A 288,358-nucleotide genomic window follows, 5' to 3' on the forward strand; every position below is an offset into this window, starting at 1 on the left:
TTGGATTTAGATTTCCAAATTCATCTATCAATATAGGAGAAAACAGAGTGAAACCTAAAAATTCAAACTGTTACTGGAAACGAATGCTTCAACATAGAAGAACGAAATTTGGGGAACCAAGTCGCCTTAGTGTACTGATCATTACCTGAAAGTATCATCCAGTTTGGGTGAAAAAGTATCTGCTGAGATTTCTGGAGATTCGTAATTTTTGGAAGCTTGGCAACCCTTTCCATGAAAGTGTTTCTCGCCAGTCACTGCTTAGGGCTACATCAACAGGAAACAAAACATAGAGATAGAACGTGAAACTAATTTATTGTGTCAAGTTTCAAGAAGCTATCACAGACCGTGTTGGATTTAGAGTTCCAAATACATCTATCAATATAGGAGTAAACAGAGTGAAACCTAAAAATTCAAACTGTTACTGGAAACGAATGCTTAAACATAGAAGAACAAAATTTGGGGAACCAAGTTGCCTTAGTGTACTGATCATTACCTGAAAGTATCATCCAGTTTGGGTGAAAAAATATTTGCTGAGATTTCTGGAGATTCGTAATTTTTGGAAGCTTGGCAACCCCTTTCCATGAAACTGTTTCTCGCCAGTCACTGCTTAGGGCTACATCAAGAGGAAACAAAACATAGAGATAGAACGTGAAACTACTTTATTGTGTCAAGTTTCAAGAAGCTAGCACAAACGGTGTTGGATTTAGAGTTCCAAATACATCTATCAATATAGGAATAAACAGAGTGAAACCTAAAAATTCAAACTGTTACTGGAAACGAACGCTTCAACATAGAAGAACGAAATTTGGGGAACCAAGTTGCCCTAGTGTACTGATCATTACCTGAAAGTATCATCCAGTTTGGGTGAAAAAATATTTGCTGAGATTTCTGGAGATTCGTAATTTTTGGAAGCTTGGCAACCCCTTTCCATGAAAATTTTTCTCGCCAGTCACTGCTTAGGGCTACATCAAGAGGAAACAAAACATAGAGATAGAACATGAAACTAATTTATTGTGTGAAGTTTCAAGAAGCTAGCACAAACCGTGTTGGATTTAGAGTTCCAAATACATCTATCAATATAGGAGTAAACAGAGTGAAACCTAAAAATTCAAACTGTTACTGGAAACGAACGCTTCAACGTAGAAGAACGAAATTTGGTGAAGCAAGTGGCCTTAGTGTACTGATCATTACCTGAAAATATCATCCAGTTTGGGTGAAAAAGTATTTGCTGAGATTTCTGGAGATTCGTAATTTTTGGAAGCTTGGCAACCCCTTTCCATGAAAGTGTTTCTCGCCAGTCACTGCTTAGGGCTACATCAAGGGGAAACAAAACATAGAGACAGAACGTGAAACTACTTTATTGTGTCAAGTTTCAAGAAGCTAGCAAAAAACTGGTTGGATTTAGAGTTCCAAATACATCTATCAGTGTAGGAGAAATCAGAGTGAAACCTAAAAATTGAAACTGTTACTGGAAACGAACGCTTCAACGTAGAAGAACGAAATTTGGGGAACCAAGTCGCCTTAGTGTACTGATCATTACCTGAAAGTATCATCCAGTTTGGGTGAAAAAATATTTGTTGAGATTTCTGGAGATTCGTAATTTTTGGAAGCTTGGCAACCCCTTTCCATGAAAATTTTTCTCGCCAGTCACTGCTTAGGGCTACATCAAGAGGAAACAAAACATAGAGATAGAACATGAAACTAATTTATTGTGTGAAGTTTCAAGAAGCTAGCACAAACCGTGTTGGATTTAGAGTTCCAAATACATCTATCAATATAGGAGTAAACAGAGTGAAACCTAAAAATTCAAACTGTTACTGGAAACGAACGCTTCAACGTAGAAGAACGAAATTTGGTGAAGCAAGTGGCCTTTGTGTACTGATCATTACCTGAAAATATCATCCAGTTTGGGTGAAAAAGTATTTGCTGAGATTTCTGGAGATTCGTAATTTTTGGAAGCTTGGCAACCCCTTTCCATGAAAGTGTTTCTCGCCAGTCACTGCTTAGGGCTACATCAAGGGGAAACAAAACATAGAGATAGAACGTGAAACTACTTTATTGTGTCAAGTTTCAAGAAGCTTGCACAAACCGTGTTGGATTTAGAGTTCCAAATACATCTATCAATATAGGAGAAAACAGAGTGAAACCTAAAAATTCAAACTGTTACTGGAAACGAACGCTTCAACATAAGAGAACGAAATTTGGGGAACCAAGTCGCCTTAGTGTACTGATCATTACCTGAAAGTATCATCCAGTTTGGGTGAAAAAATATTTGCTGAGATTTCTGGAGATTCGTAATTTTTGGAAGCTTGGCAACCCCTTTCCATGAAAGTGTTTCTCGCCAGTCACTGCTTAGGGCTACATCAAGAGGAAACAAAACATAGAGATAGAACGTGAAACTAATTTATTGTGTCAAGTTTCAAGAAGCTAGCACAAACCGTGTTGGATTTAGAGTTCCAAATACATCTATCAATATAGGGGTAAACAGAGTGAAACCTAAAAATTCAAACTGTTACTGGAAACGAACGCTTCAACATAGAAGAACGAAATTTGGGGAATCAAGTTGCCTTAGTGTACTGATCATTACCTGAAAGTATCATCCAGTTTGGGTGAAAAAGTATTTGCTGAGATTTCTAGAGATTCGTAATTTTTGGAAGCTTGGCAACCCCTTTCCATGAAAGTGTTTCTCGCCAGTCACTGCTTAGGGCTACAGCAAGAGGAAACAAAACATAGTGATAGAACGTGAAACTACTTTATTGTGTCAAGTTTCAAGAAGCTAGCACAAACCGTATTGGATTTAGAGTTCCAAATACATCTATCAATATAGGAGAAAACAGAGTGAAACCTAAAAATTCAAACTGTTACTGGAAACGAATGCTTCAACATAGAAGAACGAAATTTGGGGAACCAAGTCGCCTTAGTACTGATCATTACCTGAAAGTATCATCCAGTTTGGGTGAAAAAATATTTGCTGAGATTTCTGGAGATTTGTAATTTTTGGAAGCTTGGCAACCCCTTTCCATGAAAGTGTTTCTCGCCAGTCACTGCTTAGGGCTACATCAAGAGGAAACAAAACATAGAGATAGAACGTGAAACTACTTTATGGTGTCAAGTTTCAAGAAGCTAGCACAAACCCTGTTGGATTTAGAGTTCCAAATACATCTATCAATATAGGAGTAAACAGAGTGAAACCTAAAAATTCAAACTGTTACTGGAAACGAACGCTTCAACATAGAAGAACGAAATTTCCGAAACCAAGTCGCCTTAGTGTACTGATCATTACCTGAAAGTATCATCCAGTTTGGGTGAAAAAGTATTTGCTGAGATTTCTGGAGATTCGTCATTTTTGGAAGCTTGGCAACCCCTTTCCATGAAAGTGTTTCTCGCCAGTCACTGCTTAGGGCTACATCAAGAGGAAACAAAACATAGAGATAGAACGTGAAACTACTTTATTGTGTCAAGTTTCAAGAAGCTAGCACAAACCGTATTGGATTTAGATTTCCAAATACATCTATCAATATAGGAGAAAACAGAGTGAAACCTAAAAATTCAAACTGTTACTGGAAACGAATGCTTCAACATAGAAGAACGAAATTTGGGGAACCAAGTCGCCTTAGTGTACTGATCATTACCTGAAAGTATCATCCAGTTTGGGTGAAAAAGTATTTGCTGAGATTTCTGGAGATTTGTAATTTTCGGAAGCTTGGCAACCCTTTCCATGAAAGTGTTTCTCGCCAGTCACTGCTTAGGGCTACATCAAGAGGAAACAAAACATAGAGATAGAACGTGAAACTAATTTATTGTGTCAAGTTTCAAGAAGCTATCACAAACCGTGTTGGATTTAGAGTTCCAAATACATCTATCAATATAGGAGTAAACAGAGTGAAACCTAAAAATGCAAACTGTTACTGGAAACGAATGCTTCAACATAGAAGAACGAAATTTGGGAAACCAAGTCGCCTTAGTGTACTGATCATTACCTGAAAGTATCATCCAGTTTGGGTGAAAAAATATTTGATGAGATTTCTGGAGATTCGTAATTTTTGGAAGCTTGGCAACCCCTTTCCATGAAAGTGTTTCTCGCCAGTCACTGCTTAGGGCTACATCAAGAGGAAACAAAACATAGAGATAGAACGTGAAACTACTTTATTGTGTCAAGTTTCAAGAAGCTAGCACAAACCGTGTTGGATTTAGAGTTCCAAATACATCTATCAATATAGGAGTAAACAGAGTGATACCTAAAAAATCAAACTCTTACTGGAAACAAACGCTTCAACATAGAAGAACGAAATTTGGGGAACCAAGTTGCGTTAGTGTACTGATCATTACCTGAAAGTATCATCCAGTTTGGGTGAAAAAGTATTTGCTGAGATTTCTGGAGATTCGTAATTTTTGGAAGCTTGGCAACCCCTTTCCATGAAAGAGTTTCTCGACAGTCACTGCTTAGGGCTACATCAAGAGGAAACAAAACATAGAGATAGAACGTGAAACTACTTTATTGTGTCAAGTTTCAAGAAGCTAGCACAAACCGTATTGGATTTAGAGTTCCAAATACATCTATCAATATAGGAGAAAACAGAGTGAAACCTAAAAATTCAAACTGTTACTGGAAACGAATGCTTCAACATAGAAGAACGAAATTTGGGGAACCAAGTCGCCTTAGTGTACTGATCATTACCTGAAAGTATCATCCAGTTTGGGTGAAAAAATATTTGCTGAGATTTCTGGAGATTTGTAATTTTTGGAAGCTTGGCAACCCCTTTCCATGAAACTGTTTCTCGCCAGTCACTGCTTAGGGCTACATCAAGAGGAAACAAAACATGGAGATAGAACGTGAAACTAATTTATTGTGTCAAGTTTCAAGAAGCTAGCACAAACCGTGTTGGATTTAGAGTTCCAAATAAATCTATCAATATAGGAGTAAACAGAGTGAAACCTAAAAATTCAAACTGTTACTGGAAACGAACGCTTCAACATAGAAGAACGAAATTTCGGAAACCAAGTCGCCTTAGTGTACTGATCATTACCTGAAAGTATCATCTAGTTTGGGTTAAAAAGTATCTGCTGAGATTTCTGGAGATTCGTAATTTTTGGAAGCTTGGCAACCCCTTTCCATGAAAGTGTTTCTCGCCAGTCACTGCTTAGGGCTACAGCAAGAGGAAACAAAACATAGAGATAGAACGTGAAACTACTTTATTGTGTCAAGTTTCAAGAAGCTAGCACAAACCGTATTGGATTTAGATTTCCAAATTCATCTATCAATATAGGAGAAAACAGAGTGAAACCTAAAAATTCAAACTGTTACTGGAAACGAATGCTTCAACATAGAAGAACGAAATTTGGGGAACCAAGTCGCCTTAGTGTACTGATCATTACCTGAAAGTATCATCCAGTTTGGGTGAAAAAGTATCTGCTGAGATTTCTGGAGATTCGTAATTTTTGGAAGCTTGGCAACCCTTTCCATGAAAGTGTTTCTCGCCAGTCACTGCTTAGGGCTACATCAACAGGAAACAAAACATAGAGATAGAACGTGAAACTAATTTATTGTGTCAAGTTTCAAGAAGCTATCACAGACAGTGTTGGATTTAGAGTTCCAAATACATCTATCAATATAGGAGTAAACAGAGTGAAACCTAAAAATTCAAACTGTTACTGGAAACGAATGCTTAAACATAGAAGAACAAAATTTGGGGAACCAAGTTGCCTTAGTGTACTGATCATTACCTGAAAGTATCATCCAGTTTGGGTGAAAAAATATTTGCTGAGATTTCTGGAGATTCGTAATTTTTGGAAGCTTGGCAACCCCTTTCCATGAAACTGTTTCTCGCCAGTCACTGCTTAGGGCTACATCAAGAGGAAACAAAACATAGAGATAGAACGTGAAACTACTTTATTGTGTCAAGTTTCAAGAAGCTAGCACAAACGGTGTTGGATTTAGAGTTCCAAATACATCTATCAATATAGGAATAAACAGAGTGAAACCTAAAAATTCAAACTGTTACTGGAAACGAACGCTTCAACATAGAAGAACGAAATTTGGGGAACCAAGTTGCCCTAGTGTACTGATCATTACCTGAAAGTATCATCCAGTTTGGGTGAAAAAATATTTGCTGAGATTTCTGGAGATTCGTAATTTTTGGAAGCTTGGCAACCCCTTTCCATGAAAGTGTTTCTCGCCAGTCACTGCTTAGGGCTACATCAAGAGGAAACAAAACATAGAGATAGAACGTGAAACTAATTTATTGTGTCAAGTTTCAAGAAGCTAGCACAAACCGTGTTGGATTTAGAGTTCCAAATACATCTATCAATATTGGAGAAAACAGAGTGAAACCTAAAAATTCAAACTGTTACTGGAAACGAACGCTTCAACATAGAAGAACGAAATTTGGGGAACCAAGTCGCCTTAGTGTACTGATCATTACCAGAAAGTATCATCCAGTTTGGGTGAAAAAATATTTGCTGAGATTTCTGGAGATTTGTAATTTTTGGAAGCTTGGCAACCCCTTTCCATGAAAGTGTTTCTCACCAGTCACTGCTTAGGGCTACATCAAGAGGAAACAAAACATAGAGATAGAACGTGAAACTACTTTATTGTGTCAAGTTTCAAGAAGCTACCACAAACCGTGTTGGATTTAGAGTTCCAAATACATCTATGAATATATGAGTAAACAGAGTGAACCTAAAAATTCAAACTGTTACTGGAAACGAACGCTTCAACGTAGAAGAACGAAATTTGGGAAACCAAGTCGCCTTAGTGTACTGATCATTACCTGAAAGTATCATACAGTTTGGGTGAAAAAATATTTGCTGAGATTTCTGGAGATTCGTAATTTTTGGAAGCTTGGCAACCCCTTTCCATGAAAGTGTTTCTCGCCAGTCACTGCTTAGGGCTACATCAAGAGGAAACAAAACATAGAGATAGAACGTGAAACTACTTTATTGTGTCAAGTTTCAAGAAGCTAGCACAAACCGTGTTGGATTTAGAGTTCCAAATACATCTATCAATATAGGAGTAAACAGAGTGAAACCTAAAAAATCAAACTCTTACTGGAAACAAACGCTTCAACATAGAAGAACGAAATTTGGGGAACCAAGTTGCGTTAGTGTACTGATCATTACCTGAAAGTATCATCCACTTTGGGTGAAAAAGTATTTGCTGAGATTTCTGGAGATTCGTAATTTTTGGAAGCTTGGCAACCCCTTTCCATGAAAGAGTTTCTCGACAGTCACTGCTTAGGGCTACATCAAGAGGAAACAAAACATAGAGATAGAACTTGAAACTAATTTATTGTGTCAAGTTTCAAGAAGCCAGCACAAACCGTATTGGATTTAGAGTTCCAAATACATCTATCATTATAGGAGAAAACAGAGTGAAACCTAAAAATTCAAACTGTTACTGGAAACGAATGCTTCAACATAGAAAACGAAATTTGGGGAACCAAGTCGCCTTAGTGTACTGATCATTACCTGAAAGTATCATCCAGTTTGGGTGAAAAAATATTTGCTGAGATTTCTGGATATTTGTAATTTTTGGAAGCTTGGCAACCCCTTTCCATGAAAGTGTTTCTCGCCAGTCACTGCTTAGGGCTACATCAAGAGGAAACAAAACATAGAGATAGAACGTGAAACTAATTTATTGTGTCAAGTTTCAAGAAGCTAGCACAAACCGTGTTGGATTTAGAGTTCCAAATACATCTATCAATATAGGAGTAAACAGAGTGAAACCTAAAAATTCAAACTGTTACTGGAAACGAACGCTTCAACATAGAAGAACGAAATTTCGGAAACCAAGTCGCCTTAGTGTACTGATCATTACCTGAAAGTATCATCCAGTTTGGGTGAAAAAGTATTTGCTGAGATTTCTAGAGATTCGTAATTTTTGGAAGCTTGGCAACCCCTTTCCATGAAAGTGTTTCTCGCCAGTCACTGCTTAGGGCTTCAGCAAGAGGAAACAAAACATAGAGAGAGAACGTGAAACTACTTTATTGTGTCAAGTTTCAAGAAGCTAGCACAAACCGTGTTGGATTTAGAGTTCCAAATACATCTATCAATATAGGAGTAAACAGAGTAAACTAAAAATTCAAACTGTTACTGGAAACGAACGCTTCAACATAGAAGAACGAAATTTGGGGAACCAAGTTGCCTTAGTGTACTGATCATTACCTGAAAGTATCATCCAGTTTGGGTGAAAAAAATATTTGCTGAGATTTCTGGAGATTCGTAATTTCTGGAAGATTGGCAACCCCTTTCCATGAAACTGTTTCTCGCCAGTCACTGCTTAGGGCTACAGCAAGAGGAAACAAAACATAGAGAGAGTACGTGAAACTACTTTATTGTGTCAAGTTTCAAGAAGCTAGCACAAACCGTATTGGATTTAGAGTTCCAAATACATCTATCAATATAGGAGAAAACAGAGTGAAACCTAAAAATTTAAACTGTTACTGGAAACGAATGCTTCAACATAGAAGAACGAAATTTGGGGAACCAAGTCGCCTTAGTGTACTGATCATTACCTGAAAGTATCATCCAGTTTGGGTGAAAAAATATTTGCTGAGATTTCTGGGGATTTGTAATTTTTGGAAGCTTGGCAACCCGTTTCCATGAAAGTGTTTCTCGCCAGTCACTGCTTAGGGCTACATGAAGAGGAAACAAAACATAGAGATAGAACGTGAAACTAATTTATTGTGTCAAGTTTCAAGAAGCTAGCACAAACCGTGTTGGATTTAGAGTTCCAAATACATCTATCAATATAGGAGTAAACAGAGTGAAACCTAAAAATTCAAACTGTTACTGGAAACGAATGCTTCAACATAGAAGAACGAAATTTTGGGAACCAAGTCGCCTTAGTGTACTGATCATTACCTGAAAGTATCATCCAGTTTGGGTGAAAAAGTATTTGCTGAGATTTCTGGAGATTCGTAATTTTTGGAATCTTGGCAACCCCTTTCCATGAAAGAGTTTCTCGACAGTCACTGCTTAGGGCTACATCAAGAGGAAACAAAGCATAGAGAGAGAACGTGAAACTACTTTATTGTGTCAAGTTTCAAGAAGCTAGCACAAACCGTATTGGATTTAGAGTTCCAAATACATCTATCAATATAGGAGAAAACAGAGTGAAACCTAAAAATTGAAACTGTTACTGGAAATGAATGCTTCAACATAGAATAACGAAATTTGGGGAACCAAGTTGCCTTAGTGTACTTATCATTACCTGAAAGTATCATCCAGTTTGGGTGAAAAAATATTTGCTGAGATTTCTGGAGATTTGTAATTTTTGGAAGCTTGGCAACCCGTTTCCATGAAAGTGTTTCTCGCCAGTCACTGATTAGGGCTACATGAAGAGGAAACAAAACATAGAGATAGAACGTGAAACTAATTTATTGTGTCAAGTTTCAAGAAGCTAGCACAAACCGTGTTGGATTTAGAGTTCCAAATACATCTATCAATATAGGAGTAAACAGAGTGAAACCTAAAAATTCAAACTGTTACTGGAAACGAATGCTTCAACATAGAAGAACGAAATTTCGGAAACCAAGTCGCCTTAGTGTACTGATCATTACTGAAAGTATCATCCAGTTTGGGTGAAAAAGTATTTGCTTAGATTTCTGGAGATTTGTAATTTTTGGAAGCTTGGCAACCCCTTTCCATGAAAGTGTTTCTCGCCAGTCACTGCTTAGGGCTACAGCAAGAGGAAACAAAACATAGAGATAGAACGTGAAACTACTTTATTGTGTCAAGTTTCAAGAAGCTAGCACAAACCGTATTGGATTTAGAGTTCCAAATACATCTATCAATATAGGAGAAAACAGAGTGAAACCTAAAAATTCAAACTGTTACTGGAAACGAATGCTTCAACATAGAAGAACGAAATTTGGGGAACCAAGTCGCCTTAGTGTACTGATCATTACCTGAAAGTATCATCCAGTTTGGGTGAAAAAGTATTTGCTGAGATTTCTGGAGATTTGTAATTTTTGGAAGCTTGGCAACCCTTTCCATGAAAGTGTTTCTCGCCAGTCACTGCTTAGGGCTACATCAACAGGAAACAAAACATAGAGATAGAACGTGAAACTAATTTATTGTGTCAAGTTTCAAGAAGCTAGCACAAACCGTGTTGGATTTAGAGTTCCAAATACATCTATCAATATAGGAGTAAACAGAGTGAAACCTAAAAATTCAAACTGTTACTGGAAACGAATGCTTAAACATAGAAGAACAAAATTTGGGGAACCAAGTTGCCTTAGTGTACTGATCATTACCTGAAAGTATCATCCAGTTTGGGTGAAAAAGTATTTGCTGAGATTTCTGGAGATTCGTAATTTTTGGAAGCTTGGCAACCCCTTTCCATGAAAGTGTTTCTCGCCAGTCACTGCTTAGGGCTACATCAAGAGGAAACAAAACATAGAGATAGAACGTGAAACTACTTTATTGTGTCAAGTTTCAAGAAGCTTGTACAAACCGTTTTGTATTTAGAATTCCAAATACATCTATCAATATAGGAGAACACAGAGTGAAACCTAAAAATTCAAACTGTTACTGGAAACGAACGCTTCAACATATAAGAACGAAATTTGGAGAAGCAAGTGGGCTTAGTGTACTGATCATTACCTGAAAGTATCATCCAGTTTGGGTGAAAAAATATTTGCTGAGATTTCTGGAGATTCGTAATTTTTGGAAGCTTGGCAACCCCTTTCCATGAAAGTGTTTCTCGCCAGTCACTGCTTAGGGCTACATCAATAGGAATCAAAACATAGAGATAGAACGTGAACCTACTTTATTGAGCCAAGTTTCAAGAAGCTAGCACAAACCGTGTTGGATTTAGAGTTCCAAATACATCTATCAATATAGGAGAAAACAGAGTGAAACCTAAAAATTCAAACTGTTACTGGAAACGAAGGCTTCAACATAGAAGAACGAAATTTGGGGAACCAAGTCGCCTTAGTGTACTGATCATTACCTGAAAGTATCATCCAGTTTGGGTGGAAAAATATTTGCTGAGATTTCTGGAGATTCGTAATTTTGGAAGCTTGGCAACCCCTTTCCATGAAAGTGTTTCTGCCAGTCACTGCTTAGGGCTACATCAAGAGGAAACAAAACATAGAGATAGAACGTGAAACTAATTTATTGTGTCAAGATTCAAGAAGCTAGCACAAACCGTGTTGGATTTAGAGTTCCAAATACATCTATCAATATAGGAGTAAACAGAGTGAAACCTAAAAATTCAAACTGTTACTGGAAACGAATGCTTCAACATAGAAGAACGAAATTTGGGGAACCAAGTCGCCTTAGTGTACTGATCATTACCTGAAAGTATCATCCAGTTTGGGTGAAAAACTATTTGCTGAGATTTCTGGAGATTTGTAATTTTTGGAAGCTTGGCAACCCCTTTCCATGAAAGTGTTTCTCGCCAGTCACTGCTTAGGGCTACATCAAGAGGAAACAAAACATAGAGATAGAACGTGAAACTACTTTATTGTGTCAATTTTCAAGAAGCTAGCAAAAAACTGGTTGGATTTAGAGTTCCAAATACATCTATCAATATAGGAGAAAACAGAGTGAAACCTAAAAATTCAAACTGTTACTGGAAACGAACGCTTCAACGTAGAAGAACGAAATTTGGGGAACCAAGTCGCCTTAGTGTACTGATCATTACCTGAAAGTATCATCCAGTTTGGGTGAAAAAATATTTGTTGAGATTTCTGGAGATTCATAATTTTTGGAAGCTTGGCAACCCCTTTCCATGAAAATTTTTCTCGCCAGTCACTGCTTAGGGCTACATCAAGAGGAAACAAAACATAGAGATAGAACATGAAACTAATTTATTGTGTGAAGTTTCAAGAAGCTAGCACAAACCGTGTTGGATTTAGAGTTCCAAATACATCTATCAATATAGGAGTAAACAGAGTGAAACCTAAAAATTCAAACTGTTACTGGAAACGAACGCTTCTACATAGAAGAACGAAATTTGGGGAATCAAGTTGCCTTAGTGTACTGATCATTACCTGAAAGTATCATCCAGTTTGGGTGAAAAAGTATTTGCTGAGATTTCTGGAGATTCGTAATTTTTGGAAGCTTGGCAACCCCTTTCCATGAAAGTGTTTCTCGCCAGTCACTGCTTAGGGCTACAGCAAGAGGAAACAAAACATAGTGATAGAACGTGAAACTACTTTATTGTGTCAAGTTTCAAGAAGCTAGCACAAACCGTATTGGATTTAGAGTTCCAAATACATCTATCAATATAGGAGAAAACAGAGTGAAACCTAAAAATTCAAACTGTTACTGGAAACGAATGCTTCAACATAGAAGAACGAAATTTGGGGAACCAAGTCGCCTTAGTACTGATCATTACCTGAAAGTATCATCCAGTTTGGGTGAAAAAATATTTGCTGAGATTTCTGGAGATTTGTAATTTTTGGAAGCTTGGCAACCCCTTTCCATGAAAGTGTTTCTCGCCAGTCACTGCTTAGGGCTACATCAAGAGGAAACAAAACATAGAGATAGAACGTGAAACTACTTTATTGTGTCAAGTTTCAAGAAGCTAGCACAAACCGTGTTGGATTTAGAGTTCCAAATACATCTCTCAATATAGGAGTAAACAGAGTGAAACCTAAAAATTCAAACTGTTACTGGAAACGAATGCTTCAACATAGAAGAACGAAATTTTGGGAACCAAGTCGCCTTAGTGTACTGATCATTACCTGAAAGTATCATCCAGTTTGGGTGAAAAACTATTTGCTGAGATTTCTGGAGATTTGTAATTTTTGGAAGCTTGGCAACCCCTTTCCATGAAAGTGTTTCTCGCCAGTCACTGCTTAGGGCTACATCAAGAGGAAACAAAACATAGAGATAGAATGTGAAACTACTTTATTGTGTCAATTTTCAAGAAGCTAGCAAAAAACTGGTTGGATTTAGAGTTCCAAATACATCTATCAATATAGGAGAAAACAGAGTGAAACCTAAAAATTCAAACTGTTACTGGAAACGAACGCTTCAACGTAGAAGAACGAAATTTGGGGAACCAAGTCGCCTTAGTGTACTGATCATTACCTGAAAGTATCATCCAGTTTGGGTGAAAAAATATTTGTTGAGATTTCTGGAGATTCATAATTTTTGGAAGCTTGGCAACCCCTTTCCATGAAAATTTTTCTCGCCAGTCACTGCTTAGGGCTACATCAAGAGGAAACAAAACATAGAGATAGAACATGAAACTAATTTATTGTGTGAAGTTTCAAGAAGCTAGCACAAACCGTGTTGGATTTAGAGTTCCAAATACATCTATCAATATAGGAGTAAACAGAGTGAAACCTAAAAATTCAAACTGTTACTGGAAACGAACGCTTCAACGTAGAAGAACGAAATTTGGTGAAGCAAGTGGCCTTAGTGTACTGATCATTACCTGAAAATATCATCCAGTTTGGGTGAAAAAGTATTTGCTGAGATTTCTGGAGATTCGTAATTTTTGGAAGCTTGGCAACCCCTTTCCATGAAAGTGTTTCTCGCCAGTCACTGCTTAGGGCTACATCAAGGGGAAACAAAACATAGAGACAGAACGTGAAACTACTTTATTGTGTCAAGTTTCAAGAAGCTAGCAAAAAACTGGTTGGATTTAGAGTTCCAAATACATCTATCAGTATAGGAGAAATCAGAGTGAAACCTAAAAATTGAAACTGTTACTGGAAACGAACGCTTCAACGTAGAAGAACGAAATTTGGGGAACCAAGTCGCCTTAGTGTACTGATCATTACCTGAAAGTATCATCCAGTTTGGGTGAAAAAATATTTGTTGAGATTTCTGGAGATTCTTAATTTTTGGAAGCTTGGCAACCCCTTTCCATGAAAATTTTTCTCGCCAGTCACTGCTTAGGGCTACATCAAGAGGAAACAAAACATAGAGATAGAACATGAAACTAATTTATTGTGTGAAGTTTCAAGAAGCTAGCACAAACCGTGTTGGATTTAGAGTTCCAAATACATCTATCAATATAGGAGTAAACAGAGTGAAACCTAAAAATTCAAACTGTTACTGGAAAAGAACGCTTCAACGTAGAAGAACGAAATTTGGTGAAGCAAGTGGCCTTAGTGTACTGATCATTACCTGAAAATATCATCCAGTTTGGGTGAAAAAGTATTTGCTGAGATTTCTGGAGATTCGTAATTTTTGGAAGCTTGGCAACCCCTTTCCATGAAAGTGTTTCTCGCCAGTCACTGCTTAGGGCTACATCAAGGGGAAACAAAACATAGAGATAGAACGTGAAACTACTTTATTGTGTCAAGTTTCAAGAAGCTTGCACAAACCGTGTTGGATTTAGAGTTCCAAATACATCTATCAATATAGGAGAAAACAGAGTGAAACCTAAAAATTCAAACTGTTACTGGAAACGAACGCTTCAACATAAGAGAACGAAATTTGGGGAACCAAGTCGCCTTAGTGTACTGATCATTACCTGAAAGTATCATCCAGTTTGGGTGAAAAAATATTTGCTGAGATTTCTGGAGATTCGTAATTTTTGGAAGCTTGGCAACCCCTTTCCATGAAAGTGTTTCTCGCCAGTCACTGCTTAGGGCTACATCAAGAGGAAACAAAACATAGAGATAGAACGTGAAACTAATTTATTGTGTCAAGTTTCAAGAAGCTAGCACAAACCGTGTTGGATTTAGAGTTCCAAATACATCTATCAATATAGGAGTAAACAGAGTGAAACCTAAAAATTCAAACTGTTACTGGAAACGAACGCTTCAACATAGAAGAACGAAATTTGGGGAATCAAGTTGCCTTAGTGTACTGATCATTACCTGAAAGTATCATCCAGTTTGGGTGAAAAAGTATTTGCTGAGATTTCTAGAGATTCGTAATTTTTGGAAGCTTGGCAACCCCTTTCCATGAAAGTGTTTCTCGCCAGTCACTGCTTAGGGCTACAGCAAGAGGAAACAAAACATAGTGATAGAACGTGAAACTACTTTATTGTGTAAAGTTTCAAGAAGCTAGCACAAACCGTATTGGATTTAGAGTTCCAAATACATCTATCAATATAGGAGAAAACAGAGTGAAACCTAAAAATTCAAACTGTTACTGGAAACGAATGCTTCAACATAGAAGAACGAAATTTGGGGAACCAAGTCGCCTTAGTACTGATCATTACCTGAAAGTATCATCCAGTTTGGGTGAAAAAATATTTGCTGAGATTTCTGGAGATTTGTAATTTTTGGAAGCTTGGCAACCCCTTTCCATGAAAGTGTTTCTCGCCAGTCACTGCTTAGGGCTACATCAAGAGGAAACAAAACATAGAGATAGAACGTGAAACTACTTTATGGTGTCAAGTTTCAAGAAGCTAGCACAAACCGTGTTGGATTTAGAGTTCCAAATACATCTATCAATATAGGAGTAAACAGAGTGAAACCTAAAAATTCAAACTGTTACTGGAAACGAATGCTTCAACATAGAAGAACGAAATTTTGGGATCCAAGTCGCCTTAGTGTACTGATTATTACCTGAAAGTATCATCCAGTTTGGGTGAAAAAGTATTTGCTGAGATTTCTGGAGATTTGTAATTTTTGGAAGCTTGGCAACCCCTTTCCATGAAAGTGTTTCTCGCCAGTCACTGCTTAGGGCTACATCAAGAGGAAACAAAACATAGAGATAGAACATGAAACTAATTTATTGTGTGAAGTTTCAAGAAGCTAGCACAAACCGTGTTGGATTTAGAGTTCCAAATACATCTATCAATATAGGAGTAAACAGAGTGAAACCTAAAAATTCAAACTGTTACTGGAAACGAACGCTTCAACGTAGAAGAACGAAATTTGGTGAAGCAAGTGGCCTTAGTGTACTGATCATTACCTGAAAATATCATCCAGTTTGGGTGAAAAAGTATTTGCTGAGATTTCTGGAGATTCGTAATTTTTGGAAGCTTGGCAACCCCTTTCCATGAAAGTATTTCTCGCCAGTCACTGCTTAGGACTACATCAAGGGGAAACAAAACATAGAGATAGAACGTGAAACTACTTTATTGTGTCAAGTTTCAAGAAGCTTGCACAAACCGTGTTGGATTTAGAGTTCCAAATACATCTATCAATATAGGAGAAAACAGAGTGAAACCTAAAAATTCAAACTGTTACTGGAAACGAACGCTTCAACATAAGAGAACGAAATTTGGGGAACCAAGTCGCCTTAGTGTACTGATCATTACCTGAAAGTATCATCCAGTTTGGGTGAAAAAATATTTGCTGAGATTTCTGGAGATTCGTAATTTTTGGAGGCTTGGCAACCCCTTTCCTTGAAAGTGTTTCTCGCCAGTCACTGCTTAGGGCTACATCAAGAGGAAACAAAACATAGAGATAGAACGTGAAACTATTGTGTCAAGTTTCAAGAAGCTAGCAAAAACCGTGTTGGATTTAGAGTTCCAAATACATCTATCAATATAGGAGAAAACAGAGTGAAACCTAAAAATTCAAACTGTTACTGGAAACAAACACTTCAACATAAGAGAACGAAATTTGGGGAACCAAGTCACCTTAGTGTACTGATCATTACCTGAAAGTATCATCCAGTTTGGGTGAAAAAATATTTGCTGAGATTTCTGGAGATTCGTAATTTTTGGAAGCTTGGCAACCCCTTTCCATGAAAGTGTTTCTCGCCAGTCACTGCTTAGGGCTACATCAAGAGGAAACAAAACATAGAGATAGAACGTGAAACTATTGTGTCAAGTTTCAAGAAGCTAGCAAAAACCGTGTTGGATTTAGAGTTCCAAATACATCTATCAATATAGGAGAAAACAGAGTGAAACCTAAAAATTCAAACTGTTACTGGAAACGAATGCTTCAACATAGAAGAATGAAATTTGGGGAACCAAGTCGCCTTAGTGTACTGATCTTACCTGAAAGTATCATCCAGTTTGGGTGAAAAAATATTTGCCTAGATTTCTGGAGATTTGTAATTTTTGGAAGCTTAGCAACCCCTTTCCATGAAAGTGTATCTCGCCAGTCACTGCTTAGGGCTACATCAAGAGGAAACAAAACATAGAGATAGAACGTGAAACTACTTTATTGTGTCAAGTTTCAAGAAGCTAGCACAAACCGTGTTGGATAGAGTTCCAAATACATCTATCAATATAGGAGTAAACAGAGTGAAACCTAAAAATTCAAACTGTTACTGGAAACCAACGCTTCAACGTAGAAGAACGAAATTTGGTGAAGCAAGTGGGCTTAGTGTACTGATCATTACCTGAAAGTATCATCCAGTTTGGGTGAAAAAGTATTTGCTGAGATTTCTGGAGATTCGTAATTTTTGGAAGCTTGGCAACCCATTTCCATGAAAGTGTTTCTCGCCAGTCACTGCTTAGGGCTACATCAAGAGGAAACAAAACATAGAGATAGAACGTGAAACTACTTTATTGTGTCAAGTTTCAAGAAGCTTGCACAAACCGTGTTGTATTTAGAATTCCAAATACATCTATCAATATAGGAGAAAACAGAGTGAAACCTAAAAATTCAAACTGTTACTGGAAACGAACGCTTCAACATACAAGAACGAAATTTGGAGAAGCAAGTGGGCTTATTGTACTGATCATTACCTGAAAGTATCATCCAGTTTGGGTGAAAAAATATTTGCTGAGATTTCTGGAGATTCGTAATTTTTGGAAGCTTGGCAACCCCTTTCCATGAAAGTGTTTCTCGTCAGTCACTGCTTAGGGCTACATCAAGAGGAAACAAAACATAGAGATAGAACGTGAAACTACTTTATTGCGTCAAGTTTCAAGAAGCTAGCACAAACCGTGTTGGATTTAGAGTTCCAAATACATCTATCAATATAGGAGAAAACAGAGTGAAACCTAAAAATTCAAACTGTTACTGGAAACGTACGCTTCAACATAGAAGAACGAAATTTGGGGAACCAAGTCACCTTAGTGTACTGATCATTACCTGAAAGTATCATCCAGTTTGGCTGGAAAAATATTTGCTGAGATTTCTGGAGATTCGTAATTTTGGAAGCTTGGCAACCCCTTTCCATGAAAGTGTTTCTGCCAGTCACTGCTTAGGGCTACATCAAGAGGAAACAAAACATAGAGATAGAACGTGAAACTAATTTATTGTGTCAAGATTCAAGAAGCTAGCACAAACCGTGTTGGATTTAGAGTTCCAAATACATCTATCAATATAGGAGTAAACAGAGTGAAACCTAAAAATTCAAACTGTTACTGGAAACGAATGCTTCAACATAGAAGAACGAAATTTTGGGAACCAAGTCACCTTAGTGTACTGATCATTACCTGAAAGTATCATCCAGTTTGGGTGAAAAAATATTTGCTGAGATTTCTGGAGATTCGTAATTTTTGGAAGCTTGGCAACCCCTTTCCATGAAAATTTTTCTCGCCAGTCACTGCTTAGGGCTACATCAAGAGGAAACAAAACATAGAGATAGAACGTGAAACTACTTTATTGTGTAAAGTTTTAAGAAGCTAGCACAAACCATGTTGGATAGAGTTCCAAATACATCTATCAATATAGGAGTAAACAGAGTGAAAACTAAAAATTCAAACTGTTACTGGAAACGAACGCTTCAACATAGAAGAACGAAATTTGGGAAACCTAGTCACCTTAGTGTAGTGATCATTACCTGAAAGTATCATCCAGTTTGGGTGAAAAAGTATTTGCTGAGATTTCTGGAGATTTGTAATTTTTGGAAGCTTGGCAACCCCTTTCCATGAAAGTGTTTCTCGCCAGTCACTGCTTAGGGCTACATCAAGAGGAAACAAAACATAGAGATAGAACGTGAACCTACTTTATTGTGTCAAGTTTCAAGAAGCTAGCACAAACCGTGTTGGATTTAGAGTTCCAAATACATCTATCATTATAGGAGAAAACAGAGTGAAACCTAAAAATTCAAACTGTTACTGGAAACGAACGCTTCAACGTAGAAGAACGAAATGTGGGGAACCAAGTCGCCTTAGTGTACTGATCATTACCTGAAAGTATCATCCAGTTTGGGTGAAAAAATATTTGCTGAGATTTCTGGAGATTTGTAATTTTTGGAAGCTTGGCAACCCCTTTCCATGAAAGTGTTTCTCGCCAGTCACTGCTTAGGGCTACATCCAGAGGAAACAAAACATAGCGATAGAACGTGAAACTAATTTATTGTGTCAAGTTTCAAGAAGCTAGCACAAACCGTGTTGGATTTAGAGTTCCAAATACATCTATCAATATAGGAGTAAACAGAGTGAAACCTAAAAATTCAAACTGTTACTGGAAACGAACGCTTCAACGTAGAAGAACGAAATCTGGTGAAGCAAGTGGCCTTAGTGTACTGATCATTACCTGAAAATATCATCCAGTTTGGGTGAAAAAGTATTTGCTGAGATTTCTGGAGATTCGTAATTTTTGGAAGCTTGGCAACCCCTTTCCATGAAAGTGTTTCTCGCCAGTCACTGCTTAGGGGTACATCAAGAGGAAACAAAACATAGAGATAGAACGTGAAACTACTTTATTGTGTCAAGTTTCAAGAAGCTTGCACAAACCGTGTTGTATTTAGAGTTCCAAATACATCTATCAATATAGGAGAAAACAGAGTGAAACCTAAAAATTCAAACTGTTACTGGAAACGAACGCTTCAACATAAGAGAACGAAATTTGGGGAACCAAGTCGCCTTAGTGTACTGATCATTACCTGAAAGTATCATCCAGTTTGGGTGAAAAAATATTTGCTGAGATTTCTGGAGATTCATAATATTTGGAAGCTTGGCAACCCCTTTCCATGAAAGTGTTTCTCGCCAGTCACTGCTTAGGGCTACATCAAGAGGAAACAAAACATAGAGATAGAACGTGAAACTATTGTGTCAAGTTTCAAGAAGCTAGCAAAAACCGTGTTGGATTTAGAGTTCCAAATACATCTATCAATATAGGAGAAAACAGAGTGAAACCTAAAAATTCAAACTGTTACTGGAAACGAACGCTTCAACGTAGAAGAACGAAATTTGGGGAACCAAGTCGCCTTAGTGTACTGATCATTACCTGAAAGTATCATCCAGTTTGGGTGAAAAAATATTTGCTGAGATTTCTGGAGATTTGTAATTTTTGGAAGCTTGGCAACCCCTTTCCATGAAAATTTTTCTCGCCAGTCTCTGCTTAGGGCTACATCAAGAGGAAACAAAACATAGAGATAGAACGGAAACTACTTTATTGTGTCAAGTTTCAAGAAGCTAGCACAAACCGTGTTGGATTTAGAGTTCCAAATACATCTATCAATATAGGAGAAAACAGAGTGAAACCTAAAAATTCAAACTGTTACAGGAAACGAACGCTTCAACGTAGAAGAACGAAATTTGGGGAACCAAGTCGCCTTAGTGTACTGATCATTACCTGAAAGTATCATCCAGTTTGGGTGAAAAAATATTTGCTGAGATTTCTGGAGATTCATAATATTTGGAAGCTTGGCAACCCCTTTCCATGAAAGTGTTTCTCGCCAGTCACTGCTTAGGGCTACAGCAAGAGGAAACAAAACATAGAGATAGAACGTGAAACTATTGTGTCAAGTTTCAAGAAGCTAGCAAAAACCGTGTTGGATTTAGAGTTCCAAATACATCTATCAATATAGGAGAAAACAGAGTGAAACCTAAAAATTCAAACTGTTACTGGAAACGAACGCTTCAACATAAGAGAGCGAAATTTGGGGAACCAAGTCGCCTTAGTGTACTGATCATTACCTGAAAGTATCATCCAGTTTGGGTGAAAAAATATTTGCTGAGATTTCTGGAGATTCGTAATTTTTGGAAGCTTGGCAACCCCTTTCCATGAAAGTGTTTCTCGCCAGTCACTGCTTAGGGCTACATCAAGAGGAAACAAAACATAGAGATAGAACGTGAAACTACTTTATTGTGTCAAGTTTCAAGAAGCTAGCACAAACCGTGTTGGATTTAGAGTTCCAAATACATCTATCAATATAGGAGAAAACAGAGTGAAACCTAAAAATTCAAACTGTTACTGGAAACGAATGCTTCAACATAGAAGAACGAAATTTTGGGAACCAAGTCGCCTTAGTGTACTGATCATTACCTGAAAGTATCAACCAGTTTGGGAGAAAAACTATTTGCTGAGATTTCTGGAGATTTGTAATTTTTGGAAGCTTGGCAACCCCTTTCCATGAAAGTGTTTCTCGCCAGTCACTGCTTAGGGCTACATCCAGAGGAAACAAAACATAGCGATAGAACGTGAAACTAATTTATTGTGTCAAGTTTCAAGAAGCTAGCACAAACCGTGTTGGATTTAGAGTTCCAAATACATCTATCAATATAGGAGTAAACAGAGTGAAACCTAAAAATTCAAACTGTTACTGGAAACGAACGCTTCAACGTAGAAGAACGAAATCTGGTGAAGCAAGTGGCCTTAGTGTACTGATCATTACCTGAAAATATCATCCAGTTTGGGTGAAAAAGTATTTGCTGAGATTTCTGGAGATTCGTAATTTTTGGAAGCTTGGCAACCCCTTTCCATGAAAGTGTTTCTCGCCAGTCACTGCTTAGGGGTACATCAAGAGGAAACAAAACATAGAGATAGAACGTGAAACTACTTTATTGTGTCAAGTTTCAAGAAGCTAGCACAAACCGTGTTGGATTTAGAGTTCCAAATACATCTATCAATATAGGAGAAAACAGAGTGAAACCTAAAAATTCAAACTGTTACTGGAAACGAACGCTTCAACATAAGAGAGCGAAATTTGGGGAACCAAGTCGCCTTAGTGTACTGATCATTACCTGAAAGTATCATCCAGTTTGGGTGAAAAAATATTTGCTGAGATTTCTGGAGATTCATAATTTTTGGAAGCTTGGCAACCCCTTTCCATGAAAGTGTTTCTCGCCAGTCACTGCTTAGGGCTACATCAAGAGGAAACAAAACATAGAGATAGAACGTGAAACTATTGTGTCAAGTTTCAAGAAGCTAGCAAAAACCGTGTTGGATTTAGAGTTCCAAATACATCTATCAATATAGGAGAAAACAGAGTGAAACCTAAAAATTCAAACTGTTACTGGAAACGAACGCTTCAACGTAGAAGAACGAAATTTGGGGAACCAAGTCGCCTTAGTGTACTGATCATTACCTGAAAGTATCATCCAGTTTGGGTGAAAAAATATTTGCTGAGATTTCTGGAGATTTGTAATTTTTGGAAGCTTGGCAACCCCTTTCCATGAAAATTTTTCTCGCCAGTCACTGCTTAGGGCTACATCAAGAGGAAACAAAACATAGAGATAGAACGGAAACTACTTTATTGTGTCAAGTTTCAAGAAGCTAGCACAAACCGTGTTGGATTTAGAGTTCCAAATACATCTATCAATATAGGAGAAAACAGAGTGAAACCTAAAAATTCAAACTGTTACAGGAAACGAACGCTTCAACGTAGAAGAACGAAATTTGGGGAACCAAGTCGCCTTAGTGTACTGATCATTACCTGAAAGTATCATCCAGTGTGGGTGAAAAAATATTTGCTGAGATTTCTGGAGATTCATAATATTTGGAAGCTTGGCAACCCCTTTCCATGAAAGTGTTTCTCGCCAGTCACTGCTTAGGGCTACATCAAGAGGAAACAAAACATAGAGATAGAACGTGGAACTATTGTGTCAAGTTTCAAGAAGCTAGCAAAAACCGTGTTGGATTTAGAGTTCCAAATACATCTATCAATATAGGAGAAAACAGAGTGAAACCTAAAAATTCAAACTGTTACTGGAAACGAACGCTTCAACATAAGAGAGCGAAATTTGGGGAACCAAGTCGCCTTAGTGTACTGATCATTACCTGAAAGTATCATCCAGTTTGGGTGAAAAAATATTTGCTGAGATTTCTGGAGATTCGTAATTTTTGGAAGCTTGGCAACCCCTTTCCATGAAAGTGTTTCTCGCCAGTCACTGCTTAGGGCTACATCAAGAGGAAACAAAACATAGAGATAGAACGTGAAACTATTGTGTCAAGTTTCAAGAAGCTAGCAAAAACCGTGTTGGATTTAGAGTTCCAAATACATCTATCAATATAGGAGAAAACAGAGTGAAACCTAAAAATTCAAACTGTTACTGGAAACGAACGCTTCAACGTAGAAGAACGAAATTTGGGGAACCAAGTCGCCTTAGTGTACTGATCATTACCTGAAAGTATCATCCAGTTTGGGTGAAAAAATATTTGCTGAGATTTCTGGAGATTTGTAATTTTTGGAAGCTTGGCAACCCCTTTCCATGAAAATTTTTCTCGCCAGTCACTGCTTAGGGCTACATCAAGAGGAAACAAAACATAGAGATAGAACGTGAAACTATTGTGTCAAGTTTCAAGAAGCTAGCACAAACCGTGTTGGATTTAGAGTTCCAAATACATCTATCAATATAGGAGAAAACAGAGTGAAACCTAAAAATTCAAACTGTTACAGGAAACGAACGCTTCAACGTAGAAGAACGAAATTTGGGGAACCAAGTCGCCTTAGTGTACTGATCATTACCTGAAAGTATCATCCAGTTTGGGTGAAAAAATATTTGCTGCGATTTCTGGAGATTCGTAATTTTTGGAAGCTTGGCAACCCCTTTCCATGAAAATTTTTCTCGCCAGTCACTGCTTAGGGCTACATCAAGAGGAAACAAAACATAGAGATAGAACGTGAAACTAATTTATTGTGTCAAGTTTCAAGAAGCTAGCACAAACCGTGTTGGATTTAGAGTTCCAAATACATCTATCAATATAGGATAAACAGAGTGAAACCTAAAAATTCAAACTGTTACTGGAAACGAACGCTTCAACGTAGAAGAACGAAATTTCGTGAAGCAAGTGGCCTTAGTGTACTGATCATTACCTGAAAATATCATCCAGTTTGGGTGAAAAAGTATTTGCTGAGATTTCTGGAGATTCGTAATTTTTGGAAGCTTGGCAACCCCTTTCAATGAAAGTGTTTCTCGCCAGTCACTGCTTAGGGCTACAGCAAGAGGAAACAAAACATAGAGATAGAACGTGAACCTACTTTATTGTGTCAAGTTTCAAGAAGCTAGCACAAACCGTATTGGATTTAGAGTTCCAAATACATCTATCAATATAGGAGAAAACAGAGTGAAACCTAAAAATTCAAACTGTTACTGGAAACGAATGCTTCAACATAGAAGAACGAAATTTGGGGAACCAAGTCGCCTTAGTGTACTGATCATTACCTGAAAGTATCATCCAGTTTGGGTGAAAAAATATTTGCTGAGATTTCTGGAGATTCGTAATTTTTGGAAGCTTGGCAACCCCTTTCCATGAAAATTTTTCTCGCCAGTCACTGCTTAGGGCTACATCAAGAGGAAACAAAACATAGAGATAGAACGTGAAACTACTTTATTGTGTCAAGTTTTAAGAAGCTAGCACAAACCGTGTTGGATAGAGTTCCAAATACATCTATCAATATAGGAGTAAACAGAGTGAAACCTAAAAATTCAAACTGTTAGTGGAAACGAACGCTTCAACGTAGAAGAACGAAATTTGGTGAAGCAAGTGGGCTTAGTGTACTGATCATTACCTGAAAGTATCATCCAGTTTGGGTGAAAAAATATTTGCTGAGATTTCTGGAGATTTGTAATTTTTGGAAGCTTGGCAACCCCTTTCCATGAAAGTGTTTCTCGCCAGTCACTGCTTAGGGCTACATCAAGAGGAAACAAAACATAGAGATAGAACGTGAAACTTCTTTATTGTGTCAAGTTTCAAGAAGCTAGCACAAACCGTGTTGGATTTAGAGTTCCAAATACATCTATCAATATAGGAGAAAACAGAGTGAAACCTAAAAATTCAAACTGTTACTGGAAACGAACGCTTCAACGTAGAAGAACGAAATTTGGGGAACCAAGTCGCCTTAATGTACTGATCATTACCTGAAAGTATCATCCAGTTTGGGTGAAAAAATATTTGCTGAGATTTCTGGAGATTCGTAATTTTTGGAAGCTTGGCAACCCCTTTCCATGAAAATTTTTCTCGCCAGTCACTGCTTAGGGCTACATCAAGAGGAAACAAAACATAGAGATAGAACGTGAAACTACTTTATTGTGTCAAGTTTTAAGAAGCTAGCACAAACCGTGTTGGATAGAGTTCCAAATACATCTATCAATATAGGAGTAAACAGAGTGAAACCTAAAAATTCAAACTGTTAGTGGAAACGAACGCTTCAACGTAGAAGAACGAAATTTGGTGAAGGAAGTGGGCTTAGTGTACTGATCATTACCTGAAAGAATCATCCAGTTTGGGTGAAAAAATATTTGCTGAGATTTCTGGAGATTTGTAATTTTTGGAAGCTTGGCAACGCCTTTCCATGAAAGTGTTTCTCGCCAGTCACGGCTTAGGGCTACATCAAGAGGAAACAAAACACAGAGACAGAACGTGAAACTATTGTGTCAAGTTTCAAGAAGCTAGAAAAACCGTGTTGGATTTAGAGTTCCAAATACATCTATCAATATAGGAGAAAACAGAGTGAAACCTAAAAATTCAAACTGTTACTGGAAACGAACGCTTCAACGTAGAAGAACGAAATTTGGGGAACCAAGTCTCCTTAATGTACTGATCATTACCTAAAAGTATCATCCAGTTTGGGTGAAAAAATATTTGCTGAGATTTCTGGAGATTCGTAATTTTTGGAAGCTTGGCAACCCCTTTCCATGAAAATTTTTCTCGCCAGTCACTGCTTAGGGCTACATCAAGAGGAAACAAAACATAGAGATAGAACGTGAAACTACTTTATTGTGTCAAGTTTCAAGAAGCTAGCACAAACCGTGTTGGATAGAGTTCCAAATACATCTATCGATATAGGAGTAAACAGAGTGAAACCTAAAAATTCAAACTGTTACTGGAAACGAATGCTTCAACATAGAAGAACGAAATTTGGGGAACCAAGTCGCCTTAGTGTACTGATCATTACCTGAAAGTATCATCCAGTTTGGGTGAAAAAATATTTGCTGAGATTTCTGGAGATTCGTAATTTTTGGAAGCTTGGCAACACCTTTCCATGAAAGTGTTTCTCGCCAGTCACTGCTTAGGGCTACATCAAGAGGAAACAAAACATAGAGATAGAACGTGAAACTATTGTGTCAAGTTTCAAGAAGCTAGCAAAAACCGTGTTGGATTTAGAGTTCCAAATACATCTATCAATATAGGAGAAAACAGAGTGAAACCTAAAAATTCAAACTGTTACTGGAAACGAACGCTTCAACGTAGAAGAACGAAATTTGGGGAACCAAGTCGCCTTAGTGTACTGATCATTACCTGAAAGTATCATGCAGTTTGGGTGAAAAAATATTTGCTGAGATTTCTGGAGATTCGTAATTTTTGGAAGCTTGGCAACCCCTTTCCATGAAAGTGTTTCTCGCCAGTCACTGCTTAGGGCTACATCAAGAGGAAACAAAACACAGAGACAGAACGTGAAACTATTGTGTCAAGTTTCAAGAAGCTAGAAAAACCGTGTTGGATTTAGAGTTCCAAATACATCTATCAATATAGGAGAAAACAGAGTGAAACCTAAAAATTCAAACTGTTACTGGAAACGAACGCTTCAACGTAGAAGAACGAAATTTGGGGAACCAAGTCGCCTTAATGTACTGATCATTACCTGAAAGTATCATCCAGTTTGGGTGAAAAAATATTTGCTGAGATTTCTGGAGATTCGTAATTTTTGGAAGCTTGGCAACCACTTTCCATGAAAATTTTTCTCGCCAGTCACTGCTTAGGGCTACATCAAGAGGAAACAAAACATAGAGATAGAACGTGAAACTACTTTATTGTGTAAAGTTTTAAGAAGCTAGCACAAACCGTGTTGGATAGAGTTCCAAATACATCTATCAATATAGGAGTAAACAGAGTGAAACCTAAAAATTCAAACTGTTAGTGGAAACGAACGCTTCAACGTAGAAGAACGAAATTTGGTGAAGCAAGTGGGCTTAGTGTACTGATCATTACCTGAAAGTATCATCCAGTTTGGGTGAAAAAATATTTGCTGAGATTTCTGGAGATTTGTAATTTTTGGAAGCTTGGCAACCCCTTTCCATGAAAGTGTTTCTCGCCAGTCACTGCTTAGGGCTACATCAAGAGGAAACAAAACATAGAGATAGAACGTGAAACTTCTTTATTGTGTCAAGTTTCAAGAAGCTAGCACAAACCGTGTTGGATTTAGAGTTCCAAATACATCTATCAATACAGGAGAAAACAGAGTGAAACCTAAAAATTCAAACTGTTACTGGAAACGAACGCTTCAACGTAGAAGAACGAAATGTGGGGAACCAAGTCGCCTTAGTGTACTGATCATTACCTGAAAGTATCATCCAGTTTGGGTGAAAAAATATTTGCTGAGATTTCTGGAGATTCGTAATTTTTGCAAGCTTGGCAACCCCTTTCCATGAAAGTGTTTCTCGCCAGTCACTGCTTAGGGCTACAGCAAGAGGAAACAAAACATAGAGATAGAACTTGAAACTACTTTATTGTGTCAAGTTTCAAGAAGCTAGCACAAACCGTGTTGGATTTAGAGTTCCAAATATATCTATCAATATAGGAGAAAACAGAGTGAAACCTAAAAATTCAAACTGTTACTGGAAACGAATGCTTCAACATAGAACAACGAAATTTTGGGAACCAAGTCGCCTTAGTGTACTGATCATTACCTGAAAGTATCATCCAGTTTGGGTGAAAAACTATTTGCTGAGATTTCTTGAGATTTGTAATTTTTGGAAGCTTGGCAACCCCTTTCCATGAAAGTGTTTCTCGCCAGTCACTGCTTAGGGCTACATCAAGAGGAAACAAAACATTGAGATAGAACGTGAAACTTCTTTATTGTGTCAAGTTTCAAGAAGCTAGCACAAACCGTGTTGGATTTAGAGTTCCAAATACATCTATCAATATAGGAGTAAACAGAGTGAAACCTAAAAATTCAAACTGGTACTGGAAACGAACGCTTCAACGTAGAAGAACGAAATTTGGTGAAGCAAGTGGCCTTAGTGTACTGATCATTACCTGAAAATATCATCCAGTTTGGGTGAAAAAGTATTTGCTGTGATTTCTGGAGATTTGTAATTTTTGGAAGCTTGGCAACCCCTTTCCATGAAAGTGTTTCTTGCCAGTCACTGCTTAGGGCTACATCAAGAGGAAACAAAACATAGAGATAGAACGTGAAACTACTTTATTGTGTCAAGTTTCAAGAAGCTAGCAAAAAACTGGTTGGATTTAGAGTTCCAAATACATCTATCAATATAGGAGAAAACAGAGTGAAACCTAAAAATTCAAACTGTTACTGGAAACGAACGCTTCAACGTAGAAGAACGAAATTTGGGGAACCAAGTCGCCTTAGTGTACTGATCATTACCTGAAAGTATCATCCAGTTTGGGTGAAAAAATATTTGCTGAGATTTCTGGAGATTTGTAATTTTTGGAAGCTTGGCAACCCCTTTCCATGAAAATTTTTCTCGCCAGTCACTGCTTAGGGCTACATCAAGAGGAAACAAAACATAGAGATAGAACGTGAAACTATTGTGTCAAGTTTCAAGAAGCTAGCACAAACCGTGTTGGATTTAGAGTTCCAAATACATCTATCAATATAGGAGAAAACAGAGTGAAACCTAAAAATTCAAACTGTTACTGGAAACGAACGCTTCAACGTAGAAGAACGAAATTTGGGGAACCAAGTCACCTTAATGTACTGATCATTACCTGAAAGTATCATCCAGTTTGGGTGAAAAAATATTTGCTGAGATTTCTGGAGATTCGTAATTTTTGGAAGCTTGGCAACCCCTTTCCATGAAAATTTTTCTCGCCAGTCACTGCTTAGGGCTACATCAAGAGGAAACAAAACATAGAGATAGAACGTGAAACTACTTTATTGTGTCAAGTTTTAAGAAGCTAGCACAAACCGTGTTGGATAGAATTTCAAATACATCTATCAATATAGGAGTAAACAGAGTGAAACCTAAAAATTCAAACTGTTAGTGGAAACGAACGCTTCAACGTAGAGGAACGAAATTTGGTGAAGCAAGTGGGCTTAGTGTACTGATCATTACCTGAAAGTATCATCCAGTTTGGGTGAAAAAATATTTGCTGAGATTTCTGGAGATTTGTAATTTTTGGAAGCTTGGCAACCCCTTTCCTTGAAAGTGTTTCTCGCCAGTCACTGCTTAGGGCTACAGCAAGAGGAAACAAAACATAGAGATAGAACGTGAAACTACTTTATTGTGTCAAGTTTCAAGAAGCTAGCACAAACCGTGTTGGATTTAGAGTTCCAAATACATCTATCAATATAGGAGAAAACAGAGTGAAACCTAAAAATGCAAACTGTTACTGGAAACGAACGCTTCAACATAGAAGAACGAAATTTGGGGAACCAAGTCGCCTTAGTGTACTGATCATTACCTGAAAGTATCATCCAGTTTGGGTGAAAAAATATTTGCTGAGATTTCTGGAGATTCGTAATTTTTGGAAGCTTGGCAACCCCTTTCCATGAAAGTGTTTCTCGCCAGTCACTGCTTAGGGCTACATCAAGAGGAAACAAAACATAGAGATAGAACGTGAAACTACTGTACAGTGTCAAGTTTCAAGAAGCTAGCATAAACCGTGTTGGATTTAGCGTTCCAAATACATCTATCAATATAGGAGAAAACAGAGTGAAACCTAAAAATTCAAACTGTTACTGGAAACGAACGCTTCAACATAAGAGAACGAAATTTGGGGAACCAAGTCGCCTTTGTGTACTGATCATTATCTGAAAGTATCATCCAGTTTGGGTGAAAAAATATTTGCTGAGATTTCTGGAGATTCTTAATTTTTGGAAGCTTGGCAACCCCTTTCCATGAAAGTGTTTCTCGCCAGTCACTGCTTAGGGCTACATCAAGAAGAAACAAAACATAGAGATAGAACGTGAAACTATTGTGTCAAGTTTCAAGAAGCTAGCAAAAACCGTGTTGGATTTAGAGTTCCAAATACATCTATCAATATAGGAGAAAACAGAGTGAAACCTAAAAATTCAAACTGTTACTGGAAACGAACGCTTCAACATAAGAGAACGAAATTTGGGGAACCAAGTCGCCTTAGTGTACTGATCATTACCTGAAAGTATCATCCAGTTTGGGTGAAAAAGTATTTGCTGAGATTTCTGGAGATTTGTAATTTTTGGAAGCTTGGCAACCCCTTTCCATGAAAGGGTTTCTCGCCAGTCACTGCTTAGGGCTACATCAAGAGGAAACAAAACATAGAGATAGAACGTGAAACTTCTTTATTGTGTCAAGTTTCAAGAAGCTAGCACAAACCGTGTTGGATTTAGAGTTCCAAATACATCTATCAATATAGGAGAAAACAGAGTGAAACCTAAAAATTCAAACTGTTACTGGAAACGAACGCTTCAACGTAGAAGAACGAAATGTGGGGAACCAAGTCTCCTTAGTGTACTGATCATTACCTGAAAGTATCATGCAGTTTGGGTGAAAAAATATTTGCTGAGATTTCTGGAGATTCGTAATTTTTGCAAGCTTGGCAACCCCTTTCCATGAAAGTGTTTCTCGCCAGTCACTGCTTAGGGCTACAGCAAGAGGAAACAAAACATAGAGATAGAACGTGAAACTACTTTATTGTGTCAAGTTTCAAGAAGCTAGCACAAACCGTGTTGGATTTAGAGTTCCAAATATATCTATCAATATAGGAGAAAACAGAGTGAAACCTAAAAATTCAAACTGTTACTGGAAACGAATGCTTCAACATAGAAGAACGAAATTTTGGGAACCAAGTCGCCTTAGTGTACTGATCATTACCTGAAAGTATCATCCAGTTTGGGTGAAAAAATATTTGCTGAGATTTCTGGAGATTCGTAATTTTTGCAAGCTTGGCAACCCCTTTCCCTGAAAGTGTTTCTCGCCAGTCACTGCTTAGGGCTTCATCAAGAGGAAACAAAACACAGAGACAGAACGTGAAACTATTGTGTCAAGTTTCAAGAAGCTAGAAAAACCGTGTTGGATTTAGAGTTCCAAATACATCTATCAATATAGGAGAAAACAGAGTGAAACCTAAAAATTCAAACTGTTACTGGAAACGAACGCTTCAATGTAGAAGAACGAAATTTGGGGAACCAAGTCGCCTTAATGTACTGATCATTACCTGAAAGTATCATCCAGTTTGGGTGAAAAAATATTTGCTGAGATTTCTGGAGATTCGTAATTTTTGGAAGCTTGGCAACCCCTTTCCATGAAAATTTTTCTCGCCAGTCACTGCTTAGGGCTACATCAAGAGGAAACAAAACATAGAGATAGAACGTGAAACTACTTTATTGTGTCAAGTTTTAAGAAGCTAGCACAAACCGTGTTGGATAGAGTTCCAAATACATCTATCAATATAGGAGTAAACAGAGTGAAACCTAAAAATTCAAACTGTTAGTGGAAACGAACGCTTCAACGTAGAAGAACGAAATTTGGTGAAGCAAGTGGGCTTAGTGTACTGATCATTACCTGAAAGTATCATCCAGTTTGGGTGAAAAAATATTTGCTGAGATTTCTGGAGATTTGTAATTTTTGGAAGCTTGGCAACCCCTTTCCATGAAAGTGTTTCTCGCCAGTCACTGCTTAGGGCTACATCAAGAGGAAACAAAACATAGAGATAGAACGTGAAACTTCTTTATTGTGTCAAGTTTCAAGAAGCTAGCACAAACCGTGTTGGATTTAGAGTTCCAAATACATCTATCAATATAGGAGAAAACAGAGTGAAACCTAAAAATTCAAACTGTTACTGGAAACGAACGCTTCAACGTAGAAGAACGAAATGTGGGGAACCAAGTCTCCTTAGTGTACTGATCATTACCTGAAAGTATCATGCAGTTTGGGTGAAAAAATATTTGCTGAGATTTCTGGAGATTCGTAATTTTTGCAAGCTTGGCAACCCCTTTCCATGAAAGTGTTTCTCGCCAGTCACTGCTTAGGGCTACAGCAAGAGGAAACAAAACATAGAGATAGAACGTGAAACTACTTTATTGTGTCAAGTTTCAAGAAGCTAGCACAAACCGTGTTGGATTTAGAGTTCCAAATATATCTATCAATATAGGAGAAAACAGAGTGAAACCTAAAAATTCAAACTGTTACTGGAAACGAATGCTTCAACATAGAAGAACGAAATTTTGGGAACCAAGTCGCCTTAGTGTACTGATCATTACCTGAAAGTATCATCCAGTTTGGGTGAAAAAATATTTGCTGAGATTTCTGGAGATTCGTAATTTTTGCAAGCTTGGCAACCCCTTTCCCTGAAAGTGTTTCTCGCCAGTCACTGCTTAGGGCTTCATCAAGAGGAAACAAAACACAGAGACAGAACGTGAAACTATTGTGTCAAGTTTCAAGAAGCTAGAAAAACCGTGTTGGATTTAGAGTTCCAAATACATCTATCAATATAGGAGAAAACAGAGTGAAACCTAAAAATTCAAACTGTTACTGGAAACGAACGCTTCAATGTAGAAGAACGAAATTTGGGGAACCAAGTCGCCTTAATGTACTGATCATTACCTGAAAGTATCATCCAGTTTGGGTGAAAAAATATTTGCTGAGATTTCTGGAGATTCGTAATTTTTGGAAGCTTGGCAACCCCTTTCCATGAAAATTTTTCTCGCCAGTCACTGCTTAGGGCTACATCAAGAGGAAACAAAACATAGAGATAGAACGTGAAACTACTTTATTGTGTCAAGTTTTAAGAAGCTAGCACAAACCGTGTTGGATAGAGTTCCAAATACATCTATCAATATAGGAGTAAACAGAGTGAAACCTAAAAATTCAAACTGTTAGTGGAAACGAACGCTTCAACGTAGAAGAACGAAATTTGGTGAAGCAAGTGGGCTTAGTGTACTGATCATTACCTGAAAGTATCATCCAGTTTGGGTGAAAAAATATTTGCTGAGATTTCTGGAGATTTGTAATTTTTGGAAGCTTGGCAACCCCTTTCCATGAAAGTGTTTCTCGCCAGTCACTGCTTAGGGCTACATCAAGAGGAAACAAAACATAGAGATAGAACGTGAAACTTCTTTATTGTGTCAAGTTTCAAGAAGCTAGCACAAACCGTGTTGGATTTAGAGTTCCAAATACATCTATCAATATAGGAGAAAACAGAGTGAAACCTAAAAATTCAAACTGTTACTGGAAACGAACGCTTCAACGTAGAAGAACGAAATTTGGGGAACCAAGTCGCCTTAATGTACTGATCATTACCTGAAAGTATCATCCAGTTTGGGTGAAAAAATATTTGCTGAGATTTCTGGAGATTCGTAATTTTTGGAAGCTTGGCAACCCCTTTCCATGAAAATTTTTCTCGCCAGTCACTGCTTAGGGCTACATCAAGAGGAAACAAAACATAGAGATAGAACGTGAAACTACTTTATTGTGTCAAGTTTTAAGAAGCTAGCACAAACCGTGTTGGATAGAGTTCCAAATACATCTATCAATATAGGAGTAAACAGAGTGAAACCTAAAAATTCAAACTGTTAGTGGAAACGAACGCTTCAACGTAGAAGAACGAAATTTGGTGAAGCAAGTGGGCTTAGTGTACTGATCATTACCTGAAAGAATCATCCAGTTTGGGTGAAAAAATATTTGCTGAGATTTCTGGAGATTTGTAATTTTTGGAAGCTTGGCAACGCCTTTCCATGAAAGTGTTTCTCGCCAGTCACGGCTTAGGGCTACATCAAGAGGAAACAAAACACAGAGACAGAACGTGAAACTATTGTGTCAAGTTTCAAGAAGCTAGAAAAACCGTGTTGGATTTAGAGTTCCAAATACATCTATCAATATAGGAGAAAACAGAGTGAAACCTAAAAATTCAAACTGTTACTGGAAACGAACGCTTCAACGTAGAAGAACGAAATTTGGGGAACCAAGTCGCCTTAATGTACTGATCATTACCTAAAAGTATCATCCAGTTTGGGTGAAAAAATATTTGCTGAGATTTCTGGAGATTCGTAATTTTTGCAAGCTTGGCAACCCCTTTCCATGAAAATTTTTCTCGCCAGTCACTGCTTAGGGCTACATCAAGAGGAAACAAAACATAGAGATAGAACTTGAAACTACTTTATTGTGTCAAGTTTTAAGAAGCTAGCACAAACCGTGTTGGATAGAGTTCCAAATACATCTATCGATATAGGAGTAAACAGAGTGAAACCTAAAAATTCAAACTGTTACTGGAAACGAATGCTTCAACATAGAAGAACGAAATTTGGGGAACCAAGTCGCCTTAGTGTACTGATCATTACCTGAAAGTATCATCCAGTTTGGGTGAAAAAAATATTTGCTGAGATTTCTGGAGATTCGTAATTTTTGGAAGCTTGGCAACCCCTTTCCATGAAAGTGTTTCTCGCCAGTCACTGCTTAGGGCTACATCAAGAGGAAACAAAACATAGAGATAGAACGTGAAACTATTGTGTCAAGTTTCAAGAAGCTAGCAAAAACCGTGTTGGATTTAGAGTTCCAAATACATCTATCAATATAGGAGAAAACAGAGTGAAACCTAAAAATTCAAACTGTTACTGGAAACGAACGCTTCAACGTAGAAGAACGAAATTTGGGGAACCAAGTCGCCTTAGTGTACTGATCATTACCTGAAAGTATCATCCAGTTTGGGTGAAAAAGTATTTGCTGAGATTTCTGGAGATTTGTAATTTTTGGAAGCTTGGCAACCCCTTTCCATGAAAGTGTTTCTCGCCAGTCACTGCTTAGGGCTACATCAAGAGGAAACAAAACATAGAGATAGAACGTGAAACTTCTTTATTGTGTCAAGTTTCAAGAAGCTAGCACAAACTGTGTTGGATTTAGAGTTCCAAATACATCTATCAATATAGGAGAAAACAGAGTGAAACCTAAAAATTCAAACTGTTACTGGAAACGAACGCTTCAACGTAGAAGAACGAAATGTGGGGAACCAAGTCGCCTTAGTGTACTGATCATTACCTGAAAGTATCATGCAGTTTGGGTGAAAAAATATTTGCTGAGATTTCTGGAGATTCGTAATTTTAGCAAGCTTGGCAACCCCTTTCCATGAAAGTGTTTCTCGCCAGTCACTGCTTAGGGCTACAGCAAGAGGAAACAAAACATAGAGATAGAACGTGAAACTACTTTATTGTGTCATGTTTCAAGAAGCTAGCACAAACCGTTGTGGATTTAGAGTTCCAAATATATCTATCAATATAGGAGAAAACAGAGTGAAACCTAAAAATTCAAACTGTTACTGGAAACGAATGCTTCAACATAGAAGAACGAAATTTTGGGAACCAAGTCGCCTTAGTGTACTGATCATTACCTGAAAGTATCATCCAGTTTGGGTGAAAAACTATTTGCTGAGATTTCTTGAGATTTGTAATTTTTGGAAGCTTGGCAACCCCTTTCCATGAAAGTGTTTCTCGCCAGTCACTGCTTAGGGCTACATCAAGAGGAAACAAAACATTGAGATAGAACGTGAAACTAATTTATTGTGTCAAGTTTCAAGAAGCTAGCACAAACCGTGTTGGATTTAGAGTTCCAAATACATCTATCAATATAGGAGTAAACAGAGTGAAACCTAAAAATTCAAACTGGTACTGGAAACGAACGCTTCAACGTAGAAGAACGAAATTTGGGGAACCAAGTCGCCTTAGTGTACTGATCATTACCTGAAAGTATCATCCAGTTTGGGTGAAAAAATATTTGCTGAGATTTCTGGAGATTCGTAATTTTTGCAAGCTTGGCAACCCCTTTCCATGAAAGTGTTTCTCGCCAGTCACTGCTTAGGGCTACATCAAGAGGAAACAAAACACAGAGACAGAACGTGAAACTATTGTGTCAAGTTTCAAGAAGCTAGAAAAACCGTGTTGGATTTAGAGTTCCAAATACATCTATCAATATAGGAGAAAACAGAGTGAAACCTAAAAATTCAAACTGTTACTGGAAACGAACGCTTCAACGTAGAAGAACGAAATTTGGGGAACCAAGTCGCCTTAATGTACTGATCATTACCTGAAAGTATCATCCAGTTTGGGTGAAAAAATATTTGCTGAGATTTCTGGAGATTTGTAATTTTTGGAAGCTTGGCAACCCCTTTCCATGAAAATTTTTCTCGCCAGTCACTGCTTAGGGCTACATCAAGAGGAAACAAAACATAGAGATAGAACGTGAAACTACTTTATTGTGTCAAGTTTTAAGAAGCTAGCACAAACCGTGTTGGATAGAGTTCCAAATACATCTATCAATATAGGAGAAAACAGAGTGAAACCTAAAAATTCAAACTGTTACTGGAAACGAACGCTTCAACGTAGAAGAACGAAATGTGGGGAACCAAGTCGCCTTAGTGTACTGATCATTACCTGAAAGTATCATGCAGTTTGGGTGAAAAAATATTTGCTGAGATTTCTGGAGATTCGTAATTTTTGCAAGCTTGGCAACCCCTTTCCCTGAAAGTGTTTCTCGCCAGTCACTGCTTAGGGCTTCATCAAGAGGAAACAAAACACAGAGACAGAACGTGAAACTATTGTGTCAAGTTTCAAGAAGCTAGAAAAACCGTGTTGGATTTAGAGTTCCAAATACATCTATCAATATAGGAGAAAACAGAGTGAAACCTAAAAATTCAAACTGTTACTGGAAACGAACGCTTCAATGTAGAAGAACGAAATTTGGGGAACCAAGTCGCCTTAATGTACTGATCATTACCTGAAAGTATCATCCAGTTTGGGTGAAAAAATATTTGCTGAGATTTCTGGAGATTCGTAATTTTTGGAAGCTTGGCAACCCCTTTCCATGAAAATTTTTCTCGCCAGTCACTGCTTAGGGCTACATCAAGAGGAAACAAAACATAGAGATAGAACGTGAAACTACTTTATTGTGTCAAGTTTTAAGAAGCTAGCACAAACCGTGTTGGATAGAGTTCCAAATACATCTATCAATATAGGAGTAAACAGAGTGAAACCTAAAAATTCAAACTGGTACTGGAAACGAACGCTTCAACGTAGAAGAACGAAATTTGGTGAAGCAAGTGGCCTTAGTGTACTGATCATTACCTGAAAGTATCATCCAGTTTGGGTGAAAAAATATTTGCTGAGATTTCTGGAGATTCGTAATTTTTGCAAGCTTGGCAACCCCTTTCCATGAAAGTGTTTCTCGCCAGTCACTGCTTAGGGCTACATCAAGAGGAAACAAAACACAGAGACAGAACGTGAAACTATTGTGTCAAGTTTCAAGAAGCTAGAAAAACCGTGTTGGATTTAGAGTTCCAAATACATCTATCAATATAGGAGAAAACAGAGTGAAACCTAAAAATTCAAACTGTTACTGGAAACGAACGCTTCAACGTAGAAGAACGAAATTTGGGGAACCAAGTCGCCTTAATGTACTGATCATTACCTGAAAGTATCATCCAGTTTGGGTGAAAAAATATTTGCTGAGATTTCTGGAGATTTGTAATTTTTGGAAGCTTGGCAACCCCTTTCCATGAAAATTTTTCTCGCCAGTCACTGCTTAGGGCTACATCAAGAGGAAACAAAACATAGAGATAGAACGTGAAACTACTTTATTGTGTCAAGTTTTAAGAAGCTAGCACAAACCGTGTTGGATAGAGTTCCAAATACATCTATCAATATAGGAGAAAACAGAGTGAAACCTAAAAATTCAAACTGTTACTGGAAACGAATGCTTCAACGTAGAAGAACGAAATGTGGGGAACCAAGTCGCCTTAGTGTACTGATCATTACCTGAAAGTATCATGCAGTTTGGGTGAAAAAATATTTGCTGAGATTTCTGGAGATTCGTAATTTTTGCAAGCTTGGCAACCCCTTTCCCTGAAAGTGTTTCTCGCCAGTCACTGCTTAGGGCTTCATCAAGAGGAAACAAAACACAGAGACAGAACGTGAAACTATTGTGTCAAGTTTCAAGAAGCTAGAAAAACCGTGTTGGATTTAGAGTTCCAAATACATCTATCAATATAGGAGAAAACAGAGTGAAACCTAAAAATTCAAACTGTTACTGGAAACGAACGCTTCAATGTAGAAGAACGAAATTTGGGGAACCAAGTCGCCTTAATGTACTGATCATTACCTGAAAGTATCATCCAGTTTGGGTGAAAAAATATTTGCTGAGATTTCTGGAGATTCGTAATTTTTGGAAGCTTGGCAACCCCTTTCCATGAAAATTTTTCTCGCCAGTCACTGCTTAGGGCTACATCAAGAGGAAACAAAACATAGAGATAGAACGTGAAACTACTTTATTGTGTCAAGTTTTAAGAAGCTAGCACAAACCGTGTTGGATAGAGTTCCAAATACATCTATCAATATAGGAGTAAACAGAGTGAAACCTAAAAATTCAAACTGTTAGTGGAAACGAACGCTTCAACGTAGAAGAACGAAATTTGGTGAAGCAAGTGGGCTTAGTGTACTGATCATTACCTGAAAGTATCATCCAGTTTGGGTGAAAAAATATTTGCTGAGATTTCTGGAGATTTGTAATTTTTGGAAGCTTGGCAACCCCTTTCCATGAAAGTGTTTCTCGCCAGTCACTGCTTAGGGCTACATCAAGAGGAAACAAAACATAGAGATAGAACGTGAAACTTCTTTATTGTGTCAAGTTTCAAGAAGCTAGCACAAACCGTGTTGGATTTAGAGTTCCAAATACATCTATCAATATAGGAGAAAACAGAGTGAAACCTAAAAATTCAAACTGTTACTGGAAACGAACGCTTCAACGTAGAAGAACGAAATTTGGGGAACCAAGTCGCCTTAGTGTACTGATCATTACCTGAAAGTATCATCCAGTTTGGGTGAAAAAGTATTTGCTGAGATTTCTGGAGATTTGTAATTTTTGGAAGCTTGGCAACCTCTTTCCATGAAAGTGTTTCTCGCCAGTCACTGCTTAGGGCTACATCAAGAGGAAACAAAACATAGAGATAGAACGTGAAACTTCTTTATTGTGTCAAGTTTCAAGAAGCTAGCACAAACTGTGTTGGATTTAGAGTTCCAAATACATCTATCAATATAGGAGAAAACAGAGTGAAACCTAAAAATTCAAACTGTTACTGGAAACGAATGCTTCAACGTAGAAGAACGAAATGTGGGGAACCAAGTCGCCTTAGTGTACTGATCATTACCTGAAAGTATCATGCAGTTTGGGTGAAAAAATATTTGCTGAGATTTCTGGAGATTCGTAATTTTAGCAAGCTTGGCAACCCCTTTCCATGAAAGTGTTTCTCGCCAGTCACTGCTTAGGGCTACAGCAAGAGGAAACAAAACATAGAGATAGAACGTGAAACTACTTTATTGTGTCAAGTTTCAAGAAGCTAGCACAAACCGTTGTGGATTTAGAGTTCCAAATATATCTATCAATATAGGAGAAAACAGAGTGAAACCTAAAAATTCAAACTGTTACTGGAAACGAATGCTTCAACATAGAAGAACGAAATTTTGGGAACCAAGTCGCCTTAGTGTACTGATCATTACCTGAAAGTATCATCCAGTTTGGGTGAAAAACTATTTGCTGAGATTTCTTGAGATTTGTAATTTTTGGAAGCTTGGCAACCCCTTTCCATGAAAGTGTTTCTCGCCAGTCACTGCTTAGGGCTACATCAAGAGGAAACAAAACATTGAGATAGAACGTGAAACTAATTTATTGTGTCAAGTTTCAAGAAGCTAGCACAAACCGTGTTGGATTTAGAGTTCCAAATACATCTATCAATATAGGAGTAAACAGAGTGAAACCTAAAAATTCAAACTGGTACTGGAAACGAACGCTTCAACGTAGAAGAACGAAATTTGGTGAAGCAAGTGGCCTTAGTGTACTGATCATTACCTGAAAGTATCATCCAGTTTGGGTGAAAAAATATTTGCTGAGATTTCTGGAGATTCGTAATTTTTGCAAGCTTGGCAACCCCTTTCCATGAAAGTGTTTCTCGCCAGTCACTGCTTAGGGCTACATCAAGAGGAAACAAAACACAGAGACAGAACGTGAAACTATTGTGTCAAGTTTCAAGAAGCTAGAAAAACCGTGTTGGATTTAGAGTTCCAAATACATCTATCAATATAGGAGAAAACAGTGAAACCTAAAAATTCAAACTGTTACTGGAAACGAACGCTTCAACGTAGAAGAACGAAATTTGGGGAACCAAGTCGCCTTAATGTACTGATCATTACCTGAAAGTATCATCCAGTTTGGGTGAAAAAATATTTGCTGAGATTTCTGGAGATTTGTAATTTTTGGAAGCTTGGCAACCCCTTTCCATGAAAATTTTTCTCGCCAGTCACTGCTTAGGGCTACATCAAGAGGAAACAAAACATAGAGATAGAACGTGAAACTACTTTATTGTGTCAAGTTTTAAGAAGCTAGCACAAACCGTGTTGGATAGAGTTCCAAATACATCTATCAATATAGGAGAAAACAGAGTGAAACCTAAAAATTCAAACTGTTACTGGAAACGAACGCTTCAACGTAGAAGAACGAAATGTGGGGAACCAAGTCGCCTTAGTGTACTGATCATTACCTGAAAGTATCATGCAGTTTGGGTGAAAAAATATTTGCTGAGATTTCTGGAGATTCGTAATTTTTGCAAGCTTGGCAACCCCTTTCCATGAAAGTGTTTCTCGCCAGTCACTGCTTAGGGCTACAGCAAGAGGAAACAAAACATAGAGATAGAACTTGAAACTACTTTATTGTGTCAAGTTTCAAGAAGCTAGCACAAACCGTGTTGGATTTAGAGTTCCAAATATATCTATCAATATAGGAGAAAACAGAGTGAAACCTAAAAATTCAAACTGTTACTGGAAACGAATGCTTCAACATAGAAGAACGAAATTTTGGGAACCAAGTCGCCTTAGTGTACTGATCATTACCTGAAAGTATCATCCAGTTTGGGTGAAAAACTATTTGCTGAGATTTCTTGAGATTTGTAATTTTTGGAAGCTTGGCAACCCCTTTCCATGAAAGTGTTTCTCGCCAGTCACTGCTTAGGGCTACATCAAGAGGAAACAAAACATTGAGATAGAACGTGAAACTTCTTTATTGTGTCAAGTTTCAAGAAGCTAGCACAAACCGTGTTGGATTTAGAGTTCCAAATACATCTATCAATAAAGGAGTAAACAGAGTGAAACCTAAAAATTCAAACTGGTACTGGAAACGAACGCTTCAACGTAGAAGAACGAAATTTGGTGAAGCAAGTGGCCTTAGTGTACTGATCATTACCTGAAAATATCATCCAGTTTGGGTGAAAAAGTATTTGCTGTGATTTCTGGAGATTCGTAATTTTTGGAAGCTTGGCAACCCCTTTCCATGAAAGTGTTTCTTGCCAGTCACTGCTTAGGGCTACATCAAGAGGAAACAAAACATAGAGATAGAACGTGAAACTACTTTATTGTGTCAAGTTTCAAGAAGCTAGCAAAAAACTGGTTGGATTTAGAGTTCCAAATACATCTATCAATATAGGAGAAAACAGAGTGAAACCTAAAAATTCAAACTGTTACTGGAAACGAACGCTTCAACGTAGAAGAACAAAATTTGGGGAACCAAGTCGCCTTAGTGTACTGATCATTACCTGAAAGTATCATCCAGTTTGGGTGAAAAAATATTTGATGAGATTTCTGGAGATTCGTAATTTTTGGAAGCTTGGCAACCCCTTTCCATGAAAGTGTTTCTCGCCAGTCACTGCTTAGGGCTACATCAAGAGGAAACAAAAAACAGAGACAGAACGTGAAACTATTGTGTCAAGTTTCAAGAAGCTAGAAAAACCGTGTTGGATTTAGAGTTCCAAATACATCTATCAATATAGGAGAAAACAGAGTGAAACCTAAAAATTCAAACTGTTACTGGAAACGAACGCTTCAACGTAGAAGAACGAAATTTGGGGAACCAAGTCACCTTAATGTACTGATCATTACCTGAAAGTATCATCCAGTTTGGGTGAAAAAATATTTGCTGAGATTTCTGGAGATTCGTAATTTTTGGAAGCTTGGCAACCCCTTTCCATGAAAATTTTTCTCGCCAGTCACTGCTTAGGGCTACATCAAGAGGAAACAAAACATAGAGATAGAACGTGAAACTACTTTATTGTGTCAAGTTTTAAGAAGCTAGCACAAACCGTGTTGGATAGAGTTCCAAATACATCTATCAATATAGGAGTAAACAGAGTGAAACCTAAAAATTCAAACTGTTAGTGGAAACGAACGCTTCAACGTAGAAGAACGAAATTTGGTGAAGCAAGTGGGCTTAGTGTACTGATCATTACCTGAAAGTATCATCCAGTTTGGGTGAAAAAATATTTGCTGAGATTTCTGCAGATTTGTAATTTTTGGAAGCTTGGCAACCCCTTTCCATGAAAGTGTTTCTCGCCAGTCACTGCTTAGGGCTACAGCAAGAGGAAACAAAACATAGAGATAGAACGTGAAACTACTTTATTGTGTCAAGTTTCAAGAAGCTAGCACAAACCGTGTTGGATTTAGAGTTCCAAATACATCTATCAATATAGGAGAAAACAGAGTGAAACCTAAAAATGCAAACTGTTACTGGAAACGAACGCTTCAACATAGAAGAACGAAATTTGGGGAACCAAGTCGCCTTAGTGTACTGATCATTACCTGAAAGTATCATCCAGTTTGGGTGAAAAAATATTTGCTGAGATTTCTGGAGATTCGTAATTTTTGGAAGCTTGGCAACCCCTTTCCATGAAAGTGTTTCTCGCCAGTCACTGCTTAGGGCTACATCAAGAGGAAACAAAACATAGAGATAGAACGTGAAACTACTGTACAGTGTCAAGTTTCAAGAAGCTAGCATAAACCGTGTTGGATTTAGCGTTCCAAATACATCTATCAATATAGGAGAAAACAGAGTGAAACCTAAAAATTCAAACTGTTACTGGAAACGAACGCTTCAACATAAGAGAACGAAATTTGGGGAACCAAGTCGCCTTAGTGTACTGATCATTATCTGAAAGTATCATCCAGTTTGGGTGAAAAAATATTTGCTGAGATTTCTGGAGATTCGTAATTTTTGGAAGCTTGGCAACCCCTTTCCATGAAAGTGTTTCTCGCCAGTCACTGCTTAGGGCTACATCAAGAAGAAACAAAACATAGAGATAGAACGTGAAACTATTGTGTCAAGTTTCAAGAAGCTAGCAAAAACCGTGTTGGATTTAGATTTCCAAATACATCTATCAATATAGGAGAAAACAGAGTGAAACCTAAAAATTCAAACTGTTACTGGAAACGAACGCTTCAACATAAGAGAACGAAATTTGGGGAACCAAGTCGCCTTAGTGTACTGATCATTACCTGAAAGTATCATCCAGTTTGGGTGAAAAAGTATTTGCTGAGATTTCTGGAGATATGTAATTTTTGGAAGCTTGGCAACCCCTTTCCATGAAAGTGTTTCTTGCCAGTCACTGCTTAGGGCTACAGCAAGAGGAAACAAAACATAGAGATATAACGTGAAACTTCTTTATTGTGTCAAGTTTCAAGAAGCTAGCACAAACCGTGTTGGATTTAGAGTTCCAAATACATCTATCAATATAGGAGAAAACAGAGTGAAACCTAAAAATTCAAACTGTTACTTGAAACGAACGCTTCAACGTAGAAGAACGAAATGTGGGGAACCAAGTCTCCTTAGTGTACTGATCATTACCTGAAAGTATCATGCAGTTTGGGTGAAAAAATATTTGCTGAGATTTCTGGAGATTCGTAATTTTTGCAAGCTTGGCAACCCCTTTCCATGAAAGTGTTTCTCGCCAGTCACTGCTTAGGGCTACAGCAAGAGGAAACAAAACATAGAGATAGAACGTGAAACTACTTTATTGTGTCAAGTTTCAAGAAGCTAGCACAAACCGTGTTGGATTTAGAGTTCCAAATACATCTATCAATATAGGAGAAAACAGAGTGAAACCTAAAAATTCAAACTGTTACTGGAAACGAATGCTTCAACATAGAAGAACGAAATTTTGGGAACCAAGTCGCCTTAGTGTACTGATCATTACCTGAAAGTATCATCCAGTTTGGGTGAAAAAATATTTGCTGAGATTTCTGGAGATTCGTAATTTTTGCAAGCTTGGCAACCCCTTTCCATGAAAGTGTTTCTCGCCAGTCACTGCTTAGGGCTTCATCAAGAGGAAACAAAACACAGAGACAGAACGTGAAACTATTGTGTCAAGTTTCAAGAAGCTAGAAAAACCGTGTTGGATTTAGAGTTCCAAATACATCTATCAATATAGGAGAAAACAGAGTGAAACCTAAAAATTCAAACTGTTACTGGAAACGAACGCTTCAACGTAGAAGAACGAAATTTGGGGAACCAAGTCGCCTTAATGTACTGATCATTACCTGAAAGTATCATCCAGTTTGGGTGAAAAAATATTTGCTGAGATTTCTGGAGATTCGTAATTTTTGGAAGCTTGGCAACCCCTTTCCATGAAAATTTTTCTCGCCGTCACTGCTTAGGGCTACATCAAGAGGAAACAAAACATAGAGATAGAACGTGAAACTACTTTATTGTGTCAAGTTTTAAGAAGCTAGCACAAACCGTGTTGGATAGAGTTCCAAATACATCTATCAATATAGGAGTAAACAGAGTGAAACCTAAAAATTCAAACTGTTAGTGGAAACGAACGCTTCAACGTAGAAGAACGAAATTTGGTGAAGCAAGTGGGCTTAGTGTACTGATCATTACCTGAAAGTATCATCCAGTTTGGGTGAAAAAATATTTGCTGAGATTTCTGGAGATTTGTAATTTTTGGAAGCTTGGCAACCCCTTTCCATGAAAGTGTTTCTCGCCAGTCACTGCTTAGGGCTACATCAAGAGGAAACAAAACATAGAGATAGAACGTGAAACTTCTTTATTGTGTCAAGTTTCAAGAAGCTAGCACAAACCGTGTTGGATTTAGAGTTCCAAATACATCTATCAATATAGGAGAAAACAGAGTGAAACCTAAAAATTCAAACTGTTACTGGAAACGAACGCTTCAACGTAGAAGAACGAAATTTGGGGAACCAAGTCGCCTTAATGTACTGATCATTACCTGAAAGTATCATCCAGTTTGGGTGAAAAAATATTTGCTGAGATTTCTGGAGATTCGTAATTTTTGGAAGCTTGGCAACCCCTTTCCATGAAAATTTTTCTCGCCAGTCACTGCTTAGGGCTACATCAAGAGGAAACAAAACATAGAGATAGAACGTGAAACTACTTTATTGTGTCAAGTTTTAAGAAGCTAGCACAAACCGTGTTGGATAGAGTTCCAAATACATCTATCAATATAGGAGTAAACAGAGTGAAACCTAAAAATTCAAACTGTTAGTGGAAACGAACGCTTCAACGTAGAAGAACGAAATTTGGTGAAGCAAGTGGGCTTAGTGTACTGATCATTACCTGAAAGTATCATCCAGTTTGGGTGAAAAAATATTTGCTGAGATTTCTGGAGATTTGTAATTTTTGGAAGCTTGGCAACGCCTTTCCATGAAAGTGTTTCTCGCCAGTCACGGCTTAGGGCTACATCAAGAGGAAACAAAACACAGAGACAGAACGTGAAACTATTGTGTCAAGTTTCAAGAAGCTAGAAAAACCGTGTTGGATTTAGAGTTCCAAATACATCTATCAATATAGGAGAAAACAGAGTGAAACCTAAAAATTCAAACTGTTACTGGAAACGAACGCTTCAACGTAGAAGAACGAAGTTTGGGGAACCAAGTCGCCTTAATGTACTGATCATTACCTGAAAGTATCATCCAGTTTGGGTGAAAAAATATTTGCTGAGATTTCTGGAGATTCGTAATTTTTGGAAGCTTGGCAACCCCTTTCCATGAAAATTTTTCTCGCCAGTCACTGCTTAGGGCTACATCAAGAGGAAACAAAACATAGAGATAGAACGTGAAACTACTTTATTGTGTCAAGTTTTAAGAAGCTAGCACAAACCGTGTTGGATAGAGTTCCAAATACATCTATCAATATAGGAGTAAACAGAGTGAAACCTAAAAATTCAAACTGTTAGTGGAAACGAACGCTTCAAAGTAGAAGAACGAAATTTGGTGAAGCAAGTGATCTTAGTGTACTGATCATTACCTGAAAGTATCATCCAGTTTGGGTGAAAAAATATTTGCTGAGATTTCTGGAGATTTGTAATTTTTGGAAGCTTGGCAACCCCTTTCCATGAAAGTGTTTCTCGCCAGTCACGGCTTAGGGCTACATCAAGAGGAAACAAAACATAGAGATAGAACGTGAAACTACTTTATTGTGTCAAGTTTCAAGAAGCTAGCACAAACCGTGTTGGATTTAGAGTTCCAAATACATCTATCGATATAGGAGTAAACAGAGTGAAACCTAAAAATTCAAACTGTTACTGGAAACGAATGCTTCAACATAGAAGAACGAAATTTGGGGAACCAAGTCGCCTTAGTGTACTGATCATTACCTGAAAGTATCATCCAGTTTGGGTGAAAAAATATTTGCTGAGATTTCTGGAGATTCGTAATTTTTGGAAGCTTGGCAACCCCTTTCCATGAAAGTGTTTCTCGCCAGTCACTGCTTAGGGCTACATCAAGAGGAAACAAAACATAGAGATAGAACGTGAAACTATTGTGTCAAGTTTCAAGAAGCTAGCAAAAACCGTGTTGGATTTAGAGTTCCAAATACATCTATCAATATAGGAGAAAACAGAGTGAAACCTAAAAATTCAAACTGTTACTGGAAACGAACGCTTCAACGTAGAAGAACGAAATTTGGGGAACCAAGTCGCCTTAGTGTACTGATCATTACCTGAAAGTATCATCCAGTTTGGGTGAAAAAGTATTTGCTGAGATTTCTGGAGATTTGTAATTTTTGGAAGCTTGGCAACCCCTTTCCATGAAAGTGTTTCTCGCCAGTCACTGCTTAGGGCTACATCAAGAGGAAACAAAACATAGAGATAGAATGTGAAACTTCTTTATTGTGTCAAGTTTCAAGAAGCTAGCACAAACTGTGTTGGATTTAGAGTTCCAAATATATCTATCAATATAGGAGAAAACAGAGTGAAACCTAAAAATTCAAACTGTTACTGGAAACGAATGCTTCAACGTAGAAGAACGAAATGTGGGGAACCAAGTCGCCTTAGTGTACTGATCATTACCTGAAAGTATCATGCAGTTTGGGTGAAAAAATATTTGCTGAGATTTCTGGAGATTCGTAATTTTTGCAAGCTTGGCAACCCCTTTCCATGAAAGTGTTTCTCGCCAGTCACTGCTTAGGGCTACAGCAAGAGGAAACAAAACATAGAGATAGAACGTGAAACTACTTTATTGTGTCAAGTTTCAAGAAGCTAGCACAAACCGTTGTGGATTTAGAGTTCCAAATATATCTATCAATATAGGAGAAAACAGAGTGAAACCTAAAAATTCAAACTGTCACTGGAAACGAATGCTTCAACATAGAAGAACGAAATTTTGGGAACCAAGTCGCCTTAGTGTACTGATCATTACCTGAAAGTATCATCCAGTTTGGGTGAAAAACTATTTGCTGAGATTTCTTGAGATTTGTAATTTTTGGAAGCTTGGCAACCCCTTTCCATGAAAGTGTTTCTCGCCAGTCACTGCTTAGGGCTACATCAAGAGGAAACAAAACTTTGAGATAGAACGTGAAACTAATTTATTGTGTCAAGTTTCAAGAAGCTAGCACAAACCGTGTTGGATTTAGAGTTCCAAATACATCTATCAATATAGGAGTAAACAGAGTGAAACCTAAAAATTCAAACTGGTACTGGAAACGAACGCTTCAACGTAGAAGAACGAAATTTGGTGAAGCAAGTGGCCTTAGTGTACTGATCATTACCTGAAAGTATCATCCAGTTTGGGTGAAAAAATATTTGCTGAGATTTCTGGAGATTCGTAATTTTTGCAAGCTTGGCAACCCCTTTCCATGAAAGTGTTTCTCGCCAGTCACTGCTTAGGGCTACATCAAGAGGAAACAAAACACAGAGACAGAACGTGAAACTATTGTGTCAAGTTTCAAGAAGCTAGAAAAACCGTGTTGGATTTAGAGTTCCAAATACATCTATCAATATAGGAGAAAACAGAGTGAAACCTAAAAATTCAAACTGTTACTGGAAACGAACGCTTCAACGTAGAAGAACGAAATTTGGGGAACCAAGTCGCCTTAATGTACTGATCATTACCTGAAAGTATCATCCAGTTTGGGTGAAAAAATATTTGCTGAGATTTCTGGAGATTTGTAATTTTGGGAAGCTTGGCAACCCCTTTCCATGAAAATTTTTCTCGCCAGTCACTGCTTAGGGCTACATCAAGAGGAAACAAAACATAGAGATAGAACGTGAAACTACTTTATTGTGTCAAGTTTTAAGAAGCTAGCACAAACCGTGTTGGATAGAGTTCCAAATACATCTATCAATATAGGAGTAAACAGAGTGAAACCTAAAAATTCAAACTGTTAGTGGAAACGAACGCTTCAAAGTAGAAGAACGAAATTTGGTGAAGCAAGTGGGCTTAGTGTACTGATCATTACCTGAAAGTATCATCCAGTTTGGGTGAAAAAATATTTGCTGAGATTTCTTGAGATTTGTAATTTTTGGAAGCTTGGCAACCCCTTTCCATGAAAGTGTTTCTCGCCAGTCACGGCTTAGGGCTACATCAAGAGGAAACAAAACATAGAGATAGAACGTAAAACTACTTTATTGTGTCAAGTTTCAAGAAGCTAGCACAAACCGTGTTGGATTTAGAGTTCCAAATACATCTATCAATATAGGAGTAAACAGAGTGAAACCTAAAAATTCAAACTGTTACTGGAAACGAACGCTTCAACATAGAAGAACGAAATTTGGGGAACCAAGTCGCCTTAGTGTACTGATCATTACCTGAAAGTATAATCCAGTTTGGGTGAAAAAGTATTTGCTGAGATTTCTGGAGATTCGTAATTTTTGGAAGCTTGGCAACCCCTTTCCATGAAAGTGTTTCTCGCCAGTCACTGCTTAGGGCTACAGCAAGAGGAAACAAAACATAGAGATAGAACGTGAAACTACTTTATTGTGTCAAGTTTCAAGAAGCTAGCACAAACCGTGTTGGATTTAGAGTTCCAAATACATCTATCAATATAGGAGAAAACAGAGTGAAACCTAAAAATTCAAACTGTTACTGGAAACGAATGCTTCAACATAGAAGAACGAAATTTGGGGAACCAAGTCGCCTTAGTGTACTGATCATTACCTGAATGTATCATCCAGTTTGGGTGAAAAAATATTTGCTGAGATTTCTGGAGATTTGTAATTTTTGGAAGCTTGGCAACCCCTTTCCTTGAAAGTGTTTCTCGTAAGTCACTGCTTAGGGCTACATCAAGAGGAAACAAAACATAGAGATAGAACGTGAAACTTCTTTATTGTGTCAAGTTTCAAGAAGCTAGCACAAACCGTGTTGGATTTAGAGTTCCAAATACATCTATCAATATAGGAGAAAACAGAGTGAAACCTAAAAATTCAAACTGTTACTGGAAACGAATGCTTCAACGTAGAAGAACAAAATGTGGGGAACCAAGTCGCCTTAGTGTACTGATCATTACCTGAAAGTATCATGCAGTTTGGGTGAAAAAATATTTGCTGAGATTTCTGGAGATTCGTAATTTTTGGAAGCTTGGCAACCCCTTTCCATGAAAGTGTTTCTCGCCAGTCACTGCTTAGGGCTACAGCAAGAGGAAACAAAACATAGAGATAGAAAGTGAAACTACTTTATTGTGTCAAGTTTCAAGAAGCTAGCACAAACCGTTGTGGATTTAGAGTTCCAAATATATCTATCAATATAGGAGAAAACAGAGTGAAACCTAAAAATTCAAACTGTTACTGGAAACGAATGCTTCAACATAGAAGAACGAAATTTTGGGAACCAAGTCGCCTTAGTGTACTGATCATTACCTAAAAGTATCATCCAGTTTGGGTGAAAAACTATTTGCTGAGATTTCTTGAGATTTGTAATTTTTGGAAGCTTGGCAACCCCTTTCCATGAAAGTGTTTCTCGCCAGTCACTGCTTAGGGCTACATCAAGAGGAAACAAAACATTGAGATAGAACGTGAAACTAATTTATTGTGTCAAGTTTCAAGAAGCTAGCACAAACCGTGTTGGATTTAGAGTTCCAAATACATCTATCAATATAGGAGTAAACAGAGTGAAACCTAAAAATTCAAACTGGTACTGGAAACGAACGCTTCAACGTAGAAGAACGAAATTTGGTGAAGCAAGTGGCATTAGTGTACTGATAATTACCTGAAAGTATCATCCAGTTTGGGTGAAAAAATATTTGCTGAGATTTCTGGAGATTCGTAATTTTTGCAAGCTTGGCAACCCCTTTCCATGAAAGTGTTTCTCGCCAGTCACTGCTTAGGGCTACATCAAGAGGAAACAAAACATAGAGACAGAACGTGAAACTATTGTGTCAAGTTTCAAGAAGCTAGAAAAACCGTGTTGGATTTAGAGTTCCAAATATATCTATCAATATAGGAGAAAACAGAGTGAAACCTAAAAATTCAAACTGTTACTGGAAACGAACGCTTCAACGTAGAAGAACGAAATTTGGGGAACCAAGTCGCCTTAATGTACTGATCATTACCTGAAAGTATCATCCAGTTTGGGTGAAAAAATATTTGCTGAGATTTCTGGAGATTTGTAATTTTGGGAAGCTTGGCAACCCCTTTCCATGAAAATTTTTCTCGCCAGTCACTGCTTAGGGCTACATCAAGAGGAAACAAAACATAGAGATAGAACGTGAAACTACTTTATTGTGTCAAGTTTTAAGAAGCTAGCACAAACCGTGTTGGATAGAGTTCCAAATACATCTATCAATATAGGAGTAAACAGAGTGAAACCTAAAAATTCAAACTGTTAGTGGAAACGAACGCTTCAAAGTAGAAGAACGAAATTTGGTGAAGCAAGTGGGCTTAGTGTACTGATCATTACCTGAAAGTATCATCCAGTTTGGGTGAAAAAATATTTGCTGAGATTTCTTGAGATTTGTAATTTTTGGAAGCTTGGCAACCCCTTTCCATGAAAGTGTTTCTCGCCAGTCACGGCTTAGGGCTACATCAAGAGGAAACAAAACATAGAGATAGAACGTAAAACTACTTTATTGTGTCAAGTTTCAAGAAGCTAGCACAAACCGTGTTGGATTTAGAGTTCCAAATACATCTATCAATATAGGAGTAAACAGAGTGAAACCTAAAAATTCAAACTGTTACTGGAAACGAACGCTTCAACATAGAAGAACGAAATTTGGGGAACCAAGTCGCCTTAGTGTACTGATCATTACCTGAAAGTATAATCCAGTTTGGGTGAAAAAGTATTTGCTGAGATTTCTGGAGATTCGTAATTTTTGGAAGCTTGGCAACCCCTTTCCATGAAAGTGTTTCTCGCCAGTCACTGCTTAGGGCTACAGCAAGAGGAAACAAAACATAGAGATAGAACGTGAAACTACTTTATTGTGTCAAGTTTCAAGAAGCTAGCACAAACCGTGTTGGATTTAGAGTTCCAAATACATCTATCAATATAGGAGAAAACAGAGTGAAACCTAAAAATTCAAACTGTTACTGGAAACGAATGCTTCAACATAGAAGAACGAAATTTGGGGAACCAAGTCGCCTTAGTGTACTGATCATTACCTGAATGTATCATCCAGTTTGGGTGAAAAAATATTTGCTGAGATTTCTGGAGATTTGTAATTTTTGGAAGCTTGGCAACCCCTTTCCTTGAAAGTGTTTCTCGCAAGTCACTGCTTAGGGCTACATCAAGAGGAAACAAAACATAGAGATAGAACGTGAAACTTCTTTATTGTGTCAAGTTTCAAGAAGCTAGCACAAACCGTGTTGGATTTAGAGTTCCAAATACATCTATCAATATAGGAGAAAACAGAGTGAAACCTAAAAATTCAAACTGTTACTGGAAACGAATGCTTCAACGTAGAAGAACGAAATGTGGGGAACCAAGTCGCCTTAGTGTACTGATCATTACCTGAAAGTATCATGCAGTTTGGGTGAAAAAATATTTGCTGAGATTTCTGGAGATTCGTAATTTTTGCAAGCTTGGCAACCCCTTTCCATGAAAGTGTTTCTCGCCAGTCACTGCTTAGGGCTACAGCAAGAGGAAACAAAACATAGAGATAGAACGTGAAACTACTTTATTGTGTCAAGTTTCAAGAAGCTAGCACAAACCGTTGTGGATTTAGAGTTCCAAATATATCTATCAATATAGGAGAAAACAGAGTGAAACCTAAAAATTCAAACTGTTACTGGAAACGAATGCTTCAACATAGAAGAACGAAATTTTGGGAACCAAGTCGCCTTAGTGTACTGATCATTACCTGAAAGTATCATCCAGTTGGGGTGAAAAACTATTTGCTGAGATTTCTTGAGATTTGTAATTTTTGGAAGCTTGGCAACCCCTTTCCATGAAAGTGTTTCTCGCCAGTCACTGCTTAGGGCTACATCAAGAGGAAACAAAACATTGAGATAGAACGTGAAACTGATTTATTGTGTCAAGTTTCAAGAAGCTAGCACAAACCGTGTTGGATTTAGAGTTCCAAATACATCTATCAATATAGGAGTAAACAGAGTGAAACCTAAAAATTCAAACTGGTACTGGAAACGAACGCTTCAACGTAGAAGAACGAAATTTGGTGAAGCAAGTGGCCTTAGTGTACTGATCATTACCTGAAAGTATCATCCAGTTTGGGTGAAAAAATATTTGCTGAGATTTCTGGAGATTCGTAATTTTTGCAAGCTTGGCAACCCCTTTCCATGAAAGTGTTTCTCGCCAGTCACTGCTTAGGGCTACATCAAGAGGAAACAAAACATAGAGACAGAACGTGAAACTATTGTGTCAAGTTTCAAGAAGCTAGAAAAACCGTGTTGGATTTAGAGTTCCAAATATATCTATCAATATAGGAGAAAACAGAGTGAAACCTAAAAATTCAAACTGTTACTGGAAACGAACGCTTCAACATAGAAGAACGAAATTTGGGGAACCAAGTCGCCTTAATGTACTGATCATTACCTGAAAGTATCATCCAATTTGGGTGACAAAATATTTGCTGAGATTTCTGGAGATTTGTAATTTTTGGAAGCTTGGCAACCCGTTTCCATGAAAATTTTTCTCGCCAGTCACTGCTTAGGGCTACATCAAGAGGAAACAAAACATAGAGATAGAACGTGAAACTACTTTATTGTGTCAAGTTTTAAGAAGCTAGCACAAACCGTGTTGGATAGAGTTCCAAATACATCTATCAATATAGGAGTAAACAGAGTGAAACCTAAAAATTCAAACTGTTAGTGGAAACGAACGCTTCAACGTAGAAGAACGAAATTTGGTGAAGCAAGTGGGCTTAGTGTACTGATCATTACCTGAAAGTATCATCCAGTTTGGGTGAAAAAATATTTGCTGAGATTTCTGGAGATTTGTAATTTTTGGAAGCTTGGCAACCCCTTTCCATGAAAGTGTTTCTCGCCAGTCACGGCTTAGGGCTACATCAAGAGGAAACAAAACATAGAGATAGAACGTAAAACTACTTTATTGTGTCAAGTTTCAAGAAGCTAGCACAAACCGTGTTGGATTTAGAGTTCCAAATACATCTATCAATATAGGGGTAAACAGAGTGAAACCTAAAAATTCAAACTGTTACTGGAAACGAACGCTTCAACATAGAAGAACGAAATTTGGGGAACCAAGTCGCCTTAGTGTACTGATCATTACCTGAAAGTATAATCCAGTTTGGGTGAAAAAGTATTTGCTGAGATTTCTGGAGATTCGTAATTTTTGGAAGCTTGGCAACCCCTTTCCATGAAAGTGTTTCTCGCCAGTCACTGCTTAGGGCTACAGCAAGAGGAAACAAAACATAGAGATAGAACGTGAAACTACTTTATTGTGTCAAGTTTCAAGAAGCTAGCACAAACCGTGTTGGATTTAGAGTTCCAAATACATCTATCAATATAGGAGAAAACAGAGTGAAACCTAAAAATTCAAACTGTTACTGGAAACAAATGCTTCAACATAGAAGAACGAAATTTGGGGAACCAAGTCGCCTTAGTGTACTGATCATTACCTGAATGTATCATCCAGTTTGGGTGAAAAAATATTTGCTGAGATTTCTGGAGATTTGTAATTTTTGGAAGCTTGGCAACCCCTTTCCATGAAAGTGTTTCTCGCAAGTCACTGCTTAGGGCTACATCAAGAGGAAACAAAACATAGAGATAGAACGTGAAACTACTTTATTGTGTCAAGTTTCAAGAAGCTAGCACAAACCGTGTTGGATTTAGAGTTCCAAATACATCTATCAATATAGGAGAAAACAGAGTGAAACCTAAAAATGCAAACTGTTACTGGAAACGAACGCTTCAACATAGAAGAACTAAATTTGGGAAACCTAGTCGCCTTAGTGTACTGATCATTACCTGAAAGTATCATCCAGTTTGGTTGAAAAAGTATTTGCTGTGATTTCTGGAGATTCGTAATTTTTGGAAGCTTGGCAACCCCTTTCCATGAAAGTGTTTCTAGACAGTCACTGCTTAGGGCTACATCAAGAGGAAACAAAACATAGAGAGAGAACGTGAAACTACTTTATTGTGTAAGTTTCAAGAAGCTAGCACAAACCGTGTTGGATTCACAGTTCCAAATACATCTATCAATATAGGAGTAAACAGAGTGAAACCTAAAAATTCAAATTGTTACTGGAAACGAACGCTTCAACATAGAAGAACGAAATTTGGGGAACCAAGTTTCTTTAGTGTACTGATCGTTACCTGAAAGTATCATCCAGTTTGGGTGAAAAAATATTTGCTGAGATTTCTGGAGATTCGTAATTTTTGCAAGCTTGGCAACCCCTTTCCATGAAAGTGTTTCTCGCCAGTCACTGCTTAGGGCTACATCAAGAGGAAACAAAACACAGAGACAGAACGTGAAACTATTGTGTCAAGTTTCAAGAAGCTAGAAAAACCGTGTTGGATTTAGAGTTCCAAATGCATCTATCAATATAGGAGAAAACAGAGTGAAACCTAAAAATTCAAACTGTTACTGGAAACGAACGCTTCAACGTAGAAGAACAAAATTTGGTGAAGCAAGTGGGCTTAGTGTACTGATCATTACCTGAAAGTATCATCCAGTTTGGGTGAAAAAGTATTTGCTGAGATTTCTGGAGATTCGTAATTTTTGGAAGCTTGGCAACCCCTTTCCATGAAAGTGTTTCTCGCCAGTCACTGCTTAGGGCTACATCAAGAGGAAACAAAACATAGAGATAGAACGTGAAACTAATTCATTGTGTCAAGTTTCAAGAAGCTAGCACAAACCGTGTTGGATTTAGAGTTCCAAATACATCTATCAATATAGGAGAAAACAGAGTGAAACCTAAAAATTCAAACTGTTACTGGAAACGAATGCTTCAACATAGAAGAACGAAATTTGGGGAACCAAGTCGCCTTAGTGTACTGATCATTACCTGAAAGTATCATCCAGTTTGGGTGAAAAACTATTTGCTGAGATTTCTGGAGATTTGTAATTTTTGGAAGCTTGGCAACCCCTTTCCATGAAAGTGTTTCTCGCCAGTCACTGCTTAGGGCTACATCAAGAGGAAACAAAACATAGAGACAGAACGTGAAACTACTTTATTGTGTCAAGTTTCAAGAAGCTAGCACAAACCGTGTTGGATTTAGAGTTCCAAATACATCTATCAATATAGGAGAAAACAGAGTGAAACCTAAAAATTCAAACTGTTACTGGAAACGAATGCTTCAACATAGAAGAACGAAATTTGGGGAACCAAGTCGCCTTAGTGTACTGATCATTACCTGAAAGTATCATCCAGTTTGGGTGAAAAACTATTTGCTGAGATTTCTGGAGATTTGTAATTTTTGCAAGCTTGGCAACCCCTTTCCATGAAAATTTTTCTCGCCAGTCACTGCTTAGGGCTACATCAAGAGGAAACAAAACATAGAGATAGAACGTGAAACTACTTTATTGTGTCAAGTTTTAAGAAGCTAGCACAAACCGTGTTGGATAGAGTTCCAAATACATCTATCAATATAGGAGTAAACAGAGTGAAACCTAAAAATTCAAACTGTTAGTGGAAACGAACGCTTCAACATAGAAGAACGAAATTTGGTGAAGCAAGTGGGCTTAGTGTACTGATCATTACCTGAAAGTATCATCCAGTTTGGGTGAAAAAGTATTTGCTGAGATTTCTGGAGATTTGTAATTTTTGGAAGCTTGGCAACCCCTTTCCATGAAAGTGTTTCTCGCCAGTCACGGCTTAGGGCTACAGCAAAAGGAAACAAAACATAGAGATAGAACGTGAAACTTCTTTATTGTGTCAAGTTTCAAGAAGCTAGCACAAACCATGTTGGATTTAGAGTTCCAAATACATCTATCAATATAGGAGTAAACAGAGTGAAACCTAAAAATTCAAACTGTTACTGGAAACGAACGCTTCAACATAGAAGAACGAAATTTTGGGAACCAAGTTGCCTTAGTGTACTGATCATTACCTGAAAGTATAATCCAGTTTGGGTGAAAAAGTATTTGCTGAGATTACTGGAGATTCGTAATTTTTGGAAGCTTGGCAACCCTTTTCCATGAAAGTGTTTCTCGCCAGTCACTGCTTAGGGCTACAGCAAGAGGAAACAAAACATAGAGATAGAACGTGAAACTACTTTATTGTGTCAAGTTTCAAGAAGCTAGCACAAACCGTGTTGGATTTAGAGTTCCAAATACATCTATCAATATAGGAGAAAACAGAGTGAAACCTAAAAATGCAAACTGTTACTGGAAACGAACGCTTCAACATAGAAGAACGAAATTTGGGGAACCAAGTCGCCTTAGTGTACTGATCATTACCTGAATGTATCATCCAGTTTGGGTGAAAAAATATTTGCTGAGATTTCTGGAGATTTGTAATTTTTGGAAGCTTGGCAACCCCTTTCCATGAAAGTGTTTCTCGCCAGTCACTGCTTAGGGCTACATCAAGAGGAAACAAAACATAGAGACAGAACGTGAAACTACTTTATTGTGTCAAGTTTCAAGAAGCTAGCACATACCGTGTTGGATTTAGAGTTCCAAATACATCTATCAATATAGGAGAAAACAGAGTGAAACCTAAAAATGCAAACTGTTACTGGAAACGAACGCTTCAACATAGAAGAACTAAATTTGGGAAACCTAGTCGCCTTAGTGTACTGATCATTACCTGAAAGTATCATCCAGTTTGGTTGAAAAAGTATTTGCTGTGATTTCTGGAGATTCGTAATTTTTGGAAGCTTGGCAACCCCTTTCCATGAAAGTGTTTCTCGACAGTCACTGCTTAGGGCTACATCAAGAGGAAACAAAACATAGAGAGAGAACGTGAAACTACTTTATTGTGTAAGTTTCAAGAAGCTAGCACAAACCGTGTTGGATTCACAGTTCCAAATACATCTATCAATATAGGAGTAAACAGAGTGAAACCTAAAAATTCAAATTGTTACTGGAAACGAACGCTTCAACATAGAAGAACGAAATTTGGGGAACCAAGTTTCTTTAGTGTACTGATCGTTACCTGAAAGTATCATCCAGTTTGGGTGAAAAAATATTTGCTGAGATTTCTGGAGATTCGTAATTTTTGCAAGCTTGGCAACCCCTTTCCATGAAAGTGTATCTCGCCAGTCACTGCTTAGGGCTACATCAAGAGGAAACAAAACACAGAGACAGAACGTGAAACTATTGTGTCAAGTTTCAAGAAGCTAGAAAAACCGTGTTGGATTTAGAGTTCCAAATACATCTATCAATATAGGAGAAAACAGAGTGAAACCTAAAAATTCAAACTGTTACTGGAAACGAACGCTTCAACGTAGAAGAACAAAATTTGGTGAAGCAAGTGGGCTTAGTGTACTGATCATTACCTGAAAGTATCATCCAGTTTGGGTGAAAAAGTATTTGCTGAGATTTCTGGAGATTCGTAATTTTTGGAAGCTTGGCAACCCCTTTCCATGAAAGTGTTTCTCGCCAGTCACTGCTTAGGGCTACATCAAGAGGAAACAAAACATAGAGATAGAACGTGAAACTAATTCATTGTGTCAAGTTTCAAGAAGCTAGCACAAACCGTGTTGGATTTAGAGTTCCAAATACATCTATCAATATAGGAGAAAACAGAGTGAAACCTAAAAATTCAAACTGTTACTGGAAACGAATGCTTCAACATAGAAGAACGAAATTTGGGGAACCAAGTCGCCTTAGTGTACTGATCATTACCTGAAAGTATCATCCAGTTTGGGTGAAAAACTATTTGCTAAGATTTCTGGAGATTTGTAATTTTTGGAAGCTTGGCAACCCCTTTCCATGAAAGTGTTTCTCGCCAGTCACTGCTTAGGGCTACATCAAGAGGAAACAAAACATAGAGACAGAACGTGAAACTACTTTATTGTGTCAAGTTTCAAGAAGCTAGCACAAACCGTGTTGGATTTAGAGTTCCAAATACATCTATCAATATAGGAGAAAACAGAGTGAAACCTAAAAATTCAAACTGTTACTGGAAACGAATGATTCAACATAGAAGAACGAAATTTGGGGAACCAAGTCGCCTTAGTGTACTGATCATTACCTGAAAGTATCATCCAGTTTGGGTGAAAAACTATTTGCTGAGATTTCTGGAGATTTGTAATTTTTGCAAGCTTGGCAACCCCTTTCCATGAAAATTTTTCTCGCCAGTCACTGCTTAGGGCTACATCAAGAGGAAACAAAACATCGAGATAGAACGTGAAACTACTTTATTGTGTCAAGTTTTAAGAAGCTAGCACAAACCGTGTTGGATAGAGTTCCAAATACATCTATCAATATAGGAGTAAACAGAGTGAAACCTAAAAATTCAAACTGTTAGTGGAAACGAACGCTTCAACATAGAAGAACGAAATTTGGTGAAGCAAGTGGGCTTAGTGTACTGATCATTACCTGAAAGTATCATCCAGTTTGGGTGAAAAAGTATTTGCTGAGATTTCTGGAGATTTGTAATTTTTGGAAGCTTGGCAACCCCTTTCCATGAAAGTGTTTCTCGCCAGTCACGGCTTAGGGCTACAGCAAAAGGAAACAAAACATAGAGATAGAACGTGAAACTACTTTATTGTGTCAAGTTTCAAGAAGCTAGCACAAACCGTGTTGGATTTAGAGTTCCAAATACATCTATCAATATAGGAGTAAACAGAGTGAAACCTAAAAATTCAAACTGTTACTGGAAACGAACGCTTCAACATAGAAGAACGAAATTTTGGGAACCAAGTTGCCTTAGTGTACTGATCATTACCTGAAAGTATAATCCAGTTTGGGTGAAAAAGTATTTGCTGAGATTACTGGAGATTCGTAATTTTTGGAAGCTTGGCAACCCTTTTCCATGAAAGTGTTTCTCGCCAGTCACTGCTTAGGGCTACAGCAAGAGGAAACAAAACATAGAGATAGAACGTGAAACTACTTTATTGTGTCAAGTTTCAAGAAGCTAGCACAAACCGTGTTGGATTTAGAGTTCCAAATACATCTATCAATATAGGAGAAAACAGAGTGAAACCTAAAAATGCAAACTGTTACTGGAAACGAACGCTTCAACATAGAAGAACGAAATTTGGGGAACCAAGTCGCCTTAGTGTACTGATCATTACCTGAAAGTATCATCCAGTTTGGGTGAAAAAGTATTTGCTGAGATTTCTGGAGATTTGTAATTTTTGGAAGCTTGGCAACCCCTTTCCATGAAAGTGTTTCTCGCCAGTCACGGCTTAGGGCTACAGCAAAAGGAAACAAAACATAGAGATAGAACGTGAAACTTCTTTATTGTGTCAAGTTTCAAGAAGCTAGCACAAACCATGTTGGATTTAGAGTTCCAAATACATCTATCAATATAGGAGTAAACAGAGTGAAACCTAAAAATTCAAACTGTTACTGGAAACGAACGCTTCAACATAGAAGAACGAAATTTTGGGAACCAAGTCGCCTTAGTGTACTGATCATTACCTGAAAGTATCATCCAGTTTGGGTGAAAAAGTATTTGCTGAGATTACTGGAGATTCGTAATTTTTGGAAGCTTGGCAACCCTTTTCCATGAAAGTGTTTCTCGCCAGTCACTGCTTAGGGCTACAGCAAGAGGAAACAAAACATAGAGATAGAACGTGAAACTTCTTTATTGTGTCAAGTTTCAAGAAGCTAGCACAAACCGTGTTGGATTTAGAGTTCCAAATACATCTATCAATATAGGAGAAAACAGAGTGAAACCTAAAAATGCAAACTGTTACTGGAAACGAACGCTTCAACATAGAAGAACGAAATTTGGGGAACCAAGTCGCCTTAGTGTACTGATCATTACCTGAATGTATCATCCAGTTTGGGTGAAAAAATATTTGCTGAGATTTCTGGAGATTTGTAATTTTTGGAAGCTTGGCAACCCCTTTCCATGAAAGTGTTTCTCGCCAGTCACTGCTTAGGGCTACATCAAGAGGAAACAAAACATAGAGACAGAACGTGAAACTACTTTATTGTGTCAAGTTTCAAGAAGCTAGCACATACCGTGTTGGATTTAGAGTTCCAAATACATCTATCAATATAGGAGAAAACAGAGTGAAACCTAAAAATGCAAACTGTTACTGGAAACGAACGCTTCAACATAGAAGAACTAAATTTGGGAAACCTAGTCGCCTTAGTGTACTGATCATTACCTGAAAGTATCATCCAGTTTGGTTGAAAAAGTATTTGCTGTGATTTCTGGAGATTCGTAATTTTTGGAAGCTTGGCAACCCCTTTCCATGAAAGTGTTTCTCGACAGTCACTGCTTAGGGCTACATCAAGAGGAAACAAAACATAGAGAGAGAACGTGAAACTACTTTATTGTGTAAGTTTCAAGAAGCTAGCACAAACCGTGTTGGATTCACAGTTCCAAATACATCTATCAATATAGGAGTAAACAGAGTGAAACCTAAAAATTCAAATTGTTACTGGAAACGAACGCTTCAACATAGAAGAACGAAATTTGGGGAACCAAGTTTCTTTAGTGTACTGATCGTTACCTGAAAGTATCATCCAGTTTGGGTGAAAAAATATTTGCTGAGATTTCTGGAGATTCGTAATTTTTGCAAGCTTGGCAACCCCTTTCCATGAAAGTGTATCTCGCCAGTCACTGCTTAGGGCTACATCAAGAGGAAACAAAACACAGAGACAGAACGTGAAACTATTGTGTCAAGTTTCAAGAAGCTAGAAAAACCGTGTTGGATTTAGAGTTCCAAATACATCTATCAATATAGGAGAAAACAGAGTGAAACCTAAAAATTCAAACTGTTACTGGAAACGAACGCTTCAACGTAGAAGAACAAAATTTGGTGAAGCAAGTGGGCTTAGTGTACTGATCATTACCTGAAAGTATCATCCAGTTTGGGTGAAAAAGTATTTGCTGAGATTTCTGGAGATTCGTAATTTTTGGAAGCTTGGCAACCCCTTTCCATGAAAGTGTTTCTCGCCAGTCACTGCTTAGGGCTACATCAAGAGGAAACAAAACATAGAGATAGAACGTGAAACTAATTCATTGTGTCAAGTTTCAAGAAGCTAGCACAAACCGTGTTGGATTTAGAGTTCCAAATACATCTATCAATATAGGAGAAAACAGAGTGAAACCTAAAAATTCAAACTGTTACTGGAAACGAATGCTTCAACATAGAAGAACGAAATTTGGGGAACCAAGTCGCCTTAGTGTACTGATCATTACCTGAAAGTATCATCCAGTTTGGGTGAAAAACTATTTGCTAAGATTTCTGGAGATTTGTAATTTTTGGAAGCTTGGCAACCCCTTTCCATGAAAGTGTTTCTCGCCAGTCACTGCTTAGGGCTACATCAAGAGGAAACAAAACATAGAGACAGAACGTGAAACTACTTTATTGTGTCAAGTTTCAAGAAGCTAGCACAAACCGTGTTGGATTTAGAGTTCCAAATACATCTATCAATATAGGAGAAAACAGAGTGAAACCTAAAAATTCAAACTGTTACTGGAAACGAATGATTCAACATAGAAGAACGAAATTTGGGGAACCAAGTCGCCTTAGTGTACTGATCATTACCTGAAAGTATCATCCAGTTTGGGTGAAAAACTATTTGCTGAGATTTCTGGAGATTTGTAATTTTTGCAAGCTTGGCAACCCCTTTCCATGAAAATTTTTCTCGCCAGTCACTGCTTAGGGCTACATCAAGAGGAAACAAAACATCGAGATAGAACGTGAAACTACTTTATTGTGTCAAGTTTTAAGAAGCTAGCACAAACCGTGTTGGATAGAGTTCCAAATACATCTATCAATATAGGAGTAAACAGAGTGAAACCTAAAAATTCAAACTGTTAGTGGAAACGAACGCTTCAACATAGAAGAACGAAATTTGGTGAAGCAAGTGGGCTTAGTGTACTGATCATTACCTGAAAGTATCATCCAGTTTGGGTGAAAAAGTATTTGCTGAGATTTCTGGAGATTTGTAATTTTTGGAAGCTTGGCAACCCCTTTCCATGAAAGTGTTTCTCGCCAGTCACGGCTTAGGGCTACAGCAAAAGGAAACAAAACATAGAGATAGAACGTGAAACTACTTTATTGTGTCAAGTTTCAAGAAGCTAGCACAAACCGTGTTGGATTTAGAGTTCCAAATACATCTATCAATATAGGAGTAAACAGAGTGAAACCTAAAAATTCAAACTGTTACTGGAAACGAACGCTTCAACATAGAAGAACGAAATTTTGGGAACCAAGTTGCCTTAGTGTACTGATCATTACCTGAAAGTATAATCCAGTTTGGGTGAAAAAGTATTTGCTGAGATTACTGGAGATTCGTAATTTTTGGAAGCTTGGCAACCCTTTTCCATGAAAGTGTTTCTCGCCAGTCACTGCTTAGGGCTACAGCAAGAGGAAACAAAACATAGAGATAGAACGTGAAACTACTTTATTGTGTCAAGTTTCAAGAAGCTAGCACAAACCGTGTTGGATTTAGAGTTCCAAATACATCTATCAATATAGGAGAAAACAGAGTGAAACCTAAAAATGCAAACTGTTACTGGAAACGAACGCTTCAACATAGAAGAACGAAATTTGGGGAACCAAGTCGCCTTAGTGTACTGATCATTACCTGAAAGTATCATCCAGTTTGGGTGAAAAAATATTTGCTGAGATTTCTGGAGATTCGTAATTTTTGGAAGCTTGGCAACCCCTTTCCATGAAAGTGTTTCTCGCCAGTCACTGCTTAGGGCTACATCAAGAGGAAACAAAACATAGAGATAGAACGTGAAACTACTGTACAGTGTCAAGTTTCAAGAAGCTAGCATAAACCGTGTTGGATTTAGCGTTCCAAATACATCTATCAATATAGGAGTAAACAGAGTGAAACCTAAAAATTCAAACTGTTACTGGAAACGAACGCTTCAACATAGAAGAACTAAATTTGGGAAACCTAGTCGCCTTAGTGTACTGATCATTACCTGAAAGTATCATCCAGTTTGGGTGAAAAAGTATTTGCTGTGATTTCTGGAGATTCGTAATTTTTGGAAGCTTGGCAACCCCTTTCCATGAAAGTGTTTCTCGACAGTCACTGCTTAGGGCTACATCAAGAGGAAACAAAACATAGAGAGAGAACGTGAAACTACTTTATTGTGTAAGTTCCAAGAAGCTAGCACAAACCTTGTTGGATTTAGAGTTCCAAATACATCTATCAATATAGGAGTAAACAGAGTGAAACCTAAAAATTCAAACTGTTACTGGAAACGAACGCTTCAACATAGAAGAACGAAATTTGGGGAACCAAGTTTCTTTAGTGTACTGATCGTTACCTGAAAGTATCATCCAGTTTGGGTGAAAAAATATTTGCTGAGATTTCTGGAGATTTGTAATTTTTGGAAGCTTGGCAACCCCTTTCCATGAAAGTGTTTCTCGCCAGTCACTGCTTAGGGCTACATCAAGAGGAAACAAAACATAGAGATAGAACGTGAAACTACTTTATTGTGTCAAGTTTCAAGAAGCTAGCACAAACCGTGTTGGATTTAGAGTTCCAAATACATCTATCAATATAGGAGAAAACAGAGTGAAACCTAAAAATTCAAACTGTTACTGGAAACGAACGCTTCAACGTAGAATAACAAAATTTGGGGAACCAAGTTGCCTTAGTGTACTGATCATTACCTGAAAGTATAATCCAGTGTGGGTGAAAAAGTATTTGCTGAGATTTCTGGAGATTCGTAATTTTTGGAAGCTTGGCAACCCCTTTCCATGAAAGTGTTTCTCGCCAGTCACTGCTTAGGGCTACAGCAAGAGGAAACAAAACATAGAGATAGAACGTGAAACTACTTTATTGTGTCAAGTTTCAAGAAGCTAGCACAAACCGTGTTGGATTTAGAGTTCCAAATACATCTATCAATATAGGAGTAAACAGAGTGAAACCTAAAAATTCAAACTGTTAGTGGAAACGAACGCTTCAACATAGAAGAACGAAATTTGGTGAAGCAAGTGGGCTTAGTGTACTGATCATTACCTGAAAGTATCATCCAGTTTGGGTGAAAAAGTATTTGCTGAGATTTCTGGAGATTTGTAATTTTTGGAAGCTTGGCAACCCCTTTCCATGAAAGTGTTTCTCGCCAGTCACGGCTTAGGGCTACAGCAAAAGGAAACAAAACATAGAGATAGAACGTGAAACTACTTTATTGTGTCAAGTTTCAAGAAGCTAGCACAAACCGTGTTGGATTTAGAGTTCCAAATACATCTATCAATATAGGAGTAAACAGAGTGAAACCTAAAAATTCAAACTGTTACTGGAAACGAACGCTTCAACATAGAAGAACGAAATTTGGGGAACCAAGTTGCCTTAGTGTACTGATCATTACCTGAAAGTATAATCCAGTTTGGGTGAAAAAGTATTTGCTGAGATTACTGGAGATTCGTAATTTTTGGAAGCTTGGCAACCCTTTTCCATGAAAGTGTTTCTCGCCAGTCACTGCTTAGGGCTACAGCAAGAGGAAACAAAACATAGAGATAGAACGTGAAACTACTTTATTGTGTCAAGTTTCAAGAAGCTAGCACAAACCGTGTTGGATTTAGAGTTCCAAATACATCTATCAATATAGGAGAAAACAGAGTGAAACCTAAAAATGCAAACTGTTACTGGAAACGAACGCTTCAACATAGAAGAACGAAATTTGGGGAACCAAGTCGCCTTAGTGTACTGATCATTACCTGAAAGTATCATCCAGTTTGGGTGAAAAAATATTTGCTGAGATTTCTGGAGATTCGTAATTTTTGGAAGCTTGGCAACCCCTTTCCATGAAAGTGTTTCTCGCCAGTCACTGCTTAGGGCTACATCAAGAGGAAACAAAACATAGAGATAGAACGTGAAACTACTGTACAGTGTCAAGTTTCAAGAAGCTAGCATAAACCGTGTTGGATTTAGCGTTCCAAATACATCTATCAATATAGGAGTAAACAGAGTGAAACCTAAAAATTCAAACTGTTACTGGAAACGAACGCTTCAACGTAGAAGAACTAAATTTGGGAAACCTAGTCGCCTTAGTGTACTGATCATTACCTGAAAGTATCATCCAGTTTGGGTGAAAAAGTATTTGCTGTGATTTCTGGAGATTCGTAATTTTTGGAAGCTTGGCAACCCCTTTCCATGAAAGTGTTTCTCGACAGTCACTGCTTAGGGCTACATCAAGAGGAAACAAAACATAGAGAGAGAACGTGAAACTACTTTATTGTGTAAGTTTCAAGAAGCTAGCACAAACCTTGTTGGATTTAGAGTTCCAAATACATCTATCAATATAGGAGTAAACAGAGTGAAACCTAAAAATTCAAACTGTTACTGGAAACGAACGCTTCAACATAGAAGAACGAAATTTGGGGAACCAAGTTTCTTTAGTGTACTGATCGTTACCTGAAAGTATCATCCAGTTTGGGTGAAAAAATATTTGCTGAGATTTCTGGAGATTTGTAATTTTTGGAAGCTTGGCAACCCCTTTCCATGAAAGTGTTTCTCGCCAGTCACTGCTTAGGGCTACATCAAGAGGAAACAAAACATAGAGATAGAACGTGAAACTACTTTATTGTGTCAAGTTTCAAGAAGCTAGCACAAACCGTGTTGGATTTAGAGTTCCAAATACATCTATCAATATAGGAGAAAACAGAGTGAAACCTAAAAATTCAAACTGTTACTGGAAACGAACGCTTCAACGTAGAATAACAAAATTTGGGGAACCAAGTTGCCTTAGTGTACTGATCATTACCTGAAAGTATAATCCAGTGTGGGTGAAAAAGTATTTGCTGAGATTTCTGGAGATTCGTAATTTTTGGAAGCTTGGCAACCCCTTTCCATGAAAGTGTTTCTCGCCAGTCACTGCTTAGGGCTACAGCAAGAGGAAACAAAACATAGAGATAGAACGTGAAACTACTTTATTGTGTCAAGTTTCAAGAAGCTAGCACAAACCGTGTTGGATTTAGAGTTCCAAATACATCTATCAATATAGGAGAAAACAGAGTGAAACCTAAAAATTCAAACTGTTACTGGAAACGAATGCTTCAACATAGAAGAACGAAATTTGGGGAACCAAGTCGCCTTAGTGTACTGATCATTACCTGAAAGTATCATCCAGTTTGGGTGAAAAACAATTTGCTGAGATTTCTGGAGATTTGTAATTTTTGCAAGCTTGGCAACCCCTTTCCATGAAAGTGTTTCTCGCCAGTCACTGCTTAGGGCTACATCAAGAGGAAACAAAACATAGAGATAGAACGTGAAACAACTTTATTGTGTCAAGTTTCAAGAAGCTAGCACAAACCGTGTTGGATTTAGAGTTCCAAATATATCTATCAATATAGGAGAAAACAGAGTGAAACCTAAAAATTCAAACTGTTACTGGAAACGAATGCTTCAACATAGAAGAACGAAATTTGGGGAACCAAGTCGCCTTAGTGTACTGATCATTACCTGAAAGTATCATCCAGTTTGGGTGAAAAACTATTTGCTGAGATTTCTGGAGATTTGTAATTTTTGGAAGCTTGGCAACCCCTTTCCATGAAAGTGTTTCTCGCCAGTCACTGCTTAGGGCTACATCAAGAGGAAAGAAAACATAGAGACAGAACGTGAAACTACTTTATTGTGTCAAGTTTCAAGAAGCTAGCACAAACCGTGTTGGATTTAGATTTCCAAATACATCTATCAATATAGGAGAAAACAGAGTGAAACCTAAAAATTCAAACTGTTACTGGAAACGAATGCTTCAACATAGAAGAACAAAATTTGGGGAACCAAGTCGCCTTAGTGTACTGATCATTACGTAAAAGTATCATCCAGTTTGGGTGAAAAACTATTTGCTGAGATTTCTGGAGATTTGTAATTTTTGGAATCTTGGCAACCCCTTTCCATGAAAATTTTTCTCGCCAGTCACTGCTTAGGGCTACATCAAGAGGAAACAAAACATAGAGATAGAACGTGAAACTACTTTATTGTGTCAAGTTTTAAGAAGCTAGCACAAACCGTGTTGGATAGAGTTCCAAATACATCTATCAATATAGGAGTAAACAGAGTGAAACCTAAAAATTCAAACTGTTAGTGGAAACGAACGCTTCAACATAGAAGAACGAAATTTGGTGAAGCAAGTGGGCTTAGTGTACTGATCATTACCTGAAAGTATCATCCAGTTTGGGTGAAAAAGTATTTGCTGAGATTTCTGGAGATTTGTAATTTTTGGAAGCTTGGCAACCCCTTTCCATGAAAGTGTTTCTCGCCAGTCACGGCTTAGGGCTACAGCAAAAGGAAACAAAACATAGAGATAGAACGTGAAACTACTTTATTGTGTCAAGTTTCAAGAAGCTAGCACAAACCGTGTTGGATTTAGAGTTCCAAATACATCTATCAATATAGGAGTAAACAGAGTGAAACCTAAAAATTCAAACTGTTACTGGAAACGAACGCTTCAACATAGAAGAACGAAATTTGGGGAACCAAGTTGCCTTAGTGTACTGATCATTACCTGAAAGTATAATCCAGTTTGGGTGAAAAAGTATTTGCTGAGATTACTGGAGATTCGTAATTTTTGGAAGCTTGGCAACCCCTTTCCATGAAAGTGTTTCTCGCCAGTCACTGCTTAGGGCTACAGCAAGAGGAAACAAAACATAGAGATAGAACGTGAAACTACTTTATTGTGTCAAGTTTCAAGAAGCTAGCACAAACCGTGTTGGATTTAGAGTTCCAAATACATCTATCAATATAGGAGAAAACAGAGTGAAACCTAAAAATTCAAACTGTTACTGGAAACGAACGCTTCAACATAGAAGAACGAAATTTGGGGAACCAAGTCGCCTTAGTGTACTGATCATTACCTGAAAGTATCATCCAGTTTGGGTGAAAAAATATTTGCTGAGATTTCTGGAGATTCGTAATTTTTGGAAGCTTGGCAACCCCTTTCCATGAAAGTGTTTCTCGCCAGTCACTGCTTAGGGCTACATCAAGAGGAAACAAAACATAGAGATAGAACGTGAAACTACTGTACAGTGTCAAGTTTCAAGAAGCTAGCATAAACCGTGTTGGATTTAGCGTTCCAAATACATCTATCAATATAGGAGTAAACAGAGTGAAACCTAAAAATTCAAACTGTTACTGAAAACGAACGCTTCAACGTAGAAGAACTAAATTTGGGAAACCTAGTCGCCTTAGTGTACTGATCATTACCTGAAAGTATCATCCAGTTTGGGTGAAAAAGTATTTGCTGTGATTTCTGGAGATTCGTAATTTTTGGAAGCTTGGCAACCCCTTTCCATGAAAGTGTTTCTCGACAGTCACTGCTTAGGGCTACATCAAGAGGAAACAAAACATAGAGAGAGAATGTGAAACTACTTTATTGTGTAAGTTTCAAGAAGCTAGCACAAACCTTGTTGGATTTAGAGTTCCAAATACATCTATCAATATAGGAGTAAACAGAGTGAAACCTAAAAATTCAAACTGTTACTGGAAACGAACGCTTCAACGTAGAATAACAAAATTTGGGGAACCAAGTTGCCTTAGTGTACTGATCATTACCTGAAAGTATAATCCAGTTTGGGTGAAAAAGTATTTGCTGAGATTTCTGGAGATTCGTAATTTTTGGAAGCTTGGCAACCCCTTTCCATGAAAGTGTTTCTCGCCAGTCACTGCTTAGGGCTACAGCAAGAGGAAACAAAACATAGAGATAGAACGTGAAACTACTTTATTGTGTCAAGTTTCAAGAAGCTAGCACAAACCGTGTTGGATTTAGAGTTCCAAATACATCTATCAATATAGGAGAAAACAGAGTGAAACTTAAAAATTCAAACTGTTACTGGAAACGAATGCTTCAACATAGAAGAACGAAATTTGGGGAACCAAGTCGCCTTAGTGTACTGATCATTACCTGAAAGTATCATCCAGTTTGGGTGAAAAAGTATTTGCTGTGATTTCTGGAGATTCGTAATTTTTGGAAGCTTGGCAACCCCTTTCCATGAAAGTGTTTCTCGACAGTCACTGCTTAGGGCTACATCAAGAGGAAACAAAACATAGAGAGAGAACGTGAAACTACTTTATTGTGTAAGTTTCAAGAAGCTAGCACAAACCTTGTTGGATTTAGAGTTCCAAATACATCTATCAATATAGGAGTAAACAGAGTGAAACCTAAAAATTCAAACTGTTACTGGAAACGAACGCTTCAACATAGAAGAACGAAATTTGGGGAACCAAGTTTCTTTAGTGTACTGATCGTTACCTGAAAGTATCATCCAGTTTGGGTGAAAAAATATTTGCTGAGATTTCTGGAGATTTGTAATTTTTGGAAGCTTGGCAACCCCTTTCCATGAAAGTGTTTCTCGCCAGTCACTGCTTAGGGCTACATCAAGAGGAAACAAAACATAGAGATAGAACGTGAAACTACTTTATTGTGTCAAGTTTCAAGAAGCTAGCACAAACCGTGTTGGATTTAGAGTTCCAAATACATCTATCAATATAGGAGAAAACAGAGTGAAACCTAAAAATTCAAACTGTTACTGGAAACGAACGCTTCAACGTAGAATAACAAAATTTGGGGAACCAAGTTGCCTTAGTGTACTGATCATTACCTGAAAGTATAATCCAGTGTGGGTGAAAAAGTATTTGCTGAGATTTCTGGAGATTCGTAATTTTTGGAAGCTTGGCAACCCCTTTCCATGAAAGTGTTTCTCGCCAGTCACTGCTTAGGGCTACAGCAAGAGGAAACAAAACATAGAGATAGAACGTGAAACTACTTTATTGTGTCAAGTTTCAAGAAGCTAGCACAAACCGTGTTGGATTTAGAGTTCCAAATACATCTATCAATATAGGAGAAAACAGAGTGAAACCTAAAAATTCAAACTGTTACTGGAAACGAATGCTTCAACATAGAAGAACGAAATTTGGGGAACCAAGTCGCCTTAGTGTACTGATCATTACCTGAAAGTATCATCCAGTTTGGGTGAAAAACTATTTGCTGAGATTTCTGGAGATTTGTAATTTTTGCAAGCTTGGCAACCCCTTTCCATGAAAGTGTTTCTCGCCAGTCACTGCTTAGGGCTACATCAAGAGGAAACAAAACATAGAGATAGAACGTGAAACAACTTTATTGTGTCAAGTTTCAAGAAGCTAGCACAAACCGTGTTGGATTTAGAGTTCCAAATATATCTATCAATATAGGAGAAAACAGAGTGAAACCTAAAAATTCAAACTGTTACTGGAAACGAATGCTTCAACATAGAAGAACGAAATTTGGGGAACCAAGTCGCCTTAGTGTACTGATCATTACCTGAAAGTATCATCCAGTTTGGGTGAAAAAATTTTGCTGAGATTTCTGGAGATTTGTAATTTTTGGAAGCTTGGCAACCCCTTTCCATGAAAGTGTTTCTCGCCAGTCACTGCTTAGGGCTACATCAAGAGGAAACAAAACATAGAGACAGAACGAGAAACTACTTTATTGTGTCAAGTTTCAAGAAGCTAGCACAAACCGTGTTGCATTTAGATTTCCAAATACATCTATCAATATAGGAGAAAACAGAGTGAAACCTAAAAATTCAAACTGTTACTGGAAACGAATGCTTCAACATAGAAGAACAAAATTTGGGGAACCAAGTCGCCTTAGTGTACTGATCATTACGTAAAAGTATCATCCAGTTTGGGTGAAAAACTATTTGCTGAGATTTCTGGAGATTTGTAATTTTTGGAATCTTGGCAACCCCTTTCCATGAAAATTTTTCTCGCCAGTCACTGCTTAGGGCTACATCAAGAGGAAACAAAACATAGAGATAGAACGTGAAACTACTTTATTGTGTCAAGTTTTAAGAAGCTAGCACAAACCGTGTTGGATAGAGTTCCAAATACATCTATCAATATAGGAGTAAACAGAGTGAAACCTAAAAATTCAAACTGTTAGTGGAAACGAACGCTTCAACATAGAAGAACGAAATTTGGTGAAGCAAGTGGGCTTAGTGTACTGATCATTACCTGAAAGTATCATCCAGTTTGGGTGAAAAAGTATTTGCTGAGATTTCTGGAGATTTGTAATTTTTGGAAGCTTGGCAACCCCTTTCCATGAAAGTGTTTCTCGCCAGTCACGGCTTAGGGCTACAGCAAAAGGAAACAAAACATAGAGATAGAACGTGAAACTACTTTATTGTGTCAAGTTTCAAGAAGCTAGCACAAACCGTGTTGGATTTAGAGTTCCAAATACATCTATCCATATAGGAGTAAACAGAGTGAAACCTAAAAATTCAAACTGTTACTGGAAACGAACGCTTCAACATAGAAGAACGAAATTTGGGGAACCAAGTTGCCTTAGTGTACTGATCATTACCTGAAAGTATAATCCAGTTTGGGTGAAAAAGTATTTGCTGAGATTACTGGAGATTCGTAATTTTTGGAAGCTTGGCAACCCCTTTCCATGAAAGTGTTTCTCGCCAGTCACTGCTTAGGGCTACAGCAAGAGGAAACAAAACATAGAGATAGAACGTGAAACTACTTTATTGTGTCAAGTTTCAAGAAGCTAGCACAAACCGTGTTGGATTTAGAGTTCCAAATACATCTATCAATATAGGAGAAAACAGAGTGAAACCTAAAAATTCAAACTGTTACTGGAAACGAACGCTTCAACATAGAAGAACGAAATTTGGGGAACCAAGTCGCCTTAGTGTACTGATCATTACCTGAAAGTATCATCCAGTTTGGGTGAAAAAATATTTGCTGAGATTTCTGGAGATTCGTAATTTTTGGAAGCTTGGCAACCCCTTTCCATGAAAGTGTTTCTCGCCAGTCACTGCTTAGGGCTACATCAAGAGGAAACAAAACATAGAGATAGAACGTGAAACTACTGTACAGTGTCAAGTTTCAAGAAGCTAGCATAAACCGTGTTGGATTTAGCGTTCCAAATACATCTATCAATATAGGAGTAAACAGAGTGAAACCTAAAAATTCAAACTGTTACTGAAAACGAACGCTTCAACGTAGAAGAACTAAATTTGGGAAACCTAGTCGCCTTAGTGTACTGATCATTACCTGAAAGTATCATCCAGTTTGGGTGAAAAAGTATTTGCTGTGATTTCTGGAGATTCGTAATTTTTGGAAGCTTGGCAACCCCTTTCCATGAAAGTGTTTCTCGACAGTCACTGCTTAGGGCTACATCAAGAGGAAACAAAACATAGAGAGAGAACGTGAAACTACTTTATTGTGTAAGTTTCAAGAAGCTAGCACAAACCTTGTTGGATTTAGAGTTCCAAATACATCTATCAATATAGGAGTAAACAGAGTGAAACCTAAAAATTCAAACTGTTACTGGAAACGAACGCTTCAACGTAGAATAACAAAATTTGGGGAACCAAGTTGCCTTAGTGTACTGATCATTACCTGAAAGTATAATCCAGTTTGGGTGAAAAAGTATTTGCTGAGATTTCTGGAGATTCGTAATATTTGGAAGCTTGGCAACCCCTTTCCATGAAAGTGTTTCTCGCCAGTCACTGCTTAGGGCTACAGCAAGAGGAAACAAAACATAGAGATAGAACGTGAAACTACTTTATTGTGTCAAGTTTCAAGAAGCTAGCACAAACCGTGTTGGATTTAGAGTTCCAAATACATCTATCAATATAGGAGAAAACAGAGTGAAACTTAAAAATTCAAACTGTTACTGGAAACGAATGCTTCAACATAGAAGAACGAAATTTGGGGAACCAAGTCGCCTTAGTGTACTGATCATTACCTGAACGTATCATCCAGTTTGGGTGAAAAACTATTTGCTGAGATTTCTGGAGATTTGTAATTTTTGGAAGCTTGGCAACCCCTTTCCATGAAAGTGTTTCTCGCCAGTCACTGCTTAGGGCTACATCAAGAGGAAACAAAACATAGAGATAGAACGTGAAACTATTGTGTCAAGTTTCAAGAAGCTAGCACAAACCGTGTTGGATTTAGAGTTCCAAATACATCTATCAATATAGGAGTAAACAGAGTGAAACCTAAAAATTCAAACTGTTACTGGAAACGAACGCTTCAACATAGAAGAACGAAATTTGGGGAACCAAGTTGCCTTAGTGTACTGATCATTACCTGAAAGTATAATCCAGTTTGGGTGAAAAAGTATTTGCTGAGATTACTGGAGATTCGTAATTTTTGGAAGCTTGGCAACCCCTTTCCATGAAAGTGTTTCTCGCCAGTCACTGCTTAGGGCTACAGCAAGAGGAAACAAAACATAGAGATAGAACGTGAAACTACTTTATTGTGTCAAGTTTCAAGAAGATAGCACAAACCGTGTTGGATTTAGAGTTCCAAATACATCTATCAATATAGGAGAAAACAGAGTGAAACCTAAAAATTCAAACTGTTACTGGAAACGAACGCTTCAACATAGAAGAACGAAATTTGGGGAACCAAGTCGCCTTAGTGTACTGATCATTACCTGAAAGTATCATCCAGTTTGGGTGAAAAAATATTTGCTGAGATTTCTGGAGATTCGTAATTTTTGGAAGCTTGGCAACCCCTTTCCATGAAAGTGTTTCTCGCCAGTCACTGCTTAGGGCTACATCAAGAGGAAACAAAACATAGAGATAGAACGTGAAACTACTGTACAGTGTCAAGTTTCAAGAAGCTAGCATAAACCGTGTTGGATTTAGCGTTCCAAATACATCTATCAATATAGGAGTAAACAGAGTGAAACCTAAAAATTCAAACTGTTACTGAAAACGAACGCTTCAACGTAGAAGAACTAAATTTGGGAAACCTAGTCGCCTTAGTGTACTGATCATTACCTGAAAGTATCATCCAGTTTGGGTGAAAAAGTATTTGCTGTGATTTCTGGAGATTCGTAATTTTTGGAAGCTTGGCAACCCCTTTCCATGAAAGTGTTTCTCGATAGTCACTGCTTAGGGCTACATCAAGAGGAAACAAAACATAGAGAGAGAACGTGAAACTACTTTATTGTGTAAGTTTCAAGAAGCTAGCACAAACCTTGTTGGATTTAGAGTTCCAAATACATCTATCAATATAGGAGTAAACAGAGTGAAACTTAAAAATTCAAACTGTTACTGGAAACGAACGCTTCAACGTAGAATAACAAAATTTGGGGAACCAAGTTGCCTTAGTGTACTGATCATTACCTGAAAGTATAATCCAGTTTGGGTGAAAAAGTATTTGCTGAGATTTCTGGAGATTCGTAATTTTTGGAAGCTTGGCAACCCCTTTCCATGAAAGTGTTTCTCGCCAGTCACTGCTTAGGGCTACAGCAAGAGGAAACAAAACATAGAGATAGAACGTGAAACTACTTTATTGTGTCAAGTTTCAAGAAGCTAGCACAAACCGTGTTGGATTTAGAGTTCCAAATACATCTATCAATATAGGAGAAAACAGAGTGAAACCTAAAAATTCAAACTGTTACTGGAAACGAACGCTTCAACGTAGAAGAACGAAATGTGGGGAACCAAGTCGCCTTAGTGCACTGATCATTACCTGAAAGTATCATGCAGTTTGGGTGAAAAAATATTTGCTGAGATTTCTGGAGATTCGTAATTTTTGCAAGCTTGGCAACCCCTTTCCATGAAAGTGTTTCTCGCCAGTCACTGCTTAGGGCTACATCAAGAGGAAACAAAACATAGAGATAGAACGTGAAACTACTTTTTTGTGTCAAGTTTCAAGAAGCTAGCACAAACCGTGTTGGATTTAGAGTTCCAAATACATCTATCAATATAGGAGAAAACAGAGTGAAACCTAAAAATTCAAACTGTTACTGGAAACGAATGCTTCAACATAGAAGAACGAAATTTTGGGAACCAAGTCGCCTTAGTGTACTGATCATTACCTGAAAGTATCATCCAGTTTGGGTGAAAAACTATTTGCTGAGATTTCTTGAGATTTGTAATTTTTGGAAGCTTGGCAACCCCTTTCCATGAAAGTGTTTCTCGCCAGTCACTGCTTAGGGCTACATCAAGAGGAAACAAAACATTGAGATAGAACGTGAAACTAATTTATTGTGTCAAGTTTCAAGAAGCTAGCACAAACCGTGTTGGATTTAGAGTTCCAAATACATCTATCAATATAGGAGTAAACAGAGTGAAACCTAAAAATTCAAACTGGTACTGGAAACGAACGCTTCAACGTAGAAGAACGAAATTTGGTGAAGCAAGTGGCCTTAGTGTACTGATCATTACCTGAAAATATCATCCAGTTTGGGTGAAAAAGTATTTGCTGTGATTTCTGGAGATTCGTAATTTTTGGAAGCTTGGCAACCCCTTTCCATGAAAGTGTTTCTTGCCAGTCACTGCTTAGGGCTACATCAAGAGGAAACAAAACATAGAGATAGAACGTGAAACTACTTTATTGTGTCAAGTTTCAAGAAGCTAGCAAAAAACTGGTTGGATTTAGAGTTCCAAATACATCTATCAATATAGGAGAAAACAGAGTGAAACCTAAAAATTCAAACTGTTACTGGAAACGAACGCTTCAACGTAGAAGAACGAAATTTGGGGAACCAAGTCGCCTTACTGTACTGATCATTACCTGAAAGTATCATCCAGTTTGGGTGAAAAAATATTTGCTGAGATTTCTGGAGATTCGTAATTTTTGGAAGCTTGGCAACCCGTTTCCATGAAAATTTTTCTCGCCAGTCACTGCTTAGGGCTACATCAAGAGGAAACAAAACATAGAGATAGAACGTGAAACTACTTTATTGTGTCAAGTTTTAAGAAGCTAGCACAAACCGTGTTGGATAGAGTTCCAAATACATCTATCAATATAGGAGTAAACAGAGTGAAACCTAAAAATTCAAACTGTTACTGGAAACGAACGCTTCAACATAGAAGAACGAAATTTGGGGAACCAAGTTGCCTTAGTGTACTGATCATTACCTGAAAGTATAATCCAGTTTGGGTGAAAAAGTATTTGCTGAGATTTCTGGAGATTCGTAATTTTTGGAAGCTTGGCAACCCCTTTCCATGAAAGTGTTTCTCGCCAGTCACTGCTTAGGGCTACAGCAAGAGGAAACAAAACATAGAGATAGAACGTGAAACAACTTTATTGTGTCAAGTTTCAAGAAGCTAGCACAAACCGTGTTGGATTTAGAGTTCCAAATACATCTATCAATATAGGAGAAAACAGAGTGAAACCTAAAAATTCAAACTGTTACTGGAAACGAATGCTTCAACATAGAAGAACGAAATTTGGGGAACCAAGTCGCCTTAGTGTACTGATCATTACCTGAATGTATCATCCAGTTTGGGTGAAAAAATATTTGCTGAGATTTCTGGAGATTTGTAATTTTTGGAAGCTTGGCAACCCCTTTCCATGAAAGTGTTTCTCGCCAGTCACTGCTTAGGGCTACATCAAGAGGAAACAAAACATAGAGATAGAACGTGAAACTACTTTATTGTGTCAAGTTTCAAGAAGCTAGCACAAACCGTGTTGGATTTAGAGTTCCAAATACATCTATCAATATTGGAGAAAACAGAGTGAAACCTAAAAATGCAAACTGTTACTGGAAACGAACGCTTCAACATAGAAGAACGAAATTTGGGGAACCAAGTCGCCTTAGTGTACTGATCATTACCTGAAAGTATCATCCAGTTTGGGTGAAAATATTTGCTGAGATTTCTGGAGATTCGTAATTTTTGGAAGCTTGGCAACCCCTTTCCATGAAAGTGTTTCTCGCCAGTCACTGCTTAGGGCTACATCAAGAGGAAACAAAACATAGAGATAGAACGTGAAACTATTGTGTCAAGTTTCAAGAAGCTAGAAAAACCGTGTTGGATTTAGAGTTCCAAATATATCTATCAATATAGGAGAAAACAGAGTGAAACCTAAAAATTCAAACTGTTACTGGAAACGAACGCTTCAACATAGAAGAACGAAATTTGGGGAACCAAGTCGCCTTAATGTACTGATCATTACCTGAAAGTATCATCCAATTTGGGTGACAAAATATTTGCTGAGATTTCTGGAGATTTGTAATTTTTGGAAGCTTGGCAACCCGTTTCCATGAAAATTTTTCTCGCCAGTCACTGCTTAGGGCTACATCAAGAGGAAACAAAACATAGAGATAGAACGTGAAACTACTTTATTGTGTCAAGTTTTAAGAAGCTAGCACAAACCGTGTTGGATAGAGTTCCAAATACATCTATCAATATAGGAGTAAACAGAGTGAAACCTAAAAATTCAAACTGTTAGTGGAAACGAACGCTTCAACGTAGAAGAACGAAATTTGGTGAAGCAAGTGGGCTTAGTGTACTGATCATTACCTGAAAGTATCATCCAGTTTGGGTGAAAAAATATTTGCTGAGATTTCTGGAGATTTGTAATTTTTGGAAGCTTGGCAACCCCTTTCCATGAAAGTGTTTCTCGCCAGTCACGGCTTAGGGCTACATCAAGAGGAAACAAAACATAGAGATAGAACGTAAAACTACTTTATTGTGTCAAGTTTCAAGAAGCTAGCACAAACCGTGTTGGATTTAGAGTTCCAAATACATCTATCAATATAGGGGTAAACAGAGTGAAACCTAAAAATTCAAACTGTTACTGGAAACGAACGCTTCAACATAGAAGAACGAAATTTGGGGAACCAAGTCGCCTTAGTGTACTGATCATTACCTGAAAGTATAATCCAGTTTGGGTGAAAAAGTATTTGCTGAGATTTCTGGAGATTCGTAATTTTTGGAAGCTTGGCAACCCCTTTCCATGAAAGTGTTTCTCGCCAGTCACTGCTTAGGGCTACAGCAAGAGGAAACAAAACATAGAGATAGAACGTGAAACTACTTTATTGTGTCAAGTTTCAAGAAGCTAGCACAAACCGTGTTGGATTTAGAGTTCCAAATACATCTATCAATATAGGAGAAAACAGAGTGAAACCTAAAAATTCAAACTGTTACTGGAAACAAATGCTTCAACATAGAAGAACGAAATTTGGGGAACCAAGTCGCCTTAGTGTACTGATCATTACCTGAATGTATCATCCAGTTTGGGTGAAAAAATATTTGCTGAGATTTCTGGAGATTTGTAATTTTTGGAAGCTTGGCAACCCCTTTCCATGAAAGTGTTTCTCGCAAGTCACTGCTTAGGGCTACATCAAGAGGAAACAAAACATAGAGATAGAACGTGAAACTACATTATTGTGTCAAGTTTCAAGAAGCTAGCACAAACCGTGTTGGATTTAGAGTTCCAAATACATCTATCAATATAGGAGAAAACAGAGTGAAACCTAAAAATGCAAACTGTTACTGGAAACGAACGCTTCAACATAGAAGAACTAAATTTGGGAAACCTAGTCGCCTTAGTGTACTGATCATTACCTGAAAGTATCATCCAGTTTGGTTGAAAAAGTATTTGCTGTGATTTCTGGAGATTCGTAATTTTTGGAAGCTTGGCAACCCCTTTCCATGAAAGTGTTTCTAGACAGTCACTGCTTAGGGCTACATCAAGAGGAAACAAAACATAGAGAGAGAACGTGAAACTACTTTATTGTGTAAGTTTCAAGAAGCTAGCACAAACCGTGTTGGATTCACAGTTCCAAATACATCTATCAATATAGGAGTAAACAGAGTGAAACCTAAAAATTCAAATTGTTACTGGAAACGAACGCTTCAACATAGAAGAACGAAATTTGGGGAACCAAGTTTCTTTAGTGTACTGATCGTTACCTGAAAGTATCATCCAGTTTGGGTGAAAAAATATTTGCTGAGATTTCTGGAGATTCGTAATTTTTGCAAGCTTGGCAACCCCTTTCCATGAAAGTGTTTCTCGCCAGTCACTGCTTAGGGCTACATCAAGAGGAAACAAAACACAGAGACAGAACGTGAAACTATTGTGTCAAGTTTCAAGAAGCTAGAAAAACCGTGTTGGATTTAGAGTTCCAAATGCATCTATCAATATAGGAGAAAACAGAGTGAAACCTAAAAATTCAAACTGTTACTGGAAACGAACGCTTCAACGTAGAAGAACAAAATTTGGTGAAGCAAGTGGGCTTAGTGTACTGATCATTACCTGAAAGTATCATCCAGTTTGGGTGAAAAAGTATTTGCTGAGATTTCTGGAGATTCGTAATTTTTGGAAGCTTGGCAACCCCTTTCCATGAAAGTGTTTCTCGCCAGTCACTGCTTAGGGCTACATCAAGAGGAAACAAAACATAGAGATAGAACGTGAAACTAATTCATTGTGTCAAGTTTCAAGAAGCTAGCACAAACCGTGTTGGATTTAGAGTTCCAAATACATCTATCAATATAGGAGAAAACAGAGTGAAACCTAAAAATTCAAACTGTTACTGGAAACGAATGCTTCAACATAGAAGAACGAAATTTGGGGAACCAAGTCGCCTTAGTGTACTGATCATTACCTGAAAGTATCATCCAGTTTGGGTGAAAAACTATTTGCTGAGATTTCTGGAGATTTGTAATTTTTGGAAGCTTGGCAACCCCTTTCCATGAAAGTGTTTCTCGCCAGTCACTGCTTAGGGCTACATCAAGAGGAAACAAAACATAGAGACAGAACGTGAAACTACTTTATTGTGTCAAGTTTCAAGAAGCTAGCACAAACCGTGTTGGATTTAGAGTTCCAAATACATCTATCAATATAGGAGAAAACAGAGTGAAACCTAAAAATTCAAACTGTTACTGGAAACGAATGCTTCAACATAGAAGAACGAAATTTGGGGAACCAAGTCGCCTTAGTGTACTGATCATTACCTGAAAGTATCATCCAGTTTGGGTGAAAAACTATTTGCTGAGATTTCTGGAGATTTGTAATTTTTGCAAGCTTGGCAACCCCTTTCCATGAAAATTTTTCTCGCCAGTCACTGCTTAGGGCTACATCAAGAGGAAACAAAACATAGAGATAGAACGTGAAACTACTTTATTGTGTCAAGTTTTAAGAAGCTAGCACAAACCGTGTTGGATAGAGTTCCAAATACATCTATCAATATAGGAGTAAACAGAGTGAAACCTAAAAATTCAAACTGTTAGTGGAAACGAACGCTTCAACATAGAAGAACGAAATTTGGTGAAGCAAGTGGGCTTAGTGTACTGATCATTACCTGAAAGTATCATCCAGTTTGGGTGAAAAAGTATTTGCTGAGATTTCTGGAGATTTGTAATTTTTGGAAGCTTGGCAACCCCTTTCCATGAAAGTGTTTCTCGCCAGTCACGGCTTAGGGCTACAGCAAAAGGAAACAAAACATAGAGATAGAACGTGAAACTTCTTTATTGTGTCAAGTTTCAAGAAGCTAGCACAAACCATGTTGGATTTAGAGTTCCAAATACATCTATCAATATAGGAGTAAACAGAGTGAAACCTAAAAATTCAAACTGTTACTGGAAACGAACGCTTCAACATAGAAGAACGAAATTTTGGGAACCAAGTTGCCTTAGTGTACTGATCATTACCTGAAAGTATAATCCAGTTTGGGTGAAAAAGTATTTGCTGAGATTACTGGAGATTCGTAATTTTTGGAAGCTTGGCAACCCTTTTCCATGAAAGTGTTTCTCGCCAGTCACTGCTTAGGGCTACAGCAAGAGGAAACAAAACATAGAGATAGAACGTGAAACTACTTTATTGTGTCAAGTTTCAAGAAGCTAGCACAAACCGTGTTGGATTTAGAGTTCCAAATACATCTATCAATATAGGAGAAAACAGAGTGAAACCTAAAAATGCAAACTGTTACTGGAAACGAACGCTTCAACATAGAAGAACGAAATTTGGGGAACCAAGTCGCCTTAGTGTACTGATCATTACCTGAATGTATCATCCAGTTTGGGTGAAAAAATATTTGCTGAGATTTCTGGAGATTTGTAATTTTTGGAAGCTTGGCAACCCCTTTCCATGAAAGTGTTTCTCGCCAGTCACTGCTTAGGGCTACATCAAGAGGAAACAAAACATAGAGACAGAACGTGAAACTACTTTATTGTGTCAAGTTTCAAGAAGCTAGCACATACCGTGTTGGATTTAGAGTTCCAAATACATCTATCAATATAGGAGAAAACAGAGTGAAACCTAAAAATGCAAACTGTTACTGGAAACGAACGCTTCAACATAGAAGAACTAAATTTGGGAAACCTAGTCGCCTTAGTGTACTGATCATTACCTGAAAGTATCATCCAGTTTGGTTGAAAAAGTATTTGCTGTGATTTCTGGAGATTCGTAATTTTTGGAAGCTTGGCAACCCCTTTCCATGAAAGTGTTTCTCGACAGTCACTGCTTAGGGCTACATCAAGAGGAAACAAAACATAGAGAGAGAACGTGAAACTACTTTATTGTGTAAGTTTCAAGAAGCTAGCACAAACCGTGTTGGATTCACAGTTCCAAATACATCTATCAATATAGGAGTAAACAGAGTGAAACCTAAAAATTCAAATTGTTACTGGAAACGAACGCTTCAACATAGAAGAACGAAATTTGGGGAACCAAGTTTCTTTAGTGTACTGATCGTTACCTGAAAGTATCATCCAGTTTGGGTGAAAAAATATTTGCTGAGATTTCTGGAGATTCGTAATTTTTGCAAGCTTGGCAACCCCTTTCCATGAAAGTGTATCTCGCCAGTCACTGCTTAGGGCTACATCAAGAGGAAACAAAACACAGAGACAGAACGTGAAACTATTGTGTCAAGTTTCAAGAAGCTAGAAAAACCGTGTTGGATTTAGAGTTCCAAATACATCTATCAATATAGGAGAAAACAGAGTGAAACCTAAAAATTCAAACTGTTACTGGAAACGAACGCTTCAACGTAGAAGAACAAAATTTGGTGAAGCAAGTGGGCTTAGTGTACTGATCATTACCTGAAAGTATCATCCAGTTTGGGTGAAAAAGTATTTGCTGAGATTTCTGGAGATTCGTAATTTTTGGAAGCTTGGCAACCCCTTTCCATGAAAGTGTTTCTCGCCAGTCACTGCTTAGGGCTACATCAAGAGGAAACAAAACATAGAGATAGAACGTGAAACTAATTCATTGTGTCAAGTTTCAAGAAGCTAGCACAAACCGTGTTGGATTTAGAGTTCCAAATACATCTATCAATTTAGGAGAAAACAGAGTGAAACCTAAAAATTCAAACTGTTACTGGAAACGAATGCTTCAACATAGAAGAACGAAATTTGGGGAACCAAGTCGCCTTAGTGTACTGATCATTACCTGAAAGTATCATCCAGTTTGGGTGAAAAACTATTTGCTAAGATTTCTGGAGATTTGTAATTTTTGGAAGCTTGGCAACCCCTTTCCATGAAAGTGTTTCTCGCCAGTCACTGCTTAGGGCTACATCAAGAGGAAACAAAACATAGAGACAGAACGTGAAACTACTTTATTGTGTCAAGTTTCAAGAAGCTAGCACAAACCGTGTTGGATTTAGAGTTCCAAATACATCTATCAATATAGGAGAAAACAGAGTGAAATCTAAAAATTCAAACTGTTACTGGAAACGAATGATTCAACATAGAAGAACGAAATTTGGGGAACCAAGTCGCCTTAGTGTACTGATCATTACCTGAAAGTATCATCCAGTTTGGGTGAAAAACTATTTGCTGAGATTTCTGGAGATTTGTAATTTTTGCAAGCTTGGCAACCCCTTTCCATGAAAATTTTTCTCGCCAGTCACTGCTTAGGGCTACATCAAGAGGAAACAAAACATCGAGATAGAACGTGAAACTACTTTATTGTGTCAAGTTTTAAGAAGCTAGCACAAACCGTGTTGGATAGAGTTCCAAATACATCTATCAATATAGGAGTAAACAGAGTGAAACCTAAAAATTCAAACTGTTAGTGGAAACGAACGCTTCAACATAGAAGAACGAAATTTGGTGAAGCAAGTGGGCTTAGTGTACTGATCATTACCTGAAAGTATCATCCAGTTTGGGTGAAAAAGTATTTGCTGAGATTTCTGGAGATTTGTAATTTTTGGAAGCTTGGCAACCCCTTTCCATGAAAGTGTTTCTCGCCAGTCACGGCTTAGGGCTACAGCAAAAGGAAACAAAACATAGAGATAGAACGTGAAACTACTTTATTGTGTCAAGTTTCAAGAAGCTAGCACAAACCGTGTTGGATTTAGAGTTCCAAATACATCTATCAATATAGGAGTAAACAGAGTGAAACCTAAAAATTCAAACTGTTACTGGAAACGAACGCTTCAACATAGAAGAACGAAATTTTGGGAACCAAGTTGCCTTAGTGTACTGATCATTACCTGAAAGTATAATCCAGTTTGGGTGAAAAAGTATTTGCTGAGATTACTGGAGATTCGTAATTTTTGGAAGCTTGGCAACCCTTTTCCATGAAAGTGTTTCTCGCCAGTCACTGCTTAGGGCTACAGCAAGAGGAAACAAAACATAGAGATAGAACGTGAAACTACTTTATTGTGTCAAGTTTCAAGAAGCTAGCACAAACCGTGTTGGATTTAGAGTTCCAAATACATCTATCAATATAGGAGAAAACAGAGTGAAACCTAAAAATGCAAACTGTTACTGGAAACGAACGCTTCAACATAGAAGAACGAAATTTGGGGAACCAAGTCGCCTTAGTGTACTGATCATTACCTGAAAGTATCATCCAGTTTGGGTGAAAAAATATTTGCTGAGATTTCTGGAGATTCGTAATTTTTGGAAGCTTGGCAACCCCTTTCCATGAAAGTGTTTCTCGCCAGTCACTGCTTAGGGCTACATCAAGAGGAAACAAAACATAGAGATAGAACGTGAAACTACTGTACAGTGTCAAGTTTCAAGAAGCTAGCATAAACCGTGTTGGATTTAGCGTTCCAAATACATCTATCAATATAGGAGTAAACAGAGTGAAACCTAAAAATTCAAACTGTTACTGGAAACGAACGCTTCAACGTAGAAGAACTAAATTTGGGAAACCTAGTCGCCTTAGTGTACTGATCATTACCTGAAAGTATCATCCAGTTTGGGTGAAAAAGTATTTGCTGTGATTTCTGGAGATTCGTAATTTTTGGAAGCTTGGCAACCCCTTTCCATGAAAGTGTTTCTCGACAGTCACTGCTTAGGGCTACATCAAGAGGAAACAAAACATAGAGAGAGAACGTGAAACTACTTTATTGTGTAAGTTTCAAGAAGCTAGCACAAACCTTGTTGGATTTAGAGTTCCAAATACATCTATCAATATAGGAGTAAACAGAGTGAAACCTAAAAATTCAAACTGTTACTGGAAACGAACGCTTCAACATAGAAGAACGAAATTTGGGGAACCAAGTTTCTTTAGTGTACTGATCGTTACCTGAAAGTATCATCCAGTTTGGGTGAAAAAATATTTGCTGAGATTTCTGGAGATTTGTAATTTTTGGAAGCTTGGCAACCCCTTTCCATGAAAGTGTTTCTCGCCAGTCACTGCTTAGGGCTACATCAAGAGGAAACAAAACATAGAGATAGAACGTGAAACTACTTTATTGTGTCAAGTTTCAAGAAGCTAGCACAAACCGTGTTGGATTTAGAGTTCCAAATACATCTATCAATATAGGAGAAAACAGAGTGAAACCTAAAAATTCAAACTGTTACTGGAAACGAACGCTTCAACGTAGAATAACAAAATTTGGGGAACCAAGTTGCCTTAGTGTACTGATCATTACCTGAAAGTATAATCCAGTGTGGGTGAAAAAGTATTTGCTGAGATTTCTGGAGATTCGTAATTTTTGGAAGCTTGGCAACCCCTTTCCATGAAAGTGTTTCTCGCCAGTCACTGCTTAGGGCTACAGCAAGAGGAAACAAAACATAGAGATAGAACGTGAAACTACTTTATTGTGTCAAGTTTCAAGAAGCTAGCACAAACCGTGTTGGATTTAGAGTTCCAAATACATCTATCAATATAGGAGAAAACAGAGTGAAACCTAAAAATTCAAACTGTTACTGGAAACGAATGCTTCAACATAGAAGAACGAAATTTGGGGAACCAAGTCGCCTTAGTGTACTGATCATTACCTGAAAGTATCATCCAGTTTGGGTGAAAAACAATTTGCTGAGATTTCTGGAGATTTGTAATTTTTGCAAGCTTGGCAACCCCTTTCCATGAAAGTGTTTCTCGCCAGTCACTGCTTAGGGCTACATCAAGAGGAAACAAAACATAGAGATAGAACGTGAAACAACTTTATTGTGTCAAGTTTCAAGAAGCTAGCACAAACCGTGTTGGATTTAGAGTTCCAAATATATCTATCAATATAGGAGAAAACAGAGTGAAACCTAAAAATTCAAACTGTTACTGGAAACGAATGCTTCAACATAGAAGAACGAAATTTGGGGAACCAAGTCGCCTTAGTGTACTGATCATTACCTGAAAGTATCATCCAGTTTGGGTGAAAAACTATTTGCTGAGATTTCTGGAGATTTGTAATTTTTGGAAGCTTGGCAACCCCTTTCCATGAAAGTGTTTCTCGCCAGTCACTGCTTAGGGCTACATCAAGAGGAAAGAAAACATAGAGACAGAACGTGAAACTACTTTATTGTGTCAAGTTTCAAGAAGCTAGCACAAACCGTGTTGGATTTAGATTTCCAAATACATCTATCAATATAGGAGAAAACAGAGTGAAACCTAAAAATTCAAACTGTTACTGGAAACGAATGCTTCAACATAGAAGAACAAAATTTGGGGAACCAAGTCGCCTTAGTGTACTGATCATTACGTAAAAGTATCATCCAGTTTGGGTGAAAAACTATTTGCTGAGATTTCTGGAGATTTGTAATTTTTGGAATCTTGGCAACCCCTTTCCATGAAAATTTTTCTCGCCAGTCACTGCTTAGGGCTACATCAAGAGGAAACAAAACATAGAGATAGAACGTGAAACTACTTTATTGTGTCAAGTTTTAAGAAGCTAGCACAAACCGTGTTGGATAGAGTTCCAAATACATCTATCAATATAGGAGTAAACAGAGTGAAACCTAAAAATTCAAACTGTTAGTGGAAACGAACGCTTCAACATAGAAGAACGAAATTTGGTGAAGCAAGTGGGCTTAGTGTACTGATCATTACCTGAAAGTATCATCCAGTTTGGGTGAAAAAGTATTTGCTGAGATTTCTGGAGATTTGTAATTTTTGGAAGCTTGGCAACCCCTTTCCATGAAAGTGTTTCTCGCCAGTCACGGCTTAGGGCTACAGCAAAAGGAAACAAAACATAGAGATAGAACGTGAAACTACTTTATTGTGTCAAGTTTCAAGAAGCTAGCACAAACCGTGTTGGATTTAGAGTTCCAAATACATCTATCAATATAGGAGTAAACAGAGTGAAACCTAAAAATTCAAACTGTTACTGGAAACGAACGCTTCAACATAGAAGAACGAAATTTGGGGAACCAAGTTGCCTTAGTGTACTGATCATTACCTGAAAGTATAATCCAGTTTGGGTGAAAAAGTATTTGCTGAGATTACTGGAGATTCGTAATTTTTGGAAGCTTGGCAACCCCTTTCCATGAAAGTGTTTCTCGCCAGTCACTGCTTAGGGCTACAGCAAGAGGAAACAAAACATAGAGATAGAACGTGAAACTACTTTATTGTGTCAAGTTTCAAGAAGCTAGCACAAACCGTGTTGGATTTAGAGTTCCAAATACATCTATCAATATAGGAGAAAACAGAGTGAAACCTAAAAATTCAAACTGTTACTGGAAACGAACGCTTCAACATAGAAGAACGAAATTTGGGGAACCAAGTCGCCTTAGTGTACTGATCATTACCTGAAAGTATCATCCAGTTTGGGTGAAAAAATATTTGCTGAGATTTCTGGAGATTCGTAATTTTTGGAAGCTTGGCAACCCCTTTCCATGAAAGTGTTTCTCGCCAGTCACTGCTTAGGGCTACATCAAGAGGAAACAAAACATAGAGATAGAACGTGAAACTACTGTACAGTGTCAAGTTTCAAGAAGCTAGCATAAACCGTGTTGGATTTAGCGTTCCAAATACATCTATCAATATAGGAGTAAACAGAGTGAAACCTAAAAATTCAAACTGTTACTGAAAACGAACGCTTCAACGTAGAAGAACTAAATTTGGGAAACCTAGTCGCCTTAGTGTACTGATCATTACCTGAAAGTATCATCCAGTTTGGGTGAAAAAGTATTTGCTGTGATTTCTGGAGATTCGTAATTTTTGGAAGCTTGGCAACCCCTTTCCATGAAAGTGTTTCTCGACAGTCACTGCTTAGGGCTACATCAAGAGGAAACAAAACATAGAGAGAGAATGTGAAACTACTTTATTGTGTAAGTTTCAAGAAGCTAGCACAAACCTTGTTGGATTTAGAGTTCCAAATACATCTATCAATATAGGAGTAAACAGAGTGAAACCTAAAAATTCAAACTGTTACTGGAAACGAACGCTTCAACGTAGAATAACAAAATTTGGGGAACCAAGTTGCCTTAGTGTACTGATCATTACCTGAAAGTATAATCCAGTTTGGGTGAAAAAGTATTTGCTGAGATTTCTGGAGATTCGTAATTTTTGGAAGCTTGGCAACCCCTTTCCATGAAAGTGTTTCTCGCCAGTCACTGCTTAGGGCTACAGCAAGAGGAAACAAAACATAGAGATAGAACGTGAAACTACTTTATTGTGTCAAGTTTCAAGAAGCTAGCACAAACCGTGTTGGATTTAGAGTTCCAAATACATCTATCAATATAGGAGAAAACAGAGTGAAACTTAAAAATTCAAACTGTTACTGGAAACGAATGCTTCAACATAGAAGAACGAAATTTGGGGAACCAAGTCGCCTTAGTGTACTGATCATTACCTGAAAGTATCATCCAGTTTGGGTGAAAAAGTATTTGCTGTGATTTCTGGAGATTCGTAATTTTTGGAAGCTTGGCAACCCCTTTCCATGAAAGTGTTTCTCGACAGTCACTGCTTAGGGCTACATCAAGAGGAAACAAAACATAGAGAGAGAACGTGAAACTACTTTATTGTGTAAGTTTCAAGAAGCTAGCACAAACCTTGTTGGATTTAGAGTTCCAAATACATCTATCAATATAGGAGTAAACAGAGTGAAACCTAAAAATTCAAACTGTTACTGGAAACGAACGCTTCAACATAGAAGAACGAAATTTGGGGAACCAAGTTTCTTTAGTGTACTGATCGTTACCTGAAAGTATCATCCAGTTTGGGTGAAAAAATATTTGCTGAGATTTCTGGAGATTTGTAATTTTTGGAAGCTTGGCAACCCCTTTCCATGAAAGTGTTTCTCGCCAGTCACTGCTTAGGGCTACATCAAGAGGAAACAAAACATAGAGATAGAACGTGAAACTACTTTATTGTGTCAAGTTTCAAGAAGCTAGCACAAACCGTGTTGGATTTAGAGTTCCAAATACATCTATCAATATAGGAGAAAACAGAGTGAAACCTAAAAATTCAAACTGTTACTGGAAACGAACGCTTCAACGTAGAATAACAAAATTTGGGGAACCAAGTTGCCTTAGTGTACTGATCATTACCTGAAAGTATAATCCAGTGTGGGTGAAAAAGTATTTGCTGAGATTTCTGGAGATTCGTAATTTTTGGAAGCTTGGCAACCCCTTTCCATGAAAGTGTTTCTCGCCAGTCACTGCTTAGGGCTACAGCAAGAGGAAACAAAACATAGAGATAGAACGTGAAACTACTTTATTGTGTCAAGTTTCAAGAAGCTAGCACAAACCGTGTTGGATTTAGAGTTCCAAATACATCTATCAATATAGGAGAAAACAGAGTGAAACCTAAAAATTCAAACTGTTACTGGAAACGAATGCTTCAACATAGAAGAACGAAATTTGGGGAACCAAGTCGCCTTAGTGTACTGATCATTACCTGAAAGTATCATCCAGTTTGGGTGAAAAACTATTTGCTGAGATTTCTGGAGATTTGTAATTTTTGCAAGCTTGGCAACCCCTTTCCATGAAAGTGTTTCTCGCCAGTCACTGCTTAGGGCTACATCAAGAGGAAACAAAACATAGAGATAGAACGTGAAACAACTTTATTGTGTCAAGTTTCAAGAAGCTAGCACAAACCGTGTTGGATTTAGAGTTCCAAATATATCTATCAATATAGGAGAAAACAGAGTGAAACCTAAAAATTCAAACTGTTACTGGAAACGAATGCTTCAACATAGAAGAACGAAATTTGGGGAACCAAGTCGCCTTAGTGTACTGATCATTACCTGAAAGTATCATCCAGTTTGGGTGAAAAAATTTTGCTGAGATTTCTGGAGATTTGTAATTTTTGGAAGCTTGGCAACCCCTTTCCATGAAAGTGTTTCTCGCCAGTCACTGCTTAGGGCTACATCAAGAGGAAACAAAACATAGAGACAGAACGAGAAACTACTTTATTGTGTCAAGTTTCAAGAAGCTAGCACAAACCGTGTTGGATTTAGATTTCCAAATACATCTATCAATATAGGAGAAAACAGAGTGAAACCTAAAAATTCAAACTGTTACTGGAAACGAATGCTTCAACATAGAAGAACAAAATTTGGGGAACCAAGTCGCCTTAGTGTACTGATCATTACGTAAAAGTATCATCCAGTTTGGGTGAAAAACTATTTGCTGAGATTTCTGGAGATTTGTAATTTTTGGAATCTTGGCAACCCCTTTCCATGAAAATTTTTCTCGCCAGTCACTGCTTAGGGCTACATCAAGAGGAAACAAAACATAGAGATAGAACGTGAAACTACTTTATTGTGTCAAGTTTTAAGAAGCTAGCACAAACCGTGTTGGATAGAGTTCCAAATACATCTATCAATATAGGAGTAAACAGAGTGAAACCTAAAAATTCAAACTGTTAGTGGAAACGAACGCTTCAACATAGAAGAACGAAATTTGGTGAAGCAAGTGGGCTTAGTGTACTGATCATTACCTGAAAGTATCATCCAGTTTGGGTGAAAAAGTATTTGCTGAGATTTCTGGAGATTTGTAATTTTTGGAAGCTTGGCAACCCCTTTCCATGAAAGTGTTTCTCGCCAGTCACGGCTTAGGGCTACAGCAAAAGGAAACAAAACATAGAGATAGAACGTGAAACTACTTTATTGTGTCAAGTTTCAAGAAGCTAGCACAAACCGTGTTGGATTTAGAGTTCCAAATACATCTATCCATATAGGAGTAAACAGAGTGAAACCTAAAAATTCAAACTGTTACTGGAAACGAACGCTTCAACATAGAAGAACGAAATTTGGGGAACCAAGTTGCCTTAGTGTACTGATCATTACCTGAAAGTATAATCCAGTTTGGGTGAAAAAGTATTTGCTGAGATTACTGGAGATTCGTAATTTTTGGAAGCTTGGCAACCCCTTTCCATGAAAGTGTTTCTCGCCAGTCACTGCTTAGGGCTACAGCAAGAGGAAACAAAACATAGAGATAGAACGTGAAACTACTTTATTGTGTCAAGTTTCAAGAAGCTAGCACAAACCGTGTTGGATTTAGAGTTCCAAATACATCTATCAATATAGGAGAAAACAGAGTGAAACCTAAAAATTCAAACTGTTACTGGAAACGAACGCTTCAACATAGAAGAACGAAATTTGGGGAACCAAGTCGCCTTAGTGTACTGATCATTACCTGAAAGTATCATCCAGTTTGGGTGAAAAAATATTTGCTGAGATTTCTGGAGATTCGTAATTTTTGGAAGCTTGGCAACCCCTTTCCATGAAAGTGTTTCTCGCCAGTCACTGCTTAGGGCTACATCAAGAGGAAACAAAACATAGAGATAGAACGTGAAACTACTGTACAGTGTCAAGTTTCAAGAAGCTAGCATAAACCGTGTTGGATTTAGCGTTCCAAATACATCTATCAATATAGGAGTAAACAGAGTGAAACCTAAAAATTCAAACTGTTACTGGAAACGAACGCTTCAACATAGAAGAACTAAATTTGGGAAACCTAGTCGCCTTAGTGTACTGATCATTACCTGAAAGTATCATCCAGTTTGGGTGAAAAAGTATTTGCTGTGATTTCTGGAGATTCGTAATTTTTGGAAGCTTGGCAACCCCTTTCCATGAAAGTGTTTCTCGACAGTCACTGCTTAGGGCTACATCAAGAGGAAACAAAACATAGAGAGAGAATGTGAAACTACTTTATTGTGTAAGTTTCAAGAAGCTAGCACAAACCTTGTTGGATTTAGAGTTCCAAATACATCTATCAATATAGGAGTAAACAGAGTGAAACCTAAAAATTCAAACTGTTACTGGAAACGAACGCTTCAACGTAGAATAACAAAATTTGGGGAACCAAGTTGCCTTAGTGTACTGATCATTACCTGAAAGTATAATCCAGTTTGGGTGAAAAAGTATTTGCTGAGATTTCTGGAGATTTGTAATTTTTGGAAGCTTGGCAACCCCTTTCCATGAAAGTGTTTCTCGCCAGTCACTGCTTAGGGCTACATCAAGAGGAAACAAAACATAGAGATAGAACGTGAAACTACTTTATTGTGTCAAGTTTCAAGAAGCTAGCACAAACCGTGTTGGATTTAGAGTTCCAAATACATCTATCAATATAGGAGAAAACAGAGTGAAACTTAAAAATTCAAACTGTTACTGGAAACGAATGCTTCAACATAGAAGAACGAAATTTGGGGAACCAAGTCGCCTTAGTGTACTGATCATTACCTGAAAGTATCATCCAGTTTGGGTGAAAAACTATTTGCTGAGATTTCTGGAGATTTGTAATTTTTGGAAGCTTGGCAACCCCTTTCCATGAAAGTGTTTCTCGCCAGTCACTGCTTAGGGCTACATCAAGAGGAAACAAAACATAGAGATAGAACGTGAAACTATTGTGTCAAGTTTCAAGAAGCTAGCAAAAACCGTGTTGGATTTAGAGTTCCAAATACATCTATCAATATAGGAGAAAACAGAGTGAAACCTAAATATGCAAACTGTTACTGGAAACGAACGCTTCAACATAGAAGAACGAAATTTGGGGAACCAAGTCGCCTTAGTGTACTGATCATTACCTGAAAGTATCATCCAGTTTGGGTGAAAAAATATTTGCTGAGATTTCTGGAGATTCGTAATTTTTGGAAGCTTGGCAACCCCTTTCCATGAAAGTGTTTCTCGCCAGTCACTGCTTAGGGCTACATCAAGAGGAAACAAAACATAGAGATAGAACGTGAAACTACTGTACAGTGTCAAGTTTCAAGAAGCTAGCATAAACCGTGTTGGATTTAGCGTTCCAAATACATCTATCAATATAGGAGTAAACAGAGTGAAACCTAAAAATTCAAACTGTTACTGGAAACGAACGCTTCAACGTAGAAGAACTAAATTTGGGAAACCTAGTCGCCTTAGTGTACTGATCATTACCTGAAAGTATCATCCAGTTTGGGTGAAAAAGTATTTGCTGTGATTTCTGGAGATTCGTAATTTTTGGAAACTTGGCAACCCCTTTCCATGAAAGTGTTTCTCGACAGTCACTGCTTAGGGCTACATCAAGAGGAAACAAAACATAGAGAGAGAACGTGAAACTACTTTATTGTGTAAGTTTCAAGAAGCTAGCACAAACCTTGTTGGATTTAGAGTTCCAAATACATCTATCAATATAGGAGTAAACAGAGTGAAACCTAAAAATTCAAACTGTTACTGGAAACGAACGCTTCAACATAGAAGAACGAAATTTGGGGAACCAAGTTTCTTTAGTGTACTGATCGTTACCTGAAAGTATCATCCAGTTTGGGTGAAAAAATATTTGCTGAGATTTCTGGAGATTTGTAATTTTTGGAAGCTTGGCAACCCCTTTCCATGAAAGTGTTTCTCGCCAGTCACTGCTTAGGGCTACATCAAGAGGAAACAAAACATAGAGATAGAACGTGAAACTATTGTGTCAAGTTTCAAGAAGCTAGCAAAAACCGTGTTGGATTTAGAGTTCCAAATACATCTATCAATATAGGAGAAAACAGAGTGAAACCTAAAAATGCAAACTGTTACTGGAAACGAACGCTTCAACATAGAAGAACGAAATTTGGGGAACCAAGTCGCCTTAGTGTACTGATCATTACCTGAAAGTATCATCCAGTTTGGGTGAAAAAATATTTGCTGAGATTTCTGGAGATTCGTAATTTTTGGAAGCTTGGCAACCCCTTTCCATGAAAGTGTTTCTCGCCAGTCACTGCTTAGGGCTACATCAGAGGAAACAAAACATAGAGATAGAACGTGAAACTACTGTACAGTGTCAAGTTTCAAGAAGCTAGCATAAACCGTGTTGGATTTAGCGTTCCAAATACATCTATCAATATAGGAGTAAACAGAGTGAAACCTAAAAATTCAAACTGTTACTGGAAACGAACGCTTCAACGTAGAAGAACTAAATTTGGGAAACCTAGTCGCCTTAGTGTACTGATCATTACCTGAAAGTATCATCCAGTTTGGGTGAAAAAGTATTTGCTGTGATTTCTGGAGATTCGTAATTTTTGGAAGCTTGGCAACCCCTTTCCATGAAAGTGTTTCTCGACAGTCACTGCTTAGGGCTACATCAAGAGGAAACAAAACATAGAGAGAGAACGTGAAACTACTTTATTGTGTAAGTTTCAAGAAGCTAGCACAAACCTTGTTGGATTTAGAGTTCCAAATACATCTATCAATATAGGAGTAAACAGAGTGAAACCTAAAAATTCAAACTGTTACTGGAAACGAACGCTTCAACATAGAAGAACGAAATTTGGGGAACCAAGTTTCTTTAGTGTACTGATCGTTACCTGAAAGTATCATCCAGTTTGGGTGAAAAAATATTTGCTGAGATTTCTGGAGATTTGTAATTTTTGGAAGCTTGGCAACCCCTTTCCATGAAAGTGTTTCTCGCCAGTCACTGCTTAGGGCTACATCAAGAGGAAACAAAACATAGAGATAGAACGTGAAACTACTTTATTGTGTCAAGTTTCAAGAAGCTAGCACAAACCGTGTTGGATTTAGAGTTCCAAATACATCTATCAATATAGGAGAAAACAGAGTGAAACCTAAAAATTCAAACTGTTACTGGAAACGAACGCTTCAACGTAGAATAACAAAATTTGGGGAACCAAGTTGCCTTAGTGTACTGATCATTACCTGAAAGTATAATCCAGTTTGGGTGAAAAAGTATTTGCTGAGATTTCTGGAGATTCGTAATTTTTGGAAGCTTGGCAACCCCTTTCCATGAAAGTGTTTCTCGCCAGTCACTGCTTAGGGCTACAGCAAGAGGAAACAAAACATAGAGATAGAACGTGAAACTACTTTATTGTGTCAAGTTTCAAGAAGCTAGCACAAACCGTGTTGGATTTAGAGTTCCAAATACATCTATCAATATAGGAGAAAACAGAGTGAAACCTAAAAATTCAAACTGTTACTGGAAACGAATGCTTCAACATAGAAGAACGAAATTTGGGGAACCAAGTCGTCTTAGTGTACTGATCATTACCTGAAAGTATCATCCAGTTTGGGTGAAAAACTATTTGCTGAGATTTCTGGAGATTTGTAATTTTTGCAAGCTTGGCAACCCCTTTCCATGAAAGTGTTTCTCGCCAGTCACTGCTTAGGGCTACATCAAGAGGAAACAAAACATAGAGATAGAACGTGAAACAACTTTATTGTGTCAAGTTTCAAGAAGCTAGCACAAACCGTGTTGGATTTAGAGTTCCAAATATATCTATCAATATAGGAGAAAACAGAGTGAAACCTAAAAATTCAAACTGTTACTGGAAACGAATGCTTCAACATAGAAGAACAAAATTTGGGGAACCAAGTCGCCTTAGTGTACTGATCATTACCTGAAAGTATCATCCAGTTTGGGTGAAAAACTATTTGCTGAGATTTCTGGAGATTTGTAATTTTTGGAAGCTTGGCAACCCCTTTCCTTGAAAGTGTTTCTCGCCAGTCACTGCTTAGGGCTACATCAAGAGGAAACAAAACATAGAGACAGAACGTGAAACTACTTTATTGTGTCAAGTTTCAAGAAGCTAGCACAAACCGTGTTGGATTTAGATTTCCAAATACATCTATCAATATAGGAGAAAACAGAGTGAAACCTAAAAATTCAAACTGTTACTGGAAACGAATGCTTCAACATAGAAGAACGAAATTTGGGGAACCAAGTCGCCTTAGTGTACTGATCATTACGTGAAAGTATCATCCAGTTTGGGTGAAAAAATATTTGCTGAGATTTCTGGAGATTTGTAATTTTTGGAATCTTGGCAACCCCTTTCCATGAAAATTTTTCTCGCCAGTCACTGCTTAGGGCTACAACAAGAGGAAACAAAACATAGATATAGAACGTGAAACTACTTTATTGTGTCAAGTTTTAAGAAGCTAGCACAAACCGTGTTGGATAGAGTTCCAAATACATCTATCAATATAGGAGTAAACAGAGTGAAACCTAAAAATTCAAACTGTTAGTGGAAACGAACGCTTCAACATAGAAGAACGAAATTTGGTGAAGCAAGTGGGCTTAGTGTACTGATCATTACCTGAAAGTATCATCCAGTTTGGGTGAAAAAGTATTTGCTGAGATTTCTGGAGATTTGTAATTTTTGGAAGCTTGGCAACCCCTTTCCATGAAAGTGTTTCTCGCCAGTCACGGCTTAGGGCTACAGCAAAAGGAAACAAAACATAGAGATAGAACGTGAAACTACTTTATTGTGTCAAGTTTCAAGAAGCTAGCACAAACCGTGTTGGATTTAGAGTTCCAAATATATCTATCAATATAGGAGTAAACAGAGTGAAACCTAAAAATTCAAACTGTTACTGGAAACGAACGCTTCAACATAGAAGAACGAAATTTGGGGAACCAAGTTGCCTTAGTGTACTGATCATTACCTGAAAGTATAATCCAGTTTGGGTGAAAAAGTATTTGCTGAGATTACTGGAGATTCGTAATTTTTGGAAGCTTGGCAACCCCTTTCCATGAAAGTGTTTCTCGCCAGTCACTGCTTAGGGCTACAGCAAGAGGAAACAAAACATAGAGATAGAACGTGAAACTACTTTATTGTGTCAAGTTTCAAGAAGATAGCACAAACCGTGTTGGATTTAGAGTTCCAAATACATCTATCAATATAGGAGAAAACAGAGTGAAACCTAAAAATTCAAACTGTTACTGGAAACGAACGCTTCAACATAGAAGAACGAAATTTGGGGAACCAAGTCGCCTTAGTGTACTGATCATTACCTGAAAGTATCATCCAGTTTGGGTGAAAAAATATTTGCTGAGATTTCTGGAGATTCGTAATTTTTGGAAGCTTGGCAACCCCTTTCCATGAAAGTGTTTCTCGCCAGTCACTGCTTAGGGCTACATCAAGAGGAAACAAAACATAGAGATAGAACGTGAAACTACTGTACAGTGTCAAGTTTCAAGAAGCTAGCATAAACCGTGTTGGATTTAGCGTTCCAAATACATCTATCAATATAGGAGTAAACAGAGTGAAACCTAAAAATTCAAACTGTTACTGAAAATGAACGCTTCAACGTAGAAGAACTAAATTTGGGAAACCTAGTCGCCTTAGTGTACTGATCATTACCTGAAAGTATCATCCAGTTTGGGTGAAAAAGTATTTGCTGTGATTTCTGGAGATTCGTAATTTTTGGAAGCTTGGCAACCCCTTTCCATGAAAGTGTTTCTCGATAGTCACTGCTTAGGGCTACATCAAGAGGAAACAAAACATAGAGAGAGAACGTGAAACTACTTTATTGTGTAAGTTTCAAGAAGCTAGCACAAACCTTGTTGGATTTAGAGTTCCAAATACATCTATCAATATAGGAGTAAACAGAGTGAAACTTAAAAATTCAAACTGTTACTGGAAACGAACGCTTCAACGTAGAATAACAAAATTTGGGGAACCAAGTTGCCTTAGTGTACTGATCATTACCTGAAAGTATAATCCAGTTTGGGTGAAAAAGTATTTGCTGAGATTTCTGGAGATTCGTAATTTTTGGAAGCTTGGCAACCCCTTTCCATGAAAGTGTTTCTCGCCAGTCACTGCTTAGGGCTACAGCAAGAGGAAACAAAACATAGAGATAGAACGTGAAACTACTTTATTGTGTCAAGTTTCAAGAAGCTAGCACAAACCGTGTTGGATTTAGAGTTCCAAATACATCTATCAATATAGGAGAAAACAGAGTGAAACCTAAAAATTCAAACTGTTACTGGAAACGAACGCTTCAACGTAGAAGAACGAAATGTGGGGAACCAAGTCGCCTTAGTGCACTGATCATTACCTGAAAGTATCATGCAGTTTGGGTGAAAAAATATTTGCTGAGATTTCTGGAGATTCGTAATTTTTGCAAGCTTGGCAACCCCTTTCCATGAAAGTGTTTCTCGCCAGTCACTGCTTAGGGCTACATCAAGAGGAAACAAAACATAGAGATAGAACGTGAAACTACTTTTTTGTGTCAAGTTTCAAGAAGCTAGCACAAACCGTGTTGGATTTAGAGTTCCAAATACATCTATCAATATAGGAGAAAACAGAGTGAAACCTAAAAATTCAAACTGTTACTGGAAACGAATGCTTCAACATAGAAGAACGAAATTTTGGGAACCAAGTCGCCTTAGTGTACTGATCATTACCTGAAAGTATCATCCAGTTTGGGTGAAAAACTATTTGCTGAGATTTCTTGAGATTTGTAATTTTTGGAAGCTTGGCAACCCCTTTCCATGAAAGTGTTTCTCGCCAGTCACTGCTTAGGGCTACATCAAGAGGAAACAAAACATTGAGATAGAACGTGAAACTAATTTATTGTGTCAAGTTTCAAGAAGCTAGCACAAACCGTGTTGGATTTAGAGTTCCAAATACATCTATCAATATAGGAGTAAACAGAGTGAAACCTAAAAATTCAAACTGGTACTGGAAACGAACGCTTCAACGTAGAAGAACGAAATTTGGTGAAGCAAGTGGCCTTAGTGTACTGATCATTACCTGAAAATATCATCCAGTTTGGGTGAAAAAGTATTTGCTGTGATTTCTGGAGATTCGTAATTTTTGGAAGCTTGGCAACCCCTTTCCATGAAAGTGTTTCTTGCCAGTCACTGCTTAGGGCTACATCAAGAGGAAACAAAACATAGAGATAGAACGTGAAACTACTTTATTGTGTCAAGTTTCAAGAAGCTAGCAAAAAACTGGTTGGATTTAGAGTTCCAAATACATCTATCAATATAGGAGAAAACAGAGTGAAACCTAAAAATTCAAACTGTTACTGGAAACGAACGCTTCAACGTAGAAGAACGAAATTTGGGGAACCAAGTCGCCTTAATGTACTGATCATTACCTGAAAGTATCATCCAGTTTGGGTGAAAAAATATTTGCTGAGATTTCTGGAGATTCGTAATTTTTGGAAGCTTGGCAACCCGTTTCCATGAAAATTTTTCTCGCCAGTCACTGCTTAGGGCTACATCAAGAGGAAACAAAACATAGAGATAGAACGTGAAACTACTTTATTGTGTCAAGTTTTAAGAAGCTAGCACAAACCGTGTTGGATAGAGTTCCAAATACATCTATCAATATAGGAGTAAACAGAGTGAAACCTAAAAATTCAAACTGTTAGTGGAAACGAACGCTTCAACGTAGAAGAACGAAATTTGGTGAAGCAAGTGGGCTTAGTGTACTGATCATTACCTGAAAGTATCATCCAGTTTTGGTGAAAAAATATTTGCTGAGATTTCTGGAGATTTGTAATTTTTGGAAGCTTGGCAACCCCTTTCCATGAAAGTGTTTCTCGCCAGTCACGGCTTAGGGCTACATCAAGAGGAAACAAAACATAGAGATAGAACGTGAAACTACTTTATTGTGTCAAGTTTCAAGAAGCTAGCACAAACCGTGTTGGATTTAGAGTTCCAAATACATCTATCAATATAGGAGTAAACAGAGTGAAACCTAAAAATTCAAACTGTTACTGGAAACGAATGCTTCAACATAGAAGAACGAAATTTGGGGAACCAAGTTGCCTTAGTGTACTGATCATTACCTGAAAGTATAATCCAGTTTGGGTGAAAAAGTATTTGCTGAGATTTCTGGAGATTCGTAATTTTTGGAAGCTTGGCAACCCCTTTCCATGAAAGTGTTTCTCGCCAGTCACTGCTTAGGGCTACAGCAAGAGGAAACAAAACATAGAGATAGAACGTGAAACAACTTTATTGTGTCAAGTTTCAAGAAGCTAGCACAAACCGTGTTGGATTTAGAGTTCCAAATACATCTATCAATATAGGAGAAAACAGAGTGAAACCTAAAAATTCAAACTGTTACTGGAAACGAATGCTTCAACATAGAAGAACGAAATTTGGGGAACCAAGTCGCCTTAGTGTACTGATCATTACCTGAATGTATCATCCAGTTTGGGTGAAAAAATATTTGCTGAGATTTCTGGAGATTTGTAATTTTTGGAAGCTTGGCAACCCCTTTCCATGAAAGTGTTTCTCGCAAGTCACTGCTTAGGGCTACATCAAGAGGAAACAAAACATAGAGATAGAACGTGAAACTACTTTATTGTGTCAAGTTTCAAGAAGCTAGCACAAACCGTGTTGGATTTAGAGTTCCAAATACATCTATCAATATAGGAGAAAACAGAGTGAAACCTAAAAATGCAAACTGTTACTGGAAACGAACGCTTCAACATAGAAGAACGAAATTTGGGGAACCAAGTCGCCTTAGTGTACTGATCATTACCTGAAAGTATCATCCAGTTTGGGTGAAAAAATATTTGCTGAGATTTCTGGAGATTCGTAATTTTTGGAAGCTTGGCAACCCCTTTCCATGAAAGTGTTTCTCGCCAGTCACTGCTTAGGGCTACATCAAGAGGAAACAAAACATAGAGATAGAACGTGAAACTAATTTATTGTGTCAAGTTTAAAGAAGCTAGCACAAACCGTGTTGGATTTAGAGTTCCAAATATATCTATCAATATAGGAGAAAACAGAGTGAAACCTAAAAATTCAAACTGTTACTGGAAACGAACGCTTCAACATAGAAGATCGAAATTTTGGGAACCAAGTCGCCTTAGTGTACTGATCATTACCTGAAAGTATCATCCAGTTTGGGTGAAAAAATATTTGCTGAGATTTCTGGAGATTTGTAATTTTTGGAAGCTTGGCAACCCCTTTCCATGAAAGTGTTTCTCGCAAGTCACTGCTTAGGGGTACCTCAAGAGGAAACAAAACATAGAGATAGAACGTGAAACTACTTTATTGTGTCAAGTTTGAAGAAGCTTGCAGAAACCGTGTTGGATTTAGAGTTCCAAATACATCTATCAATATAGGAGTAAACAGAGTGAAACCTAAAAATTCAAACTGTTACTGGAAACGAACGCTTCAACGGAGAAGAACGAAATTTGGTGAAGCAAGTGGGCTTAGTGTACTGATCATTACCTGAAAGTGTCATCCAGTTTGGGTGAAAAAGTATTTGCTGAGATTTCTGGAGATTCGTAATTTTTGGAAGCTTGGCAACCCCATTACATGAAAGTGTTTCTCGCCAGTCACTGCTTAGGGCTACATCAAGAGGAAACAAAACATAGAGATAGAACGTGAAACTACTTTATTGTGTCATGTTTCAAGAAGCTAGCACAAACCGTGTTGGATAGAGTTCCAAATACATCTACCAATATAGGAGAAAACAGAGTGAAACCTAAAAATTCAAACTGTTACTGGAAACGAACGCTTCAACGTAGAAGAACGAAATTTGGGGAACCAAGTCGCCTTAGTATACTGATCATTACCTGAAAGTATCATCCAGTTTGGGTGAAAAAGTATTTGCTGAGATTTCTGGAGATTCGTAATTTTTGGAAGCTTGGCAACCCCTTTCCATGAAAGTGTTTCTCGCCAGTCACTGCTTAGGGCTACATCAAGAGGAAACAAAACATAGAGTTAGAACGTGAAACTACTTTATTGTTTCAAGTTTCAAGAAGCTAGCACAAACCGTGTTGGATTTAGAGTTCCAAATACATCTATCAATATAGGAGTAAATACAGTGAAACCTAAAAATTCAAACTGTTACTGGAAACGAATGCTTCAACATAGAAGAACGAAATTTGGGGAACCAAGTTGCCTTAGTGTACTGATCATTACCTGAAAGTATCATCCAGTTTGGGTGAAAAAATATTTGCTGAGATTTCTGGAGATTCGTAATTTTTGGAAGCTTGGCAACCCCTTTCCATGAAAGTTTTTCTCGCCAGTCACTGCTTTGGGCTACATCAAGAGGAAACAAAACATAGAGATAGAACCTGAAACTACTGTACTGTGTCAAGTTTCAAGAAGCTAGCATATACGGTGTTGGATTTAGAGTTCCAAATACATCTATCAATATAGGAGTAAACAGAGTGAAACCTAAAAATTCAAACTGTTACTGGAAACGAACGCTTCAACATAGAAGAACGAAATTTGGGGAACTAAGTTGCATTAGTGTACTGATCGTTACCTGAAAGTATCATCCAGTTTGGGTGAAAAAGTATTTGCTGAGATTTCTGGAGATTCGTAATTTTTGGAAGCTTGGCAACCCCTTTCCATGAAAATGTTTCTCGCCAGTCACTGCTTAGGGCTACATCAAGAGGAAACAAAACATAGAGATAGAACGTGAAACTACTTTATTGTGTCAAGTTTCAAGAAGCTAGCACAAACCGTGTTGGATTTAGAGTTCCAAATACATCTATCAATATAGGAGAAAACAGAGTGAAACCTAAAAATTCAAACTGTTACTGGAAACGAACGCTTCAACATAGAAGAATGAAATTTGGGGAACCAAGTCGCCTTAGTGTACTGATCATTACCTGAAAGTATCATCCAGTTTGGGTGAAAAAATATTTGCTGAGATTTCTGGAGATTCGTAATTTTTGGAAGCTTGGCAACCCCTTTCCATGAAAGTGTTTCTCGCCAGTCACTGCTTAGGGCTACATCAAGAGGAAACAAAACATAGAGATAGAACGTGAAACTACTTTATTGTGTCAAGTTTCAAGAAGCTAGCACAAACCGTGTTGGATTTAGAGTTCCAAATACATCTATCAATATAGGAGAAAACAGAGTGAAACCTAAAAATTCAAACTGTTACTGGAAACGAACGCTTCAACATAGAAGAACGAAATTTGGGGAACCAAGTCGCCTTAGTGTACTGATCATTACCTGAAAGTATCATCTGGTTTGGGTGAAAAAATATTTGCTGATATTTCTGGAGATTTGTAATTTTTGGAAGCTTGGCAACCCCTTTCCATGAAAGTGTTTCTCGCCAGTCACTGCTTAGGGCTACATCAAGAGGAAACAAAACATAGAGACAGAACGTGAAACTACTTTATTGTGTCAAGTTTCATGAAGCTAGCACAAACCGTGTTGGATTTAGAGTTCCAAATACATCTATCAATATAGGAGAAAACAGAGTGAAACCTAAAAATTCAAACTGTTACTGGAAACGAACGCTTCAACATAGAAGAACGAAATTTGGGGAACCAAGTAGCCTTAGTGTACTGATCATTACCTGAAAGTATCATCCAGTTTGGGTGAAAAAATATTTGCTGAGATTTCTGGAGATTCGTAATTTTTGGAAGCTTGGCAACCCCTTTCCATGAATGTGTTTCTCGCCAGTCACTGCTTAGGGCTACATCAAGAGGAAACAAAACATAGAGATAGAACGTGAAACTTCTTTATTGTGTCAAGTTTCAAGAAGCTAGCACAAACCGTGTTGGATTTAGAGTTCCAAATACATCTATCAATATAGGAGAAAACAGAGTGAAACCTAAAAATTCAAACTGTTACTGGAAACGAACGCTTCAACGTAGAAGAACGAAATTTGGGGAACCAAGTCGCCTTAATGTACTGATCATTACCTGAAAGTATCATCCAGTTTGGGTGAAAAAATATTTGCTGAGATTTCTGGAGATTCGTAATTTTTGGAAGCTTGGCAACCCCTTTCCATGAAAATTTTTCTCGCCAGTCACTGCTTAGGGCTACATCAAGAGGAAACAAAACATAGAGATAGAACGTGAAACTACTTTATTGTGTCAAGTTTTAAGAAGCTAGCACAAACCGTGTTGGATAGAGTTCCAAATACATCTATCAATATAGGAGTAAACAGAGTGAAACCTAAAAATTCAAACTGTTAGTGGAAACGAACGCTTCAACGTAGAAGAACGAAATTTGGTGAAGCAAGTGGGCTTAGTGTACTGATCATTACCTGAAAGTATCATCCAGTTTTGGTGAAAAAATATTTGCTGAGATTTCTGGAGATTTGTAATTTTTGCAAGCTTGGCAACGCCTTTCCATGAAAGTGTTTCTCGCCAGTCACGGCTTAGGGCTACATCAAGAGGAAACAAAACACAGAGACAGAACGTGAAACTATTGTGTCAAGTTTCAAGAAGCTAGAAAAACCGTGTTGGATTTAGAGTTCCAAATACATCTATCAATATAGGAGAAAACAGAGTGAAACCTAAAAATTCAAACTGTTACTGGAAACGAACGCTTCAACGTAGAAGAACGAAATTTGGGGAACCAAGTCGCCTTAATGTACTGATCATTACCTGAAAGTATCATCCAGTTTGGGTGAAAAAATATTTGCTGAGATTTCTGGAGATTCGTAATTTTTGGAAGCTTGGCAACCCCTTTCCATGAAAATTTTTCTCGCCAGTCACTGCTTAGGGCTACATCAAGAGGAAACAAAACATAGAGATAGAACGTGAAACTACTTTATTGTGTCAAGTTTTAAGAAGCTAGCACAAACCGTGTTGGATAGAGTTCCAAATACATCTATCAATATAGGAGTAAACAGAGTGAAACCTAAAAATTCAAACTGTTAGTGGAAACGAACGCTTCAAAGTAGAAGAACGAAATTTGGTGAAGCAAGTGGGCTTAGTGTACTGATCATTACCTGAAAGTATCATCCAGTTTGGGTGAAAAAATATTTGCTGAGATTTCTGGAGATTTGTAATTTTTGGAAGCTTGGCAACCCCTTTCCATGAAAGTGTTTCTCGCCAGTCACGGCTTAGGGCTACATCAAGAGGAAACAAAACATAGAGATAGAACGTGAAACTACTTTATTGTGTCAAGTTTCAAGAAGCTAGCACAAACCGTGTTGGATTTAGAGTTCCAAATACATCTATCGATATAGGAGTAAACAGAGTGAAACCTAAAAATTCAAACTGTTACTGGAAACGAATGCTTCAACATAGAAGAACGAAATTTGGGGAACCAAGTCGCCTTAGTGTACTGATCATTACCTGAAAGTATCATCCAGTTTGGGTGAAAAAATATTTGCTGAGATTTCTGGAGATTCGTAATTTTTGGAAGCTTGGCAACCCCTTTCCATGAAAGTGTTTCTCGCCAGTCACTGCTTAGGGCTACATCAAGAGGAAACAAAACATAGAGATAGAACGTGAAACTATTGTGTCAAGTTTCAAGAAGCTAGCAAAAACCGTGTTGGATTTAGAGTTCCAAATACATCTATCAATATAGGAGAAAACAGAGTGAAACCTAAAAATTCAAACTGTTACTGGAAACGAACGCTTCAACGTAGAAGAACGAAATTTGGGGAACCAAGTCGCCTTAGTGTACTGATCATTACCTGAAAGTATCATCCAGTTTGGGTGAAAAAGTATTTGCTGAGATTTCTGGAGATTTGTAATTTTTGGAAGCTTGGCAACCCCTTTCCATGAAAGTGTTTCTCGCCAGTCACTGCTTAGGGCTACATCAAGAGGAAACAAAACATAGAGATAGAATGTGAAACTTCTTTATTGTGTCAAGTTTCAAGAAGCTAGCACAAACTGTGTTGGATTTAGAGTTCCAAATACATCTATCAATATAGGAGAAAACAGAGTGAAACCTAAAAATTCAAACTGTTACTGGAAACGAATGCTTCAACGTAGAAGAACGAAATGTGGGGAACCAAGTCGCCTTAGTGTACTGATCATTACCTGAAAGTATCATGCAGTTTGGGTGAAAAAATATTTGCTGAGATTTCTGGAGATTCGTAATTTTTGCAAGCTTGGCAACCCCTTTCCATGAAAGTGTTTCTCGCCAGTCACTGCTTAGGGCTACAGCAAGAGGAAACAAAACATAGAGATAGAACGTGAAACTACTTTATTGTGTCAAGTTTCAAGAAGCTAGCACAAACCGTTGTGGATTTAGAGTTCCAAATATATCTATCAATATAGGAGAAAACAGAGTGAAACCTAAAAATTCAAACTGTTACTGGAAACGAATGCTTCAACATAGAAGAACGAAATTTTGGGAACCAAGTCGCCTTAGTGTACTGATCATTACCTGAAAGTATCATCCAGTTTGGGTGAAAAACTATTTGCTGAGATTTCTTGAGATTTGTAATTTTTGGAAGCTTGGCAACCCCTTTCCATGAAAGTGTTTCTCGCCAGTCACTGCTTAGGGCTACATCAAGAGGAAACAAAACTTTGAGATAGAACGTGAATCTAATTTATTGTGTCAAGTTTCAAGAAGCTAGCACAAACCGTGTTGGATTTAGAGTTCCAAATACATCTATCAATATAGGAGTAAACAGAGTGAAACCTAAAAATTCAAACTGGTACTGGAAACGAACGAACGCTTCAACGTAGAAGAACGAAATTTGGTGAAGCAAGTGGCCTTAGTGTACTGATCATTACCTGAAAGTATCATCCAGTTTGGGTGAAAAAATATTTGCTGAGATTTCTGGAGATTCGTAATTTTTGCAAGCTTGGCAACCCCTTTCCATGAAAGTGTTTCTCGCCAGTCACTGCTTAGGGCTACATCAAGAGGAAACAAAACACAGAGACAGAACGTGAAACTATTGTGTCAAGTTTCAAGAAGCTAGAAAAACCGTGTTGGATTTAGAGTTCCAAATACATCTATCAATATAGGAGAAAACAGAGTGAAACCTAAAAATTCAAACTGTTACTGGAAACGAACGCTTCAACGTAGAAGAACGAAATTTGGGGAACCAAGTCGCCTTAATGTACTGATCATTACCTGAAAGTATCATCCAGTTTGGGTGAAAAAATATTTGCTGAGATTTCTGGAGATTTGTAATTTTTGGAAGCTTGGCAACCCCTTTCCATGAAAGTGTTTCTCGCCAGTCACGGCTTAGGGCTACATCAAGAGGAAACAAAACATAGAGATAGAACGTAAAACTACTTTATTGTGTCAAGTTCCAAGAAGCTAGCACAAACCGTGTTGGATTTAGAGTTCCAAATACATCTATCAATATAGGAGTAAACAGAGTGAAACCTAAAAATTCAAACTGTTACTGGAAACGAACGCTTCAACATAGAAGAACGAAATTTGGGGAACCAAGTCGCCTTAGTGTACTGATCATTACCTGAAAGTATAATCCAGTTTGGGTGAAAAAGTATTTGCTGAGATTTCTGGAGATTCGTAATTTCTGGAAGCTTGGCAACCCCTTTCCATGAAAGTGTTTCTCGCCAGTCACTGCTTAGGGCTACAGCAAGAGGAAACAAAACATAGAGATAGAACGTGAAACTACTTTATTGTGTCAAGTTTCAAGAAGCTAGCACAAACCGTGTTGGATTTAGAGTTCCAAATACATCTATCAATATAGGAGAAAACAGAGTGAAACCTAAAAATTCAAACTGTTACTGGAAACGAATGCTTCAACATAGAAGAACGAAATTTGGGGAACCAAGTCGCCTTAGTGTACTGATCATTACCTGAATGTATCATCCAGTTTGGGTGAAAAAATATTTGCTGAGATTTCTGGAGATTTGTAATTTTTGGAAGCTTGGCAACCCCTTTCCTTGAAAGTGTTTCTCGCAAGTCACTGCTTAGGGCTACATCAAGAGGAAACAAAACATAGAGATAGAACGTGAAACTTCTTTATTGTGTCAAGTTTCAAGAAGCTAGCACAAACCGTGTTGGATTTAGAGTTCCAAATACATCTATCAATATAGGAGAAAACAGAGTGAAACCTAAAAATTCAAACTGTTACTGGAAACGAATGCTTCAACGTAGAAGAACGAAATGTGGGGAACCAAGTCGCCTTAGTGTACTGATCATTACCTGAAAGTATCATGCAGTTTGGGTGAAAAAATATTTGCTGAGATTTCTGGAGATTCGTAATTTTTGCAAGCTTGGCAACCACTTTCCATGAAAGTGTTTCTCGCCAGTCACTGCTTAGGGCTACAGCAAGAGGAAACAAAACATAGAGATAGAACGTGAAACTACTTTATTGTGTCAAGTTTCAAGAAGCTAGCACAAACCGTGTTGGATTTAGAGTTCCAAATACATCTATCAATATAGGAGAAAACAGAGTGAAACCTAAAAATGCAAACTGTTACTGGAAACGAACGCTTCAACATAGAAGAACGAAATTTGGGGAACCAAGTCGCCTTAGTGTACTGATCATTACCTGAATGTATCATCCAGTTTGGGTGAAAAAATATTTGCTGAGATTTCTGGAGATTTGTAATTTTTGGAAGCTTGGCAACCCCTTTCCATGAAAGTGTTTCTCGCAAGTCACTGCTTAGGGCTACATCAAGAGGAAACAAAACATAGAGATAGAACGTGAAACTACTTTATTGTGTCAAGTTTCAAGAAGCTAGCACAAACCGTGTTGGATTTAGAGTTCCAAATACATCTATCAATATAGGAGAAAACAGAGTGAAACCTAAAAATGCAAACTGTTACTGGAAACGAACGCTTCAACATAGAAGAACTAAATTTGGGAAACCTAGTCGCCTTAGTGTACTGATCATTACCTGAAAGTATCATCCAGTTTGGTTGAAAAAGTATTTGCTGTGATTTCTGGAGATTCGTAATTTTTGGAAGCTTGGCAACCCCTTTCCATGAAAGTGTTTCTCGACAGTCACTGCTTAGGGCTACAGCAAGAGGAAACAAAACATAGAGAGAGAACGTGAAACTACTTTATTGTGTAAGTTTCAAGAAGCTAGAAAAACCGTGTTGGATTTAGAGTTCCAAATACATCTATCAATATAGGAGAAAACAGAGTGAAACCTAAAAATTCAAATTGTTACTGGAAACGAACGCTTCAACGTAGAAGAACAAAATTTGGTGAAGCAAGTTTCTTTAGTGTACTGATCGTTACCTGAAAGTATCATCCAGTTTGGGTGAAAAAATATTTGCTGAGATTTCTGGAGATTCGTAATTTTTGGAAGCTTGGCAACCCCTTTCCATGAAAGTGTTTCTCGCCAGTCACTGCTTAGGGCTACATCAAGAGGAAACAAAACATAGAGATAGAACGTGAAACTAATTCATTGTGTCAAGTTTCAAGAAGCTAGAAAAACCGTGTTGGATTTAGAGTTCCAAATACATCTATCAATATAGGAGAAAACAGAGTGAAACCTAAAAATTCAAACTGTTACTGGAAACGAATGCTTCAACATAGAAGAACAAAATTTGGTGAAGCAAGTCGCCTTAGTGTACTGATCATTACCTGAAAGTATCATCCAGTTTGGGTGAAAAACTATTTGCTGAGATTTCTGGAGATTTGTAATTTTTGGAAGCTTGGCAACCCCTTTCCATGAAAGTGTTTCTCGCCAGTCACTGCTTAGGGCTACATCAAGAGGAAACAAAACATAGAGACAGAACGTGAAACTACTTTATTGTGTCAAGTTTCAAGAAGCTAGCACAAACCGTGTTGGATTTAGAGTTCCAAATACATCTATCAATATAGGAGAATACAGAGTGAAACCTAAAAATTCAAACTGTTACTGGAAACGAATGCTTCAACATAGAAGAACGAAATTTGGGGAACCAAGTCGCCTTAGTGTACTGATCATTACCTGAAAGTATCATCCAGTTTGGGTGAAAAACTATTTGCTGAGATTTCTGGAGATTTGTAATTTTTGCAAGCTTGGCAACCCCTTTCCATGAAAATTTTTCTCGCCAGTCACTGCTTAGGGCTACATCAAGAGGAAACAAAACATAGAGATAGAACGTGAAACTACTTTATTGTGTCAAGTTTTAAGAAGCTAGCACAAACCGTGTTGGATAGAGTTCCAAATACATCTATCAATATAGGAGTAAACAGAGTGAAACCTAAAAATTCAAACTGTTAGTGGAAACGAACGCTTCAACATAGAAGAACGAAATTTGGTGAAGCAAGTGGGCTTAGTGTACTGATCATTACCTGAAAGTATCATCCAGTTTGGGTGAAAAAGTATTTGCTGAGATTTCTGGAGATTTGTAATTTTTGGAAGCTTGGCAACCCCTTTCCATGAAAGTGTTTCTCGCCAGTCACGGCTTAGGGCTACAGCAAAAGGAAACAAAACATAGAGATAGAACGTGAAACTACTTTATTGTGTCAAGTTTCAAGAAGCTAGCACAAACCATGTTGGATTTAGAGTTCCAAATACATCTATCAATATAGGAGTAAACAGAGTGAAACCTAAAAATTCAAACTGTTACTGGAAACGAACGCTTCAACATAGAAGAACGAAATTTGGGGAACCAAGTCGCCTTAGTGTACTGATCATTACCTGAAAGTATCATCCAGTTTGGGTGAAAAAATATTTGCTGAGATTTCTGGAGATTCGTAATTTTTGGAAGCTTGGCAACCCCTTTCCATGAAAGTGTTTCTCGCCAGTCACTGCTTAGGGCTACATCAAGAGGAAACAAAACATAGAGATAGAACGTGAAACTACTGTACAGTGTCAAGTTTCAAGAAGCTAGCATAAACCGTGTTGGATTTAGCGTTCCAAATACATCTATCAATATAGGAGTAAACAGAGTGAAACCTAAAAATTCAAACTGTTACTGGAAACGAACGCTTCAACGTAGAAGAACTAAATTTGGGAAACCTAGTCGCCTTAGTGTACTGATCATTACCTGAAAGTATCATCCAGTTTGGGTGAAAAAGTATTTGCTGTGATTTCTGGAGATTCGTAATTTTTGGAAGCTTGGCAACCCCTTTCCATGAAAGTGTTTCTCGACAGTCACTGCTTAGGGCTACATCAAGAGGAAACAAAACATAGAGAGAGAACGTGAAACTACTTTATTGTGTAAGTTTCAAGAAGCTAGCACAAACCTTGTTGGATTTAGAGTTCCAAATACATCTATCAATATAGGAGTAAACAGAGTGAAACCTAAAAATTCAAACTGTTACTGGAAACGAACGCTTCAACATAGAAGAACGAAATTTGGGGAACCAAGTTTCTTTAGTGTACTGATCGTTACCTGAAAGTATCATCCAGTTTGGGTGAAAAAATATTTGCTGAGATTTCTGGAGATTTGTAATTTTTGGAAGCTTGGCAACCCCTTTCCATGAAAGTGTTTCTCGCCAGTCACTGCTTAGGGCTACATCAAGAGGAAACAAAACATAGAGATAGAACGTGAAACTACTTTATTGTGTCAAGTTTCAAGAAGCTAGCACAAACCGTGTTGGATTTAGAGTTCCAAATATATCTATCAATATAGGAGAAAACAGAGTGAAACCTAAAAATTCAAACTGTTACTGGAAACGAATGCTTCAACATAGAAGAACGAAATTTGGGGAACCAAGTCGCCTTAGTGTACTGATCATTACCTGAAAGTATCATCCAGTTTGGGTGAAAAACTATTTGCTGAGATTTCTGGAGATTTGTAATTTTTGGAAGCTTGGCAACCCCTTTCCATGAAAGTGTTTCTCGCCAGTCACTGCTTAGGGCTACATCAAGAGGAAACAAAACATAGAGACAGAACGTGAAACTACTTTATTGTGTCAAGTTTCAAGAAGCTAGAAAAACCGTGTTGGATTTAGAGTTCCAAATACATCTATCAATATAGGAGAAAACAGAGTGAAACCTAAAAATTCAAACTGTTACTGGAAACGAACGCTTCAACATAGAAGAACTAAATTTGGGAAACCTAGTCGCCTTAGTGTACTGATCATTACCTGAAAGTATCATCCAGTTTGGTTGAAAAAGTATTTGCTGTGATTTCTGGAGATTCGTAATTTTTGGAAGCTTGGCAACCCCTTTCCATGAAAGTGTTTCTCGACAGTCACTGCTTAGGGCTACATCAAGAGGAAACAAAACATAGAGAGAGAACGTGAAACTACTTTATTGTGTAAGTTTCAAGAAGCTAGCACAAACCGTGTTGGATTCACAGTTCCAAATACATCTATCAATATAGGAGTAAACAGAGTGAAACCTAAAAATTCAAATTGTTACTGGAAACGAACGCTTCAACATAGAAGAACGAAATTTGGGGAACCAAGTTTCTTTAGTGTACTGATCGTTACCTGAAAGTATCATCCAGTTTGGGTGAAAAACTATTTGCTGAGATTTCTGGAGATTTGTAATTTTTGCAAGCTTGGCAACCCCTTTCCATGAAAATTTTTCTCGCCAGTCACTGCTTAGGGCTACATCAAGAGGAAACAAAACATAGAGATAGAACGTGAAACTACTTTATTGTGTCAAGTTTTAAGAAGCTAGCACAAACCGTGTTGGATAGAGTTCCAAATACATCTATCAATATAGGAGTAAACAGAGTGAAACCTAAAAATTCAAACTGTTAGTGGAAACGAACGCTTCAACATAGAAGAACGAAATTTGGTGAAGCAAGTGGGCTTAGTGTACTGATCATTACCTGAAAGTATCATCCAGTTTGGGTGAAAAAGTATTTGCTGAGATTTCTGGAGATTTGTAATTTTTGGAAGCTTGGCAACCCCTTTCCATGAAAGTGTTTCTCGCCAGTCACGGCTTAGGGCTACAGCAAAAGGAAACAAAACATAGAGATAGAACGTGAAACTACTTTATTGTGTCAAGTTTCAAGAAGCTAGCACAAACCATGTTGGATTTAGAGTTCCAAATACATCTATCAATATAGGAGTAAACAGAGTGAAACCTAAAAATTCAAACTGTTACTGGAAACGAACGCTTCAACATAGAAGAACGAAATTTGGGGAACCAAGTCGCCTTAGTGTACTGATCATTACCTGAAAGTATCATCCAGTTTGGGTGAAAAAATATTTGCTGAGATTTCTGGAGATTCGTAATTTTTGGAAGCTTGGCAACCCCTTTCCATGAAAGTGTTTCTCGCCAGTCACTGCTTAGGGCTACATCAAGAGGAAACAAAACATAGAGATAGAACGTGAAACTACTGTACAGTGTCAAGTTTCAAGAAGCTAGCATAAACCGTGTTGGATTTAGCGTTCCAAATACATCTATCAATATAGGAGTAAACAGAGTGAAACCTAAAAATTCAAACTGTTACTGGAAACGAACGCTTCAACGTAGAAGAACTAAATTTGGGAAACCTAGTCGCCTTAGTGTACTGATCATTACCTGAAAGTATCATCCAGTTTGGGTGAAAAAGTATTTGCTGTGATTTCTGGAGATTCGTAATTTTTGGAAGCTTGGCAACCCCTTTCCATGAAAGTGTTTCTCGACAGTCACTGCTTAGGGCTACATCAAGAGGAAACAAAACATAGAGAGAGAACGTGAAACTACTTTATTGTGTAAGTTTCAAGAAGCTAGCACAAACCTTGTTGGATTTAGAGTTCCAAATACATCTATCAATATAGGAGTAAACAGAGTGAAACCTAAAAATTCAAACTGTTACTGGAAACGAACGCTTCAACATAGAAGAACGAAATTTGGGGAACCAAGTTTCTTTAGTGTACTGATCGTTACCTGAAAGTATCATCCAGTTTGGGTGAAAAAATATTTGCTGAGATTTCTGGAGATTTGTAATTTTTGGAAGCTTGGCAACCCCTTTCCATGAAAGTGTTTCTCGCCAGTCACTGCTTAGGGCTACATCAAGAGGAAACAAAACATAGAGATAGAACGTGAAACTACTTTATTGTGTCAAGTTTCAAGAAGCTAGCACAAACCGTGTTGGATTTAGAGTTCCAAATATATCTATCAATATAGGAGAAAACAGAGTGAAACCTAAAAATTCAAACTGTTACTGGAAACGAATGCTTCAACATAGAAGAACGAAATTTGGGGAACCAAGTCGCCTTAGTGTACTGATCATTACCTGAAAGTATCATCCAGTTTGGGTGAAAAACTATTTGCTGAGATTTCTGGAGATTTGTAATTTTTGGAAGCTTGGCAACCCCTTTCCATGAAAGTGTTTCTCGCCAGTCACTGCTTAGGGCTACATCAAGAGGAAACAAAACATAGAGACAGAACGTGAAACTACTTTATTGTGTCAAGTTTCAAGAAGCTAGAAAAACCGTGTTGGATTTAGAGTTCCAAATACATCTATCAATATAGGAGAAAACAGAGTGAAACCTAAAAATTCAAACTGTTACTGGAAACGAACGCTTCAACATAGAAGAACTAAATTTGGGAAACCTAGTCGCCTTAGTGTACTGATCATTACCTGAAAGTATCATCCAGTTTGGTTGAAAAAGTATTTGCTGTGATTTCTGGAGATTCGTAATTTTTGGAAGCTTGGCAACCCCTTTCCATGAAAGTGTTTCTCGACAGTCACTGCTTAGGGCTACATCAAGAGGAAACAAAACATAGAGAGAGAACGTGAAACTACTTTATTGTGTAAGTTTCAAGAAGCTAGCACAAACCGTGTTGGATTCACAGTTCCAAATACATCTATCAATATAGGAGTAAACAGAGTGAAACCTAAAAATTCAAATTGTTACTGGAAACGAACGCTTCAACATAGAAGAACGAAATTTGGGGAACCAAGTTTCTTTAGTGTACTGATCGTTACCTGAAAGTATCATCCAGTTTGGGTGAAAAAATATTTGCTGAGATTTCTGGAGATTCGTAATTTTTGCAAGCTTGGCAACCCCTTTCCATGAAAGTGTTTCTCGCCAGTCACTGCTTAGGGCTACATCAAGAGGAAACAAAACACAGAGACAGAACGTGAAACTATTGTGTCAAGTTTCAAGAAGCTAGAAAAACCGTGTTGGATTTAGAGTTCCAAATACATCTATCAATATAGGAGAAAACAGAGTGAAACCTAAAAATTCAAACTGTTACTGGAAACGAACGCTTCAACGTAGAAGAACAAAATTTGGTGAAGCAAGTGGGCTTAGTGTACTGATCATTACCTGAAAGTATCATCCAGTTTGGGTGAAAAAGTATTTGCTGAGATTTCTGGAGATTCGTAATTTTTGGAAGCTTGGCAACCCCTTTCCATGAAAGTGTTTCTCGCCAGTCACTGCTTAGGGCTACATCAAGAGGAAACAAAACATAGAGATAGAACGTGAAACTAATTCATTGTGTCAAGTTTCAAGAAGCTAGCACAAACCGTGTTGGATTTAGAGTTCCAAATACATCTATCAATATAGGAGAAAACAGAGTGAAACCTAAAAATTCAAACTGTTACTGGAAACGAATGCTTCAACATAGAAGAACGAAATTTGGGGAACCAAGTCGCCTTAGTGTACTGATCATTACCTGAAAGTATCATCCAGTTTGGGTGAAAAACTATTTGCTGAGATTTCTGGAGATTTGTAATTTTTGGAAGCTTGGCAACCCCTTTCCATGAAAGTGTTTCTCGCCAGTCACTGCTTAGGGCTACATCAAGAGGAAACAAAACATAGAGACAGAACGTGAAACTACTTTATTGTGTCAAGTTTCAAGAAGCTAGCACAAACCGTGTTGGATTTAGAGTTCCAAATACATCTATCAATATAGGAGAAAACAGAGTGAAACCTAAAAATTCAAACTGTTACTGGAAACGAATGCTTCAACATAGAAGAACGAAATTTGGGGAACCAAGTCGCCTTAGTGTACTGATCATTACCTGAAAGTATCATCCAGTTTGGGTGAAAAACTATTTGCTGAGATTTCTGGAGATTTGTAATTTTTGCAAGCTTGGCAACCCCTTTCCATGAAAATTTTTCTCGCCAGTCACTGCTTAGGGCTACATCAAGAGGAAACAAAACATAGAGATAGAACGTGAAACTACTTTATTGTGTCAAGTTTTAAGAAGCTAGCACAAACCGTGTTGGATAGAGTTCCAAATACATCTATCAATATAGGAGTAAACAGAGTGAAACCTAAAAATTCAAACTGTTAGTGGAAACGAACGCTTCAACATAGAAGAACGAAATTTGGTGAAGCAAGTGGGCTTAGTGTACTGATCATTACCTGAAAGTATCATCCAGTTTGGGTGAAAAAGTATTTGCTGAGATTTCTGGAGATTTGTAATTTTTGGAAGCTTGGCAACCCCTTTCCATGAAAGTGTTTCTCGCCAGTCACGGCTTAGGGCTACAGCAAAAGGAAACAAAACATAGAGATAGAACGTGAAACTACTTTATTGTGTCAAGTTTCAAGAAGCTAGCACAAACCATGTTGGATTTAGAGTTCCAAATACATCTATCAATATAGGAGTAAACAGAGTGAAACCTAAAAATTCAAACTGTTACTGGAAACGAACGCTTCAACATAGAAGAACGAAATTTTGGGAACCAAGTTGCCTTAGTGTACTGATCATTACCTGAAAGTATAATGCAGTTTGGGTGAAAAAGTATTTGCTGAGATTACTGGAGATTCGTAATTTTTGGAAGCTTGGCAACCCTTTTCGATGAAAGTGTTTCTCGCCAGTCACTGCTTAGGGCTACAGCAAGAGGAAACAAAACATAGAGATAGAACGTGAAACTACTTTATTGTGTCAAGTTTCAAGAAGCTAGCACAAACCGTGTTGGATTTAGAGTTCCAAATACATCTATCAATATAGGAGAAAACAGAGTGAAACCTAAAAATGAAAACTGTTACTGGAAACGAACGCTTCAACATAGAAGAACGAAATTTGGGGAACCAAGTCGCCTTAGTGTACTGATCATTACCTGAAAGTATCATCCAGTTTGGGTGAAAAAATATTTGCTGAGATTTCTGGAGATTCGTAATTTTTGGAAGCTTGGCAACCCCTTTCCATGAAAGTGTTTCTCGCCAGTCACTGCTTAGGGCTACATCAAGAGGAAACAAAACATAGAGATAGAACGTGAAACTACTGTACAGTGTCAAGTTTCAAGAAGCTAGCATAAACCGTGTTGGATTTAGCGTTCCAAATACATCTATCAATATAGGAGTAAACAGAGTGAAACCTAAAAATTCAAACTGTTACTGGAAACGAACGCTTCAACGTAGAAGAACTAAATTTGGGAAACCTAGTCGCCTTAGTGTACTGATCATTACCTGAAAGTATCATCCAGTTTGGGTGAAAAAGTATTTGCTGAGATTTCTGGAGATTCGTAATTTTTGGAAGCTTGGCAACCCCTTTCCATGAAAGTGTTTCTCGACAGTCACTGCTTAGGGCTACATCAAGAGGAAACAAAACATAGAGAGAGAACGTGAAACTACTTTATTGTGTAAGTTTCAAGAAGCTAGCACAAACCTTGTTGGATTTAGAGTTCCAAATACATCTATCAATATAGGAGTAAACAGAGTGAAACCTAAAAATTCAAACTGTTACTGGAAACGAACGCTTCAACATAGAAGAACGAAATTTGGGGAACCAAGTTTCTTTAGTGTACTGATCGTTACCTGAAAGTATCATCCAGTTTGGGTGAAAAAATATTTGCTGAGATTTCTGGAGATTTGTAATTTTTGGAAGCTTGGCAACCCCTTTCCATGAAAGTGTTTCTCGCCAGTCACTGCTTAGGGCTACATCAAGAGGAAACAAAACATAGAGATAGAACGTGAAACTACTTTATTGTGTCAAGTTTCAAGAAGCTAGCACAAACCGTGTTGGATTTAGAGTTCCAAATACATCTATCAATATAGGAGAAAACAGAGTGAAACCTAAAAATTCAAACTGTTACTGGAAACGAACGCTTCAACGTAGAATAACAAAATTTGGGGAACCAAGTTGCCTTAGTGTACTGATCATTACCTGAAAGTATAATCCAGTGTGGGTGAAAAAGTATTTGCTGAGATTTCTGGAGATTCGTAATTTTTGGAAGCTTGGCAACCCCTTTCCATGAAAGTGTTTCTCGCCAGTCACTGCTTAGGGCTACAGCAAGAGGAAACAAAACATAGAGATAGAACGTGAAACTACTTTATTGTGTCAAGTTTCAAGAAGCTAGCACAAACCGTGTTGGATTTAGAGTTCCAAATACATCTATCAATATAGGAGAAAACAGAGTGAAACCTAAAAATTCAAACTGTTACTGGAAACGAATGCTTCAACATAGAAGAACGAAATTTGGGGAACCAAGTCGCCTTAGTGTACTGATCATTACCTGAAAGTATCATCCAGTTTGGGTGAAAAACTATTTGATGAGATTTCTGGAGATTTGTAATTTTTGCAAGCTTGGCAACCCCTTTCCATGAAAGTGTTTCTCGCCAGTCACTGCTTAGGGCTACATCAAGAGGAAACAAAACATAGAGATAGAACGTGAAACAACTTTATTGTGTCAAGTTTCAAGAAGCTAGCACAAACCGTGTTGGATTTAGAGTTCCAAATATATCTATCAATATAGGAGAAAACAGAGTGAAACCTAAAAATTCAAACTGTTACTGGAAACGAATGCTTCAACATAGAAGAACGAAATTTGGGGAACCAAGTCGCCTTAGTGTACTGATCATTACCTGAAAGTATCATCCAGTTTGGGTGAAAAACTATTTGCTGAGATTTCTGGAGATTTGTAATTTTTGGAAGCTTGGCAACCCCTTACCATGAAAGTGTTTCTCGCCAGTCACTGCTTAGGGCTACATCAAGAGGAAACAAAACATAGAGACAGAACGTGAAACTACTTTATTGTGTCAAGTTTCAAGAAGCTAGCACAAACCGTGTTGGATTTAGATTTCCAAATACATCTATCAATATAGGAGAAAACAGAGTGAAACCTAAAAATTCAAACTGTTACTGGAAACGAATGCTTCAACATAGAAGAACAAAATTTGGGGAACCAAGTCGCCTTAGTGTACTGATCATTACGTAAAAGTATCATCCAGTTTGGGTGAAAAACTATTTGTTGAGATTTCTGGAGATTTGTAATTTTTGGAATCTTGGCAACCCCTTTCCATGAAAATTTTTCTCGCCAGTCACTGCTTAGGGCTACATCAAGAGGAAACAAAACATAGAGATAGAACGTGAAACTACTTTATTGTGTCAAGTTTTAAGAAGCTAGCACAAACCGTGTTGGATAGAGTTCCAAATACATCGATCAATATAGGAGTAAACAGAGTGAAACCTAAAAATTCAAACTGTTAGTGGAAACGAACGCTTCAACATAGAAGAACGAAATTTGGTGAAGCAAGTGGGCTTAGTGTACTGATCATTACCTGAAAGTATCATCCAGTTTGGGTGAAAAAGTATTTGCTGAGATTTCTGGAGATTTGTAATTTTTGGAAGCTTGGCAACCCCTTTCCATGAAAGTGTTTCTCGCCAGTCACGGCTTAGGGCTACAGCAAAAGGAAACAAAACATAGAGATAGAACGTGAAACTACTTTATTGTGTCAAGTTTCAAGAAGCTAGCACAAACCGTGTTGGATTTAGAGTTCCAAATACATCTATCAATATAGGAGTAAACAGAGTGAAACCTAAAAATTCAAACTGTTACTGGAAACGAACGCTTCAACATAGAAGAACGAAATTTGGGGAACCAAGTTGCCTTAGTGTACTGATCATTACCTGAAAGTATAATCCAGTTTGGGTGAAAAAGTATTTGCTGAGATTACTGGAGATTCGTAATTTTTGGAAGCTTGGCAACCCCTTTCCATGAAAGTGTTTCTCGCCAGTCACTGCTTAGGGCTACAGCAAGAGGAAACAAAACATAGAGATAGAACGTGAAACTACTTTATTGTGTCAAGTTTCAAGAAGCTAGCACAAACCGTGTTGGATTTAGAGTTCCAAATACATCTATCAATATAGGAGAAAACAGAGTGAAACCTAAAAATTCAAACTGTTACTGGAAACGAACGCTTCAACATAGAAGAACGAAATTTGGGGAACCAAGTCGCCTTAGTGTACTGATCATTACCTGAAAGTATCATCCAGTTTGGGTGAAAAAATATTTGCTGAGATTTCTGGAGATTCGTAATTTTTGGAAGCTTGGCAACCCCTTTCCATGAAAGTGTTTCTCGCCAGTCACTGCTTAGGGCTACATCAAGAGGAAACAAAACATAGAGATAGAACGTGAAACTACTGTACAGTGTCAAGTTTCAAGAAGCTAGCATAAACCGTGTTGGATTTAGCGTTCCAAATACATCTATCAATATAGGAGTAAACAGAGTGAAACCTAAAAATTCAAACTGTTACTGGAAACGAATGCTTCAACATAGAAGAACGAAATTTGGGGAACCAAGTCGCCTTAGTGTACTGATCATTACCTGAAAGTATCATCCAGTTTGGGTGAAAAACTATTTGATGAGATTTCTGGAGATTTGTAATTTTTGCAAGCTTGGCAACCCCTTTCCATGAAAGTGTTTCTCGCCAGTCACTGCTTAGGGCTACATCAAGAGGAAACAAAACATAGAGATAGAACGTGAAACAACTTTATTGTGTCAAGTTTCAAGAAGCTAGCACAAACCGTGTTGGATTTAGAGTTCCAAATATATCTATCAATATAGGAGAAAACAGAGTGAAACCTAAAAATTCAAACTGTTACTGGAAACGAATGCTTCAACATAGAAGAACGAAATTTGGGGAACCAAGTCGCCTTAGTGTACTGATCATTACCTGAAAGTATCATCCAGTTTGGGTGAAAAACTATTTGCTGAGATTTCTGGAGATTTGTAATTTTTGGAAGCTTGGCAACCCCTTTCCATGAAAGTGTTTCTCGCCAGTCACTGCTTAGGGCTACATCAAGAGGAAACAAAACATAGAGACAGAACGTGAAACTACTTTATTGTGTCAAGTTTCAAGAAGCTAGCACAAACCGTGTTGGATTTAGATTTCCAAATACATCTATCAATATAGGAGAAAACAGAGTGAAACCTAAAAATTCAAACTGTTACTGGAAACGAATGCTTCAACATAGAAGAACAAAATTTGGGGAACCAAGTCGCCTTAGTGTACTGATCATTACGTAAAAGTATCATCCAGTTTGGGTGAAAAACTATTTGTTGAGATTTCTGGAGATTTGTAATTTTTGGAATCTTGGCAACCCCTTTCCATGAAAATTTTTCTCGCCAGTCACTGCTTAGGGCTACATCAAGAGGAAACAAAACATAGAGATAGAACGTGAAACTACTTTATTGTGTCAAGTTTTAAGAAGCTAGCACAAACCGTGTTGGATAGAGTTCCAAATACATCTATCAATATAGGAGAAAACAGAGTGAAACCTAAAAATGCAAACTGTTACTGGAAACGAACGCTTCAACATAGAAGAACTAAATTTGGGAAACCTAGTCGCCTTAGTGTACTGATCATTACCTGAAAGTATCATCCAGTTTGGGTGAAAAAGTATTTGCTGTGATTTCTGGAGATTCGTAATTTTTGGAAGCTTGGCAACCCCTTTCCATGAAAGTGTTTCTCGACAGTCACTGCTTAGGGCTACATCAAGAGGAAACAAAACATAGAGAGAGAATGTGAAACTACTTTATTGTGTAAGTTTCAAGAAGCTAGCACAAACCTTGTTGGATTTAGAGTTCCAAATACATCTATCAATATAGGAGTAAACAGAGTGAAACCTAAAAATTCAAACTGTTACTGGAAACGAACGCTTCAACGTAGAATAACAAAATTTGGGGAACCAAGTTGCCTTAGTGTACTGATCATTACCTGAAAGTATAATCCAGTTTGGGTGAAAAAGTATTTGCTGAGATTTCTGGAGATTCGTATTTTTTGGAAGCTTGGCAACCCCTTTCCATGAAAGTGTTTCTCGCCAGTCACTGCTTAGGGCTACAGCAAGAGGAAACAAAACATAGAGATAGAACGTGAAACTACTTTATTGTGTCAAGTTTCAAGAAGCTAGCACAAACCGTGTTGGATTTAGAGTTCCAAATACATCTATCAATATAGGAGAAAACAGAGTGAAACTTAAAAATTCAAACTGTTACTGGAAACGAATGCTTCAACATAGAAGAACGAAATTTGGGGAACCAAGTCGCCTTAGTGTACTGATCATTACCTGAAAGTATCATCCAGTTTGGGTGAAAAAGTATTTGCTGTGATTTCTGGAGATTCGTAATTTTTGGAAGCTTGGCAACCCCTTTCCATGAAAGTGTTTCTCGACAGTCACTGCTTAGGGCTACATCAAGAGGAAACAAAACATAGAGAGAGAACGTGAAACTACTTTATTGTGTAAGTTTCAAGAAGCTAGCACAAACCTTGTTGGATTTAGAGTTCCAAATACATCTATCAATATAGGAGTAAACAGAGTGAAACCTAAAAATTCAAACTGTTACTGGAAACGAACGCTTCAACATAGAAGAACGAAATTTGGGGAACCAAGTTTCTTTAGTGTACTGATCGTTACCTGAAAGTATCATCCAGTTTGGGTGAAAAAATATTTGCTGAGATTTCTGGAGATTTGTAATTTTTGGAAGCTTGGCAACCCCTTTCCATGAAAGTGTTTCTCGCCAGTCACTGCTTAGGGCTACATCAAGAGGAAACAAAACATAGAGATAGAACGTGAAACTACTTTATTGTGTCAAGTTTCAAGAAGCTAGCACAAACCGTGTTGGATTTAGAGTTCCAAATACATCTATCAATATAGGAGAAAACAGAGTGAAACCTAAAAATTCAAACTGTTACTGGAAACGAACGCTTCAACGTAGAATAACAAATTTGGGGAACCAAGTCGCCTTAGTGTACTGATCATTACCTGAAAGTATCATCCAGTTTGGGTGAAAAAATATTTGCTGAGATTTCTGGAGATTCGTAATTTTTGGAAGCTTGGCAACCCCTTTCCATGAAAGTGTTTCTCGCCAGTCACTGCTTAGGGCTACATCAAGAGGAAACAAAACATAGAGATAGAACGTGAAACTACTGTACAGTGTCAAGTTTCATAAACCGTGTTGGATTTAGCGTTCCAAATACATCTATCAATATAGGAGTAAACAGAGTGAAACCTAAAAATTCAAACTGTTACTGAAAACGAACGCTTCAACGTAGAAGAACTAAATTTGGGAAACCTAGTCGCCTTAGTGTACTGATCATTACCTGAAAGTATCATCCAGTTTGGGTGAAAAAGTATTTGCTGTGATTTCTGGAGATTCGTAATTTTTGGAAGCTTGGCAACCCCTTTCCATGAAAGTGTTTCTCGACAGTCACTGCTTAGGGCTACATCAAGAGGAAACAAAACATAGAGAGAGAATGTGAATCTACTTTATTGTGTAAGTTTCAAGAAGCTAGCACAAACCTTGTTGGATTTAGAGTTCCAAATACATCTATCAATATAGGAGTAAACAGAGTGAAACCTAAAAATTCAAACTGTTACTGGAAACGAACGCTTCAACGTAGAATAACAAAATTTGGGGAACCAAGTTGCCTTAGTGTACTGATCATTACCTGAAAGTATAATCCAGTTTGGGTGAAAAAGTATTTGCTGAGATTTCTGGAGATTCCTAATTTTTGGAAGCTTGGCAACCCCTTTCCATGAAAGTGTTTCTCGCCAGTCACTGCTTAGGGCTACAGCAAGAGGAAACAAAACATAGAGATAGAACGTGAAACTACTTTATTGTGTCAAGTTTCAAGAAGCTAGCACAAACCGTGTTGGATTTAGAGTTCCAAATACATCTATCAATATAGGAGAAAACAGAGTGAAACTTAAAAATTCAAACTGTTACTGGGAACGAATGCTTCAACATAGAAGAACGAAATTTGGGGAACCAAGTCGCCTTAGTGTACTGATCATTACCTGAAAGTATCATCCAGTTTGGGTGAAAAACTATTTGCTGAGATTTCTGGAGATTTGTAATTTTTGGAAGCTTGGCAACCCCTTTCCATGAAAGTGTTTCTCGCCAGTCACTGCTTAGGGCTACATCAAGAGGAAACAAAACATAGAGATAGAACGTGAAACTATTGTGTCAAGTTTCAAGAAGCTAGCAAAAACCGTGTTGGATTTAGAGTTCCAAATACATCTATCAATATAGGAGAAAACAGAGTGAAACCTAAAAATGCAAACTGTTACTGGAAACGAACGCTTCAACATAGAAGAACGAAATTTGGGGAACCAAGTCGCCTTAGTGTACTGATCATTACCTGAAAGTATCATCCAGTTTGGGTGAAAAAATATTTGCTGAGATTTCTGGAGATTCGTAATTTTTGGAAGCTTGGCAACCCCTTTCCATGAAAGTGTTTCTCGCCAGTCACTGCTTAGGGCTACATCAAGAGGAAACAAAACATAGAGATAGAACGTGAAACTACTGTACAGTGTCAAGTTTCAAGAAGCTAGCATAAACCGTGTTGGATTTAGCGTTCCAAATACATCTATCAATATAGGAGTAAACAGAGTGAAACCTAAAAATTCAAACTGTTACTGGAAACGAACGCTTCAACGTAGAAGAACTAAATTTGGGAAACCTAGTCGCCTTAGTGTACTGATCATTACCTGAAAGTATCATCCAGTTTGGGTGAAAAAGTATTTGCTGTGATTTCTGGAGATTCGTAATTTTTGGAAGCTTGGCAACCCCTTTCCATGAAAGTGTTTCTCGACAGTCACTGCTTAGGGCTACATCAAGAGGAAACAAAACATAGAGAGAGAACGTGAAACTACTTTATTGTGTAAGTTTCAAGAAGCTAGCACAAACCTTGTTGGATTTTGAGTTCCAAATACATCTATCAATATAGGAGTAAACAGAGTGAAACCTAAAAATTCAAACTGTTACTGGAAACGAACGCTTCAACATAGAAGAACGAAATTTGGGGAACCAAGTTTCTTTAGTGTACTGATCGTTACCTGAAAGTATCATCCAGTTTGGGTGAAAAAATATTTGCTGAGATTTCTGGAGATTTGTAATTTTTGGAAGCTTGGCAACCCCTTTCCATGAAAGTGTTTCTCGCCAGTCACTGCTTAGGGCTACATCAAGAGGAAACAAAACATAGAGATAGAACGTGAAACTACTTTATTGTGTCAAGTTTCAAGAAGCTAGCACAAACCGTGTTGGATTTAGAGTTCCAAATACATCTATCAATATAGGAGAAAACAGAGTGAAACCTAAAAATTCAAACTGTTACTGGAAACGAACGCTTCAACGTAGAATAACAAAATTTGGGGAACCAAGTTGCCTTAGTGTACTGATCATTACCTGAAAGTATAATCCAGTTTGGGTGAAAAAGTATTTGCTGAGATTTCTGGAGATTCGTAATTTTTGGAAGCTTGGCAACCCCTTTCCATGAAAGTGTTTCTCGCCAGTCACTGCTTAGGGCTACAGCAAGAGGAAACAAAACATAGAGATAGAACGTGAAACTACTTTATTGTGTCAAGTTTCAAGAAGCTAGCACAAACCGTGTTGGATTTAGAGTTCCAAATACATCTATCAATATAGGAGAAAACAGAGTGAAACCTAAAAATTCAAACTGTTACTGGAAACGAATGCTTCAACATAGAAGAACGAAATTTGGGGAACCAAGTCGTCTTAGTGTACTGATCATTACCTGAAAGTATCATCCAGTTTGGGTGAAAAACTATTTGCTGAGATTTCTGGAGATTTGTAATTTTTGCAAGCTTGGCAACCCCTTTCCATGAAAGTGTTTCTCGCCAGTCACTGCTTAGGGCTACATCAAGAGGAAACAAAACATAGAGATAGAACGTGAAACAACTTTATTGTGTCAAGTTTCAAGAAGCTAGCACAAACCGTGTTGGATTTAGAGTTCCAAATACATCTATCAATATAGGAGAAAACAGAGTGAAACCTAAAAATTCAAACTGTTACTGGAAACGAATGCTTCAACATAGAAGAACGAAATTTGGGGAACCAAGTCGTCTTAGTGTACTGATCATTACCTGAAAGTATCATCCAGTTTGGGTGAAAAACTATTTGCTGAGATTTCTGGAGATTTGTAATTTTTGCAAGCTTGGCAACCCCTTTCCATGAAAGTGTTTCTCGCCAGTCACTGCTTAGGGCTACATCAAGAGGAAACAAAACATAGAGATAGAACGTGAAACAACTTTATTGTGTCAAGTTTCAAGAAGCTAGCACAAACCGTGTTGGATTTAGAGTTCCAAATATATCTATCAATATAGGAGAAAACAGAGTGAAACCTAAAAATTCAAACTGTTACTGGAAACGAATGCTTCAACATAGAAGAACAAAATTTGGGGAACCAAGTCGCCTTAGTGTACTGATCATTACCTGAAAGTATCATCCAGTTTGGGTGAAAAACTATTTGCTGAGATTTCTGGAGATTTGTAATTTTTGGAAGCTTGGCAACCCCTTTCCATGAAAGTGTTTCTCGCCAGTCACGGCTTAGGGCTACAGCAAAAGGAAACAAAACATAGAGATAGAACGTGAAACTACTTTATTGTGTCAAGTTTCAAGAAGCTAGCACAAACCGTGTTGGATTTAGAGTTCCAAATACATCTATCAATATAGGAGTAAACAGAGTGAAACCTAAAAATTCAAACTGTTACTGGAAACGAACGCTTCAACATAGAAGAACGAAATTTGGGGAACCAAGTTGCCTTAGTGTACTGATCATTACCTGAAAGTATAATCCAGTTTGGGTGAAAAAGTATTTGCTGAGATTACTGGAGATTCGTAATTTTTGGAAGCTTGGCAACCCCTTTCCATGAAAGTGTTTCTCGCCAGTCACTGCTTAGGGCTACAGCAAGAGGAAACAAAACATAGAGATAGAACGTGAAACTACTTTATTGTGTCAAGTTTCAAGAAGATAGCACAAACCATGTTGGATTTAGAGTTCCAAATACATCTATCAATATAGGAGAAAACAGAGTGAAACCTAAAAATTCAAACTGTTACTGGAAACGAACGCTTCAACATAGAAGAACGAAATTTGGGGAACCAAGTCGCCTTAGTGTACTGATCATTACCTGAAAGTATCATCCAGTTTGGGTGAAAAAATATTTGCTGAGATTTCTGGAGATTCGTAATTTTTGGAAGCTTGGCAACCCCTTTCCATGAAAGTGTTTCTCGCCAGTCACTGCTTAGGGCTACATCAAGAGGAAACAAAACATAGAGATAGAACGTGAAACTACTGTACAGTGTCAAGTTTCAAGAAGCTAGCATAAACCGTGTTGGATTTAGCGTTCCAAATACATCTATCAATATAGGAGTAAACAGAGTGAAACCTAAAAATTCAAACTGTTACTGAAAACGAACGCTTCAACGTAGAAGAACTAAATTTGGGAAACCTAGTCGCCTTAGTGTACTGATCATTACCTGAAAGTATCATCCAGTTTGGGTGAAAAAGTATTTGCTGTGATTTCTGGAGATTCGTAATTTTTGGAAGCTTGGCAACCCCTTTCCATGAAAGTGTTTCTCGACAGTCACTGCTTAGGGCTACATCAAGAGGAAACAAAACATAGAGAGAGAACGTGAAACTACTTTATTGTGTAATTTTCAAGAAGCTAGCACAAACCTTGTTGGATTTAGAGTTCCAAATACATCTATCAATATAGGAGTAAACAGAGTGAAACTTAAAAATTCAAACTGTTACTGGAAACGAACGCTTCAACGTAGAATAACAAAATTTGGGGAACCAAGTTGCCTTAGTGTACTGATCATTACCTGAAAGTATAATCCAGTTTGGGTGAAAAAGTATTTGCTGAGATTTCTGGAGATTCGTAATTTTTGGAAGCTTGGCAACCCCTTTCCATGAAAGTGTTTCTCGCCAGTCACTGCTTAGGGCTACAGCAAGAGGAAACAAAACATAGAGATAGAACGTGAAACTACTTTATTGTGTCAAGTTTCAAGAAGCTAGCACAAACCGTGTTGGATTTAGAGTTCCAAATACATCTATCAATATAGGAGAAAACAGAGTGAAACCTAAAAATTCAAACTGTTACTGGAAACGAACGCTTCAACGTAGAAGAACGAAATGTGGGGAACCAAGTCGCCTTAGTGCACTGATCATTACCTGAAAGTATCATGCAGTTTGGGTGAAAAAATATTTGCTGAGATTTCTGGAGATTCGTAATTTTTGCAAGCTTGGCAACCCCTTTCCATGAAAGTGTTTCTCGCCAGTCACTGCTTAGGGCTACATCAAGAGGAAACAAAACATAGAGATAGAACGTGAAACTACTTTATTGTGTCAAGTTTCAAGAAGCTAGCACAAACCGTGTTGGATTTAGAGTTCCAAATACATCTATCAATATAGGAGAAAACAGAGTGAAACCTAAAAATTCAAACTGTTACTGGAAACGAATGCTTCAACATAGAAGAACGAAATTTGGGGAACCAAGTCGCCTTAGTGTACTGATCATTACCTGAAAGTATCATCCAGTTTGGGTGAAAAACTATTTGCTGAGATTTCTGGAGATTTGTAATTTTTGGAAGCTTGGCAACCCCTTTCCATGAAAGTGTTTCTCGCCAGTCACTGCTTAGGGCTACATCAAGAGGAAACAAAACATAGAGACAGAACGTGAAACTACTTTATTGTGTCAAGTTTCAAGAAGCTAGCACAAACCGTGTTGGATTTAGATTTCCAAATACATCTATCAATATAGGAGAAAACAGAGTGAAACCTAAAAATTCAAACTGTTACTGGAAACGAATGCTTCAACATAGAAGAACAAAATTTGGGGAACCAAGTCGCCTTAGTGTACTGATCATTACGTAAAAGTATCATCCAGTTTGGGTGAAAAACTATTTGTTGAGATTTCTGGAGATTTGTAATTTTTGGAATCTTGGCAACCCCTTTCCATGAAAATTTTTCTCGCCAGTCACTGCTTAGGGCTACATCAAGAGGAAACAAAACATAGAGATAGAACGTGAAACTACTTTATTGTGTCAAGTTTTAAGAAGCTAGCACAAACCGTGTTGGATAGAGTTCCAAATACATCTATCAATATAGGAGTAAACAGAGTGAAACCTAAAAATTCAAACTGTTAGTGGAAACGAATGCTTCAACATAGAAGAACGAAATTTGGTGAAGCAAGTGGGCTTAGTGTACTGATCATTACCTGAAAGTATCATCCAGTTTGGGTGAAAAAGTATTTGCTGAGATTTCTGGAGATTTGTAATTTTTGGAAGCTTGGCAACCCCTTTCCATGAAAGTGTTTCTCGCCAGTCACGGCTTAGGGCTACAGCAAAAGGAAACAAAACATAGAGATAGAACGTGAAACTACTTTATTGTGTCAAGTTTCAAGAAGCTAGCACAAACCGTGTTGGATTTAGAGTTCCAAATACATCTATCAATATAGGAGTAAACAGAGTGAAACCTAAAAATTCAAACTGTTACTGGAAACGAACGCTTCAACATAGAAGAACGAAATTTGGGGAACCAAGTTGCCTTAGTGTACTGATCATTACCTGAAAGTATAATCCAGTTTGGGTGAAAAAGTATTTGCTGAGATTACTGGAGATTCGTAATTTTTGGAAGCTTGGCAACCCCTTTCCATGAAAGTGTTTCTCGCCAGTCACTGCTTAGGGCTACAGCAAGAGGAAACAAAACATAGAGATAGAACGTGAAACTACTTTATTGTGTCAAGTTTCAAGAAGCTAGCACAAACCGTGTTGGATTTAGAGTTCCAAATACATCTATCAATATAGGAGAAAACAGAGTGAAACCTAAAAATTAAAACTGTTACTGGAAACGAACGCTTCAACATAGAAGAACGAAATTTGGGGAACCAAGTCGCCTTAGTGTACTGATCATTACCTGAAAGTATCATCCAGTTTGGGTGAAAAAATATTTGCTGAGATTTCTGGAGATTCGTAATTTTTGGAAGCTTGGCAACCCCTTTCCATGAAAGTGTTTCTCGCCAGTCACTGCTTAGGGCTACATCAAGAGGAAACAAAACATAGAGATAGAACGTGAAACTATTGTACAGTGTCAAGTTTCAAGAAGCTAGCATAAACCGTGTTGGATTTAGCGTTCCAAATACATCTATCAATATAGGAGTAAACAGAGTGAAACCTAAAAATTCAAACTGTTACTGAAAACGAACGCTTCAACGTAGAAGAACTAAATTTGGGAAACCTAGTCGCCTTAGTGTACTGATCATTACCTGAAAGTATCATCCAGTTTGGGTGAAAAAGTATTTGCTGTGATTTCTGGAGATTCGTAATTTTTGGAAGCTTGGCAACCCCTTTCCATGAAAGTGTTTCTCGACAGTCACTGCTTAGGGCTACATCAAGAGGAAACAAAACATAGAGAGAGAATGTGAAACTACTTTATTGTGTAAGTTTCAAGAAGCTAGCACAAACCTTGTTGGATTTAGAGTTCCAAATACATCTATCAATATAGGAGTAAACAGAGTGAAACCTAAAAATTCAAACTGTTACTGGAAACGAATGCTTCAACGTAGAATAACAAAATTTGGGGAACCAAGTTGCCTTAGTGTACTGATCATTACCTGAAAGTATAATCCAGTTTGGGTGAAAAAGTATTTGCTGAGATTTCTGGAGATTCGTAATTTTTGGAAGCTTGGCAACCCCTTTCCATGAAAGTGTTTCTCGCCAGTCACTGCTTAGGGCTACAGCAAGAGGAAACAAAACATAGAGATAGAACGTGAAACTACTTTATTGTGTCAAGTTTCAAGAAGCTAGCACAAACCGTGTTGGATTTAGAGTTCCAAATACATCTATCAATATAGGAGAAAACAGAGTGAAACTTAAAAATTCAAACTGTTACTGGAAACGAATGCTTCAACATAGAAGAACGAAATTTGGGGAACCAAGTCGCCTTAGTGTACTGATCATTACCTGAAAGTATCATCCAGTTTGGGTGAAAAAGTATTTGCTGGGATTTCTGGAGATTCGTAATTTTTGGAAGCTTGGCAACCCCTTTCCATGAAAGTGTTTCTCGACAGTCACTGCTTAGGGCTACATCAAGAGGAAACAAAACATAGAGAGAGAACGTGAAACTACTTTATTGTGTAAGTTTCAAGAAGCTAGCACAAACCTTGTTGGATTTAGAGTTGCAAATACATCTATCAATATAGGAGTAAACAGAGTGAAACCTAAAAATTCAAACTGTTACTGGAAACGAACGCTTCAACATAGAAGAACGAAATTTGGGGAACCAAGTTTCTTTAGTGTACTGATCGTTACCTGAAAGTATCATCCAGTTTGGGTGAAAAAATATTTGCTGAGATTTCTGGAGATTTGTAATTTTTGGAAGCTTGGCAACCCCTTTCCATGAAAGTGTTTCTCGCCAGTCACTGCTTAGGGCTACATCAAGAGGAAACAAAACATAGAGATAGAACGTGAAACTACTTTATTGTGTCAAGTTTCAAGAAGCTAGCACAAACCGTGTTGGATTTAGAGTTCCAAATACATCTATCAATATAGGAGAAAACAGAGTGAAACCTAAAAATTCAAACTGTTACTGGAAACGAACGCTTCAACGTAGAATAACAAAATTTGGGGAACCAAGTTGCCTTAGTGTACTGATCATTACCTGAAAGTATAATCCAGTGTGGGTGAAAAAGTATTTGCTGAGATTTCTGGAGATTCGTAATTTTTGGAAGCTTGGCAACCCCTTTCCATGAAAGTGTTTCTCGCCAGTCACTGCTTAGGGCTACAGCAAGAGGAAACAAAACATAGAGATAGAACGTGAAACTACTTTATTGTGTCAAGTTTCAAGAAGCTAGCACAAACCGTGTTGGATTTAGTGTTCCAAATACATCTATCAATATAGGAGAAAACAGAGTGAAACCTAAAAATTCAAACTGTTACTGGAAACGAATGCTTCAACATAGAAGAACGAAATTTGGGGAACCAAGTCGCCTTAGTGTACTGATCATTACCTGAAAGTATCATCCAGTTTGGGTGAAAAACTATTTGCTGAGATTTCTGGAGATTTGTAATTTTTGCAAGCTTGGCAACCCCTTTCCATGAAAGTGTTTCTCGCCAGTCACTGCTTAGGGCTACAGCAAGAGGAAACAAAACATAGAGATAGAACGTGAAACAACTTTATTGTGTCAAGTTTCAAGAAGCTAGCACAAACCGTGTTGGATTTAGAGTTCCAAATATATCTATCAATATAGGAGAAAACAGAGTGAAACCTAAAAATTCAAACTGTTACTGGAAACGAATGCTTCAACATAGAAGAACGAAATTTGGGGAACCAAGTCGCCTTAGTGTACTGATCATTACCTGAAAGTATCATCCAGTTTGGGTGAAAAACTATTTGCTGAGATTTCTGGAGATTTGTAATTTTTGGAAGCTTGGCAACCCCTTTCCATGAAAGTGTTTCTCGCCAGTCACTGCTTAGGGCGACATCAAGAGGAAACAAAACATAGAGACAGAACGAGAAACTACTTTATTGTGTCAAGTTTCAAGAAGCTAGCACAAACCGTGTTGGATTTAGATTTCCAAATACATCTATCAATATAGGAGAAAACAGAGTGAAACCTAAAAATTCAAACTGTTACTGGAAACGAATGCTTCAACATAGAAGAACAAAATTTGGGGAACCAAGTCGCCTTAGTGTACTGATCATTACGTAAAAGTATCATCCAGTTTGGGTGAAAAACTATTTGCTGAGATTTCTGGAGATTTGTAATTTTTGGAATCTTGGCAACCCCTTTCCATGAAAATTTTTCTCGCCAGTCACTGCTTAGGGCTACATCAAGAGGAAACAAAACATAGAGATAGAACGTGAAACTACTTTATTGTGTCAAGTTTTAAGAAGCTAGCACAAACCGTGTTGGATAGAGTTCCAAATACATCTATCAATATAGGAGTAAACAGAGTGAAACCTAAAAATTCAAACTGTTAGTGGAAACGAACGCTTCAACATAGAAGAACGAAATTTGGTGAAGCAAGTGGGCTTAGTGTACTGATCATTACCTGAAAGTATCATCCAGTTTGGGTGAAAAAGTATTTGCTGAGATTTCTGGAGATTTGTAATTTTTGGAAGCTTGGCAACCCCTTTCCATGAAAGTGTTTCTCGCCAGTCACGGCTTAGGGCTACAGCAAAAGGAAACAAAACATAGAGATAGAACGTGAAACTACTTTATTGTGTCAAGTTTCAAGAAGCTAGCACAAACCGTGTTGGATTTAGAGTTCCAAATACATCTATCAATATAGGAGTAAACAGAGTGAAACCTAAAAATTCAAACTGTTACTGGAAACGAACGCTTCAACATAGAAGAACGAAATTTGGGGAACCAAGTTGCCTTAGTGTACTGATCATTACCTGAAAGTATCATCCAGTTTGGGTGAAAAAGTATTTGCTGAGATTACTGGAGATTCGTAATTTTTGGAAGCTTGGCAACCCCTTTCCATGAAAGTGTTTCTCGCCAGTCACTGCTTAGGGCTACAGCAAGAGGAAACAAAACATAGAGATAGAACATGAAACTACTTTATTGTGTCAAGTTTCAAGAAGCTAGCACAAACCGTGTTGGATTTAGAGTTCCAAATACATCTATCAATATAGGAGAAAACAGAGTGAAACCTAAAAATTCAAACTGTTACTGGAAACGAACGCTTCAACATAGAAGAACGAAATTTGGGGAACCAAGTCGCCTTAGTGTACTGATCATTACCTGAAAGTATCATCCAGTTTGGGTGAAAAAATATTTGCTGAGATTTCTGGAGATTCGTAATTTTTGGAAGCTTGGCAACCCCTTTCCATGAAAGTGTTTCTCGCCAGTCACTGCTTAGGGCTACATCAAGAGGAAACAAAACATAGAGATAGAACGTGAAACTACTGTACAGTGTCAAGTTTCAAGAAGCTAGCATAAACCGTGTTGGATTTAGCGTTCCAAATACATCTATCAATATAGGAGTAAACAGAGTGAAACCTAAAAATTCAAACTGTTACTGAAAACGAACGCTTCAACGTAGAAGAACTAAATTTGGGAAACCTAGTCGCCTTAGTGTACTGATCATTACCTGAAAGTATCATCCAGTTTGGGTGAAAAAGTATTTGCTGTGATTTCTGGAGATTCGTAATTTTTGGAAGCTTGGCAACCCCTTTCCATGAAAGTGTTTCTCGACAGTCACTGCTTAGGGCTACATCAAGAGGAAACAAAACATAGAGAGAGAATGTGAATCTACTTTATTGTGTAAGTTTCAAGAAGCTAGCACAAACCTTGTTGGATTTAGAGTTCCAAATACATCTATCAATATAGGAGTAAACAGAGTGAAACCTAAAAATTCAAACTGTTACTGGAAACGAACGCTTCAACGTAGAATAACAAAATTTGGGGAACCAAGTTGCCTTAGTGTACTGATCATTACCTGAAAGTATAATCCAGTTTGGGTGAAAAAGTATTTGCTGAGATTTCTGGAGATTCGTAATTTTTGGAAGCTTGGCAACCGCTTTCCATGAAAGTGTTTCTCGCCAGTCACTGCTTAGGGCTACAGCAAGAGGAAACAAAACATAGAGATAGAACGTGAAACTACTTTATTGTGTCAAGTTTCAAGAAGCTAGCACAAACCGTGTTGGATTTAGAGTTCCAAATACATCTATCAATATAGGAGAAAACAGAGTGAAACTTAAAAATTCAAACTGTTACTGGAAACGAATGCTTCAACATAGAAGAACGAAATTTGGGGAACCAAGTCGCCTTAGTGTACTGATCATTACCTGAAAGTATCATCCAGTTTGGGTGAAAAACTATTTGCTGAGATTTCTGGAGATTTGTAATTTTTGGAAGCTTGGCAACCCCTTTCCATGAAAGTGTTTCTCGCCAGTCACTGCTTAGGGCTACATCAAGAGGAAACAAAACATAGAGATAGAACGTGAAACTATTGTGTCAAGTTTCAAGAAGCTAGCAAAAACCGTGTTGGATTTAGAGTTCCAAATACATCTATCAATATAGGAGAAAACAGAGTGAAACCTAAAAATGCAAACTGTTACTGGAAACGAACGCTTCAACATAGAAGAACGAAATTTGGGGAACCAAGTCGCCTTAGTGTACTGATCATTACCTGAAAGTATCATCCAGTTTGGGTGAAAAAATATTTGCTGAGATTTCTGGAGATTCGTAATTTTTGGAAGCTTGGCAACCCCTTTCCATGAAAGTGTTTCTCGCCAGTCACTGCTTAGGGCTACATCAAGAGGAAACAAAACATAGAGATAGAACGTGAAACTACTGTACAGTGTCAAGTTTCAAGAAGCTAGCATAAACCGTGTTGGATTTAGCGTTCCAAATACATCTATCAATATAGGAGTAAACAGAGTGAAACCTAAAAATTCAAACTGTTACTGGAAACGAACGCTTCAACGTAGAAGAACTAAATTTGGGAAACCTAGTCGCCTTAGTGTACTGATCATTACCTGAAAGTATCATCCAGTTTGGGTGAAAAAGTATTTGCTGTGATTTCTGGAGATTCGTAATTTTTGGAAGCTTGGCAACCCCTTTCCATGAAAGTGTTTCTCGACAGTCACTGCTTAGGGCTACATCAAGAGGAAACAAAACATAGAGAGAGAACGTGAAACTACTTTATTGTGTAAGTTTCAAGAAGCTAGCACAAACCTTGTTGGATTTTGAGTTCCAAATACATCTATCAATATAGGAGTAAACAGAGTGAAACCTAAAAATTCAAACTGTTACTGGAAACGAACGCTTCAACATAGAAGAACGAAATTTGGGGAACCAAGTTTCTTTAGTGTACTGATCGTTACCTGAAAGTATCATCCAGTTTGGGTGAAAAAATATTTGCTGAGATTTCTGGAGATTCATAATTTTTGGAAGCTTGGCAACCCCTTTCCATGAAAGTGTTTCTCGCCAGTCACTGCTTAGGGCTACATCAAGAGGAAACAAAACATAGAGATAGAACGTGAAACTACTTTATTGTGTCAAGTTTCAAGAAGCTAGCACAAACCGTGTTGGATTTAGAGTTCCAAATACATCTATCAATATAGGAGAAAACAGAGTGAAACCTAAAAATTCAAACGGTTACTGGAAACGAACGCTTCAACGTAGAATAACAAAATTTGGGGAACCAAGTTGCCTTAGTGTACTGATCATTACCTGAAAGTATAATCCAGTTTGGGTGAAAAAGTATTTGCTGAGATTTCTGGAGATTCGTAATTTTTGGAAGCTTGGCAACCCCTTTCCATGAAAGTGTTTCTCGCCAGTCACTGCTTAGGGCTACAGCAAGAGGAAACAAAACATAGAGATAGAACGTGAAACTACTTTATTGTGTCAAGTTTCAAGAAGCTAGCACAAACCGTGTTGGATTTAGAGTTCCAAATACATCTATCAATATAGGAGAAAACAGAGTGAAACCTAAAAATTCAAACTGTTACTGGAAACGAATGCTTCAACATAGAAGAACGAAATTTGGGGAACCAAGTCGTCTTAGTGTACTGATCATTACCTGAAAGTATCATCCAGTTTGGGTGAAAAACTATTTGCTGAGATTTCTGGAGATTTGTAATTTTTGCAAGCTTGGCAACCCCTTTCCATGAAAGTGTTTCTCGCCAGTCACTGCTTAGGGCTACATCAAGAGGAAACAAAACATAGAGATAGAACGTGAAACAACTTTATTGTGTCAAGTTTCAAGAAGCTAGCACAAACCGTGTTGGATTTAGAGTTCCAAATATATCTATCAATATAGGAGAAAACAGAGTGAAACCTAAAAATTCAAACTGTTACTGGAAACGAATGCTTCAACATAGAAGAACAAAATTTGGGGAACCAAGTCGCCTTAGTGTACTGATCATTACCTGAAAGTATCATCCAGTTTGGGTGAAAAACTATTTGCTGAGATTTCTGGAGATTTGTAATTTTTGGAAGCTTGGCAACCCCTTTCCTTGAAAGTGTTTCTCGCCAGTCACTGCTTAGGGCTACATCAAGAGGAAACAAAACATAGAGACAGAACGTGAAACTACTTTATTGTGTCAAGTTTCAAGAAGCTAGCACAAACCGTGTTGGATTTAGAGTTCCAAATACATCTATCAATATAGGAGAAAACAGAGTGAAACCTAAAAATTCAAACTGTTACTGGAAACGAATGCTTCAATATAGAAGAACGAAATTTGGGGAACCAAGTCGCCTTAGTGTACTGATCATTACGTGAAAGTATCATCCAGTTTGGGTGAAAAAATATTTGCTGAGATTTCTGGAGATTTGTAATTTTTGGAATCTTGGCAACCCCTTTCCATGAAAATTTTTCTCGCCAGTCACTGCTTAGGGCTACAACAAGAGGAAACAAAACATAGAGATAGAACGTGAAACTACTTTATTGTGTCAAGTTTTAAGAAGCTAGCACAAACCGTGTTGGATAGAGTTCCAAATACATCTATCAATATAGGAGTAAACAGAGTGAAACCTAAAAATTCAAACTGTTAGTGGAAACGAACGCTTCAACATAGAAGAACGAAATTTGGTGAAGCAAGTGGGCTTAGTGTACTGATCATTACCTGAAAGTATCATCCAGTTTGGGTGAAAAAGTATTTGCTGAGATTTCTGGAGATTTGTAATTTTTGGAAGCTTGGCAACCCCTTTCCATGAAAGTGTTTCTCGCCAGTCACGGCTTAGGGCTACAGCAAAAGGAAACAAAACATAGAGATAGAACGTGAAACTACTTTATTGTGTCAAGTTTCAAGAAGCTAGCACAAACCGTGTTGGATTTAGAGTTCCAAATACATCTATCAATATAGGAGTAAACAGAGTGAAACCTAAAAATTCAAACTGTTACTGGAAACGAACGCTTCAACATAGAAGAACGAAATTTGGGGAACCAAGTTGCCTTAGTGTACTGATCATTACCTGAAAGTATAATCCAGTTTGGGTGAAAAAGTATTTGCTGAGATTACTGGAGATTCGTAATTTTTGGAAGCTTGGCAACCCCTTTCCATGAAAGTGTTTCTCGCCAGTCACTGCTTAGGGCTACAGCAAGAGGAAACAAAACATAGAGATAGAACGTGAAACTACTTTATTGTGTCAAGTTTCAAGAAGATAGCACAAACCATGTTGGATTTAGAGTTCCAAATACATCTATCAATATAGGAGAAAAGAGAGTGAAACCTAAAAATTCAAACTGTTACTGGAAACGAACGCTTCAACATAGAAGAACGAAATTTGGGGAACCAAGTCGCCTTAGTGTACTGATCATTACCTGAAAGTATCATCCAGTTTGGGTGAAAAAATATTTGCTGAGATTTCTGGATATTCGTAATTTTTGGAAGCTTGGCAACCCCTTTCCATGAAAGTGTTTCTCGCCAGTCACTGCTTAGGGCTACATCAAGAGGAAACAAAACATAGAGATAGAACGTGAAACTACTGTACAGTGTCAAGTTTCAAGAAGCTAGCATAAACCGTGTTGGATTTAGCGTTCCAAATACATCTATCAATATAGGAGTAAACAGAGTGAAACCTAAAAATTCAAACTGTTACTGAAAACGAACGCTTCAACGTAGAAGAACTAAATTTGGGAAACCTAGTCGCCTTAGTGTACTGATCATTACCTGAAAGTATCATCCAGTTTGGGTGAAAAAGTATTTGCTGTGATTTCTGGAGATTCGTAATTTTTGGAAGCTTGGCAACCCCTTTCCATGAAAGTGTTTCTCGACAGTCACTGCTTAGGGCTACATCAAGAGGAAACAAAACATAGAGAGAGAACGTGAAACTACTTTATTGTGTAAGTTTCAAGAAGCTAGCACAAACCTTGTTGGATTTAGAGTTCCAAATACATCTATCAATATAGGAGTAAACAGAGTGAAACTTAAAAATTCAAACTGTTACTGGAAACGAACGCTTCAACGTAGAATAACAAAATTTGGGGAACCAAGTTGCCTTAGTGTACTGATCATTACCTGAAAGTATAATCCAGTTTGGGTGAAAAAGTATTTGCTGAGATTTCTGGAGATTCGTAATTTTTGGAAGCTTGGCAACCCCTTTCCATGAAAGTGTTTCTCGCCAGTCACTGCTTAGGGCTACAGCAAGAGGAAACAAAACATAGAGATAGAACGTGAAACTACTTTATTGTGTCAAGTTTCAAGAAGCTAGCACAAACCGTGTTGGATTTAGAGTTCCAAATACATCTATCAATATAGGAGAAAACAGAGTGAAACCTAAAAATTCAAACTGTTACTGGAAACGAACGCTTCAACGTAGAAGAACGAAATGTGGGGAACCAAGTCGCCTTAGTGCACTGATCATTACCTGAAAGTATCATGCAGTTTGGGTGAAAAAATATTTGCTGAGATTTCTGGAGATTCGTAATTTTTGCAAGCTTGGCAACCCCTTTCCATGAAAGTGTTTCTCGCCAGTCACTGCTTAGGGCTACATCAAGAGGAAACAAAACATAGAGATAGAACGTGAAACTACTTTATTGTGTCAAGTTTCAAGAAGCTAGCACAAACCGTGTTGGATTTAGAGTTCCAAATACATCTATCAATATAGGAGAAAACAGAGTGAAACCTAAAAATTCAAACTGTTACTGGAAACGAATGCTTCAACATAGAAGAACGAAATTTTGGGAACCAAGTCGCCTTAGTGTACTGATCATTACCTGAAAGTATCATCCAGTTTGGGTGAAAAACTATTTGCTGAGATTTCTTGAGATTTGTAATTTTTGGAAGCTTGGCAACCCCTTTCCATGAAAGTGTTTCTCGCCAGTCACTGCTTAGGGCTACATCAAGAGGAAACAAAACATTGAGATAGAACGTGAAACTAATTTATTGTGTCAAGTTTCAAGAAGCTAGCACAAACCGTGTTGGATTTAGCGTTCCAAATACATCTATCAATATAGGAGTAAACAGAGTGAAACCTAAAAATTCAAACTGGTACTGGAAACGAACGCTTCAACGTAGAAGAACGAAATTTGGTGAAGCAAGTGGCCTTAGTGTACTGATCATTACCTGAAAATATCATCCAGTTTGGGTGAAAAAGTATTTGCTGTGATTTCTGGAGATTCGTAATTTTTGGAAGCTTGGCAACCCCTTTCCATGAAAGTGTTTCTTGCCAGTCACTGCTTAGGGCTACATCAAGAGGAAACAAAACATAGAGATAGAACGTGAAACTACTTTATTGTGTCAAGTTTCAAGAAGCTAGCAAAAAACTGGTTGGATTTAGAGTTCCAAATACATCTATCAATATAGGAGAAAACAGAGTGAAACCTAAAAATTCAAACTGTTACTGGAAACGAACGCTTCAACGTAGAAGAACGAAATTTGGGGAACCAAGTCGCCTTAATGTACTGATCATTACCTGAAAGTATCATCCAGTTTGGGTGAAAAAATATTTGCTGAGATTTCTGGAGATTCGTAATTTTTGGAAGCTTGGCAACCCGTTTCCATGAAAATTTTTCTCGCCAGTCACTGCTTAGGGCTACATCAAGAGGAAACAAAACATAGAGATAGAACGTGAAACTACTTTATTGTGTCAAGTTTTAAGAAGCTAGCACAAACCGTGTTGGATAGAGTTCCAAATACATCTATCAATATAGGAGTAAACAGAGTGAAACCTAAAAATTCAAACTGTTAGTGGAAACGAACGCTTCAACGTAGAAGAACGAAATTTGGTGAAGCAAGTGGGCTTAGTGTACTGATCATTACCTGAAAGTATCATCCAGTTTGGGTGAAAAAATATTTGCTGAGATTTCTGGAGATTTGTAATTTTTGGAAGCTTGGCAACCCCTTTCCATGAAAGTGTTTCTCGCCAGTCACGGCTTAGGGCTACATCAAGAGGAAACAAAACATAGAGATAGAACGTAAAACTACTTTATTGTGTCAAGTTTCAAGAAGCTAGCACAAACCGTGTTGGATTTAGAGTTCCAAATACATCTATCAATATAGGGGTAAACAGAGTGAAACCTAAAAATTCAAACTGTTACTGGAAACGAACGCTTCAACATAGAAGAACGAAATTTGGGGAACCAAGTCGCCTTAGTGTACTGATCATTACCTGAAAGTATAATCCAGTTTGGGTGAAAAAGTATTTGCTGAGATTTCTGGAGATTCGTAATTTTTGGAAGCTTGGCAACCCCTTTCCATGAAAGTGTTTCTCGCCAGTCACTGCTTAGGGCTACAGCAAGAGGAAACAAAACATAGAGATAGAACGTGAAACTACTTTATTGTGTCAAGTTTCAAGGAGCTAGCACAAACCGTGTTGGATTTAGAGTTCCAAATACATCTATCAATATAGGAGAAAACAGAGTGAAACCTAAAAATTCAAACTGTTACTGGAAACGAATGCTTCAACATAGAAGAACGAAATTTGGGGAACCAAGTCGCCTTAGTGTACTGATCATTACCTGAATGTATCATCCAGTTTGGGTGAAAAAATATTTGCTGAGATTTCTGGAGATTTGTAATTTTTGGAAGCTTGGCAACCCCTTTCCATGAAAGTGTTTCTCGCCAGTCACTGCTTAGGGCTACATCAAGAGGAAACAAAACATAGAGATAGAACGTGAAACTACTTTATTGTGTCAAGTTTCAAGAAGCTAGCACAAACCGTGTTGGATTTAGAGTTCCAAATACATCTATCAATATAGGAGAAAACAGAGTGAAACCTAAAAATGCAAACTGTTACTGGAAACGAACGCTTCAACATAGAAGAACGAAATTTGGGGAACCAAGTCGCCTTAGTGTACTGATCATTACCTGAAAGTATCATCCAGTTTGGGTGAAAAAATATTTGCTGAGATTTCTGGAGATTCGTAATTTTTGGAAGCTTGGCAACCCCTTTCCATGAAAGTGTTTCTCGCCAGTCACTGCTTAGGGCTACATCAAGAGGAAACAAAACATAGAGTTAGAACGTGAAACTACTTTATTGTTTCAAGTTTCAAGAAGCTAGCACAAACCGTGTTGGATTTAGAGTTCCAAATACATCTATCAATATAGGAGTAAATACAGTGAAACCTAAAAATTCAAACTGTTACTGGAAACGAATGCTTCAACATAGAAGAACGAAATTTGGGGAACCAAGTTGCCTTAGTGTACTGATCATTACCTGAAAGTATCATCCAGTTTGGGTGAAAAAATATTTGCTGAGATTTCTGGAGATTCGTAATTTTTGGAAGCTTGGCAACCCCTTTCCATGAAAGTTTTTCTCGCCAGTCACTGCTTTGGGCTACATCAAGAGGAAACAAAACATAGAGATAGAACCTGAAACTACTGTACTGTGTCAAGTTTCAAGAAGCTAGCATATACGGTGTTGGATTTAGAGTTCCAAATACATCTATCAATATAGGAGTAAACAGAGTGAAACCTAAAAATTCAAACTGTTACTGGAAACGAACGCTTCAACATAGAAGAACGAAATTTGGGGAACTAAGTTGCATTAGTGTACTGATCGTTACCTGAAAGTATCATCCAGTTTGGGTGAAAAAGTATTTGCTGAGATTTCTGGAGATTCATAATTTTTGGAAGCTTGGCAACCCCTTTCCATGAAAGTGTTTCTCGCCAGTCACTGCTTAGGGCTACATCAAGAGGAAACAAAACATAGAGAGAGAACGTGAAACTACTTTTTTGTGTAAGTTTGAAGAACTAGCACAAACCGTGTTGGATTTAGTGTTCCAAATATATCTATCAATATAGAAGTAAACAGAGTGAAACCTAAAAATTCAAACTGTTACTGGAAACGAACGCTTCAACATAGAAGAACGAAATTTGGGGAACCAAGTTGCCTTAGTGTACTGATCATTACCTGAAAGTATCATTCAGTTTGGGTGAAAAAGTATTTGCTGAGATTTCTGGAGATTCGTAATTTTTGGAAGCTTGGCAACCCCTTTCCATGAAAATGTTTCTCGCCAGTCACTGCTTAGGGCTACATCAAGAGGAAACAAAACATAGAGATAGAACGTGAAACTACTTTATTGTGTCAAGTTTCAAGAAGCTAGCACAAACCGTGTTGGATTTAGAGTTCCAAATACATCTATCAATATAGGAGAAAACAGAGTGAAACCTAAAAATTCAAACTGTTACTGGAAACGAACGCTTCAACATAGAAGAATGAAATTTGGGGAACCAAGTCGCCTTAGTGTACTGATCATTACCTGAAAGTATCATCCAGTTTGGGTGAAAAAATATTTGCTGAGATTTCTGGAGATTCGTAATTTTTGGAAGCTTGGCAACCCCTTTCCATGAAAGTGTTTCTCGCCAGTCACTGCTTAGGGCTACATCAAGAGGAAACAAAACATAGAGATAGAATGTGAAACTACTTTATTGTGTCAAGTTTCAAGAAGCTAGCACAAACCGTGTTGGATTTAGAGTTCCAAATACATCTATCAATATAGGAGAAAACAGAGTGAAACCTAAAAATTCAAACTGTTACTGGAAACGAACGCTTCAACATAGAAGAACGAAATTTGGGGAACCAAGTCGCCTTAGTGTACTGATCATTACCTGAAAGTATCATCCGGTTTGGGTGAAAAAATATTTGCTGATATTTCTGGAGATTTGTAATTTTTGGAAGCTTGGCAACCCCTTTCCATGAATGTGTTTCTCGCCAGTCACTGCTTAGGGCTACATCAAGAGGAAACAAAACATAGAGATAGAACGTGAAACTACTGTACTGTGTCAAGTTTCAAGAAGCTAGCATAAACCGTGTTGGATTTAGCGTTCCAAATACATCTATCAATATAGGAGGAAACAGAGTGAAACCTAAAAATTCAAACTGTTACTGGAAACGAACGCTTCAACATAGAAGAACGAAATTTGGGAAACCTAGTCGCCTTAGTGTACTGATCATTACCTGAAAGTATCATCCAGTTTGGGTGAAAAAGTATTTGCTGAGATTTCTGGAGATTCGTAATTTTTGGAAGCTTGGCAACCCTTTTCCATGAAAGTGTTTCTCGCCAGTCACTGCTAGAGGGCTACATCAAGAGGAAACAAAACATAGAGAGAGAACGTGAAACTACTTTATTGTGTAAGTTTCAAGAAGCTAGCACAAACCGTGTTGGATTTAGAGTTCCAAATACATCTATCAATATAGGAGTAAACAGAGTGAAACCTAAAAATTCAAACTGTTACTGGAAACGAATGCTTCAACATAGAAGAACGAAATTTGGGGAACCAAGTTGCCTTAGTGTACTGATCATTACCTCAAAGTATCATCCAGTTTGGGTGAGAAAATATTTGCTGAGATTTCTGGAGATTTGTAATTTTTGGAAACTTGGCAACCCCTTTCCATGAAAGTGTTTCTCGCCAGTCACTGCTTAGGGCTACATCAAGAGGAAACAAAACATAGAGATAGAACGTGAAACTAATTTATTGTGTCAAGTTTCAAGAAGCTAGCACAAACCGTGTTGGATTTAGAGTTCCAAATACATCTATCAATATAGGAGTAAACAGAGTGAAACCTAAAAATTCAAACTGTTACTGGAAACGAACGCTTCAACGTAGAAGAACGAAATTTGGTGAAGCAAGTGGGCTTAGTGTACTGATCATTACCTGAAAGTATCATCCAGTTTGGGTGAAAAAGTATTTGCTGAGATTTCTGGAGATTCGTAATTTTTGGAAGCTTGGCAACCCCTTTACATGAAAGTGTTTCTCGCCAGTCACTGCTTAGGGCTACATCAAGAGGAAACAAAACATAGAGATAGAACGTGAAACTACTTTATTGTGTCAAGTTTCAAGAAGCTTGCACAAACCATGTTGTATTTAGAGTTCCAAATACATCTATCAATATAGGAGAAAACAGAGTGAAACCTAAAAATTCAAACTGTTACTGGAAACGAACGCTTCAACATAAGAGAACGAAATTTGGGAACCAAGTCGCCTTAGTGTAGTGATCATTACCTGAAAGTATCATCCAGTTTGGGTGAAAAAATATTTGCTGAGATTTCTGGAGATTCGTAATTTTTGGAAGCTTGGCAACCCCTTTCCATGAAAGTGTTTCTCGCCAGTCACTGCTTAGGGCTACATCAAGAGGAAACAAAACATAGAGATAGAACGTGAAACTATTGTGTCAAGTTTCAAGAAGCTAGCACAAACCGTGTTGGATTTAGAGTTCCAAATACATCTATCAATATAGGAGAAAACAGAGTGAAAGCTAAAAATTCAAACTGTTACTGGAAACGAACGCTTCAACGTAGAAGAACGAAATTTGGTGAAGCAAGTGGGCTTAGTGTACTGATCATTACCTGAAAGTATCATCCAGTTTGGGTGAAAAAATATTTGCTGAGATTTCTGGAGATTTGTAATTTTTGGAAGCTTGGCAACCCCTTTCCATGAAAGTGTTTCTCGCCAGTCACGGCTTAGGGCTACATCAAGAGGAAACAAAACATAGAGATAGAACGTGAAACTACTTTATTGTGTCAAGTTTCAAGAAGCTAGCACAAACCGTGTTGGATTTAGAGTTCCAAATACATCTATCAATATAGGGGTAAACAGAGTGAAACTTAAAAATTCAAACTGTTACTGGAAACGAACGCTTCAACATAGAAGAACGAAATTTGGGGAACCAAGTCGCCTTAGTGTACTGATCATTACCTGAAAGTATAATCCAGTTTGGGTGAAAAAGTATTTGCTGAGATTTCTGGAGATTCGTAATTTTTGGAAGCTTGGCAACCCCTTTCCATGAAAGTGTTTCTCGCCAGTCACTGCTTAGGGCTACAGCAAGAGGAAACAAAACATAGAGATAGAACGTGAAACTACTTTATTGTGTCAAGTTTCAAGAAGCTAGCACAAACCGTGTTGGATTTAGAGTTCCAAATACATCTATCAATATAGGAGAAAACAGAGTGAAACCTAAAAATTCAAACTGTTACTGGAAACGAATGCTTCAACATAGAAGAACGAAATTTGGGGAACCAAGTCGCCTTAGTGTACTGATCATTACCTGAATGTATCATCCAGTTTGGGTGAAAAAATATTTGCTGAGATTTCTGGAGATTTGTAATTTTTGGAAGCTTGGCAACCCCTTTCCATGAAAGTGTTTCTCGCCAGTCACTGCTTAGGGCTACATCAAGAGGAAACAAAACATAGAGATAGAACGTGAAACTACTTTATTGTGTCAAGTTTCAAGAAGCTAGCACAAACCGTGTTGGATTTAGAGTTCCAAATACATCTATCAATATAGGAGAAAACAGAGTGAAACCTAAAAATGCAAACTGTTACTGGAAACGAACGCTTCAACATAGAAGAACGAAATTTGGGGAACCAAGTCGCCTTAGTGTACTGATCATTACCTGAAAGTATCATCCAGTTTGGGTGAAAAAATATTTGCTGAGATTTCTGGAGATTCGTAATTTTTGGAAGCTTGGCAACCCCTTTCCATGAAAGTGTTTCTCGCCAGTCACTGCTTAGGGCTACATCAAGAGGAAACAAAACATAGAGTTAGAACGTGAAACTACTTTATTGTTTCAAGTTTCAAGAAGCTAGCACAAACCGTGTTGGATTTAGAGTTCCAAATACATCTATCAATATAGGAGTAAATACAGTGAAACCTAAAAATTCAAACTGTTACTGGAAACGAATGCTTCAACATAGAAGAACGAAATTTGGGGAACCAAGTTGCCTTAGTGTACTGATCATTACCTGAAAGTATCATCCAGTTTGGGTGAAAAAATATTTGCTGAGATTTCTGGAGATTCGTAATTTTTGGAAGCTTGGCAACCCCTTTCCATGAAAGTTTTTCTCGCCAGTCACTGCTTTGGGCTACATCAAGAGGAAACAAAACATAGATATATAACCTGAAACTACTGTACTGTGTCAAGTTTCAAGAAGCTAGCATATACGGTGTTGGATTTAGAGTTCCAAATACATCTATCAATATAGGAGTAAACAGAGTGAAACCTAAAAATTCAAACTGTTACTGGAAACGAACGCTTCAACATAGAAGAACGAAATTTGGGGAACTAAGTTGCATTAGTGTACTGATCGTTACCTGAAAGTATCATCCAGTTTGGGTGAAAAAGTATTTGCTGAGATTTCTGGAGATTCGTAATTTTTGGAAGCTTGGCAACCCCTTTCCATGAAAGTGTTTCTCGCCAGTCACTGCTTAGGGCTACATCAAGAGGAAACAAAACATAGAGAGAGAACGTGAAACTACTTTTTTGTGTAAGTTTGAAGAAGCTAGCACAAACCGTGTTGGATTTAGTGTTCCAAATATATCTATCAATATAGGAGTAAACAGAGTGAAACCTAAAAATTCAAACTGTTACTGGAAACGAACGCTTCAACATAGAAGAACGAAATTTGGGGAACCAAGTTGCCTTAGTGTACTGATCATTACCTGAAAGTATCATTCAGTTTGGGTGAAAAAGTATTTGCTGAGATTTCTGGAGATTCGTAATTTTTGGAAGCTTGGCAACCCCTTTCCATGAAAATGTTTCTCGCCAGTCACTGCTTAGGGCTACATCAAGAGGAAACAAAACATAGAGATAGAACGTGAAACTACTTTATTGTGTCAAGTTTCAAGAAGCTAGCACAAACCGTGTTGGATTTAGAGTTCCAAATACATCTATCAATATAGGAGAAAACAGAGTGAAACCTAAAAATTCAAACTGTTACTGGAAACGAACGCTTCAACATAGAAGAATGAAATTTGGGGAACCAAGTCGCCTTAGTGTACTGATCATTACCTGAAAGTATCATCCAGTTTGGGTGAAAAAATATTTGCTGAGATTTCTGGAGATTCGTAATTTTTGGAAGCTTGGCAACCCCTTTCCATGAAAGTGTTTCTCGCCAGTCACTGCTTAGGGCTACATCAAGAGGAAACAAAACATAGAGATAGAATGTGAAACTACTTTATTGTGTCAAGTTTCAAGAAGCTAGCACAAACCGTGTTGGATTTAGAGTTCCAAATACATCTATCAATATAGGAGAAAACAGAGTGAAACCTAAAAATTCAAACTGTTACTGGAAACGAACGCTTCAACATAGAAGAACGAAATTTGGGGAACCAAGTCGCCTTAGTGTACTGATCATTACCTGAAAGTATCATCCGGTTTGGGTGAAAAAATATTTGCTGATATTTCTGGAGATTTGTAATTTTTGGAAGCTTGGCAACCCCTTTCCATGAAAGTGTTTCTCGCCAGTCACTGCTTAGGGCTACATCAAGAGGAAACAAAACATAGAGACAGAACGTGAAACTACTTTATTGTGTCAAGTTTCATGAAGCTAGCACAAACCGTGTTGGATTTAGAGTTCCAAATACATCTATCAATATAGGAGAAAACAGAGTGAAACCTAAAAATTCAAACTGTTACTGGAAACGAACGCTTCAACATAGAAGAACGAAATTTGGGGAACCAAGTAGCCTTAGTGTACTGATCATTACCTGAAAGTATCATCCAGTTTGGGTGAAAAAATATTTGCTGAGATTTCTGGAGATTCGTAATTTTTGGAAGCTTGGCAACCCCTTTCCATGAATGTGTTTCTCGCCAGTCACTGCTTAGGGCTACATCAAGAGGAAACAAAACATAGAGATAGAACGTGAAACTACTGTACTGTGTCAAGTTTCAAGAAGCTAGCATAAACCGTGTTGGATTTAGCGTTCCAAATACATCTATCAATATAGGAGGAAACAGAGTGAAACCTAAAAATTCAAACTGTTACTGGAAACGAACGCTTCAACATAGAAGAACGAAATTTGGGAAACCTAGTCGCCTTAGTGTACTGATCATTACCTGAAAGTATCATCCAGTTTGGGTGAAAAAGTATTTGCTGAGATTTCTGGAGATTCGTAATTTTTGGAAGCTTGGCAACCCTTTTCCATGAAAGTGTTTCTCGCCAGTCACTGCTAGAGGGCTACATCAAGAGGAAACAAAACATAGAGAGAGAACGTGAAACTACTTTATTGTGTAAGTTTCAAGAAGCTAGCACAAACCGTGTTGGATTTAGAGTTCCAAATACATCTATCAATATAGGAGTAAACAGAGTGAAACCTAAAAATTCAAACTGTTACTGGAAACGAATGCTTCAACATAGAAGAACGAAATTTGGGGAACCAAGTTGCCTTAGTGTACTGATCATTACCTCAAAGTATCATCCAGTTTGGGTGAGAAAATATTTGCTGAGATTTCTGGAGATTTGTAATTTTTGGAAACTTGGCAACCCCTTTCCATGAAAGTGTTTCTCGCCAGTCACTGCTTAGGGCTACATCAAGAGGAAACAAAACATAGAGATAGAACGTGAAACTAATTTATTGTGTCAAGTTTCAAGAAGCTAGCACAAACCGTGTTGGATTTAGAGTTCCAAATACATCTATCAATATAGGAGTAAACAGAGTGAAACCTAAAAATTCAAACTGTTACTGGAAACGAACGCTTCAACGTAGAAGAACGAAATTTGGTGAAGCAAGTGGGCTTAGTGTACTGATCATTACCTGAAAGTATCATCCAGTTTGGGTGAAAAAGTATTTGCTGAGATTTCTGGAGATTCGTAATTTTTGGAAGCTTGGCAACCCCTTTACATGAAAGTGTTTCTCGCCAGTCACTGCTTAGGGCTACATCAAGAGGAAACAAAACATAGAGATAGAACGTGAAACTACTTTATTGTGTCAAGTTTCAAGAAGCTTGCACAAACCGTGTTGTATTTAGAGTTCCAAATACATCTATCAATATAGGAGAAAACAGAGTGAAACCTAAAAATTCAAACTGTTACTGGAAACGAACGCTTCAACATAAGAGAACGAAATTTGGGAACCAAGTCGCCTTAGTGTAGTGATCATTACCTGAAAGTATCATCCAGTTTGGGTGAAAAAATATTTGCTGAGATTTCTGGAGATTCGTAATTTTTGGAAGCTTGGCAACCCCTTTCCATGAAAGTGTTTCTCGCCAGTCACTGCTTAGGGCTACATCAAGAGGAAACAAAACATAGAGATAGAACGTGAAACTATTGTGTCAAGTTTCAAGAAGCTAGCACAAACCGTGTTGGATTTAGAGTTCCAAATACATCTATCAATATAGGAGAAAACAGAGTGAAAGCTAAAAATTCAAACTGTTACTGGAAACGAACGCTTCAACGTAGAAGAACGAAATTTGGGGAACCAAGTCGCCTTAGTGTACTGATCATTACCTGAAAGTATCATCCAGTTTGGGTGCAAAAGTACTTGCTGATATTTCTGGAGATTCGTAATTTTTGGAAGCTTGGCAACCCCTTTCCATAAAAGTGTTTCTCGCCAGTCACTGCTTAGGGCTACATCAAGAGGAAACAAAACATAGAGATAGAACGTGAAACTACTTTATTGTGTCAAGTTTCAAGAAGCTAGCACAAACCGTGTTGGATTTAGAGTTCCAAATACATCTATCAATATAGGAGTAAACAGAGTGAAATCTAAAAATTCAAACTGTTAGTGGAAACGAATGCTTCAACATAGAAGAACGAAATTTTGGGATCCAAGTCGCCTTAGTGTACTGATCATTACCTGAAAGTATCATCCAGTTTGGGTGAAAAAATATTTGCTGAGATTTCTGGAGATTCGTAATTTTTGGAAGCTTGGCAACCCCTTTCCATGAAAGTGTTTCTCGCCAGTCACTGCTTAGGGCTACATCATAGGAAACAAAACATAGAGATAGAACGTGAAACTACTTTATTGTGTCAAGTTTCAAGAAGCTAGCATAAACCGTGTTGGATTTAGAGTTCCAAATACATCTATCAATATAGGAGTAAACAGAGTGAAACCTAAAAATTCAAACTGTTACTGGAAACGAACGCTTCAAAATAGAAGAACGAAATTTGGGAAACCAAGTCGCCTTAGTGTACTGATCATTACCTGAAAGTATCATCCAGTTTGGGTGAAAAAATATTGGCTGAGATTTCTGGAGATTCGTAATTTTTGGAAGCTTGGCAACCCCTTTCCTTGAAAGTGTTTCTCGCCAGTCACTGCTTAGGGCTACAGCAAGAGGAAACAAAACATAGAGATAGAACGTGAAACTACTTTATTGTGTCAAGTTTCAAGAAGCCAGCACAAACCGTGTTGGATTTAGAGTTCCAAATACATCTATCAATATAGGAGTAAACAGAGTGAAACCTAAAAATTCAAAATGTTACTGGAAACGAACGCTTCAACATAGAAGAACGAAATTTGGTGAAGCAAGTGGGCTTAGTGTACTGATCATTACCTGAAAGTATCATCCAGTTTGGGTGAAAAAGTATTTGCTGAGATTTCTTGAGATTCGTAATTTTTGGAAGCTTGGCAACCCCTTTCCATGAAAGTGTTTCTCGCCAGTCACTACTTAGGGCTACATCAAGAGGAAACAAAACATAGAGATAGAAGGTGGAACTACTTTATTGTGTCAAGTTTCAAGAAGCCAGCACAAACCGTGTTGGATTTAGAGTTCCAAATACATCTATCAATATAGGAGTAAACAGAGTGAAACCTAAAAATGCAAGCTGTTACTGGAAACGAACGCTTCAACGTAGAAGAACAAAATTTGGTGAAGCAAGTGGGCTTAGTGTACTGATCATTACCTGAAAGTATCATCCAGTTTGGGAGAAAAAGTATTTGCTGAGATTTCTGGAGATTTGTAATTTTTGGAAGCTTGGCAACCCCTTTCCATGAAAGTGTTTCTCGCCAGTCACTGCTTAGGGCTACATCAAGAGGAAACAATACATAGAGATAGAACGTGAAACTACTGTACTGTGTCAAGTTTCAAGAAGTTAGCACAAACCGTGTTGGATTTAGAGTTCCAAATACATCTATCAATATAGGAGTAAACAGAGTGAAACCTAAAAATTCAAACTGTTACTGGAAACGAACGCTTCAACATAGAAGAACTAAATTTGGGGAACCAAGTCGCCTTAGTGTACTGATCATTACCTGAAAGTATCATCCAGTTTGGGTGAAAAAGTATTTGCTGAGATTTCTGGAGATTCGTAATTTTTGGAAGCTTGTCAACCCCTTTCCATGAAAGTGTTTCTCGCCAGTCACTGCTTAGGGCTACAGCAAGAGGAAACAAAACATAGAGATAGAACGTGAAACTAATTTATTGTGTCAAGTTTCAAGAAGCTAGCACAAACCGTGTTGGATTTAGAGTTCCAAATACATCTATCAATATAGGAGTAAACAGAGTGAAACCTAAAAATTCAAACTGTTACTGGAAACGAATGCTTAAACATAGAAGAACTAAATTTGGGGAACCAAGTCGCCTTAGTGTACTGATCATTACCTGAAAGTATCATCCAGTTTGGGTGAAAAAATATTTGCTGAGATTTCTGGAGATTCGTAATTTTTGGAAGCTTGGCAACCCCTTTCCATGAAAGTGTTACTCGCCAGTCACTGCTTAGGGCTACATCAAGAGGAAACAAAACATAGAGATAGAACGTGAAACTAATTCATTGTGTCAAGTTTCAAGAAGCTAGCACAAACCGTGTTGGATTTAGAGATCCAAATACATCTATCAATATAGGAGTAAACAGCGTGAAACCTAAAAATTCAAACTGTTACTGGAAACGAACGCTTCAACATAGAAGAACGAAATTTGGGAAACCAAGTCGCCTTAGTGTACTGATCATTACCTGAAAGTATCATCCAGTTTGGGTGAAAAAGTATTGGCTGAGATTTCTGGAGATTCGTAATTTTTGGAAGCTTGGCAACCCCTTTCCATGAAAGTGTTTCTCGCCAGTCACTGCTTAGGGCTACATCAAGAGGAAACAAAACATAGAGATAGAACGTGAAACTACTTTATTGTGTCAAGTTTCAAGAAGCTAGCACAAACCGTGTTGGATTTAGAGTTCCAAATACATCTATCAATATAGGAGAAAACAGAGTGAAACCTAAAAATTCAAACTGTTACTGGAAACGAACGCTTCAATGTAGAAAAACGAAATGTGGGGAACCAAGTCGCCTTAGTGTACTGATCATTACCTGAAAGTATCATCCAGTTTGGGTGAAAAAATATTGGCTGAGATTTCTGGAGATTCGTAATTTTTGGAAGCTTGGCAACCCCTTTCCTTGAAAGTGTTTCTCGCCAGTCACTGCTTAGGGCTACAGCAAGAGGAAACAAAACATAGAGATAGAACGTGAAACTACTTTATTGTGTCAAGTTTCAAGAAGCCAGCACAAACCGTGTTGGATTTAGAGTTCCAAATACATCTATCAATATAGGAGTAAACAGAGTGAAACCTAAAAATTCAAGCTGTTACTGGAAACGAACGCTTCAACGTAGAAGAACGAAATTTGGTGAAGCAAGTGGGCTTAGTGTACTGATCATTACCTGAAAGTATCATCCAGTTTGGGTGAAAAAGTATTTGCTGAGATTTCTGGAGATTTGTAATTTTTGGAAGCTTGGCAACCCCTTTCCATGAAAGTGTTTCTCGCCAGTCACTGCTTAGGGCTACATCAAGAGGAAACAATACATAGAGATAGAACGTGAAACTACTGTACTGTGTCAAGTTTCAAGAAGTTAGCACAAACCGTGTTGGATTTAGAGTTCCAAATACATCTATCAATATAGGAGTAAACAGAGTGAAACCGAAAAATTCAAACTGTTACTGGAAACGAACGCTTCAACATAGAAGAACGAAATTTGGGAAACGAAGTCGCCTTAGTGTACTGATCATTACCTGAAAGTATCATCCAGTTTGGGTGAAAAAGTATTTGCTGAGATTTCTGGAGATTCGTAATTTTTGGAAGCTTGGCAACCCCTTTCCATGAAAGTGTTTCTCGCCAGTCACTGCTTAGGGCTACATCAAGAGGAAACAAAACATAGAGATAGAACGTGAAACTAACTTATTGTGTCAAGTTTCAAGAAGCTAGCACAAACCGTGTTGGATTTAGAGTTCCAAATACATCTATCAATATAGGAGTAAACAGAGTGAAACCTAAAAATTCAAACTGTTACTGGAAACGAATGCTTCAACATAGAAGAACTAAATTTGGGGAACCAAGTCGCCTTAGTGTACTGATCATTACCTGAAAGTATCATCCAGTTTGGGTGAAAAAATATTTGCTGAGATTTCTGGAGATTCGTAATTTTTGGAAGCTTGGCAACCACTTTCCATGAAAGTGTTTCTCGCCAGTCACTGCTTAGGGCTACATCAAGAGGAAACAAAACATAGAGATAGAACGTGAAACTAATTCATTGTGTCAAGTTTCAAGAAGCTAGCACAAACCGTGTTGGATTTAGAGTTCCAAATACATCTATCAATATAGGAGTAAACAGAGTGAAACCTAAAAATTCAAGCTGTTACTGGAAACGAACGCTTCAACGTAGAAGAACAAAATTTGGTTAAGCAAGTGGGCTTAGTGTACTGATCATTACCTGAAAGTATCATCCAGTTTGGGTGAAAAAGTATTTGCTGAGATTTCTGGAGATTCGTAATTTTGGAAGCTTGGCAACCCCTTTCCATGAAAGTGTTTCTCGCCAGTCACTGCTTAGGGCTACATCAAGAGGAAACAATACATAGAGATAGAACGTGAAACTACTGTACTGTGTCAAGTTTCAAGAAGCTAGCATAAACCGTGTTGGATTTAGAGTTCCAAATACAACTATCAATATAGGAGTAAACAGCGTGAAACCTAAAAATTCAAACTGTTACTGGAAACGAACGCTTCAACATAGAAGAACGAAATTTGGGAAACGAAGTCGCCTTAGTGTACTGATCATTACTGAAAGTATCATCCAGTTTGGGTGAAAAAGTATTGGCTGAGATTTCTGGAGATTCGTAATTTTTGGAAGCTTGGCAACCCCTTTCCATGAAAGTGTTTCTCGCCAGTCACTGCTTAGGGCTACATCAAGAGAAAACAAAACATAGAGATAGAATGTGAAACTAATTTATTGTGTCAAGTTTCAAGAAGCTAGCACAAACCGTGTTGGATTTAGAGTTCCAAATACAACTATCAATATAGGAGTAAACAGAGTGAAACCTAAAAATTCACACTGTTACTGGAAATGAACGCTTCAACATAGAAGAACGAAATTTGGGAAACGAAGTCGCCTTAGTGCACTGATCATTACCTGAAAGTATCATCCAGTTTGGGTGAAAAAGTATTCGCTGAGATTTCTGGAGATTCGTAATTTTTGGAAGCTTGGCAACCCCTTTCCATGAAAGTGTTTCTCGCCAGTCACTGCTTAGGGCTACATCAAGAGGAAACAAAACATAGAGATAGAACGTGAAACTACCATATTGTGTCAAGTTTCAAGAAGCTAGCACAAACCGTGTTGGATTTAGAGTTCCAAATACATCTATCAATATAGGAGGAAACAGAGTGAAACCTAAAAATTCAAACTGTTACTGGAAACGAACGCTTCAACGTAGAAGAACGAAATGTGGGGAACCAAGTCGCCATAGTGTACTGATCATTACCTGAAAGTATCATCCAGTTTGGGTGAAAAAATATTGGCTGAGATTTCTGGAGATTCGTAATTTTTGGAAGCTTGGCAACCCCTTTCCTTGAAAGTGTTTCTCGCCAGTCACTGCTTAGGGCTACAGCAAGAGGAAACAAAACATAGAGATAGAACGTGAAACTACTTTATTGTGTCAAGTTTCAAGAAGCCAGCACAAACCGTGTTGGATTTAGAGTTCCAAATACATCTATCAATATAGGAGTAAACAGAGTGAAACCTAAAAATTCAAGCTGTTACTGGAAACGAACGCTTCAACGTAGAAGAACAAAATTTGGTGAAGCAAGTGGGCTTAGTGTACTGATCATTACCTGAAAGTATCATCCAGTTTGGGTGAAAAAGTATTTGCTGAGATTTCTGGAGATTCGTAATTTTTGGAAGCTTGGCAACCCCTTTCCATGAAAGTGTTTCTCGCCAGTCACTGCTTAGGGCTACATCAAGAGGAAACAATGCATAGAGATAGAACGTGAAACTACTGTACTGTGTCAAGTTTCAAGAAGCTAGCACAAACCGTGTTGGATTTAGAGTTCCAAATACATCTATCAATATAGGAGTAAACAGAGTGAAACCTAAAAATTCAAACTGTTACTGGAAACGAATGCTTCAACATAGAAGAACTAAATTTGGGGAACCAAGTCGCCTTAGTGTACTGATCATTACCTGAAAGTATCATCCAGTTTGGGTGAAAAAATATTTGCTGAGATTTCTGGAGATTCATAATTTTTGGAAGCTTGGCAACCCCTTTCCATGAAAGTGTTTCTCGCCAGTCACTGCTTAGGGCTACATCAAGAGGAAACAAAACATAGAGATAGAACGTGAAACTAATTCATTGTGTCAAGTTTCAAGAAGCTAGCACAAACCGTGTTGGATTTAGAGTTCCAAATACATCTATCAATATAGGAGTAAACAGCGTGAAACCTAAAAATTCAAACTGTTACTGGAAACGAACGCTTCAACATAGAAGAACGAAATTTGGCAAACCAAGTTGCCTTAGTGTACTGATCATTACCTGAAAGTATCATCCAGTTTGGGTGAAAAAATATTTGCTGAGATTTCTGGAGATTCGTAATTTTTGGAAGCTTGGCAACCCCTTTCCATGAAAGTGTTTCTCGCCAGTCACTGCTTAGGGCTACATCAAGAGGAAACAAAACATAGAGATAGAACGTGAAACTAATTCATTGTGTCAAGTTTCAAGAAGCTAGCACAAACCGTGTTGTATTTAGAGTTCCAAATACATCTATCAATATAGGAGTAAACAGCGTGAAACCTAAAAATTCAAACTGTTACTGGAAACGAACGCTTCAACATAGAAGAACGAAATTTGGGAAACCAAGTCGCCTTAGTGTACTGATCATTACCTGAAAGTATCATCCAGTTTGGGTGAAAAAGTATTTGCTGAGATTTCTGGAGATTCGTAATTTTTGGAAGCTTGGCAACCCCTTTCCATGAAAGTGTTTCTCGCCAGTCACTGCTTAGGGCTACATCAAAAGGAAAGAATACATAGAGATAGAACGTGAAACTACTGTACTGTGTCAAGTTTCAAGAAGCTAGCATAAACCGTGTTGGATTTAGAGTTCCAAATACATCTATCAATATAGGAGTAAACAGCGTGAAACCTAAAAATTCAAACTGTTACTGGAAACGAACGCTTCAACATAGAAGAACGAAATTTGGGGAACCAAGTCGCCTTAGTGTACTGATCATTACCTGAAAGTATCATCCAGTTTGGGTGAAAAAGTATTTGCTGAGATTTCTGGAGATTCGTAATTTTTGGAAGCTTGGCAACCCCTTTCCATGAAAGTGTTTCTCGCCAGTCACTGCTTAGGGCTACATCAAGAGGAAACAAAACATAGAGATAGAACGTGAAACTAATTTATTGTGTCTAGTTTCAAGAAGCTAGCACAAACCGTGTTGGATTTAGAGTTCCAAATACATCTATCAATATAGGAGAAAACAGAGTGAAACCTAAAAATTCAAACTGTTACTGGAAACGAACGCTTCAACATAGAAGAACGAAATATGGGAAACCAAGTCGCCTTAGTGTACTGATCATTACCTGAAAGTATCATCCAGTTTGGGTGAAAAAATATTGGATGAGATTTCTGGAGATTCGTAATTTTTGGAAGCTTGGCAACCCCTTTCCATGAAAGTGTTACTCGACCGTCACTGCTTAGGGCTACATCAAGAGGAAACAAAACATAGAGATAGAACGTGAAACTAATTTATTGTGTCAAGTTTCAAGAAGCTAGCACAAACCGTGTTAGATTTAGAGTTCCAAATACATCTATCAATATAGGAGTATACAGAGTGAAACCTAAAAATTCAAGCTGTTACTGGAAACGAATGCTTCAACATGGAAGAACTAAATTTGGGGAACCAAGTCGCCTTAGTGTACTGATCATTACCTGAAAGTATCATCCAGTTTGGGTGAAAAAATATTTGCTGAGATTTCTGGAGATTCGTAATTTTTGGAAGCTTGGCAACCCCTTTCCATGAAAGTGTTTCTCGCCAGTCACTGCTTAGGGCTACATCAAGAGGAAACAAAACATAGAGATAGACCTTGAAACTAATTCATTGTGTCAAGTTTCAAGAAGCTAGCACAAACCGTGTTGGATTTAGAGTTCCAAATACATCTATCAATATAGGAGTAAACAGAGTGAAACCTAAAAATTCAAACTGTTGCTGGAAACGAACGCTTCAACATAGAAGAACGAAATTTGGGAAACCAAGTCGCCATAGTGTACTGATCATTACCTGAAAGTATCATCCAGTTTGGGTGAAAAAGTATTTGCTGAGATTTCTGAAGATTCGTAATTTTTGGAAGCTTGGCATCCCCTTTCCATGAAAGTGTTTCTCGCCAGTCACTGCTTAGTGCTACATCAAGAGGAAACAAAACATAGTGATAGAACGTGAAACTACTTTATTGTGTCAAGTTTCAAGAAGCTAGCACAAACCGTGTTGGATTTAGAGTTCCAAATACATCTATCAATATAGGAGAAAACAGAGTGAAACCTAAAAATTCAAACTGTTACTGGAAACGAACGCTTCAACGTAGAAGAACAAAATTTGGTGAAGCAAGTGGGCTTAGTGTACTGATCATTACCTGAAAGTATCATCCAGTTTGGGTGAAAAAGTATTTGCTGAGATTTCTGGAGATTCGTAATTTTTGGAAGCTTGGCAACCCCTTTCCATGAAAGTGTTTCTCGCCAGTCACTGCTTAGGGCTACATCAAGAGGAAACAATGCATAGAGATAGAACGTGAAACTACTGTACTGTGTCAAGTTTCAAGAAGCTAGCACAAACCGTGTTGGATTTAGAGTTCCAAATACATCTATCAATATAGGAGTAAACAGAGTGAAACCTAAAAATTCAAACTGTTACTGGAAACGAATGCTTCAACATAGAAGAACGAAATTTGGGAAACCAAGTCGCCTTAGTGTACTGATCATTACCTGAAAGTATCATCCAGTTTGGGTGAAAAAATATTTGCTGAGATTTCTGGAGATTCATAATTTTTGGAAGCTTGGCAACCCCTTTCCATGAAAGTGTTTCTCGCCAGTCACTGCTTAGGGCTACATCAAGAGGAAACAAAACATAGAGATAGAACGTGAAACTAATTCATTGTGTCAAGTTTCAAGAAGCTAGCACAAACCGTGTTGGATTTAGAGTTCCAAATACATCTATCAATATAGGAGTAAACAGCGTGAAACCTAAAAATTCAAACTGTTACTGGAAACGAACGCTTCAACATAGAAGAACGAAATTTGGCAAACCAAGTTGCCTTAGTGTACTGATCATTACCTGAAAGTATCATCCAGTTTGGGTGAAAAAATATTTGCTGAGATTTCTGGAGATTCGTAATTTTTGGAAGCTTGGCAACCCCTTTCCATGAAAGTGTTTCTCGCCAGTCACTGCTTAGGGCTACATCAAGAGGAAACAAAACATAGAGATAGAACGTGAAACTAATTCATTGTGTCAAGTTTCAAGAAGCTAGCACAAACCGTGTTGTATTTAGAGTTCCAAATACATCTATCAATATAGGAGTAAACAGCGTGAAACCTAAAAATTCAAACTGTTACTGGAAACGAACGCTTCAACATAGAAGAACGAAATTTGGGAAACCAAGTCGCCTTAGTGTACTGATCATTACCTGAAAGTATCATCCAGTTTGGGTGAAAAAGTATTTGCTGAGATTTCTGGAGATTCGTAATTTTTGGAAGCTTGGCAACCCCTTTCCATGAAAGTGTTTCTCGCCAGTCACTGCTTAGGGCTACATCAAAAGGAAAGAATACATAGAGATAGAACGTGAAACTACTGTACTGTGTCAAGTTTCAAGAAGCTAGCATAAACCGTGTTGGATTTAGAGTTCCAAATACATCTATCAATATAGGAGTAAACAGCGTGAAACCTAAAAATTCAAACTGTTACTGGAAACGAACGCTTCAACATAGAAGAACGAAATTTGGGGAACCAAGTCGCCTTAGTGTACTGATCATTACCTGAAAGTATCATCCAGTTTGGGTGAAAAAGTATTTGCTGAGATTTCTGGAGATTCGTAATTTTTGGAAGCTTGGCAACCCCTTTCCATGAAAGTGTTTCTCGCCAGTCACTGCTTAGGGCTACATCAAGAGGAAACAAAACATAGAGATAGAACGTGAAACTAATTTATTGTGTCTAGTTTCAAGAAGCTAGCACAAACCGTGTTGGATTTAGAGTTCCAAATACATCTATCAATATAGGAGAAAACAGAGTGAAACCTAAAAATTCAAACTGTTACTGGAAACGAACGCTTCAACATAGAAGAACGAAATATGGGAAACCAAGTCGCCTTAGTGTACTGATCATTACCTGAAAGTATCATCCAGTTTGGGTGAAAAAATATTGGATGAGATTTCTGGAGATTCGTAATTTTTGGAAGCTTGGCAACCCCTTTCCATGAAAGTGTTACTCGACCGTCACTGCTTAGGGCTACATCAAGAGGAAACAAAACATAGAGATAGAACGTGAAACTAATTTATTGTGTCAAGTTTCAAGAAGCTAGCACAAACCGTGTTAGATTTAGAGTTCCAAATACATCTATCAATATAGGAGTATACAGAGTGAAACCTAAAAATTCAAGCTGTTACTGGAAACGAATGCTTCAACATGGAAGAACTAAATTTGGGGAACCAAGTCGCCTTAGTGTACTGATCATTACCTGAAAGTATCATCCAGTTTGGGTGAAAAAATATTTGCTGAGATTTCTGGAGATTCGTAATTTTTGGAAGCTTGGCAACCCCTTTCCATGAAAGTGTTTCTCGCCAGTCACTGCTTAGGGCTACATCAAGAGGAAACAAAACATAGAGATAGAACTTGAAACTAATTCATTGTGTCAAGTTTCAAGAAGCTAGCACAAACCGTGTTGGATTTAGAGTTCCAAATACATCTATCAATATAGGAGTAAACAGAGTGAAACCTAAAAATTCAAACTGTTGCTGGAAACGAACGCTTCAACATAGAAGAACGAAATTTGGGAAACCAAGTCGCCATAGTGTACTGATCATTACCTGAAAGTATCATCCAGTTTGGGTGAAAAAGTATTTGCTGAGATTTCTGAAGATTCGTAATTTTTGGAAGCTTGGCAACCCCTTTCCATGAAAGTGTTTCTCGCCAGTCACTGCTTAGTGCTACATCAAGAGGAAACAAAACATAGTGATAGAACGTGAAACTACTTTATTGTGTCAAGTTTCAAGAAGCTAGCACAAACCGTGTTGGATTTAGAGTTCCAAATACATCTATCAATATAGGAGAAAACAGAGTGAAACCTAAAAATTCAAACTGTTACTGGAAACGAACGCTTCAACGTAGAAGAACGAAATGTGGGGAACCAAGTTGCCTTAGTGTATTGATCATTACCTGAAAGTATCATCCAGTTTGGGTGAAAAAATATTTGCTGAGATTTCTGGAGATTCGTAATTTTTGGAAGCTTGGCAACCCCTTTCCATGAAAGTGTTTCTCGCCAGTCACTGCTTAGGGCTACATCAAGAGGAAACAAAACATAGAGATAGAACGTGAAACTACTGTACTGTGTCAAGTTTCAAGAAGCTAGCACAAACCGTGTTGGATTTAGAGTTCCAAATACATCTATCAATATAGGAGTAAACAGAGTGAAACCTAAAAATTCAAACTGTTACTGGAAACGAACGCTTCAACGTAGAAGAACGAAATTTGGGAAACCAAGTCGCCTTAGTGTACTTATCATTACCTGAAAGTATCATCCAGTTTGGGTGAAAAAGTATTTGCTGAGATTTCTGGAGATTCGTAATTTTTGGAAGCTTGGCAACCCCTTTCCATGAAAGTGTTTCTCGCCAGTAACTGCTTAAGGCTACATCAAGAGGAAACAAAACATAGAGATAGAACGTGAAACTACTTTATTGTGTCAAGTTTCAAGAAGCTAGCACAAACCGTGTTGGATTTAGAGTTCCAAATACATCTATCAATATAGGAGAAAACAGAGTGAAACCTAAAAATTCAAACTGTTACTGGAAACGAACGCTTCAACATAGAAGAACGAAATGTGGGGAATCAAGTCGCCTTAGTGTACTGATCATTACCTGAAAGTATCATCCAGTTTGGGTGAAAAAATATTTGCTGAGATTTCTGGAGATTCGTAATTTTTGGAAGCTTGGCAACCCCTTTCCATGAAAGTGTTTCTCGCCAGTCACTGCTTAGGGCTACAGCAAGAGGAAACAAAACATAGAGATAGAACGTGAAACTACTGTACTGTGTCAAGTTTCAAGAAGCTAGCACAAACCGTGTTGGATTTAGAGTTCCAAATACGTCTATCAATATAGGAGTAAACAGCGTGAAACCTAAAAATTCAAACTGTTACTGGAAACGAACGCTTCAACATAGAAGAACGAAATTTGGGAAACCAAGTCGCCTTAGTGTACTGATCATTACCTGAAAGTATCATCCAGTTTGGGTGAAAAAATATTGGCTGAGATTTCTGGAGATTCGTAATTTTTGGAAGCTTGGCAACCCCTTTCCATGAAAGTGTTTCTCGCCAGTCACTGCTTTGGGCTACAGCAAGAGGAAACAAAACATAGCGATAGAACGTGAAACTACTTTATTGTGTCAAGTTTCAAGAAGCCAGCACAAACCGTGTTGGATTTAGAGTTCCAAATACATCTATCAATATAGGAGAAAACAGAGTGAAACCTAAAAATTCAAACTGTTACTGGAAACGAACGCTTCAACGTAGTAGAACGAAATTTGGTGAAGCAAGTGGGCTTAGTGTACTGATCATTACCTGAAAGTATCATCTAGTTTGGGTGAAAAAGTATTTGCTGAGATTTCTGGAGATTCGTAATTTTTGGAAGCCTGGCAACCCCTTTCCATGAAAGTGTTTCTCGCCAGTCACTGCTTAGGGCTACATCAAGAGGAAACAATACATAGAGATAGAACGTGAAACTACTGTACTGTGTCAAGTTTCAAGAAGCTAGCATAAACCGTGTTGGATTTAGAGTTCCAAATACATCTATCAATATAGGAGTAAACAGAGTGAAACCTAAAAATTCAAACTGTTACTGGAAACGAACGCTTCAACATAGAAGAACGAAATTTGGGAAACCAAGTCGCCTTAGTGTACTGATCATTACCTGAAAGTATCATCAAGTTTGGGTGAAAAAGTATTTGCTGAGATTTCTGGAGATTCGTAATTTTTGGAAGCTTGGCAACCCCTTTCCATGAAAGTGTTTCTCGCCAGTCACTGCTTAGGGCTACAGCAAGAGGAAACAATACATAGAGATAGAACCTGAAACTACTGTACTGTGTCAAGTTTCAAGAAGCTAGCATAAACCGTGTTGGATTTAGAGTTCAAAATACATCTATCAATATAGGAGTAAACAGCGTGAAACCTAAAAATTCAAACTGTTAATGGAAACGAACGCTTCAACATAGAAGAACGAAATTTGGGAAACCAAGTCGCCTTAGTGTACTGATCATTACCTGAAAGTATCATCCAGTTTGGGTGAAAAAGTATTTGCTGAGATTTATGGAGATTCGTAATTTTTGGAAGCTTGGCAACCCCTTTCCATGAAAGTGTTTCTCGCCAGTCACTGCTTAGGGCTACATCAAGAGGAAACAATACATAGAGATAGAACGTGAATCTACTGTACTGTGTCAAGTTTCAAGAAGCTAGCACAAACCGTGTTGTATTTAGAGTTCCAAATACATCTATCAATATAGGAGTAAACAGAGTGAAACCTAAAAATTCAAACTGTTACTGGAAACGAACGCTTCAACATAGAAGAACGAAATTTGGGAAACCAAGTCGCCTTAGTGTACTGATCATTACCTGAAAGTATCATCCAGTTTGGGTGAAAAAGTATTTGCTGAGATTTCTGGAGATTCGTAATTTTTGGAAGCTTGGCAACCCCTTTCCATGAAAGTGTTTCTCGCCAGTCACTGCTTAGGGCTACAGCAAAAGGAAACAAAACATAGAGATAGAACGTGAATCTACTGTACTTTGTCAAGTTTCAAGAAGCTAGCACAAACCGTGTTGGATTTAGAGTTCCAAATACATCTATCAATATAGGAGAAAACAGAGTGAAACCTAAAAATTCAAACTGTTACTGGAAACGAACGCTTCAACATAGAAGAACGAAATTTGGGAAACCAAGTCGCCTTAGTGTACTGATCATTACCTGAAAGTATCATCCAGTTTGGGTGAAAAAGTATTTGCTGAGATTTCTGGAGATTCGTAATTTTTGGAAGCTTGGCAACCCCTTTCCATGAAAGTGTTTCTCGCCAGTCACTGCTTAGGGCTACATCAAGAAGAAACAAAACATAGAGATAGAACGTGAAACTACTTTATTGTGTCAAGTTTCAAGAAGCCAGCACAAACCGTGTTGGATTTAGAGTTCCAAATACATCTATCAATATAGGAGAAAACAGAGTGAAACCTAAAAATTCAAACTGTTATTGGAAACGAATGCTTCAACATAGAAGAACGAAATTTTGGGAACCAAGTTGCCTTAGTGTACTGATCATTACCTGAAAGTATCATCCAGTTTGGGTGAAAAAGTATTTGCTGAGATTTCTGGAGATTCGTAATTTTTGGAAGCTTGGCAACCCCTTTCCATGAAAGTGTTTCTCGCCAGTCACTGCTTAGGGCTACATCAAGAGGAAACAAAACATAGAGATAGAACGTGAAACTAATTCATTGTGTCAAGTTTCAAGAAGCTAGCACAAACCGTGTTGTATTTAGAGTTCCAAATACATCTATCAATATAGGAGTAAACAGCGTGAAACCTAAAAATTCAAACTGTTACTGGAAACGAACGCTTCAACATAGAAGAACGAAATTTGGGAAACCAAGTCGCCTTAGTGTACTGATCATTACCTGAAAGTATCATCCAGTTTGGGTGAAAAAGTATTTGCTGAGATTTCTGGAGATTCGTAATTTTTGGAAGCTTGGCAACCCCTTTCCATGAAAGTGTTTCTCGCCAGTCACTGCTTAGGGCTACATCAAAAGGAAAGAATACATAGAGATAGAACGTGAAACTACTGTACTGTGTCAAGTTTCAAGAAGCTAGCATAAACCGTGTTGGATTTAGAGTTCCAAATACATCTATCAATATAGGAGTAAACAGCGTGAAACCTAAAAATTCAAACTGTTACTGGAAACGAACGCTTCAACATAGAAGAACGAAATTTGGGGAACCAAGTCGCCTTAGTGTACTGATCATTACCTGAAAGTATCATCCAGTTTGGGTGAAAAAGTATTTGCTGAGATTTCTGGAGATTCGTAATTTTTGGAAGCTTGGCAACCCCTTTCCATGAAAGTGTTTCTCGCCAGTCACTGCTTAGGGCTACATCAAGAGGAAACAAAACATAGAGATAGAACGTGAAACTAATTTATTGTGTCTAGTTTCAAGAAGCTAGCACAAACCGTGTTGGATTTAGAGTTCCAAATACATCTATCAATATAGGAGAAAACAGAGTGAAACCTAAAAATTCAAACTGTTACTGGAAACGAACGCTTCAACATAGAAGAACGAAATATGGGAAACCAAGTCGCCTTAGTGTACTGATCATTACCTGAAAGTATCATCCAGTTTGGGTGAAAAAATATTGGATGAGATTTCTGGAGATTCGTAATTTTTGGAAGCTTGGCAACCCCTTTCCATGAAAGTGTTACTCGACCGTCACTGCTTAGGGCTACATCAAGAGGAAACAAAACATAGAGATAGAACGTGAAACTAATTTATTGTGTCAAGTTTCAAGAAGCTAGCACAAACCGTGTTAGATTTAGAGTTCCAAATACATCTATCAATATAGGAGTATACAGAGTGAAACCTAAAAATTCAAGCTGTTACTGGAAACGAATGCTTCAACATGGAAGAACTAAATTTGGGGAACCAAGTCGCCTTAGTGTACTGATCATTACCTGAAAGTATCATCCAGTTTGGGTGAAAAAATATTTGCTGAGATTTCTGGAGATTCGTAATTTTTGGAAGCTTGGCAACCCCTTTCCATGAAAGTGTTTCTCGCCAGTCACTGCTTAGGGCTACATCAAGAGGAAACAAAACATAGAGATAGAACTTGAAACTAATTCATTGTGTCAAGTTTCAAGAAGCTAGCACAAACCGTGTTGGATTTAGAGTTCCAAATACATCTATCAATATAGGAGTAAACAGAGTGAAACCTAAAAATTCAAACTGTTGCTGGAAACGAACGCTTCAACATAGAAGAACGAAATTTGGGAAACCAAGTCGCCATAGTGTACTGATCATTACCTGAAAGTATCATCCAGTTTGGGTGAAAAAGTATTTGCTGAGATTTCTGAAGATTCGTAATTTTTGGAAGCTTGGCAACCCCTTTCCATGAAAGTGTTTCTCGCCAGTCACTGCTTAGTGCTACATCAAGAGGAAACAAAACATAGTGATAGAACGTGAAACTACTTTATTGTGTCAAGTTTCAAGAAGCTAGCACAAACCGTGTTGGATTTAGAGTTCCAAATACATCTATCAATATAGGAGAAAACAGAGTGAAACCTAAAAATTCAAACTGTTACTGGAAACGAACGCTTCAACGTAGAAGAACGAAATGTGGGGAACCAAGTTGCCTTAGTGTATTGATCATTACCTGAAAGTATCATCCAGTTTGGGTGAAAAAATATTTGCTGAGATTTCTGGAGATTCGTAATTTTTGGAAGCTTGGCAACCCCTTTCCATGAAAGTGTTTCTCGCCAGTCACTGCTTAGGGCTACATCAAGAGGAAACAAAACATAGAGATAGAACGTGAAACTACTGTACTGTGTCAAGTTTCAAGAAGCTAGCACAAACCGTGTTGGATTTAGAGTTCCAAATACATCTATCAATATAGGAGTAAACAGAGTGAAACCTAAAAATTCAAACTGTTACTGGAAACGAACGCTTCAACGTAGAAGAACGAAATTTGGGAAACCAAGTCGCCTTAGTGTACTTATCATTACCTGAAAGTATCATCCAGTTTGGGTGAAAAAGTATTTGCTGAGATTTCTGGAGATTCGTAATTTTTGGAAGCTTGGCAACCCCTTTCCATGAAAGTGTTTCTCGCCAGTAACTGCTTAAGGCTACATCAAGAGGAAACAAAACATAGAGATAGAACGTGAAACTACTTTATTGTGTCAAGTTTCAAGAAGCTAGCACAAACCGTGTTGGATTTAGAGTTCCAAATACATCTATCAATATAGGAGAAAACAGAGTGAAACCTAAAAATTCAAACTGTTACTGGAAACGAACGCTTCAACATAGAAGAACGAAATGTGGGGAATCAAGTCGCCTTAGTGTACTGATCATTACCTGAAAGTATCATCCAGTTTGGGTGAAAAAATATTTGCTGAGATTTCTGGAGATTCGTAATTTTTGGAAGCTTGGCAACCCCTTTCCATGAAAGTGTTTCTCGCCAGTCACTGCTTAGGGCTACAGCAAGAGGAAACAAAACATAGAGATAGAACGTGAAACTACTGTACTGTGTCAAGTTTCAAGAAGCTAGCACAAACCGTGTTGGATTTAGAGTTCCAAATACGTCTATCAATATAGGAGTAAACAGCGTGAAACCTAAAAATTCAAACTGTTACTGGAAACGAACGCTTCAACATAGAAGAACGAAATTTGGGAAACCAAGTCGCCTTAGTGTACTGATCATTACCTGAAAGTATCATCCAGTTTGGGTGAAAAAATATTGGCTGAGATTTCTGGAGATTCGTAATTTTTGGAAGCTTGGCAACCCCTTTCCATGAAAGTGTTTCTCGCCAGTCACTGCTTTGGGCTACAGCAAGAGGAAACAAAACATAGCGATAGAACGTGAAACTACTTTATTGTGTCAAGTTTCAAGAAGCCAGCACAAACCGTGTTGGATTTAGAGTTCCAAATACATCTATCAATATAGGAGAAAACAGAGTGAAACCTAAAAATTCAAACTGTTACTGGAAACGAACGCTTCAACGTAGTAGAACGAAATTTGGTGAAGCAAGTGGGCTTAGTGTACTGATCATTACCTGAAAGTATCATCTAGTTTGGGTGAAAAAGTATTTGCTGAGATTTCTGGAGATTCGTAATTTTTGGAAGCCTGGCAACCCCTTTCCATGAAAGTGTTTCTCGCCAGTCACTGCTTAGGGCTACATCAAGAGGAAACAATACATAGAGATAGAACGTGAAACTACTGTACTGTGTCAAGTTTCAAGAAGCTAGCATAAACCGTGTTGGATTTAGAGTTCCAAATACATCTATCAATATAGGAGTAAACAGAGTGAAACCTAAAAATTCAAACTGTTACTGGAAACGAACGCTTCAACATAGAAGAACGAAATTTGGGAAACCAAGTCGCCTTAGTGTACTGATCATTACCTGAAAGTATCATCAAGTTTGGGTGAAAAAGTATTTGCTGAGATTTCTGGAGATTCGTAATTTTTGGAAGCTTGGCAACCCCTTTCCATGAAAGTGTTTCTCGCCAGTCACTGCTTAGGGCTACAGCAAGAGGAAACAATACATAGAGATAGAACCTGAAACTACTGTACTGTGTCAAGTTTCAAGAAGCTAGCATAAACCGTGTTGGATTTAGAGTTCAAAATACATCTATCAATATAGGAGTAAACAGCGTGAAACCTAAAAATTCAAACTGTTAATGGAAACGAACGCTTCAACATAGAAGAACGAAATTTGGGAAACCAAGTCGCCTTAGTGTACTGATCATTACCTGAAAGTATCATCCAGTTTGGGTGAAAAAGTATTTGCTGAGATTTATGGAGATTCGTAATTTTTGGAAGCTTGGCAACCCCTTTCCATGAAAGTGTTTCTCGCCAGTCACTGCTTAGGGCTACATCAAGAGGAAACAATACATAGAGATAGAACGTGAATCTACTGTACTGTGTCAAGTTTCAAGAAGCTAGCACAAACCGTGTTGTATTTAGAGTTCCAAATACATCTATCAATATAGGAGTAAACAGAGTGAAACCTAAAAATTCAAACTGTTACTGGAAACGAACGCTTCAACATAGAAGAACGAAATTTGGGAAACCAAGTCGCCTTAGTGTACTGATCATTACCTGAAAGTATCATCCAGTTTGGGTGAAAAAGTATTTGCTGAGATTTCTGGAGATTCGTAATTTTTGGAAGCTTGGCAACCCCTTTCCATGAAAGTGTTTCTCGCCAGTCACTGCTTAGGGCTACAGCAAAAGGAAACAAAACATAGAGATAGAACGTGAATCTACTGTACTTTGTCAAGTTTCAAGAAGCTAGCACAAACCGTGTTGGATTTAGAGTTCCAAATACATCTATCAATATAGGAGAAAACAGAGTGAAACCTAAAAATTCAAACTGTTACTGGAAACGAACGCTTCAACATAGAAGAACGAAATTTGGGAAACCAAGTCGCCTTAGTGTACTGATCATTACCTGAAAGTATCATCCAGTTTGGGTGAAAAAGTATTTGCTGAGATTTCTGGAGATTCGTAATTTTTGGAAGCTTGGCAACCCCTTTCCATGAAAGTGTTTCTCGCCAGTCACTGCTTAGGGCTACATCAAGAAGAAACAAAACATAGAGATAGAACGTGAAACTACTTTATTGTGTCAAGTTTCAAGAAGCCAGCACAAACCGTGTTGGATTTAGAGTTCCAAATACATCTATCAATATAGGAGAAAACAGAGTGAAACCTAAAAATTCAAACTGTTATTGGAAACGAATGCTTCAACATAGAAGAACGAAATTTTGGGAACCAAGTTGCCTTAGTGTACTGATCATTACCTGAAAGTATCATCCAGTTTGGGTGAAAAAGTATTTGCTGAGATTTCTGGAGATTCGTAATTTTTGGAAGCTTGGCAACCCCTTTCCATGAAAGTGTTTCTCGCCAGTCACTGCTTAGGGCTACATCAAGAGGAAACAATAGATAGAGACAGAACGTGAAACTACTGTACTGTGTCAAGTTTCAAGAAGCTAGCATAAACCGTGTTGGATTTAGAGTTCCAAATACATCTATCAATATAGGAGTAAACAGAGTGAAACCTAAAAATTCAAACTGTTACTGGAAACGAACGCTTCAACATAAAAGAACGAAATTTGGGAAACAAAGTCGCCTTAGTGTACTGATCATTACCTGAAAGTATCATCCACTTTGGGTGAAAAAGTATTTGCTGAGATTTCTGGAGATTCGTAATTTTTGGAAGCTTGGCAACCCTTTTCCATGAAAGTGTTTCTCGCCAGTCACTGCTTAGGGCTACATCAAGAGGAAACAATACATAGAGATAGAACGTGAAACTACTGTACTGTGTCAAGTTTCAAGAAGCTAGCATAAACCGTGTTGGATTTAGAGTTCCAAATACATCTATCAATATAGGAGTATACAGAGTGAAACCTAAAAATTCAAGCTGTTACTGGAAACAAATGCTTCAACATGGAAGAACTAAATTTGGGGAACCAAGTCGCCTTAGTGTACTGATCATTACCTGAAAGTATCATCCAGTTTGGGTGAAAAAATATTTGCTGAGATTTCTGGAGATTCGTAATTTTTGGAAGCTTGGCAACCCCTTTCCATGAAAGTGTTTCTCGCCAGTCACTGCTTAGGGCTACATCAAGAGGAAACAAAACATAGAGATATAACTTGAAACTAATTCATTGTGTCAAGTTTCAAGAAGCTAGCACAAACCGTGTTGGATTTAGAGTTCCAAATACATCTATCAATATAGGAGTAAACAGCGTGAAACCTAAAAATTCAAACTGATACTGGAAACGAACGCTTCAACATAGAAGAACGAAATTTGGGAAACCAAGTCGCCATAGTGTACTGATCATTACCTGAAAGTATCATCCAGTTTGGGTGAAAAAATATTGGATGAGATTTCTGGAGATTCGTAATTTTTGGAAGCTTGGCAACCCCTTTCCATGAAAGTGTTACTCGACCGTCACTGCTTAGGGCTACATCAAGAGGAAACAAAACATAGAGATAGAACGTGAAACTAATTTATTGTGTCAAGTTTCAAGAAGCTAGCACAAACCGTGTTAGATTTAGAGTTCCAAATACATCTATCAATATAGGAGTATACAGAGTGAAACCTAAAAATTCAAGCTGTTACTGGAAACGAATGCTTCAACATGGAAGAACTAAATTTGGGGAACCAAGTCGCCTTAGTGTACTGATCATTACCTGAAAGTATCATCCAGTTTGGGTGAAAAAATATTTGCTGAGATTTCTGGAGATTCGTAATTTTTGGAAGCTTGGCAACCCCTTTCCATGAAAGTGTTTCTCGCCAGTCACTGCTTAGTGCTACATCAAGAGGAAACAAAACATAGTGATAGAACGTGAAACTACTTTATTGTGTCAAGTTTCAAGAAGCTAGCACAAACCGTGTTGGATTTAGAGTTCCAAATACATCTATCAATATAGGAGAAAACAGAGTGAAACCTAAAAATTCAAACTGTTACTGGAAACGAACGCTTCAACGTAGAAGAACGAAATGTGGGGAACCAAGTTGCCTTAGTGTATTGATCATTACCTGAAAGTATCATCCAGTTTGGGTGAAAAAATATTTGCTGAGATTTCTGGAGATTCGTAATTTTTGGAAGCTTGGCAACCCCTTTCCATGAAAGTGTTTCTCGCCAGTCACTGCTTAGGGCTACATCAAGAGGAAACAAAACATAGAGATAGAACGTGAAACTACTGTACTGTGTCAAGTTTCAAGAAGCTAGCACAAACCGTGTTGGATTTAGAGTTCCAAATACATCTATCAATATAGGAGTAAACAGAGTGAAACCTAAAAATTCAAACTGTTACTGGAAACGAACGCTTCAACGTAGAAGAACGAAATTTGGGAAACCAAGTCGCCTTAGTGTACTGATCATTACCTGAAAGTATCATCCAGTTTGGGTGAAAAAGTATTTGCTGAGATTTCTGGAGATTCGTAATTTTTGGAAGCTTGGCAACCCCTTTCCATGAAAGTGTTTCTCGCCAGTAACTGCTTAAGGCTACATCAAGAGGAAACAAAACATAGAGATAGAACGTGAAACTACTTTATTGTGTCAAGTTTCAAGAAGCTAGCACAAACCGTGTTGGATTTAGAGTTCCAAATACATCTATCAATATAGGAGAAAACAGAGTGAAACCTAAAAATTCAAACTGTTACTGGAAACGAACGCTTCAACATAGAAGAACGAAATGTGGGGAATCAAGTCGCCTTAGTGTACTGATCATTACCTGAAAGTATCATCCAGTTTGGGTGAAAAAATATTTGCTGAGATTTCTGGAGATTCGTAATTTTTGGAAGCTTGGCAACCCCTTTCCATGAAAGTGTTTCTCGCCAGTCACTGCTTAGGGCTACAGCAAGAGGAAACAAAACATAGAGATAGAACGTGAAACTACTGTACTGTGTCAAGTTTCAAGAAGCTAGCACAAACCGTGTTGGATTTAGAGTTCCAAATACGTCTATCAATATAGGAGTAAACAGCGTGAAACCTAAAAATTCAAACTGTTACTGGAATCGAACGCTTCAACATAGAAGAACGAAATTTGGGAAACCAAGTCGCCTTAGTGTACTGATCATTACCTGAAAGTATCATCCAGTTTGGGTGAAAAAATATTGGCTGAGATTTCTGGAGATTCGTAATTTTTGGAAGCTTGGCAACCCCTTTCCATGAAAGTGTTTCTCGCCAGTCACTGCTTTGGGCTACAGCAAGAGGAAACAAAACATAGCGATAGAACGTGAAACTACTTTATTGTGTCAAGTTTCAAGAAGCCAGCACAAACCGTGTTGGATTTAGAGTTCCAAATACATCTATCAATATAGGAGAAAACAGAGTGAAACCTAAAAATTCAAACTGTTACTGGAAACGAACGCTTCAACGTAGTAGAACGAAATTTGGTGAAGCAAGTGGGCTTAGTGTACTGATCATTACCTGAAAGTATCATCTAGTTTGGGTGAAAAAGTATTTGCTGAGATTTCTGGAGATTCGTAATTTTTGGAAGCCTGGCAACCCCTTTCCATGAAAGTGTTTCTCGCCAGTCACTGCTTAGGGCTACATCAAGAGGAAACAATACATAGAGATAGAACGTGAAACTACTGTACTGTGTCAAGTTTCAAGAAGCTAGCATAAACCGTGTTGGATTTAGAGTTCCAAATACATCTATCAATATAGGAGTAAACAGAGTGAAACCTAAAAATTCAAACTGTTACTGGAAACGAACGCTTCAACATAGAAGAACGAAATTTGGGAAACCAAGTCGCCTTAGTGTACTGATCATTACCTGAAAGTATCATCAAGTTTGGGTGAAAAAGTATTTGCTGAGATTTCTGGAGATTCGTAATTTTTGGAAGCTTGGCAACCCCTTTCCATGAAAGTGTTTCTCGCCAGTCACTGCTTAGGGCTACAGCAAGAGGAAACAATACATAGAGATAGAACCTGAAACTACTGTACTGTGTCAAGTTTCAAGAAGCTAGCATAAACCGTGTTGGATTTAGAGTTCAAAATACATCTATCAATATAGGAGTAAACAGCGTGAAACCTAAAAATTCAAACTGTTAATGGAAACGAACGCTTCAACATAGAAGAACGAAATTTGGGAAACCAAGTCGCCTTAGTGTACTGATCATTACCTGAAAGTATCATCCAGTTTGGGTGAAAAAGTATTTGCTGAGATTTATGGAGATTCGTAATTTTTGGAAGCTTGGCAACCCCTTTCCATGAAAGTGTTTCTCGCCAGTCACTGCTTAGGGCTACATCAAGAGGAAACAATACATAGAGATAGAACGTGAATCTACTGTACTGTGTCAAGTTTCAAGAAGCTAGCACAAACCGTGTTGTATTTAGAGTTCCAAATACATCTATCAATATAGGAGTAAACAGAGTGAAACCTAAAAATTCAAACTGTTACTGGAAACGAACGCTTCAACATAGAAGAACGAAATTTGGGAAACCAAGTCGCCTTAGTGTACTGATCATTACCTGAAAGTATCATCCAGTTTGGGTGAAAAAGTATTTGCTGAGATTTCTGGAGATTCGTAATTTTTGGAAGCTTGGCAACCCCTTTCCATGAAAGTGTTTCTCGCCAGTCACTGCTTAGGGCTACAGCAAAAGGAAACAAAACATAGAGATAGAACGTGAATCTACTGTACTTTGTCAAGTTTCAAGAAACTAGCACAAACCGTGTTGGATTTAGAGTTCCAAATACATCTATCAATATAGGAGAAAACAGAGTGAAACCTAAAAATTCAAACTGTTACTGGAAACGAACGCTTCAACATAGAAGAACGAAATTTGGGAAACCAAGTCGCCTTAGTGTACTGATCATTACCTGAAAGTATCATCCAGTTTGGGTGAAAAAGTATTTGCTGAGATTTCTGGAGATTCGTAATTTTTGGAAGCTTGGCAACCCCTTTCCATGAAAGTGTTTCTCGCCAGTCACTGCTTAGGGCTACATCAAGAAGAAACAAAACATAGAGATAGAACGTGAAACTACTTTATTGTGTCAAGTTTCAAGAAGCCAGCACAAACCGTGTTGGATTTAGAGTTCCAAATACATCTATCAATATAGGAGAAAACAGAGTGAAACCTAAAAATTCAAACTGTTATTGGAAACGAATGCTTCAACATAGAAGAACGAAATTTTGGGAACCAAGTTGCCTTAGTGTACTGATCATTACCTGAAAGTATCATCCAGTTTGGGTGAAAAAGTATTTGCTGAGATTTCTGGAGATTCGTAATTTTTGGAAGCTTGGCAACCCCTTTCCATGAAAGTGTTTCTCGCCAGTCACTGCTTAGGGCTACATCAAGAGGAAACAATAGATAGAGACAGAACGTGAAACTACTGTACTGTGTCAAGTTTCAAGAAGCTAGCATAAACCGTGTTGGATTTAGAGTTCCAAATACATCTATCAATATAGGAGTAAACAGAGTGAAACCTAAAAATTCAAACTGTTACTGGAAACGAACGCTTCAACATAAAAGAACGAAATTTGGGAAACAAAGTCGCCTTAGTGTACTGATCATTACCTGAAAGTATCATCCACTTTGGGTGAAAAAGTATTTGCTGAGATTTCTGGAGATTCGTAATTTTTGGAAGCTTGGCAACCCTTTTCCATGAAAGTGTTTCTCGCCAGTCACTGCTTAGGGCTACATCAAGAGGAAACAATACATAGAGATAGAACGTGAAACTACTGTACTGTGTCAAGTTTCAAGAAGCTAGCATAAACCGTGTTGGATTTAGAGTTCCAAATACATCTATCAATATAGGAGTATACAGAGTGAAACCTAAAAATTCAAGCTGTTACTGGAAACGAATGCTTCAACATGGAAGAACTAAATTTGGGGAACCAAGTCGCCTTAGTGTACTGATCATTACCTGAAAGTATCATCCAGTTTGGGTGAAAAAATATTTGCTGAGATTTCTGGAGATTCGTAATTTTTGGAAGCTTGGCAACCCCTTTCCATGAAAGTGTTTCTCGCCAGTCACTGCTTAGGGCTACATCAAGAGGAAACAAAACATAGAGATATAACTTGAAACTAATTCATTGTGTCAAGTTTCAAGAAGCTAGCACAAACCGTGTTGGATTTAGAGTTCCAAATACATCTATCAATATAGGAGTAAACAGCGTGAAACCTAAAAATTCAAACTGATACTGGAAACGAACGCTTCAACATAGAAGAACGAAATTTGGGAAACCAAGTCGCCATAGTGTACTGATCATTACCTGAAAGTATCATCCAGTTTGGGTGAAAAAATATTGGATGAGATTTCTGGAGATTCGTAATTTTTGGAAGCTTGGCAACCCCTTTCCATGAAAGTGTTACTCGACCGTCACTGCTTAGGGCTACATCAAGAGGAAACAAAACATAGAGATAGAACGTGAAACTAATTTATTGTGTCAAGTTTCAAGAAGCTAGCACAAACCGTGTTAGATTTAGAGTTCCAAATACATCTATCAATATAGGAGTATACAGAGTGAAACCTAAAAATTCAAGCTGTTACTGGAAACGAATGCTTCAACATGGAAGAACTAAATTTGGGGAACCAAGTCGCCTTAGTGTACTGATCATTACCTGAAAGTATCATCCAGTTTGGGTGAAAAAATATTTGCTGAGATTTCTGGAGATTCGTAATTTTTGGAAGCTTGGCAACCCCTTTCCATGAAAGTGTTTCTCGCCAGTCACTGCTTAGTGCTACATCAAGAGGAAACAAAACATAGTGATAGAACGTGAAACTACTTTATTGTGTCAAGTTTCAAGAAGCTAGCACAAACCGTGTTGGATTTAGAGTTCCAAATACATCTATCAATATAGGAGAAAACAGAGTGAAACCTAAAAATTCAAACTGTTACTGGAAACGAACGCTTCAACGTAGAAGAACGAAATGTGGGGAACCAAGTTGCCTTAGTGTATTGATCATTACCTGAAAGTATCATCCAGTTTGGGTGAAAAAATATTTGCTGAGATTTCTGGAGATTCGTAATTTTTGGAAGCTTGGCAACCCCTTTCCATGAAAGTGTTTCTCGCCAGTCACTGCTTAGGGCTACATCAAGAGGAAACAAAACATAGAGATAGAACGTGAAACTACTGTACTGTGTCAAGTTTCAAGAAGCTAGCACAAACCGTGTTGGATTTAGAGTTCCAAATACATCTATCAATATAGGAGTAAACAGAGTGAAACCTAAAAATTCAAACTGTTACTGGAAACGAACGCTTCAACGTAGAAGAACGAAATTTGGGAAACCAAGTCGCCTTAGTGTACTGATCATTACCTGAAAGTATCATCCAGTTTGGGTGAAAAAGTATTTGCTGAGATTTCTGGAGATTCGTAATTTTTGGAAGCTTGGCAACCCCTTTCCATGAAAGTGTTTCTCGCCAGTAACTGCTTAAGGCTACATCAAGAGGAAACAAAACATAGAGATAGAACGTGAAACTACTTTATTGTGTCAAGTTTCAAGAAGCTAGCACAAACCGTGTTGGATTTAGAGTTCCAAATACATCTATCAATATAGGAGAAAACAGAGTGAAACCTAAAAATTCAAACTGTTACTGGAAACGAACGCTTCAACATAGAAGAACGAAATGTGGGGAATCAAGTCGCCTTAGTGTACTGATCATTACCTGAAAGTATCATCCAGTTTGGGTGAAAAAATATTTGCTGAGATTTCTGGAGATTCGTAATTTTTGGAAGCTTGGCAACCCCTTTCCATGAAAGTGTTTCTCGCCAGTCACTGCTTAGGGCTACAGCAAGAGGAAACAAAACATAGAGATAGAACGTGAAACTACTGTACTGTGTCAAGTTTCAAGAAGCTAGCACAAACCGTGTTGGATTTAGAGTTCCAAATACGTCTATCAATATAGGAGTAAACAGCGTGAAACCTAAAAATTCAAACTGTTACTGGAATCGAACGCTTCAACATAGAAGAACGAAATTTGGGAAACCAAGTCGCCTTAGTGTACTGATCATTACCTGAAAGTATCATCCAGTTTGGGTGAAAAAATATTGGCTGAGATTTCTGGAGATTCGTAATTTTTGGAAGCTTGGCAACCCCTTTCCATGAAAGTGTTTCTCGCCAGTCACTGCTTTGGGCTACAGCAAGAGGAAACAAAACATAGCGATAGAACGTGAAACTACTTTATTGTGTCAAGTTTCAAGAAGCCAGCACAAACCGTGTTGGATTTAGAGTTCCAAATACATCTATCAATATAGGAGAAAACAGAGTGAAACCTAAAAATTCAAACTGTTACTGGAAACGAACGCTTCAACGTAGAAGAACGAAATTTGGTGAAGCAAGTGGGCTTAGTGTACTGATCATTACCTGAAAGTATCATCTAGTTTGGGTGAAAAAGTATTTGCTGAGATTTCTGGAGATTCGTAATTTTTGGAAGCCTGGCAACCCCTTTCCATGAAAGTGTTTCTCGCCAGTCACTGCTTAGGGCTACATCAAGAGGAAACAATACATAGAGATAGAACGTGAAACTACTGTACTGTGTCAAGTTTCAAGAAGCTAGCATAAACCGTGTTGGATTTAGAGTTCCAAATACATCTATCAATATAGGAGTAAACAGAGTGAAACCTAAAAATTCAAACTGTTACTGGAAACGAACGCTTCAACATAGAAGAACGAAATTTGGGAAACCAAGTCGCCTTAGTGTACTGATCATTACCTGAAAGTATCATCAAGTTTGGGTGAAAAAGTATTTGCTGAGATTTCTGGAGATTCGTAATTTTTGGAAGCTTGGCAACCCCTTTCCATGAAAGTGTTTCTCGCCAGTCACTGCTTAGGGCTACAGCAAGAGGAAACAATACATAGAGATAGAACCTGAAACTACTGTACTGTGTCAAGTTTCAAGAAGCTAGCATAAACCGTGTTGGATTTAGAGTTCCAAATACATCTATCAATATAGGAGTAAACAGCGTGAAACCTAAAAATTCAAACTGTTAATGGAAACGAACGCTTCAACATAGAAGAACGAAATTTGGGAAACCAAGTCGCCTTAGTGTACTGATCATTACCTGAAAGTATCATCCAGTTTGGGTGAAAAAGTATTTGCTGAGATTTATGGAGATTCGTAATTTTTGGAAGCTTGGCAACCCCTTTCCATGAAAGTGTTTCTCGCCAGTCACTGCTTAGGGCTACATCAAGAGGAAACAATACATAGAGATAGAACGTGAATCTACTGTACTGTGTCAAGTTTCAAGAAGCTAGCATAAACCGTGTTGTATTTAGAGTTCCAAATACATCTATCAATATAGGAGTAAACAGAGTGAAACCTAAAAATTCAAACTGTTACTGGAAACGAACGCTTCAACATAGAAGAACGAAATTTGGGAAACCAAGTCGCCTTAGTGTACTGATCATTACCTGAAAGTATCATCCAGTTTGGGTGAAAAAGTATTTGCTGAGATTTCTGGAGATTCGTAATTTTTGGAAGCTTGGCAACCCCTTTCCATGAAAGTGTTTCTCGCCAGTCACTGCTTAGGGCTACAGCAAAAGGAAACAAAACATAGAGATAGAACGTGAAACTACTTTATTGTGTCAAGTTTCAAGAAGCTAGCACAAACCGTGTTGGATTTAGAGTTCCAAATACATCTATCAATATAGGAGAAAACAGAGTGAAACCTAAAAATTCAAACTGTTACTGGAAACGAACGCTTCAACATAGAAGAACGAAATTTGGGAAACCAAGTCGCCTTAGTGTACTGATCATTACCTGAAAGTATCATCCAGTTTGGGTGAAAAAGTATTTGCTGAGATTTCTGGAGATTCGTAATTTTTGGAAGCTTGGCAACCCCTTTCCATGAAAGTGTTTCTCGCCAGTCACTGCTTAGGGCTACATCAAGAAGAAACAAAACATAGAGATAGAACGTGAAACTACTTTATTGTGTCAAGTTTCAAGAAGCCAGCACAAACCGTGTTGGATTTAGAGTTCCAAATACATCTATCAATATAGGAGAAAACAGAGTGAAACCTAAAAATTCAAACTGTTATTGGAAACGAATGCTTCAACATAGAAGAACGAAATTTTGGGAACCAAGTTGCCTTAGTGTACTGATCATTACCTGAAAGTATCATCCAGTTTGGGTGAAAAAGTATTTGCTGAGATTTCTGGAGATTCGTAATTTTTGGAAGCTTGGCAACCCCTTTCCATGAAAGTGTTTCTCGCCAGTCACTGCTTAGGGCTACATCAAGAGGAAACAATAGATAGAGACAGAACGTGAAACTACTGTACTGTGTCAAGTTTCAAGAAGCTAGCATAAACCGTGTTGGATTTAGAGTTCCAAATACATCTATCAATATAGGAGTAAACAGAGTGAAACCTAAAAATTCAAACTGTTACTGGAAACGAACGCTTCAACATAAAAGAACGAAATTTGGGAAACAAAGTCGCCTTAGTGTACTGATCATTACCTGAAAGTATCATCCAGTTTGGGTGAAAAAGTATTTGCTGAGATTTCTGGAGATTCGTAATTTTTGGAAGCTTGGCAACCCCTTTCCATGAAAGTGTTTCTCGACAGGCACTGCTGAGGGCTACATCAAGAGGAAACAATACATAGAGATAGAACGTGAAACTACTGTACTGTGTCAAGTTTCAAGAAGCTAGCATAAACCGTGTTGGATTTAGAGTTCCAAATACATCTATCAATATAGGAGTATACAGAGTGAAACCTAAAAATTCAAGCTGTTACTGGAAACGAATGCTTCAACATGGAAGAACTAAATTTTGGGAACCAAGTCGCCTTAGTGTACTGATCATTACCTGAAAGTATCATCCAGTTTGGGTGAAAAAATATTTGCTGAGATTTCTGGAGATTCGTAATTTTTGGAAGCTTGGCAACCCCTTTCCATGAAAGTGTTTCTCGCCAGTCACTGCTTAGGGCTACATCAAGAGGAAACAAAACATAGAGATATAACTTGAAACTAATTCATTGTGTCAAGTTTCAAGAAGCTAGCACAAACCGTGTTGGATTTAGAGTTCCAAATACATCTATCAATATAGGAGTAAACAGCGTGAAACCTAAAAATTCAAACTGATACTGGAAACGAACGCTTCAACATAGAAGAACGAAATTTGGGAAACCAAGTCGCCATAGTGTACTGATCATTACCTGAAAGTATCATCCAGTTTGGGTGAAAAAATATTGGATGAGATTTCTGGAGATTCGTAATTTTTGGAAGCTTGGCAACCCCTTTCCATGAAAGTGTTACTCGACCGTCACTGCTTAGGGCTACATCAAGAGGAAACAAAACATAGAGATAGAACGTGAAACTAATTTATTGTGTCAAGTTTCAAGAAGCTAGCACAAACCGTGTTAGATTTAGAGTTCCAAATACATCTATCAATATAGGAGTATACAGAGTGAAACCTAAAAATTCAAGCTGTTACTGGAAACGAATGCTTCAACATGGAAGAACTAAATTTGGGGAACCAAGTCGCCTTAGTGTACTGATCATTACCTGAAAGTATCATCCAGTTTGGGTGAAAAAATATTTGCTGAGATTTCTGGAGATTCGTAATTTTTGGAAGCTTGGCAACCCCTTTCCATGAAAGTGTTTCTCGCCAGTCACTGCTTAGGGCTACATCAAGAGGAAACAAAACATAGAGATAGAACTTGAAACTAATTCATTGTGTCAAGTTTCAAGAAGCTAGCACAAACCGTGTTGGATTTAGAGTTCCAAATACATCTATCAATATAGGAGTAAACAGAGTGAAACCTAAAAATTCAAACTGTTGCTGGAAACGAACGCTTCAACATAGAAGAACGAAATTTGGGAAACCAAGTCGCCATAGTGTACTGATCATTACCTGAAAGTATCATCCAGTTTGGGTGAAAAAGTATTTGCTGAGATTTCTGAAGATTCGTAATTTTTGGAAGCTTGGCAACCCCTTTCCATGAAAGTGTTTCTCGCCAGTCACTGCTTAGTGCTACATCAAGAGGAAACAAAACATAGTGATAGAACGTGAAACTACTTTATTGTGTCAAGTTTCAAGAAGCTAGCACAAACCGTGTTGGATTTAGAGTTCCAAATACATCTATCAATATAGGAGAAAACAGAGTGAAACCTAAAAATTCAAACTGTTACTGGAAACGAACGCTTCAACGTAGAAGAACGAAATGTGGGGAACCAAGTTGCCTTAGTGTATTGATCATTACCTGAAAGTATCATCCAGTTTGGGTGAAAAAATATTTGCTGAGATTTCTGGAGATTCATAATTTTTGGAAGCTTGGCAACCCCTTTCCATGAAAGTGTTTCTCGCCAGTCACTGCTTAGGGCTACATCAAGAGGAAACAAAACATAGAGATAGAACGTGAAACTACTGTACTGTGTCAAGTTTCAAGAAGCTAGCACAAACCGTGTTGGATTTAGAGTTCCAAATACATCTATCAATATAGGAGTAAACAGAGTGAAACCTAAAAATTCAAACTGTTACTGGAAACGAACGCTTCAACGTAGAAGAACGAAATTTGGGAAACCAAGTCGCCTTAGTGTACTGATCATTACCTGAAAGTATCATCCAGTTTGGGTGAAAAAGTATTTGCTGAGATTTCTGGAGATTCGTAATTTTTGGAAGCTTGGCAACCCCTTTCCATGAAAGTGTTTCTCGCCAGTAACTGCTTAAGGCTACATCAAGAGGAAACAAAACATAGAGATAGAACGTGAAACTACTTTATTGTGTCAAGTTTCAAGAAGCTAGCACAAACCGTGTTGGATTTAGAGTTCCAAATACATCTATCAATATAGGAGAAAACAGAGTGAAACCTAAAAATTCAAACTGTTACTGGAAACGAACGCTTCAACATAGAAGAACGAAATGTGGGGAATCAAGTCGCCTTAGTGTACTGATCATTACCTGAAAGTATCATCCAGTTTGGGTGAAAAAATATTTGCTGAGATTTCTGGAGATTCGTAATTTTTGGAAGCTTGGCAACCCCTTTCCATGAAAGTGTTTCTCGCCAGTCACTGCTTAGGGCTACAGCAAGAGGAAACAAAACATAGAGATAGAACGTGAAACTACTGTACTGTGTCAAGTTTCAAGAAGCTAGCACAAACCGTGTTGGATTTAGAGTTCCAAATACGTCTATCAATATAGGAGTAAACAGCGTGAAACCTAAAAATTCAAACTGTTACTGGAAACGAACGCTTCAACATAGAAGAACGAAATTTGGGAAACCAAGTCGCCTTAGTGTACTGATCATTACCTGAAAGTATCATCCAGTTTGGGTGAAAAAATATTGGCTGAGATTTCTGGAGATTCGTAATTTTTGGAAGCTTGGCAACCCCTTTCCATGAAAGTGTTTCTCGCCAGTCACTGCTTTGGGCTACAGCAAGAGGAAACAAAACATAGCGATAGAACGTGAAACTACTTTATTGTGTCAAGTTTCAAGAAGCCAGCACAAACCGTGTTGGATTTAGAGTTCCAAATACATCTATCAATATAGGAGAAAACAGAGTGAAACCTAAAAATTCAAACTGTTACTGGAAACGAACGCTTCAACGTAGAAGAACGAAATTTGGTGAAGCAAGTGGGCTTAGTGTACTGATCATTACCTGAAAGTATCATCTAGTTTGGGTGAAAAAGTATTTGCTGAGATTTCTGGAGATTCGTAATTTTTGGAAGCCTGGCAACCCCTTTCCATGAAAGTGTTTCTCGCCAGTCACTGCTTAGGGCTACATCAAGAGGAAACAATACATAGAGATAGAACGTGAAACTACTGTACTGTGTCAAGTTTCAAGAAGCTAGCATAAACCGTGTTGGATTTAGAGTTCCAAATACATCTATCAATATAGGAGTAAACAGAGTGAAACCTAAAAATTCAAACTGTTACTGGAAACGAACGCTTCAACATAGAAGAACGAAATTTGGGAAACCAAGTCGCCTTAGTGTACTGATCATTACCTGAAAGTATCATCAAGTTTGGGTGAAAAAGTATTTGCTGAGATTTCTGGAGATTCGTAATTTTTGGAAGCATGGCAACCCCTTTCCATGAAAGTGTTTCTCGCCAGTCACTGCTTAGGGCTACAGCAAGAGGAAACAATACATAGAGATAGAACCTGAAACTACTGTACTGTGTCAAGTTTCAAGAAGCTAGCATAAACCGTGTTGGATTTAGAGTTCCAAATACATCTATCAATATAGGAGTAAACAGCGTGAAACCTAAAAATTCAAACTGTTAATGGAAACGAACGCTTCAACATAGAAGAACGAAATTTGGGAAACCAAGTCGCCTTAGTGTACTGATCATTACCTGAAAGTATCATCCAGTTTGGGTGAAAAAGTATTTGCTGAGATTTATGGAGATTCGTAATTTTTGGAAGCTTGGCAACCCCTTTCCATGAAAGTGTTTCTCGCCAGTCACTGCTTAGGGCTACATCAAGAGGAAACAATACATAGAGATAGAACGTGAATCTACTGTACTGTGTCAAGTTTCAAGAAGCTAGCATAAACCGTGTTGTATTTAGAGTTCCAAATACATCTATCAATATAGGAGTAAACAGAGTGAAACCTAAAAATTCAAACTGTTACTGGAAACGAACGCTTCAACATAGAAGAACGAAATTTGGGAAACCAAGTCGCCTTAGTGTACTGATCATTACCTGAAAGTATCATCCAGTTTGGGTGAAAAAGTATTTGCTGAGATTTCTGGAGATTCGTAATTTTTGGAAGCTTGGCAACCCCTTTCCATGAAAGTGTTTCTCGCCAGTCACTGCTTAGGGCTACATCAAGAGAAAACAAAACATAGAGACAGAACGTGAAACTAATTTATTGTGTCAAGTTTCAAGAAGCTAGCACAAACCGTGTTGGATTTAGAGTTCCAAATACATCTATCAATATAGGAGAAAACAGAGTGAAACCTAAAAATTCAAACTGTTACTGGAAACGAACGCTTCAACGTAGAAGAACGAAATGTGGGGAACCAAGTCGCCTTAGTGTACTGATCATTACCTGAAAGTATCATCCAGTTAGGGTGAAAAAATATTTGCTGAGATTTCTGGAGATTCGTAATTTTTGGAAGCTTGGCAACCCCTTTCCATGAAAGTGTTTCTCGCCAGTCACTGCTTAGGGCTACATCAAGAGGCAACAAAACATAGAGATAGAACGTGAAACTACTTTATTGTGTCAAGTTTCAAGAAGCTAGCACAAACCGTGTTGGATTTAGAGTTCCAAATACATCTATCAATATAGGAGAAAACAGAGTGAAACCTAAAAGTTCAAACTGTTACTGGAAACGAACGCTTCAACGTAGAAGAACGAAATGTGGGGAACCAAGTCGCCTTAGTGTACTGATCATTACCTGAAAGTATCATCCATTTTGGGTGAAAAAGTATTTGCTGAGATTTCTGGAGATTCGTAATTTTTGGAAGCTCGGCAACCCCTTTCCATGAAAGTGTTTCTCGCCAGTCACTGCTTAGGGCTACATCAAGAGGAAACAAAACATAGAGATAGAACGTGAAACTACTGTACTGTGTCAAGTTTCAAGAAGCTAGCACAAACCGTGTTGGATTTAGAGTTCCAAATACATCTATCAATATAGGAGTAAACAGAGTGAAACCTAAAAGTTCAAACTGTTACTGGAAACGAACGCTTCAACATAGAAGAACGAAATTTGGGAAACCAAGTCGCCTTAGTGTACTGATCATTACCTGAAAGTATCATCAAGTTTGGGTGAAAAAGTATTTGCTGAGATTTCTGGAGATTCGTAATTTTTGGAAGCTTGGCAACCCCTTTCCATGAAAGTGTTTCTCGCCAGTCACTGCTTAGGGCTACATCAAGAGGAAACCAAACATAGAGATAGAACGTGAAACTACTTTATTGTGTCAAGTTTCAAGAAGCTAGCACAAACTGTGTTGGATTTAGAGTTCCAAATACATCTATCAATATAGGAGAAAACAGAGTGAAACCTAAAAATTCAAACTGTTACTGGAAACGAACGCTTCAACATAGAAAAACGAAATTTGGGAAACCAAGTCGCCTTAGTGTACTGATCATTACCTGAAAGTATCATCTAGTTTGGGTGAAAAAGTATTTGCTGAGATTTCTGGAGATTCGTAATTTTTGGAAGCTTGGCAACCCCTTTCCATGAAAGTGTTTCTCGCCAGTCACTGCTTAGGGCTATAGCAAGAGGAAACAATACATAGAGATAGAACGTGAAACTACTGTACTGTGTCAAGTTTCAAGAAGCTAGCATAAACCGTGTTGGATTTAGAGTTCCAAATACATCTATCAATATAGGAGTAAACAGCGTGAAACCTAAAAATTCAAACTGATACTGGAAACGAACGCTTCATCATAGAAGAACGAAATTTGGGAAACCAAGTCGCCTTAGTGTACTGATCATTACCTGAAAGTATCATCCATTTTGGGTGAAAAAGTATTTGCTGAGATTTCTGGAGATTCGTAATTTTTGGAAGCTTGGCAACCCCTATCCATGAAAGTGTTTCTCGCCAGTCACTGCTTAGGGCTACATCAAGAGGAAACAAAACATAGAGATAGAACGTGAAACTACTGTACTGTGTCAAGTTTCAAGAAGCTAGCACAAACCGTGTTGGATTTAGAGTTCCAAATACATCTATCAATATAGGAGTAAACAGAGTGAAACCTAAAAGTTCAAACTGTTACTGGAAACGAACGCTTCAACATAGAAGAACGAAATTTGGGAAACCAAGTCGCCTTAGTGTACTGATCATTACCTGAAAGTATCATCAAGTTTGGGTGAAAAAGTATTTGCTGAGATTTCTGGAGATTCGTAATTTTTGGAAGCTTGGCAACCCCTTTCCATGAAAGTGTTTCTCGCCAGTCACTGCTTAGGGCTACATCAAGAGGAAACCAAACATAGAGATAGAACGTGAAACTACTTTATTGTGTCAAGTTTCAAGAAGCTAGCACAAACTGTGTTGGATTTAGAGTTCCAAATACATCTATCAATATAGGAGAAAACAGAGTGAAACCTAAAAATTCAAACTGTTACTGGAAACGAACGCTTCAACATAGAAAAACGAAATTTGGGAAACCAAGTCGCCTTAGTGTACTGATCATTACCTGAAAGTAACATCTAGTTTGGGTGAAAAAGTATTTGCTGAGATTTCTGGAGATTCGTAATTTTTGGAAGCTTGGCAACCCCTTTCCATGAAAGTGTTTCTCGCCAGTCACTGCTTAGGGCTATAGCAAGAGGAAACAATACATAGAGATAGAACGTGAAACTACTGTACTGTGTCAAGTTTCAAGAAGCTAGCATAAACCGTGTTGGATTTAGAGTTCCAAATACATCTATCAATATAGGAGTAAACAGCGTGAAACCTAAAAATTCAAACTGATACTGGAAACGAACGCTTCATCATAGAAGAACGAAATTTGGGAAACCAAGTCGCCTTAGTGTACTGATCATTTCCTGAAAGTATCATCCAGTTTGGGTGAAAAAGTATTTGCTGAAATTTCTGGAGATTCGTAATTTTTGGAAGCTTGGCAACCCCTTTCCATGAAAGTGTTTCTCGCCAGTCACTGCTTAGGGCTACATCAAGAGAAAAGAAAACATAGAGACAGAACGTGAAACTAATTTATTGTGTCAAGTTTCAAGAAGCTAGCACAAACCGTGTTGGATTTAGAGTTCCAAATACATCTATCAATATAGGAGTAAACAGAGTGAAACCTAAAAATTCAAACTGTTACTGGAAACGAACGCTTCAACGTAGAAGAACGAAATGTGGGGAACCAAGTCGCCTTAGTGTACTGATCATTACCTGAAAGTATCATCCAGTTAGGGTGAAAAAATATTTGCTGAGATTTCTGGAGATTCGTAATTTTTGGAAGCTTGGCAACCCCTTTCCATGAAAGTGTTTCTCGCCAGTCACTGCTTAGGGCTACATCAAGAGGAAAAAAAACATAGAGATAGAACGTGAAACTACTTTATTGTGTCAAGTTTCAAGAAGCTAGCACAAACCGTGTTGGATTTAGAGTTCCAAATACATCTATCAATATAGGAGAAAACAGAGTGAAACCTAAAAATTCAAACTGTTACTGGAAACGAATGCTTCAACATAGAAGAACGAAATTTTGGGAACAAGTCGGCTTAGTGTACTGATCATTACTTGAAAGTATCATCCATTTTGGGTGAAAAAGTATTTGCTGAGATTTCTGGAGATTCGTAATTTTTGGAAGCTTGGCAACCCCTTTCCATGAAAGTGTTTCTCGCCAGTCACTGCTTAGGGCTACATCAAGAGGAAACAAAACATAGAGATAGAACGTGAAACTACTGTACTGTGTCAAGTTTCAAGAAGCTAGCACAAACCGTGTTGGATTTAGAGTTCCAAATACATCTATCAATATAGGAGTAAACAGAGTGAAACCTAAAAGTTCAAACTGTTACTGGAAACGAACCCTTCAACATAGAAGAACGAAATTTGGGAAACCAAGTCACCTTAGTGTACTGATCATTACCTGAAAGTATCATCCAGTTTGGGTGAAAAAGTATTTGCTGAGATTTCTGGAGATTCGTAATTTTTGGAAGCTTGGCAACCCCTTTCCATGAAAGTGTTTCTCGCCAGTCACTGCTTAGGGCTACATCAAGAGGAAACAAAACATAGAGATAGAACGTGAAACTACTTTATTGTGTCAAGTTTCAAGAAGCTAGCACAAACCGTGTTGGATTTAGAGTTCCAAATACATCTATCAATATAGGAGAAAACAGAGTGAAACCAAAAATTCAAACTGTTACTGGAAACGAACGCTTCAACGTAGAAGAACGAAATGTGGGGAACCAAGTCGCCTTCGTGTACTGATCATTACCAAAAAGTATCATCCAGTTTGGGTGAAAAAGTATTTGCTGAGATTTCTGGAGATTCGTAATTTTTGGAAGCTTGGCAACCCCTTTCCATGAAAGTGTTTCTCGCCAGTCACTGCTTAGGGCTACAGCAAGAGGAAACAAAACAGAGATAGAACGTGAAACTACTGTACTGTGTCAATTTTCAAGAAGCTAGCACAAACCGTGTTGGATTTAGAGTTCCAAATACATCTATCAATATAGGAGTAAAAAGAGTGAAACCTAAAAATTCAAACTGTTACTGGAAACGAACGCTTCAACATAGAAGAACGAAATTTGGGAAACCAAGTCGCCTTAGTGTACTGATCATTACCTGAAAGTATCATCCAGTTTGGGTGAAAAAGTATTTGCTGAGATTTCTGGAGATTCGTAATTTTTGGAAGCTTGGCAACCCCTTTCCATGAAAGTGTTTCTCGCCAGTCACTGCTTAGGGCTACATCAAGAGGAAACAAAACATACAGATAGAACGTGAAACTACTTTATTGTGTCAAGTTTCAAGAAGCTAGCACAAACCGTGTTGGATTTAGAGTTCCAAATACATCTATCAATATAGGAGAAAACAGAGTGAAACCTAAAAATTCAAACTGTTACTGGAAACGAACGCTTCAACGTAGAAGAACGAAATGTGGGGAACCAAGTCGCCTTAGTGTACTGATCATTACCTGAAAGTATCATCCAGTTTGGGTGAAAAAGTATTTGCTGAGATTTCTGGAGATTCGTAATTTTTGGAAGCTTGGCAACCCCTTTCCATGAAAGTGTTTCTCGCCAGTCACTGCTTAGGGCTACAGCAAGAGGAAACAAAACATAGAGATAGAACGTGAAACTACTTTATTGTGTCAAGTTTCAAGAAGCTAGCACAAACCGTGTTGGATTTAGAGTTCCAAATACATCTATCAATATAGGAGAAAACAGAGTGAAACCTAAAAATTCAAACTGTTACTGGAAACGAATGCTTCAACATAGAAGAACGAAATTTTGGGAACCAAGTCGCCTTAGTGTACTGATCATTACCTCAAAGTATCATCCATTTTGGGTGAAAAAGTATTTGCTGAGATTTCTGGAGATTCGTAATTTTTGGAAGCTTGGCAACCCCTTTCCATGAAAGTGTTTCTCGCCAGTCACTGCTTAGGGCTACATCAAGAGGAAACAAAACATAGAGATAGAACGTGAAACTACTGTACTGTGTCAAGTTTCAAGAAGCTAGCACAAACCGTGTTGGATTTAGAGTTCCAAATACATCTATCAATATAGGAGTAAACAGAGTGAAACCTAAAAGTTCAAACTGTTACTGGAAACAAACGCTTCAACATAGAAGAACGAAATTTGGGAAACCAAGTCGCCTTAGTGTCCTGATCATTACCTGAAAGTATCATCCAGTTTGGGTGAAAAAGTATTTGCTGAGATTTCTGGAGATTCGTAATTTTTGGAAGCTTGGCAACCCCTTTCCATGAAAGTGTTTCTCGCCAGTCACTGCTTAGGGCTACAGCAAGAGGAAACAAAACATACAGATAGAACGTGAAACTACTTTATTGTGTCAAGTTTCAAGAAGCTAGCACAAACCGTGTTGGATTTAGAGTTCCAAATACATCTATCAATATAGGAGAAAACAGAGTGAAACCTAAAAATTCAAACTGTTACTGGAAACGAACGCTTCAACATAGAAGAACGAAATTTGGGAAACCAAGTCGCCTTAGTGTACTGATCATTACCTGAAAGTATCATCCAGTTTGGGTGAAAAAGTATTTGCTGAGATTTCTGGAGATTCGTAATTTTTGGAAGCTTGGCAACCCCTTTCCATGAAAGTGTTTCTCGCCAGTCACTGCTTAGGGCTACATCAAGAGGAAACAAAACATAGAGATAGAACGTGAAACTAATTTATTGTGTCAAGTTTCAAGAAGCTAGCACAAACCGTGTTGGATTTAGAGTTCCAAATACATCTATCAATATAGGAGAAAACAGAGTGAAACCTAAAAATTCAAACTGTTACTGGAAACGAACGCTTCAACGTAGAAGAACGAAATGTGGGGAACCAAGTCGCCTTAGTGTACTGATCATTACCTGAAAGTATCATCCAGTTTGGGTGAAAAAGTATTTGCTGAGATTTCTGGAGATTCGTAATTTTTGGAAGCTTGGCAACCCCTTTCCATGAAAGTGTTTCTCGCCAGTCACTGCTTAGGGCTACAGCAAGAGGAAACAAAACATAGAGATAGAACGTGAAACTACTTTATTGTTTCAAGTTTCAAGAAGCTAGCACAAACCGTGTTGGATTTAGAGTTCCAAATACATCTATCAATATAGGAGAAAACAGAGTGAAACCTAAAAATTCAAACTGTTACTGGAAACGAATGCTTCAACATAGAAGAACGAAATTTTGGGAACCAAGTCGCCTTAGTGTACTGATCATTACCTGAAAGTATCATCCAGTTTGGGTGAAAAAGTATTTGCTGAGATTTCTGGAGATTCGTAATTTTTGGAAGCTTGGCAACCCCTTTCCATGAAAGTGTTTCTCGCCAGTCACTGCTTAGGGCTACAGCAAGAGGAAACAAAACATAGAGATAGAACGTGAAACTACTTTATTGTGTCAAGTTTCAAGAAGCTAGCACAAACCGTGTTGGATTTAGAGTTCCAAATACATCTATCAATATAGGAGAAAACAGAGTGAAACCTAAAAATTCAAACTGTTACTGGAAACAATGCTTCAACATAGAAGAACGAAATTTTGGGAACCAAGTCGCCTTAGTGTACTGATCATTACCTGAAAGTATCATCCAGTTTGGGTGAAAAAGTATTTGCTGAGATTTCTGGAGATTCGTAATTTTTGGAAGCTTGGCAACCCCTTTCCATGAAAGTGTTTCTCGCCAGTCACTGCTTAGGGCTACATCAAGAGGAAACAAAACATAGAGATAGAACGTGAAACTACTGTACTGTGTCAAGTTTCAAGAAGCTAGCACAAACCGTGTTGGATTTAGAGTTCCAAATACATCTATCAATATAGGAGTAAACAGAGTGAAACCTAAAGGTTCAAACTGTTACTGGAAACGAACGCTTCAACATAGAAGAACGAAATTTGGGAAACCAAGTCGCCTTAGTGTACTGATCATTACCTGCAAGTATCATCCAGTTTGGGTGAAAAAGTATTTGCTGAGATTTCTGGAGATTCGTAATTTTTGGAAGCTTGGCAACCCCTTTCCATGAAAGTGTTTCTCGCCAGTCACTGCTTAGGGCTACATCAAGAGGAAAGAAAACATAGAGATAGAACGTGAAACTACTTTATTGTGTCAAGTTTCAAGAAGCTAGCACAAACCGTGTTGGATTTAGAGTTCCAAATACATCTATCACTATAGGAGAAAACAGAGTGAAACCTAAAAATTCAAACTGTTACTGGAAACGAATGCTTCAACATAGAAGAACGTAATTTTGGGAACCAAGTCGCCTTAGTGTACTGATCATTACATGAAAGTATCATCCATTTTGGGTGAAAAAGTATTTGCTGAGATTTCTGGAGATTCGTAATTTTTGGAAGCTTGGCAACCCCTTTCCATGAAAGTGTTTCTCGCCAGTCACTGCTTAGGGCTACATCAAGAGGAAACAATACATAGAGACGGAACCTGAAACTACTGTACTGTGTCAAGTTTCAAGAAGCTAGCACAAACCGTGTTGGATTTAGAGTTCCAAATACATCTATCAATATAGGAGTAAAAAGAGTGAAACCTAAAAATTCAAACTGTTACTGGAAACGAACGCTTCAACATAGAAGAACGAAATTTGGGAAACCAAGTCGCCTTAGTGTACTGATCATTACCTGAAAGTATCATCCAGTTTGGGTGAAAAAGTATTTGCTGAGATTTCTGGAGATTCGTAATTTTTGGAAGTTTGGCAACCCCTTTCCATGAAAGTGTTTCTCGCCAGTCACTGCTTAGGGCTACAGCAAGAGGAAACAAAACATAGAGATAGAACGTGAAACTACTTTATTGTGTCAAGTTTCAAGAAGCTAGCACAAACCGTGTTGGATTTAGAGTTCCAAATACATCTATCAATATAGGAGAAAACAGAGTGAAACCTAAAAATTCAAACTGTTACTGGAAACGAATGCTTCAACGTAGAAGAACGAAAATTTGGGAACCAAGTCGCCTTAGTGTACTGATCATTACCTGAAAGTATCATCCAGTTTGGGTGAAAAAGTATTTGCTGAGATTTCTGGAGATTCGTAATTTTTGGAAGCTTGGCAACCCCTTTCCATGAAAGTGTTTCTCGCCAGTCACTGCTTAGGGCTACAGCAAGAGGAAACAAAACATAGAGATAGAACGTGAAACTACTTTATTGTGTCAAGTTTCAAGAAGCTAGCACAAACCGTGTTGGATTTAGAGTTCCAAATACATCCATCAATATAGGAGAAAACAGAGTGAAACCTAAAAATTCAAACTGTTACTGGAAACGAATGCTTCAACATAGAAGAACGAAATTTTGGGAACCAAGTCACCTTAGTGTACTGATCATTACCTGAAAGTATCATCCATTTTGGGTGAAAAAGTATTTGCTGAGATTTCTGGAGATTCGTAATTTTTGGAAGCTTGGCAACCCCTTTCCATGAAAGTGTTTCTCGCCAGTCACTGCTTAGGTTTACATCAAGAGGAAACAAAACATAGAGATAGAACCTGAAACTACTGTACTGTGTCAAGTTTCAAGAAGCTAGCACAAACCGTGTTGGATTTAGAGTTCCAAATACATCTATCAATATAGGAGTAAACAGAGTGAAACCTAAAGGTTCAAACTGTTACTGGAAACGAACGCTTCAACATAGAAGAACGAAATTTGGGAAACCAAGTCGCCTTAGTGTACTGATCATTACCTGAAAGTATCATCCAGTTTGGGTGAAAAAGTATTTGCTGAGATTTCTGGAGATTCGTAATTTTTGGAAGCTTGGCAACCCCTTTCCATGAAATTTTTTCTCGCCAGTCACTGCTTAGGGCTACATCAAGAGGAAACAAAACATAGAGATAGAACGTGAAACTACTTTATTGTTTAAAGTTTCAAGAAGCTAGCACAAACCATGTTGGATTTAGAGTTCCAAATACATCTATCAATATAGGAGAAAACAGAGTGAAACCTAAAAATTCAAACTGTTACTGGAAACGAATGCTTCAACATAGAAGAACGAATTTTGGGAACCAAGTCGCCTTAGTGTACTGATCATTACCTGAAAGTATCATCCAGTTTGGGTGAAAAAGTATTGGCTGAGATTTCTGGAGATTCGTAATTTTTGGAAGCTTGGCAAACCGTTTCCATGAAAGTGTTTCTCGCCAGTCACTGCTTAGGGCTACATCAAGAGGAAACAATACATAGAGACGGAACGTGAAACTACTGTACTGTGTCAAGTTTCAAGAAGCTAGCACAAACCGTGTTGGATTTAGAGTTCCAAATACATCTAACAATATAGGAGTAAAAAGAGTGAAACCTAAAAATTCAAACTGTTACTGGAAACGAACGCTTCAACATAGAAGAACGAAATTTGGGAAACCAAGTCGCCTTAGTGTACTGATCATTACCTGAAAGTATCATCCAGTTTGGGTGAAAAAGTATTTGCTGAGATTTCTGGAGATTCGTAATTTTTGGAAGCTTGGCAACCCCTTTCCATGAAAGTGTTTCTCGCCAGTCACTGCTTAGGGCTACATCAAGAGGAAACAAAACATAGAGATAGAACGTGAAACTACTTTATTGTGTCAAGTTTCAAGAAGCTAGCACAAACCGTGTTGGATTTAGAGTTCCAAATACATCTATCAATATAGGAGAAAACAGAGTGAAACCTAAAAATTCAAACTGTTACTGGAAACGAACGCTTCAACGTAGAAGAACGAAATGTGGGGAACCAAGTCGCCTTAGTGTACTGATCATTACCTGAAAGTATCATCCAGTTTGGGTGAAAAAGTATTTGCTGAGATTTTTGGAGATTCGTAATTTTTGGAAGCTTGGCAACCCCTTTCCATGAAAGTGTTTCTCGCCAGTCACTGCTTAGGGCTACATCAAGAGGAAACAAAACATAGAGATAGAACGTGAAACTACTTTGTTGTGTCAACTTTCAAGAAGCTAGCACAAACCGTGTTGGATTTAGAGTTCCAAATACATCTATCAATATAGGAGAAAACAGAGTGATACCTAAAAATTCAAACTGTTACTGGAAACGAACGCTTCAACGTAGAAGAACGAAATGTGGGGAACCAAGTCGCCTTAGTGTACTGATCATTACCTGAAAGTATCATCCAGTTTGGGTGAAAAAGTATTTGCTGAGATTTCTGGAGATTCGTAATTTTTGGAAGCTTGGCAACCCCTTTCCATGAAAGTGTTTCTCGCCAGTCACTGCTTAGGGCTACAGCAAGAGGAAACAAAACATAGAGATAGAACGTGAAACTACTTTATTGTGTCAAGTTTCAAGAAGCTAGCACAAACCGTGTTGGATTTAGAGTTCCAAATACATCTATCAATATAGGAGAAAACAGAGTGAAACCTAAAAATTCAAACTGTTACTGGAAACGAACGCTTCAACGTAGCAGAACGACATGCGGGGAACCAAGTCGCCTTAGTGTACTGATCATTACCTGAAAGTATCATCCATTTTGGGTGAAAAAGTATTTGCTGAGATTTCTGGAGATTCGTAATTTTTGGAAGCTTGGCAACCCCTTTCCATGAAAGTGTTTCTCGCCAGTCACTGCTTAGGTATACATCAAGAGGAAACAAAACATAGAGATAGAACGTGAAACTACTGTACTGTGTCAAGTTTCAAGAAGCTAGCACAAACCGTGTTGGATTTAGAGTTCCAAATACATCTATCAATATAGGAGTAAACAGAGTGAAACCTAAAGGTTCAAACTGTTACTGGAAACGAACGCTTCAACATAGAAGAACGAAATTTGGGAAACCAAGTCGCCTTAGTGTACTGATCATTACCTGAAAGTATCATCCAGTTTGGGTGAAAAAGTATTTGCTGAGATTTCTGGAGATTCGTAATTTTTGGAAGCTTGGCAACCCCTTTCCATGAAATCTTTTCTCGCCAGTCACTGCTTAGGGCTACATCAAGAGGAAACAAAACATAGAGATAGAACGTGAAACTACTTTATTGTGTCAAGTTTCAAGAAGCTAGCACAAACCGTGTTGGATTTAGAGTTCCAAATACATCTATCAATATAGGAGTAAACAGAGTGAAACCTAAAAATTCAAACTGTTACTGGAAACGAACGCTTCAACATAGAAAAACGAAATTTGGGAAACCAAGTCGCCTTAGTGTACTGATCATTACCTGAAAGTATCATCTAGTTTGGGTGAAAAAGTATTTGCTGAGATTTCTGGAGATTCGTAATTTTTGGAAGCTTGGCAACCCCTTTCCATGAAAGTGTTTCTCGCCAGTCACTGCTTAGGGCTACATCAAGAGAAAACAAAACATAGAGACAGAACGTGAAACTAATTTATTGTGTCAAGTTTCAAGAAGCTAGCACAAACCGTGTTGGATTTAGAGTTCCAAATACATCTATCAATATAGGAGTAAAAAGAGTGAAACCTAAAAATTCAAACTGTTACTGGAAACGAACGCTTCAACATAGAAGAACGAAATTTGGGAAACCAAGTCGCCTTAGTGTACTGATCATTACCTGAAAGTATCATCCAGTTTGGGTGAAAAAGTATTTGCTGAGATTTCTGGAGATTCGTAATTTTTGGAAGCTTGGCAACCCCTTTCCATGAAAGTGTTTCTCGCCAGTCACTGCTTGGGGCTACATCAAGAGGAAACAAAACATACAGATAGAACGTGAAACTACTTTATTGTGTAAAGTTTCAAGAAGCTAGCACAAACCGTGTTGGATTTAGTGTTCCAAATACATCTATCAATATAGGAGAAAACAGAGTGAAACCTAAAAATTCAAACTGTTACTGGAAACGAACGCTTCAACATAGAAGAACGAAATTTGGGAAACCAAGTCGCCTTAGTGTACTGATCATTACCTGAAAGTATCATCAAGTTTGGGTGAAAAAGATTTGCTGAGATTTCTGGAGATTCGTAATTTTTGGAAGCTTGGCAACCCCTTTCCATGAAAGTGTTTCTCGCCAGTCACTGCTTAGGGCTACATCAAGAGGAAACAAAACATAGAGATAGAACGTGAAACTACTGTACTGTGTCAAGTTTCAAGAAGCTAGCACAAACCGTGTTGGATTTAGAGTTCCAAATACATCTATCAATATAGGAGTAAACAGAGTGAAACCTAAAAGTTCAAACTGTTACTGGAAACGAACGCTTCAACATAGAAGAACGAAATTTGGGAAACCAAGTCGCCTTAGTGTACTGATCATTACCTGAAAGTATCATCCAGTTTGGGTGAAAAAGTATTTGCTGAGATTTCTGGAGATTCGTAATTTTTGGAAGCTTGGCAACCCCTTTCCATGAAAGTGTTTCTCGCCAGTCACTGCTTAGGGCTACATCAAGAGGAAACAAAACATAGAGATAGAACGTGAAACTACTTTATTGTGTCAAGTTTCAAGAAGCTAGCACAAACCGTGTTGGATTTAGAGTTCCAAATACATCTATCAATATAGGAGAAAACAGAGTGAAACCTAAAAATTCAAACTGTTACTGGAAACGAACGCTTCAACATAGAAAAACGAAATTTGGGAAACCAAGTCGCCTTAGTGTACTGATCATTACCTGAAAGTATCATCTAGTTTGGGTGAAAAAGTATTTGCTGAGATTTCTGGAGATTCGTAATTTTTGGAAGCTTGGCAACCCCTTTCCATGAAAGTGTTTCTCGCCAGTCACTGCTTAGGGCTATAGCAAGAGGAAACAATACATAGAGATAGAACGTGAAACTACTGTACTGTGTCAAGTTTCAAGAAGCTAGCATAAACCGTGTTGGATTTAGAGTTCCAAATACATCTATCAATATAGGAGAAAACAGAGTGAAACCTAAAAATTCAAACTGTTACTGGAAACGAATGCTTCATCATAGAAGAACGAAATTTTGGGAACCAAGTCGCCTTAGTGTACTGATCATTACTTGAAAGTATCATCCAGTTTGGGTGAAAAAGTATTTGCTGAGATTTCTGGAGATTCGTAATTTTTGGAAGCTTGGCAACCCCTTTCCATGAAAGTGTTTCTCGCCAGTCACTGCTTAGGGCTACATCAAGAGGAAACAAAACATAGAGATAGAACGTGAAACTACTGTACTGTGTCAAGTTTCAAGAAGCTAGCACAAACCGTGTTGGATTTAGAGTGCCAAATACATCTATCAATATAGGAGTAAACAGCGTGAAACCTAAAAACTCAAACTGATACTGGAAACGAACGCTTCAACGTAGAAGAACGAAATTTGGGAAACCAAGTCGCCTTAGTGTACTGATCATTACCTGAAAGTATCATCCAGTTTGGGTGAAAAAGTATTTGCTGAGATTTCTGGAGATTCGTAATTTTTGGAAGCTTGGCAACCCCTTTCCATGAAAGTGTTTCTCGCCAGTCACTGCTTAGGGCTACATCAAGAGAAAACAAAACATAGAGACAGAACGTGAAACTAATTTATTGTGTCAAGTTTCAAGAAGCTAGCACAAACCGTGTTGGATTTAGAGTTCCAAATACATCTATCAATATAGGAGAAAACAGAGTGAAACCTAAAAATTCAAACTGTTACTGGAAACGAACGCTTCAACGTAGAAGAACGAAATGTGGGGAACCAAGTCGCCTTAGTGTACTGATCATTACCTGAAAGTATAATCCAGTTAGGGTGAAAAAATATTTGCTGAGATTTCTGGAGATTCGTAATTTTTGGAAGCTTGGCAACCCCTTTCCATGAAAGTGTTTCTCGCCAGTCACTGCTTAGGGCTACATCAAGAGGCAACAAAACATAGAGATAGAACGTGAAACTACTTTATTGTGTCAAGTTTCAAGAAGCTAGCACAAACCGTGTTGGATTTAGAGTTCCAAATACATCTATCAATATAGGAGAAAACAGAGTGAAACCTAAAAGTTCAAACTGTTACTGGAAACGAACGCTTCAACGTAGAAGAACGAAATGTGGGGAACCAAGTCGCCTTAGTGTACTGATCATTACCTGAAAGTATCATCCATTTTGGGTGAAAAAGTATTTGCTGAGATTTCTGGAGATTCGTAATTTTTGGAAGCTTGGCAACCCCTATCCATGAAAGTGTTTCTCGCCAGTCACTGCTTAGGGCTACATCAAGAGGAAACAAAACATAGAGATAGAACGTGAAACTACTGTACTGTGTCAAGTTTCAAGAAGCTAGCACAAACCGTGTTGGATTTAGAGTTCCAAATACATCTATCAATATAGGAGTAAACAGAGTGAAACCTAAAAGTTCAAACTGTTACTGGAAACGAACGCTTCAACATAGAAGAACGAAATTTGGGAAACCAAGTCGCCTTAGTGTACTGATCATTACCTGAAAGTATCATCAAGTTTGGGTGAAAAAGTATTTGCTGAGATTTCTGGAGATTCGTAATTTTTGGAAGCTTGGCAACCCCTTTCCATGAAAGTGTTTCTCGCCAGTCACTGCTTAGGGCTATAGCAAGAGGAAACAATACATAGAGATAGAACGTGAAACTACTGTACTGTGTCAAGTTTCAAGAAGCTAGCATAAACCGTGTTGGATTTAGAGTTCCAAATACATCTATCAATATAGGAGTAAACAGCGTGAAACCTAAAAATTCAAACTGATACTGGAAACGAACGCTTCATCATAGAAGAACGAAATTTGGGAAACCAAGTCGCCTTAGTGTACTGATCATTACCTGAAAGTATCATCCAGTTTGGGTGAAAAAGTATTTGCTGAAATTTCTGGAGATTCGTAATTTTTGGAAGCTTGGCAACCCCTTTCCATGAAAGTGTTTCTCGCCAGTCACTGCTTAGGGCTACATCAAGAGAAAACAAAACATAGAGACAGAACGTGAAACTAATTTATTGTGTCAAGTTTCAAGAAGCTAGCACAAACCGTGTTGGATTTAGAGTTCCAAATACATCTATCAATATAGGAGTAAACAGAGTGAAACCTAAAAATTCAAACTGTTACTGGAAACGAACGCTTCAACGTAGAAGAACGAAATGTGGGAAACCAAGTCGCCTTAGTGTACTGATCATTACCTGAAAGTATCATCCAGTTAGGGTGAAAAAATATTTGCTGAGATTTCTGGAGATTCGTAATTTTTGGAAGCTTGGCAACCCCTTTCCATGAAAGTGTTTCTCGCCAGTCACTGCTTAGGGCTACATCAAGAGGAAAAAAAACATAGAGATAGAACGTGAAACTACTTTATTGTGTCAAGTTTCAAGAAGCTAGCACAAACCGTGTTGGATTTAGAGTTCCAAATACATCTATCAATATAGGAGAAAACAGAGTGAAACCTAAAAATTCAAACTGTTACTGGAAACGAATGCTTCAACATAGAAGAACGAAATTTTGGGAACCAAGTCGCCTTAGTGTACTGATCATTACTTGAAAGTATCATCCATTTTGGGTGAAAAAGTATTTGCTGAGATTTCTGGAGATTCGTAATTTTTGGAAGCTTGGCAACCCCTTTCCATGAAAGTGTTTCTCGCCAGTCACTGCTTAGGGCTACATCAAGAGGAAACAAAACATAGAGATAGAACGTGAAACTACTGTACTGTGTCAAGTTTCAAGAAGCTAGCACAAACCGTGTTGGATTTAGAGTTCCAAATACATCTATCAATATAGGAGTAAACAGAGTGAAACCTAAAAGTTCAAACTGTTACTGGAAACGAACGCTTCAACATAGAAGAATGAAATTTGGGAAACCAAGTCGCCTTAGTGTACTGATCATTACCTGAAAGTATCATCCAGTTTGGGTGAAAAAGTATTTGCTGAGATTTCTGGAGATTCGTAATTTTTGGAAGCTTGGCAACCCCTTTCCATGAAAGTGTTTCTCGCCAGTCACTGCTTAGGGCTACATCAAGAGGAAACAAAACATAGAGATAGAACGTGAAACTACTTTATTGTGTCAAGTTTCAAGAAGCTAGCACAAACCGTGTTGGATTTAGAGTTCCAAATACATCTATCAATATAGGAGAAAACAGAGTGAAACCAAAAATTCAAACTGTTACTGGAAACGAACGCTTCAACGTAGAAGAACGAAATGTGGGGAACCAAGTCGCCTTAGTGTACTGATCATTACCAAAAAGTATCATCCAGTTTGGGTGAAAAAGTATTTGCTGAGATTTCTGGAGATTCGTAATTTTTGGAAGCTTGGCAACCCCTTTCCATGAAAGTGTTTCTCGCCAGTCACTGCTTAGGGCTACAGCAAGAGGAAACAAAACAGAGATAGAACGTGAAACTACTGTACTGTGTCAATTTTCAAGAAGCTAGCACAAACCGTGTTGGATTTAGAGTTCCAAATACATCTATCAATATAGGAGAAAACAGAGTGAAACCTAAAAATTCAAACTGTTACTGGAAACGAACGCTTCAACGTAGAAGAACGAAATGTGGGGAACCAAGTCGCCTTAGTGTACTGATCATTACCTGAAAGTATCATCCAGTTTGGGTGAAAAAGTATTTGCTGAGATTTCTGGAGATTCGTAATTTTTGGAAGCTTGGCAACCCCTTTCCATGAAAGTGTTTCTCGCCAGTCACTGCTTAGGGCTACAGCAAGAGGAAACAAAACATAGAGATAGAACGTGAAACTACTTTATTGTGTCAAGTTTCAAGAAGCTAGCACAAACCGTGTTGGATTTAGAGTTCCAAATACATCTATCAATATAGGAGAAAACAGAGTGAAACCTAAAAATTCAAACTGTTACTGGAAACGAATGCTTCAACATAGAAGAACGAAATTTTGGGAACCAAGTCGCCTTAGTGTACTGATCATTACCTCAAAGTATCATCCATTTTGGGTGAAAAAGTATTTGCTGAGATTTCTGGAGATTCGTAATTTTTGGAAGCTTGGCAACCCCTTTCCATGAAAGTGTTTCTCGCCAGTCACTGCTTAGGGCTACATCAAGAGGAAACAAAACATAGAGATAGAACGTGAAACTACTGTACTGTGTCAAGTTTCAAGAAGCTAGCACAAACCGTGTTGGATTTAGAGTTCCAAATACATCTATCAATATAGGAGTAAACAGAGTGAAACCTAAAAGTTCAAACTGTTACTGGAAACGAACGCTTCAACATAGAAGAACGAAATTTGGGAAACCAAGTCGCCTTAGTGTACTGATCATTACCTGAAAGTATCATCCAGTTTGGGTGAAAAAGTATTTGCTGAGATTTCTGGAGATTCGTAATTTTTGGAAGCTTGGCAACCCCTTTCCATGAAAGTGTTTCTCGCCAGTCACTGCTTAGGGCTACATCAAGAGGAAACAAAACATAGAGATAGAACGTGAAACTACTTTATTGTGTCAAGTTTCAAGAAGCTAGCACAAACCGTGTTGGATTTAGAGTTCCAAATACATCTATCAATATAGGAGAAAACAGAGTGAAACCAAAAATTCAAACTGTTACTGGAAACGAACGCTTCAACGTAGAAGAACGAAATGTGGGGAACCAAGTCGCCTTAGTGTACTGATCATTACCAAAAAGTATCATCCAGTTTGGGTGAAAAAGTATTTGCTGAGATTTCTGGAGATTCGTAATTTTTGGAAGCTTGGCAACCCCTTTCCATGAAAGTGTTTCTCGCCAGTCACTGCTTAGGGCTACAGCAAGAGGAAACAAAACAGAGATAGAACGTGAAACTACTGTACTGTGTCAATTTTCAAGAAGCTAGCACAAACCGTGTTGGATTTAGAGTTCCAAATACATCTATCAATATAGGAGTAAAAAGAGTGAAACCTAAAAATTCAAACTGTTACTGGAAACGAACGCTTCAACATAGAAGAACGAAATTTGGGAAACCAAGTCGCCTTAGTGTACTGATCATTACCTGAAAGTATCATCCAGTTTGGGTGAAAAAGTATTTGCTGAGATTTCTGGAGATTCGTAATTTTTGGAAGCTTGGCAACCCCTTTCCATGAAAGTGTTTCTCGCCAGTCACTGCTTAGGGCTACATCAAGAGGAAACAAAACATACAGATAGAACGTGAAACTACTTTATTGTGTCAAGTTTCAAGAAGCTAGCACAAACCGTGTTGGATTTAGAGTTCCAAATACATCTATCAATATAGGAGAAAACAGAGTGAAACCTAAAAATTCAAACTGTTACTGGAAACGAACGCTTCAACGTAGAAGAACGAAATGTGGGGAACCAAGTCGCCTTAGTGTACTGATCATTACCTGAAAGTATCATCCAGTTTGGGTGAAAAAGTATTTGCTGAGATTTCTGGAGATTCGTAATTTTTGGAAGCTTGGCAACCCCTTTCCATGAAAGTGTTTCTCGCCAGTCACTGCTTAGGGCTACAGCAAGAGGAAACAAAACATAGAGATAGAACGTGAAACTACTTTATTGTGTCAAGTTTCAAGAAGCTAGCACAAACCGTGTTGGATTTAGAGTTCCAAATACATCTATCAATATAGGAGAAAACAGAGTGAAACCTAAAAATTCAAACTGTTACTGGAAACGAATGCTTCAACATAGAAGAACGAAATTTTGTGAACCAAGTCGCCTTAGTGTACTGATCATTACCTCAAAGTATCATCCATTTTGGGTGAAAAAGTATTTGCTGAGATTTCTGGAGATTCGTAATTTTTGGAAGCTTGGCAACCCCTTTCCATGAAAGTGTTTCTCGCCAGTCACTGCTTAGGGCTACATCAAGAGGAAACAAAACATAGAGATAGAACGTGAAACTACTTTATTGTGTCAAGTTTCAAGAAGCTAGCACAAACCGTGTTGGATTTAGAGTTCCAAATACATCTATCAATATAGGAGAAAACAGAGTGAAACCTAAAACTTCAAACTGTTACTGGAAACGAATGCTTCAACATAGAAGAACAAAAGTTTGGGAAACAAGTCGCCTTAGTGTACTGATCATTACCTGAAAGTATCATCCAGTTTGGGTGAAAAAGTATTTGCTGAGATTTCTGGAGATTCGTAATTTTTGGAAGCTTGGCAACCCCTTTCCATGAAAGTGTTTCTCGCCAGTCACTGCTTAGGGCTACATCAAGAGGAAAAAAAACATAGAGATAGAACGTGAAACTACTTTATTGTGTCAAGTTTCAAGAAGCTAGCACAAACCGTGTTGGATTTAGAGTTCCAAATCCATCTATCAATATAGGAGAAAACAGAGTGAAACCTAAAAATTCAAACTGTTACTGGAAACGAATGCTTCAACATAGAAGAACGAAATTTTGGGAACCAAGTCGCCTTAGTGTACTGATCATTACTTGAAAGTATCATCCATTTTGGGTGAAAAAGTATTTGCTGAGATTTCTGGAGATTCGTAATTTTTGGAAGCTTGGCAACCCCTTTCCATGAAAGTGTTTCTCGCCAGTCACTGCTTAGGGCTACATCAAGAGGAAACAAAACATAGAGATAGAACGTGAAACTACTGTACTGTGTCAAGTTTCAAGAAGCTAGCACAAACCGTGTTGGATTTAGAGTTCCAAATACATCTATCAATATAGGAGTAAACAGAGTGAAACCTAAAAGTTCAAACTGTTACTGGAAACAAACGCTTCAACATAGAAGAACGAAATTTGGGAAACCAAGTCGCCTTAGTGTACTGATCATTACCTGAAAGTATCATCCAGTTTGGGTGAAAAAGTATTTGCTGAGATTTCTGGAGATTCGTAATTTTTGGAAGCTTGGCAACCCCTTTCCATGAAAGTGTTTCTCGCCAGTCACTGCTTAGGGCTACATCAAGAGGAAACAAAACATACAGATAGAACGTGAAACTACTTTATTGTGTCAAGTTTCAAGAAGCTAGCACAAACCGTGTTGGATTTAGAGTTCCAAATACATCTATCAATATAGGAGAAAACAGAGTGAAACCTAAAAATTCAAACTGTTACTGGAAACGAATGCTTCAACGTAGAAGAACGAAATGTGGGGAACCAAGTCGCCTTAGTGTACTGATCATTACCTGAAAGTATCATCCAGTTTGGGTGAAAAAGTATTTGCTGAGATTTCTGGAGATTCGTAATTTTTGGAAGCTTGGCAACCCCTTTCCATGAAAGTGTTTCTCGCCAGTCACTGCTTAGGGCTACAGCAAGAGGAAACAAAACATAGAGATAGAACGTGAAACTACTTTATTGTGTCAAGTTTCAAGAAGCTAGCACAAACCGTGTTGGATTTAGAGTTCCAAATACATCTATCAATATAGGAGAAAACAGAGTGAAACCTAAAAATTCAAACTGTTACTGGAAACGAATGCTTCAACATAGAAGAACGAAATTTTGGGAACCAAGTCGCCTTAGTGTACTGATCATTACCTCAAAGTATCATCCATTTTGGGTGAAAAAGTATTTGCTGAGATTTCTGGAGATTCGTAATTTTTGGAAGCTTGGCAACCCCTTTCCATGAAAGTGTTTCTCGCCAGTCACTGCTTAGGGCTACATCAAGAGGAAACAAAACATAGAGATAGAACGTGAAACTACTTTATTGTGTCAAGTTTCAAGAAGCTAGCACAAACCGTGTTGGATTTAGAGTTCCAAATACATCTATCAATATAGGAGAAAACAGAGTGAAACCTAAAATTTCAAACTGTTACTGGAAACGAATGCTTCAACATAGAAGAACGAAATTTTGGGAACCAAGTCGCCTTAGTGTACTGATCATTACCTCAAAGTATCATCCATTTTGGGTGAAAAAGTATTTGCTGAGATTTCTGGAGATTCGTAATTTTTGGAAGCTTGGCAACCCCTTTCCATGAAAGTGTTTCTTGCCAGTCACTGCTTAGGGCTACATCAAGAGGAAAAAAAACATAGAGATAGAACGTGAAACTACTGTACTGTGTCAAGTTTCAAGAAGCTAGCACAAACCGTGTTGGATTTAGAGTTCCAAATACATCTATCAATATAGGAGTAAACAGAGTGAAACCTAAAAGTTCAAACTGTTACTGGAAACAAACGCTTCAACATAGAAGAACGAAATTTGGGAAACCAAGTCGCCTTAGTGTACTGATCATTACCTGAAAGTATCATCCAGTTTGGGTGAAAAAGTATTTGCTGAGATTTCTGGAGATTCGTAATTTTTGGAAGCTTGGCAACCCCTTTCCATGAAAGTGTTTCTCGCCAGTCACTGCTTAGGGCTACATCAAGAGGAAACAAAACATACAGATAGAACGGGAAACTACTTTATTGTGTCAAGTTTCAAGAAGCTAGCACAAACCGTGTTGGATTTAGAGTTCCAAATACATCTATCAATATAGGAGAAAACAGAGTGAAACCTAAAAATTCAAACTGTTACTGGAAACGAATGCTTCAACATAGAAGAACGAAATTTTGGGAACCAAGTCGCGTTAGTGTACTGATCATTACTTGAAAGTATCATCCATTTTGGGTGAAAAAGTATTTGCTGAGATTTCTGGAGATTCGTAATTTTTGGAAGCTTGGCAACCCCTTTCCATGAAAGTGTTTCTCGCCAGTCACTCCTTAGGGCTACATCAAGAGGAAACAAAACATAGAGATAGAACGTGAAACTACTGTACTGTGTCAAGTTTCAAGAAGCTAGCACAAACCGTGTTGGATTTAGAGTTCCAAATACATCTATCAATATAGGAGTAAACAGAGTGAAACCTAAAAGTTCAAACTGTTACTGGAAACGAACGCTTCAACATAGAAGAACGAAATTTGGGAAACCAAGTCGCCTTAGTGTACTGATCATTACCTGAAAGTATCATCCAGTTTGGGTGAAAAAGTATTTGCTGAGATTTCTGGAGATTCGTAATTTTTGGAAGCTTGGCAACCCCTTTCCATGAAAGTGTTTCTCGCCAGTCACTGCTTAGGGCTACATCAAGAGGAAACAAAACATAGAGATAGAACGTGAAACTACTTTATTGTGTCAAGTTTCAAGAAGCTAGCACAAACCGTGTTGGATTTAGAGTTCCAAATACATCTATCAATATAGGAGAAAACAGAGTGAAACCAAAAATTCAAACTGTTACTGGAAACGAACGCTTCAACGTAGAAGAACGAAATGTGGGGAACCAAGTCGCCTTAGTGTACTGATCATTACCAAAAAGTATCATCCAGTTTGGGTGAAAAAGTATTTGCTGAGATTTCTGGAGATTCGTAATTTTTGGAAGCTTGGCAACCCCTTTCCATGAAAGTGTTTCTCGCCAGTCACTGCTTAGGGCTACAGCAAGAGGAAACAAAACAGAGATAGAACGTGAAACTACTGTACTGTGTCAATTTTCAAGAAGCTAGCACAAACCGTGTTGGATTTAGAGTTCCAAATACATCTATCAATATAGGAGTAAAAAGAGTGAAACCTAAAAATTCAAACTGTTACTGGAAACGAACGCTTCAACATAGAAGAACGAAATTTGGGAAACCAAGTCGCCTTAGTGTACTGATCATTACCTGAAAGTATCATCCAGTTTGGGTGAAAAAGTATTTGCTGAGATTTCTGGAGATTCGTAATTTTTGGAAGCTTGGCAACCCCTTTCCATGAAAGTGTTTCTCGCCAGTCACTGCTTAGGGCTACATCAAGAGGAAACAAAACATACAGATTGAACGTGAAACTACTTTATTGTGTCAAGTTTCAAGAAGCTAGCACAAACCGTGTTGGATTTAGAGTTCCAAATACATCTATCAATATAGGAGAAAACAGAGTGAAACCTAAAAATTCAAACTGTTACTGGAAACGAACGCTTCAACGTAGAAGAACGAAATGTGGGGAACCAAGTCGCCTTAGTGTACTGATCATTACCTGAAAGTATCATCCAGTTTGGGTGAAAAAGTATTTGCTGAGATTTCTGGAGATTCGTAATTTTTGGAAGCTTGGCAACCCCTTTCCATGAAAGTGTTTCTCGCCAGTCACTGCTTAGGGCTACAGCAAGAGGAAACAAAACATAGAGATAGAACGTGAAACTACTTTATTGTGTCAAGTTTCAAGAAGCTAGCACAAACCGTGTTGGATTTAGAGTTCCAAATACATCTATCAATATAGGAGAAAACAGAGTGAAACCTAAAAATTCAAACTGTTACTGGAAACGAATGCTTCAACATAGAAGAACGAAATTTTGGGAACCAAGTCGCCTTAGTGTACTGATCATTACCTCAAAGTATCATCCATTTTGGGTGAAAAAGTATTTGCTGAGATTTCTGGAGATTCGTAATTTTTGGAAGCTTGGCAACCCCTTTCCATGAAAGTGTTTCTCGCCAGTCACTGCTTAGGGCTACATCAAGAGGAAACAAAACATAGAGATAGAACGTGAAACTACTTTATTGTGTCAAGTTTCAAGAAGCTAGCACAAACCGTGTTGGATTTAGAGTTCCAAATACATCTATCAATATAGGAGAAAACAGAGTGAAACCTAAAACTTCAAACTGTTACTGGAAACGAATGCTTCAACATAGAAGAACAAAAGTTTGGGAAACAAGTCGCCTTAGTGTACTGATCATTACCTGAAAGTATCATCCAGTTTGGGTGAAAAAGTATTTGCTGAGATTTCTGGAGATTCGTAATTTTTGGAAGCTTGGCAACCCCTTTCCATGAAAGTGTTTCTCGCCAGTCACTGCTTAGGGCTACATCAAGAGGAAAAAAAACATAGAGATAGAACGTGAAACTACTGTACTGTGTCAAGTTTCAAGAAGCTAGCACAAACCGTGTTGGATTTAGAGTGCCAAATACATCTATCAATATAGGAGTAAACAGAGTGAAACCTAAAAATTCAAACTGTTACTGGAAACGAATGCTTCAACATAGAAGAACGAAATTTTGGGAACCAAGTCGCCTTAGTGTACTGATCATTACTTGAAAGTATCATCCATTTTGGGTGAAAAAGTATTTGCTGAGATTTCTGGAGATTCGTAATTTTTGGAAGCTTGGCAACCCCTTTCCATGAAAGTGTTTCTCGCCAGTCACTGCTTAGGGCTACATCAAGAGGAAACAAAACATAGAGATAGAACGTGAAACTACTGTACTGTGTCAAGTTTCAAGAAGCTAGCACAAACCGTGTTGGATTTAGAGTTCCAAATACATCTATCAATATAGGAGTAAACAGAGTGAAACCTAAAAGTTCAAACTGTTACTGGAAACAAACGCTTCAACATAGAAGAACGAAATTTGGGAAACCAAGTCGCCTTAGTGTACTGATCATTACCTGAAAGTATCATCCAGTTTGGGTGAAAAAGTATTTGCTGAGATTTCTGGAGATTCGTAATTTTTGGAAGCTTGGCAACCCCTTTCCATGAAAGTGTTTCTCGCCAGTCACTGCTTAGGGCTACATCAAGAGGAAACAAAACATACAGATAGAACGTGAAACTACTTTATTGTGTCAAGTTTCAAGAAGCTAGCACAAACCGTGTTGGATTTAGAGTTCCAAATACATCTATCAATATAGGAGAAAACAGAGTGAAACCTAAAAATTCAAACTGTTACTGGAAACGAACGCTTCAACATAGAAGAACGAAATTTGGGAAACCAAGTCGCCTTAGTGTACTGATCATTACCTGAAAGTATCATCCAGTTTGGGTGAAAAAGTATTTGCTGAGATTTCTGGAGATTCGTAATTTTTGGAAGCTTGGCAACCCCTTTCCATGAAAGTGTTTCTCGCCAGTCACTGCTTAGGGCTATAGCAAGAGGAAACAATACATAGAGATAGAACGTGAAACTACTGTACTGTGTCAAGTTTCAAGAAGCTAGCATAAACCGTGTTGGATTTAGAGTTCCAAATACATCTATCAATATAGGAGAAAACGGAGTGAAACCTAAAAATTCAAACTGTTACTGGAAACGAATGCTTCATCATAGAAGAACGAAATTTTGGGAACCAAGTCGCCTTAGTGTACTGATCATTACTTGAAAGTATCATCCAGTTTGGGTGAAAAAGTATATGCTGAGATTTCTGGAGATTCGTAATTTTTGGAAGCTTGGCAACCCCTTTCCATGAAAGTGTTTCTCGCCAGTCACTGCTTAGGGCTACATCAAGAGGAAACAAAACATAGAGATAGAACGTGAAACTACTGTACTGTGTCAAGTTTCAAGAAGCTAGCACAAACCGTGTTGGATTTAGAGTGCCAAATACATCTATCAATATAGGAGTAAACAGCGTGAAACCTAAAAATTCAAACTGATACTGGAAACGAACGCTTCAACGTAGAAGAACGAAATTTGGGAAACCAAGTCGCCTTAGTGTACTGATCATTACCTGAAAGTATCATCCAGTTTGGGTGAAAAAGTATTTGCTGAGATTTCTGGAGATTCGTAATTTTTGGAAGCTTGGCAACCCCTTTCCATGAAAGTGTTTCTCGCCAGTCACTGCTTAGGGCTACATCAAGAGAAAACAAAACATAGAGACAGAACGTGAAACTAATTTATTGTGTCAAGTTTCAAGAAGCTAGCACAAACCGTGTTGGATTTAGAGTTCCAAATACATCTATCAATATAGGAGAAACAGAGTGAAACCTAAAAATTCAAACTGTTACTGGAAACGAACGCTTCAACGTAGAAGAACGAAATGTGGGGAACCAAGTCGCCTTAGTGTACTGATCATTACCTGAAAGTATCATCCAGTTAGGGTGAAAAAATATTTGCTGAGATTTCTGGAGATTCGTAATTTTTGAAGCTTGGCAACCCCTTTCAATGAAAGTGTTTCTCGCCAGTCACTGCTTAGGGCTACATCAAGAGGCAACAAAACATAGAGATAGAACGTGAAACTACTTTATTGTGTCAAGTTTCAAGAAGCTAGCACAAACCGTGTTGGATTTAGAGTTCCAAATACATCTATCAATATAGGAGAAAACAGAGTGAAACCTAAAAGTTCAAACTGTTACTGGAAACGAACGCTTCAACGTAGAAGAACGAAATGTGGGGAACCAAGTCGCCTTAGTGTACTGATCATTACCTGAAAGTATCATCCATTTTGGGTGAAAAAGTATTTGCTGAGATTTCTGGAGATTCGTAATTTTTGGAAGCTTGGCAACCCCTATCCATGAAAGTGTTTCTCGCCAGTCACTGCTTAGGGCTACATCAAGAGGAAACAAAACATAGAGATAGAACGTGAAACTACTGTACTGTGTCAAGTTTCAAGAAGCTAGCACAAACCGTGTTGGATTTAGAGTTCCAAATACATCTATCAATATAGGAGTAAACAGAGTGAAACCTAAAAGTTCAAACTGTTACTGGAAACGAACGCTTCAACATAGAAGAACGAAATTTGGGAAACCAGGTCGCCTTAGTGTACTGATCATTACCTGAAAGTATCATCCAGTTTGGGTGAAAAAGTATTTGCTGAGATTTCTGGAGATTCGTAATTTTTGGAAGCTTGGCAACCCCTTTCCATGAAAGTGTTTCTCGCCAGTCACTGCTTAGGGCTACATCAAGAGGAAACCAAACATAGAGATAGAACGTGAAACTACTTTATTGTGTCAAGTTTCAAGAAGCTAGCACAAACCGTGTTGGATTTAGAGTTCCAAATACATCTATCAATATAGGAGAAAACAGAGTGAAACCTAAAAATTCAAACTGTTACTGGAAACGAACGCTTCAACATAGAAAAACGAAATTTGGGAAACCAAGTCGCCTTAGTGTACTGATCATTACCTGAAAGTATCATCTAGTTTGGGTGAAAAAGTATTTGCTGAGATTTCTGGAGATTCGTAATTTTTGGAAGCTTGGCAACCCCTTTCCATGAAAGTGTTTCTCGCCAGTCACTGCTTAGGGCTATAGCAAGAGGAAACAATACATAGAGATAGAACGTGAAACTACTGTACTGTGTCAAGTTTCAAGAAGCTAGCATAAACCGTGTTGGATTTAGAGTTCCAAATACATCTATCAATATAGGAGTAAACAGCGTGAAACCTAAAAATTCAAACTGATACTGGAAACGAACGCTTCATCATAGAAGAACGAAATTTGGGAAACCAAGTCGCCTTAGTGTACTGATCATTACCTGAAAGTATCATCCAGTTTGGGTGAAAAAGTATTTGCTGAAATTTCTGGAGATTCGTAATTTTTGGAAGCTTGGCAACCCCTTTCCATGAAAGTGTTTCTCGCCAGTCACTGCTTAGGGCTACATCAAGAGAAAACAAAACATAGAGACAGAACGTGAAACTAATTTATTGTGTCAAGTTTCAAGAAGCTAGCACAAACCGTGTTGGATTTAGAGTTCCAAATACATCTATCAATATAGGAGTAAAAAGAGTGAAACCTAAAAATTCAAACTGTTACTGGAAACGAACGCTTCAACATAGAAGAACGAAATTTGGGAAACCAAGTCGACTTAGTGTACTGATCATTACCTGAAAGTATCATCCAGTTTGGGTGAAAAAGTATTTGCTGAGATTTCTGGAGATTCGTAATTTTTGGAAGCTTGGCAACCCCTTTCCATGAAAGTGTTTCTCGCCAGTCACTGCTTAGGTCTACATCAAGAGGAAAAAAAACATAGAGATAGAACGTGAAACTACTTTATTGTGTCAAGTTTCAAGAAGCTAGCACAAACCGTGTTGGATTTAGAGTTCCAAATACATCTATCAATATAGGAGAAAACAGAGTGAAACCTAAAAATTCAAACTGTTACTGGAAACGAATGCTTCAACATAGAAGAACGAAATTTTGGGAACCAAGTCGCCTTAGTGTACTGATCATTACTTGAAAGTATCATCCATTTTGGGTGAAAAAGTATTTGCTGAGATTTCTGGAGATTCGTAATTTTTGGAAGCTTGGCAACCCCTTTCCATGAAAGTGTTTCTCGCCAGTCACTGCTTAGGGCTACATCAAGAGGAAACAAAACATAGAGATAGAACGTGAAACTACTGTACTGTGTCAAGTTTCAAGAAGCTAGCACAAACCGTGTTGGATTTAGAGTTCCAAATACATCTATCAATATAGGAGTAAACAGAGTGAAACCTAAAAGTTCAAACTGTTACTGGAAACGAACGCTTCAACATAGAAGAACGAAATTTGGGAAACCAAGTCGCCTTAGTGTACTGATCATTACCTGAAAGTATCATCAAGTTTGGGTGAAAAAGTATTTGCTGAGATTTCTGGAGATTCGTAATTTTTGGAAGCTTGGCAACCCCTTTCCATGAAAGTGTTTCTCGCCAGTCACTGCTTAGGGCTACATCAAGAGGAAACCAAACATAGAGATAGAACGTGAAACTACTTTATTGTGTCAAGTTTCAAGAAGCTAGCACAAACTGTGTTGGATTTAGAGTTCCAAATACATCTATCAATATAGGAGAAAACAGAGTGAAACCTAAAAATTCAAACTGTTACTGGAAACGAACGCTTCAACATAGAAAAACGAAATTTGGGAAACCAAGTCGCCTTAGTGTACTGATCATTACCTGAAAGTATCATCTAGTTTGGGTGAAAAAGTATTTGCTGAGATTTCTGGAGATTCGTAATTTTTGGAAGCTTGGCAACCCCTTTCCATGAAAGTGTTTCTCGCCAGTCACTGCTTAGGGCTATAGCAAGAGGAAACAATACATAGAGATAGAACGTGAAACTACTGTACTGTGTCAAGTTTCAAGAAGCTAGCATAAACCGTGTTGGATTTAGAGTTCCAAATACATCTATCAATATAGGAGTAAACAGCGTGAAACCTAAAAATTCAAACTGATACTGGAAACGAACGCTTCATCATAGAAGAACGAAATTTGGGAAACCAAGTCGCCTTAGTGTACTGATCATTACCTGAAAGTATCATCCAGTTTGGGTGAAAAAGTATTTGCTGAAATTTCTGGAGATTCGTAATTTTTGGAAGCTTGGCAACCCCTTTCCATGAAAGTGTTTCTCGCCAGTCACTGCTTAGGGCTACATCAAGAGAAAACAAAACATAGAGACAGAACGTGAAACTAATTTATTGTGTCAAGTTTCAAGAAGCTAGCACAAACCGTGTTGGATTTAGAGTTCCAAATACATCTATCAATATAGGAGTAAAAAGAGTGAAACCTAAAAATTCAAACTGTTACTGGAAACGAACGCTTCAACATAGAAGAACGAAATTTGGGAAACCAAGTCGACTTAGTGTACTGATCATTACCTGAAAGTATCATCCAGTTTGGGTGAAAAAGTATTTGCTGAGATTTCTGGAGATTCGTAATTTTTGGAAGCTTGGCAACCCCTTTCCATGAAAGTGTTTCTCGCCAGTCACTGCTTAGGTCTACATCAAGAGGAAAAAAAACATAGAGATAGAACGTGAAACTACTTTATTGTGTCAAGTTTCAAGAAGCTAGCACAAACCGTGTTGGATTTAGAGTTCCAAATACATCTATCAATATAGGAGAAAACAGAGTGAAACCTAAAAATTCAAACTGTTACTGGAAACGAATGCTTCAACATAGAAGAACGAAATTTTGGGAACCAAGTCGCCTTAGTGTACTGATCATTACTTGAAAGTATCATCCATTTTGGGTGAAAAAGTATTTGCTGAGATTTCTGGAGATTCGTAATTTTTGGAAGCTTGGCAACCCCTTTCCATGAAAGTGTTTCTCGCCAGTCACTGCTTAGGGCTACATCAAGAGGAAACAAAACATAGAGATAGAACGTGAAACTACTGTACTGTGTCAAGTTTCAAGAAGCTAGCACAAACCGTGTTGGATTTAGAGTTCCAAATACATCTATCAATATAGGAGTAAACAGAGTGAAACCTAAAAGTTCAAACTGTTACTGGAAACGAACGCTTCAACATAGAAGAACGAAATTTGGGAAACCAAGTCGCCTTAGTGTACTGATCATTACCTGAAAGTATCATCAAGTTTGGGTGAAAAAGTATTTGCTGAGATTTCTGGAGATTCGTAATTTTTGGAAGCTTGGCAACCCCTTTCCATGAAAGTGTTTCTCGCCAGTCACTGCTTAGGGCTACATCAAGAGGAAACCAAACATAGAGATAGAACGTGAAACTACTTTATTGTGTCAAGTTTCAAGAAGCTAGCACAAACTGTGTTGGATTTAGAGTTCCAAATACATCTATCAATATAGGAGAAAACAGAGTGAAACCTAAAAATTCAAACTGTTACTGGAAACGAACGCTTCAACATAGAAAAACGAAATTTGGGAAACCAAGTCGCCTTAGTGTACTGATCATTACCTGAAAGTATCATCTAGTTTGGGTGAAAAAGTATTTGCTGAGATTTCTGGAGATTCGTAATTTTTGGAAGCTTGGCAACCCCTTTCCATGAAAGTGTTTCTCGCCAGTCACTGCTTAGGGCTATAGCAAGAGGAAACAATACATAGAGACAGAACGTGAAACTACTGTACTGTGTCAAGTTTCAAGAAGCTAGCATAAACCGTGTTGGATTTAGAGTTCCAAATACATCTATCAATATAGGAGTAAACAGCGTGAAACCTAAAAATTCAAACTGATACTGGAAACGAACGCTTCATCATAGAAGAACGAAATTTGGGAAACCAAGTCGCCTTAGTGTACTGATCATTACCTGAAAGTATCATCCAGTTTGGGTGAAAAAGTATTTGCTGAAATTTCTGGAGATTCGTAATTTTTGGAAGCTTGGCAACCCCTTTCCATGAAAGTGTTTCTCGCCAGTCACTGCTTAGGGCTACATCAAGAGAAAACAAAACATAGAGACAGAACGTGAAACTAATTTATTGTGTCAAGTTTCAAGAAGCTAGCACAAACTGTGTTGGATTTAGAGTTCCAAATACATCTATCAATATAGGAGTAAAAAGAGTGAAACCTAAAAATTCAAACTGTTACTGGAAACGAACGCTTCAACATAGAAGAACGAAATTTGGGAAACCAAGTCGACTTAGTGTACTGATCATTACCTGAAAGTATCATCCAGTTTGGGTGAAAAAGTATTTGCTGAGATTTCTGGAGATTCGTAATTTTTGGAAGCTTGGCAACCCCTTTCCATGAAAGTGTTTCTCGCCAGTCACTGCTTAGGGCTACATCAAGAGGAAACAAAACATAGAGATAGAACGTGAAACTACTGTATTGTGTCAAGTTTCAAGAAGCTTGCATAAACCGTGTTGGATTTAGAGTTCTAATACATCTATCAATATAGGAGTAAACAGAGTGAAACCTAAAAGTTCAAACTGTTACTGGAAACGAACGCTTCAACATAGAAGAACGAAATTTGGGAAACCAAGTCGCCTTAGTGTACTGATCATTACCTGAAAGTATCATCCAGTTTGGGTGAAAAAGTATTTGCTGAGATTTCTGGAGATTCGTAATTTTTGGAAGCTTGGCAACCCCTTTCCATGAAAGTGTTTCTCGCCAGTCACTGCTTAGGGCTACATCAAGAGGAAACAAAACATAGAGATAGAACGTGAAACTACTGTACTGTGTCAAGTTTCAAGAAGCTAGCACAAACCGTGTTGGATTTAGAGTTCCAAATACATCTATCAATATAGGAGTAAACAGAGTGAAACCTAAAAGTTCAAACTGTTACTGGAAACGAACGCTTCAACATAGAAGAACGAAATTTGGGAAACCAAGTCGCCTTAGTGTACTGATCATTACCTGAAAGTATCATCAAGTTTGGGTGAAAAAGTATTTGCTGAGATTTCTGGAGATTCGTAATTTTTGGAAGCTTGGCAACCCCTTTCCATGAAAGTGTTTCTCGCCAGTCACTGCTTAGGGCTACATCAAGAGGAAACCAAACATAGAGATAGAACGTGAAACTACTTTATTGTGTCAAGTTTCAAGAAGCTAGCACAAACTGTGTTGGATTTAGAGTTCCAAATACATCTATCAATATAGGAGAAAACAGAGTGAAACCTAAAAATTCAAACTGTTACTGGAAACGAACGCTTCAACATAGAAAAACGAAATTTGGGAAACCAAGTCGCCTTAGTGTACTGATCATTACCTGAAAGTATCATCTAGTTTGGGTGAAAAAGTATTTGCTGAGATTTCTGGAGATTCGTAATTTTTGGAAGCTTGGCAACCCCTTTCCATGAAAGTGTTTCTCGCCAGTCACTGCTTAGGGCTATAGCAAGAGGAAACAATACATAGAGATAGAACGTGAAACTACTGTACTGTGTCAAGTTTCAAGAAGCTAGCATAAACCGTGTTGGATTTAGAGTTCCAAATACATCTATCAATATAGGAGTAAACAGCGTGAAACCTAAAAATTCAAACTGATACTGGAAACGAACGCTTCATCATAGAAGAACGAAATTTGGGAAACCAAGTCGCCTTAGTGTACTGATCATTACCTGAAAGTATCATCCAGTTTGGGTGAAAAAGTATTTGCTGAAATTTCTGGAGATTCGTAATTTTTGGAAGCTTGGCAACCCCTTTCCATGAAAGTGTTTCTCGCCAGTCACTGCTTAGGGCTACATCAAGAGAAAACAAAACATAGAGACAGAACGTGAAACTAATTTATTGTGTCAAGTTTCAAGAAGCTAGCACAAACCGTGTTGGATTTAGAGTTCCAAATACATCTATCAATATAGGAGTAAAAAGAGTGAAACCTAAAAATTCAAACTGTTACTGGAAACGAACGCTTCAACATAGAAGAACGAAATTTGGGAAACCAAGTCGACTTAGTGTACTGATCATTACCTGAAAGTATCATCCAGTTTGGGTGAAAAAGTATTTGCTGAGATTTCTGGAGATTCGTAATTTTTGGAAGCTTGGCAACCCCTTTCCATGAAAGTGTTTCTCGCCAGTCACTGCTTAGGTCTACATCAAGAGGAAAAAAAACATAGAGATAGAACGTGAAACTACTTTATTGTGTCAAGTTTCAAGAAGCTAGCACAAACCGTGTTGGATTTAGAGTTCCAAATACATCTATCAATATAGGAGAAAACAGAGTGAAACCTAAAAATTCAAACTGTTACTGGAAACGAATGCTTCAACATAGAAGAACGAAATTTTGGGAACCAAGTCGCCTTAGTGTACTGATCATTACTTGAAAGTATCATCCATTTTGGGTGAAAAAGTATTTGCTGAGATTTCTGGAGATTCGTAATTTTTGGAAGCTTGGCAACCCCTTTCCATGAAAGTGTTTCTCGCCAGTCACTGCTTAGGGCTACATCAAGAGGAAACAAAACATAGAGATAGAACGTGAAACTACTGTACTGTGTCAAGTTTCAAGAAGCTAGCACAAACCGTGTTGGATTTAGAGTTCCAAATACATCTATCAATATAGGAGTAAACAGAGTGAAACCTAAAAGTTCAAACTGTTACTGGAAACGAACGCTTCAACATAGAAGAACGAAATTTGGGAAACCAAGTCGCCTTAGTGTACTGATCATTACCTGAAAGTATCATCAAGTTTGGGTGAAAAAGTATTTGCTGAGATTTCTGGAGATTCGTAATTTTTGGAAGCTTGGCAACCCCTTTCCATGAAAGTGTTTCTCGCCAGTCACTGCTTAGGGCTACATCAAGAGGAAACCAAACATAGAGATAGAACGTGAAACTACTTTATTGTGTCAAGTTTCAAGAAGCTAGCACAAACTGTGTTGGATTTAGAGTTCCAAATACATCTATCAATATAGGAGAAAACAGAGTGAAACCTAAAAATTCAAACTGTTACTGGAAACGAACGCTTCAACATAGAAAAACGAAATTTGGGAAACCAAGTCGCCTTAGTGTACTGATCATTACCTGAAAGTATCATCTAGTTTGGGTGAAAAAGTATTTGCTGAGATTTCTGGAGATTCGTAATTTTTGGAAGCTTGGCAACCCCTTTCCATGAAAGTGTTTCTCGCCAGTCACTGCTTAGGGCTATAGCAAGAGGAAACAATACATAGAGACAGAACGTGAAACTACTGTACTGTGTCAAGTTTCAAGAAGCTAGCATAAACCGTGTTGGATTTAGAGTTCCAAATACATCTATCAATATAGGAGTAAACAGCGTGAAACCTAAAAATTCAAACTGATACTGGAAACGAACGCTTCATCATAGAAGAACGAAATTTGGGAAACCAAGTCGCCTTAGTGTACTGATCATTACCTGAAAGTATCATCCAGTTTGGGTGAAAAAGTATTTGCTGAAATTTCTGGAGATTCGTAATTTTTGGAAGCTTGGCAACCCCTTTCCATGAAAGTGTTTCTCGCCAGTCACTGCTTAGGGCTACATCAAGAGAAAACAAAACATAGAGACAGAACGTGAAACTAATTTATTGTGTCAAGTTTCAAGAAGCTAGCACAAACTGTGTTGGATTTAGAGTTCCAAATACATCTATCAATATAGGAGTAAAAAGAGTGAAACCTAAAAATTCAAACTGTTACTGGAAACGAACGCTTCAACATAGAAGAACGAAATTTGGGAAACCAAGTCGACTTAGTGTACTGATCATTACCTGAAAGTATCATCCAGTTTGGGTGAAAAAGTATTTGCTGAGATTTCTGGAGATTCGTAATTTTTGGAAGCTTGGCAACCCCTTTCCATGAAAGTGTTTCTCGCCAGTCACTGCTTAGGGCTACATCAAGAGGAAACAAAACATAGAGATAGAACGTGAAACTACTGTATTGTGTCAAGTTTCAAGAAGCTTGCATAAACCGTGTTGGATTTAGAGTTCTAATACATCTATCAATATAGGAGTAAACAGAGTGAAACCTAAAAGTTCAAACTGTTACTGGAAACGAACGCTTCAACATAGAAGAACGAAATTTGGGAAACCAAGTCGCCTTAGTGTACTGATCATTACCTGAAAGTATCATCCAGTTTGGGTGAAAAAGTATTTGCTGAGATTTCTGGAGATTCGTAATTTTTGGAAGCTTGGCAACCCCTTTCCATGAAAGTGTTTCTCGCCAGTCACTGCTTAGGGCTACATCAAGAGGAAACAAAACATAGAGATAGAACGTGAAACTACTTTATTGTGTCAAGTTTCAAGAAGCTAGCACAAACCGTGTTGGATTTAGAGTTCCAAATACATGTATCAATATAGGAGAAAACAGAGTGAAACCAAAAATTCAAACTGTTACTGGAAACGAACGCTTCAACGTAGAAGAACGAAATGTGGGGAACCAAGTCGCCTTAGTGTACTGATCATTACCAAAAAGTATCATCCAGTTTGGGTGAAAAAGTATTTGCTGAGATTTCTGGAGATTCGTAATTTTTGGAAGCTTGGCAACCCCTTTCCATGAAAGTGTTTCTCGCCAGTCACTGCTTAGGGCTACAGCAAGAGGAAACAAAACAGAGATAGAACGTGAAACTACTGTACTGTGTCAATTTTCAAGAAGCTAGCACAAACCGTGTTGGATTTAGAGTTCCAAATACATCTATCAATATAGGAGTAAAAAGAGTGAAACCTAAAAATTCAAACTGTTACTGGAAACGAACGCTTCAACATAGAAGAACGAAATTTGGGAAACCAAGTCGCCTTAGTGTACTGATCATTACCTGAAAGTATCATCCAGTTTGGGTGAAAAAGTATTTGCTGAGATTTCTGGAGATTCGTAATTTTTGGAAGCTTGGCAACCCCTTTCCATGAAAGTGTTTCTCGCCAGTCACTGCTTAGGGCTACATCAAGAGGAAACAAAACATACAGATAGAACGTGAAACTACTTTATTGTGTCAAGTTTCAAGAAGCTAGCACAAACCGTGTTGGATTTAGAGTTCCAAATACATCTATCAATATAGGAGAAAACAGAGTGAAACCTAAAAATTCAAACTGTTACTGGAAACGAACGCTTCAACGTAGAAGAACGAAATGTGGGGAACCAAGTCGCCTTAGTGTACTGATCATTACCTGAAAGTATCATCCAGTTTGGGTGAAAAAGTATTTGCTGAGATTTCTGGAGATTCGTAATTTTTGGAAGCTTGGCAACCCCTTTCCATGAAAGTGTTTCTCGCCAGTCACTGCTTAGGGCTACAGCAAGAGGAAACAAAACATAGAGATAGAACGTGAAACTACTTTATTGTGTCAAGTTTCAAGAAGCTAGCACAAACCGTGTTGGATTTAGAGTTCCAAATACATCTATCAATATAGGAGAAAACAGAGTGAAACCTAAAAATTCAAACTGTTACTGGAAACGAATGCTTCAACATAGAAGAACGAAATTTTGGGAACCAAGTCGCCTTAGTGTACTGATCATTACCTCAAAGTATCATCCATTTTGGGTGAAAAAGTATTTGCTGAGATTTCTGGAGATTCGTAATTTTTGGAAGCTTGGCAACCCCTTTCCATGAAAGTGTTTCTCGCCAGTCACTGCTTAGGGCTACATCAAGAGGAAACAAAACATAGAGATAGAACGTGAAACTACTTTATTGTGTCAAGTTTCAAGAAGCTAGCATAAACCGTGTTGGATTTAGAGTTCCAAATACATCTATCAATATAGGAGAAAACAGAGTGAAACCTAAAACTTCAAACTGTTACTGGAAACGAATGCTTCAACATAGAAGAACAAAAGTTTGGGAAACAAGTCGCCTTAGTGTACTGATCATTACCTGAAAGTATCATCCAGTTTGGGTGAAAAAGTATTTGCTGAGATTTCTGGAGATTCGTAATTTTTGGAAGCTTGGCAACCCCTTTCCATGAAAGTGTTTCTCGCCAGTCACTGCTTAGGGCTACATCAAGAGGAAAAAAAACATAGAGATAGAACGTGAAACTACTTTATTGTGTCAAGTTTCAAGAAGCTAGCACAAACCGTGTTGGATTTAGAGTTCCAAATACATCTATCAATATAGGAGAAAACAGAGTGAAACCTAAAAATTCAAACTGTTACTGGAAACGAATGCTTCAACATAGAAGAACGAAATTTTGGGAACCAAGTCGCCTTAGTGTACTGATCATTACTTGAAAGTATCATCCATTTTGGGTGAAAAAGTATTTGCTGAGATTTCTGGAGATTCGTAATTTTTGGAAGCTTGGCAACCCCTTTCCATGAAAGTGTTTCTCGCCAGTCACTGCTTAGGGCTACATCAAGAGGAAACAAAACATAGAGATAGAACGTGAAACTACTGTACTGTGTCAAGTTTCAAGAAGCTAGCACAAACCGTGTTGGATTTAGAGTTCCAAATACATCTATCAATATAGGAGTAAACAGAGTGAAACCTAAAAGTTCAAACTGTTACTGGAAACAAACGCTTCAACATAGAAGAACGAAATTTGGGAAACCAAGTCGCCTTAGTGTACTGATCATTACCTGAAAGTATCATCCAGTTTGGGTGAAAAAGTATTTGCTGAGATTTCTGGAGATTCGTAATTTTTGGAAGCTTGGCAACCCCTTTCCATGAAAGTGTTTCTCGCCAGTCACTGCTTAGGGCTACATCAAGAGGAAACAAAACATACAGATAGAACGTGAAACTACTTTATTGTGTCAAGTTTCAAGAAGCTAGCACAAACCGTGTTGGATTTAGAGTTCCAAATACATCTATCAATATAGGAGAAAACAGAGTGAAACCTAAAAATTCAAACTGTTACTGGAAACGAACGCTTCAACATAGAAGAACGAAATTTGGGAAACCAAGTCGCCTTAGTGTACTGATCATTACCTGAAAGTATCATCCAGTTTGGGTGAAAAAGTATTTGCTGAGATTTCTGGAGATTCGTAATTTTTGGAAGCTTGGCAACCCCTTTCCATGAAAGTGTTTCTCGCCAGTCACTGCTTAGGGCTACATCAAGAGGAAACAAAACATAGAGATAGAACGTGAAACTAATTTATTGTGTCAAGTTTCAAGAAGCTAGCACAAACCGTGTTGGATTTAGAGTTCCAAATACATCTATCAATATAGGAGAAAACAGAGTGAAACCTAAAAATTCAAACTGTTACTGGAAACGAACGCTTCAACGTAGAAGAACGAAATGTGGGGAACCAAGTCGCCTTAGTGTACTGATCATTACCTGAAAGTATCATCCAGTTTGGGTGAAAAAGTATTTGCTGAGATTTCTGGAGATTCGTAATTTTTGGAAGCTTGGCAACCCCTTTCCATGAAAGTGTTTCTCGCCAGTCACTGCTTAGGGCTACAGCAAGAGGAAACAAAACATAGAGATAGAACGTGAAACTACTTTATTGTGTCAAGTTTCAAGAAGCTAGCACAAACCGTGTTGGATTTAGAGTTCCAAATACATCTATCAATATAGGAGAAAACAGAGTGAAACCTAAAAATTCAAACTGTTACTGGAAACGAATGCTTCAACATAGAAGAACGAAATTTTGGGAACCAAGTCGCCTTAGTGTACTGATCATTACCTGAAAGTATCATCCAGTTTGGGTGAAAAAGTATTTGCTGAGATTTCTGGAGATTCGTAATTTTTGGAAGCTTGGCAACCCCTTTCCATGAAAGTGTTTCTCGCCAGTCACTGCTTAGGGCTACAGCAAGAGGAAACAAAACATAGAGATAGAACGTGAAACTACTTTATTGTGTCAAGTTTCAAGAAGCTAGCACAAACCGTGTTGGATTTAGAGTTCCAAATACATCTATCAATATAGGAGAAAACAGAGTGAAACCTAAAAATTCAAACTGTTACTGGAAACGAATGCTTCAACATAGAAGAACGAAATTTTGGGAACCAAGTCACGTTAGTGTACTGATCATTACCTGAAAGTATCATCCAGTTTGGGTGAAAAAGTATTTGCTGAGATTTCTGGAGATTCGTAATTTTTGGAAGCTTGGCAACCCCTTTCCATGAAAGTGTTTCTCGCCAGTCACTGCTTAGGGCTACATCAAGAGGAAACAAAACATAGAGATAGAATGTGAAACTACTGTACTGTGTCAAGTTTCAAGAAGCTAGCACAAACCGTGTTGGATTTAGAGTTCCAAATACATCTATCAATATAGGAGTAAACAGAGTGAAACCTAAAGGTTCAAACTGTTACTGGAAACGAACGCTTCAACATAGAAGAACGAAATTTGGGAAACCAAGTCGCCTTAGTGTACTGATCATTACCTGAAAGTATCATCCAGTTTGGGTGAAAAAGTATTTGCTGAGATTTCTGGAGATTCGTAATTTTTGGAAGCTTGGCAACCCCTTTCCATGAAAGTGTTTCTCGCCAGTCACTGCTTAGGGCTACATCAAGAGGAAAGAAAACATAGAGATAGAACGTGAAACTACTTTATTGTGTCAAGTTTCAAGAAGCTAGCACAAACCGTGTTGGATTTAGAGTTCCAAATACATCTATCACTATAGGAGAAAACAGAGTGAAACCTAAAAATTCAAACTGTTACTGGAAACGAATGCTTCAACATAGAAGAACGTAATTTTGGGAACCAAGTCGCCTTAGTGTACTGATCATTACATGAAAGTATCATCCATTTTGGGTGAAAAAGTATTTGCTGAGATTTCTGGAGATTCGTAATTTTTGGAAGCTTGGCAACCCCTTTCCATGAAAGTGTTTCTCGCCAGTCACTGCTTAGGGCTACATCAAGAGGAAACAATACATAGAGACGGAACGTGAAACTACTGTACTGTGTCAAGTTTCAAGAAGCTAGCACAAACCGTGTTGGATTTAGAGTTCCAAATACATCTATCAATATAGGAGTAAAAAGAGTGAAACCTAAAAATTCAAACTGTTACTGGAAACGAACGCTTCAACATAGAAGAACGAAATTTGGGAAACCAAGTCGCCTTAGTGTACTAATCATTACCTGAAAGTATCATCCAGTTTGGGTGAAAAAGTATTTGCTGAGATTTCTGGAGATTCGTAATTTTTGGAAGTTTGGCAACCCCTTTCCATGAAAGTGTTTCTCGCCAGTCACTGCTTAGGGCTACAGCAAGAGGAAACAAAACATAGAGATAGAACGTGAAACTACTTTATTGTGTCAAGTTTCAAGAAGCTAGCACAAACCGTGTTGGATTTAGAGTTCCAAATACATCTATCAATATAGGAGAAAACAGAGTGAAACCTAAAAATTCAAACTGTTACTGGAAACGAATGCTTCAACGTAGAAGAACGAAAATTTGGGAACCAAGTCGCCTTAGTGTACTGATCATTACCTGAAAGTATCATCCAGTTTGGGTGAAAAAGTATTTGCTGAGATTTCTGGAGATTCGTAATTTTTGGAAGCTTGGCAACCCCTTTCCATGAAAGTGTTTCTCGCCAGTCACTGCTTAGGGCTACAGCAAGAGGAAACAAAACATAGAGATAGAACGTGAAACTACTTTATTGTGTCAAGTTTCAAGAAGCTAGCACAAACCGTGTTGGATTTAGAGTTCCAAATACATCCATCAATATAAGAGAAAACAGAGTGAAACCTAAAAATTCAAACTGTTACTGGAAACGAATGCTTCAACATAGAAGAACGAAATTTTGGGAACCAAGTCACCTTAGTGTACTGATCATTACCTGAAAGTATCATCCATTTTGGGTGAAAAAGTATTTGCTGAGATTTCTGGAGATTCGTAATTTTTGGAAGCTTGGCAACCCCTTTCCATGAAAGTGTTTCTCGCCAGTCACTGCTTAGGTTTACATCAAGAGGAAACAAAACATAGAGATAGAACGTGAAACTACTGTACTGTGTCAATTTTCAAGAAGCTAGCACAAACCGTGTTGGATTTAGAGTTCCAAATACATCTATCAATATAGGAGTAAACAGAGTGAAACCTAAAGGTTCAAACTGTTACTGGAAACGAACGCTTCAACATAGAAGAACGAAATTTGGGAAACCAAGTCGCCTTAGTGTACTGATCATTACCTGAAAGTATCATCCAGTTTGGGTGAAAAAGTATTTGCTGAGATTTCTGGAGATTCGTAATTTTTGGAAGCTTGGCAACCCCTTTCCATGAAATTTTTTCTCGCCAGTCACTGCTTAGGGCTACATCAAGAGGAAACAAAACATAGAGATAGAACGTGAAACTACTTTATTGTGTCAAGTTTCAAGAAGCTAGCACAAACCATGTTGGATTTAGAGTTCCAAATACATCTATCAATATAGGAGAAAACAGAGTGAAACCTAAAAATTCAAACTGTTACTGGAAACGAATGCTTCAACATAGAAGAACGAATTTTGGGAACCAAGTCGCGTTAGTGTACTGATCATTACCTGAAAGTATCATCCAGTTTGGGTGAAAAAGTATTGGCTGAGATTTCTGGAGATTCGTAATTTTTGGAAGCTTGGCAACCCGTTTCCATGAAAGTGTTTCTCGCCAGTCACTGCTTAGGGCTACATCAAGAGGAAACAATACATAGAGACGGAACGTGAAACTACTGTACTGTGTCAAGTTTCAAGAAGCTAGCACAAACCGTGTTGGATTTAGAGTTCCAAATACATCTAACAATATAGGAGAAAACAGAGTGAAACCTAAAAATTCAAACTGTTACTGGAAACGAACGCTTCAACGTAGAAGAACGAAATGTGGGGAACCAAGTCGCCTTAGTGTACTGATCATTACCTGAAAGTATCATCCAGTTTGGGTGAAAAAGTATTTGCTGAGATTTCTGGAGATTCGTAATTTTTGGAAGCTTGGCAACCCCTTTCCATGAAAGTGTTTCTCGCCAGTCACTGCTTAGGGCTACAGCAAGAGGAAACAAAACATAGAGATAGAACGTGAAACTACTTTATTGTGTCAAGTTTCAAGAAGCTAGCACAAACCGTGTTGGATTTAGAGTTCCAAATACATCCATCAATATAAGAGAAAACAGAGTGAAACCTAAAAATTCAAACTGTTACTGGAAACGAATGCTTCAACATAGAAGAACGAAATTTTGGGAACCAAGTCACCTTAGTGTACTGATCATTACCTGAAAGTATCATCCATTTTGGGTGAAAAAGTATTTGCTGAGATTTCTGGAGATTCGTAATTTTTGGAAGCTTGGCAACCCCTTTCCATGAAAGTGTTTCTCGCCAGTCACTGCTTAGGTTTACATCAAGAGGAAACAAAACATAGAGATAGAACGTGAAACTACTGTACTGTGTCAATTTTCAAGAAGCTAGCACAAACCGTGTTGGATTTAGAGTTCCAAATACATCTATCAATATAGGAGTAAACAGAGTGAAACCTAAAGGTTCAAACTGTTACTGGAAACGAACGCTTCAACATAGAAGAACGAAATTTGGGAAACCAAGTCGCCTTAGTGTACTGATCATTACCTGAAAGTATCATCCAGTTTGGGTGAAAAAGTATTTGCTGAGATTTCTGGAGATTCGTAATTTTTGGAAGCTTGGCAACCCCTTTCCATGAAATTTTTTCTCGCCAGTCACTGCTTAGGGCTACATCAAGAGGAAACAAAACATAGAGATAGAACGTGAAACTACTTTATTGTGTCAAGTTTCAAGAAGCTAGCACAAACCATGTTGGATTTAGAGTTCCAAATACATCTATCAATATAGGAGAAAACAGAGTGAAACCTAAAAATTCAAACTGTTACTGGAAACGAATGCTTCAACATAGAAGAACGAATTTTGGGAACCAAGTCGCGTTAGTGTACTGATCATTACCTGAAAGTATCATCCAGTTTGGGTGAAAAAGTATTGGCTGAGATTTCTGGAGATTCGTAATTTTTGGAAGCTTGGCAACCCGTTTCCATGAAAGTGTTTCTCGCCAGTCACTGCTTAGGGCTACATCAAGAGGAAACAATACATAGAGACGGAACGTGAAACTACTGTACTGTGTCAAGTTTCAAGAAGCTAGCACAAACCGTGTTGGATTTAGAGTTCCAAATACATCTAACAATATAGGAGAAAACAGAGTGAAACCTAAAAATTCAAACTGTTACTGGAAACGAACGCTTCAACATAGAAGAACGAAATTTGGGAAACCAAGTCGCCTTAGTGTACTGATCATTACCTGAAAGTATCATCCAGTTTGGGTGAAAAAGTATTTGCTGAGATTTCTGGAGATTCGTAATTTTTGGAAGCTTGGCAACCCCTTTCCATGAAAGAGTTTCTCGCCAGTCACTGCTTAGGGCTACATCAAGAGGAAACAAAACATAGAGATAGAACGTGAAACTAATTTATTGTGTCAAGTTTCAAGAAGCTAGCACAAACCGTGTTGGATTTAGAGTTCCAAATACATCTATCAATATAGGAGAAAACAGAGTGAAACCTAAAAATTCAAACTGTTACTGGAAACGAACGCTTCAACGTAGAAGAACGAAATGTGGGGAACCAAGTCGCCTTAGTGTACTGATCATTACCTGAAAGTATCATCCAGTTTGGGTGAAAAAGTATTTGCTGAGATTTCTGGAGATTCGTAATTTTTGGAAGCTTGGCAACCCCTTTCCATGAAAGTGTTTCTCGCCAGTCACTGCTTAGGGCTACAGCAAGAGGAAACAAAACATAGAGATAGAACGTGAAACTACTTTATTGTGTCAAGTTTCAAGAAGCTAGCACAAACCGTGTTGGATTTAGAGTTCCAAATACATCTATCAATATAGGAGAAAACAGAGTGAAACCTAAAAATTCAAACTGTTACTGGAAACGAATGCTTCAACATAGAAGAACGAAATTTTGGGAACCAAGTCGCCTTAGTGTACTGATCATTACCTGAAAGTATCATCCAGTTTGGGTGAAAAAGTATTTGCTGAGATTTCTGGAGATTCGTAATTTTTGGAAGCTTGGCAACCCCTTTCCATGAAAGTGTTTCTCGCCAGTCACTGCTTAGGGCTACAGCAAGAGGAAACAAAACATAGAGATAGAACGTGAAACTACTTTATTGTGTCAAGTTTCAAGAAGCTAGCACAAACCGTGTTGGATTTAGAGTTCCAAATACATCTATCAATATAGGAGAAAACAGAGTGAAACCTAAAAATTCAAACTGTTACTGGAAACGAATGCTTCAACATAGAAGAACGAAATTTTGGGAACCAAGTCGCCTTAGTGTACTGATCATTACCTGAAAGTATCATCCAGTTTGGGTGAAAAAGTATTTGCTGAGATTTCTGGAGATTCGTAATTTTTGGAAGCTTGGCAACCCCTTTCCATGAAAGTGTTTCTCGCCAGTCACTGCTTAGGGCTACAGCAAGAGGAAACAAAACATAGAGATAGAACGTGAAACTACTTAATTGTGTCAAGTTTCAAGAAGCTAGCACAAACCGTGTTGGATTTAGAGTTCCAAATACATCTATCAATATAGGAGAAAACAGAGTGAAACCTAAAAATTCAAACTGTTACTGGAAACGAATGCTTCAACATAGAAGAACGAAATTTTGGGAACCAAGTCACGTTAGTGTACTGATCATTACCTGAAAGTATCATCCAGTTTGGGTGAAAAAGTATTTGCTGAGATTTCTGGAGATTCGTAATTTTTGGAAGCTTGGCAACCCCTTTCCATGAAAGTGTTTCTCGCCAGTCACTGCTTAGGGCTACATCAAGAGGAAACAAAACATAGAGATAGAATGTGAAACTACTATACTGTGTCAAGTTTCAAGAAGCTAGCACAAACCGTGTTGGATTTAGAGTTCCAAATACATCTATCAATATAGGAGAAAACAGAGTGAAACCTAAAAATTCAAACTGTTACTGGAAACGAATGCTTCAACGTAGAAGAACGAAAATTTGGGAACCAAGTCGCCTTAGTGTACTGATCATTACCTGAAAGTATCATCCAGTTTGGGTGAAAAAGTATTTGCTGAGATTTCTGGAGATTCGTAATTTTTGGAAGCTTGGCAACCCCTTTCCATGAAAGTGTTTCTCGCCAGTCACTGCTTAGGGCTACAGCAAGAGGAAACAAAACATAGAGATAGAACGTGAAACTACTTTATTGTGTCAAGTTTCAAGAAGCTAGCACAAACCGTGTTGGATTTAGAGTTCCAAATACATCCATCAATATAGGAGAAAACAGAGTGAAACCTAAAAATTCAAACTGTTACTGGAAACGAATGCTTCAACATAGAAGAACGAAATTTTGGGAACCAAGTCACCTTAGTGTACTGATCATTACCTGAAAGTATCATCCATTTTGGGTGAAAAAGTATTTGCTGAGATTTCTGAAGATTCGTAATTTTTGGAAGCTTGGCAACCCCTTTCCATGAAAGTGTTTCTCGCCAGTCACTGCTTAGGTTTACATCAAGAGGAAACAAAACATAGAGATAGAACGTGAAACTACCGTACTGTGTCAATTTTCAAGAAGCTAGCACAAACCGTGTTGGATTTAGAGTTCCAAATACATCTATCAATATAGGAGTAAACAGAGTGAAACCTAAAGGTTCAAACTGTTACTGGAAACGAACGCTTCAACATAGAAGAACGAAATTTGGGAAACCAAGTCGCCTTAGTGTACTGATCATTACCTGAAAGTATCATCCAGTTTGGGTGAAAAAGTATTTGCTGAGATTTCTGGAGATTCGTAATTTTTGGAAGCTTGGCAACCCCTTTCCATGAAATTTTTTCTCGCCAGTCACTGCTTAGGGCTACATCAAGAGGAAACAAAACATAGAGATAGAACGTGAAACTACTTTATTGTGTCAAGTTTCAAGAAGCTAGCACAAACCATGTTGGATTTAGAGTTCCAAATACATCTATCAATATAGGAGAAAACAGAGTGAAACCTAAAAATTCAAACTGTTACTGGAAACGAATGCTTCAACATAGAAGAACGAATTTTGGGAACCAAGTCGCGTTAGTGTACTGATCATTACCTGAAAGTATCATCCAGTTTGGGTGAAAAAGTATTGGCTGAGATTTCTGGAGATTCGTAATTTTTGGAAGCTTGGCAACCCGTTTCCATGAAAGTGTTTCTCGCCAGTCACTGCTTAGGGCTACATCAAGAGGAAACAATACATAGAGACGGAACGTGAAACTACTGTACTGTGTCAAGTTTCAAGAAGCTAGCACAAACCGTGTTGGATTTAGAGTTCCAAATACATCTAACAATATAGGAGAAAACAGAGTGAAACCTAAAAATTCAAACTGTTACTGGAAACGAACGCTTCAACATAGAAGAACGAAATTTGGGAAACCAAGTCGCCTTAGTGTACTGATCATTACCTGAAAGTATCATCCAGTTTGGGTGAAAAAGTATTTGCTGAGATTTCTGGAGATTCGTAATTTTTGGAAGCTTGGCAACCCCTTTCCATGAAAGTGTTTCTCGCCAGTCACTGCTTAGGGCTACATCAAGAGGAAACAAAACATAGAGATAGAACGTGAAACTAATTTATTGTGTCAAGTTTCAAGAAGCTAGCACAAACCGTGTTGGATTTAGAGTTCCAAATACATCTATCAATATAGGAGAAAACAGAGTGAAACCTAAAAATTCAAACTGTTACTGGAAACGAACGCTTCAACGTAGAAGAACGAAATGTGGGGAACCAAGTCGCCTTAGTGTACTGATCATTACCTGAAAGTATCATCCAGTTTGGGTGAAAAAGTATTTGCTGAGATTTCTGGAGATTCGTAATTTTTGGAAGCTTGGCAACCCCTTTCCATGAAAGTGTTTCTCGCCAGTCACTGCTTAGGGCTACAGCAAGAGGAAACAAAACATAGAGATAGAACGTGAAACTACTTTATTGTGTCAAGTTTCAAGAAGCTAGCACAAACCGTGTTGGATTTAGAGTTCCAAATACATCTATCAATATAGGAGAAAACAGAGTGAAACCTAAAAATTCAAACTGTTACTGGAAACGAATGCTTCAACATAGAAGAACGAAATTTTGGGAACCAAGTCGCCTTAGTGTACTGATCATTACCTGAAAGTATCATCCAGTTTGGGTGAAAAAGTATTTGCTGAGATTTCTGGAGATTCGTAATTTTTGGAAGCTTGGCAACCCCTTTCCATGAAAGTGTTTCTCGCCAGTCACTGCTTAGGGCTACAGCAAGAGGAAACAAAACATAGAGATAGAACGTGAAACTACTTTATTGTGTCAAGTTTCAAGAAGCTAGCACAAACCGTGTTGGATTTAGAGTTCCAAATACATCTATCAATATAGGAGAAAACAGAGTGAAACCTAAAAATTCAAACTGTTACTGGAAACGAATGCTTCAACATAGAAGAACGAAATTTTGGGAACCAAGTCACGTTAGTGTACTGATCATTACCTGAAAGTATCATCCATTTTGGGTGAAAAAGTATTTGCTGAGATTTCTGGAGATTCGTAATTTTTGGAAGCTTGGCAACCCCTTTCCATGAAAGTGTTTCTCGCCAGTCACTGCTTAGGGCTACATCAAGAGGAAACAAAACATAGAGATAGAATGTGAAACTACTATACTGTGTCAAGTTTCAAGAAGCTAGCACAAACCGTGTTGGATTTAGAGTTCCAAATACATCTATCAATATAGGAGTAAACAGAGTGAAACCTAAAGGTTCAAACTGTTACTGGAAACGAACGCTTCAACATAGAAGAACGAAATTTGGGAAACCAAGTCGCCTTAGTGTACTGATCATTACCTGAAAGTATCATCCAGTTTGGGTGAAAAAGTATTTGCTGAGATTTCTGGAGATTCGTAATTTTTGGAAGCTTGGCAACCCCTTTCCATGAAAGTGTTTCTCGCCAGTCACTGCTTAGGGCTACATCAAGAGGAAAGAAAACATAGAGATAGAACGTGAAACTACTTTATTGTGTCAAGTTTCAAGAAGCTAGCACAAACCGTGTTGGATTTAGAGTTCCAAATACATCTATCAATATAGGAGAAAACAGAGTGAAACCTAAAAATTCAAACTGTTACTGGAAACGAATGCTTCAACATAGAAGAACGAAATTTTGGGAACCAAGTCGCCTTAGTGTACTGATCATTACCTGAAAGTATCATCCAGTTTGGGTGAAAAAGTATTTGCTGAGATTTCTGGAGATTCGTAATTTTTGGAAGCTTGGCAACCCCTTTCCATGAAAGTGTTTCTCGCCAGTCACTGCTTAGGGCTACAGCAAGAGGAAACAAAACATAGAGATAGAACGTGAAACTACTTTATTGTGTCAAGTTTCAAGAAGCTAGCACAAACCGTGTTGGATTTAGAGTTCCAAATACATCTATCAATATAGGAGAAAACAGAGTGAAACCTAAAAATTCAAACTGTTACTGGAAACGAATGCTTCAACATAGAAGAACGAAATTTTGGGAACCAAGTCACGTTAGTGTACTGATCATTACCTGTAAGTATCATCCATTTTGGGTGAAAAAGTATTTGCTGAGATTTCTGGAGATTCGTAATTTTTGGAAGCTTGGCAACCCCTTTCCATGAAAGTGTTTCTCGCCAGTCACTGCTTAGGGCTACATCAAGAGGAAACAAAACATAGAGATAGAATGTGAAACTACTATACTGTGTCAAGTTTCAAGAAGCTAGCACAAACCGTGTTGGATTTAGAGTTCCAAATACATCTATCAATATAGGAGTAAACAGAGTGAAACCTAAAGGTTCAAACTGTTACTGGAAACGAACGCTTCAACATAGAAGAACGAAATTTGGGAAACCAAGTCGGCTTAGTGTACTGATCATTACCTGAAAGTATCATCCAGTTTGGGTGAAAAAGTATTTGCTGAGATTTCTGGAGATTCGTAATTTTTGGAAGCTTGGCAACCCCTTTCCATGAAAGTGTTTCTCGCCAGTCACTGCTTAGGGCTACATCAAGAGGAAAGAAAACATAGAGATAGAACGTGAAACTACTTTATTGTGTCAAGTTTCAAGAAGCTAGCACAAACCGTGTTGGATTTAGAGTTCCAAATACATCTATCACTATAGGAGAAAACAGAGTGAAACCTAAAAATTCAAACTGTTACTGGAAACGAATGCTTCAACATAGAAGAACGTAATTTTGGGAACCAAGTCGCCTTAGTGTACTGATCATTACATGAAAGTATCATCCATTTTGGGTGAAAAAGTATTTGCTGAGATTTCTGGAGATTCGTAATTTTTGGAAGCTTGGCAACCCCTTTCCATGAAAGTGTTTCTCGCCAGTCACTGCTTAGGGCTACATCAAGAGGAAACAATACATAGAGACGGAACGTGAAACTACTGTACTGTGTCAAGTTTCAAGAATCTAGCACAAACCGTGTTGGATTTAGAGTTCCAAATACATCTATCAATATAGGAGTAAAAAGAGTGAAACCTAAAAATTCAAACTGTTACTGGAAACGAACGCTTCAACATAGAAGAACGAAATTTGGGAAACCAAGTCGCCTTAGTGTACTGATCATTACCTGAAAGTATCATCCAGTTTGGGTGAAAAAGTATTTGCTGAGATTTCTGGAGATTCGTAATTTTTGGAAGTTTGGCAACCCCTTTCCATGAAAGTGTTTCTCGCCAGTCACTGCTTAGGGCTACAGCAAGAGGAAACAAAACATAGAGATAGAACGTGAAACTACTTTATTGTGTCAAGTTTCAAGAAGCTAGCACAAACCGTGTTGGATTTAGAGTTCCAAATACATCCATCAATATAGGAGAAAACAGAGTGAAACATAAAAATTCAAACTGTTACTGGAAACGAATGCTTCAACATAGAAGAACGAAATTTTGGGAACCAAGTCACCTTAGTGTACTGATCATTACCTGAAAGTATCATCCATTTTGGGTGAAAAAGTATTTGCTGAGATTTCTGGAGATTCGTAATTTTTGGAAGCTTGGCAACCCCTTTCCATGAAAGTGTTTCTAGCCAGTCACTGCTTAGGTTTACATCAAGAGGAAACAAAACATAGAGATAAAACGTGAAACTACTGTACTGTGTCAATTTTCAAGAAGCTAGCACAAACCGTGTTGGATTTAGAGTTCCAAATACATCTATCAATATAGGAGTAAACAGAGTGAAACCTAAAGGTTCAAACTGTTACTGGAAACGAACGCTTCAACATAGAAGAACGAAATTTGGGAAACCAAGTCGCGTTAGTGTACTGATCATTACCTGAAAGTATCATCCAGTTTGGGTGAAAAAGTATTTGCTGAGATTTCTGGAGATTCGTAATTTTTGGAAGCTTGGCAACCCCTTTCCATGAAATTTTTTCTCGCCAGTCACTGCTTAGGGCTACATCAAGAGGAAACAAAACATAGAGATAGAACGTGAAACTACTTTATTGTGTCAAGTTTCAAGAAGCTAGCACAAACCATGTTGGATTTAGAGTTCCAAATACATCTATCAATATAGGAGAAAACAGAGTGAAACCTAAAAATTCAAACTGTTACCTGAAACGAATGCTTCAACATAGAAGAACGAATTTTGGGAACCAAGTCGCGTTAGTGTACTGATCATTACCTGAAAGTATCATCCAGTTTGGGTGAAAAAGTATTTGCTGAGATTTCTGGAGATTCGTAATTTTTGGAAGCTTGGCAACCCCTTTCCATGAAAGTGTTTCTCGCCAGTCACTGCTTAGGGCTACATCAAGAGGAAACAATACATAGAGACGGAACGTGAAACTACTGTACTGTGTCAAGTTTCAAGAATCTAGCACAAACCGTGTTGGATTTAGAGTTCCAAATACATCTATCAATATAGGAGTAAAAAGAGTGAAACCTAAAAATTCAAACTGTTACTGGAAACGAACGCTTCAACATAGAAGAACGAAATTTGGGAAACCAAGTCGCCTTAGTGTACTGATCATTACCTGAAAGTATCATCCAGTTTGGGTGAAAAAGTATTTGCTGAGATTTCTGGAGATTCGTAATTTTTGGAAGTTTGGCAACCCCTTTCCATGAAAGTGTTTCTCGCCAGTCACTGCTTAGGGCTACAGCAAGAGGAAACAAAACATAGAGATAGAACGTGAAACTACTTTATTGTGTCAAGTTTCAAGAAGCTAGCACAAACCGTGTTGGATTTAGAGTTCCAAATACATCCATCAATATAGGAGAAAACAGAGTGAAACATAAAAATTCAAACTGTTACTGGAAACGAATGCTTCAACATAGAAGAACGAAATTTTGGGAACCAAGTCACCTTAGTGTACTGATCATTACCTGAAAGTATCATCCATTTTGGGTGAAAAAGTATTTGCTGAGATTTCTGGAGATTCGTAATTTTTGGAAGCTTGGCAACCCCTTTCCATGAAAGTGTTTCTAGCCAGTCACTGCTTAGGTTTACATCAAGAGGAAACAAAACATAGAGATAAAACGTGAAACTACTGTACTGTGTCAATTTTCAAGAAGCTAGCACAAACCGTGTTGGATTTAGAGTTCCAAATACATCTATCAATATAGGAGTAAACAGAGTGAAACCTAAAGGTTCAAACTGTTACTGGAAACGAACGCTTCAACATAGAAGAACGAAATTTGGGAAACCAAGTCGCGTTAGTGTACTGATCATTACCTGAAAGTATCATCCAGTTTGGGTGAAAAAGTATTTGCTGAGATTTCTGGAGATTCGTAATTTTTGGAAGCTTGGCAACCCCTTTCCATGAAATTTTTTCTCGCCAGTCACTGCTTAGGGCTACATCAAGAGGAAACAAAACATAGAGATAGAACGTGAAACTACTTTATTGTGTCAAGTTTCAAGAAGCTAGCACAAACCATGTTGGATTTAGAGTTCCAAATACATCTATCAATATAGGAGAAAACAGAGTGAAACCTAAAAATTCAAACTGTTACCTGAAACGAATGCTTCAACATAGAAGAACGAATTTTGGGAACCAAGTCGCGTTAGTGTACTGATCATTACCTGAAAGTATCATCCAGTTTGGGTGAAAAAGTATTTGCTGAGATTTCTGGAGATTCGTAATTTTTGGAAGCTTGGCAACCCCTTTCCATGAAAGTGTTTCTCGCCAGTCACTGCTTAGGGCTACAGCAAGAGGAAACAAAACATAGAGATAGAACGTGAAACTACTTTGTTGTGTCAACTTTCAAGAAGCTAGCACAAACCGTGTTGGATTTAGAGTTCCAAATACATCTATCAATATAGGAGAAAACAGAGTGATACCTAAAAATTCAAACTGTTACTGGAAACGAACGCTTCAACGTAGAAGAACGAAATGTGGGGAACCAAGTCGCCTTAGTGTACTGATCATTACCTGAAAGTATCATCCAGTTTGGGTGAAAAAGTATTTGCTGAGATTTCTGGAGATTCGTAATTTTTGGAAGCTTGGCAACCCCTTTCCATGAAAGTGTTTCTCGCCAGTCACTGCTTAGGGCTACAGCAAGAGGAAACAAAACATAGAGATAGAACGTGAAACTACTTTATGGTGTCAAGTTTCAAGAAGCTAGCACAAACCGTGTTGGATTTAGAGTTCCAAATACATCTATCAATATAGGAGAAAACAGAGTGAAACCTAAAAATTCAAACTGTTACTGGAAACGAACGCTTCAACGTAGCAGAACGACATGCGGGGAACCAAGTCGCCTTAGTGTACTGATCATTACCTGAAAGTATCATCCATTTTGGGTGAAAAAGTATTTGCTGAGATTTCTGGAGATTCGTAATTTTTGGAAGCTTGGCAACCCCTTTCCATGAAAGTGTTTCTCGCCAGTCACTGCTTAGGGCTACATCAAGAGGAAACAATACATAGAGACGGAACGTGAAACTACTTTATTGTGTCAAGTTTCAAGAAGCTAGCATAAACCGTGTTGGATTTAGAGTTCCAAATACATCTATCAATATAGGAGTAAAAAGAGTGAAACCTAAAAATTCAAACTGTTACTGGAAACGAACGCTTCAACATAGAAGAACGAAATTTGGGAAACCAAGTCGCCTTAGTGTACTGATCATTACCTGAAAGTATCATCCAGTTTGGGTGAAAAAGTATTTGCTGAGATTTCTGGAGATTCGTAATTTTTGGAAGCTTGGCAACCCCTTTCCATGAAAGTGTTTCTCGCCAGTCACTGCTTAGGGCTACAGCAAGAGGAAAGAAAACATAGAGATAGAACGTGAAACTACTTTATTGTGTCAAGTTTCAAGAAGCTAGCACAAACCGTGTTGGATTTAGAGTTCCAAATACATCTATCAATATAGGAGAAAACAGAGTGAAACCTAAAAATTCAAACTGTTACTGGAAACGAATGCTTCAACATAGAAGAACGAAAATTTGGGAACCAAGTCGCCTTAGTGTACTGATCATTACCTGAAAGTATCATCCAGTTTGGGTGAAAAAGTATTTGCTGAGATTTCTGGAGATTCGTAATTTTTGGAAGCTTGGCAACCCCTTTCCATGAAAGTGTTTCTCGCCAGTCACTGCTTAGGGCTACATCAAGAGGAAACAAAACATAGAGATAGAACGTGAAACTACTTTATTGTGTCAAGTTTCAAGAAGCTAGCACAAACCGTGTTGGATTTAGCGTTCCAAATACATCCATCAATATAGGAGAAAACAGAGTGAAACTTAAAAATTCAAACTGTTACTGGAAACGAATGCTTCAACATAGAAGAACGAAATTTTGGGAACCAAGTCGCCTTAGTGTACTGATCATTACCTGAAAGTATCATCCATTTTGGGTGAAAAAAGTATTTGCTGAGATTTCTGGAGATTCGTAATTTTTGGAAGCTTGGCAACCCCTTTCCATGAAAGTGTTTCTCGCCAGTCACTGCTTAGGTATACATCAAGAGGAAACAAAACATAGAGATAGAACGTGAAACTACTGTACTGTGTCAAGTTTCAAGAAGCTAGCACAAACCGTGTTGGATTTAGAGTTCCAAATACATCTATCAATATAGGAGTAAACAGAGTGAAACCTAAAGGTTCAAACTGTTACTGGAAACGAACGCTTCAACATGGAAGAACGAAATTTGGGAAACCAAGTCACCTTAGAGTACTGATCATTACCTGAAAGTATCATCCAGTTTGGGTGAAAAAGTATTTGCTGAGATTTCTGGAGATTCGTAATTTTTGGAAGCTTGGCAACCCCTTTCCATGAAATCTTTTCTCGCCAGTCACTGCTTAGGGCTACATCAAGAGGAAACAAAACATAGAGATAGAACGTGAAACTACTTTATTGTGTCAAGTTTCAAGAAGCTAGCACAAACCGTGTTGGATTTAGAGTTCCAAATACATCTATCAATATAGGAGAAAACAGAGTGAAACCTAAAAATTCAAACTGTTACTGGAAACGAATGCTTCAACATAGAAGAACGAAATTTGGGAAACCAAGTCGCCTTAGTGTACTGATCATTACCTGAAAGTATCATCCAGTTTGGGTGAAAAAGTATTTGCTGAGATTTCTGGAGATTCGTAATTTTTGGAAGCTTGGCAACCCCTTTCCATGAAAGTGTTTCTCGCCAGTCACTGCTTAGGGCTACATCAAGAGGAAACAAAACATAGAGACAGAACTTGAAACTAATTTATTGTGTCAAGTTTCAAGAAGCTAGCACAAACCGTGTTGGATTTAGAGTTCCAAATACATCTATCAATATAGGAGAAAACAGAGTGAAACCTAAAAATTCAAACTGTTACTGGAAACGAATGCTTCAACATAGAAGAACGAAATTTTGGGAACCAAGTCGCCTTAGTGTACTGATCATTACCTGAAAGTATCATCCAGTTTGGGTGAAAAAGTATTTGCTGAGATTTCTGGAGATTCGTAATTTTTGGAAGCTTGGCAACCCCTTTCCATGAAAGTGTTTCTCGCCAGTCACTGCTTAGGGCTATAGCAAGAGGAAACAATACATAGAGATAGAACGTGAAACTACTGTACTCTGTCAAGATTCAAGAAGCTAGCATAGACCGTGTTGGATTTAGAGTTCCAAATACATCTATCAGTATAGGAGTAAACAGCGTGACACCTAAAAATTCAAACTGTTACTGGAAACGAACGCTTCAACATAGAAGAACGAAATTTGGGAAACCAAGTCGCCTTAATGTACTGATCATTACCTGAAAGTATCATCCAGTTTGGGTGAAAATGTATTTGCTGAGATTTCTGGAGATTCGTAATTTTTGGAAGCTTGGCAACCCCTTTCCATGAAAGTGTTTCTCGCCAGTCACTGCTTAGGGCTACATCAAGAGAAAACAAAACATAGAGATAGAACGTGAAACTAATTTATTGTGTCAAGTTTCAAGAAGCTAGCACAAACCGTGTTGGATTTAGAGTTCCAAATACAACTATCAATATAGTAGTAAACAGAGTGAAACCTAAAAATTCAAACTGTTACTGGAAACGAACGCTTCAACATAGAAGAACGAAATTTGGGAAACCAAGTCGCCTTAATGTACTGATCATTACCTGAAAGTATCATCCAGTTTGGGTGAAAATGTATTTGCTGAGATTTCTGGAGATTCGTAATTTTTGGAAGCTTGGCAACCCCTTTCCATGAAAGTGTTTCTCGCCAGTCACTGCTTAGGGCTACATCAAGAGAAAACAAAACATAGAGATAGAACGTGAAACTACTTTATTGTGTCAAGTTTCAAGAAGCTAGGACAAACCGTGTTGGATTTAGAGTTCCAAATACATCTATCAATATAGGAGAAAACAGAGTGAAACCTAAAAATTCAAACTGTTACTGGAAACGAACGCTTCAACGTAGAAGAACGAAATGTGGGGAACCAAGTCGCCTTAGTGTACTGATCATTACCTGAAAGTATCATCCAGTTAGGGTGAAAAAATATTTGCTGAGATTTCTGGAGATTCGTAATTTTTGGAAGCTTGGCAACCCCTTTCCATGAAAGTGTTTCTCGCCAGTCACTGCTTAGGGCTACAGCAAGAGGAAACAAAACATAGAGATAGAACGTGAAACTACTTTATTGTGTCAAGTTTCAAGAAGCTAGCACAAACCGTGTTGGATTTAGAGTTCCAAATACATCTATCAATATAGGAGTAAACAGAGTGAAACCTAAAAATTCAAACTGTTACTGGAAACGAACGCTTCAACATAGAAAAATGAAATTTGGGAAACCAAGTCGCCTTAGTGTACTGATCATTACCTGAAAGTATCATCTAGTTTGGGTGAAAAAGTATTTGCTGAGATTTCTGGAGATTCGTAATTTTTGGAAGCTTGGCAACCCCTTTCCATGAAAGTGTTTCTCGCCAGTCACTGCTTAGGGCTATAGCAAGAGGAAACAATACATAGAGATAGAACGTGAAACTACTGTACTGTGTCAAGTTTCAAGAAGCTAGCACAAACCGTGTTGGATTTAGAGTTCCAAATACATCTATCAATATAGGAGAAAACAGCGTGAAACCTAAAAATTCAAACTGATACTGGAAACGAACGCTTCAACATAGAAGAACAAAATTTGGGAAACCAAGTCGCCTTAGTGTACTGATCATTACCTGATAGTATCATCCAGTTTGGGTGAAACAGTATTTGCTGAGATTTCTGGAGATTCGTAATTTTTGGAAGCTTGGCAACCCCTTTCCATGAAAGTGTTTCTCGCCACTCACTGATTAGGGCTACATCAAGAGAAAACAAAACATAGAGACAGAACATGAAACTAATTTATTGTGTCAAGTTTCAAGAAGCTAGCAAAAACCGTGTTGGATTTAGAGTTCCAAATACATCTATCAATATAGGAGTAAAAAGAGTGAAACCTAAAAATTCAAACTGTTACTGGAAACGAACGCTTCAACATAGAAGAATGAAATTTGGGAAACCAAGTCGCCTTAGTGTACTGATCATTACCTGAAAGTATCATCCAGTTTGGGTGAAAAAGTATTTGCTGAGATTTCTGGAGATTCGTAATTTTTGGAAGCTTGGCAACCCCTTTCCATGAAAGTGTTTCTCGCCAGTCACTGCTTAGGGCTACATCAAGAGAAAACAAAACATAGAGAAAGAACGTGAAACTACTTTATTGTGTCAAGTTTCAAGAAGCTAGCACAAACCGTGTTGGATTTAGAGTTCCAAATACATCTATCAATATAGGAGTAAACAGAGTGAAACCTAAAAATTCAAACTGTTACTGGAAACGAACGCTTCAACATAGAAAAACGAAATTTGGGAAACCAAGTCGCCTTAGTGTACTGATCATTACCTGAAAGTATCATCTAGTTTGGGTGAAAAAGTATTTGCTGAGATTTCTGGAGATTCGTAATTTTTGGAAGCTTGGCAACCCCTTTCCATGAAAGTGTTTCTCGCCAGTCACTGCTTAGGGCTATAGCAAGAGGAAACAATACATAGAGATAGAACGTGAAACTACTGTACTGTGTCAAGTTTCAAGAAGCTAGCATAAACCGTGTTGGATTTAGAGTTCCAAATACATCTATCAATATAGGAGTAAACAGCGTGAAACCTAAAAATTCAAACTGATACTGGAAACGAACGCTTCAACATAGAAGAACAGAATTTGGGAAACCAAGTCGCCTTAGTGTACTGATCATTACCTGAAAGTATCATCCAGTTTGGGTGAAAAAGTATTTGCTGAGATTTCTGGAGATTCGTAATTTTTGGAAGCTTGGCAACCCCTTTCCATGAAAGTGTTTCTCGCCAGTCACTGCTTAGGGCTACATCAAGAGAAAACAAAACATAGAGACAGAACGTGAAACTAATTTATTGTGTCAAGTTTCAAGAAGCTAGCACAAACCGTGTTGGATTTAGAGTTCCAAATACATCTATCAATATAGGAGTAAAAAGAGTGAAACCTAAAAATTCAAACTGTTACTGGAAACGAACGCTTCAACATAGAAGAACGAAATTTGGGAAACCAAGTCGCCTTAGTGTACTGATCATTACCTGAAAGTATCATCCAGTTTGGGTGAAAAAGTATTTGCTGAGATTTCTGGAGATTCGTAATTTTTGGAAGCTTGGCAACCCCTTTCCATGAAAGTGTTTCTCGCCAGTCACTGCTTGGGGCTACATCAAGAGGAAACAAAACATACAGATAGAACGTGAAACTACTTTATTGTGTAAAGTTTCAAGAAGCTAGCACAAACCGTGTTGGATTTAGTGTTCCAAATACATCTATCAATATAGGAGAAAACAGAGTGAAACCTAAAAATTCAAACTGTTACTGGAAACGAATGCTTCAACATAGAAGAACGAAATTTGGGAAACCAAGTCGCCTTAGTGTACTGATCATTACCTGAAAGTATCATCCAGTTTGGGTGAAAAAGTATTTGCTGAGATTTCTGGAGATTCGTAATTTTTGGAAGCTTGGCAACCCCTTTCCATGAAAGTGTTTCTCGCCAGTCACTGCTTAGGGCTACATCAAGAGGAAACAAAACATAGAGATAGAACGTGAAACTACTGTAATGTGTCAAGTTTCAAGAAGCTAGCACAAACCGTGTTGGATTTAGAGTTCCAAATACATCTATCAATATAGGAGTAAACAGAGTGAAACCTAAAAGTTCAAACTGTTACTGGAAACGAACGCTTCAACATAGAAGAACGAAATTTGGGAAACCAAGTCGCCTTAGTGTACTGATCATTACCTGAAAGTATCATCCAGTTTGGGTGAAAAAGTATTTGCTGAGATTTCTGGAGATTCGTAATTTTTGGAAGCTTGGCAACCCCTTTCCATGAAAGTGTTTCTCGCCAGTCAATGCTTAGGGCTACATCAAGAGGAAACAAAACATAGAGATAGAACGTGAAACTACTTTATTGTGTCAAGTTTCAAGAAGCTAGCATAAACCGTGTTGGATTTAGAGTTCCAAATACATCTATCAATATAGGAGAAAACAGAGTGAAACCTAAAAATTCAAACTGTTACTGGAAACGAATGCTTCATCATAGAAGAACGAAATTTTGGGAACCAAGTCGCCTTAGTGTACTGATCATTACTTGAAAGTATCATCCAGTTTGGGTGAAAAAGTATTTGCTGAGATTTCTGGAGATTCATAATTTTTGGAAGCTTGGCAACCCCTTTCCATGAAAGTGTTTCTCGCCAGTCACTGCTTAGGGCTACATCAAGAGGAAACAAAACATAGAGATAGAACGTGAAACTACTGTACTGTGTCAAGTTTCAAGAAGCTAGCACAAACCGTGTTGGATTTAGAGTGCCAAATACATCTATCAATATAGGAGTAAACAGCGTGAAACCTAAAAATTCAAACTGATACTGGAAACGAACGCTTCAACGTAGAAGAACGAAATTTGGGAAACCAAGTCGCCTTAGTGTACTGATCATTACCTGAAAGTATCATCCAGTTTGGGTGAAAAAGTATTTGCTGAGATTTCTGGAGATTCGTAATTTTTGGAAGCTTGGCAACCCCTTTCCATGAAAGTGTTTCTCGCCAGTCACTGCTTAGGGCTACATCAAGAGAAAAGAAAACATAGAGACAGAACGTGAAACTAATTTATTGTGTCAAGTTTCAAGAAGCTAGCACAAACCGTGTTGGATTTAGAGTTCCAAATACATCTATCAATATAGGAGAAAACAGAGTGAAACCTAAAAATTCAAACTGTTACTGGAAACGAACGCTTCAACGTAGAAGAACGAAATGTGGGGAACCAAGTCGCCTTAGTGTACTGATCATTACCTGAAAGTATCATCCAGTTAGGGTGAAAAAATATTTGCTGAGATTTCTGGAGATTCGTAATTTTTGGAAGCTTGGCAACCCCTTTCCATGAAAGTGTTTCTCGCCAGTCACTGCTTAGGGCTACATCAAGAGGCAACAAAACATAGAGATAGAACGTGAAACTACTTTATTGTGTCAAGTTTCAAGAAGCTAGCACAAACCGTGTTGGATTTAGAGTTCCAAATACATCTATCAATATAGGAGAAAACAGAGTGAAACCTAAAAATTCAAACTGTTACTGGAAACGAATGCTTCAACGTAGAAGAACGAAATTTTAGGAACCAAGTCTCCTTAGTGTACTGATCATTACCTGAAAGTATCATCCAGTTTGGGTGAAAAAGTATTTGCTGAGATTTCTGGAGATTCGTAATTTTTGGAAGCTTGGCAACCCCTTTCCATGAAAGTGTTTCTCGCCAGTCACTGCTTAGGGCTACATCAAGAGGAAACCAAACATAGAGATAGAACGTGAAACTACTTTATTGTGTCAAGTTTCAAGAAGCTAGCAAAAACCGTGTTGGATTTAGAGTTCCAAATACATCTATCAATATAGGAGAAAACAGAGTGAAACCTAAAAATTCAAACTGTTACTGGAAACGAATGCTTCAACGTAGAAGAACGAAATTTTAGGAACCAAGTCTCCTTAGTGTACTGATCATTACCTGAAAGTATCATCCAGTTTGGGTGAAAAAGTATTTGCTGAGATTTCTGGAGATTCGTAATTTTTGGAAGCTTGGCAACCCCTTTCCATGAAAGTGTTTCTCGCCAGTCACTGCTTAGGGCTACATCAAGAGGAAACCAAACATAGAGATAGAACGTGAAACTACTTTATTGTGTCAAGTTTCAAGAAGCTAGCACAAACTGTGTTGGATTTAGAGTTCCAAATACATCTATCAATATAGGAGAAAACAGAGTGAAACCTAAAAATTCAAACTGTTACTGGAAACGAACGCTTCAACATAGAAAAACGAAATTTGGGAAACCACGTCGCCTTAGTGTACTGATCATTACCTGAAAGTATCATCTAGTTTGGGTGAAAAAGTATTTGCTGAGATTTCTGGAGATTCGTAATTTTTGGAAGCTTGGCAACCCCTTTCCATGAAAGTGTTTCTCGCCAGTCACTGCTTAGGGCTATAGCAAGAGGACACAATACATAGAGATAGAACGTGAAACTACTGTACTGTGTCAAGTTTCAAGAAGCTAGCATAAACCGTGTTGGATTTAGAGTTCCAAATACATCTATCAATATAGGAGTAAACAGCGTGAAACCTAAAAATTCAAACTGATACTGGAAACGAACGCTTCATCATAGAAGAACGAAATTTGGGAAACCAAGTCGCCTTAGTGTACTGATCATTACCTGAAAGTATCATCCAGTTTGGGTGAAAAAGTATTTGCTGAAATTTCTGGAGATTCGTAATTTTTGGAAGCTTGGCAACCCCTTTCCATGAAAGTGTTTCTCGCCAGTCACTGCTTAGGGCTACATCAAGAGAAAACAAAACATAGAGACAGAACGTGAAACTAATTTATTGTGTCAAGTTTCAAGAAGCTAGCACAAACCGTGTTGGATTTAGAGTTCCAAATACATCTATCAATATAGGAGAAAACAGAGTGAAACCTAAAAATTCAAACTGTTACTGGAAACGAAGGCTTCAACGTAGAAGAACGAAATGTGGGGAACCAAGTCGCCTTAGTGTACTGATCATTACCTGAAAGTATCATCCAGTTAGGGTGAAAAAATATTTGCTGAGATTTCTGGAGATTCGTAATTTTTGGAAGCTTGGCAACCCCTTTCCATGAAAGTGTTTCTCGCCAGTCACTGCTTAGGGCTACATCAAGAGGAAAAAAAACATAGAGATAGAACGTGAAACTACTTTATTGTGTCAAGTTTCAAGAAGCTAGCACAAACCGTGTTGGATTTAGAGTTCCAAATACATCTATCAATATAGGAGAAAACAGAGTGAAACCTAAAAATTCAAACTGTTACTGGAAACGAATGCTTCAACATAGAAGAACGAAATTTTGGGAACCAAGTCGCCTTAGTGTACTGATCATTACTTGAAAGTATCATCCATTTTGGGTGAAAAAGTATTTGCTGAGATTTCTGGAGATTCGTAATTTTTGGAAGCTTGGCAACCCCTTTCCATGAAAGTGTTTCTCGCCAGTCACTGCTTAGGGCTACATCAAGAGGAAACAAAACATAGAGATAGAACGAGAAACTACTGTACTGTGTCAAGTTTCAAGAAGCTAGCACAAACCGTGTTGGATTTAGAGTTCCAAATACATCTATCAATATAGGAGTAAACAGAGTGAAACCTAAAAGTTCAAACTGTTACTGGAAACGAACGCTTCAACATAGAAGAACGAAATTTGGGAAACCAAGTCGCCTTAGTGTACTGATCATTACCTGAAAGTATCATCCAGTTTGGGTGAAAAAGTATTTGCTGAGATTTCTGGAGATTCGTAATTTTTGGAAGCTTGGCAACCCCTTTCCATGAAAGTGTTTCTCGCCAGTCACTGCTTAGGGCTACATCAAGAGGAAACAAAACATAGAGATAGAACGTGAAACTACTTTATTGTGTCAAGTTTCAAGAAGCTAGCACAAACCGTGTTGGATTTAGAGTTCCAAATACATCTATCAATATAGGAGAAAACAGAGTGAAACCAAAAATTCAAACTGTTACTGGAAACGAACGCTTCAACGTAGAAGAACGAAATGTGGGGAACCAAGTCGCCTTAGTGTACTGATCATTACCTGAAAGTATCATCCAGTTTGGGTGAAAAAGTATTTGCTGAGATTTCTGGAGATTCGTAATTTTTGGAAGCTTGGCAACCCCTTTCCATGAAAGTGTTTCTCGCCAGTCACTGCTTAGGGCTACAGCAAGAGGAAACAAAACAGAGATAGAACGTGAAACTACTGTACTGTGTCAAGTTTCAAGAAGCTAGCACAAACCGTGTTGGATTTAGAGTTCCAAATACATCTATCAATATAGGAGTAAAAAGAGTGAAACCTAAAAATTCAAACTGTTACTGGAAACGAACGCTTCAACATAGAAGAACGAAATTTGGGAAACCAAGTCGCCTTAGTGTACTGATCATTACCTGAAAGTATCATCCAGTTTGGGTGAAAAAGTATTTGCTGAGATTTCTGGAGATTCGTAATTTTTGGAAGCTTGGCAACCCCTTTCCATGAAAGTGTTTCTCGCCAGTCACTGCTTAGGGCTACAGCAAGAGGAAACAAAACATAGAGATAGAACGTGAAACTAATTTATTGTGTCAAGTTTCAAGAAGCTAGCACAAACCGTGTTGGATTTAGAGTTCCAAATACATCTATCAATATAGGAGAAAACAGAGTGAAACCTAAAAATTCAAACTGTTACTGGAAACGAATGCTTCAACATAGAAGAACGAAAATTTGGGAACCAAGTCGCCTTAGTGTACTGATCATTACCTGAAAGTATCATCCAGTTTGGGTGAAAAAGTATTTGCTGAGATTTCTGGAGATTCGTAATTTTTGGAAGCTTGGCAACCCCTTTCCATGAAAGTGTTTCTCGCCAGTCACTGCTTAGGGCTACATCAAGAGGAAACAAAACATAGAGATAGAACGTGAAACTACTTTATTGTGTCAAGTTTCAAGAAGCTAGCACAAACCGTGTTGGATTTAGAGTTCCAAATACATCTATCAATATAGGAGAAAACAGAGTGAAACCTAAAAATTCAAACTGTTACTGGAAACGAATGCTTCAACATAGAAGAACGAAATTTTGGGAACCAAGTCGCCTTAGTGTACTGATCATTACCTGAAAGTATCATCCATTTTGGGTGAAAAAGTATTTGCTGAGATTTCTGGAGATTCGTAATTTTTGGAAGCTTGGCAACCCCTTTCCATGAAAGTGTTTCTCGCCAGTCACTGCTTAGGGCTACATCAAGAGGAAACAAAACATAGAGATAGAACGTGAAACTACTTTATTGTGTCAAGTTTCAAGAAGCTAGCACAAACCGTGTTGGATTTAGAGTTCCATATACATCTATCAATATAGGAGAAAACAGAGTGAAACCTAAAAATTCAAACTGTTACTGGAAACGAATGCTTCAACATAGAAGAACGAAATTTTGGGAACCAAGTCGCCTTAGTGTACTGATCATTACCTCAAAGTATCATCCATTTTGGGTGAAAAAGTATTTGCTGAGATTTCTGGAGATTCGTAATTTTTGGAAGCTTGGCAACCCCTTTCCATGAAAGTGTTTCTCGCCAGTCACTGCTTAGGGCTACATCAAGAGGAAACAAAACATAGAGATAGAACGTGAAACTACTTTATTGTGTCAAGTTTCAAGAAGCTAGCACAAACCGTGTTGGATTTAGAGTTCCAAATACATCTATCAATATAGGAGAAAACAGAGTGAAACCTAAAACTTCAAACTGTTACTGGAAACGAATGCTTCAACATAGAAGAAGAAAAGTTTGGGAAACAAGTCGCCTTAGTGTACTGATCATTACCTGAAAGTATCATCCAGTTTGGGTGAAAAAGTATTTGCTGAGATTTCTGGAGATTCGTAATTTTTGGAAGCTTGGCAACCCCTTTCCATGAAAGTGTTTCTCGCCAGTCACTGCTTAGGGCAACATCAAGAGGAAAAAAAACATAGAGATAGAACGTGAAACTACTTTATTGTGTCAAGTTTCAAGAAGCTAGCACAAACCGTGTTGGATTTAGAGTTCCAAATACATCTATCAATATAGGAGAAAACAGAGTGAAACCTAAAAATTCAAACTGTTACTGGAAACGAATGCTTCAACATAGAAGAACGAAATTTGGGAAACCAAGTCGCCTTAGTGTACTGATCATTACCTGAAAGTATCATCCAGTTTGGGTGAAAAAGTATTTGCTGAGATTTCTGGAGATTCGTAATTTTTGGAATCTTGGCAACCCCTTTCCATGAAAGTGTTTCTCGCCAGTCACTGCTTAGGGCTACATCAAGAGGAAACAAAACATAGAGATAGAACGTGAAACTACTGTACTGTGTCAAGTTTCAAAAAGCTAGCACAAACCGTGTTGGATTTAGAGTTCCAAATACATCTATCAATATAGGAGTAAACAGAGTGAAACCTAAAAGTTCAAACTGTTACTGGAAACAAACGCTTCAACATAGAAGAACGAAATTTGGGAAACCAAGTCGCCTTAGTGTACTGATCATTACCTGAAAGTATCATCCAGTTTGGGTGAAAAAGTATTTGCTGAGATTTCTGGAGATTCGTAATTTTTGGAAGCTTGGCAACCCCTTTCCATGAAAGTGTTTCTCGCCAGTCACTGCTTAGGGCTACATCAAGAGGAAACAAAACATACAGATAGAACGTGAAACTACTTTATTGTGTCAAGTTTCAAGAAGCTAGCACAAACCGTGTTGGATTTAGAGTTCCAAATACATCTATCAATATAGGAGAAAACAGAGTGAAACCTAAAAATTCAAACTGTTACTGGAAACGAACGCTTCAACATAGAAGAACGAAATTTGGGAAACCAAGTCGCCTTAGTGTACTGATCATTACCTGAAAGTATCATCCAGTTTGGGTGAAAAAGTATTTGCTGAGATTTCTGGAGATTCGTAATTTTTGGAAGCTTGGCAACCCCTTTCCATGAAAGTGTTTCTCGCCAGTCACTGCTTAGGGCTACATCAAGAGGAAACAAAACATAGAGATAGAACGTGAAACTAATTTATTGTGTCAAGTTTCAAGAAGCTAGCACAAACCGTGTTGGATTTAGAGTTCCAAATACATCTATCAATATAGGAGAAAACAGAGTGAAACCTAAAAATTCAAACTGTTACTGGAAACGAACGCTTCAACGTAGAAGAACGAAATGTGGGGAACCAAGTCGCCTTAGTGTACTGATCATTACCTGAAAGTATCATCCAGTTTGGGTGAAAAAGTATTTGCTGAGATTTCTGGAGATTCGTAATTTTTGGAAGCTTGGCAACCCCTTTCCATGAAAGTGTTTCTCGCCAGTCACTGCTTAGGGCTACCGCAAGAGGAAACAAAACATAGAGATAGAACGTGAAACTACTTTATTGTGTCAAGTTTCAAGAAGCTAGCACAAACCGTGTTGGATTTAGAGTTCCAAATACATCTATCAATATAGGAGAAAACAGAGTGAAACCTAAAAATTCAAACTGTTACTGGAAACGAATGCTTCAACATAGAAGAACAAAATTTTGGGAACCAAGTCGCCTTAGTGTACTGATCATTACCTGAAAGTATCATCCAGTTTGGGTGAAAAAGTATTTGCTGAGATTTCTGGAGATTCGTAATTTTTGGAAGCTTGGCAACCCCTTTCCATGAAAGTGTTTCTCGCCAGTCACTGCTTAGGGCTACAGCAAGAGGAAACAAAACATAGAGATAGAACGTGAAACTACTTTATTGTGTCAAGTTTCAAGAAGCTAGCACAAACCGTGTTGGATTTAGAGTTCCAAATACATCTATCAATATAGGAGAAAACAGAGTGAAACCTAAAAATTCAAACTGTTACTGGAAACGAATGCTTCAACATAGAAGAACGAAATTTTGGGAACCAAGTCGCCTTAGTGTACTGATCATTACCTGAAAGTATCATCCAGTTTGGGTGAAAAAGTATTTGCTGAGATTTCTGGAGATTCGTAATTTTTGGAAGCTTGGCAACCCCTTTCCATGAAAGTGTTTCTCGCCAGTCACTGCTTAGGGCTACATCAAGAGGAAACAAAACATAGAGATAGAACGTGAAACTACTGTACTGTGTCAAGTTTCAAGAAGCTAGCACAAACCGTGTTGGATTTAGAGTTCCAAATACATCTATCAATATAGGAGTAAACAGAGTGAAACCTAAAGGTTCAAACTGTTACTGGAAACGAACGCTTCAACATAGAAGAACGAAATTTGGGAAACCAAGTCGCCTTAGTGTACTGATCATTACCTGAAAGTATCATCCAGTTTGGGTGAAAAAGTATTTGCTGAGATTTCTGGAGATTCGTAATTTTTGGAAGCTTGGCAACCCCTTTCCATGAAAGTGTTTCTCGCCAGTCACTGCTTAGGCCTACATCAAGAGGAAAGAAAACATAGAGATAGAACGTGAAACTACTTTATTGTGTCAAGTTTCAAGAAGCTAGGACAAACCGTGTTGGATTCAGAGTTCCAAATACATCTATCAATATAGGAGAAAACAGAGTGAAACCTAAAAATTCAAACTGTTACTGGAAACGAATGCTTCAACGTAGAAGAACGAAATTTTAGGAACCAAGTCTCCTTAGTGTACTGATCATTACCTGAAAGTATCATCCAGTTTGGGTGAAAAAGTATTTGCTGAGATTTCTGGAGATTCGTAATTTTTGGAAGCTTGGCAACCCCTTTCCATGAAAGTGTTTCTCGCCAGTCACTGCTTAGGGCTACAGCAAGAGGAAACAAAACATAGAGATAGAACGTGAAACTACTTTATTGTGTCAAGATTCAAGAAGCTAGCACAAGCCGTGTTGGATTTAGAGTTCCAAATACATCTATCAATATAGGAGAAAACAGAGTGAAACCTAAAAGTTCAAACTGTTACTGGAAACGAACGCTTCAACGTTGAAGAACGAAATGTGGGGAACCAAGTCGCCTTAGTGTACTGATCATTACCTGAAAGTATCATCCATTTTGGGTGAAAAAGTATTTGCTGAGATTTCTGGAGATTCGTAATTTTTGGAAGCTTGGCAACCCCTATCCATGAAAGTGTTTCTCGCCAGTCACTGCTTAGGGCTACATCAAGAGGAAACAAAACATAGAGATAGAACGTGAAACTACTGTACTGTGTCAAGTTTCAAGAAGCTAGCACAAACCGTGTTGGATTTAGAGTTCCAAATACATCTATCAATATAGGAGTAAACAGAGTGAAACCTAAAAGTTCAAACTGTTACTGGAAACGAACGCTTCAACATAGAAGAACGAAATTTGGGAAACCAAGTCGCCTTAGTGTACTGATCATTACCTGAAAGTATCATCCAGTTTGGGTGAAAAAGTATTTGCTGAGATTTCTGGAGATTCGTAATTTTTGGAAGCTTGGCAACCCCTTTCCATGAAAGTGTTTCTCGCCAGTCACTGCTTAGGGCTACATCAAGAGGAAACAAAACATAGAGATAGAACGTGAAACTACTTTATTGTGTCAAGTTTCAAGAAGCTAGCACAAACCGTGTTGGATTTAGAGTTCCAAATACATCTATCAATATAGGAGAAAACAGAGTGAAACCAAAAATTCAAACTGTTACTGGAAACGAACGCTTCAACGTAGAAGAACGAAATGTGGGGAACCAAGTCGCCTTAGTGTACTGATCATTACCTGAAAGTATCATCCAGTTTGGGTGAAAAAGTATTTGCTGAGATTTCTGGAGATTCGTAATTTTTGGAAGCTTGGCAACCCCTTTCCATGAAAGTGTTTCTCGCCAGTCACTGCTTAGGGCTACAGCAAGAGGAAACAAAACAGAGATAGAACGTGAAACTACTGTACTGTGTCAAGTTTCAAGAAGCTAGCACAAACCGTGTTGGATTTAGAGTTCCAAATACATCTATCAATATAGGAGTAAAAAGAGTGAAACCTAAAAATTCAAACTGTTACTGGAAACGAACGCTTCAACATAGAAGAACGAAATTTGGGAAACCAAGTCGCCTAAGTGTACTGATCATTACCTGAAAGTATCATCCAGTTTGGGTGAAAAAGTATTTGCTGAGATTTCTGGAGATTCGTAATTTTTGGAAGCTTGGCAACCCCTTTCCATGAAAGTGTTTCTCGCCAGTCACTGCTTATGGCTACATCAAGAAGAAACAAAACATAGAGATAGAACGTGAAACTACTTTATTGTGTCAAGTTTCAAGAAGCCAGCACAAACCGTGTTGGATTTAGAGTTCCAAATACATCTATCAATATAGGAGAAAACAGAGTGAAACCTAAAAATTCAAACTGTTACTGGAAACGAACGCTTCAACATAGAAGAACGAAATGTGGGGAACCAAGTCGCCTTAGTGTACTGATCATTACCTGAAAGTATCATCCAGTTTGGGTGAAAAAGTATTTGCTGAGATTTCTGGAGATTCGTAATTTTTGGAAGCTTGGCAACCCCTTTCCATGAAAGTGTTTCTCGCCAGTCACTGCTTAGGGCTACAGCAAGAGGAAACAAAACATAGAGATAGAACGTGAAACTACTTTATTGTGTCAAGTTTCAAGAAGCTAGCACAAACCGTGTTGGATTTAGAGTTCCAAATACATCTATCAATATAGGAGAAAACAGAGTGAAACCTAAAAATTCAAACTGTTACTGGAAACGAATGCTTCAACATAGAAGAACGAAATTTTGGGAACCAAGTCGCCTTAGTGTACTGATCATTACCTGAAAGTATCATCCAGTTTGGGTGAAAAAGTATTTGCTGAGATTTCTGGAGATTCGTAATTTTTGGAAGCTTGGCAACCCCTTTCCATGAAAGTGTTTCTCGCCAGTCACTGCTTAGGGCTACAGCAAGAGGAAACAAAACATAGAGATAGAACGTGAAACTACTTTATTGTGTCAAGTTTCAAGAAGCTAGCACAAACCGTGTTGGATTTAGAGTTCCAAATACATCTATCAATATAGGAGAAAACAGAGTGAAACCTAAAAATTCAAACTGTTACTGGAAACGAATGCTTCAACATAGAAGAACGAAATTTTGGGAACCAAGTCGCCTTAGTGTACTGATCATTACCTGAAAGTATCATCCAGTTTGGGTGAAAAAGTATTTGCTGAGATTTCTGGAGATTCGTAATTTTTGGAAGCTTGGCAACCCCTTTCCATGAAAGTGTTTCTCGCCAGTCACTGCTTAGGGCTACATCAAGAGGAAATAAAACATAGAGATAGAACGTGAAACTACTGTACTGTGTCAAGTTTCAAGAAGCTAGCACAAACCGTGTTGCATTTAGAGTTCCAAATACATCTATCAATATAGGAGTAAACAGAGTGAAACCTAAAGGTTCAAACTGTTACTGGAAACGAACGCTTCAACATAGAAGAACGAAATTTGGGAAACCAAGTCGCCTTAGTGTACTGATCATTACCTGAAAGTATCATCCAGTTTGGGTGAAAAAGTATTTGCTGAGATTTCTGGAGATTCGTAATTTTTGGAAGCTTGGCAACCCCTTTCCATGAAAGTGTTTCTCGCCAGTCACTGCTTAGGGCTACATCAAGAGGAAACAAAACATAGAGATAGAACGTGAAACTACTTTATTGTGTCAAGTTTCAAGAAGCTAGCACAAACCGTGTTGGATTTAGAGTTCCAAATACATCTATCACTATAGGAGAAAACAGAGTGAAACCTAAAAATTCAAACTGTTACTGGAAACGAATGCTTCAACATAGAAGAACGTAATTTTGGGAACCAAGTCGCCTTAGTGTACTGATCATTACATGAAAGTATCATCCATTTTGGGTGAAAAAGTATTTGCTGAGATTTCTGGAGATTCGTAATTTTTGGAAGCTTGGCAACCCCTTTCCATGAAAGTGTTTCTCGCCAGTCACTGCTTAGGGCTACATCAAGAGGAAACAATACATAGAGACGGAACATGAAACTACTGTACTGTGTCAAGTTTCAAGAAGCTAGCACAAACCGTGTTGGATTTAGAGTTCCAAATACATCTATCAATATAGGAGTAAAAAGAGTGAAACCTAAAAATTCAAACTGTTACTGGAAACGAACGCTTCAACATAGAAGAACGAAATTTGGGAAACCAAGTCGCCTTAGTGTACTGATCATTACCTGAAAGTATCATCCAGTTTGGGTGAAAAAGTATTTGCTGAGATTTCTGGAGATTCGTAATTTTTGGAAGTTTGGCAACCCCTTTCCATGAAAGTGTTTCTCGCCAGTCACTGCTTAGGGCTACAGCAAGAGGAAACAAAACATAGAGATAGAACGTGAAACTACTTTATTGTGTCAAGTTTCAAGAAGCTAGCACAAACCGTGTTGGATTTAGAGTTCCAAATACATCTATCAATATAGGAGAAAACAGAGTGAAACCTAAAAATTCAAACTGTTACTGGAAACGAACGCTTCAACGTAGAAGAACGAAATGTGGGGAACCAAGTCACCTTAGTGTACTGATCATTACCTGAAAGTATCATCCAGTTTGGGTGAAAAAGTATTTGCTGAGATTTCTGGAGATTCGTAATTTTTGGAAGCTTGGCAACCCCTTTCCATGAAAGTGTTTCTCGCCAGTCACTGCTTAGGGCTACATCAAGAGGAAACAAAACATAGAGATAGAACGTGAAACTACTTTATTGTGTCAAGTTTCAAGAAGCTAGCACAAACCGTGTTGGATTTAGAGTTCCAAATACATCCATCAATATAAGAGAAAACAGAGTGAAACCTAAAAATTCAAACTGTTACTGGAAACGAATGCTTCAACATAGAAGAACGAAATTTTGGGAACCAAGTCACCTTAGTGTACTGATCACTACCTGAAAGTATCATCCATTTTGGGTGAAAAAGTATTTGCTGAGATTTCTGGAGATTCGTAATTTTTGGAAGCTTGGCAACCCCTTTCCATGAAAGTGTTTCTCGCCAGTCACTGCTTAGGTTTACATCAAGAGGAAACAAAACATAGAGATAGAACGTGAAACTACTGTACTGTGTCAAGTTTCAAGAAGCTAGCACAAACCGTGTTGGATTTAGAGTTCCAAATACATCTATCAATATAGGAGTAAACAGAGTGAAACCTAAAGGTTCAAACTGTTACTGGAAACGAACGCTTCAACATAGAAGAACGAAATTTGGGAAACCAAGTCGCCTTAGTGTACTGATCATTACCTGAAAGTATCATCCAGTTTGGGTGAAAAAGTATTTGCTGAGATTTCTGGAGATTCGTAATTTTTGGAAGCTTGGCAACCCCTTTCCATGAAATTTTTTCTCGCCAGTCACTGCTTAGGGCTACATCAAGAGGAAACAAAACATAGAGATAGAACGTGAAACTACTTTATTGTGTCAAGTTTCAAGAAGCTAGCACAAACCGTGTTGGATTTAGAGTTCCAAATACATCTATCAATATAGGAGTAAACAGAGTGAAACCTAAAGGTTCAAACTGTTACTGGAAACGAATGCTTCAACATAGAAGAACGAAATTTTGGGAACCAAGTCGCCTCAGTGTACTGATCATTACCTGAAAGTATCATCCAGTTTGGGTGAAAAAGTATTGGCTGAGATTTCTGGAGATTCGTAATTTTTGGAAGCTTGGCAACCCGTTTCCATGAAAGTGTTTCTCGCCAGTCACTGCTTAGGGCTACATCAAGAGGAAACAATACATAGAGACGGAACGTGAAACTACTGTACTGTGTCAAGTTTCAAGAAGCTAGCACAAACCGTGTTGGATTTAGAGTTCCAAATACATCTATCAATATAGGAGTAAAAAGAGTGAAACCTAAAAATTCAAACTGTTACTGGAAACGAACGCTTCAACATAGAAGAACGAAATTTGGGAAACCAAGTCGCCTTAGTGTACTGATCATTACCTGAAAGTATCATCCAGTTTGGGTGAAAAAGTATTTGCTGAGATTTCTGGAGATTCGTAATTTTTGGAAGATTGGCAACCCCTTTCCATGAAAGTGTTTCTCGTCAGTCACTGCTTAGGGCTACATCAAGAGGAAACAAAACATAGAGATAGAACGTGAAACTACTTTATTGTGTCAAGTTTCAAGAAGCTAGCACAAACCGTGTTGGATTTAGAGTTCCAAATACATCTATCAATATAGGAGAAAACAGAGTGAAACCTAAAAATTAAAACTGTTACTGGAAACGAACGCTTCAACGTAGAAGAACGAAATGTGGGGAACCAAGTCGCCTTAGTGTACTGATCATTACCTGAAAGTATCATCCAGTTTGGGTGAAAAAGTATTTGCTGAGATTTCTGGAGATTCGTAATTTTTGGAAGCTTGGCAACCCCTTTCCATGAAAGTGTTTCTCGCCAGTCACTGCTTAGGGCTACATCAAGAGGAAACAAAACATAGAGATAGAACGTGAAACTACTTTATTGTGTCAAGTTTCAAGAAGCTAGCACAAACCGTGTTGGATTTAGAGTTCCAAATACATCTATCAATATAAGAGAAAACAGAGTGAAACCAAAAATTCAAACTGTTACTGGAAACGAACGCTTCAACGGAGAAGAACGAAATGTGGGGAACCAAGTCGCCTTAGTGTACTGATCATTACCTGAAAGTATCATCCAGTTTGGGTGAAAAAGTATTTGCTGAGATTTTTGGAGATTCGTAATTTTTGGAAGCTTGGCAACCCCTTTCCATGAAAGTGTTTCTCGCCAGTCACTGCTTAGGGCTACATCAAGAGGAAACAAAACATAGAGATAGAACGTGAAACTACTTTGTTGTGTCAACTTTCAAGAAGCTAGCACAAACCGTGTTGGATTTAGAGTTCCAAATACATCTATCAATATAGGAGAAAACAGAGTGATACCTAAAAATTCAAACTGTTACTGGAAACGAACGCTTCAACGTAGAAGAACGAAATGTGGGGAACCAAGTCGCCTTAGTGTACTGATCATTACCTGAAAGTATCATCCAGTTTGGGTGAAAAAGTATTTGCTGAGATTTCTGGAGATTCGTAATTTTTGGAAGCTTGGCAACCCCTTTCCATGAAAGAGTTTCTCGCCAGTCACTGCTTAGGGCTACAGCAAGAGGAAACAAAACATAGAGATAGAACGTGAAACTACTTTATTGTGTCAAGTTTCAAGAAGCTAGCACAAACCGTGTTGGATTTAGAGTTCCAAATACATCTATCAATATAGGAGAAAACAGAGTGAAACCTAAAAATTCAAACTGTTAGTGGAAACGAACGCTTCAACGTAGCAGAACGATATGCGGGGAACCAAGTCGCCTTAGTGTACTGATCATTACCTGAAAGTATCATCCAGTTTGGGTGAAAAAGTATTTGCTGAGATTTCTGGAGATTCGTAATTTTTGGAAGCTTGGCAACCCCTTTCCATGAAAGTGTTTCTCGCCAGTCACTGCTTAGGGCTACATCAAGAGGAAACAATACATAGAGACCGAACGTGAAACTACTGTACTGTGTCAAGTTTCAAGAAGCTAGCACAAACCGTGTTGGATTTAGAGTTCCAAATACATCTATCAATATAGGAGTAAAAAGAGTGAAACCTAAAAATTCAAACTGTTACTGGAAACGAACGCTTCAACATAGAAGAACGAAATTTGGGAAACCAAGTCGCCTTAGTGTACTGATCATTACCTGAAAGTATCATCCAGTTTGGGTGAAAAAGTATTTGCTGAGATTTCTGGAGATTCGTAATTTTTGGAAGCTTGGCAACCCCTTTCCATGAAAGTGTTTCTCGCCAGTCACTGCTTAGGGCTACATCAAGAGGAAACAAAACATACAGTAGAACGTGAAACTACTTTATTGTGTCAAGTTTCAAGAAGCTAGCACAAACCGTGTTGGATTTAGAGTTCCAAATACATCTATCAATATAGGAGAAAACAGAGTGAAACCTAAATTCAAACTGTTACTGGAAACGAACGCTTCAACGTAGAAGAACGAAATGTGGGGAACCAAGTCACCTTAGTGTACTGATCATTACCTGAAAGTATCATCCAGTTTGGGTGAAAAAGTATTTGCTGAGATTTCTGGAGATTCGTAATTTTTGGAAGCTTGGCAACCCCTTTCCATGAAAGTGTTTCTCGCCAGTCACTGCTTAGGGCTACAGCAAGAGGAAACAAAACATAGAGATAGAACGTGAAACTACTTTATTGTGTCAAGTTTCAAGAAGCTAGCACAAACCATGTTGGATTTAGAGTTCCAAATACATCTATCAATATAGGAGAAAACAGAGTGAAACCTAAAAATTCAAACTGTTACTGGAAACGAATGCTTCAACATAGAAGAACGAAAATTTGGGAACCAAGTCGCCTTAGTGTACTGATCATTACCTGAAAGTATCATCCAGTTTGGGTGAAAAAGTATTTGCTGAGATTTCTGGAGATTCGTAATTTTTGGAAGCTTGGCAACCCCTTTCCATGAAAGTGTTTCTCGCCAGTCACTGCTTAGGGCTACATCAAGAGGAAACAAAACATAGAGATAGAACGTGAAACTACTTTATTGTGTCAAGTTTCAAGAAGCTAGCACAAACCGTGTTGGATTTAGCGTTCCAAATACATCCATCAATATAGGAGAAAACAGAGTGAAACTTAAAAATTCAAACTGTTACTGGAAACGAATGCTTCAACATAGAAGAACGAAATTTTGGGAACCAAGTCGCCTTAGTGTACTGATCATTACCTGAAAGTATCATCCATTTTGGGTGAAAAAGTATTTGCTGAGATTTCTGGAGATTCGTAATTTTTGGAAGCTTGGCAACCCCTTTCCATGAAAGTGTTTCTCGCCAGTCACTGCTTAGGTTTACATCAAGAGGAAACAAAACATAGAGATAGAACGTGAAACTACTGTACTGTGTCAAGTTTCAAGAAGCTAGCACAAACCGTGTTGGATTTAGAGTTCCAAATACATCTATCAATATAGGAGTAAACAGAGTGAAACCTAAAGGTTCAAACTGTTACTGGAAACGAACGCTTCAACATAGAAGAACGAAATTTGGGAAACCAAGTCGCCTTAGTGTACTGATCATTACCTGAAAGTATCATCCAGTTTGGGTGAAAAAGTATTTGCTGAGATTTCTGGAGATTCGTAATTTTTGGAAGCTTGGCAACCCCTTTCCATGAAATCTTTTCTCGCCAGTCACTGCTTAGGGCTACATCAAGAGGAAACAAAACATAGAGATAGAACGTGAAACTACTTTATTGTGTCAAGTTTCAAGAAGCTAGCACAAACCGTGTTGGATTTAGAGTTCCAAATACATCCATCAATATAGGAGAAAACAGAGTGAAACCTAAAAATTCAAACTGTTACTGGAAACGAATGCTTCAACATAGAAGAACGAAATTTGGGAAACCAAGTCGCCTTAGTGTACTGATCATTACCTGAAAGTATCATCCAGTTTGGGTGAAAAAGTATTTGCTGAGATTTCTGGAGATTCGTAATTTTTGGAAGCTTGGCAACCCCTTTCCATGAAAGTGTTTCTCGCCAGTCACTGCTTAGGGCTACATCAAGAGGAAACAAAACATAGAGACAGAACTTGAAACTAATTTATTGTGTCAAGTTTCAAGAAGCTAGCACAAACCGTGTTGGATTTAGAGTTCCAAATACATCTATCAATATAGGAGTAAACAGAGTGAAACCTAAAAATTCAAACTGTTACTGGAAACGAACGCTTCAACATAGAAGAACGAAATTTGGGAAACCAAGTCGCCTTAGTGTACTTATCATTACCTGAAAGTATCATCCAGTTTGGGTGAAAAAGTATTTGCTGAGATTTCTGGAGATTCGTAATTTTTGGAAGCTTGGCAACCCCTTTCCATGAAAGTGTTTCTCGCCAGTCACTGCTTAGGGCTACATCAAGAGGAAACAAAACATACAGATAGAACGTGAAACTACTTTATTGTGTCAAGTTTCAAGAAGCTAGCACAAACCGTGTTGGATTTAGTGTTCCAAATACATCTATCAATATAGGAGAAAACAGAGTGAAACCTAAAAATTCAAACTGTTACTGGAAACGAACGCTTCAACATAGAAGAACGAAATTTGGGAAACCAAGTCGCCTTAGTGTACTGATCATTACCTGAAAGTATCATCCAGTTTGGGTGAAAAAGTATTTGCTGAGATTTCTGGAGATTCGTAATTTTTGGAAGCTTGGCAACCCCTTTCCATGAAAGTGTTTCTCGCCAGTCACTGCTTAGGGCTACAGCAAGAGGAAACAAAATATAGAGATAGAACGTGAAACTACTTTATTGTGTCAAGATTCAAGAAGCTAGCACAAACCGTGTTGGATTTAGAGTTCCAAATACATCTATCAATATAGGAGAAAACAGAGTGAAACCTAAAAATTCAAACTGTTACTGGAAACGAACGCTTCAACGTAGAAGAACGAAATGTGGGGAACCAAGTCGCCTTAGTGTACTGATCATTACCTGAAAGTATCATCCAGTTAGGGTGAAAAAATATTTGCTGATATTTCTGGAGATTCGTAATTTTTGGAAGCTTGGCAACCCCTTTCCATGAAAGTGTTTCTCGCCAGTCACTGCTTAGGGCTACATCAAGAGGAAACAAAACATAGAGATAGAACGTGAAACTACTTTATTGTGTCAAGTTTCAAGAAGCTAGCACAAACCGTGTTGGATTTAGAGTTCCAAATACATCTATCAATATAGGAGAAAACAGAGTGAAACCTAAAAATTCAAACTGTTACTGGAAACGAACGCTTCAACGTAGAAGAACGAAATGTGGGGAACCAAGTCACCTTAGTGTACTGATCATTACCTGAAAGTATCATCCAGTTTGGGTGAAAAAGTATTTGCTGAGATTTCTGGAGATTCGTAATTTTTGGAAGCTTGGCAACCCCTTTCCATGAAAGTGTTTCTCGCCAGTCACTGCTTAGGGCTACAGCAAGAGGAAACAAAACATAGAGATAGAACGTGAAACTACTTTATTGTGTCAAGTTTCAAGAAGCTAGCACAAACCATGTTGGATTTAGAGTTCCAAATACATCTATCAATATAGGAGAAATCAGAGTGAAACCTAAAAATTCAAACTGTTACTGGAAACGAATGCTTCAACGTAGAAGAACAAAAATTTGGGAACCAAGTCTCCTTAGTGTACTGATCATTACCTGAAAGTATCATCCATTTTGGGTGAAAAAGTATTTGCTGAGATTTCTGGAGATTCGTAATTTTTGGAAGCTTGGCAACCCCTTTCCATGAAAGTGTTTCTCGCCAGTCACTGCTTAGGTTAACATCAAGAGGAAACAAAACATAGAGATAGAACGTGAAACTACTGTACTGTGTCAAGTTTCAAGAAGCTAGCACAAACCGTGTTGGATTTAGAGTTCCAAATACATCTATCAATATAGGAGTAAACAGAGTGAAACCTAAAGGTTCAAACTGTTACTGGAAACGAACGCTTCAACATAGAAGAACGAAATTTGGGAAACCAAGTCGCCTTAGTGTACTGATCATTACCTGAAAGTATCATCCAGTTTGGGTGAAAAAGTATTTGCTGAGATTTCTGGAGATTCGTAATTTTTGGAAGCTTGGCAACCCCTTTCCATGAAATTTTTTCTCGCCAGTCACTGCTTAGGGCTACATCAAGAGGAAACAAAACATAGAGATAGAATGTGAAACTACTTTATTGTGTCAAGTTTCAAGAAGCTAGCACAAACCATGTTGGATTTAGAGTTCCAAATACATCTATCAATATAGGAGAAAACAGAGTGAAACCTAAAAATTCAAACTGTTACTGGAAACGAATGCTTCAACATAGAAGAACGAAATTTTGGGAACCAAGTCGCCTTAGTGTACTGATCATTACCTGAAAGTATCATCCAGTTTGGGTGAAAAAGTATTGGCTGAGATTTCTGGAGATTCCTAATTTTTGGAAGCTTGGCAACCCCTTTCCATGAAAGTGTTTCTCGCCAGTCACTGATTAGGGATACATGAAGAGGAAACAATACATAGAGACGGAACGTGAAACTACTGTACTGTGTCAAGTTTCAAGAAGCTAGCACAAACCGTGTTGGATTTAGAGTTCCAAATACATCTATCAATATAGGAGTAAAAAGAGTGAAACCTAAAAATTCAAACTGTTACTGGAAACGAACGCTTCAACATAGAAGAACGAAATTTGGGAAACCAAGTCGACTTAGTGTACTGATCATTACCTGAAAGAATCATCCAGTTTGGGTGAAAAAGTATTTGCTGAGATTTCTGGAGATTCGTAATTTTTGGAAGCTTGGCAACCCCTTTCCATGAAAGTGTTTCTCGCCAGTCACTGCTTAGGGCTACAGCAAGAGGAAACAAAACATACAGATAGAACGTGAAACTACTTTATTGTGTCAAGTTTCAAGAAGCTAGCACAAACCGTGTTGGATTTAGAGTTCCAAATACATCTATCAATATAGGAGAAAACAGAGTGAAACCTAAATTCAAACTGTTACTGGAAACGAACGCTTCAACGTAGAAGAACGAAATGTGGGGAACCAAGTCACCTTAGTGTACTGATCATTACCTGAAAGTATCATCCAGTTTGGGTGAAAAAGTATTTGCTGAGATTTCTGGAGATTCGTAATTTTTGGAAGCTTGGCAACCCCTTTCCATGAAAGTGTTTCTCGCCAGTCACTGCTTAGGGCTACAGCAAGAGGAAACAAAACATAGAGATAGAACGTGAAACTACTTTATTGTGTCAAGTTTCAAGAAGCTAGCACAAACCGTGTTGGATTTAGAGTTCCAAATACATCCATCAATATAGGAGAAAACAGAGTGAAACCTAAAAATTCAAACTGTTACTGGAAACGAATGCTTCAACATAGAAGAACGAAATTTTGGGAACCAAGTCGCCTTAGTGTACTGATCATTACCTGAAAGTATCATCCATTTTGTGTGAAAAAGTATTTGCTGAGATTTCTGGAGATTCGTAATTTTTGGAAGCTTGGCAACCCCTTTCCATGAAAGTGTTTCTCGCCAGTCACTGCTTAGGTTTACATCAAGAGGAAACAAAACATAGAGATAGAACGTGAAACTACTGTACTGTGTCAAGTTTCAAGAAGCTAGCACAAACCGTGTTGGATTTAGAGTTCCAAATACATCTATCAATATAGGAGTAAACAGAGTGAAACCTAAAGGTTCAAACTGTTACTGGAAACGAACGCTTCAACATAGAAGAACGAAATTTGGGAAACCAAGTCGCCTTAGTGTACTGATCATTACCTGAAAGTATCATCCATTTTGGGTGAAAAAGTATTTGCTGAGATTTCTGGAGATTCGTAATTTTTGGAAGCTTGGCAACCCCTTTCCATGAAAGTGTTTCTCGCCAGTCACTGCTTAGGTTTACATCAAGAGGAAACAAAACATAGAGATAGAACGTGAAACTACTGTACTGTGTCAAGTTTCAAGAAGCTAGCACAAACCGTGTTGGATTTAGAGTTCCAAATACATCTATCAATATAGGAGTAAACAGAGTGAAACCTAAAGGTTCAAACTGTTACTGGAAACGAACGCTTCAACATAGAAGAACGAAATTTGGGAAACCAAGTCGCCTTAGTGTACTGATCATTACCTGAAAGTATCATCCAGTTTGGGTGAAAAAGTATTTGCTGAGATTTCTGGAGATTCGTAATTTTTCGAAGCTTGGCAACCCCTTTCCATGAAATTTTTTCTCGCCAGTCACTGCTTAGTGCTACATCAAGAGGAAACAAAACATAGAGATAGAACGTGAAACTACTTTATTGTGTCAAGTTTCAAGAAGCTAGCACAAACCGTGTTGGATTTAGAGTTCCAAATACATCTATCAATATAGGAGAAAACAGAGTGAAACCTAAAAATTCAAACTGTTACTGGAAACGAACGCTTCAACATAGAAGAACGAAATTTGGGAAACCAAGTCGCCTTAGTGTACTGATCATTACCTGAAAGTATCATCCAGTTTGGGTGAAAAAGTATTTGCTGAGATTTCTGGAGATTCGTAATTTTTGGAAGCTTGGCAACCCCTTTCCATGAAAGTGTTTCTCGCCAGTCACTGCTTAGGGCTACATCAAGAGGAAACAAAACATAGAGACAGAACGTGAAACTAATTTATTGTGTCAAGTTTCAAGAAGCTAGCACAAACCGTGTTGGATTTAGAGTTCCAAATACATCTATCAATATAGGAGTAAAAAGAGTGAAACCTAAAAATTCAAACTGTTACTGGAAACGAACGCTTCAACATAGAAGAACGAAATTTGGGAAACCAAGTCGCCTTAGTGTACTGATCATTACCTGAAAGTATCATCCAGTTTGGGTGAAAAAGTATTTGCTGAGATTTCTGGAGATTCGTAATTTTTGGAAGCTTGGCAACCCCTTTCCATGAAAGTGTTTCTCGCCAGTCACTGCTTAGGGCTACATCAAGAGGAAACAAAACATACAGATAGAACGTGAAACTACTTTATTGTGTCAAGTTTCAAGAAGCTAGCACAAACCGTGTTGGATTTAGTGTTCCAAATACATCTATCAATATAGGAGAAAACAGAGTGAAACCTAATAATTCAAACTGTTACTGGAAACGAACGCTTCAACATAGAAGAACGAAATTTGGGAAACCAAGTCGCCTTAGTGTACTGATTATTACCTGAAAGTATCATCCAGTTTGGGTGAAAAAGTATTTGCTGAGATTTCTGGAGATTCGTAATTTTTGGAAGCTTCGCAACCCCTTTCCATGAAAGTGTTTCTCGCCAGTCACTGCTTAGGGCTACAGCAAGAGGAAACAAAACATAGAGATAGAACGTGAAACTACTTTATTGTGTCAAGATTCAAGAAGCTAGCACAAACCGTGTTGGATTTAGAGTTCCAAATACATCTATCAATACAGGAGAAAACAGAGTGAAACCTAAAAATTCAAACTGTTACTGGAAACGAACGCTTCAACGTAGAAGAATGAAATGTGGGGAACCAAGTCGCCTTAGTGTACTGATCATTACCTGAAAGTATCATCCATTTTGGGTGAAAAAGTATTTGCTGAGATTTCTGGAGATTCGTAATTTTTGGAAGCTTGGCAACCCCTATCCATGAAAGTGTTTCTCGCCAGTCACTGCTTAGGGCTACATCAAGAGGAAACAAAACATAGAGATAGAACGTGAAACTACTGTACTGTGTCAAGTTTCAAGAAGCTAGCACAAACCGTGTTGGATTTAGAGTTCCAAATACATCTATCAATATAGGAGTAAACAGAGTGAAACCTAAAAGTTCAAACTGTTACTGGAAACGAACGCTTCAACATAGAAGAACGAAATTTGGGAAACCAAGTCGCCTTAGTGTACTGATCATTACCTGAAAGTATCATCCAGTTTGGGTGAAAAAGTATTTGCTGAGATTTCTGGAGATTCGTAATTTTTGGAAGCTTGGCAACCCCTTTCCATGAAAGTGTTTCTCGCCAGTCACTGCTTAGGGCTACATCAAGAGGAAACAAAACATAGTGATAGAACGTGAAACTACTTTATTGTGTCAAGTTTCAAGAAGCTAGCACAAACCGTGTTGGATTTAGAGTTCCAAATACATCTATCAATATAGGAGAAAACAGAGTGAAACCTAAAAATTCAAACTGTTACTGGAAACGAACGCTTCAACATAGAAAAACGAAATTTGGGAAACCAAGTCGCCTTAGTGTACTGATCATTACCTGAAAGTATCATCTATTTTGGGTGAAAAAGTATTTGCTGAGATTTCTGGAGATTCGTAATTTTTGGAAGCTTGGCAACCCCTTTCCATGAAAGTGTTTCTCGCCAGTCACTGCTTAGGGCTACATCAAGAGAAAACAAAACATAGAGACAGAACGTGAAACTAATTTATTGTGTCAAGTTTCAAGAAGCTAGCACAAACCGTGTTGGATTTAGAGTTCCAAATACATCTATCAATATAAAAGTAAACAGCGTGAAACCTAAAAATTCAAACTGTTACTGGAAACGAACGCTTCATCATAGAAGAACGAAATGTGGGAAACCAAGTCGCCTTAGTGTACTGATCATTACCTGAAAGTATCATCCAGTTTGGGTGAAAAAGTATTTGCTGAGATTTCTGGAGATTCGTAATTTTTGGAAGCTTGGCAACCCCTTTCCATGAAAGTGTTTCTCGCCAGTCACTGCTTAGGGCTACATCAAGAGAAAACAAAACATAGAGACAGAACGTGAAACTAATTTATTATGTCAAGTTTCAAGAAGCTAGCACAAACCGTGTTGGATTTAGAGTTCCAAATACATCTATCAATATAGGAGAAATCAGAGTGAAACCTAAAAATTCAAACTGTTACTGGAAACGAACGCTTCAACGTAGAAGAACGAAATGTGGGAAACCAAGTCGCCTTAGTGTACTGATCATTACCTGAAAGTATCATCCAGTTAGGGTGAAAAAATATTTGCTGATATTTCTGGAGATTCGTAATTTTTGGAAGCTTGGCAACCCCTTTCCATGAAAGTGTTTCTCGTCAGTCACTGATTAGGGCTACATCAAGAGGAAACAAAACATAGAGATAGAACCTGAAACTACTTTATTGTGTCAAGTTTCAAGAAGCTAGCACAAACCGTGTTGGATTTAGAGTTCCAAATACATGTATCAATATAGGAGAAAACAGAGTGAAACCTAAAAATTCAAACTGTTACTGGAAACGAATGCTTCAACATAGAAGAACGAAATTTTAGGAACCAAGTCGCCTTAGTGTACTGATCATTACCTGAAAGTATCATCCATTTTGGGTGAAAATGTATTTGCTGAGATTTCTGGAGATTCGTAATTTTTGGAAGCTTGGCAACCCCTATCCATGAAAGTGTTTCTCGCCAGTCACTGCTTAGGGCTACATCAAGAGGAAACAAAACATAGAGATAGAACGTGAAACTACTGTACTGTGTCAAGTTTCAAGAAGCTAGCACAAACCGTGTTGGATTTAGAGTTCCAAATACATCTATCAATATAGGAGTAAACAGAGTGAAACCTAAAAGTTCAAACTGTTACTGGAAACGAACGCTTCAACATAGAAGAACGAAATTTGGGAAACCAAGTCGCCTTAGTGTACTGATCATTACCTGAAAGTATCATCCAGTTTGAGTGAAAAAGTATTTGCTGAGATTTCTGGAGATTCGTAATTTTTGGAAGCTTGGCAACCCCTTTCCATGAAAGTGTTTCTCGCCAGTCACTGCTTAGGGCTACATCAAGAGGAAACAAAACATAGAGATAGAACGTGAAACTTCTTTATTGTGTCAAGTTTCAAGAAGCTAGCACAAACCGTGTTGGATTTAGAGTTCCAAATACATCTATCAATATAGGAGAAAACAGAGTGAAACCTAAAAATTCAAACTGTTACTGGAAACGAATGCTTCAACATAGAAGAACAAAAGTTTGGGAAACAAGTCGCCTTAGTGTACTGATCATTACCTGAAAGTATCATCCAGTTTGGGTGAAAAAGTATTTGCTGAGATTTCTGGAGATTCGTAATTTTTGGAAGCTTGGCAACCCCTTTCCATGAAAGTGTTTCTCGCCAGTCACTGCTTAGGGCTACAGCAAGAGGAAACAAAACATAGAGATAGAATGTGAAACTACTTTATTGTGTCAAGTTTCAAGAAGCTAGCACAAACCGTGTTGGATTTAGAGTTCCAAATACATCTATCAATATAGGAGAAAACAGAGTGAAACCTAAAAATTCAAACTCTTACTGGAAACGAATGCTTCAACATAGAAGAACGAAATTTTGGGAACCAAGTCGCCTTAGTGTACTGATCATTACTTGAAAGTATCATCCATTTTGGGTGAAAAAGTATTTGCTGAGATTTCTGGAGATTCGTAATTTTTGGAAGCTTGGCAACCCCTTTCCATGAAAGTGTTTCTCGCCAGTCACTGCTTAGGGCTACATCAAGAGGAAACAAAACATAGAGATAGAACGTGAAACTACTGTAATGTGTCAAGTTTCAAGAAGCTAGCACAAACCGTGTTGGATTTAGAGTTCCAAATACATCTATCAATATAGGAGAAAACAGAGTGAAACCTAAAAATTCAAACTGTTACTGGAAACGAACGCTTCAACATAGAAGAACGAAATTTGGGAAACCAAGTCGCCTTAGTGTACTGATCATTACCTGAAAGTATCATCCAGTTTGGGTGAAAAAGTATTTGCTGAGATTTCTGGAGATTCGTAATTTTTGGAAGCTTGGCAACCCCTTTCCATGAAAGTGTTTCTCGCCAGTCACTGCTTAGGGCTACATCAAGAGGAAACAAAACATACAGATAGAACGTGAAACTACTTTATTGTGTCAAGTTTCAAGAAGCTAGCACAAACCGTGTTGGATTTAGAGTTCCAAATACATCTATCAATATAGGAGAAAACAGAGTGAAACCTAAAAATTCAAACTGTTACTGGAAACGAACGCTTCAACATAGAAGAACGAAATTTGGGAAACTAAGTCGCCTTAGTGTACTGATCATTACCTGAAAGTATCATCCAGTTTGGGTGAAAAAGTATTTGCTGAGATTTCTGGAGTTTCGTAATTTTTGGAAGCTTGGCAACCCCTTTCCATGAAAGTGTTTCTCGCCAGTCACTGCTTAGGGCTACATCAAGAGGAAACAAAACATAGAGATAGAACGTGAAACTACTTTATTGTGTCAAGTTTCAAGAAGCTAGCACAAACCGTGTTGGATTTAGAGTTCCAAATACATCTATCAATATAGGAGAAAACAGAGTGAAACCTAAAAATTCAAACTCTTACTGGAAACGAACGCTTCAACGTAGAAGAACGAAATGTGGGGAACCAAGTCGCCTTAGTGTACTGATCATTACCTGAAAGTATCATCCAGTTTGGGTGAAAAAGTATTTGCTGAGATTTCTGGAGATTCGTAATTTTTGGAAGCTTGGCAACCCCTTTCCATGAAAGTGTTTCTCGCCAGTCACTGCTTAGGGCTACAGCAAGAGGAAACAAAACATAGAGATAGAACGTGAAACTACTTTATTGTGTCAAGTTTCAAGAAGCTAGCACAAACCGTGTTGGATTTAGAGTTCCAAATACATCTATCAACATAGGAGAAAACAGAGTGAAACCTAAAAATTCAAACTGTTACTGGAAACGAATGCTTCAACATAGAAGAACGAAAATTTGGGAACCAAGTCGCCTTAGTGTACTGATCATTACCTGAAAGTATCATCCAGTTTGGGTGAAAAAGTATTTGCTGAGATTTCTGGAGATTCGTAATTTTTGGAAGCTTTGCAACCCCTTTCCATGAAAGTGTTTCTCGCCAGTCACTGCTTAGGGCTACAGCAAGAGGAAACAAAACATAGAGATAGAACGTGAAACTACTTTATTGTGTCAAGTTTCAAGAAGCTAGCACAAACCGTGTTGAATTTAGAGTTCCAAATACATCTATCAATATAGGAGAAAACAGAGTGAAACCTAAAAATTCAAACTGTTACTGGAAACGAATGCTTCAACATAGAAGAACGAAATTTTGGGAACCAAGTCGCCTTAGTGTACTGATCATTACCTGAAAGTATCATCCATTTTGGGTGAAAAAGTATTTGCTGAGATTTCTGGAGATTCGTAATTTTTGGAAGCTTGGCAACCCCTTTCCATGAAAGTGTTTCTCGCCAGTCACTGCTTAGGGCTACATCAAGAGGAAAAAAAACATAGAGATAGAACGTGAAACTACTTTATTGTGTCAAGTTTCAAGAAGCTAGCACAAACCGTGTTGGATTTAGAGTTCCAAATACATCTATCAATATAGGAGAAAACAGAGTGAAACCTAAAAATTCAAACTGTTACTGGAAACGAATGCTTCAACATAGAAGAACGAAATTTTGGGAACAAAGTCGCCTTAGTGTACTGATCATTACCTCAAAGTATCATCCATTTTGGGTGAAAAAGTATTTGCTGAGATTTCTGGAGATTCGTAATTTTTGGAAGCTTGGCAACCCCTTTCCATGAAAGTGTTTCTCGCCAGTCACTGCTTAGGGCTACAGCAAGAGGAAACAAAACATAGAGATAGAACGTGAAACTACTTTCTTGTGTCAAGATTCAAGAAGCTAGCACAAACCGTGTTGGATTTAGAGTTCCAAATACATCTATCAATATAGGAGAAAACAGAGTGAAACCTAAAAATTCAAACTGTTACTGGAAACGAACGCTTCAACGTAGAAGAACGAAATGTGGGGAACCAAGTCGCCTTAGTGTACTGATCATTACCTGAAAGTATCATCCATTTTGGGTGAAAATGTATTTGCTGAGATTTCTGGAGATTCGTAATTTTTGGAAGCTTGGCAACCCCTATCCATGAAAGTGTTTCTCGCCAGTCACTGCTTAGGGCTACATCAAGAGGAAACAAAACATAGAGATAGAACGTGAAACTACTGTACTGTGTCAAGTTTCAAGAAGCTAGCACAAACCGTGTTGGATTTAGAGTTCCAAATACATCTATCAATATAGGAGTAAACAGAGTGAAATCTAAAAGTTCAAACTGTTACTGGAAACGAACGCTTCAACATAGAAGAACGAAATTTGGGAAACCAAGTCGCCTTAGTGTACTGATCATTACCTGAAGGTATCATCCAGTTTGGGTGAAAAAGTATTTGCTGAGATTTCTGGAGATTCGTAATTTTTGGAAGCTTGGCAACCCCTTTCCATGAAAGTGTTTCTCGCCAGTCACTGCTTAGGGTTACATCAAGAGGAAACAAAACATAGAGATAGAACGTGAAACTACTTTATTGTGTCAAGTTTCAAGAAGCTAGCACAAACCGTGTTGGATTTAGAGTTCCAAATACATCTATCAATATAGGAGAAAACATAGTGAAACCTAAAAATTCAAACTGTTACTGGAAACGAATGCTTCAACATAGAAGAACAAAAGTTTGTGAAACAAGTCGCCTTAGTGTACTGATCATTACCTGAAAGTATCATCCAGTTTGGGTGAAAAAGTATTTGCTGAGATTTCTGGAGATTCGTAATTTTTGGAAGCTTGGCAACCCCTTTCCATGAAAGTGTTTCTCGCCAGTCACTGCTTAGGGCTACATCAAGAGGAAAAAAAACATAGAGATAGAACGTGAAACTACTTTATTGTGTCAAGTTTCAAGAAGCTAGCACAAACCGTGTTGGATTTAGAGTTCCAAATACATCTATCAATATAGGAGAAAACAGAGTGAAACCTAAAAATTCAAACTGTTACTGGAAACGAATGCTTCAACATAGAAGAACGAAATTTTGGGAACCAAGTCGCCTTAGTGTACTGATCATTACTTGAAAGTATCATCCATTTTGGGTGAAAAAGTATTTGCTGAGATTTCTGGAGATTCGTAATTTTTGGAAGCTTGGCAACCCCTTTCCATGAAAGTGTTTCTCGCCAGTCACTGCTTAGGGCTACATCAAGAGGAAACAAAACATAGAGATAGAACGTGAAACTACTGTACTGTGTCAAGTTTCAAGAAGCTAGCACAAACCGTGTTGGATTTAGAGTTCCAAATACATCTATCAATATAGGAGTAAACAGAGTGAAACCTAAAAGTTCAAACTGTTACTGGAAACGAACGCTTCAACATAGAAGAACGAAATTTGGGAAACCAAGTCGCCTTAGTGTACTGATCATTACCTGAAAGTATCATCCAGTTTGGGTGAAAAAGTATTTGCTGAGATTTCTGGAGATTCGTAATTTTTGGAAGCTTGGCAACCCCTTTCCATGAAAGTGTTTCTCGCCAGTCACTGCTTAGGGCTACATCAAGAGGAAACAAAACATAGAGATAGAACGTGAAACTACTTTATTGTGTCAAGTTTCAAGAAGCTAGCAAAAACCGTGTTGGATTTAGAGTTCCAAATACATCTATCAATATAGGAGAAAACAGAGTGAAACCTAAAATTTCAAACTGTTACTGGAAACGAACGCTTCAACGTAGAAGAACGAAATGTGGGGAACCAAGTCGCCTTAGTCTACTGATCATTACCTGAAAGTATCATCCAGTTTGGGTGAAAAAGTATTTGCTGAGATTTCTGGAGATTCGTAATTTTTGGAAGCTTGGCAACCCCTTTCCATGAAAGTGTTTCTCGCCAGTCACTGCTTAGGGCTACAGCAAGAGGAAACAAAACATAGAGATAGAACGTGAAACTACTTTATTGTGTCAAGTTTCAAGAAGCTAGCACAAACCGTGTTGGATTTAGAGTTCCAAATACATCTATCAATATAGGAGAAAACAGAGTGAAACCTAAAAATTCAAACTGTTACTGGAAACGAATGCTTCAACATAGAAGAACGAAATTTTGGGAACCAAGTCGCCTTAGTGTACTGATCATTACCTGAAAGTATCATCCAGTTTGGGTGAAAAAGTATTTGCTGAGATTTCTGGAGATTCGTAATTTTTGGAAGCTTGGCAACCCCTTTCCATGAAAGTGTTTCTCGCCAGTCACTGCTTAGGGCTACAGCAAGAGGAAACAAAACATAGAGATAGAACGTGAAACTACTTTATTGTGTCAAGTTTCAAGAAGCTAGCACAAACCGTGTTGGATTTAGAGTTCCAAATACATCTATCAATATAGGAGAAAACAGAGTGAAACCTAAAAATTCAAACTGTTACTGGAAACGAATGCTTCAACATAGAAGAACGAAAATTTGGGAACCAAGTCGCCTTAGTGTACTGATCATTACCTGAAAGTATCATGCATTTTGGGTGAAAAAGTATTTGCTGAGATTTCTGGAGATTCGTAATTTTTGGAAGCTTGGCAACCCCTTTCCATGAAAGTGTTTCTCGCCAGTCACTGCTTAGGGCTACAGCAAGAGGAAACAAAACATAGAGATAGAACGTGAAACTACTTTATTGTGTCAAGTTTCAAGAAGCTAGCACAAACCGTGTTGGATTTAGAGTTCCAAATACATCTATCAATATAGGAGAAAACAGAGTGAAACCTAAAAATTCAAACTGTTACTGGAAACGAATGCTTCAACATAGAAGAACGAAATTTTGGGAACCAAGTCGCCTTAGTGTACTGATCATTACCTCAAAGTATCATCCATTTTGGGTGAAAAAGTATTTGCTGAGATTTCTGGAGATTCGTAATTTTTGGAAGCTTGGCAACCCCTTTCCATGAAAGTGTTTCTCGCCAGTCACTGCTTAGGGCTACAGCAAGAGGAAACAAAACATAGAGATAGAACGTGAAACTACTTTATTGTGTCAAGATTCAAGAAGCTAGCACAAACCGTGTTGGATTTAGAGTTCCAAATACATCTATCAATATAGGAGAAAACAGAGTGAAACCTAAAAATTCAAACTGTTACTGGAAACGAACGCTTCAACGTAGAAGAACGAAATGTGGGGAACCAAGTCGCCTTAGTGTACTGATCATTACCTGAAAGTATCATCCATTTTGGGTGAAAATGTATTTGCTGAGATTTCTGGAGATTCGTAATTTTTGGAAGCTTGGCAACCCCTATCCATGAAAGTGTTTCTCGCCAGTCACTGCTTAGGGCTACATCCAGAGGAAACAAAACATAGAGATAGAACGTGAAACTACTGTACTGTGTCAAGTTTCAAGAAGCTAGCACAAACCGTGTTGGATTTTAGTTCCAAATACATCTATCAATATAGGAGTAAACAGAGTGAAACCTAAAAGTTCAAACTGTTACTGGAAACGAACGCTTCAACATAGAAGAACGAAATTTGGGAAACCAAGTCGCCTTAGTGTACTGATCATTACCTGAAAGTATCATCCAGTTTGGGTGAAAAAGTATTTGCTGAGATTTCTGGAGATTCGTAATTTTTGGAAGCTTGGCAACCCCTTTCCATGAAAGTGTTTCTCGCCAGTCACTGCTTAGGGCTACATCAAGAGGAAACAAAACATAGAGATAGAACGTGAAACTACTTTATTGTGTCAAGTTTCAAGAAGCTAGCACAAACCGTGTTGGATTTAGAGTTCCAAATACATCTATCAATATAGGAGAAAACATAGTGAAACCTAAAAATTCAAACTGTTACTGGAAACGAATGCTTCAACATAGAAGAACAAAAGTTTGGGAAACAAGTCGCCTTAGTGTACTGATCATTACCTGAAAGTATCATCCAGTTTGGGTGAAAAAGTATTTGCTGAGATTTCTGGAGATTCGTAATTTTTGGAAGCTTGGCAACCCCTTTCCATGAAAGTGTTTCTCGCCAGTCACTGCTTAGGGCTACAGCAAGAGGAAACAAAACATAGAGATAGAACGTGAAACTACTTTATTGTGTCAAGTTTCAAGAAGCTAGCACAAACCGTGTTGGATTTAGAGTTCCAAATACATCTATCAATATAGGAGAAAACAGAGTGAAACCTAAAAATTCAAACTGTTACTGGAAACGAACGCTTCAACGTAGAAGAACGAAATTTTGGGAACCAAGTCGCCTTAGTGTACTGATCATTACCTGAAAGTATCATCCAGTTTGGGTGAAAAAGTATTTGCTGAGATTTCTGGAGATTCGTAATTTTTGGAAGCTTGGCAACCCCTTTCCATGAAAGTGTTTCTCGCCAGTCACTGCTTAGGGCTACATCAAGAGGAAACAAAACATAGAGATAGAACGTGAAACTACTTTATTGTGTCAAGTTTCAAGAAGCTAGCACAAACCGTGTTGGATTTAGAGTTCCAAATACATCTATCAATATAGGAGAAAACATAGTGAAACCTAAAAATTCAAACTGTTACTGGAAACGAACGCTTCAACATAGAAGAACGAAATTTGGGAAACCAAGTCGCCTTAGTGTACTGATCATTACCTGAAAGTATCATCCAGTTTGGGTGAAAAAGTATTTGCTGAGATTTCTGGAGATTCGTAATTTTTGGAAGCTTGGCAACCCCTTTCCATGAAAGTGTTTCTCGCCAGTCACTGCTTAGGGCTACATCAAGAGGAAACAAAACATAGAGATAGAACGTGAAACTACTTTATTGTGTCAAGTTTCAAGAAGCTAGCACAAACCGTGTTGGATTTAGAGTTCCAAATACATCTATCAATATAGGAGAAAACAGAGTGAAACCTAAAAGTTCAAACTGTTACTGGAAACGAACGCTTCAACGTAGAAGAACGAAATGTGGGGAACCAAGTCGCCTTAGTCTACTGATCATTACCTGAAAGTATCATCCATTTTGGGTGAAAAAGTATTTGCTGAGATTTCTGGAGATTCGTAATTTTTGGAAGCTTGGCAACCCCTTTCCATGAAAGTGTTTCTCGCCAGTCACTGCTTAGGGCTACAGCAAGAGGAAACAAAACATAGAGATAGAACGTGAAACTACTTTATTGTGTCAAGTTTCAAGAAGCTAGCACAAACCGTGTTGGATTTAGAGTTCCAAATACATCTATCAATATAGGAGAAAACAGAGTGAAACCTAAAAATTCAAACTGTTACTGGAAACGAACGCTTCAACATAGAAAAACGAAATTTGGGAAACCAAGTCGCCTTAGTGTACTGATCATTACCTGAAAGTATCATCTATTTTGGGTGAAAAAGTATTTGCTGAGATTTCTGGAGATTCGTAATTTTTGGAAGCTTGGCAACCCCTTTCCATGAAAGTGTTTCTCGCCAGTCACTGCTTAGGGCTACATCAAGAGAAAACAAAACATAGAGACAGAACGTGAAACTAATTTATTGTGTCAAGTTTCAAGAAGCTAGCACAAACCGTGTTGGATTTAGAGTTCCAAATACATCTATCAATATAGGAGTAAACAGCGTGAAACCTAAAAATTCAAACTGTTACTGGAAACGAACGCTTCATCATAGAAGAACGAAATGTGGGAAACCAAGTCGCCTTAGTGTACTGATCATTACCTGAAAGTATCATCCAGTTTGGGTGAAAAAGTATTTGCTGAGATTTCTGGAGATTCGTAATTTTTGGAAGCTTGGCAACCCCTTTCCATGAAAGTGTTTCTCGCCAGTCACTGCTTAGGGCTACATCAAGAGAAAACAAAACATAGAGACAGAACGTGAAACTAATTTATTGTGTCAAGTTTCAAGAAGCTAGCACAAACCGTGTTGGATTTAGAGTTCCAAATACATCTATCAATATAGGAGAAATCAGAGTGAAACCTAAAAATTCAAACTGTTACTGGAAACGAACGCTTCAACGTAGAAGAACGAAATGTGGGGAACCAAGTCGCCTTAGTGTACTGATCATTACCTGAAAGTATCATCCAGTTAGGGTGAAAAAATATTTGCTGAGATTTCTGGAGATTCGTAATTTTTGGAAGCTTGGCAACCCCTTTCCATGAAAGTGTTTCTCGCCAGTCACTGATTAGGGCTACATCAAGAGGAAACAAAACATAGAGATAGAACGTGAAACTACTTTATTGTGTCAAGTTTCAAGAAGCTAGCACAAACCGTGTTGGATTTAGAGTTCCAAATACATCTATCAATATAGGAGAAAACAGAGTGAAACCTAAAAATTCAAACTGTTACTGGAAACGAATGCTTCAACATAGAAGAACGAAATTTTAGGAACCAAGTCGCCTTAGTGTACTGATCATTACCTGAAAGTATCATCCATTTTGGGTGAAAATGTATTTGCTGAGATTTCTGGAGATTCGTAATTTTTGGAAGCTTGGCAACCCCTATCCATGAAAGTGTTTCTCGCCAGTCACTGCTTAGGGCTACATCAAGAGGAAACAAAACATAGAGATAGAACGTGAAACTACTGTACTGTGTCAAGTTTCAAGAAGCTAGCACAAACCGTGTTGGATTTAGAGTTCCAAATACATCTATCAATATAGGAGTAAACAGAGTGAAACCTAAAAGTTCAAACTGTTACTGGAAACGAACGCTTCAACATAGAAGAACGAAATTTGGGAAACCAAGTCGCCTTAGTGTACTGATCATTACCTGAAAGTATCATCCAGTTTGAGTGAAAAAGTATTTGCTGAGATTTCTGGAGATTCGTAATTTTTGGAAGCTTGGCAACCCCTTTCCATGAAAGTGTTTCTCGCCAGTCACTGCTTAGGGCTACATCAAGAGGAAACAAAACATAGAGATAGAACGTGAAACTTCTTTATTGTGTCAAGTTTCAAGAAGCTAGCACAAACCGTGTTGGATTTAGAGTTCCAAATACATCTATCAATATAGGAGAAAACAGAGTGAAACCTAAAAATTCAAACTGTTACTGGAAACGAATGCTTCAACATAGAAGAACAAAACTTTGGGAAACAAGTCGCCTTAGTGTACTGATCATTACCTGAAAGTATCATCCAGTTTGGGTGAAAAAGTATTTGCTGAGATTTCTGGAGATTCGTAATTTTTGGAAGCTTGGCAACCCCTTTCCATGAAAGTGTTTCTCGCCAGTCACTGCTTAGGGCTACAGCAAGAGGAAACAAAACATAGAGATAGAATGTGAAACTACTTTATTGTGTCAAGTTTCAAGAAGCTAGCACAAACCGTGTTGGATTTAGAGTTCCAAATACATCTATCAATATAGGAGAAAACAGAGTGAAACCTAAAAATTCAAACTCTTACTGGAAACGAATGCTTCAACATAGAAGAACGAAATTTTGGGAACCAAGTCGCCTTAGTGTACTGATCATTACTTGAAAGTATCATCCATTTTGGGTGAAAAAGTATTTGCTGAGATTTCTGGAGATTCGTAATTTTTGGAAGCTTGGCAACCCCTTTCCATGAAAGTGTTTCTCGCCAGTCACTGCTTAGGGCTACATCAAGAGGAAACAAGACATAGAGATAGAACGTGAAACTACTGTAATGTGTCAAGTTTCAAGAAGCTAGCACAAACCGTGTTGGATTTAGAGTTCCAAATACATCTATCAATATAGGAGAAAACAGAGTGAAACCTAAAAATTCAAACTGTTACTGGAAACGAATGCTTCAACATAGAAGAACGAAATTTGGGAAACCAAGTCGCCTTAGTGTACTGATCATTACCTGAAAGTATCATCCAGTTTGGGTGAAAAAGTATTTGCTGAGATTTCTGGAGATTCGTAATTTTTGGAAGCTTGGCAACCCCTTTCCATGAAAGTGTTTCTCGCCAGTCACTGCTTAGGGCTACATCAAGAGGAAACAAAACATACAGATAGAACGTGAAACTACTTTATTGTGTCAAGTTTCAAGAAGCTAGCACAAACCGTGTTGGATTTAGAGTTCCAAATACATCTATCAATATAGGAGAAAACAGAGTGAAACCTAAAAATTCAAACTGTTACTGGAAACGAACGCTTCAACATAGAAGAACGAAATTTGGGAAACTAAGTCGCCTTAGTGTACTGATCATTACCTGAAAGTATCATCCAGTTTGGGTGAAAAAGTATTTGCTGAGATTTCTGGAGTTTCGTAATTTTTGGAAGCTTGGCAACCCCTTTCCATGAAAGTGTTTCTCGCCAGTCACTGCTTAGGGCTACATCAAGAGGAAACAAAACATAGAGATAGAACGTGAAACTACTTTATTGTGTCAAGTTTCAAGAAGCTAGCACAAACCGTGTTGGATTTAGAGTTCCAAATACATCTATCAATATAGGAGAAAACAGAGTGAAACCTAAAAATTCAAACTCTTACTGGAAACGAACACTTCAACGTAGAAGAACGAAATGTGGGGAACCAAGTCGCCTTAGTGTACTGATCATTACCTGAAAGTATCATCCAGTTTGGGTGAAAAAGTATTTGCTGAGATTTCTGGAGATTCGTAATTTTTGGAAGCTTGGCAACCCCTTTCCATGAAAGTGTTTCTCGCCAGTCACTGCTTAGGGCTACAGCAAGAGGAAACAAAACATAGAGATAGAACGTGAAACTACTTTATTGTGTCAAGTTTCAAGAAGCTAGCACAAACCGTGTTGGATTTAGAGTTCCAAATACATCTATCAACATAGGAGAAAACAGAGTGAAACCTAAAAATTCAAACTGTTACTGGAAACGAATGCTTCAACATAGAAGAACGAAAATTTGGAAACCAAGTCGCCTTAGTGTACTGATCATTACCTGAAAGTATCATCCAGTTTGGGTGAAAAAGTATTTGCTGAGATTTCTGGAGATTCGTAATTTTTGGAAGCTTTGCAACCCCTTTCCATGAAAGTGTTTCTCGCCAGTCACTGCTTAGGGCTACAGCAAGAGGAAACAAAACATAGAGATAGAACGTGAACCTACTTTATTGTGTCAAGTTTCAAGAAGCTAGCACAAACCGTGTTGGATTTAGAGTTCCAAATACATCTATCAATATAGGAGAAAACAGAGTGAAACCTAAAAATTCAAACTGTTACTGGAAACGAATGCTTCAACATAGAAGAACGAAATTTTGGGAACCAAGTCGCCTTAGTGTACTGATCATTACCTGAAAGTATCATCCATTTTGGGTGAAAAAGTATTTGCTGAGATTTCTGGAGATTCGTAATTTTTGGAAGCTTGGCAACCCCTTTCCATGAAAGTGTTTCTCGCCAGTCACTGCTTAGGGCTACATCAAGAGGAAACAAAACATAGAGATAGAACGTGAAACTACTTTATTGTGTCAAGTTTCAAGAAGCTAGCACAAACCGTGTTGGATTTAGAGTTCCAAATACATCTATCAATATAGGAGAAAACAGAGTGAAACCTAAAAATTCAAACTGTTACTGGAAACGAATGCTTCAACATAGAAGAACGAAATTTTGGGAACAAAGTCGCCTTAGTGTACTGATCATTACCTCAAAGTATCATCCATTTTGGGTGAAAAAGTATTTGCTGAGATTTCTGGAGATTCGTAATTTTTGGAAGCTTGGCAACCCCTTTCCATGAAAGTGTTTCTCGCCAGTCACTGCTTAGGGCTACAGCAAGAGGAAACAAAACATAGAGATAGAACGTGAAACTACTTTCTTGTGTCAAGATTCAAGAAGCTAGCACAAACCGTGTTGGATTTAGAGTTCCAAATACATCTATCAATATAGGAGAAAACAGAGTGAAACCTAAAAATTCAAACTGTTACTGGAAACGAACGCTTCAACGTAGAAGAACGAAATGTGGGGAACCAAGTCGCCTTAGTGTACTGATCATTACCTGAAAGTATCATCCATTTTGGGTGAAAATGTATTTGCTGAGATTTCTGGAGATTCGTAATTTTTGGAAGCTTGGCAACCCCTATCCATGAAAGTGTTTCTCGCCAGTCACTGCTTAGGGCTACATCAAGAGGAAACAAAACATAGAGATAGAACGTGAAACTACTGTACTGTGTCAAGTTTCAAGAAGCTAGCACAAACCGTGTTGGATTTAGAGTTCCAAATACATCTATCAATATAGGAGTAAACAGAGTGAAATCTAAAAGTTCAAACTGTTACTGGAAACGAACGCTTCAACATAGAAGAACGAAATTTGGGAAACCAAGTCGCCTTAGTGTACTGATCATTACCTGAAGGTATCATCCAGTTTGGGTGAAAAAGTATTTGCTGAGATTTCTGGAGATTCGTAATTTTTGGAAGCTTGGCAACCCCTTTCCATGAAAGTGTTTCTCGCCAGTCACTGCTTAGGGTTACATCAAGAGGAAACAAAACATAGAGATAGAACGTGAAACTACTTTATTGTGTCAAGTTTCAAGAAGCTAGCACAAACCGTGTTGGATTTAGAGTTCCAAATACATCTATCAATATAGGAGAAAACATAGTGAAACCTAAAAATTCAAACTGTTACTGGAAACGAATGCTTCAACATAGAAGAACAAAAGTTTGTGAAACAAGTCGCCTTAGTGTACTGATCATTACCTGAAAGTATCATCCAGTTTGGGTGAAAAAGTATTTGCTGAGATTTCTGGAGATTCGTAATTTTTGGAAGCTTGGCAACCCCTTTCCATGAAAGTGTTTCTCGCCAGTCACTGCTTAGGGCTACATCAAGAGGAAAAAAAACATAGAGATAGAACGTGAAACTACTTTATTGTGTCAAGTTTCAAGAAGCTAGCACAAACCGTGTTGGATTTAGAGTTCCAAATACATCTATCAATATAGGAGAAAACAGAGTGAAACCTAAAAATTCAAACTGTTACTGGAAACGAATGCTTCAACATAGAAGAACGAAATTTTGGGAACCAAGTCGCCTTAGTGTACTGATCATTACTTGAAAGTATCATCCATTTTGGGTGAAAAAGTATTTGCTGAGATTTCTGGAGATTCGTAATTTTTGGAAGCTTGGCAACCCCTTTCCATGAAAGTGTTTCTCGCCAGTCACTGCTTAGGGCTACATCAAGAGGAAACAAAACATAGAGATAGAACGTGAAACTACTGTACTGTGTCAAGTTTCAAGAAGCTAGCACAAACCGTGTTGGATTTAGAGTTCCAAATACATCTATCAATATAGGAGTAAACAGAGTGAAACCTAAAAGTTCAAACTGTTACTGGAAACGAACGCTTCAACATAGAAGAACGAAATTTGGGAAACCAAGTCGCCTTAGTGTACTGATCATTACCTGAAAGTATCATCCAGTTTGGGTGAAAAAGTATTTGCTGAGATTTCTGGAGATTCGTAATTTTTGGAAGCTTGGCAACCCCTTTCCATGAAAGTGTTTCTCGCCAGTCACTGCTTAGGGCTACATCAAGAGGAAACAAAACATAGAGATAGAACGTGAAACTACTTTATTGTGTCAAGTTTCAAGAAGCTAGCAAAAACCGTGTTGGATTTAGAGTTCCAAATACATCTATCAATATAGGAGAAAACAGAGTGAAACCTAAAAATTCAAACTGTTACTGGAAACGAACGCTTCAACGTAGAAGAACGAAATGTGGGGAACCAAGTCGCCTTAGTCTACTGATCATTACCTGAAAGTATCATCCAGTTTGGGTGAAAAAGTATTTGCTGAGATTTCTGGAGATTCGTAATTTTTGGAAGCTTGGCAACCACTTTCCATGAAAGTGTTTCTCGCCAGTCACTGCTTAGGGCTACAGCAATCGGAAACAAAACATAGAGATAGAACGTGAAACTACTTTATTGTGTCAAGTTTCAAGAAGCTAGCACAAACCGTGTTGGATTTAGAGTTCCAAATACATCTATCAATATAGGAGAAAACAGAGTGAAACCTAAAAATTCAAACTGTTACTGGAAACGAATGCTTCAACATAGAAGAACGAAATTTTGGGAACCAAGTCGCCTTAGTGTACTGATCATTACCTGAAAGTATCATCCATTTTGGGTGAAAAAGTATTTGCTGAGATTTCTGGAGATTCGTAATTTTTGGAAGCTTGGCAACCCCTTTCCATGAAAGTGTTTCTCGCCAGTCACTGCTTAGGGCTACAGCAAGAGGAAACAAAACATAGAGATAGAACGTGAAACTACTTTATTGTGTCAAGTTTCAAGAAGCTAGCACAAACCGTGTTGGATTTAGAGTTCCAAATACATCTATCAATATAGGAGAAAACAGAGTGAAACCTAAAAATTCAAACTGTTACTGGAAACGAATGCTTCAACATAGAAGAACGAAAATTTGGGAACCAAGTCGCCTTAGTGTACTGATCATTACCTGAAAGTATCATCCAGTTTGGGTGAAAAAGTATTTGCTGAGATTTCTGGAGATTCGTAATTTTTGGAAGCTTGGCAACCCCTTTCCATGAAAGTGTTTCTCGCCAGTCACTGCTTAGGGCTACAGCAAGAGGAAACAAAACATAGAGATAGAACGTGAAACTACTTTATTGTGTCAAGTTTCAAGAAGCTAGCACAAACCGTGTTGGATTTAGAGTTCCAAATACATCTATCAATATAGGAGAAAACAGAGTGAAACCTAAAAATTCAAACTGTTACTGGAAACGAATGCTTCAACATAGAAGAACGAAATTTTGGGAACCAAGTCGCCTTAGTGTACTGATCATTACCTCAAAGTATCATCCATTTTGGGTGAAAAAGTATTTGCTGAGATTTCTGGAGATTCGTAATTTTTGGAAGCTTGGCAACCCCTTTCCATGAAAGTGTTTCTCGCCAGTCACTGCTTAGGGCTACAGCAAGAGGAAACAAAACATAGAGATAGAACGTGAAACTACTTTATTGTGTCAAGATTCAAGAAGCTAGCAAAAACCGTGTTGGATTTAGAGTTCCAAATACATCTATCAATATAGGAGAAAACAGAGTGAAACCTAAAAATTCAAACTGTTACTGGAAACGAACGCTTCAACGTAGAAGAACGAAATGTGGGGAACCAAGTCGCCTTAGTGTACTGATCATTACCTGAAAGTATCATCCATTTTGGGTGAAAATGTATTTGCTGAGATTTCTGGAGATTCATAATTTTTGGAAGCTTGGCAACCCCTATCCATGAAAGTGTTTCTCGCCAGTCACTGCTTAGGGCTACATCAAGAGGAAACAAAACATAGAGATAGAACGTGAAACTACTGTACTGTGTCAAGTTTCAAGAAGCTAGCACAAACCGTGTTGGATTTTAGTTCCAAATACATCTATCAATATAGGAGTAAACAGAGTGAAACCTAAAAGTTCAAACTGTTACTGGAAACGAACGCTTCAACATAGAAGAACGAAATTTGGGAAACCAAGTCGCCTTAGTGTACTGATCATTACCTGAAAGTATCATCCAGTTTGGGTGAAAAAGTATTTGCTGAGATTTCTGGAGATTCGTAATTTTTGGAAGCTTGGCAACCCCTTTCCATGAAAGTGTTTCTCGCCAGTCACTGCTTAGGGCTACATCAAGAGGAAACAAAACATAGAGATAGAACGTGAAACTACTTTATTGTGTCAAGTTTCAAGAAGCTAGCACAAACCGTGTTGGATTTAGAGTTCCAAATACATCTATCAATATAGGAGAAAACATAGTGAAACCTAAAAATTCAAACTGTTACTGGAAACGAATGCTTCAACATAGAAGAACAAAAGTTTGGGAAACAAGTCGCCTTAGTGTACTGATCATTACCTGAAAGTATCATCCAGTTTGGGTGAAAAAGTATTTGCTGAGATTTCTGGAGATTCGTAATTTTTGGAAGCTTGGCAACCCCTTTCCATGAAAGTGTTTCTCGCCAGTCACTGCTTAGGGCTACATCAAGAGGAAAAAAAACATAGAGATAGAACGTGAAACTACTTTATTGTGTCAAGTTTCAAGAAGCTAGCACAAACCGTGTTGGATTTAGAGTTCCAAATACATCTATCAATATAGGAGTAAACAGAGTGAAACCTAAAAGTTCAAACTGTTACTGGAAACGAACGCTTCAACATAGAAGAACGAAATTTGGGGAACCAAGTCGCCTTAGTGTACTGATCATTACCTGAAAGTATCATCCAGTTTGGGTGAAAAAGTATTTGCTGAGATTTCTGGAGATTCGTAATTTTTGGAAGCTTCGCAACCCCTTTCCATGAAAGTGTTTCTCGCCAGTCACTGCTTAGGGCTACAGCAAGAGGAAACAAAACATAGAGATAGAACGTGAAACTACTTTATTGTGTCAAGTTTCAAGAAGCTAGCACAAACCGTGTTTGATTTAGAGTTCCAAATACATCTATCAATATAGGAGAAAACAGAGTGAAACCTAAAAATTCAAACTGTTACTGGAAACGAATGCTTCAACATAGAAGAACGAAATTTGGGAAACCAAGTCGCCTTAGTGTACTGATCATTACCTGAAAGTATCATCCAGTTTGGGTGAAAAAGTATTTGCTGAGATTTCTGGAGATTCGTAATTTTTGGAAGCTTGGCAACCCCTTTCCATGAAAGTGTTTCTCGCCAGTCACTGCTTAGGGCTACATCAAGAGGAAACAAAACATACAGATAGAACGTGAAACTACTTTATTGTGTCAAGTTTCAAGAAGCTAGCACAAACCGTGTTGGATTTAGAGTTCCAAATACATCTATCAATATAGGAGAAAACAGAGTGAAACCTAAAAATTCAAACTGTTACTGGAAACGAACGCTTCAACATAGAAGAACGAAATTTGGGAAACTAAGTCGCCTTAGTGTACTGATCATTACCTGAAAGTATCATCCAGTTTGGGTGAAAAAGTATTTGCTGAGATTTCTGGAGTTTCGTAATTTTTGGAAGCTTGGCAACCCCTTTCCATGAAAGTGTTTCTCGCCAGTCACTGCTTAGGGCTACATCAAGAGGAAACAAAACATAGAGATAGAACGTGAAACTACTTTATTGTGTCAAGTTTCAAGAAGCTAGCACAAACCGTGTTGGATTTAGAGTTCCAAATACATCTATCAATATAGGAGAAAACAGAGTGAAACCTAAAAATTCAAACTCTTACTGGAAACGAACACTTCAACGTAGAAGAACGAAATGTGGGGAACCAAGTCGCCTTAGTGTACTGATCATTACCTGAAAGTATCATCCAGTTTGGGTGAAAAAGTATTTGCTGAGATTTCTGGAGATTCGTAATTTTTGGAAGCTTGGCAACCCCTTTCCATGAAAGTGTTTCTCGCCAGTCACTGCTTAGGGCTACAGCAAGAGGAAACAAAACATAGAGATAGAACGTGAAACTACTTTATTGTGTCAAGTTTCAAGAAGCTAGCACAAACCGTGTTGGATTTAGAGTTCCAAATACATCTATCAACATAGGAGAAAACAGAGTGAAACCTAAAAATTCAAACTGTTACTGGAAACGAATGCTTCAACATAGAAGAACGAAAATTTGGGAACCAAGTCGCCTTAGTGTACTGATCATTACCTGAAAGTATCATCCAGTTTGGGTGAAAAAGTATTTGCTGAGATTTCTGGAGATTCGAAATTTTTGGAAGCTTTGCAACCCCTTTCCATGAAAGTGTTTCTCGCCAGTCACTGCTTAGGGCTACAGCAAGAGGAAACAAAACATAGAGATAGAACGTGAAACTACTTTATTGTGTCAAGTTTCAAGAAGCTAGCACAAACCGTGTTGGATTTAGAGTTCCAAATACATCTATCAATATAGGAGAAAACAGAGTGAAACCTAAAAATTCAAACTGTTACTGGAAACGAATGCTTCAACATAGAAGAACGAAATTTTGGGAACCAAGTCGCCTTAGTGTACTGATCATTACCTGAAAGTATCATCCATTTTGGGTGAAAAAGTATTTGCTGAGATTTCTGGAGATTCGTAATTTTTGGAAGCTTGGCAACCCCTTTCCATGAAAGTGTTTCTCGCCAGTCACTGCTTAGGGCTACATCAAGAGGAAACAAAACATAGAGATAGAACGTGAAACTACTTTATTGTGTCAAGTTTCAAGAAGCTAGCACAAACCGTGTTGGATTTAGAGTTCCAAATACATCTATCAATATAGGAGAAAACAGAGTGAAACCTAAAAATTCAAACTGTTACTGGAAACGAATGCTTCAACATAGAAGAACGAAATTTTGGGAACAAAGTCGCCTTAGTGTACTGATCATTACCTCAAAGTATCATCCATTTTGGGTGAAAAAGTATTTGCTGAGATTTCTGGAGATTCGTAATTTTTGGAAGCTTGGCAACCCCTTTCCATGAAAGTGTTTCTCGCCAGTCACTGCTTAGGGCTACAGCAAGAGGAAACAAAACATAGAGATAGAACGTGAAACTACTTTCTTGTGTCAAGATTCAAGAAGCTAGCACAAACCGTGTTGGATTTAGAGTTCCAAATACATCTATCAATATAGGAGAAAACAGAGTGAAACCTAAAAATTCAAACTGTTACTGGAAACGAACGCTTCAACGTAGAAGAACGAAATGTGGGGAACCAAGTCGCCTTAGTGTACTGATCATTACCTGAAAGTATCATCCATTTTGGGTGAAAATGTATTTGCTGAGATTTCTGGAGATTCGTAATTTTTGGAAGCTTGGCAACCCCTATCCATGAAAGTGTTTCTCGCCAGTCACTGCTTAGGGCTACATCAAGAGGAAACAAAACATAGAGATAGAACGTGAAACTACTGTACTGTGTCAAGTTTCAAGAAGCTAGCACAAACCGTGTTGGATTTAGAGTTCCAAATACATCTATCAATATAGGAGTAAACAGAGTGAAATCTAAAAGTTCAAACTGTTACTGGAAACGAACGCTTCAACATAGAAGAACGAAATTTGGGAAACCAAGTCGCCTTAGTGTACTGATCATTACCTGAAGGTATCATCCAGTTTGGGTGAAAAAGTATTTGCTGAGATTTCTGGAGATTCGTAATTTTTGGAAGCTTGGCAACCCCTTTCCATGAAAGTGTTTCTCGCCAGTCACTGCTTAGGGTTACATCAAGAGGAAACAAAACATAGAGATAGAACGTGAAACTACTTTATTGTGTCAAGTTTCAAGAAGCTAGCACAAACCGTGTTGGATTTAGAGTTCCAAATACATCTATCAATATAGGAGAAAACATAGTGAAACCTAAAAATTCAAACTGTTACTGGAAACGAATGCTTCAACATAGAAGAACAAAAGTTTGTGAAACAAGTCGCCTTAGTGTACTGATCATTACCTGAAAGTATCATCCAGTTTGGGTGAAAAAGTATTTGCTGAGATTTCTGGAGATTCGTAATTTTTGGAAGCTTGGCAACCCCTTTCCATGAAAGTGTTTCTCGCCAGTCACTGCTTAGGGCTACATCAAGAGGAAAAAAAACATAGAGATAGAACGTGAAACTACTTTATTGTGTCAAGTTTCAAGAAGCTAGCACAAACCGTGTTGGATTTAGAGTTCCAAATACATCTATCAATATAGGAGAAAACAGAGTGAAACCTAAAAATTCAAACTGTTACTGGAAACGAATGCTTCAACATAGAAGAACGAAATTTTGGGAACCAAGTCGCCTTAGTGTACTGATCATTACTTGAAAGTATCATCCATTTTGGGTGAAAAAGTATTTGCTGAGATTTCTGGAGATTCGTAATTTTTGGAAGCTTGGCAACCCCTTTCCATGAAAGTGTTTCTCGCCAGTCACTGCTTAGGGCTACATCAAGAGGAAACAAAACATAGAGATAGAACGTGAAACTACTGTACTGTGTCAAGTTTCAAGAAGCTAGCACAAACCGTGTTGGATTTAGAGTTCCAAATACATCTATCAATATAGGAGTAAACAGAGTGAAACCTAAAAGTTCAAACTGTTACTGGAAACGAACGCTTCAACATAGAAGAACGAAATTTGGGAAACCAAGTCGCCTTAGTGTACTGATCATTACCTGAAAGTATCATCCAGTTTGGGTGAAAAAGTATTTGCTGAGATTTCTGGAGATTCGTAATTTTTGGAAGCTTGGCAACCCCTTTCCATGAAAGTGTTTCTCGCCAGTCACTGCTTAGGGCTACATCAAGAGGAAACAAAACATAGAGATAGAACGTGAAACTACTTTATTGTGTCAAGTTTCAAGAAGCTAGCAAAAACCGTGTTGGATTTAGAGTTCCAAATACATCTATCAATATAGGAGAAAACAGAGTGAAACCTAAAAATTCAAACTGTTACTGGAAACGAACGCTTCAACGTAGAAGAACGAAATGTGGGGAACCAAGTCGCCTTAGTCTACTGATCATTACCTGAAAGTATCATCCAGTTTGGGTGAAAAAGTATTTGCTGAGATTTCTGGAGATTCGTAATTTTTGGAAGCTTGGCAACCACTTTCCATGAAAGTGTTTCTCGCCAGTCACTGCTTAGGGCTACAGCAAGAGGAAACAAAACATAGAGATAGAACGTGAAACTACTTTATTGTGTCAAGTTTCAAGAAGCTAGCACAAACCGTGTTGGATTTAGAGTTCCAAATACATCTATCAATATAGGAGAAAACAGAGTGAAACCTAAAAATTCAAACTGTTACTGGAAACGAATGCTTCAACATAGAAGAACGAAATTTTGGGAACCAAGTCGCCTTAGTGTACTGATCATTACCTGAAAGTATCATCCATTTTGGGTGAAAAAGTATTTGCTGAGATTTCTGGAGATTCGTAATTTTTGGAAGCTTGGCAACCCCTTTCCATGAAAGTGTTTCTCGCCAGTCACTGCTTAGGGCTACAGCAAGAGGAAACAAAACATAGAGATAGAACGTGAAACTACTTTATTGTGTCAAGTTTCAAGAAGCTAGCACAAACCGTGTTGGATTTAGAGTTCCAAATACATCTATCAATATAGGAGAAAACAGAGTGAAACCTAAAAATTCAAACTGTTACTGGAAACGAATGCTTCAACATAGAAGAACGAAAATTTGGGAACCAAGTCGCCTTAGTGTACTGATCATTACCTGAAAGTATCATCCAGTTTGGGTGAAAAAGTATTTGCTGAGATTTCTGGAGATTCGTAATTTTTGGAAGCTTGGCAACCCCTTTCCATGAAAGTGTTTCTCGCCAGTCACTGCTTAGGGCTACATCAAGAGGAAAAAAAACATAGAGATAGAACGTGAAACTACTTTATTGTGTCAAGTTTCAAGAAGCTAGCACAAACCGTGTTGGATTTAGAGTTCCAAATACATCTATCAATATAGGAGAAAACAGAGTGAAACCTAAAAATTCAAACTGTTACTGGAAACGAATGCTTCAACATAGAAGAACGAAATTTTGGGAACCAAGTCGCCTTAGTGTACTGATCATTACCTCAAAGTATCATCCATTTTGGGTGAAAAAGTATTTGCTGAGATTTCTGGAGATTCGTAATTTTTGGAAG

This window comes from Spermophilus citellus (genome assembly GCF_964194105.1).
Source record: "Spermophilus citellus genome assembly, chromosome: 8".
NCBI lineage: Eukaryota > Metazoa > Chordata > Mammalia > Rodentia > Sciuridae > Spermophilus > Spermophilus citellus.